The sequence below is a fragment of the Pelodiscus sinensis genome, chromosome 2 (genome assembly GCF_052426305.1).
Source record: "Pelodiscus sinensis isolate ZL-2025 chromosome 2, ASM5242630v1, whole genome shotgun sequence".
In the NCBI taxonomy this organism is placed as follows: Eukaryota; Metazoa; Chordata; order Testudines; family Trionychidae; genus Pelodiscus; species Pelodiscus sinensis.
Window position 1 is genome coordinate 14,900,412 of NC_143053.1, and position 262,932 is coordinate 15,163,343.

General features: G+C 45.4%; 1 protein-coding gene and 1 non-coding gene across 7 annotated transcripts; both read left to right on the forward strand.

Annotated features, from left to right (window-relative positions):
- Window positions 1–65,061: 65,061 nt before the first annotated feature.
- ST3GAL1 (ST3 beta-galactoside alpha-2,3-sialyltransferase 1) lies at window positions 65,062–223,307 on the forward strand. 6 transcript variants are annotated; one of them, XM_006123533.4, is made up of 9 exons: window positions 65,062–65,834; window positions 161,938–162,004; window positions 175,448–175,512; window positions 181,484–182,312; window positions 205,703–205,899; window positions 211,540–211,719; window positions 215,559–215,604; window positions 217,383–217,502; window positions 219,780–223,307. In XM_006123533.4, the coding sequence occupies exons 4-9, from the start codon at window positions 181,998–182,000 to the stop codon at window positions 219,951–219,953; spliced, it is 1,032 nt and encodes a 343-aa protein (XP_006123595.1). In that variant the 5' UTR covers window positions 65,062–65,834; window positions 161,938–162,004; window positions 175,448–175,512; window positions 181,484–181,997; the 3' UTR covers window positions 219,954–223,307. The 6 variants fall into 6 exon arrangements, with proteins under 6 accessions (XP_006123595.1, XP_075776206.1, XP_006123592.1 ...); XM_075920091.2 differs by having other exon boundaries at window positions 65,062–65,821; XM_075920092.2 differs by lacking the exon at window positions 65,062–65,834 and adding an exon at window positions 66,275–66,884.
- On the forward strand, window positions 133,740–133,955 carry LOC112545875 (small nucleolar RNA U3). Its single transcript, XR_003089447.2, has one exon. It is a non-coding gene; the product is annotated as a small nucleolar RNA U3 (small nucleolar RNA).
- Window positions 223,308–262,932: the final 39,625 nt, after the last annotated feature.

Here is a 262,932-nt window from a genome sequence, read left to right on the forward strand (position 1 = left end):
GGCTAAAGGGATATTTAATTGCAGTGTAGATGTTGGGGCTTAGCTGAGGCCCATGTTTTAGGACCATGTGAGGTAGAAAGGTCCCCGCCTGAGCCCAGACTAAACAGCCTCTTAGCCTCAGCCTCATAAGCCTGAGTTAGCTGGCATGGGCCAGTGTCTAACTACAGTGTAAACATACCCCTTGGTTACCCCAAGGAAAAACAAGCTTTTTGGCAGAGAAGACAAGTCCATTGTTTCACTATATTGCTGGGGGTGCTGTATTTTACCTATGTATCCTCACCTGCAAAATGGGTGTAACAATACCGTACTTCCGCCTGGATTTGATTACAAATGCTGTTAACTGTTGTCAGGTGCTGAAAGGTGCTATAGAGAGCAAGGAAAGAAAAGAAATGTAGAGAAGTAAATGTATATGTGTATGGGGAGGCTTGAGGCTTGTTACTCTTTCAGACAAACTGGAGGCAGGAAAAGACAAGAGAACAGAGAAAGGAAGGACAGCCCAGTGCTTATATTAGCTTGGGAGATCAGAGTTCAATTCAAAGCCGTGATGTGTGACATAGAGCAAGTCAATCAGCGTCTCTGCTCCTCAGTTCCCCATCTGTAAAATGGGAATAATAGCTGGGCTTACTTCACAGGTGTGTTGGAAGAATGAATAGGTTGATGTCTGAAGTGCTCAGATGCTATAGTGAGAGCAGCCAGATAAGTGCCCTCAATGGAGTAGCAGCATGAGGTCTGTGCTACAGCTGCTACCCAAAAGCAGGGCCATCTTTCTTGTGGTGGGACATCCTCTAAGGATCAGGAACTGGGCTGTCTAGCTCAGGGAGTGGCCACTGTGGATCTAGCATTGTCAATGTGTGGTTGTCACAGGCATCACTTATTATTTGTGATTTTTCACTGCATTAACACCCAGAGGCCTTGGTCTGGGATTGGGACTAGAGGGTGAGGGGCTGTAAACTCCTAACAGAAATATGGTCCCTACCGCAAAGAGCTTGCAGCTGAAGTGTATAAACAAAAGACAAGAAGTGGATACCACAAACAGGGGAGAACAAAGGAATCTTGAGCCTTCTCAGGAATCAAAGTGGAGCAAAGAGTCTGTGGAAACTGCATTGAGGAGGGAGGGAGGGAGTGCCCCTACCTTCCCATCTGTGCACACTGTATAATGTTCAAGGCGATCCATACAGCAGGCAGATCGCCACTAAATCTTCACCTACCACTGTGGGTGTATCGGGGCTTGCTCAGAAGGGGCTTAAAGGGTTAACAAGTGGCCCTATGAGGGTTGCATTTTGTGCTAAGAGGGAAGAGCTGGGTCAGGGTGACTAGAGGCATGCTGCTGCCTGGGAAGTGCAAATTCAGGCACCTAGGGCATGATGCTGACCCTGCACAAGTGCAAATCCATAGCTATTCTGCAGAATTCACTGGAGTAAAACCAGTGTGCGAGGTGAATCAAGCCTATGGCTCCGTATGGGGAGGATGCTGAGCAGGACTTACTGCACTTTCAGAGCCTTTGTCAACACCTCACAGGATTGGGATCTTGCAACTGTACAGCACGCCAGCCTCTGGAGCCAGCAATCATGCCCTCTGGTCTTAGAATGGAGGGTGTCAAGGAAAAGAGGAGGGGGAACTGAAGGATGGTAGAGCACAGAGACAGGACATTGGCTCCGCTCTCAGTCACCTCATCTCCTTGCCACCTACAGCACCACTAGCTGTACTGCGCAGCTCTTGTGCTCATAATATGCTGATATTTTAACTCCTTCCCCTCCATCGGGGCTTTAAGAGCATAAGAACGGCCATACTGGGTCAGACCAAAGGTCCATCCAGCCCAGTATCCTGTCTGCTGACAGTGGCCAATGCCAGATTCCTCAGAGGGAGGGATCACAACAGGTAATCCTCACGTGATCCCTCTCCTGTCACCACCACCCCCAGAGAAACAGAGGCTAGGGACACTATTCCGACCCATCCTGATGAAAAGCCATTGATGGACCCAACCTCCATGAATCTATCTAGCTCTTTTCTGAACCCTAAGAACATAAGAATGGCTGTACTAGGTCAGACCAAAGGTCCATCTAGCCCAGTAGCCTGTCTGCCAACAGTGGCCAGCACCAGGTACCCCGGAGGGGGTGGACCGAAGACAATGATCAAGCAATTTGTCTAGTGCCATCCATCTCGGCTACGTCTACACTGGCATGATTTTCCGCAAATGCTTTTAACGGAAAAGTTTTCTGTTAAAAGCATTTACGGAAAAGAGCGTCTAGATTGGCACAGACGCTTTTGCGCAAAAGCACTTTTTGTGGAAAAATGTCCATGCCAATCTAGACGCAGTTTTGTGCAAGAAAGCCCCGATCACCATTTTCGCGATCGGGGCTTTTTTGCGCAAAACAAATCAGAGCTGTCTACACTGGCCCTTTTGCGCAAAAGGACTTTTCCCCAACGGAAGCAGCATAGTATTTCCGCAAGAAGCACTGATTTCTTACATGAGATCGTCAGTGTTCTTGTGGGAATTCAAGGGAGAGGAGGAGCCATTGTTGAAGGAGTCTGGAGCCAGCCAGAGCAAGGGTAGGGCTGGCTTTGTGGGAGCTAGTAAGCCCTAGGCCTGTATGCAGGGTTTCCCCCTGAGAACTAGCCTCTAGGGACCTGAAAGCAAGATCCCTCAGCTGGGTTTTATGTCTCCACTGTTGATTCCCAGTTTGTGGAGTTTGCTGGGAAACTTTCCAAGCCAGGCTGAGTTAGCTCGCCAGTTCTCTAGGTGAGACCAGTCACCACGTGGTCAGCTCTGCTCTATCTGCTAGTTTGGGGCTGCTGCCTGCTGTGTGGGTCTGAATGCTGGGGTAGGAGATTAGAGTTTGAATTTTAGTGCAGTTGTGTGGCCTGCACCTTGAGCCCTGCACCCCTTTGTGATGAGGGGAAATTCTGGGACCAAAGCAGCCTGATTCCTGCCTGAGAAGGATCCCTGCCAGAAGACACCAGCCCCTCTGCAGTGACTGAGTCATCTCTGAACCTGAGGCTCATTCATGAAGTGTGTAAATGCACCGTCTTTTAGTTAGTCAGTCAGGGAATTTGTTAGGGGATTTTATAACCTGCTGCATATTAAACCTGTGGAGGGATTTACCACCTTCTCCCACTCGTGAGTCCTTTGGGCTGTACTAGACCCCGTCAGCCCCACTGCTAAACCACTGCAGAGAAGAAATTTGTGGTCATACGTCATCAAGGGCCCCACAAAGTACGCGTACCAACAGGACACTAATCTTACAGTTAATGGTCACTAGTGACCCTAAAAATCGTGTTTTACCCTGTTATGCTATATTTGTCTCCTGTTTAATATACTTGTGTTTAATAGAGTGTATGTGTTTGTGTTATTTTCTGGGAGCCTCCAACTATCTGGCAAATACGTGGGGATTCCCCTGGGTTAGAATTTTCCTCCCAAGCTGCCCTGGTGACCCTGCCAGGAAGGAGTGAGGGGGGTGGAAGCACTGCCAAATAAATCAATCGGGAAAAATAAAGTTGAGTGGGTGGTGGGATCCAGAAGAACCCAGACCTGTCCATCACAACCTGTAAGCAGGTTGGCCTTAAAGAAGGTAACCAGGTGGAGAGGGGGTGCTACACACATTAAACTTCATTTGCCATTTTGTTGCCCAGTCACTTAGTTTTGTGAGATCTTTTTAAAGTTCTTCACAGTCTGATTCTGTCTTGACTATCTTGAACAGTTTAATATCATCCACAAACTTTACTACCTCACTGCTTGCCCCTTTCTCTAGATCATTTATGAATAAGTTGAACAGGATTGGTCCTAGGACTCACCCTTGGGGGACACCACTAGTTACCCCTCTCCATTCTGAAAATTTACCATGTATTCCTACCCTTTGTTTCCTGTCTTTTAACCAGTTCTCAATCCATGAAAGGACCTTCCCTCTTATCCCATGACAATGTAATTTACACAAGAGCCTTTGGTGAGGGACTTTGTCAAAGGCTTTCTGAAAATCCAAGTATACTATATCTACTGGATCCCCCTTGTCCACATGTTTGTTAAACCCTGTTAACATTCTAGCTTTCACTCCATCCTCTGGCAAGGAGTTCCACAGGTTGACTGTGTGCTGAGTGAAGAAACACTTCCTCCTGTTTGTTTTAAACCTGCTGCCTACTAACCTCATTAAAGCCCAGAAACAGGCATCTCTTCTGGTGTCTCTTCCTTCAGGTGTGCAAACTTGGGGGAAGCTGCAACTTAGCCTCCTCATTTCTGAATTGACAAACAAAAAGTCTGTGTACACACACTGGTAATTTAGGCAGCTTTTCTGCTTTTAGTTATTCTGCTACTCACCAAGCAAACAAGGGAAGCTCACCCCATGTCTGCCAAAGCACACGGTAATTACCTTTCCTCTGTGATTCAGCATTCACCCTGCATCCTGCACCCAGCCAGTTACCACCAAGATTTCCAAGGGGACTTTTTCCATAGGAAAAAAAGAGAGCTTGATTTTAATAAGTACATTTTCCCCCAGCTGTGAAGCATCATTTTTAACTCATTTATTCTTACAGCAAAGTTGGCTCTCTTTGCATTTTCCACTGGTCATGCCAACAGCTTGTGCAAATAGGAAAAAGTAAAGGGATGGAAGGGAAATGTGGATTTGCAGAGCAGTGGAGTAATGTATGAGAGAGAGAGGCAGGGTGATACAGCTATGTCTTGCTCCCATGAGACTGGTAAAAGGCCAAATATCCAAGCTTCTGAGCTGTTTTTGGAGTGAGCTAACTCCGAGCTGGAGGAGAAAGAAGAGAACAGAGTTCTGGTAAGGCCCCAGTTGAGACAGGATATTGGGCTAGCTGGACCTGACATCAGTCTAGTGCAATGGTCCCCAAACAGTGGGGAACTCCCCCCCTATGAGGGCATGGAGGAGCATTTGGGGGGCACAACAGCACCTGGCTCAGCCCCACTCTACCTCTAGTTTCACTCCAGCCCTGCCCCCAGTCACAGCCACAGGTCCAGCTCTGATCTTAGCCGTGACTCTGCTGTCCTCCATTCCCACAGCCCTAACTATGGTTCTACTTCCAGGCACAGCTCCTTCCCCACCTTCTAACCATGGCCCTGGCCTCAACCATGGCCCCACTGCCAGCCCTGGCTCCCAACCATGGATACTAGGTCTGTGTGTGAAGCAGGTAAGGGGAAGCATGAACACTGATATAGTCAGACAAAATCAGTTCTCTGGGATTCCCTGAAATAAGATTTTCAACTCTCGAAGCAGCTTGTCATGTTGACCTTTGCATATATTGTTGCAAATTTTAGAGGGCAATGTCTGTTGTGGGTTGGGCAATGTACATTAGGTCAGACAAGACGGCTACATCTAGATTCAGGCTTCTTTCAGAAAAAGCTTTTCTGGAAGAGATCTTCTGGAAAAACTTCTTGCGAAAGAGAGTGTCTACACAGCAAAAGCGCAACAAAAAAGTGATGTGCTTTTTCGAAAGATAGCGTCCACGTTGATTGGACACTATTTCCCATTTCAGTTGTGATTAGTCTGAATAGAGTGGCCACTAGGGCACCTGTGATTTTTTCATGAAGGCCTCTTGAAAAAACACTCTCCCGAGTCCACATAAAATTTTTTCTGAAAAAGCATTTTTTTTTGGAAGTTGCAAAAGGCTTCTTCTTCATAGAATGAGGTTTACCACCATTGGAAAAACCCCTCTGTTCTTTCGACTTTCTGTCAAAAGAACACAATAGCAGTGTCGACATAAGTATTGTTTTTCTGGAAAAACGACCGTTTTTCTGGAAAAACTCTGCAGTGTAGACATACGTGAAGAGATGAAGAATTATATGATCAATACAAAACACACACCTTACCCACTCACCCAGCTTCCTCAAAACATTCCCAGGAACTCTGCCACAGCAAGGTCAGAGAACCTAAGAAAAATAAGAGTATATAGGAAAAGTTGGTATGGGGAGTCAAAAAAATTAAGGAAACTTTTGTGTGAATAAGTGAAAGACTGTAGCAAAAATTCAATTCACTCTGACTGTTCCAAATTCTTCTGATTTTTATCCAGTTTCCCAGAAAATCCCTTCCGTAGCCTATGAAGTTTCAAACGGATCAGTTTCCTCTGGGGAAATGGAAGTTTAAAAAAGGATGCAAGTCAGGCTTATAACAGAAAACAAGCATCAAATTTTAACTACAGAGCAGCTACTGCACCTTCATAAAAGTGTTGCTCCTTTGCTAAGTGGTTCTGGAATTTGGTCCAGCCGGGTCAGTGTCCATCTGAGAACAGAACTCAATGCTTTGAAGTGAGGGTGTTTTCTATTGTAATTTGTTTATATACAAAATGCAAATGAGTCCCTGTTTCTTTCAACGTGAATCAATCAGGAACTGGACAATACTCTTGCACAAACCTCACTAAGATAACTCTGTTCTGTCCCTGGGAAACAGCTCTCTTATACTGAGAGTACACTGCAGAGTTTTGCTGGCACGGCTATGTCAGCAAAACCCCATGGCTACATCTAGACTGGCATGATTTTCCAGAAATGCTTTTAACGGAAAAGTTTACTGTTAAAAGCATTTTCGGAAAAGAGCATCTAGATTGGCATGGATGCTTTTCCGCAAAAGCACTTTTTGCGGAAAAGCATCCGTGCCAATCTAGACGCTCTTTTCTGCAAAAAAGCCCCGATCGCCATTTTTGCGATCGGGGCTTTTTTGCAGAAAACAAATCCGAGCTGTCTATACTGACCCTTTTGCCCAAAAGTTTTGCGCAAAAGGACTTTTGCCCGAACGGGAGCAGCATAGTATTTCCGCAAGAACACTGACAATCCTACATGAGATCATCGGTGTTCTTGCAGAAATTCAAGCGGCCAGTCTAGACAGCTGGCAAGTTTTTCCGGAAAAGCGGCTGATTTTCCAGAAAAACTGGCCAGTCTAGACACAGCCCATATGTGGATGCAGCCATGCTGACAGAAAAGTGCTTCTGTTGACTTAACTAATGTCATCTGGAGGTGGTGTAGTTATGCCAGCAGAATCCCTCTTTCTTTCTGCTTACCCCACATCTCCACTACAGAGCTCTGCCAGGTTAGCTAGAGCAACGCCAGTAAAGCATGTGTAGTGCGGACAATCCCTTAGGCCTCTGTTTTTCTTGCATTATCACTCATAAAACATGCTGGTGCTTGTTCCTCCCTCAGCTTATGTTCTGTCCCTTTGGAAAAACTACTAGTCCAAGCTGCTCACCTTGGACCACATAGTCTGGCTGTTAACCCTTGTTTTCTGCAGATGCTCTGCAACACAAAGGAACCTCAGGAAAGATTCCTGTGCTTTGCTCCCACCCGGTGCCATTGACTGTCTGGGTGAGGAAGTGTTTCATGCTGGGTGGTTATGCATCAGGAATTCTTGTTGCCATAGCAATCCTCTACTAAGCACCTTAGGCCCAATTCTAGGAAGTGCTGAACTCTTTGAGCTTCCATTGAAGTCAGTGGGTATGGTGTTTGATTTCACACCCGTATTACATAGGTGATTTCATTGACGCTTAGGTGTTAGTCTTAATTTAATTATAGTGGTGGTATATTGAAGGTTCGGTTACATTTCAGGGTTTTTTTAGGCTCTGCTTCTAAATAATAGGGCGGTGTAGAGAACCGTGCAGTTAGGTCCTACCTGCTGTCTGTCTGAAGATAATGAAGAGAAAGGTGGGTTGAGCTGAGCTTCTGTTTTAGGGAGCATCCTGCTTTGTCTTTCTCTGTTCTGGGGTTCTTATGTGTTATCCTTCTGAAATAGAGTTACATTGGAACCTTCCAGAAAGAGTATTTATGGTTTTAGCTAACTTCTCCATAAGTATGACAGGAACACAACAGAGGTAAATGCCATCAGAATCAAGCCTGGTAGAAACTGAGTCAGTTCAGTACTATTATGATTAAAAATAATGTAGTGCCAGACTTTCAGGATCAGGCCATAAGTCATTCAACGAAACAAAACTGGTGGAAAGGCAGGTTTGTCTGAAGTATGGTTTATTTCAGTTAGGGCTCGTCTACACTGGCCCCTTTTCCGGAAGGGGCATGTTAATTTCAGCTATCGTAGTAGGGAAATCCGCGGGGGATTTAAATATCCCCCGCGGCATTGAAATAAAAATGTCCGCCGCTTTTTTCCGGCTTTTAGAAAAGCCGGAAAAGAGCGTCTACACTGGCCCCGATCCTCCGGAAAAAGCGCCCTTTTCCGGAGGCTCTTATTCAAAGTAGGAATAAGAGCCTCCGGAAAAGGGCGCTTTTTCCAGAGGATCGGGGCCAGTGTAGACGCTCTTTTCCGGCTTTTCTAAAAGCCGGAAAAAAGCGGCGGACATTTTTATTTAAATGCCGCGGGGGATATTTAAATCCCCCGCGGATTTCCCTACTACGATAGCTGAAATTAACATGCCCCTTCCGGAAAGGGGGCCAGTGTAGACGAGCCCTTAGTGTATGATGATCTTGTCTTTACCACTTTCTATATACTGTTGTATTGGAGACATTGTACCGATACCAGCTTGGAACACTATGATCTGTCTTTGTGTAGGTGCGAGAAAATGTTACTCCATGCCAACTCCTTATTCTCTCACTAAAATCTCTTTGGCCTTGCCCACGTGATCCTGTGTACATTGCCTATAATGCCTGCTGCTAGTAAGAGAAATCACAAGCTGAAAAGATGCAACAAAATAAGGCTCATGGCCAAAACTCTTTTTATGCACGGAATAGGGCTAGTGTTGTGCCAGGTAGTGAAAAATAAGCCTCAGTCAATTCAGGTGCTAACTTTCAGCCTGCTGCAACCTATTACAGAACGATGATCTTTTAGAAATGAGCTGTTAATGCCAACAGAGTTTAAAACAAAACAAAACACCTTCCTCCAACCTCATTTTCATTGTGTTTTCCATTTAATTTGTTTTCATAGGAATGATTTGCTCCATTCATTCTGCATCAGCAACACTTGCAAGAAATATGGGAGGAAATAAATATTCTACAGAGGCATTAAACGCCAAAGCACTGTAATTAGAAATTGTTAACTTGGAAGCACCTTGAGGTCTTTTTGAATGCATAATGCTTGGAATTTTTTTTAATGTTTTGAGCTCAGTCACAATTTGCCTTCCGGACTGAAAGAGCACATGCATCAGCCTTTATGGCTTTTAAATACTTTTCAGCTTGATTTCAGTGTTGAGTTAGTATTGCAAGTTATCCATGCCAGATATAAAGTTGCCCCACATATGGGCTTCCAGTTGCTGCTTCCATTTTCCTGCCCTGCTCCCTCTGGAAGTTGTATCTGCGTATACTGCTTTTCAACTTGTGCCTTTTATATAATGTAATACACAGCTTTTTACCCATAGATCTCTAAGCATTTTACAGAGGGGATATATGTATCTTATATGGATTGTGGGATTGTCTTTGACCTGGGGGACATTGGGCCTGGAGAGGAGTAGATGTCTATACAGAAACTTCCACCTACACCCACTGCTTAGTACTTGTGCATGTTAAAATGACCCCAAAATAGCAGAAGCTAATGATGTCTTAGTACAATGCACAATATTCTTACTGCTGTCATTGGTGGTATTATGGGACATTGTCACTATTCAGAGGAGAGGGGTTTTGGACTTGCAGTATGCCCAGCATTTGTAGTTTCACCTGCTATGATTAAAGATGACCGCAAGGCACAAAATTCAGACCTGAATCTGAATTTACCCAAAGTGTAAGGATGAGCATCTCCAGATTTTGTATCATCCCATTACACCCACAGAAAGCCAACCCTGATGGCCGGATCTGTCTAGAGTCTAACCAGTGATACTGTTCTTTTTACCTTTGTCTTGGAGCTCAGAGCTGTGCAGTTCCAAGATCTGGGTCTGGGTTCCTCTTTAGCTGCAATAATTTCTGAACTTCCTAACCTTTCCCAATGGTAGAAAGATTTACAGACTAAGATAATGGACCCCAACTGGACTACAATTCCAAAGCAGGAAGTCCTACCTGGAGGTGGACAAACTGGTTTGAATTAAAGCAGCAGGCCCTGAATTTGATCCCAACCCATTCAGATACCAGGATGGTGGCCATGGCATAGAATGGAATGGAATATAAACCATTTTGACGTTCAAAACCAATTTATTATAAATCTCCCTTTGTTTTCACTTTACTGGCCACCTTCTGCACCATTGACCACAAGCTGAAGTGCTGAAATAGTAAGAGAGAGCCTGCCTTGTATTTTTAGCCTGACCACCAGCAGTCCTCTAGGAAGTCATGTGGGGTCCCAAGAGGACTGGGCAGCTTGCCCAACCATCCAGGGCCCAGTCCTCAGCAGGTGTAAATCAGTGTCATTTCATTGATCTCTGTTCCCTCCTTTCACACTGCACTGGCTGCATTCACACAGGGCTGGCCATAATATTTTCAACCGTTTCATTAAAAAATGGAGTTTTGTCCAAAAATATACACACAATTATTTTCACAAAAACTTGAACACTAAAAAATTATGGCTGAAATCTGAAATGGGGAGTTGTAGCTTTCATTGAAAAAACAACTTTTTTATTTTATTTTTTTTGTAGAATTGTTTTACAAAAACATTTTTCAGGGTTTGTTCCTGCCTCCCCCCCCCCCCCCCCCCGGGAAAGCAATTGTCCTTTCCTTGCCAGCTGTGTTCAGAACATACAGATTGTTACATGATTCCGTTTGCTTTAGATGCACAATCATGCCAGATCCCCATCAATGAGTTACAGTATCTGGGCAGGAGATGTGTATGTGCTTCAGTATTGTTCTCCTGCAAATGTACAGTAGGTCTTAACATCCCTAGTTTGGTTGGGGCATCCTGCATCTTGGCAAACATACAGTTACGGTTTCCTGGAGGCATCTCAGCCACAGTTGTTTCTCCATCCTCCACGATATGCAGTGCTCATTCTGACAACCTTTATTCCTGGCAGATGGCTAGCCAATCCTTCCATGGTGCTGCTTCCAGTAATACCAGGGGCCCAGTGGACCTTCACCTTGCACAGATGTGAGAGAACGAGATCCCTTTATGCTCTCTCTTTGTGCAATGGCCAAGGATGACTGCAGTTCCCATGTGATAGAAATGTAGCCGTGTTAGTCTGGTGTAGCTGAAACAAAATACAGGACTATGTAGCACTTTAAAGACTAAAGATGGTTTATTAGATGATGAGCTTTCGTGGGCCAGACCCACTTTTTGATCTGAGGAAGTGGGTCTGGCCCACGAAAGCTCATCATCTAATAAACCATCTTGTTAGTCTTTAAAGTGCTACATAGTCCTGTATTTTGTTGCAGTTCCCATGTGAGAGGGACATAGGGACACCTCCCTGTGTGCATTCCTATACCTTGGCCTATGGAGGAGATGTAGCCCCATAGAGAGTTGACCAAGAGCAGCAAATGGTGCAGATAGCACTTTCCTAAAACATAGTGGAGCCCATAAATTCTCTTTGTGCATCCTGGAGCCTGGGGGAAGAATTATGTTTCATTAAGGTACAATTCCATCTAGAGCATTCCCAGGGTTGTAGGGCTGCACACTGCTTCTCTCTCTCTGCCTTGCTTGACTGGCACGATCTAGCCTTTTGTGAGAGATTTGCTAAACTATGATAATGCGCCTACCTCCACTGCCGCCACCAAATGAAGATAGATGGATGTGTCTTTCTGAAGCTGAACTTTGGCACAGTCCTGGAGGCAACTGTCTGATTGCTTAGTTCTGCGACCACTGGGAATGACAAATGAAAGCTGTCTCATAGACACAGTCGTGTCAGCCGTTCATGGTGTGTACATTGGAATCACAGCCATTTAGAGAGCAGAGATGGAAAAGTCTAGCAGGTTTAGTACCTCTGCCTAAGGAGCAGTGCTGGATTGTGCCATGCAGCACATCCAGAGAGGAAGGATTTTAGGCATTCCTGAGTTGTTGATTTCTGCCAGTTTTGAAGCCTGTTGCTTCCTGAAACAGTCTTGGGAGCTACGTTGCCAGTGAAAATAGGTTATTAAGCAAGGCACATGCTATCCAGGAACAAACCCAAATGAAAATGTCATTATTGCAGTGTAACCAAACACACATTTAAAGGGAACATTTAAAGGGAAAGATCCTTGATGACCTACTGAGGTCTCTTCCAGTTCTATGATTCTATGATCCTCAGTTGGTGTAAATTGGCATAGCTCCACTGCTGAAAACAAGGAAGAACGGCTTTTGCACAAGAGGGGTTTTTGCGCACAAAGGAGCCAGATAGACGGCTCCTTTTTGTGCAAAAGCCTCTTGTGCAAAAATGGAGCCTCATTAATTATGCAAATGAGGTGTGGCGATATTCCACGCTTCGCCTCATTTGCATCTTTTTTTGAGCAAGAGGGGGCAGTGTAGACCTAGTCCTAGTGTAGACCATAAGAATGACCATACTGGGTCAGACCAAATGTCCATCTAGCCCAGTAGCCTGTCTGCCGACAGTGGCCAGCACCAGGTGCCCCAGAGGGAGTGGCCGAAGACAATGATCAAGCGATTTGTCTCGTGCCATCGATCTCCAGCCTCTGACAAACAGAGGCCAGGGACACCATTCCTACACCCTGGCTAATAGCCTTTTATGGACCTAACCTCCATGAATTTATCTAGCTTCTCTTTAAACTCTGTTATAGTTCTAGCCTCCTCTGGCAAGGAGTTCCACAGGTTGACTACACACTGTGTGAAGAAGAACTTTTGCTTATTAGTTTTAAACCTGCTACCAATTAATTTAATTTGGTGTCCTCTAGTTTTTCTATTATGGGAACTAATAATTCTTTATCTGCCCTCTCCACGTCACTCATGATTTTATACCTCTATCATATCCCCCCTCAGTCTCCTCTTTTCCAAACTGAAAAGTCCCTGTTGCTTTAGCCTCTCCACATATGAGACCTGTTCCGAACCCCTAATCATTTTAGTTGCCCTTTTCTGAACCCTTTCCAAGGCCAAAATATCTTTTTTGAGGTGAGGAGACCACATCTGTACATAGTATTCAAGATGTGGGCATACCATAGTTTTATACAGGGGCAGTAAGATATTCTGTGTCTTGTTTTCTATCCCTTTCATAATAATTCCTAACATTCTATTTGCCTTTTTGACCGCCGCTGCACACTGTGTGGACGTTTTCAGAGAACTATTCACGATAACTCCAAGATCTCTTTGACTTGGGTTCCCCTTCTTCTTGAGGGGAACCATGCTTGGAGGGTGTTTTAAGGCAGAGAGATGAATACTGTTGTATGCTTTGGGAGGTAGGCCGGTCCTTGCCCACAGACAACCCGCCAACCTGAAGCATATTCTCACCAGCAACTACACACCGCACCATAATAACTCGAACTCAGGAACCAATCCTTGCAACAAACCTCGGTGCCAACTCTGCCCACATATATACACCAACAACACCATCACAGGACCTAACCAGATCAGCCATACTGTCACTGGTACATTCTCCTGCACATCCACCAACGTAATATATGCCATCATGTGCCAACAATGCCCCACTGCTATATACATCGGCCAAACAGGACAGTCCCTACGTAAAAGAATCAATGGACACAAATCTGATATTAGGAATGGCAACATACAAAAACCTGTAGGGGAACACTTCAATCTTCCTGGACACACAATTGCAGATCTAAAAGTAGCCATCCTGCAGCAAAAAAACTTCAGGACCAGACTTCAAAGAGAAACTGCTGAGCTACAGTTCATCTTTAAGTTTGACACAATCAACTCTGGATTAAACAAAGACTGTGAATGGCTTGCTAACTACAAAAGCAGCTTCTGTTCCCTTGGAATTCACACCTCCAGATCAGCTGCTAGAAGTGGGCCTCATCCTCCTTGATTGGATCACCTCATCATCTCCAGCCTGGTCCTGGCCTGCATATTTATTCCTGCCTCTGGAAATTTCCACTACATGCATCTGACGAAGTGGGTCTTTGCCCACGAAAGCTTATGCTCCTACTCTTCAGTTAGTCTATAAGGTGCCACAGGACTCCTCGTCGCTTTTACTGTTGTATGCAAACATCCAGGGTTTCCAGCTCATAGGAGATGATTTGACCACAAATCAGCGAGAAACAGCAAGAAACAACTTAAATGATGAATCAACTGATGAATCAGCTCTGTAGCAAGTGAAGAAGCTGTAAAATAGCTATTAGTGTAAAACTATGTTTAATTAGGGTACAAAATCATATTGCATTGCCTTTGATTAACGCTTGTTAAAATGTCATGTATGCCTGCCCAGATCTGAAAATTGCTTATCTTGTAGGCATAAAGACTCAGTGCCTAGGTAATGTAGTAAACAAGTGGGCTGTGAAAAAAAATAGATCAAAAGAGAAGATAGGATACTGGACTGGGCTGTATCAATCAGCAAGTACTAGGTAGCTCAGCCTAACAAGGAGGATCTGTCAAAATCTCATATTGGAGTAAGTCAGCATGAAGCTGTTGTATAAAAATGCACAACAGCAAGAATAGTTCTTGTTTTCAACATGCTTAAAAAAAACCCAAATCAGAACTGTTTCCAAAGTAAACAAAGAGGAAAATATTGCACTCTCTCTGCCCCATGGCTGCTGTGTACTCCTCTGGTAGAGCCAAGCAACCAGACAAGACAGTGTAACCAGCTCGCTAGGGATTCTGCTAATGGGGTATGTCTAGACTACATGGCTCCATCGACGTTTCACGAGGCATAAGGGAGCAGTCGACAAAGGCTTCCCTTGTCGACCAATCTGTGTCTAGGGTGCCGCGCTGTGCCGGTTCAACTGATTGCCGGCACAGCGCGGTGGCTATTTTTATTTTAATGAAACGGGAATTATTTAAATCCCCGCTTCATTGACTATGTCGGGTAAACTAGTTTACATGGCTCCGTCGACAGAGCCATGTAGTCTAGACATACCCATGGACAGGAAACCTCAGGCAGTATATAGGCAGGCCTACATCAACTACTTTCTAACCCAGAGCTACTCAAAATGTGGCCTGTGGGCCACATGCGGCCCGTGGCCTGTTTGTTTGCAGCCCTCGGTGAGGTTTGGTTGCAGTCAGGGTTGAACACATGGCCCACAGGTGGGATCCTTTGAACATGGCCTCCACTGGAAACACACTCCATATTGGTCAATATAATGGTCTTCTGTTGATATGTGTTTTAGTAGTTAAATTCCTGGACTGTCATTGCTCATTAGAAGTGCTGTCAAATGGGTGGAAATGGAGTAAATATTGCATTTTATTAATATCAGCAGAACTGACTTGGAGGGGCCTGTGTGTTGTGTAGTCTTGCCTTAATCTTCGTATTCATATCCGTCAGTCTGAAAGAAATTATTTGCATATATATTTGCTGTACGTGCAACCACAAAAGTTGCAACCATCGGCATGTGCTGTGACTATGGAAGCCCTGGGGCTTCCAAAGTTGAGTAGCCCTGTTCTAATCCCTAATACAGGGAGTATGTCAGGGATATGACCAGAGAAAGGGAATGTCAAAGTACAGCTGTACTTCAGTGATCTCTGATGCCAGACCAGCGCTTTGGAGGCCACTGCAGCTTGGTGCAATGAAAAGCAGCTCTGAGGATGTTCTAAGATGCACCTGACTCAAGGATAGACATAAAGCAGCATATAAGTACCAGCTGTCTGCCTGCTATCTCTATAACATAACAGAAGACACCAATGAACGATTTCAAAACACTACATCAGAGGGGGATTTACTTTAAGAGGCTCGTGAAAGCAGCCATTAGGATCGATGTCAAAGCTGAAGTCAGCTCAAATGAGCCCAGGAAAGTCACAGCAATCCATCATTCCAAACAGGTTTTGCAAATGGTGGGACAATGCAAGTGTTTGGTTGTCCTTTGATAAATCCCATCAGTCAAGACACGACAGGGATGCAGTATAAAATAATAGAAACTTCCAAAATACAAAACGAATGCTTGCTTTTATGCATCCTCACTTATGTCAACATTTCTCATCTCGTAATCACTGTTAAATGTATATGATAGTAAAGGGGATTTTTTTTCCAGCTCTCTCCTCTGAAGAACGTAGTCATTAAAACTCAACGGTTTAGCTGTAACTCTACTGTAAGATTTTTATCACTGTACTTCTGTAAATTGGAATCCTGACAGGACTCTGTAACTTTAACAAGCATCAGAACTTCCCTTAAAATGTTGTCCTTCACAGAGATATCAGAGCAGGGGTTCTTTTATTCTCTTTGTAGACATTGTTGAGTTGCTTAATATTGTTACTGATTTTCACATGGGATTTTTTTTTTTCACTGGCTGTAGTCTAGACGCTTTTTGTCAACAGAAGCTTTGTCGACAGTACGTCGACAAAAGCCTGTAGTCTAAACGTACTCTCAGTCTGAGATTTCTGTTTAGATTAGAAACTCTTTTATAGGAACTGGTTCTCCTGTGCTTGCAGAGTACCTAACAGTGTGACATGCCAGACTGGGATGGGATCTCCTAGCACTACCGTAACACACTCAACTATATAGCCCCCGTCCAAATAACTTATTCCGTTGTAAACGTGACATAAATTGTGGCAGAAAGTACTGGCGGGATTTAGAGTATGCTAATACTGGCAGCAGCAAGACAGAGAAAACACTAGGGGTCATCTCGAAGGAACTCATGATGAACAAAATCATATCCAAATATGCTCTTTTCCCCAGACTGCATAGCGGTATCAAGTCTATGATGACAGCTTAATGGGATAGCACATATTAAATTCTGGCTCCATTTAAATAAATGGGAGGTTTGCCATTGACTTGAGTGGGGGCAGGATTGCACTGCATGTGCTGTGCAAAATAATTAAAACCAGAAATAAAATAGGGAACTTTATTAGAAATGCACACACCAGTCTACACATCAAGCTTCTACTGGCAATAGTGATGGGAAAGTTTGTAAGCCCAGCAGCACAGCTAATCCTATTCGGTTGGTCCAACACAGCAGACCGTCAAAAATATGGGATAAGAAATTATATCAGCTCTTAAGCTGTGTTTGTATCTCTTACAAAGAAAGCTTCCTACCAACCATAAGCATCTGAGTTTAAGAATGTTGTCATGGTGCCAAATACAAAGTATCAGAAAGATATTTAAGAATGTTTTGGGATCCATAAGGGAAGAGGTGATACAGAAATTGGGGACCCCAGATAATTTCCATCCAAGAATACTAAAGAACTGGCACATGCAATTTCAAACCCACTATCAAGGATGTTTAATGACTCCCTAAACTCAGAGGTTGTTCCTTATGACTGAAAAATTGGTAATATAGTACATATTTTTAAGAAAAGGGAAATAGTGATCCTGGAAATTATAGGCCTAATATTTTGCTCCCAATTGTATGCAAAGTCCTGGAACAATTTTGAAAGACAAAGTAGTCAAAGACAATAGTAATGAGAAATAAAATACAACATGGCTATACAAAAGGTAGATCATGCACCCCTCCCCCAGGCCAGAATCCTCTCTTGCCCCCATACTGTTCCCTGACTCTAACCCAGTCATGGGTATATTCTCAAGCTGTTGCTTGAGGCTTATAGCTTCCCCACTTCCATGAAAGCCTATTGCAACTGTGAAGCTAAAATGCTTCAGAAATTCATAGGGGTGGGATTGATTTGTTTTCAGTTCTTATCAGTCCTGTTCAGTTCTTTGCTCTTTTTTTCCCCCTTCCTTTTTATTCCTTGTGATTTGATTTCAGGGACTGTGGTTAATCTGTTCCTATGTCTAGGCACTGCAAATACAGCTTGAACCCACTGCCAATGGAAGCTAGTTGGCTGGACCTGTTCCAGGGAATTCCAATTAACATTTTTAAGATAAAGAAAATGAAGTGAACCCAGAACAATATATAACTTACTTTTTACTCTAAAGAGAGAGAAAGAAAGAAAGAAAGAAAGAAAGAAAGAAAGAAAGAAAGAAAGAAAGAAAGAAAGAAAGAAAGAAAGAAAGAAAGAAAGAAAGAAAGAAAGAAAGAAAGAAAGAAAGAAAGACCATTTTGAACCGGACAGTCCAGTACTTGAGCTTTCTGTTTGGGAAACAAATTGAGAAAATATAAATGGCCTGTATTTTCTAAATAAGATGTCATGTAGATTGTGATGTAATATCAAGTGCGTCCGGTATTTTTGTTGAAACCATCTGGCAATCCTAGGTGTAAGTTAAGTCTCTAGTTACTTCCAAAGCACTGAAAGGTCCTCAGTCCCTTTGTTAGAATGCTCCCATCAATATACGTTTATGGTTCAAAGGCTGGAGCAGGAAAGAGTCAAAATGGAGACATTTCCAGGGCCTTTTGTAGCTTCTGCCATTTGGAGGGAATCCCATTGTTCTGACTTTGGAAAAGTACAGTAGCACGAGGATGGCTGGAGTCTCATGGTCAAGTCACATGTCCGTTCATTTTGCCTAGTAATTGTAGGAACCATTACCTATACTTCAGACGGAATGTTTGCAGGACAGTTCATTCAGTGTAGGTGGGTGTCTCCCATGGTCCATTGTCAGTTAAATATTTCTTGATGGGCCATTCAGTTTGTGCTGTCTAAGTACCTCCTGGGGCCATAGCAAAAGTGCCAATCATTTGAAACAGGGGCACATAGCTAATGTTAATTACTTCAAATACAAAAATTATACATACATACAACTAGCAAAATCATATTCGGCAAATCTTAATCTTTCCACAGACACCTTACTTAACAAACTTTATATAGGTTTGCAAATATGTAGTAGTGGTTGCAACAATGATCTATATGGTCATTTTTAATCAGATAATGTCGCACAGCTAGGGGAATTTATCATTTCTTGTCAGCAGAGTGTAATGTGTCCATTTTTTGCCCTGGTGTGGTTCACATCATCCATTTGGTGCCAACTTTATACTGGTGAGTGAGAAGTGAACGGAAATATGTTAAAGTCTACCACAATGTGACTGGTAAACTTTCTTCTTGCACAAGAGCATTGCTAGTCCATATACAATGTGAATATGACAATACCTGGGGCCTTCGTTGACACCTTTTGTAAATCCACAAAATGTGATGTTTATCTATATATATATTTGAGAGAGTTTGTGCGTCTGTCTATCCATCTATGAGTCTGTTTGTTCAAAAACTCCTCCTGCACCCCCCACATCCCCAGCTCCCTGACCTGAAGGACCATTGCTGAGTAAATCTTCTACTACTTTATTTTTTTCTAGGCTGTGTGGAGAGAGTGATGGACTGAAGATACAGTATGATCACTCAAGAGCTGTATTATGTATTTCAAACACTGAGATGGAGTTATGTCCTTGTAAGTTGCTACAGCTCATCTATCATCCTCTACTTCTTGAATCCTTCACTGGTCTATCTGCTCAACTTTAGACTAATAGCAAGCAGCACAGAGCCAAAATGTTTGCTGAGAGGCAGCTGCTGCAACAGTTTGGAAGGCAGGGAACAAAGCGCTAGCTACCCTAGGAATTAGTGTTATAGAAATATCTTTGTTGCATTATAAGGGTATGTCTAGACTATATGCCTCTGCCAACAGACATAGTCTCTTGTTAAAATGGCAGGAGTCTTAGGGTATGTCTAGACTATATGCCTCTGCCAACAGAGGCATGTAGAACAGGCTACCCAACATAGTCAATGAAGTGGGGATTTAAATATCCCCGGCTTCATTAAAATAAAAATGGCCACCGCGCTGTGCTGGCTCAGCTGATGGTCAGCACAGCGTGCGAGTCAAGATGCGGATCGGTCGACAGGGGAAGCCTTTGCTGACCGATCTCTTATGCCTCGTGAAATGAGGTTTACAGAAGCAGCCAAAAAAGGCTTCCCTTGTCGACTGATCCGCATCTTGACTCGCACGCTGTGCTGACCATCAGCTGAGCCAGCACAGCGCGGTGGCCATTTTTATTTTAATGAAGCCGGGGATATTTAAATCCCCGCTCCATTGACTATGTCGGGTAGCCTATTTTACATGCCTCTGTCAGCAGAGGAATGTAGTCTAGACATACCCTAAGACTCCTGCCATTTTAACAAGAGACTATGTCAAGTTAAATTTGGAAGGCACAAAAATTGGGAAGAATGAATTAAATTGAAAAGAAAAAAAAAAGGAGAGACAGAGCTACCTCAGAATAGGTAAAGTGTTAGGTCTGTGTCTTTGTTCTTGGGCTGTGGAAACCTTGACAGAAATATCCACAGCCAGTATTGATATTATTTTTATAAGGAACAAGCCTGGGAATTAAGAAGATAATTGGAAGAAACATAATGATCAATACACATTTTAAGAAAGGTTTTAATCATTCCAGTCATTTCTGGGTCAAATAATGGCTGCTGCTGACACATTCCCTCCATGCAAACTGCAGGCGTATCAATCTCCCTGGCTGGGGGGTACGTCTCATATTGGCTATGTGGAGTACATCTTACAATGCCTCCCAGCAGTAACTCACGCACAGAGGCAATAATAACTTGCTACTGCCACCAGCCTACCGAGGTCCTTTTTGTAGCTTGAGTAGGTAAGGCTGGTCTTTTTGGCACTGAGAGTCTCAGGTTCAACCCATGCTGATGACAGATGTCATTTGTAATACAGCCTGCTGAAGAAACACATAGCCAAGGTGCAGCTTCTCTTCAGAGCATGTTCTATGCCAATAACCTGTGATTCAACAACATGGGAGCACTCCGATGCCACCAGATGAGTCAGTGACTATTGGCAGTTGTGGGACAGCCAATAGGAGCATCGCCATTAAGCCAAGGCAGTCACTTAGGCCTGGTCTTCTCTAAGGGGAAAGTCAACTTAAGCCTTCTCAGTTCAAATTAGCATGTCCTCTCTAGAGCCACTAATTCAAATCCTGGAAGATCGACTGTGCCAGCGTTGACTTTCTCCGTAGTGAAGACAAGCCCTTAAGGAAGCACAGAAGCACTGATCTCTATATTAGCAATGAGACAGGCGCCTGGTGAATTTTTCTCTAGATCTAGGTCCAACTCAAGTTTTTGGAGACCTGCCTATTCTGCAGTGCACTGGCCTCCAGCATCAGGAGGAAGATTCGGCAGAGGTGCCTGCTGTACAAAGCTGTGCAGATTTTCAGGTGCATTCTCCCCTTCTGTTGTTATTTATGAGTGAGAGAAAGTGACAAGTCTATGCATTTTCCTACGCACTCTGTTCCGTACCAACCTGGAGGTTGGTGTATTTGTAATTTTAGGACTGATTTCTGCCCTTGGATCTTCCACAAAACTCAATTGGAGTCGTAGCCACAAAGGGTACGTCTAGACTATAGGCTTTTGTCGACAGAAGTTTTGTCGACAGATATTGTTGACAAAGCTTCTGTCAACAAAGAGCAAGCCGCTTTGTCGACATGACAGTGTAGATGCAAAGGACAGTGTAGATGCAATAATGCCTTCTGTCGACAGAATTCTGTCAACAAAAGGTGTTATTCCTCGTAGAATAAGGTTTACGGCCGTCGACAAAACTGCTGAGTTCTGTCAACGTTATGTTGACAGAACTCAGTGGCAGTGTAGACGCAAGTATAGTTTTGTCAACAAAAGTCCACTTTTGTCGACAAAACCCTGTAGTCTAGACACACCCAAAGAAGCAGTATGTTGGCTCCCAATCTAGTTATTTAAAGTAATTGTTTGTTGTTAAGGCTAACTCATATTGTACTTCTGAGTTGCTCCTATTGGTCATCAGAGGCCGGGTAGCAGCTCAGCAGAGGATCTGGCTGAAAGTGAAGGATGCATGGTCCAGTGGCTGGGATGCTGGCCAGAGCCTGACATGTATGACTCTACCTTCCCATAGACTGTCCATAAAAGTCACTTTTATAGCCTCTCTGTGCCTTATTACTCATCAATAAAACAGGGGTACTGGCATTTCCCTACATCACAGAGATTCAGTGAGGATAGATGCAGCAACCATATGGCACAGTGATGGAGGCAATATACACATCTAAAATACATTGAATGAACTAAGTGATACCCTGAACAGAACTGTCTCTGTTTCTGCAAGTTGGTCTGGGATCACCCCACAAGGACTGTTCTTTAGCGCCCAAGTGCCTGCTGTATATGGCAATATGGCTATGGGAGTGACCACAAATAATCTGTGATCTTTACAGAGAAATGAGCAGCCAATTTTTTAACTGCAACAGTTGACATATCAATTTACACTGGCTTTGTTGTTCCAGGCTACTTCTCCAAGCAAAATAGCTAACGGCTTCCTTAGGGGATGTAAATGCAACTGAATAATTTGAATTTGTGGAATGGATGAAATCCGTCCCTCTGCAGAGATCCAGCGCAACAACACAAGCCTTCACTTCTACCTCTGGGGCTTGCATGGAACTTAAATGATGCATAAATCCTGCAGGGGCCCTCTGAACAAGGATGAGTTTCTGCCCATCACGCAGATCCAGAATCCTTTGCAGCAGAGCTGCACCAGTCATTGCAAATAGGGGGCTAGGTAGCTGGTAACGGACAAGCCCCCTCCCCGCAGTCTGATGGGAGTCCCAGGCTAGATTGCACAATTGCTCTGGCAAGGTCTATGCTGCGGGCTCGGGGTGTGAGATCCCTGCTCTAGATGATGCCAGTCTCCAATCTGCCGCTTGTTCAGAATCTCTCTGCCATTTAATAATGGTACATTGCCCTGGGGATTTTGTTTTTCAGAACTCTTCCTTTGGAAATAAAGCTTTATATCCCAGTCTCTCTTACAGACAAAAGGTACATTTGTCTAGTGAGCGTACTGCACCGCACATAACGTTGGGACTTTGCAAAACAGTACTGAGTTCACCCAACTCATATACCCAAAGCTTCAGGGGGTAGCCAAGTTAGTCTGTACAAGAAAACACAACAAATGGTCTGGTAGCACTTTATAGACTAACAAAACATGTAGATGGTATCATGAGCTTTTGTAGTCACAGCCCACTTCTTCAGATGACCAGAGTTTTGATTATAGGATGTGCAGACCCAAAATAAATAGGAGAGAAGGGGGGAGGAAAAAAAGAAGGGGGTTCAGAGACAGAGAGCAGAGGATATGGAAAATCAAAGGGAAAAACAGGAAGGTAGAGCTGGGAGTCAGTAAGTATCTGAATAGTGATAGAAATGTAGCCGTGTTAGTCTGGTGTAGCTGAAACAAAATACAGGACTATGTAGCACTTTAAGGACTTTAAAGTCTTTAAAGTGCTACATAATCCTGTATTTTGTTTATGTATCTGAAGATTGGGTAGTTATAACAAAGCAGATAAGAATCAATGTCAACAGATAGTATCCTTCCTAATAGGAATCTACACAAAGAGCTGTTTGCACCTTCATTGAATGTTAGGTTGATGGTGTCCCAACCATCTTTCACCATGATTGAGTCCATTAGCATGAGAATTGAATTTGCGGATGAATTCTAATTCCAGTGCTTCTCTATATATCTGGCTAGTAGAATTGGTTTGTGACAAGACAGTCACTTGAAGATCTTTTAAACAGTGATAAGGAAGATTAAAGTGTTCCCCAATAGGATTCTGTATGTTCCCTTTATGTATATCTGATTTGTGTCCATTGATTCTTTCCCGCAGAGACTGTCCAGTTTGTCCAATATATATAACAGTGGAGCATTGCTACTATTTGATGGCATAGATCAATTTATTGGATGTGAAGTCAAATGACCTTTTGATTTGGTAGCTTATGTTGTTGGCTCCAGTGATGAATTTGCTAGTATAGATATGTGGGCAGAGTTGGCATTGTGTTTGGTTGCAGGGCTGGGTTCCTGGATGCTTATGATGTGGTTGTGTGGCATGGTTACCGGAACGAATTCGTTTCAGGTTGGGGGGTTGTCTGTAAGCAAGAACAGGCTTTTCTCCCGAGGCCTCTGAGAGTGAGGGATCATTTTCCAAGACGGGTTGTAGATTGTGTATAATGCGCTGGAGGGGTCTGAGTTGTGGAATATAGATAATAACAAGTGGAGTTCTGTTATTTTCTCTTTTGGGTCTCTCATGAAGTAGTTCATGTCTTGGTACTTTTTCAGCTCTGTCAATCTGTTTTTTCACTTCTCCAGGTGGGTATTTCAGTTTTAGGAATGCTCTATAAAGATCCAGTAGGTGATTGTCTCTGTCTGTGGGATCGGAGCAAATCCAATTGTATCTTAGGGTATGTCTACACTGCCACCCTAGTTCAAACTAGGGTGGCTAATGTAGGCATTCGAACTTGCAAATGAAGCCCGGGATTTAAATATCCCAGGCTTCATTTGCATGTTCCCGGGAGCCGCCATTTTTAAATTCCCTGTAGTTCGAACTACCTGCCCGTGGCTACACGTGGCATGGACTAGGTAGTTTGAATTAAAGCTCCTAATTCAAACTACCGTTACTCCTCTTACAATGAGGAGTAACAGTAGTTCGAATTAGGAGCTTTAATTCGAACTACCTAGTCCGTGCCGCACATAGCCGCGGGCAGGTAGTTCGAACTACGGGGAATTTAAAAATGGCAGCACCCGGGAACATGCAAATAAAGCCTGGGATATTTAAATCCCTGCTTCTTGACTATGTCGGTATGTCTAATTTACATGCCTCGGTCTGCAGAAGCATGTAGTCTAGACATACCCTGGGATGGAAGCTGGATGCATGAAGGTAAGTGTAGCGGTTGGTGAGTTTCCGATATAGGGTGGTGGAAATTTGTCCATTATTTAACTGTACTGTAGTGTCCAGAAAGTGGATTTTGCATAAGGACTGGTCCAGGCTGAGGTTGATGGTGGCATGGAAGTTGTTGAAATCCATGTGAAATTCTTCAAGAGTCTCTTTTCCATGGGTCCATATGATGAAGATATCATCGATGTAGTGTAAGTAAAGTAGGAGTGTTAGGGAGTGAGAACTGAGGAAACATTGTTCAAGGTCAGCCATAAAGATGTTGGCATATTACGGTGCCAGGTGAGTGCCCATCGCCGTGCTGCTGACTTGGAGATACAAATTGTCTCTGAATTGGAAGTAGTTGTGATTGAGGACAAAGTCGCAGAGCTCTGGAATCAGATGTGCGGTGCTGTTATCGGGGATGGTGTTCCTGATGGCCTGTAATCCGTCTTCATGTAGAATTTTGGTGTAAAGGGCATCTACGTCTAGGGTGGTTAGGATGGCAAACCTCCTTTTCTGGTGCATAAGGATGTCGCGGAAAAAGGGGGTTTCACGCAAAAAGAAAATGTCCACACTGCTTGTTTTTGCACAAAAACCCCAGTACAAAAACAGATCGGCAGAAAATATGAGATTGTAACTCATTGCAACATATTTTTTGCCGAGAAAACTCATTGTATAGATGTAGCCTGAACCTGAGCCCTTTAAATCACTGCCAGAGCCGCTGTCAGCACTGAGGGATGGGGCATGAGTGGCACTGAGGGCCGGCTGCCCTAGCCCCACCCCCTCCTCCCGAGACCCACCCCTTCCAGGAGCACAGAGCTGGGACTCCCCTCTCTTGCCCATAGAGCGGCCCAGTGAGTCTGTCAGCTCACCTGGCATCTACAGACCTTCCTACTCAGAAGAAATGTTATTACCCTTGGCTGACTGTCAGATTTGACAGACAACTCTTAAAGACACCACACCAATATGTGAATGATTACCTGGAGTCTCTTTGTAGCCATCGGGCTGTATAGGACAGCCAGGTGGGGTTCTGGAGTGGGCTGAGTCACTTTGGAAAATGAGAACTAGGGCCAGATTACAAACGTATTTAGGCACCTAAAAATGCTCTGAGTGACTTTTTCAAGTCAGTGGGAGTCAGGTGCCTTGTTTCAAGCACTTGTGAAAATCCCATTTGATGCCTCTCTGTATCTTTAGGGACTCTGTAAATCTGGCCATTGGGCTAAATGCTTTTGCAAATTTCACCCATAGGATCTTTCATCTTTAGTTGCCTCTGCAAATGCACCCCAGAGCAACAGTCAGCAATGTTTGTTGGCCTCTGTGAAATAAGAAGAGATCTTCAGGTTTTCAGTGGAGACCTGCCTGTCCTATACAATACAGCACAACAGCTAAAGAGAGATTCCAGCTTGAAGGGTTATGCAGACTGAACTATAATACAGGTGTTTGCTGGAGGTGAACAGGAAGCCATGTTCTATCTGTTAGGTGGGTAGTCGACTGTGAAATACCTTGACTCTCCACCATGTTCTCCTGCGCCATCAAGCTGAAGTGTCCATTGGCATCAATGTCACTGGCTGTTTATAAAAAATCTACATAGGAACCTTATCATAGGATCTTGCAACAGGAAAATTGTTGGTACGCAGTTATGTCACGGACATTTTTCTGTGTACTACACCTTTAAATGTTTTAAAGAGTCTTTCTGAGGCTTTCTATTTTGTGAAGCAGAATAAACACACATGTTAATGAGGAAACACATGCTGTGCTGTTTTGTGGAGGTTTTCCTTTTTAGCCTTCCTTGTTTGTATTTCCCTTAATCTGAGATTTAGAAAATGGCATTCGGACTGAACGTATCTATTTGCCCTTTATATATGGTAAAATATATTCTGAAAAACCCAAATGAAATCTGAAAAAGCAAACGTAAGAACACAGCGATAAGCATCTAAGACTTGGGAGTAAACATTGCTACAGTGGTGGTTCTAAAATAATTCATTGGATAAGACATCTCATAAAGCAAGGTTCCAGCTGTAGCCAGAATCTGAGGGGAAGGGGACATGTTTCTTCTGTCACAGCCCTCACCTGTCTTTTTCTCTTTCTGTGGTGAATGAAAAGAAAACTGGCTTTATCTCTGTCAATGCAGATGGAACAGTCCCTCCTGCCCCTTTATCTCTCTGTATCACTCTGTACACTGTTCGGCTACATCTAGACTGGCCCTTTCTCCGGAAGAGGCATGCAAAGCAGGCAAGTCAGAATAGGGAAATCCGCGGGGGAGGGGAAATCCGGAGAAGGGGCCAGTCTAGACATAGTCTTCGAGAGGCAGCAGTGCAGGAATGGAGGTGGGGAGACTGTATCCTGGCTGGAGCAATTAAAATGGTGCATGAAGAACTCACTGCTCACGTGACAGACCCACCTGTTGTTTTTACTTGAGTCCTGGTCTACACTAGGGAGCTTGGTCCTGCCTTGAGGGCGGGGGGCTGGACTCGATGACCTCTCGAGGTCCCTTCCAGTCCTATGATTCTATGATGCTATGAAAACCTGTTACAAGGAAATACAAAAAACTTGAGAATAACATAAGAGAAATGACTCTTTCCTCATTTACAGATCAGCTGAAGAATCACACTGAGGCTACATCTACATTGTAGCCTTTTGTTGCAAAAGCATATGCAAATGAGGCTAAGCATGGAATATCGCCAAGCCTCATTTGCATAAGTAATGAGCACCCATTTTTGCACAAGAGGCTTTTGTGCAAAAAAGAGATGTGTAGACGGCTCATTTTGGCGCAAAACCTCCTTCTTGCGCAAGAGCCATTCTTCCTGAAGACAGGCGCTCATCATGTATGCAAATAAGGCTCAGCAATATTCCACATTATGTGGCTTGCTTAGCCTCATTTGCATATGCTTTTGCAGAAAAAGGCTACAGTGTAGTCGTAGCCTGACTGAGAAAGTGAATTAGAACAATTTGGCTAAAGTGAAAACAGCATTTAAAGCAGACAATTAACACAGAAGTTATTTCCCCTCCCAGGTTCCCCTAGCTCTAAGTAGCAATGCCCATGATCCCTGGTTAACAAAATCACTACCTGCTGCAAAGTGCTGCAGAGTGAGGGACAAAAGCCAGTTCTCTGCTCCTGGCTTAGCTTCTTCCAGCTCACACAGGCCTTAGAAAAGCACCTGACCTGCCTGCTTGCTCATGAAGTCTGACCCCAAACTACTGGACCCAACTCCAGAAGCTTCTGGGTGGAGTACTGAATCAGCCCAGCAACAGTAACACTCAAGTCACTCCCACCTCCTCCATAGGGGTTTCTTAAAGAGATAGCTCCCTATTAGGTGCATGGGTTACATTGTCCCCTGCTTAAATCACTGCCATCCCAGCAGTGCACCTTAGTCACAATCCAAAGTATCTTGCTTTTGTTGTTCTGCACAGGCAAGTAATGAGGAGAGGTAAGTACAATAGGCTTGTGTCAACTGTGAGTCTGTTGTTTTTAGAATAGTGGTGAAGTCAAGAACATAGTCACTGTACTTAACAGGACAAGTTCTAATTCTGCCAGTCCTGTGAGGTTCCACTGGTACTTTGGTAGTGGTTGGAGCAACAGAAGGATTCAAACCATCTTCCACTTCAGTTTCCTCAAAATGAACACTTTGGTTTGGATCAAATTTTCTTGCCAGAGAGTTAAGATTGGACTCCTGGATCAAATCAAGTACAGATACATCTTCATTCTCCATCTGAGTGACTATTTCAGTGTTTTCTGTCTAGTTCTACCACTCACAGGGGTCTCTAACTTCTATCGATTCATGAGCAGCAATATATCCACATGGTCTTAACATACGGTGGATGTCATATACCTAGACTTTAGTAAGGCATTTGATACGGTCTCGCATGATATTCTTATTGATAAACTAGGCAAATATAACTTAGATAGGGCCACGATAAGGTGGTTGAATAGTTGGCTGGATAACCATAGTCAGAGAGTTGTTGTTAACGGTTCTAAATCCTGCTGGAAAGGGATAACAAGTGGAGTTCCTCAAAGGTCTGTTTTGGGACACGTACTGTTCAATATCTTCATCAATGATGTAGATATTGGGATAGAAAGTACGCTTATTAAGTTTGCAGATGATACCAAACTGGGTGGGGTTGCAACTTCTTTGGAGGATAGGGACATAATTCAAAATGACCTTAGCAAGTTAGAGAAATGGTCAGAGGTAAACAGGATGAGGTTTAATAAAGAGAAATGCAAAGTGCTCCACTTAGGAAGGAACAATCAGTTCCATACATACAAGATGGGAAGCGACTGTCTAGGAAGGAGCATGGCGGAAAAGGGATCTAGGGGTCATAGTGGACGACAAGTTGAATATGAGTCAACAGTGTGATGCTGTTGCAAAAAAAGCAAATATGATTCTAGGTTGTATCAACAGGTGTGTTGTAAGCAAAACTTGTGAAGTCATTCTGCCGCTCTACTCTGCACTAGTTAGGCCTCAGCTGGAGTACTGTGTCCAGTTCTGGGCACCACATTTCAAGAAAGATGTGGAGAAATTGGAAAGGGTACAGAGAAGAGCAACAAGAATGATTAAAGGTCTAGAGAACACGACCTATGAAGCCAGGCTTCATGAACTGGGCTTGTTTAGTTTGGAAAAAAAGAAGATTAAGGGGGGACATGATTGCGGTTTTCAAATATCTAAAAGGGTGTCACAAGGAGGAAGGAGAAAATTTGTTCCTCTTGGTTTCTGCGGACAGGACAAGGAGTAATGGGCTTAAAGTGCAGCAGGGGAGGTTTACATTGGACATTAGGAAAAAATTCCTAAGTGTCAGGGTGGTCAAATATTGGAATAAATTGCCAAGGGAGGTGGTGGAATCTCCCTCTCTGGAGATATTTAAGAACAGGTTAGATAGACATCTGTCAGGGATGGTGTAGACGAAGCTTGGTCCTGCCTTGAGGGCGGGGGGCTGGACTCGATGACCTCTTGAGGTCCCTTCCAGTCCTATTATTCTATGATTCTATGATTCTATGATTCTATGTCCCTATGAAGAATTTGAATGGGACCATCTCTAGATTCTGCCTGTACCTTATAAACAGAGATATCATCTTTTAGCTGCTCTAGTACCACATGTACTACTGGCCCCTATCTATCAGCAAGCTTCTGCTTTCCTCTAAGACTTATGGGCTACGTCTACACTGGCACCCTTTTCCGGAAATGCTTAAAACGGAACAGTTTTCCGTTATAAGTATTTCTGGAAAAAGCGCGTCTACATTGGCAGGATGCTTTTCCGGAAAAGGACTTTTTCCGGAAAAGCGTCTGTAGCCAATGTAGATGCGCTTTTCCGGAAAAAAGCCCCGATCATCATTTTCGCGATCAGGGCTTTTTTTGCGGAAAAGACTACTGTGCTGTCTACACTGGCCCTTTTCCAGAACAGTTTTCCCGGAAAAGGACTTTTGCCCGAAGGGGAGCGGCATAGTTTTTCCAGAAAAACACTGACAATTTTACAGTTGATCATCATTGCTTTTCCAGAAAAGCAAGCAGCCAGTGTAGACAGCTGGCAAGTTATTCTGGAAAAGCGGCTGCTTTTCCGGAATAAGTGGCCCAGTGTAGACACAGCCATGTTGTGTTCTAGAACTCTATCTCCTGGTTCTATGGTTGACATAATTATTTTGGCATCCGATCTAAATTTGTTGGCTAATTGGTTTTTTTCACTTTTAGCAGCTAGGTCATATGCATAACAAAGCCTGCATCATAAATCTCTTACATATTTCTGATGAGTCTTGTCTTCTGGCTTTAATCCCAAAACACAAATCAGTAAGTAGTATAGCTTGCCTCCCAAACATGGGGCATGTCCTGTTGTATCATTTCTGGTACAGTTATATGCATGAACTAATGGTTTGACATACTTCCTCCAGATGGTTTTCTTAGGCTCTTCTAGAAAGTACCTAATATATTTAGTAAAGTACGATTAAACCTCTCCACTGGATTTCCTCTGGGGTGATAAGGAGTTATACATGAGTTTACTCCAACAATATTAACTCAATAATCAACTCTGATTCAAAGTTGGCACCCTTATCACTATGGATTCGTCGGGGAAAGCCATAGGGTATGTCTACACTACATGGCTCCATCGATGGAGCCATGTAGATGAGCTTTGTAGACATAGAAAAATGAAGCAGCGATTTAAATAATCGCCGCTTCATTTACATCAAAATGGCTACCGCGCTGTGCCGATCAGCTGTTTGTCGGCTCAGCGGAGTAGTCTGGACGCTTGGCGGGCAACATCAAAAGCCTTTGTTGAACGCCCCGTTATGCCTCATGGGATGAGGTTTACTGGGGCGGTCAACAAAGGCTTTTGATGTCAACCGCCGAGCGTCCAGACTACCACGCTGAGCCAACAAACAGCTGATTGGCACAGCACGGCAGCCATTTTGATGTAAAGGAAGCGGCAATTTAAATAATCTGTCATTACCATAAATTGAGCTCAATATGAGAAATCATGGAACTTACCACAAACTGCCCACTTCAAGGCTAGAAATTCTAACTTATGAACTGGATAATTACGTTCAATATTGCTCAATCCCCTACTGACATAAGCAATAACTCGTGCCTTCCCATCCTGTATTTGATACAAAGCTGCACCTAAACCGGTAGCACAACATCTGTATGAAGAATATATGATAGCTTCCAATTAGCAAAACCAAGGACTGGAGCAGTAGTTAATTTTTGTTTCAAGGTTTCAAAGGCATCTTGACAAGCTGCATCCCATCTACTCTCAAGTAACTGACTTCTATTCCATCTACTTCCTTTAGGAGCACCAGCAAGTAGAGAATTCAAAGGTTTTGCAATGATAGAATACATCTCTATAAATCTTCGTTAATAACCTGCAAATCCTAAGACACTATGAAGTTCTCTGAGAGTAGTTGGAACTGGCCAACTGATGATAGCATCAGTTTTCTTTTATCTGAACAGATCCCATCTTGAGAAATAATATGACCCAGATATTTCACTGAATTTTGAAATAACTTACACTTTTATGGTGCAAGTTTTAAACCATATTCCTGAAGTCTTTTCAAAACATTTAGGAGACATTCCTCATGTTCTTCCAAAGTTGCTGAAAATGTTGTCATCCAAGAATGCCACAACTTCTGTTAGATTCAAACCAGACATAACATGTTCCATCATTCATTGGAAGGTAGCTAAAGCATTAATCAAACCTTGAGGCATCATTTTGAATTGCCAGTTACCAAGTGGTGTAGTGAAGGCTGTCTTCAGACAGTCACTAGGCTCTACTGGGACTTGGTCTTTAGATCTGAATACAGAAAACTATTTCGATCCTGCCAATAAAGCAAAAATTTCTTTGATCCGGGGTAATGGACAGGCATCCTTTCTGGTAATGCTGTTCAATTTCTTATAATCTACCACTATCCTAAGAGATCCTGTCTTCTTACACACCAGCACCATAGATGATGCATATGGGCTACAGGTTTCCTCAATCACTCCAAGGGCCACCAACTCACATGGATGCTGACATAGATCTTCAAAATCTGAAGGTGAAACTGTTCTAGTTCTTTCTTCAAAAGGTACATTATCTGTAAGCTCAATTCGGTGTGTCACTCCTGAAACTCTTCCAAAGTCTAAGTCATGAAGATCAAAAGCCTTATAAGCTTATTTATTGATAGTTTCAACAACCCTCTTCTTCTCCGCAGCACTAAGAAGGAATCCTTCAAAGTCAAGTTGCAGTATGATACCGTCTCTCTCTTTAGTCGTAGCTGCTGAAACCTGGGTTAGCACTGGCTTTATCCACTCCACGGCTTGTCCCTTTTCAAAGATGGTGTTAGGTTTCAATATAACATCCTTCCTTGTTAGGTTTTTGACCTGTACGCCTATTCTCATATTGGAGCCAGTGACTTGAACAAATTGAGGGGGAACTGCTAGCCCACTAGGAGCAAGTGCAGCACCTGGATCTTCCAGCATTAGAACAGTCTCTAATTTGTCCACAGCAATTTTCAGAATTCCTGGCACTGTTTTGGATGTGCCAGGTGGATTTTGCACTGATCTTCTTCCTCTTAAGACCACTTCAATCCCTTCATCAGCTTCTTTTTGTAACCTGTGACTAAGTAAAAATTGAGCCCACTCATCTAGTAATGATATCCTGCTTAAGAATTCAGGACCCCATATTTTCTTACAGTCTTCCACAAGATGTTTCAACACATTGGTGCCTATGAGTGCTGACACTCATTGATACATACATTGATTCATACGTTGAGGATAGTACCTCATGTTGCTTGTCAGTTCCACAGGTGAACTTTGGGAATCATATCTTCAGAGTTATATTTCCCATGTATGGAACCATTTGCCCTCCAACCCCTTCTATCTCAAGTACACTGCCAATTGACCATAACTTTCAATAAGATAAATGCTCATAATAGAAAGTTTCACATATGCATGTCACTTGAGAACCAGTATTTATTAGGCAGGAACTCTTTACTCCATCTAGGTAAACATAGCCATGACAAGCAGGTCCTACTAATTGACACACATTTGGATCTCCTCAGTTTCCTGAATCCACTGACTAGCAGCCTAGCTCTGAGAGTTTTTAGTTTCTTTTCTTCCTGGCTCACATTTGTTCTGATTTGAACATCAACCAGTCAATTGCTGATGCACTAGTTTGGGGTTAGGAGAATTCTCACATTCAATTTTCAAATATCCCTTTTGTCCACAATTAAAACATAAAGGATTTCTTCTGTTAAAATTTGGTATTACTCACTTATTAGATTCTTTTGGTCTTGGGGGTATAAATTGTTTGTCTGAAATAGACATTTCAGAACTTGGCTGGCTCAACGGCAGTCCCATCAACTGCTGCTCAGCCTGCAGATATCTTTCCTTCCAGTTTATTGCAGTGACTTCTTCACTGGCACTGGAAGTAATTTCAGATGCCTTTACCAATTGCAAATCAGTCCTACTCAATGGCCTTCCTTTTTCCTCTAGTTCTTGTCGAAGTTTTCTCTTTTGTTTATCAGAGTACTCTCTTTCAATGGATCTCACTTCAAAAAAGCGTGTGGCATAAGAGATGCTCTTTTTTCTACCAGTGCAATTAATTCCTTTTATTAAGAGCATATTTAATACTGATTTATGCCAATAGCCATGGAAAAATTGATCTTGTATATAAGAGTCCAATTCGGTATCTTTTACCTCACCAGCCTCCAAAATTTCATGGGCTAATGCATGTAGTCGAGTCAGTTATGCAGAAGGTGACTCTCTAGTGTGCTGGTGTGTCTCAGAAAACTGAGCCTTGAGCTCAGATGCATTCTACAGCGGATGCCTTGCTACCAGCTCCTACCACCACCTTCAAAGCTGGGGGTAATAAACTTTCAATCATCTTCCTTCTTTTAACTTTGTCAGAAATCTCATTGTCTTCCATCATCTTTTTGTCTTGTGCTCACCAAGTAGGATAATCTGTAACACACATTCTCTGCCAATGTGTATCGCAGAAATAGGATCTTCAGATTCACAGAGAATCATATCCCCTTTTTCCCCTCACCAGAGCTGTTTCATTATAGATATGTAGGGAATGTTGTTATCATTGTAAACCAGAGGGGGACATGAAGCCGGAGGCGGTTTGCCTGGGCCGCTTGCAGCTCCCATTGTTCACGGATCGCTGTTCTGGACCAATGGCAGCTGCAGGAAGTGATGGAGACTGAGACTGCTTTCCACAGTTCCTATTGGCCAGGAATGACAATTCATTGCCAATGGGAACTACGAGCAGCAGGATCTGTGAGCATACAAGTAAATAAAACACCAGTGGCCGACCAGGGGCTAATCCTGGTGAACCTCTCTGGCCCATCGACCACTTGTTGCCCACCCCTGTTATAAAATATGCCCACTCAGTGTGGCACCCCTCTAGAGATGACTAGACCAACTATAGATCAATGAGGGTTCTACAGCCTTGTCTAAGAAACATGCGACTTACAGTTCAGTCAGTAGAGGCTCATGCAATAAGATGGAAAGATTCCAGGTTTCATCTCAGCTGCTGATGACCCTGTGAGGGGCTTTAATGTTATTAATATATTTTAAGACCAGAAGAAGCCATCTGGAGTCGTCTAGTCTGATTTCTTGCATGTCACAGGCCAGAGGCTTTCACCAAGTGGTTCCTGGCTGAGCTTGAAGATACCTTCTGCATAGACAGCTGACAACGACTCCACGACATACCAGCCCAATAATGGTTACTTATCCTCGCTGTAAAAACCTCTGCCCCTGATTTCTACTCTAAATTTGTCTATGTTCAACTTCCAAGCACTGGATCTTGTTATTTGTGCTAAGCAAATTGCGGATCTTCTTTTGAATCTATTTAGAAAGAGCTTATTTTGAAATTTGGTGCAGCTACAGAGCACCAAATTTCAAAATAACATGCTATCTTGAGCCATCCGTTATCCCTCATGCAACAAGTTTTACTGGGATGGCAAAATAGCGCACCCATTATTTAAAAAAATATTTCAAAATAACGAGCGGCTTGTGTAGAAACAGGGTAGTTATTTCGGGATATCTTTGGTAACCCAAAATAGCCGTGAAGTGTAGGCGTATCCTTAGAGTGCGTCTACACAGCTGGGCTTAACTCAAAATAAGTTGCACAAATTGAGCTATGTCAGTTGCGTAGCTTATTTCAAAATTGGGAGCGTCTACACAGCACTTATTTTGAAACAGAGCACTCTTCCTCTGACTTCCCTTACTCCTTGTACGATGAGGATTACAGGAGTTGGAGTAAGAAGTCCTCCAGCTTGACAGTATTTCAACATTATTTCGAAATAACTGCCTGCTATGTAGACATGGAGGCTGTGTCCAGACTCAGGGGTTTTTTCGAAAAAAGTAGCCTTTTTTCGAAAAAACTTCACCTGCGTCCAGACTCAAGCCGCGTTCTTTCGAAATTAAATCGAAAGAACGCGGCTTTTCTTTCGACGGCGGTAAACCTCAATTTACGAGGAAGAACGCCTTCTTTCGAAAGTTCCTCTTTTGAAAGAAGGCGTTCTTGAATGTAAATAGGGCTTCTTCGAAAGAGAGCATCCAGACTCACTGGATGCTTTCTTTCGAAAAAGCAAGCCGCTTTTTCGAAAGTTCAACGTGCAGTCTAGACGCTCTCTTTCGAAAGAGGCTCTTTCGAAAGTATCTTTCGAAAGAGCCTCTTTCGAAAGAGGCTTGCAGTCTAGACATAGCCGGAGTAAGTTATTTCAAAATAATGCTGGTTATTTCAAAATAATGTTGCTGTGTAGACATACCCTTCGAGACTAACAAAATATATATGTCTGTATAGTGTCATGAGCCTTCATGGGTACAACCCACTGAAAAAGGGGGATTTTTTGTTAATCTCTAAGGTGCTATAATACCATTTGTTTTTTAAAGGGGTTTTCCCCCCATATATTATAGTATTTACAAGAGCGTGGGAAAATTTGCTTTTATTTGTGCTCTGGATGCTCAGCACTTCTGTAAAGTCAGCCTGACTAAAACTAGACACCCCAAAATAGAGCATATTTCTGAAAATGTGGTTACAACTGAATTGTCTCACACCACCAAGCAACTCAGTGTCAGAGCTGGAATTTGTCCCCAACTTACAGTCGCGTGTTCCTTTGCTCCATGGGTTCCCTTTTGAGGTAATTTTTTTCCGGAAGTCTGTATATTTAAAAAATAATCCAGGTAATGTGCTTTATGTAAGCACTTTAAGAGCAAATACCCAAAATAGTTAGTATTAGTACTCAGACGTTCTAAAGGTACTATTTCTATCTGGTCACATTATAATTTTAAATTGGGTGGGGAACCAAGGTCCCAGGAGCCGGATATCGCCCCTAGTTTGCCTGGATCCAGCCCCTGAGGCTCAGGACTTCCCTCCTAAGTAATTGGGAGCCTGCTCTGGTGCTCCAGCTCTCCTCCCCCTTCCACTCCCCTGCATCATACCACCATGGGTCTGAAGCACAGAAAATCTACTATGCTGGGCCCCCCCAATCTCTGACGTGTGAGGGGAATATGGGGAGTGTCTTTCCCTTTCTCAGTCAGGCTACGTCTATACTGCAGCCTTCTTCCGCAAAAGCTTATGCAAATGAAGGGTGGAGTAGAATATCACCGCGCTTCATTTGCATAATTAATTAGTAGCCATTTTTGCACAAGAGGCTTTTGCTCAAAAAGGAGCTGTGTAGAAAGCTCCTTTTTGTGCAAAACCCCCCTCTTGCGCAAGAGCCGTTCTTCATCATTTTTTCAGGAAGAAGGGGTCTTACACAAAAAGGGAGGGTTTGCTCAAAAAGGATCCATCTACACAGCTCCTTTTTGTGCAAAAGCCTCTTGCACAAAAACGGTTGCTAATTAATTATGCAAATGAAATGTGGCAATATTCTACTCCACCCTTCATTTGCATAGGCCGCTGTATAGATGTAGCCCCAGAGGCCACATCAATGAGGTTTTGGGGGAGGTTGTTTTTGGGGAGGGGGGTTTGCTTCTCATTTGTGTGAGGCCGCTGACTGATTTTTCTGTGGGTTAGCAGCCCCCCCAACCTAAAAATGGCTCCCCACCCCTGTTTTAGATTGTCAGTGGCTTCCCACCAGTGTGTTACATTTGTAAAACAAATCAAAGATAGTGGCACAAATAAATTAAGATCAAAGAATAAAGATGCCTAAAGGGAGGATTTGATTGTTCCCACATGAAACACTCACTCTTTCTGCAAATTCCCTTAATCCTCCATGAAATATTATTTCAATTGTCATGGAGATGTTTGTGTGATGTCATAAACAAATTATTATAATACTCTTTTAGTCCAAATGATAAACTATCAAAGGGAGGGGGGAAGGAAGACTGAGAATTTTACGTGTTTTGTTTCATGTGGGATTATCTTTGCTAAATAACGGCTAGTATCAAAATATTAGAAAATGTTTTTAGTTCTTGTATTATTTTATGCACCTAATACTTTTGCATTCACCCTTCAAGATTTCATTTGCTTACTGTTGCTTTGTATCACATTTCTAAGGCCAAGTAATATGGGGCTGGGAGAGCTTGGCAGTCCTGGGCGAGGCATAGGGTGAGGGGGCACAGGAGACACATGGGGCAGCCATGTGTCCTTCCCTTTAGATTGTGCCCACCCAGAATGAGGAGGCATGACATGCCTCTGCTCTTTAACATGCATATGGCAGCCCCACAGGCAGACACAGGCAATGTTATAACAAGATTCGGCCATGAGAGTTCCAGGACTGCCTGCCTGCATTGAAACCTGTGAGAAAGGGGACACGAGGGAGAAAGAGAGCTATAGCAAGAGGTCAGGAAGGACAGAGGAAAAAGGGAGGGGGAGATAGAATAGGAGGGAGCGATGGGGAAGGGGGACCCCATGAGCCTCTCCTGCCAGCCACAATGACTGTTTTATTAAAAAGAAATATTTGGGTTGTTCTCTGGCCAAGCTGGAGTGTCAGCCTCATGTAATTAGAAGCAGCTGAGCTGTTAGTTGTAAGAAGGTGGCTGGGAACAGAGATGCTGAGAGGATATTAACCACAGCATCATGGCAGAAAGCAAAGTTATAAAGATTAATGGTTACAGAATCCAGTCAATTTCCAGCAGCAATATAAATAGTAAAACTGTTGTGTATTGGGGTTGTAGATACAGATCTTGTTGTTACAGATTTGGGTCACTAGGGGTCAGCCCAGCCGGTTTGGGCTGGTTCTAGTTGGTTCTGTGTTATGAAATAAATGGACACTTGCAACTGCTCAAGCTCTGTTTCCAGTGATTTCTTTCTAAACTGTGGAACTCCAAACAATATAACAAAAACATCTTGTTAATGCAGTGTCCCTGGATTAAGGTGATATACTTAGCCAGTAAAGGTTACAAAGAGTGTACACATTAGTCAAACCATACTTTAGGTGCTTTGTTCTGCATCTGTATCTTAATACTCTGTAAGGAGTCCAGTATGTACTCACAGAGCATAAAGTACTGCATGCCTGCAGTCCTGGTTTAAAATCCATGTTTAAATCTTTGCAAGACTGATGTCTTGGAGATAATAATTTGGGAGCAACAGGGTGTGACGGCGCGTTGGGGGTTCCCCGTCTCCTGCACCCCGAAATGGCACAAACGGACTGCACCAGCCAGTGGAATTGAGGGTGGTTTATTGCTCCTCCAGCACAGCACAGCACAGATGTAGTCTGGTCACAGGAACTGGGCTAGGATGCCTCAGGCCCCCTTGAGATGGGGGAGACTGGGCCCCTAAACTCCAGCCCCTTCCCCTAGGCTCTCCTCCATGCCCTCCGACAGCCAGCAACCAACTCACTAACTTCCAGCCCTGCCCCCCAGCCAAGGCAGCATTCCACCTTCCTTTGTTCCTCTCCATGGGGGGTGTCTGGCCACTGGTTTGCATAGTGACTCATCCTGTTTTGCTGGGTCGTGGTCCCCACGACAGCCAGTGGGGGTTACCCCAGAGCCAGCAGCATAGAAACCAGCCAGGTACCCCCACTACGTCACAGTTCTCCCCCCTCCGAGAGCGAACTGAGCAGGGTCACTCCGCTCGTGACCTAGGGAAGTTCGGGTCCTCTGCGTGGGAACCCGCCCTGGGGACATGGGTGCTCCCCTTGACTCGGGCCGGCCGTGGCGAGGCCCCACATGAATTGGCTTCCCTCTGTCCACTCGCCGCCCCGCTCCAGGGCGACTGGCACAGGCCTGTCCTCGGGGGTCACACCCACCCTTCCACTGGCCTTGATCTCTGGCCAGGGTCTCTCGGGCCGGGGCCATGAGCCCAGCGAGCCTTCTCTGGACAGCCAGGGCGGCTTCCACCCCCGATGCTCCATCCAGGGAGGACTTCCCCTCCCATAACTCTCTCAGCAAGCCCAGAGGGTCTATCTGGGGTAGAGACCCCCAAGCCGCTTTCCTACTGTCTTGGGCCTTCCCGCCCCTCTGGCAGGAGTCACAGGACCGGCAGTACCGCTGCACGGCTGTAAAGATTCCCGGCCAATAGAAGTGCTGGAGCAGCCTCAGCCGGGTGCTCCGGATCCCCCGGTGACCCCCAACGGGGACATCGTGGGCCAAATACAGCAGCTTGAGGCGATACTTTCGGGGGACGACCAGCTGCCGCTCTACCCTCCATGCCCTCGCCTTCCTGGGGGGGAGCCACTCACGGAACAGGAGCCCACGCTCCCGCAGGAATCTCTCCTGGCCACCTCTCCCCCGGGGCTGAGCTGCACGGAGGCCAGCCTGGTCCCTCAGCCTCTGCAAGGAGGGGTCTGCCTGCACCTCAGCCTGGAATTCAGCTGCTGAGGCAGGGATCGGGACCTGTCCCCCACCTCTGCCTAGGTCCGGAGTCCCAGCCTGGCTGGACCCCGTGTCCACTGGGATGGGACCCTGAGGATGCTGCCAGGAGTCCTTCCCTGGACCCACGTTGTCAGCCCCCCGCTGGCTCTGGCTCCAGGTAGTGACTAGAGCCCGCTGGGATTCATGGGGCCACTCCTCTAGGTCATTCCCCATCAGCACCTCGGTGGGCAAGTGCGGGTGCACCCCCACTTCCTTGAGGCCTTCCTTCGCCCCCCATTTCAGATGCACCCGGGCTACAGGCACCTTAAACGGGGACCCGTCTATGCCCTTCAGGGTCAGCTGCGCGTGGGGTAGTATCCGCTCCGGGGCCACTATGTCGGATCGGGCCAGAGTCACCTCCGCCCCCGTGTCCCAGAAGCCCGTCACCTTCCTACCATCCACCTCCAGGGGTATGAGGCACTCGCTCCGCAGGGGCCGTCCTGCCCCCACCCGGTACACGGAGAAATCCGCCTCCTGAGAATCAGACCTCCCAGGGGAGGTGCACTGAGCATCCTTCCCCTCTCTCTGAGCTGAGGTTTGCCTGCCAGCCCCTGCCTCTGGGGCAGCCTGCCCTTCCTCCCGCCCCAGCCAGTTAACCCTGGAAAGTCCCCGGTCCTGGGACCTGGTGCACTGAGCCCTCTTGTGGCCTTTTTGCCCACAGCGATGGCAAGTTAGGCTTTGGGCTGTCTCTGTCCCGGCCCTGGCTGGTTCTCTGGGGCACAGATGACCTGTTCCTTGGTCTCGCCCCGTAGTTGACTCCCTCCGTCGCTCAGCCGAGATCCGGTCTCTGCGCGGTTCCCTCTCTCTCCGGGACTCCCGTTCACACCCGGACCGGCTCTCCGTGAACTCATCCGCCAGTCTCCCGGCCTCCTGGGGGTTCTCTGGTCTCCGGTCCTTGAGCCACAGCCTCAGTTTGGGTGGGCACGCTTCATAGAACTGCTCCATCATGACCAGCTTGAGCAGCTCCTCTGCGGTCTGGGCTCCGACTCCAGACACCCACTTGCGGCAGTATTGCGCCAGGCGGGAGGCCAGGTCCACATAGGTCTCCCGTGGCCCTTTCTGTACCCCCCGGAACTTCTTCCTGTACATCTCGGGGGTCAGCCCGAACTTGTGCAGCAGGGCCTCCTTGACTCGGTTGTAATCCCCTGGCTGTAGGTCCTCCAGCTGACTGAGCACTCCGGCCGCCTCCTGGCTCAGTGCGGGGATGAGCTCCTGCAGCCAGTCAGCTGGGGGAACCCGTTGCAGTCCACAGGCCCTCTCAAAGGTACTGAGGAACCCGTCTATGTCACCCATGTCCTTCAATTGGGCCACCACGGGCCTCTCCAAGCATCTGGCAGTCCTGGGACCCTGGGGCCCATCCGCACTTGGCGCAGCCGGTGCCCCGCCGGTTCTCCGCTCTGCCATGGCCAGCTCATGCTGCCGCTGCCTCTCTCGATCTTGGCGCTCCCTCTCTCGGTCCTGGCGGTCCTTCTCTCGGTCCTCTACTTCCAATTCCCTGATCCGCAGCTGGATCTCCAGCCGCCGCAGCTCCGCTGGGCTGGCCCCTGCCCTAGATGGGCTACGGCTTGCAGGCCTCCCGGGAGACGCTGTCTCATCTCTCCGTTGGGTTCCAGCGCTCCTCCCCCTCTCTGAGCCTGACACACTCTCAGGGGGGGTCTGGCTGCTTCCCCTGGGGACAAGATCCTGGCCCTGTGGCTGGTCATTATCTTCCAGCTGGGCAATCAGCTGGGCCTTGGTTGCTTTCCGCACAGGCAAGCCCCTCTCTCTGCACAGCCCCACCAGCTCTGCCTTCAAGAGTCGGGCGTAGGCCATCTGCCCGCTGGGCCCCTCGGTGCAGACTCACCAGTCTAGTGCTGCAGCGCCCCACGATTCCCAGGAACCGCTTCGCTCTGTCTCCAGCACGCCTGGCTCCAGGGCTCTTGCTTCTACTGCGCCTTGTCGCTTGCCGCTGGAAGCTCCATCCACGGGGTGCAGTGCATCCCACTTCTGACACCAGTGTGACGGCGCGTTGGGGGTTCCCCGTCTCCTGCACCCCGAAATGGCACAAACGGACTGCACCAGCCAGTGGAATTGAGGGTGGTTTATTGCTCCTCCAGCACAGCACAGCACAGATGTAGTCTGGTCACAGGAACTGGGCTAGGATGCCTCAGGCCCCCTTGAGATGGGGGAGACTGGGCCCCTAAACTCCAGCCCCTTCCCCTAGGCTCTCCTCCATGCCCTCCGACAGCCAGCAACCAACTCACTAACTTCCAGCCCTGCCCCCCAGCCAAGGCAGCATTCCACCTTCCTTTGTTCCTCTCCATGGGGGGTGTCTGGCCACTGGTTTGCATAGTGACTCATCCTGTTTTGCTGGGTCGTGGTCCCCACGACAGCCAGTGGGGGTTACCCCAGAGCCAGCAGCATAGAAACCAGCCAGGTACCCCCACTACGTCACACAGGGTTGTGGGGCAGATGTTTAAAATGAAAGCTACAAAAATGATTTCAGGTCCAAGAGAAATATCTTTGCAGTGAGAAGCTTAAGGAGCTCAAGAAGTGATGTGATTATAGTGTATAAATACTTTCACAAGGTGGGAACACCAGCTTCCCAGTAACTTAGCAGAGAAAGATAGAACAGGAATCAATGCCTGGAAATGGAAACAGACAAATTCAAATGTGCGGGGGAGAGGCATGATTTATTTTAAAAGGGAGTGTTTGATTAATTATAGGAATAGTCTATGAACAGAAGAGGTGGCTTCTCCATGTCTCCAATTGTGTGCAGTATTGTTGCAGCTGTGTTAGTCCCAGGATATTAGACAAAAGTGGGTGAGGTAATATCTTTTACTGAGCCAGTTTCTGTTCATGAGAGAGATAAGTTCTTGAGGTATGCAGAGCTCTTGTCTCTTTTCCTAGTAAAAGTTGGCCCAGTAAAACATATTACCTCACCCACCTTGATGTCTTCAAATCAAGACTGGAAGTTTTTCTAGAAGGCATGCTTTAATCAAATACAAAACACTAAGCTCAATACAAAAGTAACTGGGTGACATTCTATGGCCTGTGTTATATTAGAGATCAGAATTGATGATGTAGCTAGACCTTCTGGCCTTAAAACATATGAAAATATTTCAGTCTCCTTTGTTGTGGTAACACCTGGAAACCCCAATCAGGGTCCGAGGCTCATTGTGATAGAAACCTAGAAAAAAGTGATAGATCTGCCTTAAATTTCTTTTGAGAGTGAACATGCTAAAAAGTATATCCTCACATCCTAGACCATTTTGGTGTGTCTGTACAAATTTTATTAGGGAGAAAATACAGATACAGGTTTATTTTTTAAAATGAATTAACCATTTCCACCAGCTATCAGCATGTTTTTCCTCTGAAGAGGGAAATTTTGTAACAAAAACATCATTAGGAGTAGCAACCATCAGGTTATTCATGTCAAAAATGTCTCAATACAGTAAGGCCTAACATATAATTCCAATCAGGGCCTTGGATTGTTTTAAAATAGAAACTATTACAAATAAGGAGGGAAATATGAGTACAAACTCATGGTAGAGAAACTGGAGCCAGATCCTTAGCTGCTCTACATCGGCATAGTTCTACTGAAGTCAAAGAAGTGAGGTCAATTACCCCTGCCGAGGACCTGGAGAAAGGGGTAAGCAGAGAGGTGGCAAAATGAGCTGATGATACAAAACTGCTCAAGATAGTTAAAAACAATGCGTAGTCCTGTGGCACCTTAAAGACTAACAAATGTATAGGATCATCTGATGAAGTGAGTTTTACTCACAAAAGCTCATGATCCTATATATTTGAGAGTCTCTAGGGTGCCATAGGACTACTCCTAGGCTACGTCTACATTGGCATCCCTTTCCAGAAAAGGGATGCTAATGAGACGAGTCGGAATTGCAAATCCGCGGGGGATTTAAATGTCCCGCGCGGCATTTGCATTTACATGGCTGCCGCTTTTTTCCGGCTTGGGGATAAGCCGGAGAAAAGCGCCAGTCTAGACGCGATTCTCTGGAAAATAAGCCTTTTTCCGGAGGATTTCTTATTCCTACTTGAAAGTACAGGAATAAGAAATCCTCCGGAAAAGGGCTTATTTTCCGGAGAATCGCGTCTAGACTGGCGCTTTTCTCCGGCTTATCCCCAAGCCGGAAAAAAGTGGCAGCCATGTAAATGCAAATGTCGCGGGGGATATTTAAATCCCCTGCAGATTTGCAATTCCGACTGGTCTAATCTGCATCCCTTTTCCGGAAAAGGGGTGCTGTGTAGATACAGCCCTAGTTTTTAAACACAAACAAACACAGCTGCCCCTCTGAAACAAGATAGTTAAGTCCACAGCAGACTTCAAAGAGCTTCAAAAGGATCTCCCAAAATGGGGTAAGTGGACAACAAAATGGCAGATCAAATTCAATGGTGATAAATGCAAGGTAATGCATATTGGAAAACATCATCCCTACAACATGGTGGGGTCTAAATTAGCTGTTACCATTTAAGCTAACAGCTTAAGTGGATAGTTCTCTGAAAACATCCACTCAGTGTAAAGTGGCAGTCAAAAAAAGCAAACAGAATGTTGAGAATGATTAAGAAAGGAATACATAACACAGAGAATATGTTATTGCCTGTTTATAAATCCGTAGTATCCCTGTGTGCAGATGTGGTTGCCTCATCTCAAAAAAGATTGGAAAAAGTTCATGAAAGGGCAACAAAAATCTTATCCCAGCTCACCTCAACTCCAAATTTGGATTCTGGCAGGTGTCAATTCTTCAAAACTAATAAAATGACTTTTTCCTGTAGTTCATAACTGTCTTGAATTCTATACCCCGATTGGGCAGTTCAGCAGTTTCTGGGTTTTTTTATACAGTTGGGGACTTTGGTCTTGACTCCAGGAACAGGTAATCAATAGACAGTGGCCAATTCCTCAGAGAATAGCTCTAAATGGCTAGATTTTTTCGTAATCACAGGTGGGAAGTTTGCATTCACTTTCCTGTAGATATTCTTCAGAAAATCTACTTAAAATTTATTGTCTCAAAACTCCATTCTTGTCTAGCACATTTTTAATATAGTCCTTTGAACTCCCAGGTCTCATCTCACAGCTCCCTGCTAGGAAGGTTGTATACAATCCTGGCCCACAAAAATCCATAAACTTTGCACTTAATACAATGAACCCCAAAGAGACTTAAACTTAATTCAAGGAGGCCTCCCAAGGATACAGCAGGAAATTGCAGTATCTGTCACAGCATCCTCTCCTAATCAAAAAAAAGAAAGTGGGGATGGGACATGATATAGAAGAACCTTATCTTCAATTACAGAAGCAAAGCACCATAAAGGAAGACACTGGACTGTCACTCACATTCAGTTGTGAAAACATGACTCTGCTATGTCAGCTAACTTTTGTTTAATGGCGTTCTCAAAGAAAATCTCACAGAGAAATTTCATTTTTGCAACAATTAATCAGCAGAAAATGTTACCACATTATTGTGTAATATGTGATTGATCATGTAAACCTTTAATAATAATCCCCAGCTATTATATAGAGGGGTTTTTCATCAGCAACTTTCCTTTAATATGTTAATCCTCTGAGGATAGGACAAGAAGCAATGAGCTTAAATTACAGCAAGGGAGATTTAGGTTGGTCATTAGGAACAAACTTCCTAACTGTCAGGGTGGTTAACCACTGGAATAAATTGCCTAGGGAGGTTGTGGCATCTCCATCACTGGAGATATTTAAAAGCAGGTTAGATAGACATCTATCAGAGATGATCTAGACAGTGCTTGGTCTTGCAGGGAGGGCAGGGGACTGGACTTGATGACTTCTCAAGGGTCCTTCCAGGTCTAGTATTCTATGATTCTAGAATAATAGCATCACACTTCCACTGACAAGTACCAAGCCTAAAGGACTGTACTGTGGAAGCTCATTTTGCTCTACATACCTAATAGGAATGAGTCCAATACTGAGGCCCTTTGTCATGTTAGCAAAGAATGCAGAATCAAGCCCATCAATGTCACTGCAGTGCTTAATGTGTTTATTAGTTTACCATTGTCAGCACAGTGGTCCAAATTTCAAAGGAGCCCTCTAAAGGTGAGCTAGCCAGATCTGCATGCACACTTGTCAATATATAGAAACCCTGCCTTCCAATATGAAATGCAAATTGGTTATTTAAGCAGGCAGTTGCATGCAAATGCCCACCTATAAATTCCAGCCTGGAATTTTCACACGCAATTTCTTACACACACATTTGCTGGTGAAATTTTAGCAACAGATGTGTTTATTTGGCCCTGTATGAAAGGGAATCTGTATTCTTCTATATATAGCTGTCATCACTGGTATCTGAGTGCCTTCTAATCTTCATTAAGAGATGTCCTGTGTTGCTTGTTCTTTCTTTCATGCTCTTCCCACGGGGAGAATAGTGTGTGCAGCGTAGTGTTTGGTTTTGGTAAGGTGAGGTGGTTTAATATGTACAGCCTTTTGTGAAATGCAGTGTCCTTTAAGGGTGGGGGAATCATTTTTCTCTAAAATTGCTCTATAGCACAGTTTGTGTACTTATTTGACAGCAGGAAAAATGAAATGTTTCTCTGGGTCTGATCAGATGAGCACATAAGCCTGATTTTGAAAGGGTTTTCTGTGTTACTGTATTTGTTCTGTTTGATCCACGGAAAATGCATTCTTGTCAAAATGTTGCTTTAATAGCTTTTGCTTACCATACTTCATGGGGGTTGGAGTCCTGTCTCAGAAGCAAACTTGATGGATACTTGACCTACCCAACAATATTTATTTTCTGCAGCTGACTCTGATCTTGTCTTCAGTATATTTCTGTCTATGCGGGAGGACAGCTGCAAATGAGATGAGATTCAATGACACTGGTATTGTTGCAGGCACATTTTTTAAGCCTCGCCCTGGGAAAAGCTAAGAATTCCCAACTAAAACGTAGAACGGGTTGTGCCTTCAGCCACATCTGATCCAAATTGCTACCATATGGAATACTAATGAGCCCTCACAGGTTAAAATGGGCATCCATTTTACAGTTTAGCCTAAACTCAAAGTCCTTCAGAGCTACATGTGGTGCAATTTCCCATATAGGAATTCTGAAGCAAATGTTTGGGGTACTTGTCAGATGTCAGTACTCATAAGGCTTCTCCAGTGCCCAGACATTTGAACTCTAGGTGCTACATCTACACTGCACTGTAGTTTGAAATAAGATATGCAATTTGAGCATCGCAAATTGTGTATCTTATTTCGATCTTATTTTGAAATAGCTTATTTCGTAATTTGGCACTATCTACACAGCACCAAATTTCAAAAGAACCCGCTATTCCAAAACATCCCTTTCTCCTCATGTAATGAAGTTTACAGAGATGTTGGAATAGCGAGCCTGAAATTACGGGCTTGCTGTTAAGACGCAGGATAGCTATTTCAGAATACTCCAGTATTCCAAAGTAGCATTACAGTGTAGACATAGCCAGGGGGAGTTTAGAACATTTGTATGCTCACTTGGTTTCTAACAAGTCAAGGACTCAATTCTGTGAGGTGTCGAGGCTAAGGTCCTGATCCAAAGTCACTCCAGTAATGTAGGTAGCATACCTATGAGCATAAGGGGAATCTTTAGAGTCCAGCACTCTCTTGTGTTGGCACCTTTCTATTGCCTTAAATGGGCTACGGATCACACCTTTGACTGGGATAAACCATCCTCAATTCTGTGGCTTGATCTTAAGTTTGCATTCTTGATTGTCTACGAGATAATGAGGGGTGACTTTGCAGTGTCTCATGCTAAGGGATAACAGACGTGGAACAATGGGCCTCTGGACTGGTCAGGAGTCAAGCTGCCTGGAGTGCAATGCAGGACTGAGGTCATGACTTGCACCTTTCTACGTCTACACTGCAGAGTTTTGGCGCAAAAACGATCATTTTTGCACAAAAACTCACAGAGCATCCACACTACATCGCATTTTTTGTGCAAGAAAAAGTACAGTAGATTATCAGAAGACAGGGTTTTTTTCACAAGAGTTATTCCCCTTTCTACTGCTGACACATGCTTTACACAGGCAAGGACAGAAGGTTTGTACACTCCAAACGCCGATGCTCTATTTTAACTCCTTCCTTGCCTAGACTCGGTGGAAATTGACTTGTGCAAATGATTGTGGGTTACCCACTGGGGTGAGTGCAAACTGGGAGTGAGTGAAGGAAAACACATGCCTTCTTACTCCCGACATGGCATGTTCGCTTTAGGTCTTGCTGGAATACTTCTCCAAACTCAATCATTTTTTTCAGCTGTAAAGAACTTTTAAAATACCCAGGATGACTCTCCTTTAACTGCAACTCTGAAGCAGCAATAAACTAACCAGGCAGCGCTGGATTGTCAGCCCTACCAAGAGGCAATGCAGGAACCAGACTGTGACCTTGGACATCACCGTCTGGTTCCTGCCGCCTGTTGCTCCAGGGAGTAATCTCTTCCAGCCCTTTTGCTCACTTGCACCTCTACATCAGCTCTGAAGTGTTGTATGGCATGTGGGGGTGGAGTCACAGCTCTGCCCAGGCCCAGCTAATCTGCATGTGAGAGGGACTAGCTGCCTGATGGCCTCTTTTTCCTTTGCACTGGGTCTAGTGATGTGAATAGTCTGCACGGGCATAAGGGGGAATCCTTGGAATCCAGTTGTCACCTGTAGTGGTATGCAGGATGGCTCAGACTGAGCCCTAAATGAAGAGTACCTGGCTTCCACCACAGCCTGCTTCTAATATTTTACAATAAGACAAAACGGGGGGAGGGGTATCTTGCATGGCCTGTAAAACATATGTTCAAAAATTCTGTTTTATGGAGCTGCTTTAAATTATTCATTTTTAATCCCTCCAGCCTGGAGGGGCCTCTAAAATGTTGACTAGGGAGAAACAATCTTCCCACTGTGGGGACTGCTATCAAGTACTAGATACTTAACTATACAGAAACAAAAGACAGGGTTATGCAGCACTTTAAAGACAAACAAGATGGTTTATTAGGTGATGAGCTTTGGTGGACCAGCCTTACTTCCTCAGATCAAATTGTGGAAGAAAATTGGCATGACCATACATACCAAAGTGATACAATCAAAAAAAGTGAACACATATAAAATAGACAAATCAGATCACTTTTTTTTATTGTATCCCTTCGGTATATATGGTCGTGCCAATTTTCTTCCACAGTTTGATCTGAGAAAGTGGGGCTGGCCCACGAAAGCTCATCACCTAATAAACCATCTTTTTAGTCTTTAAAGTGCTGCATAGTCCTGTCTTTTGTTTCAGCAAGACCAGACTAACACAGCTACATCTCTATTACTTAACTATACAGATCTCTTGACACCATCTCTTATTTTTAAACATAAAGCAAAGGGCCAGATCCCAGCTGGCGTAGCTCCATTGAAATTGATGGAGCTATTTCTATTTACCCCATCTGAAAATCTGGCTTGAAGTTCAGCACAGGCTATACTTTCTCCATGTAAGAAAAAAAAATCACAACATACATGGTTGGTACAAGCCACCTCATATTCACCGAGTTCTTGTAGAAATACTGTCAGTGGAATAAACCCTAGATTTCTTCCTAAAGACCAAATAAATGGGATTTGAACTGGGAAAACCAAAAGTGTAAGGAGGAGAAAGGGGAGCAGAGTTGATCTATGTAATATTTTGTTCTGCTGTCACTGCCATGGCATCTGTGAGTCAGAGAATATTTACCACGACAAATACACATTGTGGTGCACCAGCACAGTTGCTAGTAGCATTCAGTGATGTCATATCAGTGTATAATTGATGCAACACAGTGGAGAGAGAGGGCCCATACATCCACCCATCCATGAGGGGAGTTTGGTCAGACCCCCTGGCCACTTCCCCCAACATAACCCTCTTCCTATGGCAGTATAAACTCAGTGGGTATATCCACACTGCAGTCAGAGATGTGAATGCAGAATGTGTAGCCATACCTAAGTTAGCTTCGAAGTAGCCAGCTCTAATAACAGCGGTGAGGCAATGGCAGTGCACAGACTAGCCACCCGAGTACTCATCCAGAGTCTTGGGGTCGGAATGTTTAGTCTCTGTTGCTGCCCATGTTGAGGTGGCTTCATTGCTCTTATGATTTGAGATACCCAAGCTGGATCGGGTCTAGCTATGTCGTCTACAGATACTATCATCACACCTCTGGCTGCAGTGTAAACAGCCCCTAGGAGAGCAGAACAACTTCCTATTCTCTTTCTCATCAAGTGCTTGTGTTTGATCCTTGTTTCACTCACATTGGTGTGAATCAGTATCAGGTCCATTGAAGTCAATGGACCTATACTAAGAGGGTCTAGTGAAGTCAGTGGAGCTATACTAACACCACAGGGAGGATAATGTGTCTATGATAGCGTTTCAAAGAAGAAATGAATGTCTATTCTTGCCCACTTGGTGTTACGTCACCATCATCCACTGAGGTTTTCCTGCAAACTCTTCGCCTTCGTCTTAACACACAGTTTTCCTCCTACTTTCGTTGTGGGAAATATTTTCTTTGCTTGATTATAAGTTGCTGGGTGTAGGGGCCATGTTGTCTCCTATGCACTAAATCAGGGGTGAGGAACCGTTTTTGGGTCTGGAGCCACTGACCCACAGAAAAATTAGTCACAGAATCATAGAACCATAGAGCTGGAAGAGATCTCAGAAGGTCATCAAGTCCAACCCCCTGCCCTAGGCAGGCCCAAGCCCAACTAAATCAACCTAGCCAGGGCTTTGTCAAGCTGAGACTTAAACACCTCTAGGGATAGAGACTCCACTACTTCCCTAGGTAACCCATTCCAGTGCTTTACCACTCTCCTAGTGAAATAGTTTTTCCTAATATCCAACCTAGACCTCTCCCACCGCAACTTGAGACCATTGCTCCTTGTTCTGCCATCTGTCACTACTGAGAACAGCCTTTCTCCAGCCTCTTTGGAACCTCCCTTCGGGAAGCTGAAGGCTGCTATCAAATCCCCCCTCACTCTTCTCTTCTGCAGACTAAACAGACCCAACTCCCTCAGCCTCTCCTCGTAGGTCATATTCTCCAGCTCCCTATCATTTTGGTTGCCCTCTGCTGGACCCTCTCCAATGCGTCCACATCCTTTTTGTAGTGGGGGGCCCAGAACTGGACACAATACTCCAGATGTGGCCTCACAAGAGCCGAATAAAGGGGAATAATCACATCTCTGGATCTGCTGGCAATGCTCCTCCTAGCATGCTATTAGCCTTCTTGGCTACCAGGGCACACTGTTGACTCATGTCCAGCTTCTCATTCACTGTAATCCCTAGGTCCTTTTCTGCAGAACTGCTACTTAGCTGGTTGGTCCCCAGTCAAGGGCTACACACACATGAGAAACAAACAAAAAAACACCCCTCACCAGCATGAGCTCCCTAATGCTGGTGGGAGCCCTGAGCCTCAGGGGCCAGATCCAGGCAAGCCAGGGGCAGCCCCCAGGCCTTAGGTTCCCCACCACTGCAGTAAATAAATAACAGAAATAATAACACAACTTCAATAATACTATATGAGAAGAGTGGTATTTCAGATTCCCTCGTGTCAGATTTGTTACAGCGCTGGTTCTCCTTGGATCTCCAAAGGACCTTGTATCTCCCAGTTTCTAGTTCCACTGTGTGATCATCCATCAAATCTGTGTTTTATAAAATGAACAAAAAGAAAGAAAAGGAAAAAAAATGCTTTGCTGAGAGAATGTTAAGGATGTAGGAACAGATTATGGTGAACATCTCATTCCGGAGGTCTTTCTCTGTATTGCAGAGTCAGGTCTCTATGCTAATATACCAAAGCTCTCCATGAATTGCCTCCTGATACCAGAGGGAAAACCTCTCCCCTTCCTTTGGTCCCGACAATGGTGCTACACCAGAAGAATGACAGCCAAACAATGAAGGGAACCTCCTATTTAATTCAGGCTAGACTGTGCACTGTCTCCCACAAGAGATAATTATGATCATGACCTCACCACAGTCAGAACGAGCTTTACAATTAATTTCTTCCATTTAATTTTCCCTCAATAACTTCTTTACAAACAGACTCACTCACACTACACCCACTCACTCCCCCACAGTCACTAAGAAGCAAAGAAATCTTCACAAGGAACTAATCAAGCTAACTTCCCTGGAGGGGCAGAAGGAAGAAAATGAGGGGAGCACAAGAACTGAAGGAATAGCTCAGATCTGAGGTCCCACTGGTCCGCTGTTCTGCCTCTGAGAGCGGCCAGCACCAGCTGCTTCAGTGTTAATTAAGTGCAGAAAACTTTGCAGGAAGCAGATATGTGCTGATGTTGGCAGATATGAGCAATGTGCAGTGTTGTTGTCACTGTGTCCATCCCAGGACATTAGAGAGACAAGGAAGGAGAGGTAATATCTTCTGCGGGGGGGAGGGGAATCAACTTCTATTGGTGAGAGAGAGAAGTTTTCCAACTTCCACTCTTCTTCAGGTCTGGGAAATTTACTCAGCACTAAGCTACATTAGGGTATGTCTACACTAGCTCGTTAGTTTGAGCTAGGTAGGCAAACGAGGGCAACCGGAGTTGCAAATGAAGCCCAGGATTTAAATATCCCAGGTTTCATTGGCATGTTCCCGGGCACCGCCATTTTGAAATCCCCCTTAGTTCAAACTCCGTGCCCATGGCTACACGCGGCACGGAGTAGGTAGTTCAAATTAGAGATCCTAATTCAAACTACCTACTCCGTGCCGCGTGTAGCAGCGGGCACAGAGTTCGGACTAAGGGGGATTTAAAAATGGCAGCGCCCGGGAACATGCAAATGAAGCCCAGGATATTTAAATCCCGGGCTTCATTTGCAACTCCGGTTGTCCTCGTTTGCCTACCTAGCTCAAACTAACGAGCTAGTGTAGACATACCCTTAGAGAGTTTACTGTGTATGCTGTCTAATGTAGCTGCTTTAAGTGGATGTGCGAGTTCTCCCATTGACTTAATTACTCCAGCTACTTATGAGTGGGAGAAGCTCTCCTATTGACAGAGCGTGGTCCACACCAGCACTTATGTCAGTGTAATTTATATAACTCAGGGGTGCTTTATTTACATCTCTAAGGGTACGTCTACACTACAGCGCTAGTTCGAACTAACTTAGTTCGAATTAGTTAATTCGAACTAAGCTAGTTCGAACTAACGCATCTAGAACTAAAAACTAGTTCGAATTAGCATTTTGCTAGTTCGAACTAGCAAGTCCATATTGAGTGGACTCTGAACAGGGCTTAAGGATGGCCGGAAGCAGTGCCGGCAGGGCATAAAAGGAGGACTTAGAGCATGGAGATGCTGTCTCAGGCTAGCCGAGGGCTGCGCTTAAAGGGTCCCGACCCCCACCCCAGACACACAGTTCTAAGGGGTGCCCCGCTTGCAAAGAAGTTCTGGCTTGGAGTGCCCTGAGTGCCCACACTGGGCACATCACACCACTCGGCCATCAGCCCGGCTGCACTTGCCGCAGGCTGCCATCTGGGGAGAGGGAGTAATTGGGGGGCTGCAGGAGAGCTTCCACCCCCAGAAGCCCGCAGAGCCAGCCCAGTCCTCCCCATCCGGGGCTCGTACCCCATTCCTCCCTCACCTCCTTCCACTTACCCTTCCCTAGCCCCCCTTCTTATTGATGTACAAAATAAAGATAATGTTTCTTCCAACATTGACTCTGTCTTTATTGAAAAAAAACTGGGGGAGACTGGGAAAAGGAGGTGGGAGAGGGGAAGAGAAAGGCTGGGAGAGGGGAGGGCAACTAACATGATCAGGGGTTGGGAACAGGTCCCAGATGAAGAAAGGCTACAGAGACTGGGACTGTTCAGCTTAGAAAAGAGGAGACGGAGGGGGGACAGGATAGAGGTCTCTAAAAGCAGGGGTTGGGTGGAGAGGGTGCATTGAGAAAAGTTCTTCCTGAGTTCCCATAAAGAAGGACTAGAGGACACCAAAGGAAAGGAATGGGTAGCAGGCTTGAAACTAGTAAGAGAAAGTTGTTGTTCTTGACAAAGCAAATAGTTAACCTGTGGAACTCCTTGCTGCAGGAGGCTGTGAAGGCTACAACTAGAACAGAGTTTAAAGGGAAGTGAGATAAAGTGATGGAGGTTGGGTCCATGGAGTCCTATTAGCCAGAGGGTAGGAGTGGTGTCCCTGCCCAAAGTTTGTGGAAGGCTGGAGAGGGATGGCATGAGACAAATGGCTTGGTCACTGTCTTCGGTCCATCCCCTCCAGGGTCCCTAGGGTTGGCCGCTGTCGGCAGACAGGCTACTGGGCTAGATGGACCTTTGGTCTGACCCAGGACGGCCATTCTAAGCTCAGGGCTCAGGGTCGGGGGTCTCAGTGGACCCCCTTGATTTTCATGCACACCTGGTCCTGGGTGGCCAGGCTGGCAGCTCTCCTGCCCTAGACGGCCACTTTCCTGTGCCTAGTGCGGAGATCATGGACGAGGTCCACGATGTCCGCACTAGCCCAGGAAGGTGCCCGCCTCTTGCGGTCCAGGGCAAGCTCCCGGGAGCCGCCAGCCTGGTCCCGGCAAGAGGGGGTGGGCTGGGGGGCATCGGGTGGGTGGCTCTGTGCCGTGCCAGGTGCAGGGTCTGCTAGCTCGGTGCTGGCAGGCTTGCACCTGGCACGGGCACCGTAGCCAGCCCGTGCCCCTTTAAGGGGTCCGGGGCCGGGAGGGGGGCATAGAGTTTCCCTGGTGTTGGCCAGAGTGGCCACCAGGGAAACCTGGGGAGGGCTAGCCTCCCACTAGTTCGAACTAAAGGGCTACACAGCCCTTAGTTCGAACTAGCTAGTTCGAACTAGGCGTTAGTCCTCGTAAAATGAGGTTTACCTAGTTCGAACTAAGCGCTCCGCTAGTTCGATTCAAATTCGAACTAGCGGAGCGCTAGTGTAGCACCTATTAAAGTTAGTTCGAACTAACGTCTGTTAGTTCGAACTAACTTTGTAGTGTAGACATACCCTAAGTGACATGAGGCTATGCTGACATAAACTGACATACAGTAGTGTAGACACAGCCTCTGAGTGAACACGTTTCACAATGAGATCGCTCTATATTCGGCTAGTGGTCCTCATTCTAACTTTGCTAGACACTAAAATTCATGGGTTGAAAAGAAACACTGCATTTATGACTTATTACAATTTATAATTCCCAACCTCTCCCCTCTTTCTTTTCTCCCTGTGATGGAGTGTATATGTTAAGAGGACACTTCATTTTGAAAGGTCCCTTGAAATATGTGTTAACTATTTATTCTAAACAGTCTGTTCCATCTTGTATTTAGATGTGACATTCTGGAAGCCAGGGCTGCACTACAGACTTATACTGGGATAGCTACATCTCTCAGGCGTGTGAAAAATCCACACCCTTGAGCAGCACAATTATATTGACCTGATCCCCCTTGTAGACAGCGCTACGTTGAGGGGAAGCTACTGCTTCTTGTGGAAGCTCACCCAATGGCATAGGGACATCTTCCCTCAAGTGCCAGTGTTTTAAGTAGAGACCTGTCCTGAGTAAGTTTCCCAGACCTGAAGAAGAGCTCAGTGTAGCTTGAATTCTTGTCTCTCTTGCCAACAGGCAAGAGATAAAAGATATTACCTCACCCCCCTTGTCTCTCTCATGAAAGTCTCATCCTAATCTCTAACAGTTAGCAGTTAGCTCAAGTCCCAAAGCTTGAGGTAAACTTGAGCAGGTGAAAGACATTTATTTCTGTTTATATATACTTGGGAGATGATTAGATATGAAAGTGGAAAAAAAACCCACCTGCATTGTTTGAAAAAAAATTATAGCTCACGCACCAGCTATAATTTCCAGCTTCTCTTGACTCAGCCAGATTGATGCCATTTGTTTCCCCGGGACATGAAAAAGAATCTTTATACGAAAATCTACCAAATCTCAATGTTCTAGCCACTTTTGATGCTGGTCTCTATCAAAGGTAAATCACAAAGATGGTTCATCATTAGAAAAGTATCTATATCTATATTTTAAACCGCCCTCATTCTCAGAAACAGCTTGACCATTTTTCCACAAGCACTTTTTAACACACACACACACACATACACACGCAGAGTCACCCTCAAGTAATGAGATTTCTGGTCAAGTGTTGAAAGATTCAAACAATAGATAACTGAAAAAGTGGTTTAGAACAGAACCACATGGGAAACCTTAATTATATAGGCTACTAGTACTCCACACAACTCTGTGTGTTTTTTTCACTGTGGCAGGATAGCCTATGAGTGTGAACCTTCTCCAAAGGGTCTGGCACAATCTAGCTAAGAGAGGCAGTATTGTCTAGTGGAAAGGACTCATGCAGGCCCAGAGCCTCCATTCCTGCAAACACTTGACTTTACTACCATGATTGTGATGGAGTCTACTAGTTGTTTGCTTCCACTTGCTGATTGTTCCACTGGCTTGGCCCATGCCCTGAAGAAGGTGCCCTTTATGAAGAAAAAAGAGCAGTGAGTTCAGACCTCCAAAAGCTGGATAAAGTTGGCAGAACCAACAAGAATTGGTCCTCCAGTGGCTAGACAGGCAAGGAGCAGGCAAAGCCAATCAGGGCCTAACAGGCATGACAAAAAGTCTAGGCTGTTTCATCTATGGACAAGTTCTGGATGCAGCTAGGATGGGGAGGATGGATCCTCCCTTTTTCACTCCAGAAACTTGTCCTGGCAGGTCCTGAATGCACCTTTTGTTTGGACTAACAAGGCTAGCTACTTTGTTATGAAATGTAAAGTTCAGGTGACCATTTTGAGTTAAATATCAATGTATTGGTATAAAATTAAGGTAAGCTCACTTTGCAAGACATCCCACTAGTGCCGGCAAACCTGTGACTAATTGCATTGATTTCTGCAAGGCTACTTATTTAATAATACTGTATTTAATAAAATTAAATACATATGTTTGTAGGTTCAAGGCCTTGAATTTTATTTTTAGTTCCACGCTCTATCTGTTGTGTGGCTTTGGGCAAGTCCCGTCCTTCATTTCTTTGTGTTCCACTGTTTCCTGTCACTGTTTCCTGTCACACCCAAAGTCCATCTTATCCATTTCAGCTGTAAGCTCTTTGTGGCAGAATCTGTCACAAGAGGACCCTGATCTCAGCTGACCCCTACTTGCTACTAGACTATATAAATAGCAGCAACTACTGCATCACACATTCTGATGCTTTTGTCAGCCAATTTATTTGCACATACCAGGGACTCTTAGAAACCGCTCCCCAAACTTCCTTTGTGTCACCCTTTCTTTCCCGTCTATTTCAGCAACTCTCTACAGTCCTCACCTCCTTCCTCATACTGGAGGTCCTATGTTCCCTATGTTCCCTTTCCCCTAAGGCTTGGGGTTCATGTCCCTTCCCCCCCATTCCATGATCCTGTAGCCAGCTGGACACGTGCGCCCCACCCGCCATTGGAGTGTGGCTGGCTGGACACAAATGCTTGTTCTTCCCCTTGTCTTGTACTTCTAGTGCTCTCAGCTAAAATTTGACAAGTTCCCATTAAGCAAATGTGGTCTAGACACGTTCTGCTAATTGAGTTTCCTGTTAAGGCTAGGCACTTATTTTAAAGCTGTTAAGCTGATGCAGTTTAGATAATTTCTGTTAGCTGAGCAAATGTGGTTTAAGTATCTTCTTGTTCAATTGTATTCCTGCTTATGAATATGTCTGGGTATGTCTACACTGCCAGCCTAGTTTGAACTAGGGTGGCTAATGTAGGCATTTGAACTTGCAAATGAAGCCCGGGATTTAAATATCCCGGGTTTTATTTGCACGTTTCCGGGCACTGCCATTTTTAAATGCCCCGTAGTTCGAACTCCCTACATGCATCACGGACTAGGTAGTTCAAATTAAAGCTCCTAATTCGAACTACCGTTAATCCTCCTTGCAGGAGGAATAATGGTAGTTCGAATTAGGAGCTTTAATTCAAGGTACCTCATCCGTGCTGCGTGTAGCCACGGGCAGGGAGTTCGAACTACGGGGCATTTAAAAATGGCAGCGCCCGGGAACATGCAAATAAAGCCCGGGATATTTAAATCCCGAGCTTCATTTGCAAGTTCAAATGCCTACATTAGCCACCTTAGTTCGAACTAGGGTGGCAGTGTAGACATACCCTATGAGTGCATGAGGCAGTGTGAGTGAGAAACATCCAATCACAAGGCAGCTCTCCATGACCTTTTAAGGCAAGGAAGGACCCTGCAAGCGTATAAATTCAAAATGATGAGGGGCCAAAAGGCTCTCTCTCTCTGACTAGATGTAATATCACAGCAGAAACGTGGGACTCGCCCAGAGAAGAAAGCCCTCCTACAGATCTGAAGGGATCTCTAGGGATCACTGTGGCCTCGTGGTCAATCTCTGGGAAGCTGTTGCCTGGTCAGCTCCAGCCACCTGTGAAATTGGAAGAAATCTATGCTGTACCTGTATTCTGCCTCCAGGCTGCTGGTATGAGTGTGATACATGTGTGGCTGGTCCGGGGACAGGTAACAGGTCCCACATCACTCTTTTCCCTGTTTCTGTGTGCCCCGCATTCTTTCTTCCCATGGCAGGGTTTCCCATTCTTCCCCACATGCCAGGGACTTTGTACCCCCACTTGCCCCCATCTGGTTTTCTCATTTTTCACCTAAATCAATAGGATTCACTTGGGCTTAGAACAATTTGTGATATTTTGATCCGATGTGGTCTTCAAAAGTTTTCACTTTACAGTGAGAGGCTATCCAATTGAGTGTAAGGCCTTGCTAATTATCTCTGATTTGCTGGAAGGGTCTCTTAGGCACTCTCAGGACCCTCTTTGAAAATGCCACCATTAAATTGAAGGGAAGGTTGGGGTGATTTCCCTTCATCCAGTGGAGCTCATGCTATTTCTGACCACTGCTAAATCCTTTCTCCTGGAAATGATTTATCTCTGGAATTCACAAAACTATAAAAATTACACTTTTTAAAGTCCTTGGAATTAACCAGATTGCAACCTTTGGTGTTTTTAAAAACATTTCTTATAAGAGGGCACCCCTAAACCCTTTAGAAGCTTTCATCCTCACTCCATATTACACAAGTTGAGCACTGAGTTATATTATTAATACATGAAAGCTATGTCTGTACGGTTCTCGAGTTCAGACAATAGGGAGCAGGGTGAACTGCTGCATAGATTAGTGTGCTGCACAGCATGCTACTGCACTACAATAATTCAAATCCCCTTGTCTAAATTGCAGAAATCATGTAGACAAGTCCTGAGGCCAGGTCTACAGTAGAACTGGAAAATCGGGTTAAGGTATGCCAAGCATACCAAGTTTGGTACTCTTTTAACAGAGGAAGGCCGACAACAGCAAATGCTTCTGTCAGCTTCCATTACTCCCTGAAACTGTGAGGAATATCAGCTCCAACAGGAGCCATGCTCAGAATTAGATTTAGCAGGTCTTAACTAGACTGGCTAAATCAAATACCAGAAGATTGATCTTTGGCACGGCAGATGTAGAGGTGGCCTGAGTGTATGTGCAAGTTCAAAGTATAACTATTTCCACCAAAGCCTTTATGTTAAGTCTCTGAGTGTTTGGTCTTTCCTTGATTTGTGGGTATGAGACCGTGCATTTGTTTAAACGGGTAAACAAATAGATTCAGTATATCTCCTCTCTGTAGGTATGCACTCTCTATCCCGTGGAGTGTAAAAACATAAGAATGGCCATACTAGGTTAGATACAAAGTCCAGGTAGCCCAGTTGCCTGTCTTCTGACAGTGGACAATGCCAGGTGTCCCATAGGAAACTAACAGAACAGGTGACCATCAAATGATTCATCCCATTGCCCATTCCTAGCTCTTTGTTAGAATATTAGCAACACATCACTGTAGCTGGTGGAGCTGGTTTCCCCAGTAATCCTTCATGAGGGTTCCATATTGAGCACAATCCACTTTTAAATCTCACCGAGTGTACAATAATTTGGATTTGGCATAATGCTATACAAGGATAAATGGACGGTAAGATGGATAGAAAGCTGGCTAGAAGGCCCGGCCCAGCGGGTAGTGATCGACGTCTCGATGTCAGGATGGCAGTCAGTTTCTAGCGGAGTGCCCCAAGGTTTGCTTCTAGGACCGGTTTTGTTGAATAGCTTTATTAATGATCTGGATGAGGGGATGGATTGTACCCTCAGCAAGTTCACAGATTATACTAAGCGAGAGGGAGAGGGAGATATGCTTGAGGGCAGAGATAAGGTCCAGAGTGACTTAGACAAATTGGAGGATTGGGCCACAAGAAATCTGATGAGGTTCAGCAAGGACGAGTGTAGAGTCCTGCACTTGGGACGGAAGAATCCCAAGCATTGTTACAGGCTGGGGACCGACTAGGTAAGTAGTAGTTCTGCAGAAAAAGACCTGGGGGTTACAGTGGATGAGAAGCTGGATATGAGTCAACAGTGTGCCCTTGTAGCCTAGAAGGCTAATGGCATATTAGATTGCATTAAGAAGAACATTTCCAGCAGAACCAGAGATGTCATTATTCCCCTTTATTCGGCTCTGGTGAGGCCACATCTGGAGTATTGTGTGCAGTTCTGGGCCCTCCACTACAAAAAGGATGTGGACGCATTGGAGAGGGTCCAGTGGAGGGCAACCAAAATGATTAGGGGGCTGGAGCACATGATCTTTGTGGAGAGGCTGAGAGTGTTGGGTCTGTTTAGTCTGCAGAAGTGAAGAGTGAGGGGGGATTTAATAGCAGCCTTCAACTTCCTGAAGGGAGGTTCCAAAGAGGATGGAGAGAGGCTGTTCTCAGTAGTGACAGATGGCAGAACAAGGAGCAATGGTCTCAAGTTGTGGTGGGAGAGGCCCAGGTTGGATATTAGGAAAAACTATTTCACTAGGAGGGTGGTGAAGCACTGGAATGGGTTACCTAGGGAAGTAGAGGAGTCTCCATCCCTAGAGGTGTTTAAGTCTCGGCTTGACAAGGCCTTGGCTGGGTTGATTTACTTGGGCTTGGTCCTGCCTAGAGCAGGGGGCTGGACTTGATGACCTTCTAAGGTCTCTTCCAGCTCTATGGTTCTATGGTTCTAAGGAATGTATGTAGATTTGCCCACTTACCTATTTACTGCCCAGATGACCAAAGTTATTCTGAAATAAGAGCAATTTTTTCTGCTTTAGTTTAAGCTACACCAAAAAGTCCCCCTTTTACTAGAATAACAATGTCTACATGGGGAGTTTTACTGTTGTAAAGATATCGGATTAAATTCGCACCTTAGCTTATATTAGTATAGTCTCCCATCTAGACAAGCCCTGTGTCAATGAAGTTTTGGTTTTTGGGCTCTTAAAGTGCAAGACAAACGTGCATTTAGGTGCCTAATGCCCCATGAAATGAAATGAAATGTTAAAGCTGAAGTACTTACATTGTGACAAAGATGGAGAGGAAATAAGACTCACTGTATAGCCTTGTGACGTGGCACCCAGCATCTAATTCCTTTTCTCTAACTATTCTTTAGCGAGCCCTAAGGGAGGAGCTTCAACAGGAGAGGTTGAGGACAGCTTCAGCAGAATACCTCTTAGCTCAGTAGATAGCATACTCTCCAGAGAAGCAGGAGACCCTGTTCAGTCCTTTGTTCTCCTTCAAGCAGACGATAGGACACTTGAACTTGGGTCACTGACATTCCAGATGAGTGTGCTAACCACTGTACCAAATTATACACTAGCTGGATTGTCTGGAACAACATAGGCACCAAACCTCATCCCTGCAAGAAACTACTTAGGTAGCAGTTGCATCCTATTCTTAGGCACCAATCACCATGAGAGAGAGTTGCAGGGATTAGCACCCACCCTGGTCATTGGTATCTCTCAGGCTACAGCTACACTGGCGGCTTCTTGCACAAGAACAGCTGTTCTTGTGCAACAGCTTGCCGGGTGTCTACACTGCATGTGCGTTCTTGCGCACGTAAATTTAAAGTACAGCATCAGAAAACAGGGCTTCTTCTGGAAGAGTTATTCCTCTCCCCATGAAGAATAAGCCCTCTTGCGAAAGAGGACAGTGTAGACAGGCAACATGAATTTCTTGTGCAAGAAACCCCTATGGCTAAAATGGCCATCGGAGTTTTCTTGCACAAGAAAGCATCCACACTGCCATAGATGCTCTTGCGCAAAAGCACATGCCAGTGTAGACATGCTCTTGTGGAAGACTTTTTGCACAAGAACTCTTCCACAAAACAGTTCTTGCACAAGAAGCTGCCAGTGTAGGCGTAGCCTCACTGTGCAGCTTAGGTGGTCCAATGATTTTTCTATGCACCTTAAAGTTGAGTGTCATGATGCTCTGGGTTGCACTGCCAGTCTGGACTTAGGAAGACATGTCTCACATTGACATATTATTGTACAATATAATTGTCTTTTCATGGAGGAATTTCCCCTCTAGAGAAGCCCATGGACACCATTAGAGAGCTGTTATTAGAGTAGATAGCTCACTGGTCTGACTGGTCTGACCTGGGGTGGTATATTTTTCCTTTTCTGCTCAGGGGCAATTGATGAATTGCAGACTTCACAGTGTAAAATCAGCTGCATATGTTATTAAATAGTTTTAGCAGTACCTTTATCAGTTGAATATGTCCAGGGGGCTCTTGAATGATACAGTATTCTTTTCAATTCTTGCAATATTTTATAGCCATCTTAAAACTGTCTGATGCTTTTATTGAGAGGCCATCATGTATATAATTTAGTGTTCTCTATTTCAGCAAAGCTTGAATTTTGAATTCCTTGTCTTAAAGGCCAGGTATTTTTTTTCTTTTCCAATATGACCTCCATAGGCCATGTGTTGCAATAGGTCTCTAACAGGTATAGATTCTTTGCAAGCAGTCTTCGATGGGTGATAATCTAACAAGGTCATCTGTTTATAGCGGGCATTTTTAGCTCTGAATCATTTAGTGGGTTTGATGTCTGCTCCAGCAGAGTAGGTAGGTCACTGATTCATATGTTGAAATGGGTACAATATTAAACCTGCACTGCTGCCATAGGAAAAGAAAGAAGAGTACCAGTTTGTATGCTGATTATTTTTATCATACAGTTAACTAATTGATACAGAGCCAATTATGTTGTACTAGCTGTTAGCAGTCCTCTCTGAGTGGTTGTCACTATTAATTTCTGTGCCTGCAGTGTGTGCATTCAACCTTGATAATTTCCTTGAGTAAAAACAGATGAACAGACCATGGATGACTTGCACTTTCCCATACTGGAGGTCTCATCCACCCATAAAATAATTTTATTTTATTGTTTGTAAATTGTTAATATGTGTTGATCTCTGCTAAGAAGGCCAAAGCTCAAATGTTTTTTCCTGTACTCAGTGTAAAGAACAAATGTCCAAAGATGAAAGTAAGCAGGCACACCCTGGTGTGTAGCTCTGGCAAGAGCTGGCAAAAGACATCAGGGAGCTATTCAAAGAGCTGGCAGGGACCTGGGTTGCAACAAGACAGTACCTGTAAGAAATTTTAAGTTACTTTCACTGCTGCAAATGTCCCAAATTTCAAGACTCTAGCTCACTAGGATGCTTGAATAATTGACATTCAAGAAGACTAATGGAATTCAATTGTCACATGACACCACTGTGTATGAGAGCTCAAAAAATAATTATGCATTTTGTATAGGCAATGTGAACATCCCGAGATACCACTGATTAAAAACTCTAAGGCAGCAATAGGCAACCTAGACTAGTGAGTGAGCCAGATGAGTGGCCTTCCTTCATCTTAGTGGGCCACATGATTGTTGCAACCAGGACAGACTCCCGGGATAGGGTAGGTTTGTTAACTGTGTTTGTATAACTAGAATTTGAAAGGTGTGCCCATTGAACTATAACAGCTGTTTGATGGGATGTAGAGGGAGTGCACAACTTTCACAGTCAATATTGCATGCAGTTCGCATGCACCTCACTTCACATGCCCTTGGTTTTCCTGTGTGTCACTTTAGTAATACCAACAGGAAAAAACGTATGCCAAGAGAAACCAGCAGAATCTGGCAATCCCCCTTGTGGGCCATGGTAAATAAAATGTCTTGTGGGCCACATATAGAACTGCCCATGGCCTATAGGTTGCCCGTCACCACTCTCAGTGATATTAACACTTATTTTCAGGAAACAGTCAACTGCTAACTGATCAAGTTGAGAGGAAATATTCTCTGTGGTCATAATCTACTAAAGAGTTTCTTGCACTTGCTTCTGGCCACTTTCAGAGACAGGACCAAAAGCACCACTGGTTTGATCTCACATGGTAATCTATATGTTCTATGACTTTATGGTGACCTTTGATGGAGAGGATGATGACCATTCTCAAATCTGGGAATAATCCTAACACTCAGCAATCATATTAATGGCCGCAACCAACTTGTAGGTTAACATAACACAGGCAATATGATGGTGAATACAAACTTCAACTGGGTAAAGCAAAGTTAATCAGTTAGCCTGGGCTCAGTAGGTCTCCTATATGCTAGGGAGAGCTGTCAGACTTGGAGGAAGGAGCTGAGGAAGAGAGAGCACAGTTGGTGGCAGTCCATTGAGGAGAGCAAAGATCTAATCCTCAGTCCTGGAGAAGTGCTGGCTGGAAGCAAGAGCTCCTGGGACCACTGCTGCTGGACAGCCCCTGCCTTGCAGGAAGGGATGGTTGGTCCTGATCTGCTTTTGTTTCCCCACAATTTCTAGCTTGAAGAGCTTTAGCTTCAGGCCTGGGTGCCTGAGAAGCAGTAAGGTTAGACTTTTCAAAAGTGACTTAGGTGCTTTGGCTCCTAAGTCTCAATGCCAATCAATGCATTTTAGGCTCTTAAGTTGTTTTTGAAAATGGGTGTTAGGCTCCTAAGTGACTTGGGCGCTTTGGAAATCTTTGCCAGTAAGGGTACGTCTAGACTACAGGCTTTTGTCGACAGAAGTTTTGTCGATAGATACTGTCGAGAAACCTTCTGTTGACAAAGAGCATCTAGACTGCATCCAGTTCTGTAGACAATGCAAGCCACTTCGTCGACATGACAGTGTAGACACAAAGGACAGTGTAGATGCAATAATGCCTGTCGACAGAACTCTCTCGACAAAAGGCATTATTCCTCGTCGAATGAGGTTTACAGCCATTGACAAAACAGCGGAGTTCTGTGGACGTTGTGTTGACAGAACTCAGCGGCAGTGTAGACGCAGGTATAGTTTTATTGACAAAAGTCCACTTTTGTCGACACACCCTGTAGTCTAGACACACCGTGAGTGGCCAGCTCCTGACATCTAAGTCTCCTAGGTCCCTTTGAAAATCCCAGACCAAACCCTCTTTCCTTAATGACTAGGAAGCTGGGACCTGCCTTGGGGTGTCTCTAAAGGAGAGAGCGGTGGTCAGCAGTTCTCTGTGCAGCTGAAGTGAACGTAAGGGGGTGCGCCCTGGTGGGCAGCTCCGGCGGCAAGAGTCAGCAGGGAGCTCTTGAAAGAGCTGGCGGGGACCCGGCTGCACTAGGACGGTCTCTACAAGAAACGTTAAGTTGCTTTCACCGCCGCCGTGCAGGGAAGGGTGCTGGGGGAGCGAAAGGGGCCAAATTCCGACCTACGCTTCTCTCGGCACTTCATTGCCTGGGCTTCCAGGTGCTGCTGACGTTAATCAGTCTCGGGGTCTGCGCTCCCGAGTCCCGTCTGCCTCCCGGCGGCTGCGGGCTTGGCTAGCCCCTGGAAGCGCTCCCGACTCCGACACTCCCTTCAGCGGTCTCTCGTCTCGCCCTCGCTCTCCGCCTTCTGTCCGGGGCGCTCCTCGGTCCCTGCATCCCCTCCTTGCTCCTGCCCTGCGGCTCGCCCTCTCCCCCCTTTCGGAGCCTCCCGCTTCCCCGGGCCGCCCCCTCACTCCTCCTCTCAGGCACCCTGGGCCGCCCCTCCACCTCCCTGTCTCTGCCACACGCCGCCCCTCGCCGGGGCCGCCGTGTTTCGCCCTGTCTCTAATCCACGTGGCCCTGGGAGCGCTATATTAGGTGCGCAGGAAGAGCTGCCGGGGAGGCAGCGGCTCGCCGAGGCTCTCCGGGGAAGGGCGCCTAGCTGGCTCCGCTCTCCCACGCGGGAGACGCCTGCTCCTCGGCCGGCTGCTGCCGCTGCCCACTCCCGCTGGAAGGACAAAGGGAGACGCGGAGAGAAGAGGCGGCGGCGAAGGGAGGCGCTGAGGCTCGCGGCGAGCTCCGAGGAACCCGCTTCCCCCCCAACCCAGGACCTGTGAGTGGCCGGCTCCAGGAGGATCCCCCCTTCCCTGCTGGTGCGCGTCTCCGGTGAGCCGCTGGGACCCTGCGCCGCGACGGGGGCAGGCAGGGAGCCCGGGGGGAAAGAGGGGGAGAGTTCCGGGGGTGCCGTGGAGAAGGGGGCGCAGCGGCACCCGGGGAACAGAAAGATCCCGGAGCAGGGGACGCGTGGGCAGAGGAGTCCGCTTGGGGCACAGAGAACACGGGGGGTCTAAGCCCTGCAAGGCTGAAGGGGGACGGGAGGTCCCCGGGCTTACTCTGCGCCCCCAGCTCCCCCTACGCTCGCTGGAGCGGCGTGAGCCGCGGGGATGCCCGTTAGCTGCCCGCCTCCCGGGATAGGGACGCGGCGGCGAGCCTGGCTGTCGACACGCCTCTCACCCCGGGGCCAGAGCCGCTGACCCTGCGGGGATCGCGCGTCTCCCTGGGACTTCGCCCGCAGCAGGGGAACCGCTCCGCGCTCCTCCTGCCGGTGTGGGGGCTTGGGACTGGCCCCCTGCTCTCTTCGCCTGCAGACTGGCCGGACACGCAGCTCCGGAGGCCAGGCTGCCGCTCTAGGGGCTCTGGGTTTGATCTCCGCCAGCTGCTCCGTGTCAGCGTGGAAATGGGAGGGAGCGAGAGAGAAAACTCCGCTCCCTCTGGCTTTGCCCTCCGGGGCCTGGAGAGACACGGGGATCTCGCCCCGCACGCCCCTCGCCTCGCCAGCCAGCCAGCCCCGCTGTGCTGCTCGCTTGCTCGCTTGCGTTGGGTCTTTCCTGAACGTTTGCCGGGGAAGAACTTTGCGTGTGTGTTGCTCCTGGTCTGTGAATCCAGCGGGCGGCTCCCCTCTGCTGGACTAGCCTGGGAACTCCCTTCTCCTGCCCCAAAAGCTTCCTTACAAGACGCCCCCTTTCCGCAGGGAGGGAGCCCGTAGGGAGTTATTCATCCCGCAAGGAAGTTTTGGAAGTGTTGGCAGGTTGGGCTCGGGCCTCTCGCCGGGCAGATGAGTCGCCCTGGCGTCTGTCGATACGGATACATTCACGAAGGGGCTTCTCCTGTCTGTTTGGATGAGCAGAGGCTCTTTCCGGACGCAGCTCGCTTGGGGTAAATTCTGCAGCACCCGCCGCATGGCCGCGACTTAACTTTGGGTTTCAGTGGGAGATTCCTCGGGGAGTGAGAGCAGACTGGGGTTGGGAGGCTTTGAGAACGTGCCAGGGTCTGTCTGGCTTTGCTTCTTTGCTTCCCCGCACCCAGGGAACAAGTAGTTCAAGGTAATCGGATACTTAAAGCGCCCCCTCGCTCAAGAGAGATTCCTACCGCTGCCTCTGCTAACGTGATAGAGATGCAGCCGTGTTAGCCTGGTCTAGCGGAAACAAAATACAGGACTATGTAGCACTTTAAAGACTAACAAGATGGTTTATTAAATGATGAGCTTTCGTGGGCCAGACCCACTTCCTCAGATCAATTTGTGGAAGAAAATTGTGAAGAGCATATATACCAAAGGGATACAATAAAAAAAAGTGAACACATAAAAATGACGAATCAGATTTAAGAACTGAGGAGGGGTGAGGGGAGAAGTGTCTGTGAGGTAATGACATTAGGGGTGATAATGGGAGAGCTATCTTTGTAATGGGTGAGATCTTTAAGACCCCTAGGTAAAGTGTCAAATTTAAGCATGAATGATAGTTCTGAGGCTTCTTTTTGAAGTCTGGAGTTAAAATCTCTTTGAAGCAATATGCATGTTTTAAGGTCATTGAGAGATTGGCCAGTCTGGTTAAAATGGCAAGCAACAGTTTTCTCTCTGAGAGAGCCTTGATGTCTGTTTTATGTGCATTGATTCTTTGGCGAAGTGTCTGAGAAGTTTGTCCAATATACATGGCAGACGGACACTTTAGGCACATGATGGCATAAATTATATTTCTGGATGAACAGGAATGTGTGTTCTTGATCTTGTAACTGGCATGGTTAGGTCCAATAATGGTGAAATTGCCTGCAAACCGTACTGCCCTGTGTGGGTGGCTAGAGGCATTGCTTAGGAAAAGCTTCTTATTGTGGGGCGGGGTCAGGGGTTGTTTCTCGAAAGTTATGCAGCTGGTGGTCAAATGACTGCATAATCTAGGGTTTGTCGGCCTTAGGTTTATCTTCCGCTGAAAGCTGGTGTACAAATATGAGCAATACTTCGCTACTGAATTTTGGCAAGGGGGGGGGAATGATCAGGCATTTTCCCATTATAAATCACACTATCTTCCTACTCCCTTAGGTTCATAACTCTCACTGAGTTGATTTTTTTTTAAAGTTTTTTCCCCCCCTACGTTACAGACTAACATGGCTCCCACCTCTGAGACTTGTACAGTCAGGGTACTTCTACACAGCAGCATTATTTTGGAGTAACTGACATTATTCCAAAATAAGATAGTGTGTGTCTACACAGCCAGCCTTTATTTTGAAATACTATCGAGTTGGAGGACTTCTCAGTCCAACTCCTGTAACCCTTGTTTCAGGAGGAGTAAGGGAAGTCAAAGGAAGAGTAAGGGAAGTCAAAGGAAGAGTGTTCTTCCTTCCACTTCCTGCTGTGTAGACAGTGCCAAAAGCCGAATTAAGCTTTTGACGTAGCTGGAGTTGCGTATCTTAATTCAACTTTAGCCCTGCCGTGTAGATGTACCCTTAGTTACTGAAGACAGCATTTGCAGACAGGAGGAGTAATATACATTCAGGTCAAAAATACTGGCTCAAATGGTATTCACTTATCCATGGAATTTGGCACATAATTAGTAAGGTGGAGTAAAAAAATAACTCATGTCAAAGGTTTGCAATTCACCTGTTGAGCATGTTTTATTATTCGAGCCAAGATTTTCTCACGGGTATTTTTTGTACGTCAGACAGGTCATGAGCAATAAAGGGAAATTCAAGGAAACCAGTGACTTTTACTAAAAATCTCTGTGACAAAAGGGAAAGCAGGGGAGTCCCCACACCAGGGCAGCTGCAGGGGCCCTGGCTCAGAGCTTAAGGGGGTCCCCTGCTAGCTGCAGAGGCCAGATGCTGTGGGGTTCTTCTGCTGCCTGTGGTGGCTCTGAGCTCCCCATTCCCCTACTGCCCATGACAGCTGGGAGTTTCCGGGATCCTCCTCTACCTGCCTTTTCTGGCCACTGTAGGGCAATTCTCTAGCTCCCAGCTGTTGTGAGTTGAAGTCACAAAATCTCTGGAAGTCACAGATTCTGTGAGCACCATGACAAAACCATAATATTATTTATTACATGTGTTTGTGAGTCTTTCCTACATTGAGCACGTTCCAAATCTTTAACAAGACCAATTCGAGTGCTGCCTTACATTAAAACAAACATATTTTTACCCTTTATACATATTTTATTCTAATTAACGGAGAGTTATACTTTACGAATGTGTATTCCATTGGTAAAGAATTAGAATACACTAAAATAAATGAAGTATAAAACAGTATCCAGGTGCTAACAAATCTAGCGCCGGTTGAACCGTTCTAGTCCAGAACGCTCTGGTCCAGAAACATCCATTGTCCAGAATGATTTTTGTTAGCCAGATGTCCTTTTTTCATGGATATGGGCAAGTTTATTGCAATCCCATAAAGTTTGCTTACAGCCACTAGTTCTAGTTCTGTCGTCTGTGCTATTATTTAGCTCGAACGGTATGTCTACACAGCAAAGTTATTTCAAAATAGCTTTACCGGTGTCTACACAGCCAAACCGCTATTTCGAAATTAAATCGAAATAGCAGAGGGCTTATTTCAAAATTGGTAAACCTCATTCCATGAGGAATAGCACCAATTTCAAAATTGCTATTTCGAAATAAGTGTTGTGTAGACTCTTATTTCGAAATAGGGAGCCTCCAGCCCTTCTAAGGGTGCCCTGGTGGCCACTCTGGGCACAACCAAGAAAACTCCTCTCCCTCCCCCTCTCCCCAGAGCCCTTAAAGGGGTAGACTCTGGCCACAGTGCCTGTGCCAACTCCAAGCCTGCCAGCCCAGAGCCAGCTGTCACTGCACCTGACCCAGTGGCCTCAGGACGAGCCAGGCAGCCAGCCCTCCACCGCTCTCCAGGACCAGTCTGCCAGCTCCTAGCAGCCTGCCAGGGGCCAGAAAAAGTGGGCACCTGCCTGGTCCAGAGTGGAGATCAGGGACCTAATTCAGGTTTGCGGGGATGCCTCCAACGTCCATGATCTCCGTACCAAATCAAGGAACGCAACTGTCTGCAGGCCACCAAAGGCCACATGCGAACCCAGGAATAGATTCTCATGAAAATAAAGGAGCTGTGGCAGGCATATGCCAGGGCCACAGGGGGCAGTTCCCAACCCCTGTCCCTATTTTGATGCTGTGGACTGCATCCTGGGGGGCAACCCTGGGGCAGAGCTTGCTGCCTTCTGCTGCTCCAGTCCCTGCTGCCTCCCCAGCTACCACTCCTCTCACTTCTTCTCCCTCTCCTCCTTCTTCCTCCCCACGCCCCCAGGGATGCCGAGGCCCCTGCATCCACGGTGCTGGGAGACAGTTGGGCTGGCAAGACCTGAGCCCTGAGCTTCTCCTCCCCCTTCCTCTCCTTGCCTTCCCCTGCCAGCTCCCTCCTCCTAGGTTTCCCTCTCCCCTCTCCTACCCTTCCTCCTCCCTCTCCCACCTTCTTTCCCCAGTCTCACCTCAGTTTCATTCTCCCCCCCCCCCGCCCGAATTTGGCTCAATAAAGAGGCTTTGTTGTAATGAACACGTGTCTTTTATTGTACAGCAGGAAGCGGGGTTAGGGAGTGGTAAGTGGAAGGACATGAGGGAGGAATGAGTCATAAGCCCCCAGTGGGGCACACCAAGGAAACTGTTTCTGCCTACAGAATGTGCTGCCAGGCTCACAGCAACACGTCCAGAAGAAGCACCAGACTGCCCAGGGGCGGCTCCGGCTCCATGCTGCAGAGTGCTGTGGTGTCCTAAGTGAGGGCAACCAGAGAATGCAGAGAAAAAAATGTGGTGTTGTCCCTTAGCAAGGTAGGCAAGCAAGCAGGGAAAGCTGAGAACTGGCTGTCCGGGGAGGTCCCTTAAGCACAGGTCTCTGATACCTTGTGTGGCTGCTGCCTAAGGCTAACTCCTGACCTGATGCCCTGCCAGAACCAGCCTTAAATGCGATTCAGGGTCCTATCAGTGTGGACGCTCTATTTCGAAATAGCAAAACGCTATTTTGAAATGCATTTCAAAAGTCTAGATGCATTATTTTGAAATAACTATTTCAAAACAAGATATTTCGAAATAATGCTGTAGTGTAGACATATCCTAATTTACCCTTAGCTTTCCTCTAACAGCCCTGTAAGTAGTGGAAGCATTGGGAATGTTGCTAGAGAAGATGGATGTCCCATGATCCTGAAAATTCTCTGGTTTAGAACTGGTCAGGTCCTGAGAATGAAGGACTAGAGAGGTTCAACCTGTATTAGTACTGCACTGCAGGATGTTTGGTTTCTTGACGTGCTTTAGTACAGTGTTTCTCAACCTTTTTTTTTTTTTTTTTTAAATAAAGTACCCTTTTTTAAAGAAAAAAATAAGTACCCCCAGTACCTACAGTTTTCAGACACACATATTTTTTTCTACCAGTGCAACACATTTATTTAAAGAACTTAATAGTAGCTGGGCGGGCGATGACATTTTTGGGTGTAAAAAGTACAAAAATAATAAAGCGCTGTAAAGCTTAAAAATATAGCTTTCTCCAAAGTTCAGTTGTCGACGTTACCCCCCCCCCCTCCCTCCGACTTCTCTCGAGTACCCATGAAGGTACTTGTACCATTGGTTGAGAAACATTGCTTTAGTGTACATAGATAAATTTTTTCTATACAAAAGGTTATCTTGTGACACTACATGTCACTATAGGCAGTGCAAGGCATACACCCCAGCCACTAAACATACACTTGCCACTAAAACTATACTGAACATAATTTAATCCTTTTCATGATTCAGAAGGCACTGCAGGATCTTGCAGTGCCTCTGGGTCATTATCAACATCAGTTGTTGTACAAGGTGCAGGAGATTAGGCTGAATTTGTATTAACCCTATGAAGCTGCTTTTTTGGTTAAATCCCTAATTTCAGCTGGCTTACTTTGCTTTTATGAAAGAGGCATAAGACAAGTGCAGAATATCTAGTTGTATACTGCCTAGCACACTACTATATTGAAGATTTGTATTGGGAGATATAAGAAATGCTAGTTAATTGAACTTTCTGGTTAATTGAGTCCTGGATAATATTGCTTTTACTGTATATTGCTTACTTCCCACCCTCAGTTTGCTTAATTTACCCCTGGCACTACAGCTGGATAACTGCTATGTCTTGGTTTTCTTACTGTATTTAAAAAACAAACAAACAAACAAGTTTGTTAGCTTCAGTGAAGACAAACTGGCTCTGTGGCAAAGTTACTCTGGAATAACATGGGGTGTGAATTTACAGCATTGTAGCTATTTGGAATGTTGTTTCTTATTCTGCAATAAGAGTGTCCCCATGGGGAGTGACTATGGTCATCTTCCCCTTGTAGACAAACCCAAAGCCATAGCTAGTTTTTACTGGGAGGTAAACTTGGCTATGACTGTGGAAGCTACCTCAAGGTAAAGTTTTTACAATGAAAACTATCACAGGTTAGTTAACACAGTGGTAAATACAAAACACCTTTTTCAGTGAAGACCAGTCTCAATCTACACACCTGGTGAAACCCTGCATAAAGAAGTACCAGTTAAAAACTAAAAGTGCATCTACACTTCACCATAACTCAAAATAAGTTGTGCAATTTGTATAGCTCAAATTGTGTATCTTATTTCAATGCTATTTCAAAATAGCTTATTTTGTCATAAATTTCCAAATAACCCGCTATTCCAAAACATCCCTTATTCCTCATAGAATGAGGTTTACAGGGACGTCGGAATACCAACCCCGAAATAAAGGGCTTGCTGTTAAGACACAGAATAGTTATTTTAGGATTCTCCAGTATCCCGAAATAACATTGCAGTGTAGACATACCCACACAGTCCCCCCTCCATCTGAATCAATTTTTTTACCTTGCTGTTCCCTGTAGCTTGTAAAACTCAGAGAGATTAGAGCAGGAAAATACAGTTTTTAGGTCTGTGCAGTTTGTGCTTTTGACAACATTTGGTACTCAGCCCATGTAACTGCTTTCCCTGTACAGTAAGTTGTCCCGACTGTCTGTATGGTTTTCCTTGTGCACCAACAGGGGATAAGAAGACTTAATGTTATTACCGCAGAAATTGGTAGGGGGACTTGAGGGGTCCAGTGTTGGTGACTGAAACTACTTTAAAGTATTTTTTTAATTAAAATGACTAAGTTCCAGTTCTTTTATTTTTCTTTTCACTTACTACAGTGAAAATCAGGAGGAAGTAATTGAAGTTAGCAAATATTTCTAAAAAACTTGTATAAAGGAGAAAAGAAAATAAGACTGCTAGTTCTAGGGTAGCATAGATGGAATCTCAGTCTAGCAGCAGTTAGTAAGGCACTCTGGGATAAAAGGTGCTACATAAGCATGTGATTAGTTGCATTTAGTAACATTTATTTTTCCAGTGGTTTTTTTTGGGTAGGTCATTTTTGGATATACTGGATTTCAAATAGTAATTCTAAAAACTGTGCTTAAGTAGAAATCTTTCCCTTAACGGTAAGAAAATAGCAAAGTTCACCTCTATTGCAAACATTTAAAATGCTGTTAACATTGCTACTTGCTGGAGTCTTCGATAAGTCTGTTTGGTGAGGTACAGATATGGGTCCCTCCTCAGTTTTGTATAAAATTGTTTGTGTTTTACTCTTTATGTCCTCACTGGGTATTGGGGAAATCTTTCTTTTGACCAAATCTTACGTCCATTTGCTCCTCTCTGCATCTACTAATAGGAAGAAATGTAGGAAACTTTATACCAGGACTCACTCCTGGATAGACTGTAGGACAGAAGGTAGATGGAGCCAATGTAACCAAAATGTAAAAAGCAGCGTGTCAGCACAGACAAAGCAAAAGCAAGAGGGAAATTTTGGCATCTGGCCTTTTTTCAATGGATATTTTGCCTGCTTTAGCCCAAACTTTTTTTAAAAATCTATTTTTATTAAGTATCTGACAACTCATACTCTAAGAGCATCCTAGAATATCAAGATTGTTATTTAAGAGGTTCTTTTCTCAGTTAGCAAAATACAATGAATCCTGCAATAAAGAATAAGTAGCTTTAAATGAGTTCATCTTCACTTTTGCTTTAAAACTATTAACAGGACTAAGGAAAAAGGAAGTGCAAAGTGAATAGTCTTGGTGCCTGGTAGGATGCGCTTAATTTAAATGTTGTTTTCTTTATGCTATCAACAAATGGCCCTGAGGTACATCCTGGGCTCTTTAGGCCTACTCTACACTAACCCCCATTGTCAATCTAATTTAAGTCACAAATAGTGTAGCTGAAGTTGCCTTACCACACACAAGATGTCGTGCTAAGATCAATGGGGGGGGCAGCTCTCCCATTGAAACCAGCTACTCTTTTCATCCTAGTGGAGTATCAGTGTCAACAGGAGAGCACTTGGAGATTGATTTTTAGCACAGCAGATGCAATAAATCAACAGCTGGTAGTTTGATTGTGGCAGCGTTGATCCCCAGCATAGTGGAGACAATCCCTTACTTGAAAAACTCACAAGAATTTGTGAATTTTTTTTTTGTTTGTTTTTGTTTTGTGGAAAAGTTCCTATAGGACCCAGTGCTTTCTTCTCTACTCCACAATTTGATAGACAATATGGACCAAACTCAGAACTGATTTAATCATTCGATTTGCACCCATTTACATACATGTAGCCCCAAATCCCGGAGAGGACAGCTTATTGCAAAAGAAAAGCATCAGTGTTTTCTTCCAACTTGGGATACATTGATCTGTACTGAAAAATGAACAGATGCATCATACATTCCATTTCTTAATGTGATAAGAGATTTATCTTCCCTTCTTTGAGGCATATTTATCTATATGACTTTAAAACTTTGAATCCTACCTGTGTCTGTGGTCTAGATGCTAAGTCACAAAGTGATAAGATGGAGTTGGAACTCCCAACCCTATTGAGATTAGACACCTCAGCTAAGACCTCAGAATGGAATCAATAGTGTATTTAGATACAGCCTTTTAATTTAGGCATTGCTGTCAGAAACCTACAAACCTGCTTAGCAACTGACTTGTTAGACAGGACAAGTAATTTTCTTCATATACGTTCTTATAATGTGCTCCTCATTGCAGTCTGAGTGCTTTCTAGTAATGCATTAAGCAACATCAGCCACGTTTGTTCTCTCCCAGTGGGAGAAGTAAAGTGTGCAGTGAAGTGTGTGTTTTTTTTTAATTCCCAAACAGTGTATACTTATGCAAGCTGCTGTATGTTCGTTAGAAAAAGCAACATCAATGACATAAGCTGTGCACTTGGAGCAGAAGGTTCCTTGGTTCCTGTGGGTATTGCCATAAGAATGTCCTTTTGGTATTTTGATGGGCCACATAAGACTTTTCAAATATATTTTTCTGTCCAACAAAACTTGGGCTTGCATTTGCCATGATCTATATCCAAATGCAAACAAAGGAATTACTCTAGTGTAATTATTCACCATGTACTTGAATTCCCTTGACTAAAGGAGAAATTACACAGCAAAGTCAAAGTCTGGAAATCAACGAGGCTACTTGTTACAAATCGGCTTATGCTATGTGGGTTTAATGAGAAACCAAGAAAAAACTTCCAGTTAAGGCACTGGACTTGGCCTTGGGAGATCTGGATTTAATCCATAGATTGACCACAGACTTTAATTGGCTTGCTTAGTTGCACAATCTCGCTAGGCAGTGATAAGACCCATAGCATGGCTGTTGCAGGCTTGTGTCAGCTGACTTGGGCTCAGGGGGTTCAGGGTGGGGGACTATACAATTTGTAGTGTTGAAATCTGGGCTCAGGCTAGAGCCAGGCTGCGGGAGAAGGTCCTGAGCCCAAACATCTATACTACTATTTTGAGATAAGCTGCAGCAGTTTGGGGCTAATCTCTGAGGCTTGATGCTGTGCGTTTCTTATCCCATTGCAAACGTGCCCACAGTGTCAGTTCCCCAGTTGTAAATCTAGCATGATAATACTTCTGTTTTGATGGTAAGGTCTTTAGAACAGGATGTGTTTCTTGATATGTGTTCATTGTGCATTGAAGCCCCAGAATCCAAGCTTTCTCATGGACACTTGCTATCTTTTCATCTTTTCTATCCCCTTTGGTACCCCTCCTTTTTTTTTTAATGCCCAAAATTACCTGTGCCCAGTTTATAGAATCATAGGGTTGGAAAAGATCTTAGGAGGTTGAGTCCAACCCCTGCTAAAAGCAGGGCCCATCCCAGCTAAATATCCCAGCCAGGGCTTTGTCAGGCTGAGATGGAAATTCTACCTCCTCCGTAGGTAACCCATTCCAGTGCTTCACCACCCTCCTAGTGAAATGGATATTAGGGAAAAAACCTAACCTAGACCTCTCCCACTGCAACTTTAGACCATTGCTCCTCATTCTGCCATCTGTCACCACTGAGAACAGCCTCTCTCCAACCTCTTTGGAACCTCCCCTTCAGGTAGTTCAAGGCTGTTATCAAATCCCCCTCGCTCTGCTCTTCTGTAGTCTAAATAAGCCCAAATCCCTCAGTCTTTCCTCGTAAGTCATGTGCTCCAGCCCCCTAATTTTTTGTTGCCCTTGACTGGACTCTCGCCCGTGTGTCCACATCCCTTCTGTAATGGGGGGTAGGCAAAATTGGCTACAATTGGCTACAATACTCCAGATATGGCCTCACCAATGCCGAATAAACGGGAATAATCAGTTCCCTAGATCTGCTGGCAGTGCTCCTACTACTGCACCTCAATATGCCATTAGCCTTCTTGGCTACAAGAGCTCATTGTTGATTCATATCCAGCTTCTCATCCATTGTAATCCCCAGGTCCTTTTCTGCAGAATTGCTGCTTAGCCAGTTGGCCCCCAGCCTGTAACAGTACTTGGGATTCTTCTGTCCTAAGTTTAGGACTCTGCACTTGTCCTTGTTGACCCTCATCAGATTTCTTTTTGACTAAATCCTCCAACTGTCTCATCACTTTGGACCCTATCCCTACCCTCCAGTGTAACTATCTCTTCCCCCTAGCTCAGTGGTCCCCAACCATTTGGGGTTGCCGGGCGCCAGGGGGCGTGGCCGTTCGCCCGCGGGCACGGCGGGACCCCCCGAACGGCCCCCCCCATAGCCGCATTCCCGGGGCCGGCGCTGGCGCTCTCTTCCCCCTCTCCCCCAAGTGCCACGCGGCCGGGGCCGGCGCTGGCGCTCTCTCCTCCCCCTCCCCTATGCGCCGCGGGGAGTCAATCCGAGGCACCCCCGGGGCCGGCGTTCACCGTGCGCCACGCGCCCGGGGCCGGCTCCGGCACCACGCATGCGCCATGTGCCCGGGGCCAGGCCAGCCCTGAGCACTTGGCGGGCGCAGACAAATGCATGGCGCCCGCGGGCACCGTGTTCGGGACCACGGCCCTAGCTTAATGTCATCTGCAGACTTGTTGAGGGTGCAACCCATCCCTTCAAACAGGTCATTAATAAATTCAAGTTGTGGATGAGGTGTCAATATCCCCTCCCCCCCCCAATACCATTTGCAACATGTGCAAATTACCACAAGGTAGAAACTAGAAAATTCCTGCCCGTTGTGACAAATTGTGCTTTATGGCCAACTTAAGAAGCGCCCGCAACATGGGAAGGTCAAAGCTTTGTATAGCAACAAGGTCAAGTAAGGCCTCCAGAAACTCAAGCATTCCTCTGACATCTGGGCGAATCCCGCCCACTATTGCTCAGCTTGGAGAAGCTAGGTTAAGACCAGTGCAGTCACCACAGAGAAACCAGGCTGAGGCCTGCAGGTAAGTCAGGAAGCAAAGTGAGCTCCAATCTCCATCTGGTGAGTGGACCTGTAGGAATTGAGGGGAGGTTTGATACTCGCACATCAGGTTCTTTTCCCAGGCTGTTGCTTTGCACCCTAATGGACCGAATCTGTTGGAGTACTCCTTCCCTGTTGAGTGTACACCCACTGATTTATATGGGAGTGTAGCACAAGTAAAAACAACAGAATTTGCCCTGATGGAGCTGTAATGTGTCTGCTTTCAGTCAAGTGGTTTTGGGAGGGCCCGCTAATCTTAAGAGTAATTGAATTTTGTCTAATTTGAACTCCGCCCCTGAGTAAAACTGACTGGGACCAAAGATTAAACAGGAAAAATGGTCTTGTAAAAACACTAAATTAGGCCTGGCTTCAATTCCTGGCTCTTCCCCATTTGTGTCCTTGGGCAAGTCATTTAATTGGCTTCCATTCTCTTCTCTCACAATAAAGTGTGGAAGCTAATATCTCCTTTGTGGTCAGTATAGTAGGCTGTAAAAACTTTTGGAGAGAAATTCTCTCATTGCTTCTTTGTGCTCAGTTATTCTGTAAAGCAGGGGTCTCAGACGCATGGCCTGTGGGTCATCTCCAGCCCAAGCAGTTCCACAACATGTGGGTCCCTGCAGCCTGGGGGTGTGTTTAGTTACCCTTCTTCCCTCAAACCCAATACCCCTGCTCCACCTCTCCCACCATTGCACCTCTTTGCTCAAGCCCCATTCCCCATGGGACGTGCCCTCGGGTTTTACCAGGGGGATACGGCACAGGTCAGCAGCAGGGATCAGCTCTCTCGTGTTCACGGTGGCAGGAGCTATAGGGAAGTGAAGGGACACAGTAGCCTCTGCTCTGTTCCCATCTTCTGAGGCCAGCTCAAGCCCTCTGCTTCACCGGGGATGTGCCAGCAGTGTAAAGAAGCTAGCAGCCAGAAGTCACTCTAGCCCTGCTGTACTGGCAGTGATGGTGGCAGACAACAGAGGATGTGGGGGTTAATTGCCTGGTGGGGCTGAGGGACACATGGGGGGGTGGAGTGCACAGTAGGCAGACAGGGCCAGGAAAAGTGTGTGTATGTGTAAAGGGCAGGGGAGAAGGCAGAGACCCCCCCCCCCCCATACCCTTGAGTCCTGCCAGAGGGGGTGCCCACTGGTCCGTTAGGAGAACTGAGGTAAATCCAGTTTGAGTTCCCCTGCTGTAAAATTACAGTTTAAAAAACTGACAAGAAGAATGGGTCCCTGATATTAGGAGTGGAGCGGGGAGGGAGGCTCTACGCAGCACCTTAATAAGAAGAAAATGTAGTTACTGGCTTTTCAACACACTGTACAGTGTTTACAGAGACTGTGATAGGAGCTGTTGTGTGGCGTACCTGTCCACAATAGAAAAAGTCTCTGTGCCCATTCTCATCACCATGGGGCTGTCACTTAAAGAAATGGTCCCCTGCAGCTGCAACTCAATGTAAAGGCTTTCTCATCCGGTGGCAGTGATACTCAGGTACTCCTAAAATGCTGAGTGCCTTTGCTCATTATTCTACACTCCAGGCATTCAGTCCTAAGCTGTACTGAGCTGAGCCAGTGGAATAGTGAGGAACAGAATGGATCCAAATCAGTGTTGACATCAAATTTATTTTTAAATTAAATTGGATTTTTTAAATTTCTAATTTATATTCAAAAAGAACAAAAATTAAACCTGTTTAAAATGAAATCTAAATTTAGTACAAACTTCATTAAGGCCTATGCTTATTATAATATCTTAAATCATTGAAATAAATCCATGAGTCTTTATCACAACTTTTGAAATGGGGAGGGGGACAACTAACTTTTTTGTCAAGCTTTACTTAAGATGACTTATTGCGCCATATCTATAATGTAGGTGATTGTATCATTTTCAGGAGACTTAAGCAAGTAGGAATTTAAACTCCAGTTGCTTTCACTAAAGCATATTTGATTATTTTTCTCTTCCTGGCCTGAAATAGTCAGATTAATAAAGGAAGAGAGGGATTAACTGTAATCAGTTAAGTAAACTACTTAGTTATCAATGTAATATGTTTTTATAAAGATAAGTTTTAGGTATCCATAACATTTTAGGCTGTTAAATAAAACAGCTTATAACATTTATTTTTGTGTCTTTAATTAAATTTCAGTTAACTTTTTGCTCTCTGGCATGATAAGTAGCTAGTAAATGAGCAACATCTATTTTGCCATTTTCCCTGCAAACTAAAAGTATACAATTAATAATAATCTGAAAATATTTAGCTGTATAATTGCTTGAATAAATGTACATGGTCACAGCTTACCTACTTAGCAAAAAGATTAACCAAAGTTTGTCAAAGGTTCTCTGTAGTTCTAAATCCAAATGTTTTAATGGTTATATCAACCAGTGAGAATGTACCTTTCTCTAGAAAATAACTGAAGCACAGCTGGTAAAGTTGATGATTTAAGTCAATCCATCCCAGTGAGGAAAAAGTTGGCACTACAGATAGTTCCCTTTCTTTTTGCTGATCCTGATTCAGCTGGAGACTGACACAGTCCTTAGTGTAACCTACAGCAGCCTTACAGCTGCTCTAAATTATTCTCTCTGCATCCATCAGCTGCAGTGGTTGAGGAGTTTGCAGACAGCAGTGCACTCCACCTGCAGCATGACTGCTGACCATTCTCTCTGTAGCCTATGCAGAGAAGTGAAGTTGTTGGGGATGTAGAACTGGTTACACCAGCTTTGTGCAATGCTGCAATTCCTTTTGCTGAGGAGAAACCCTTGGCTGTCCCTTCAAGGCAGCTTTCTGCATGGGGGAGGAATTGGCTCTGAGAACTGAGCCCTCCCTTGCCCCACACACATTACATTGTACTTATGTTTTAAAAGGTCTCCCGACTGACTCAATATGGTCACTTTCCAGGATTTTGTGGGCTATTTTTTTAAATTAAATACTCTTCAAAAGCAGCAACCCTGGTCTTCTGTTAAGCACTAGAAAGCTAAATTAAACTGATAAATCATACTTGGGACTTGCCTTTTTAATCAATACATTGCACTTACATTTCTGAAATGTCTTCAATGCTGGTATGCCAGACTGCTATAGCAGCTCAGTGAAGAATACAAGAAATGCACCAATTAAATCTGAAAGTCCTTCAGTCCAAGTCTAGTTTCTGATTCCTTGTCTATGGATCCATTTCCATGCAAGCTGCACATTCTAGACTGGGGAAGGGGTATGGGGTGCACTCTTAAGAGTGGCTACCAGGACCCTGTGGCCTCAGCCACATGGGCTGTCAGGGAGGTGCCACATGCCCACCTCTGCATCCTCAGGCACCACCTCCACAGTTCCCATTGGTCACAGCTCCCACCAATGGGAGCTGTGGAGCCAGCACTCAGGATGTGGACAGCATGTGGAGCTTCCCGTACACAGAGGGCTGCAGGAACCTGGTGCCACTTCCAGGAGCTGCACAGAGCCAGGGCAGGTAGGGAGCCTGTCTCCTCCCCGATCTCCTCTCACTGGGCCAGTGATTTGCAGTGTAGACATAGCCTAAGAGTCAACGTTATTTCGGGATACTGGAGTATCCTGAATTAGCTATCCCGCATCTTCACAGCAAGCCCGCTGTTTCGAAATATAACAGCCTTGCTTTTCCAATGTCCCTGTAAGCCTCGTTCCCTGAGGAGTAAGGGATGTTTCAGAAGAGCAGGTTATTTTGACGTGGCTCTGTGTAGACCATGCCAAATGACAAAATAAGCTATTTTGAAATGAGATCGAAATAAGATACACAATTTGAGCTACGTAAATTGTGTATCTTATTTTGAACTACAGTGCAGTGTAGACGCACCCTTCATGGCCTAGTTGACAGTGCCAACCGGAGCTACCAAGATCCCTTTTCAACTGGGTGTTCTGTATAAAAGCCAGGTGCCTGGCAATTCGAAGTTGGAGGCACAGCTGGGAGAACGTGCAACAGCATGCTGTGAATTCTCTCCAGCAACCCACTGGGCCTCCAATATGCACCCTTTAAAATCCTCTCCCACTGGCTTTCCTCATGGTCTATTGGATGCCAATATTCCTTCCATCTACAGGCTCTTCTTCCCTGCAAAGTTAACCTGAGTCCTGGCTGCACAGTCCCTTAACTTGAGTGTGGATGCTTTTATAACTCAGGCGATCAACTTTTGGGGGCCGAGGGTTGTAGTTTACAACCCAAGTTAGTAACTTGTGAGTTGCTACAGTTGCTCTGTTCTGCTCATGTTGTTTCACAGTGTGACTGCTCTCGGTCATGGTGATTTAACTCACGTGCAGATAACTTCTAAGTGAGGACGTAGCTTGTTTCAAAGAAGGAAAGGACCCATTCAGTTTTTTGATCTATAATTCAAAGTAGGTTTGTTCATTCTCTCCTGCCACAAATAAAACATGGCTACAGCCAGAAAAAAGACGGTCAAAGAAAAACCATAAGGATTTCTCTGTGTCAGTGACTTCTAAATCAGATCTGCTAATGTACTAGGCAAAAGAACTTGCTTGTTTTCACTCCTACAAATCACCTGCAATCCAAAAATAGGGCTGCTTCTTACTTGATTGAAGCCTGTTTACTAGTTTTAATCACATTTGTTTACTACTAATGCTGATCATATGTAAGGTCTCTCAACAAGCTAGACCTTGGAAGTGGTGCTATTAATTGGAAGTGGTGCTACATGGTTAGCAGAAATGTTGCTAGAATGGTGTAATTTTAACTGCATTGCAAAGGTTATGGCAGGGATGAGGAACCTCTAAGGCCCAGGGGCTAGATGTGGCCCCTGCCTTGCCTGGATCTGCCCCCAAGGCTCCGTGCTCCCCCTCCAGCTAGGTACTCCAGCTAGGGTTGCCAGATGACTGAAACAAAAATACCGACCCCTCCCCCCCCAAAAAAAAACACACCAGGAAAACATTTTAAGGGGGGAAAAAAGGGGCGTTGCGGGGAGGGGACCAAAGTTGTTGAGCAAAAACCAAGAACCACTGCTAGGGGTTACCAGGTAGTCATTTAAAAAATAAAAACACAAAAGAACAGACACGCTTCATGGGGGGGGGGGGGGGGGAGCAGGACTGGCCAGGAAGGGAACGGTGCTGGCTGGGGGGGGGGGGGAACAGGGCTGGCCGGGGGAGATGGAGGGCCAACAGCTGGTTCGGGGGAGGGGGCGGGCAGAATGGGGCTGGCTGCGGGATATTGGGGGAGGGAGACCAGCCGGGAGGGGGCGCGCCTGGTTGAGAGTAAGGGGGGGTGGGAAGCACAGCTGGGGAGAATTGGGGGCCGCGAGGGTGGCCGGAAGTAAAGGGGGGTGGGAAATAGAGCTAGTGGGGGGCCTGCAGCGGGCTGGGGAGATCAGGAAGAGGAACAGGTCAGCGGGGAGCAGGGCTGGGGGGCGAGGGTCGGGGGCTGCAGTGCTGGCCGGGAGGAAGGGGGAGCGGGAAGCACAGCTGGCACGGGGGGGAGGGGTGTGCAGCGGCACTGGCCGGGAGGAAGGAGGTGTGGGAAGCACAGCTGACGTGGGGGGTGTGCAGCGGCACTGGCCGGGGGAGATCAGGAAGAGGAATGGGTAGGCGGGAAGCAGAGCCGGAGGGGTGCAGCGACACTGGCCGGGGGAGATCAAGAGGGGGAAGTGAGGGAGAACCGGCCTGCTGGGAACGGGTTGGGGGGGGAGGTTGAGCAAATTGGCCGGCGGGGAGCAGGACTGACCTGGTCACTTGCTGCCTGTCCCGCGCAGGCTCCCTCCTCACACTCAACTGACTGAGGGCTCCTGGCTGCAATTGCGGCCCCAACTCCCAGCTGGGCCTCCAAGCCGCTCCCCCCGGCCATGCCAGGCTTCTGTCCGGTGCGCAGCCGGAAAAATCAGAAAATACCCAACATTACACACGTCTGGTATTTTCTGATTTTTTTTTTTTTTTACCGGACAGAGCGCGCAAATACCAGACTGTCCGGTACAATACCGGACACCTGGCAACCCTAACTACAGCCCCCTCCCCAATCCTCTCCCATGAGGCTGGAGCACACAATCTACTAGTCTGGAGCCCCCTACGCGCTGGTGTGCGAAGGGGAAGTGTCCTTCTCCTTTTCAGATGGGGGAATAAAGTGAGAGCTTTTTTTGTGATGGTTCTTGTCTGTGGTCCCCGACTGATTTTTCTGTGGATCAGTGGCCCCCGACCCAAAAAGGTTCCCCACCCCTGAGTTATAGAATTGTGGGAGAACATAGCTAACTATTTTTCTGCGGAGTGTTCTATTTTAAAGTCATATGATAATTTTCAAATGCAATGTGAAGATTGAGGGGAGGGTAAAGTGGTCTCTGGCTTCTAAAAGGTGGAGTGAATATTAACATAAACAGACCCTTAGAAAAGCTTTCTTTTCTCACTTGCATCTGTGGAAGGGGGAGTTCAAATACAAACCAACTCGCCTAGTAAGACACTGTCTCAGAAGTGGAAGACATTAATCCTCTATAATGAACTTGGGAGGGCAAAGCTGGTGTGTAGCTTCTTTTTAAGCTGCAGGAAGGACCCGATTAAGGAAGCATCGGTTCTTTTGTTAATTTAAATCCTCTTTTCTAAGCAGTGCAAATGAACTGCTCTAATTTGTGGTTCAGTCCTGGATGCATTTGGCACAGTCCTGGCTGTTTGAGGTGTTCAGCCATAGGAACAGTGTGCAATATTCATGCTGATAAAGGGTCTATAAGCTCAGCCACAAGAAGCAAAATCTAAATGAGGAAACCATCACCTTTTTAACTGAGGGTCTAGGACTCCAGGACCATGTCTGTACTCGCGGCTTCTTGCGCAATGCGGTTATTCCTGAAAATAATCAGCATAGTGGCATTGCGTAAGAGGGTTTTTCTTGCACAAGAAGGGACGGTGTAGACAGCTCCTTCTGACACAAGAGCCTCTTCTACAAAATGGCGGCTCATTAGGTATGCAAATGAGGCTCGGCGATATTCCATGCTTAGCCTCATTTACATATTTCTGGTGCAAGAAGCTGCGAGTGTAGACATAGCCTGAGGTTCATAAACTCTGCACAGGCCAACCTACCCCTTCGTTCTTTGATAGGCCAAGACAGCTGGTCTGAGTAGAAATAATCATTCCGATTCCTTCACACAGCAGTTGCCCAACTTTGCCTTGTGAAGTATTGCGTATGTGTGATATTGTATACAAGTCTGCTTCCTAATAAAGCTTTGGGTAAAAAGCTGGTCTTCTCTTCTTTCTTTTCCTCCCTTTCCAGTTTTTTTCTTAGCTTCTCATCGGCTCCTTTATTTTCCCTTGGCACTCCTGGGCTTCTCTGGCATATCCTTTCTCCTCCGTGCCCTTTGTGATCTTGGCATGAATATCCGTGCTGCTTCTGCTGGTTCGTAGTTTCTCTCCCCACACAGCAGGGAGGTCCTGGACCTTCTGCGTGCTCCATGCTGGTGCTGTCTTACGACCTTAGGAATGCATGGAGCTCATATAACGACTTCATGGTCACGTGTGCTGCTTGCTCTGAGCTCTGCTCACCACGCTGGCTGCATAGGAAATTAAATTCAGATTTTCCAAGGACTTTCTAGTTCACCTGGAGAGCAGGAGAGTCAAAAGTTGTGGCCAGAGGAGTCACTGTGGGGCACCTCCCAGAGGCCAAGAACTTCAACTTCCACAGTGTTGAGCCTGAACTACTGTAGAATTGAACATGTAAGATTGAATTTAGTGTTTATTCATGAAAGCAGGAGCACAGAAATGGACTTTTAATGACCCTTGAAGTCAATGGAACAGGCTTGGTGGTGAGGACTCCTTGTTTGGAAAATCGACCTAATGCGGCTAAGTTAGTCCTTAACTCCCAGGCTGTGTCTAGACTGGCCAGTTTTTCCGGAAAATCAGCCGCTTTTCTGGAAAAACTTGCCAGCTGTCTACACTGGCCGCTTGAATTTCCGCAAAAGCACTGACTTCCTACTGTAAGAAATCAGTGCTTTTTGCGGAAATACTATGCTGCTCCCGTTCAGGCAAAAGTCCTTTTGCGCAAAACTTTTGCGCAAAAGGGCCAGTGTAGGCAGCCCAGATTTGTTTTCTGCAAAAAAGCCCCGATCGCGAAAATGGCGATCGGGGCTTTTTTGCGGAAAAGCACATCTAGATTGGCACGGACACTTTTCCGCAAAAAGTGCTTTTGCAGAAAAGCGTCTGTGCCAATCTAGACACTCTGTTCCGAAAATGCTTTTAACAGAAAACTTTTCCATTAAAAGCATTTCCGGAAAATCATGCCAGTCTAGATGTAGCCCCAGTGTAGAGCAGGCCTGAGGAAAGGCTGTAGCAGACTCATCCTTTTCTAGAAGGTCTAGGTGCCACTAGAAAACATGTACACTCACCAGTGGGTTACAAAGACGCTGCAGAATTCAGCCTAACTTTGTAGCACCATCTGCTTTCTCCTCTGCCCAAGCGGTGATATGGCTGCCTGTGTTGAAATAGATGGGACAGGAATCAGGCATGAACTAGCCCAGTTCCTCTTCCCCTCCTCCCATAGTTATAGCTAGGTGCCTCTTCCCCTCTTCCCCCCCCCCCCCACCTCCCCATAGCTATTTGTGTGCAGTTTGAGTGAGACGAGACAGACCTTCTATTCCAGAATAATATGGTGTGTCGCTTCACTTGCTATGACAGTCAAAGCAGACGGTTGGTAATGAATACCAATATAAAGAGAGGTATTTAGAACTAGGAATACTAATGCTTGAAATAGCATCCTAGAGAGCACAGGTGTCAAGTTAGCTGGTTTCTTGATCTGGCACTAATGTACTCTTTCTATCAGATGATTCTCCGCTTCTAAGCCACCTGGAACACAGGTGTGCTGCTCCTTTAAATAGCTACTCCGTGTATTTCAGTAGAACGCTGAGACATGAGGACACACTGAGAATCACAGACGCTGACTAGCCTGTGACACTGCAGTAAACCCGGTAACAGAATGGGTTACAAAAGAATGTATCCAAGACTCACTGATATTGTAGTTCTTAACACATCCTTTGGCTGGGAAACCAACGCCTAAAAGCTTGAAATCGTTAAGAAGCAGATAACTAAGCAACTAGATCTGTCCTGCTGGATTTGCCCTGGGTATGTGCAAAGTTGCATAACATCAAGCTGTTTCATAGGATGTTTTCTGGCTCAATCACATCTATGGCATGGCCCCTCCATATGTCAATAGCATGGAGTTTATTTGGGCTATGACTACACTAGGAAACTATTTCGAAATTACTAAATTTGACTTAAGAACTCCTGATTTAACCAATTCGAACTACCATGTCCTCACTACAGGGAAGCATCAAAATTAGTCAGAGGCAGGCTCCGTTAATGTGGAGCCCCAAGAAGAACCCTGGGGAGCTGCAGGAGGCCTCCCAGAGGCCAGTAAGTTCAAATTAGCGGAACAAGAGCATCCACACTAACGTTATTTCAAAATTACTATTTCAGAATTAGCGTTAGTCCTTGTGAAAAGCAGGAGTACAGAGTTCGAATTCTGTGTCCCATTATTTCGCAATAATGGGCTTGGTAGTGTGGATGTCCGCTTATAAATTTGACCTTGGGGGAGGGGTGTTATTTTGGATAAGGTCCTAGAATAAACCAGGGAAATAAAGGTAATGTAGGATCGATGCACATTGCAAAGAAAACAGGTCTGGTTTCACTGGTGGGAGTATAGAAGTAACGCCATTCTAGCTAAGTATGTGTAAATGGGCTCAGAATCAGGCCCGTTCTATAGTGTGTCTGGGTTGGGCTCGCAAGAGGTGTCTTTCTATCTGGACATTGCTGTTTCTAATGTTCTGCAGTCCTATGGGATCCTGGAAGTTGGGGGAAAGAGGGAAAGGGGAACTGTGAGGTGATCTACCCCGTCTTCCTGTTGCTGAAATGTTGTTCCTTACATTGTTGTCCTGATTCTACATGACTTTGTATAGTCCAACATGTGCAAAACGGGCATAGGATGCTCCCGAATCAGAATGATGTTGCTATGCCACTTTACACAGAGGTAAAGGACTAGGCAAGGCGATACTGAATCAGGACTTAGACGTCCAGTGTTCTGCCCCTTCTTGAGTGGTGGAAGTTCCATCTGGACATCTTAAGATACTGTTCTAAAGCAGCAGTGAAAAATGAGCAAGGCTTGAATGAGCTGAGCCTAGGGCATCTACACTGCACATTAGCAGTCAGGTAGGCCAAGGCTCAAGATAGCAGGTGATAGCAGAAAGATGTTGAATAATCCCTTTTTCCCTCTCAGCAATCAATGAGGCATGGCAGTGCTGGATAAACTACATGCTGGTGGCAAGGAAATAAAAGTGCTCCAAAGATACGCAGTACATCCATGCAAGACAACGTATCCTGCTAATAATATTAGGGATGAGTAAGTTACTAAGGAACCACAATGGAGAGTTTTAATGGCAGGGGGATGGTATTTTGGACTGAAACTCAATAGCACGGACTATAATTGCATTATAACTTCTTTACGCCAGTGGCCTTGCCCTCCTGTGAATGGTTTTCGTATGGCTCTGTCACTGGCCTGCTGTGTGACCTGGGCACGTCACATGGCTGCCCTGTGCCTTCCCCCACCCAGGTTGTAAAGGGCTTTGAGGTCTATGGCTGAAGAGCACTCTATGGTTACGTCTACATTGCTGATTCTTGCGCAAGAAGATATGCAAATGAGGCATGGCAATGAATATCGCCGCACCTCATTTGCATACCTAATGAGCTGCCATTTTGCACAATGGGCTTTTGCGCAAGAAGAAGCAGTGTACACTTCTCCTTCTTGCGCAAAACCCCCCTCTTGCACAAGAGCCGTTCTGCCTGAAAATAAGTGGCAGTACGGCTCTTGCACAAAAGTCCATTGTGCAAAATGGCGGCTCATTAGGTATGGAAATGAAGCACCGTGATATTCATCACGGTGCCTCATTTGCATATCTTCTTGCACAAGAATGCGCAATGTAGACATAGCCTAGGGGCATGTCTGCACTAGTAAATTATTTTGAAATAAACTCCTGAAATAACCAAATCGAAATAGCATGTCCCGATTATGGGGAAGCCTTGAAATTAGTCCGAGGCAGGCTCTGTTATTGTGGACATGCTACCTCAATGTAGAGCCCCAGGAAGCACTGGGGAGTAATTACTTTGAGTGACTCTGGAGAGTAGTTATTTCGAAATAGCAGCAGTGGAGAGTCCACACTATGGCCATTTTAAAATAACTGTTTCAAAATAAGGGTTATTCCCTGAGGAAAGCAGGATTACAGATGGTGAAATAACCAGCCCATTACTTTGAAATAACAGGCTTGGTAGTGTGAAAGTTATGCTTATTATTTCAAAATAACCTCCCTTATTTCAAAATAACTCCCTAATGCAGACCGGGGCTTCAAGACCTACATATTATTGCACTGAATCAGAAGTGCTCAGGTGTATAGGACCTGAAAAGTGGTAGCTCCCTCTCCTTTTCAGTGTAGGAACACCTGAATTTCTATTCCCAGGAGCAGTTCCCAGGAACTAGGTCTATTGCCTGAATGTCAGCCACAAAAGCCCTGAAGGAACAAATAAACTCCACAGAGAGGTACTTGTGTGCAAGGGTCACATGACATCTGTTTTGTGTGTACCGATTTTTTACTCATATTCAGACTTTGGTGCAGCTGAAAATGATCCCTTATATATTTTCACTTCTGCTTTAAATATACCTGTTTCATAGGAGTTTAGTTTTTAGTGTTTAGCAAAAATCTTTTTATAGTGCTTCCTTTGTCTGAATGACTCCCATTATGTACTCTAGCCAGCAGAAACTACAGGGTTTTCATTACTTCATCTAAGAATAGCATTTTAGATAACTGCATGTATTCAGGATGAAACTCTGCCATGAAATACAGCTGGTGTGGTTAGCCAGGTTACTGCTTGTATGCCTGGTGTCATTCTGGATTTTTGGAAATTAACATTTGATGAATCTGCCTTTTTAGTCCACTGGTGGGATTTTTACCTCGCTGCTTTTCATATCTTTTGTAAAATCTACTGTGTAACCTGGCATCTGAGGCCACAAACCAGAGAGGCCAAAAATAAAAACAAAAAGAGTGAGAATACTAGTCTTCAGAAGATTCTATTTGAATTTCATGCACTTGCAATTGCTAAATGAGTTAAGACTCTGAGGAGTTGCAGCTAGGGTCTCCTGGGTAGGGGAGGAGAACCGTTGTGTGTTTCCCATTTAATGCTTCCAGACAGTGCCATTGCTGTAAGAATTTTTGCAAGATGTGGATGCCAGGTGTACACCCCAGGGCTGTTGAAACTGGCACTGCTAGCTCTCGGGGTCTAGCCGCTTGAGCGGATGGCTACGCTGTGAGATATTGCATTCTGCCATCTGGGTCTAAGAGTACAGTTAAGGGGGAAAGAACGAGCGATTCCTGTACAGTTGAAAAGCATCCCCTTCAGACATCCACCAGCCTGCAAGGGGAGCTCTTTCATACATGTTAAAACTTGGCTCCTTCCTCCTTTTTATCTAAACAGGTTTGATTTGGCAAAAGTGTTTACTTAGAGACCGATGTTCCCTTTTAGGGCACAGACACTATTCTCAGTATTACAACTCTCCTGCTTTACAGCTGTCAAGATCAATCTTGCTCATCTCCCCTCCTGTCTAATCATGTGTCTCTAAACCCACTGATTGCTGCTCATTGGCAGGTGGGGGCCAGCAGCTTCTTGACAGGCTTCCACAGTATTGTCTTCCAGGGACACTGGAGGTTGTATTATCAAACTTACGTATCTCTATTTAAAAAAAAAAAGATGCCCTGCAGCCTCACTTCCTGTAGATTTGTGAACTTGTCATATCTAACAAACTCATTAGGGCATGATCTGCTCATTACTTGGAGAATCTTTCCAAGAGGCAACCCAAAGCTTGGTTAGAAGTGCGTGATTCAAGACCTTAGGCAACGTTCTTCCCTGTAAGTCCATGCACAGCCTGAGTCTCAGACACTGCTGTGTCAGGGCCTCTCTTTTTTGGATAAGATTTAAAACAAAGCTTTTGCCCTCTTGGGATCATTATTTTTTTTTAAAGTCATGCAGTTCTTTTTACGAGGGCTAGGTGGTTAGTGTCTAGCATTGCTATTTTGTGTTCAACTTGGAAGACTATTTGTGTAGTTTTATTGAATCTTCATGTCCTCTCTTAAATATGTTACTGTCTCCAGCTGCCTCTGAAGAGAAACATGTGTTTCAGTGCAGGATGAAGTGATCCCTGTAAAGTTTGTGGGAAAAGATTTCAGACTGGAGGGACTTTTTTGGGGGTGGGTGGGCAGGTAGAACTGGCTTGCAGAGACTGGGTACTCTTCATTGCTCTGGAGAGAAGGCTCCTTTAAAGTAACTCAAGTTGTGTGCCTTGAATGTTGGGGTCCCAACAATCATTAATCCTAAAAAATCTTGGCCAATCATTTGAATAAAGCTTCTTGGGAAACCTTGAGGATGAAATCTTGATCCTTATAGGTATGTAAGATTAAAGGCAATGCAGGAAGTAGGGATGTTCATGTGTAATTCTGGGGGAGGGAGAGAAGCATATGGTTTCCCAGAAGCCAGTATACGCAAGAAGCCATCTTAAAAAATGGCTCCTCACATGCACCCGCTCCTACCTGCCCCTCCTTAGCTTTGATACATGGGGGGAGGGTGCCTGCATGTAATCATGCACATTAACAGTTGAGCCCTTAGTCACCGGTTAATCATGCACTAGATTACGCTATCACATCCCTAGTAGGAAGGGCATTTTTTTAAAAAAAAAGCCAACTGTGACTCCATACTATTGGATGTGTCATTTGATGAAAGAGGGTTCTACATAGTGTCCTACTTCTGCAGCTAAGCTTACAATTCCCAATCTCTTGCAAGATCCTTAGGGTCTGATTCTTTCACTTGCGCAGAGGAGTCCTAAGATGTGACCACATTAGAATTCTCCCTTCACTTGCACGGAGGCAACAATCTACACCCACTTTGCACGGGGATACAAGACTGCACAAGGCAGTTCAGAATCGGGAGCTGGGTGCAGAACTAGGCTTGGCTCCTTTTGATGCAGTTGCACAGCCTATGGGAACAGAAAAGCTTAAGCACATGGCTCTCTGTTATTAGATTATGGAATCAAGTCGTCCATCCACACTAAACTGTGTCTGGCACAGAGACAGCATTGCAATAACAAATGTCTGCTGGGGAGTGGCATCTGGAAGCAATTTCTCTGTTCAAAGTTTCTATCATGTTCCACTTTCATTCCCTCTCGCATGGGTATCCCCCCTTCACTAGAGGTGCTTAAAATCAGTTTTAGAAGTATTGACTTGAGTGTACTGCAAGCCCAGTTCTAATTCGCTCTCACCAGAATGAAGTCATTGGCTCCAGTGAGTTATTTCTGTCTTGCATTGGTGCAAACAGGATGAGAATCTGGCCCAGGAAGCCTCACTTTTACCTGAGACCGAATAGGCACCTAATAGACGTCAATTGCATTTGGGACAGCACACTCCTTTGGGAAGGCCTTGGCCACATGCTTTTCCCCTTTAAGGAAGGCTGTTGTGTTGGGGTCCTGCAGAACAGCTCCAGGGTGAGCTCTGCACTGACTTCCTGGAAAGTCTCGTCCTGCACACGGAAGTGCAGCAGCTATGGGTGGTCATCCCAGATGTGCTGCCTGAACTCAGTGCTGGCTGGCTAGACCCATAAGTGATGCGCCAATGAGTGAAGCCTGTCCAAGGAAAAGTGATGCAGGATTTAAGGGACCAATTTCATCCTCCCCTGTACCAATACGCATGTGGCTGGCACTGGCATTTAGTGTTGCCAGGTGTCTGGTATTGACCTGGTATTTTATTTTATTTTATTTTTTGCTCAGCAATTTTGGTCCCCCTCTTCCCCCCCCCCCCCCCCCACACACACTTTTTTTTTCTTAGCAGAAATTTTTTCCCATTTTTTTTTTGGGGGGGGGGGGGAAGAGTTCGGTATTTTTGGTTAAACCATCTGGCAACCCTATTGGTGATTGCTAATATACATGGAGCCTGTTTGTGTTAATGCTAGGGATGTTAGCCTGTAGACATTTACATAATTAACTGATAAGCCTGACTAAATGCACTCCACCCTTTACTGCCTCTGCATAAGGCAGCAAGGGTGGGGGGAGGCAGGCCCTGGTGCTCGCAGGGAGCTGACTTAAAAGCCCTCTCCTTGCGAGCACTGGCTCCCGCATACCCCCTCGCCCTCCCCGCATATAAACGTGTAACCACTGAAAAATTCAGTGGTTACATGTGTACAAAAAACACGTTTGCTAATATAGCCATTTAATGCTGGTCAGAAGCATGGGACTTTGCAATGCATCCTCCGTATTGCCTGACAGCAGTTTGGATTCCCTTTTTTAAAAAGTGGAATAGCTTGAAAATAGCCTGTCTTTGTTCCCAGGAAAGTAGTCACTGGAGTTTGACCCACCCATCCCAGAATTTCAGTAGAGTCTTGAAGGTATCTCATAGTCCACTGTGATAAGCTACCCATCATGCATAAAGCATAGTGCTGGAAAATTGCATTGCGGGATACATGCTCAATTTCCTTAAAGCACGGCACTTTGTGGATATGGTGACTTACAAGGAAAGTAGCAAAAGTCCTTTTAGATAGCACGCTTATCCTAGTCATTAACTTGCTTTAGTTCTACACCTATAACTCTGGCTGGGAGTGTGTGTGGTATGAGGAACCATATGTTGCAAAACTTTCCATTGCGGACATGAATTAAAACTCAAAGTACAATTGATTTAAATCTGGCCTCTATAAATGTAAGAGCTTATTCTCCAGGCCATCGGATGCATGTAATTCCCATGGAAACGAAAAGGAAATGGACCCTTAGTTTACATTACAATCGTGGATTATAATTTGAGGAAGTTGGCAGACTCTTCTAATAAGAGACAGGGCCAGCAGGAGGAATTAATGATCCTGTTCCTGGTGAATTGAGTTCATTGACACAAATTGAAATAATTTGCTGAGCAGTGTACAGTGACGCTCACAAAATCAGTAGGCTTTTTGCCCATGGTTCATATAAAATCTGCACTGCAGAAAGGTGCATTATACCATGTGTATTTCACATTTTTTCCATCTTCTCTTAAAAATGGTGCTCATAATCTAAAACTGCTGCTGATTTAGGGCTGGATAATCAGTGGGCTAAATCCTCATTGTTGATGTATCCATGGGAGAGAATGCGTGATTGGGTGTGTAAACTTTTTGGGCAGCCTCTCAGCTGGAATAGGTTAACAAAACTTTCCATTTTCCCCCCTTGTCTGGACATATGCCAGCAAAACTGAGAGTTCTTCAAAAATAAACAATGTTTGAGTTCTGCTGAGTTGCTTTTGGAGACTTTTTTCTTTTTTTTACATTTGATTGAACCAAGATGTTCTGAAAACTATACACTACCTCATTTCCTGCATTGTATCTAAATTGTGTGCATATACCAGTAAAATGAAACCATACCAGCGTGGCAGAGTTTGACCAGACACATTTTTCTTCCGTTCATCCATACTGTTGCTTGGTTCACTCAGAAGATGGGGGAAAGGGAGAATTTTCCGATGCACTGCATGCCAGAAATAATCTGCTGTTTTAACACTTGCCTAGTACTGTAACAAAGTTGATTGAGCCAAATAAAAGTTACATTGTTAGTCCAAGTAATTCATAAAGTGCATTTCTACATGACATGCTTGGAAATGCTGAGCCGTATTTTAGTGAAGATACAATCAACAGATAATAGAAACCAAGAATGAGGATTAACTTTTAAAGTCTCATGGATGTTCATTGCACTGCACAGATAAGTTAACCGTGGCAAATGCCTCACAAGATAAGATCAGTGGAAATGTAATTCAGTGCAAAAACAAGTAAAGACAAAGATCAGCCATGTCAAATGCTGCTCTGGTTACATTGGTAGAATTATTCTGGATTTCCACTAATTTTGGCTCAATGAAATCTGTGAAACTAAGCAGAACATAGCCCACTTTCACTAATGTAATTGCACTAGATGTTTTTAAATACTGAGGATTTCTTGATGCAGCTGGTTGTATCTTGCTTGCCACATCTTGATGTTAACAAACTAAATCATTTAAACCTGATACCTTTCACGTCACTGGGAGCTTTGCCACTGATTGAGTATGGCCAGGTTTTTGCCCAGTATTAGCTAAAAACACGGGGTCCAAGTTTTTTTAAAAAGCTTGGTTCCCTGTTGGACATCTTAAATGTTCAGCACCAAACGTGGCAGAGCTGAGGACCTTTTTAGTACTGATATTGTGCTGAATCCTGCTTCATTACTACGGCCAATAACAAAATTCCCATTGACTTTAGTAGGACCAAAATTTTGACCTCTGTCTGCCAGTTATTTCTTGATCACTGCTCTTCAGGTTGTTTCCTGACTCGGGGCTAAGCTTTTCCTTGACGTAGCTCCTATGCAGATCCCTTCTGGTGTAAATCAGGGCAGAATTTGCTTCAGCAAATTTAATTTCTGGGTGTGGGAGTGGGAAAGTTGAATGTGTGTCAAGTCTCCAGGTAGGCAATCTGATCTGACAGCTGTCCTTGGCTGCTGGAAATAGCAATCAACTGTTTTAGCTCCTGGAGTTAATTACCACAGAATGGAGATGTACTTTCAATATTGAGCTTTATTTACAGTATTGCAGAGTAGTTAATCTTTCTCATGTTTCAAAATAAAAATCTGCAGCCCTTCAGTGATAGACAATAATTGATTAAATCCCGGAGAAATGCATATTTATCACTTTAATCTAAAGGGCTGTCCTATGTATAATGTATGAAGCGGTATCTAAAAGTGTGAGGCTGGCTAGAGGAAGTGATATAAAACAATTTTCTTTTTATAGAAAGAAATCCTTTCAATTTAAAGGGGCTTTGATCTAAAGCTGGAGATCAGTGTGTGTCTGTGGGGGAGCCAGTGTTCTGTTATGAACTGGGTACTGTGTGCATATAAGTAGATGTATTCTATTTGATGTGTGGAGATCAAGGTGTTTGAGCCTTTTGCTGCTCATCTGGCCAGTTAGTATTTTTATTCTTCTGTTACTGCTTTCCCATCTTCAGACAATCAGTTTGGCTTTTTGAGTTGCATGAGATTTAGCCTTGTGTAAGAACCCTTCTGATTTCTTTCCAAAACTCATAATTGTGTGAAAAGCTCTTCAGCACTGTGTGTGGATCACTTTTCCTGCCCAATAATAATAAATTGCCTTTCATCCAAGGATTTGGAAGCACCACAACCTTATTAAACCTCGGAATATTGCCTGTGTCATTAACAAATAAAAACTGTATGGACCAAAAATGGAAAACAACACAGAGATTGAAGGCCCAAATTTAGGAGTAGGCATATAAACGTGGTCAAGTCCTCAGAGGTTATCAGAATCAACAGAAAATGCAGCACCTTTGAAAATCAGTGCCTAATTCTTGAATATCCAGTTTAGTAATGTTTAGCTTGACTTTCCCAAAATCACAAACTCCATGACCTTGTCAGGAGCAGACTACAGGAATCCTGGCCCGCAAGTCCCATGACCTAAGCCCTGAAAGACTGTATTCTGCAAACACTGGTGTGTGTGATAGACCGTGTGCTGGTTAATCATCAAGTGTTGAGCAACATTGGGATAACCTGTAGAAATCAAACTTGGAATGTCCTTCATAGGCAAGGAAAAATGCCGTCAGGAAATACTCTGGCAAGGAGTGGAGAAGGGAGACAAAACCCGAGAGTGGGTGCCATTGTTAGACCACATACTGGGACTATGGTGCAGTTGCCCTGAACTGAGACAGAATTCACCGCCTATAAGTGAGAGCTTAAAATTTGACAGGAAACAACTGGAATAGCGCTTGAGCATCAGTGGCAAACGAAACATTGAAAAGAGTCTTCCTCCTCTATCTGTGGAGGAGATGCTTTGGTAGAGCACTTAAAGAGATGCAACTGCAGGGAAACAAAAGAATGTTTAATAGTCTTTATGATCTGTCAAGAGCCTCTCATATAATCCATTGCCCCTCACATTGGAAGAGAGAAAATTTTCTCAATAGAGGGATGTGGTGAACTTCCAGAGGAAACTAGGCAAACCTTGGGTCTGAGTGTCATTAGGAAACGCTGCACAGCTTTCTTCATTAAAGTCTTCCCACTATCCTCAGCTACTCATAACACTGATACTCCCATCTACAGATGCCCCATCCCTATGTATACATAAGTGTGTGTGGGGGGGGGGAAACAACCAACCAAGAAAAAGCACCATTTTTGCTCTGAAAAAGAGACAAGTCAGAGACTCCATGAAGTCCACTAGGGACTTTGTTAGGGCTAATGATTTTATGCAGAAAGTGCTCCGATGCTATGACTGGCAACAGTTTAAAACCCTAAAAAGATCTGGCTGCTCATATAAATCAAGGAACAATTTCATGGAGGGGGAGAGGGCATAGAGGGCTTAATTTATGCAGTTGGAATCTTATCTAGTAGCCCTTTAGGTATGGGCGAATCATTGCTCCATCACTACTGAGACTCCTTGATTGTGGCAAATGTTAGATAAAGCAACTGGTGACCTACACCTGGGAGTATATTTTAGTTTCTGTTCAGGCCAGCTCTTTTGCTTCTGTTTGGGTGCACCCTGATCTTTGTCAGACTTTTTCTAGGTAACTACTCTCTGGAGATGATTGTGTGGTTTTGGTCCTCTTAGAGCAAGACCAGCAGATAATGATGCCCTGGTTTTGCATTTTGTTTCTCCATATGTTGGCTTGAAAATTAGAGCACAGAGATCAAAGTAATGTGTAACCCAGCAGCCCTCTCACCAAAATACTAAACACAGCAACAAAATACGTCACTCTGGAAGCATCCTTACCAACAATACTCACTTGCAGCCGAGGAGCAGTGTAAGGCTATTATTGAAAAGCTAGTGCTGCATTTTAGTCATTTGACCTAACTTGAGAAGACTTAATTTGCTTTTATACAAAGATCAAGCTTGCAGTTTACTAGCATTTCCAGTCCTGACATATGCTATCAAGACATGGACATGATGCCAGTGTTGTAAACTTAATGACAAAGTTCACCCTGGCTGTGTCTAGACTGGCAAGTTTTTCAGGCAAAAGTCCTTTTGTGCAAAGCTTTTGCGTAAAAGGGCCAGTGTAGACAGCTCAGATTTGTTTTGTGCAAAAAAGCCCCAATTGTGAAAATGGCGATCGGGGCTTTTTTGCACAAAAGCGTGTCTAGATTGGCACGGACGCTTTTCCGCAAAAAGTGCTTTTGCGGAAAAGCGTCCGTGCCAATCTAGATGCTCTTTTCCGCAAATGCTTTTAACTGAAAACTTTTCCGTTAAAAGCATTTGCGGAAAATCATGCCAGTCTAGATGTAGCCCCTGTGTTTTAAAATGCTTCCAAAATTGACTGTGTTTGTCTCTTGCAATCAATGGATATGTTATTTGATGGGTCCTAATTTTATTCTGACATTGTGAGAAACTACAACTGAACTCGTGACATTCATTTGATCAAATGTACAGAGTCTCTTGTTCAAGTGTTGCTAAGCAGTGCACATATTATAGGTGACAAACCCGATGCTGTTAGAAGTGGTCATTCTTCAAGAAAGATTAAATAATTTGTAAATTCCTGTTGTAAGAGCACTTTCATAATGTTGTTAACGCTGCCCCCATCCCATTCTTTTTAGGATCATCCTCATTTTTTGACAATCGCTCCATGCTTTGTAAACCTAGTTGGTGGGATGTTAAATCTCCCAGAATAGCTTTTCAAGGCCCTGTCACCTATGGATTTTCTTTGTGGGCGGTCACTTAATTTCTCTCTTAAGGAAGCTTTCCTTTTCATTTGCACTTCCTTGAATATCCACAGATCTTGCCCCATGAGTGAACGTCCTTCCTGTTTCTTAATGCAACAAATTCTCTTCGCCTTGAAGAATTTTTAAAAACTAAAATCAAAGACTAGAGGCCCAGTAACCAGCCTTTCCTTTAGCGCAAAATCTTGCCAGCTGTCTAAACTGGCCGCGAGAATTTGCGCAAGAACTCTGACACTCCCGCTTGGGGAAAAAGCCCTCTTGCACAAGTGTTCTTGCACAAGAGGGCCAGTGTAGATAGGGACAGGAATTTTTTGTGTAAGAAAGCCCTGATGGCAAAAATGGCCGCCGGAGCTTTCTTGCGCAAAACCGTGTCTACACTGGGCACAGATGCTTTTGCGCAAAAGCAAATCTTTTGCGCAAAGGCACTTGCCAATACAGATGCTCTTTTGCGCAAATACTTTTAACGGAAAAACTTTTCCGTTAAAAGTATTTCCGCAAAATCATGCCAGTTTAGACGCAGCCAATAGGTTTCAATGTTGTCTTTATTTATGACAGGGTTGGGGGCCACTGACCCACAGAAAAATCAGTCATGGACCACACAAGAGAGAAGCAAAAAAAAAAAAAAAAAAAAAAAAAAACTCTGAAAAACCCCAACCCTCACTGATGTAGCCCCCAATTGAAACACTTTTCTCCCCTGGTGCTCCAGCCCCTGGAGGGGGAAGGGGCAGGGAGGACTGAGGTCCAAGGCCTCAGACCAGAGTTACTCTTCTTGGGTTCCAGGGTTAGTGGAGTTTGTGGGCCCTCCTGGGCTCTGGTGTGGGGCCAAAAATGAGGTGTTTCGTGTGTGGGACAGGGCTGCTAGTGAGTGGGATTGGGATGGGGGTGCAGGATCTGGGCGTGTGGTGGGGTGTAGGAGGGATTTAGGATGCGAGGTCTGGGTGGGAAGTAGGGTGCAGGAGTAGGATGTCTGGCTGGGGGGAGGGAGCAGGAACAAGGGAGGGTACAGGAGCAAACTGGGGGCGGGGTGTCTGTCCAGGAGGGAAGGGACAGGACTAGGCTGGGGGTAGGTGTCTGATCAGGGGGAGGGGGCAGGAGCAGTCTGGGGGTGTGGGGTCTTGGTGGGTGAGGGGGCTGCAGGGGCTGGGCATGAGGGACTGGAGGGGCACTTGTCTTTGTGCTGCTCCAAAGCACTGGAGGCTTTCCCCGCTGCTCCAGTGGGAGCCAGAGGAGCGAGGGAAGGGGATCAGCAGCACACAGCTGCTTCTGGCTCTGGCCTCTTTCCTGCAAGCCAGATCTGGCAGTGAAGATCGGGGTTTCCCCTCCCTCCCCCAGAGGAAGCTGGCGCCTGTGCTCTAATCTTGTGGAGGGCCATGAGGCTGGAGTGTGGGTTGGAGCGTGGGTTCCCTGCTGGGGAGGAGGGGAGGAAGGGGGGAGGGACTGAGTTTGAGCTGCAAAAGAGCAGTATCTGACTCTCTAGCAAGCCATAGGTTGCCACCCCGTTCTAGAGTCTTCAACTCTGTAGCACGGACTGTTTGTCTCAGCCATGTCGTCACAGGGGCCCACGTGGCTTGAAATCCTACTGTGGACCTGGGGTGCGTGTGGCACCTCAGAGGACTGAAATTGGGAGCTTGGCTGAACGACGTGGCTCCTCTGACTGACGAAGGATGGCAGTAAGTGGGCAAGCGGAGTCCGGATCTAAACTGATATGAGAGGGCTTTGAAGATGTGACCGTGAGCAGCTAGAAGAGCGGCAGGCTCTTTGGGTACGTCTAAACTACATGGCTCTGTCGACGGAGCCATGTAGTCTAGACACACCCTTTATGTCTGCAGCTAACTTCACGTGAAGGACAGGGTTGCAGGAAAGGAAAAACATTTTAGTCAGGGCCAGGACTTCAGGGAAAAACACCACTCCTGTTGAGCAACTAGCGCTGCCTGCCTGGTGCTTAGGATGAGGATTAAAGTCTGTTTCCCTTTCTTGGCCTGCCTCCGAGTGCACCTTTTTGAAGACCTTTAATGAGCAGGATTTCTGCTGTACCTCCACTGCTCTGCGTTGTGGCCTGATAGCGCAACTGTCAGAATCAATACCATGAATAATATCCTCCAGGAACTCAATAATAATTTTAAAAACAACCGTTCAGAAGGAAGCGCATTCTCCACTGTCCCCAAGTGAATTAGAACTTCATTTCTCTTCAACAGACTTCATTTTTTTAATTGGTTAAAGTTAACAGAAAATTGCTGGCCCTAAGAGTGAGGGAAGGGATGCAGAGAGGTGACAGTTTTGCCTTCCTCCTGGAACAGAGCCTGTTTTCTCTTCTGACTGTCAGTGTTCCCCACTTGCCTGAGAAGCATCACCCACAGCACCCTTGCTCACAACTGCAGCAGAGAGGCTAAGGAGTAAGGGCCTTATCCTGCATGGTGCTGGGCATCCTCAATTTTCATTGACGTCAGTGGGGCTTGTTTTAAAGGTGCTAAGCACCTTGCTGAATCACTCCGTGAACGGAGATGGAGACCCCACTACGCTCATCTGTGCAGTCCCTTTGGGTTGGGATTAAAACAGATGGATGGGGGAAGTTTTTCTTATGCAGGAGTGGGGCCATTTTCAGGGATGCAAAGGGAAATCTACTGTCCAAATCCCATTGAGGCTGGGCACCTAACTACCATTTTATATCTTTTATTTTTAAAAAGAGGCCTCTAGCCCAAAAAGTCCAGCCGACTTCCCCCTCCTCCCAAAAAAAACCCCTGTGAAACAAATCCCCCTTTAAATGAATAAAGCCTAAAAATATCCCTATGACAAAAAGAATTTTTACACCCCAGGAGGAAGGGAGCCAGACATGCCATAAAATCCACCAGGGCCTCAGTTACTGCCATTAATTTTACATCAAAGGTGCTCAGTGGTGAGTAGCAGGATAAATCCTAAGGGAAAAAAATCTTCCCCTACAGTGATTCTAACTGTGACTCTTTGGAAGGTCACTGGGATCATTGCTGAGTGATAAGGGCTGGAATGCTTTAGTTAGTGACAAGATAAATGTTGTCAGGTACATTTGGAGCATCAATATGTGGTCACCCATGGAGAAGCAAAGAGAAGAGCATGGATTGTATAAAAATCAACACACATGGCCTCAGGGAGATTTGATGAAGGTGGAGTCACTCTCATTCTACATGTGCATCAGGCCTTCTACCCTGTGTACCATGCTGGCTTGCAATCAGTGGCCCTGGCTGGAATGAGATGGGGTGCGACTACACTGCACCCTTAGCTCAAAATAAGATACGCAATTTGCGCTATGCAAATCGCATAACTTATTTTGATTCTATTTCGAAAGAGTCTATTTCAAAATTTGGCACACAGCGCCATGTTTCGAAATAACACTATTTTGAGACATCTCTTATCCCCTATGGAACGAGGTTTACAGGGATGCCAAAATAGCGGGTCCGCTATATTTTGCAATAGCGGATGCGTTTGAAAGACGTGGGGTAGCTATTTCGGATACCTCTGGTTTCTTCCAACTCATAATGCTGTAATCCAGTGTTCCTCACCACCTTTGTTCTGTCCCTGGTCTCCTTCTCACCTCTGGAAACCTGTGGGTTTGAAAGTTGTCTCCAACATATTTGAATACCTTATGGATAAATGCATTTAGGACTTGGAAATATCCATATGCCCCACCTCACAAACTTCTAGTATCTTCCTGTCCTTACGGGGTCAAATCCTACTCACCTGCCTCATTCAAAATCCCTATGGAGGATGTGGAAATATTGCATGATACAGGGGAGCAGGACTTTGCCTACAGAGTATGCACAAATCTCATTTTCTTTTCCACTTTGCGGGTGAAAATGTAGACCAGAGTCAATCCTTGAGCTGAAGCATTTAAATAGGAGTTTTGTCCAGACAATTTCTTCTCACTGCCTGTCACCTAACCTGCTCCACATTGGATACCAAGAGTCGGGCTACTTGAAGTATCTGTATGTTACAATATACACTCTTGTATGCAGCTGTGTTGCCTTATACTAGATAGAATCAGGCCTGCTCCTTCTATTAGTGGTTGGTTAGTGACTGGTCTAAGGGCAATACCCTTGTGCTATCAGACAGTAAACTGAAAAAGATAGAAAAATTTAGAAATCAACTATTAGGACATTGGCAAAATAATGTCTGTTCTTAGTATCTACTGAAGCAAAATACAGGACAATGTAGCACTTTAAAGACTAACAAGATGATTTATTAGATGATGAGCTTTCGTGGGCCAGACCTACTTCCTCAGACCAAATAGTGGAAGAAAATAGTCACAACCACAAGTGCTACATAGTCCTCTATTTTGCTTCAGCTATACCAGACTAACACGGCTACATTCCTATTACTTAGTATCTACTGTTCTTAGTATCTACTCTGAGGCACTACATAATACTATTTGTATTATGTAGTGCCTCAGAGTCTCAGTCACTAACCCGGTTGTGCTTGGCAGTGTACAAACACAGAACTAAGGGTACATCTGGACTACAGGGTTTTGTCGACAGAAGTTTTGTCAACAGATACTGTCGACAAAACTTCTGTCGACATAGAGCGTCTAGACACATTCAGTTTTGTCGACAAAGCAAGCTGCTTTGTCGACAAAACCCTGTAGTCTAGACGCAACCCTACAGGCAATAACACCTTCTGTTGACAGAACTCTGTCGACAGAAGGAGTTATGCCTCGTAAAATGAGGTTTACCAGCGTTGACAAAACTGCTGAGTTCTGTCAACGTTATGTCGACAGAACTCAGCAGTAGTGTAGACGCAGGTATAGTTTTGTCGACAAAAGTCCACTTTTGTTGACAAAACTCAGTAGTCTAGACACACCCTAAGACAGTTCTGGTCCTAAAGAGCTGACAGTCTAAGTCAAGATCTAACAAATGGGTAAAGATGGGGGAAGGGCAAGTAAACAATGCACCAGTACTGATCAGCAGTGGTCTCATCACACTAGCTGCATAACTGCTGTCCAGGTTGTGTTTGTGTGTTTGGTGGGGGGGAAGGGAAGGGGAAGAGGAAGGGTGTGTGTGTGGGGGGGGGGGGGTTTTATGCATCATGGCAAAGGAGATTAAGGAGGGCAGTGAAGTGGCTTGGCACACGTTCACAGAGAGTTCTTCTCAAGCAGGAGAGGCAGATGGGAAATGTCTAGTCAGCCTGTGAAACTCATTTCCTCAGGGCAGTTGTGAGTAAGTCAGGCCAGCAAGGTATCTGACAAAGGGAATCGGATCCTATGCCTCAGGGTATATCCTGCTCTCTAGAAATACGAGGAAGAAATGTTTCTGACTCACACACAGAGCAATACAAACCTGGCTTTGTGCATGTCTCTGACACGCCCGCTGTTAGCCCATGCCTGGGAAGGAGTCTGGTTTAGGTGGACCAAGAGGTTTATGAGTTGTTAGTGCAGTTCCTGTGAAGAGTCCATTAGCTCAAATGCTATATGGCTTTTGGGGTTTTTTTTTTTTTTGAATGGACGATTGACCTGGGATGGGGAGGGGACAATAATTTTTGCGGGGGAGGGGGGGGGCACTTAACGAATTTTTATGTGGTCACGGGCCGGCTCCACTCCCAGGAAGGGGCAGAAGGGAAGGAGCTGGGGATTAGCCTGTCCCCAGAGTTGTCTGGGGCCAGAGTCTTGGGAGTAAAAACACAGCAATGGGCTTGTGACTACCATCACCGCCGCCACCTGGGGTGGCTGCAGCTATTTAAAAGGCTCGCGGCTCCGGCCCCTGCCAAGGTAGCACTGCAACCAGAAGCTGTGAGGCAGCAAGAGCCTATTTAAATAGATGAGCCACTGCCTGGAAATTCGGTGGCAGGGGCAGTAAGATATAAATAGAAAGAAGCCAGATGTAGTTTGCAGTCTAGATCAAAGTGTTGGGGGGGGGGGGGGGTGGATCTTTACCAGCCCTGACCTGGGGTCTGGTGTTATCCATGCGCTTACTTCTCTGTGCATGTGACTGCTATATATAGCAATCGATTGCTATGTTAGGTCTGTCTTTGAGATCTGCCCAGTGCCTTTAAAGACATGTTCACTGTGGTTGAAAAAGAGTTTTATTGCCTTGTGGGGAGGAGATGCACATATAAAAATGAAACTTCCGTGAAGTATGGTCTCTGGTGCTTACAACCGAAACTTTTTAAAATAGAATATACAGCTGATAAGAAATGTAGCCCTGTTCCACTAAACCAAAATGACTGCCACATTTCAAAAGGAGCAGTAGATCATGTGTCAGTTTCTTATTCTCTTAACTTCAGGTTGTAATTCTTCATTACAGCCATGGCTTTGTGAAGCACTGGAGCCTGTGGTCATTCCCACCTTTTGTAAGGGATGGCTCATCTCATGAGACATGATCTAAGTGTTTGTAACTTTCAGTGTCAGAAGTCCGATTGCGGAAGGTCTGGAGATGGGAGCTGATGTAGCCAAGAGAATACTAATTTAATCAAAAAGTTAAATGGCCACAGAGATCAAATGCACGATCTACAAGGATTTTTTTGAAAGAGGGGTAGCTCTTCTGAAGTCTCATTTAGCATTAAAGATGAACATGAGACCCCAAAATACAGAGGCTGTGAGAAGTGCCCTTTGTCCCATTTTTGCAGCCAGATCAGATTTCTGCCATCTGTTTCCCAGAATGCCACGCCATGGGGAATGACAGCTTCCCTGGGCCTAAAACATGACCTGTGTACTGTGTATTTTGTTCTCCTATCCCTCCATCAGATTCCAGGCATTGTTCTCCTAATTGCTGTTGATAAAAATGTCAAGCGCATTTCCCCCTTGAGGTCACATGTACAGGATACATCTGTTTCTCTTCTTTTTTTGAAGGATTATCTTTTTTTTTTTCCTACCCTTTGTTCAGTGCTGGCAAAGAGTCCCCTGAAAGTGTCATTTGATTTTCACAAAGTCTGCAAACTTAGAAGACTCCTCCCCACCAATATTTCAGACCAAAGAGATTGAGGTAGTCTCTACAGGTAAACACACCTGCCTTGTCCTTCTGCGTGTAGCTCTTATACTAGTGCCAGCTGCACAGAGTAATGGGGAGGGGTTTGCTTCAGAAGTGTGGCAGTGTACCTCTATTGATAGTTATCCCCTTCTAAATCCCTTCCTGGGCATGCCTAGCCTGTTCCATTATAGGTTAGACCAATGGTTCCCAAACTTTTTTATGCCGGGGACCAGCAAACCCATTCACAAACCTTTGGTGGACTGTTAACATTTAATTTGCATATTCATTATGCAAACACAGTGTTACCTGGCTACCTAGCCCCAGCCCAGTCCCTTGCTCCCAAGTGGCTAATGCCCTTTGACCCCTAAAGCCCATGCTAACATACTCTTGCCCCGTAACCTCACCATGCACTTGCCCAACACCCCTCTCCCCCATCACACCCCTGCACTCCCCAGAGCGAGGCTGCCCCCCTAGGGAGTGTGGCTGCTACTGCCGCATGGAAAGGGGGAGTGGCTGTTGGTGGTGCACACCCTTCCTCCTCCTTCGCACCTCTTCCCTCCCCAAGCACATCTTGCACCCTCATCGGTAGAGGGAAGAGTGCGGAGCCCTGGCCAGGCCACCATTACCAAGGAGGGATGGAGGGAGGTGCTTCCTCCTGATGCCACCTCAGCCTTAGCAGCTGCACCGGCGAGGGAGGGGGGCAGCCGTTGGCAGTGCACACACTCCCTCCTCCTCCCCAACTCCTCCATCCCCAAGTGTGGAGGCAGGAGGGGAGAGGAAGGTGTCTCCTCCTGCCGTGCCTCAGACACCAGCTTGAGCTTTGGCAGTCGCTGCAGCCCGGCAGCCAGCGGGTCGCAGACTGGCAGCAGTCCGTAGCCCAGTGCTTGGGAGCTGCTGGGTTAGACTATTTCTCATTGTGGGATGCTGCTTTGGGGCATACTGAAAGGAGCCATCGAAATACAGGTGGAACCGCTCTGGTCTGGCATGATTTTAGTTAGCCAAATGTCCACTTATAATTCCCACAGTCCCATAAAGTTTATTTACAACCTCCAGTCCTGGCTCTCACTGCTCTGTGCTTTTATTTAGCTCTAATTTACCCCTAAATGTCTTCAAAGACCCCAGCAAGCAGTGGAAGTGCCGGTAATGCTGCGACGCGTAAGCATGGTTTTTATGCTTTATCTACTTACTTCCTTGTTCCAATACAATAAAATTGTGTAACAACACAAACACTTTGTTATGAGAGCTGGTAAGCCTTGGCTAGTCATAGGCTTATGTAGGATATATCAATACAGTCATACATTATTAAGCAGCACTGCAAGCATCGCTCTGTCGGTCCACCTCAGTGAAACAGAAAGAGACCCACTTGCTACAATATTGACCTCCCCGGGTTTGGGAAATTCTCTGATTCAGCACCAGTCCAGTCCTGAGGCTGCTGGACTAGAGAGGTTCAACCTGTACTGAATATATTGCAGCCCCAAGTTTTGGGAAGTGGATTTTGTCCCTTCCAACACAAGATCTGCAGGGTTCCCCACACTGTTTTTGTTTAAAAAAAAAAGTAGTCTTGTAACACCTTAGAGATTAACAAATATATATAGTATCATGAACTTCCGTGGGCAAGACCCACTTCCTCAGATAAGTAAATGGGTTTTGCTCATGAAAGTTCATGATACTAATATTTGTTAGTCGCTAAGGTGCTACAGGACTACTCGTTTTTTTTTTTTTTTTTTTTAAGTTACAGACTAACATCGCTGCCCCTTTGAGACTGTTTTTGTTTTGTTTCTTTGCGGAAGATAGGTGAATTTCAGCCTATAATTATACAAAATGCTGGGAAGGTCCTGGATTGCTTAATGAAGGAAGGCCCTTAGAAAGAGGGAGTGCATGTTGCACCCTAGAGTGAAATGCTGGGCTGCACCTCAAATAGGAGGCTACCCAGTGATGAACCCTCCTTTGAGCTCTCTGCTAGGAGACAAGAGGCAAGCTCTAAGCCTCTCCCTCCAAGCAAGTAGGAGAGAGTGTCAATGTGCTTCTTCCACAGACACCAGGAGTGGGGAGGGAGAGACTGGAGGGGCAGGAAGAAGTAGCAGTGTGTGTGAGGTGTGGGGGAGTTCTGTATGGGAAGCATTAGCTAAGGACTGGTATATCTAGAGCAGGCACTCCAAGCCCCTCCAACCTAATGCCTTGCTCCTCCCGCAGAGCCCGGGCCCCCCAACCTAATACCTGGGTCCCAGAGTCGGTTGCCTCCTGAGGTGCTGGGGCGACGTGAACACAGCAGCCAGCTGTGAGCGCCTGCTGGAGTGCCCAGCACAGAGCGCCCAACCGGCCATGAGCATATGCGCAGAGCGGCCCGGCCAGCTGTGAGCAGACACTCGGCCACGTGCTCCGAGTGGCCAGCAGAACACACTTCATTCTTTTATAAAAATGTTCTGGCAGGCCGCAAAAAATTTCGATCGGGCCACATGCGGCCTCCAAATGCCAGTTTGACATGCCTGATCTAGAGCTTCAGAGAGGTAGCCGAGTTAGTCTGTAACAGGAAAAACTTAAAAAACAACAAATAGTCTAGCAGCATCTTAAAGACTAATTAGTTACAAGAGGCTGATAAGAATCGTTAGCACCTTCATTGTTTGGTTGGTTGGTTAAGTCATTAACATGTGGAAGATAATCTGCCAGCCATCCGGTATCCGGGTTCATATCATTTGCATAAGAATTAAATTTGTGAATGAAGTTAAGTTCCAGCCCGGTCTGAAACAAAAATGGAGACTCATTCGTTTTCATTCATTGAACGGAGATCCATTAATGAGTGTCAGGAAGATTAAAGTGTTCTCCAGCAGGTTTTTGAGTATTGCCCTTTCGGATATCTGATTTGTGTTAGTCTGTAACAGGAAAAATTTAAAAAACAACTCGTATTTGTGTCCAAATGACTTGGCTACCCCTCTGAAGCTTATCTACTCACTGTCTCTCTTCCCCCCCCCCCCCTTTTTTTTCTCTTTTTTTTTCCCCTTATTTATTCTTGGATCTGGACTTCTAACACTCCTATCATCTCAAGAAGTGGGCTGTGCCCATGAAAACTCATGATACCATCTACATGTTTTGTTAGTCTTTAAGGTGCTACTAGATTATTGGAGGGTTTTTTTAGTTTTTCCTTGTATTTCTAGGCTAGTGGTCTCCAACCTTTTTAACCACAAGATCACTTTTTTCCATATAAGTGCAATGTAAGATCTACCTCAAACCCAAATACCCTTGTCCCACTTCCTTCCCACCCCTTCTTTGAGGCCCTGCCCCTCTTCCACCTCTTCTCCCAGGCTTCACCCTGTTCACTCCATCCCCCTTCTCTCATCCTCACTCACTTTCACCGGGGTGGGGTAGGGGGTATGGGTGCAGGCTCTAGTCTTGGGCCAAAGGGTTCAGAGTATGGGAGGGATTCTGGTCTTAGCCCAGGGTGGGGGATTGGGGTCCAGGAGGGGTTTCAGGGTGCAAGCTCTGGGAAGGAGTTTGAGTCCCCCTGCACTCACGTCTGGGGCAGGAGGTTGGGTGTAGGATGAGGTTCAAGGCCGGGACAGGGGTTCAGGAAGCAGGCTCTGGCTGGGCACTGTTTAACTTAGACAGCTTCCTGGTGGTGGAACAGTGGAGTTAAGGCAGGCTTACTCCTGCCCTGGCCCTGCACCACTCCTGAAAGCAGCTGCATGTACAGCAACAGCCCCATGTGCTGCCTTTCATCTACAGGCCCTGACCCCGCTGGCCATGGTTCCCCGTTATTGATCACTGGGAGCTGTAAGAGTGGTGTCTGCAGGCAAGGACAGCCTGTGGAGACCCCCAGCTCTGCCTTTCTCAGGCGCTGCAGGGACATGCCAGCCATGTCCAGGAGCAGCAGTTACTACAGAGATAAGGAGTGTGTGTGTGTGTGTGTGTGTGTGTGTGTGTGTGTGTGTGTGTGTGTGTGTGTGTGTGTGTGTGTGTGTGTGTGTGTGTGTGTGTGTGTGTGTGTGTGTGTGTGTGTGTGTGTGTGTGTGTGTGTGTGTGTGTGTGTGTGTGTGTGAGAGAATTACCAACAGGCAGACTCTGTGTGTGAGTGACAGAGATTTCCATTGCCAAGCTCTTTCCATCCCCTTTTCTCTGTGTGGAGACGGGGTACAGGAGTGGAGGCAGGGAGGACACCTTGACATGAGCGCTCCCCCCCCCCCCTTCTCCCTCCCACACCCTGCACAGCAAGCAGGCGGCTCTCAGGGAGGTAGTTCCAAGGCAGAGGGCAGGAGCAGCATGGGTGGAGGGGCAACTGAAGTGCCAGTGTTAGATAGCTTCCTGGCCAAAACAGTCAGGATCACCTGTCAGAAGCTCCAAGATCTACCAGTAGAGCCTGATCTACTGGTTGGTGACCACTGATCTAGGCTCTTCCAGGCAGAAACTACACAAGGCACTTTACTTAAAAGTTTTTCGTTCTCCTGGTTTCAGGGAAAAGCTTGAAAATGTGAGCCCTGAAGTCTCAAACCCCAGAAGGCGTAGAAAAAGAATCCCACAAATATTAGTTGTTAATCTCCTGGGATTTTTTGTTTTGTTTGCGGAGGTGGGAGGCATGACTCCTGATTGTTGAATGCTTAAAGCTGCTGACCCTTACAAAACCCTGTTCATAATGAGCAACAGAGGGTGCCTGCCAAAAATACTGGTTTTGTGTGGAAGCCACTTATTTACATATTCATTAGCACATCAGAGCCTGTACGTCATGAAGTTTAATGTCAATGAAGTGGTTTGATGTCCTCTGGTGCAAAGCAAACATTTATGCCAAGCTTGGCTTTTACTCATTATTATTTACCATGCATCATTCATAAGGGCAGTTTGGCTCTCACCAGAACAAGATCTCCCATGAAGTGCCTGCTGACCTCTCCCCTGAAAAAAACTCCTTATTTACCCATGGGCAGTTAGCACAACTGCTTAAGAAATTATTTTACTGCTTCGTGAGGAAATGCCTCCAAAGTTGCATCAACAGGTACACAAGGTCTAAGAGATTAGCAGCAGGTTGCTAGCTAATTCTGATAAATTGTCCTATTAGAAGTGATCATTGATGAGATACTATCTGGCTCCTGGTAGTTTAAAGTCCGGATGAGCTAGCACATTGCTGGCTGCACTGCCCTCAGCATTATGGAAATCCTGTGGGGATTGTTAAACTAGTCACTACCATAGGCAAACATAAGCAAAAAGAATCACATTATCGCAGTCCAGTCTTAGCTGTTGAGTTTACATTGTATTCTCTGCAATTACCAGAGTTTCTAGAATTTCTAGAAGAATTCTGATCTGTGTGGCCCTAATCCAGATTAGCTCTACTGATTTTACTGGGGTTGCTCCAGATTTATGCTTGTGTACCAGATCAGAATCAGTCTGTCTCTTCAGTACAATCTAGTGCAGGGCTGGGCAATAATTTTTGATGGGGGCCACTCCAAGAATTTGGTAAGTGGTCAAGGGCCGCACTCTTCTGTGATATTAATGGGAGGCAGTGCCGGGTCTGGAACGGAGGTTGGGAGCAGAAAGGAGCTTGGGGCAGGGGAGTGAAGTGCAGGAAGGAGTGTGGGGTCTGAGAGGGAGTTTGGAAGAAGGAGGGGGTTGTGACCTTGGGCATGGGATTGGGTGCAGGATTCTGATCTGGGGGAATGGTGCAGGGGGGATGCAAGTGTTTGGATTGTGACCTGGGGCAGGGGTGCAAGAGGGACAACAGAGAGTTGGAGGGAAGGGCTGGGGTGCTAGGTGTAGGCTCTGTCCAGGAGGCACTTACAAAGGGAGCTTCTGGCCAGCAGCCCAGCAGGACCTCAGGCAGGCTCCATGACCCCACAAACTGTTCAAAGTGGCTGGTTGCAGGAGCCATGTGTTCTCTGAGCACCGGGAGCCCAGGGGGAAGAGGAGGTGTCATGCACTGCTTGCACTGCAATCAGAGACTAGGCCGCTCCCATTGGCAGGTTTCTGGCCAGTGGGAGCTGTGAGCAGGGCCGTCCTTAGGTGTATGCAGAGTTCGCAGTTGCGTAGGGCACCAGTATTGCTGGGGCACCACTCTGCCGGGACAGTCGGGAAGCAGTGGAGCAGTGCGAAAAGCCGGCACTCCCCCCGCCCCCTCTGAAAGAGAAAGCGCCGGCTAGCTAGCTGCTTAAAGAAGCAGCAGACTTGTTTCCCATTCCTCCCAGGTGACACAGAGGCATAGGGAGGTGGGGGCAGAGGGAACAGGAGTGACTCCACATGACCCACAGCAGAGAGGGAAGCACTTCTCCTCCCCACAGGAGCCGGCACGTGCTGCCTGAACACCTTGGGCTATGGCACCCAGCAACTTAGTTCTGGGGCCTTTCTGCGCAGAGGGGGAGGTCAGGGGACCCGGGTCTGCACAGCTCCGACTGTGCAGGCCACACGCTCTGCCCTGGGTCTCCCTGTGACCGACTCTCCCCTCACAGGATGGCGTCGTGGCGGTAAGTTGCTGGAGTGCAACAGCCCCTGCTGCTCAGGCAGCGCACACGCCAGCTGTGTGGGGAGGGGGAGTGCAGTCGCACACTTCCCAGAGGTGCTGCAGGATTGCCAGGTACTGGTCCCAGCTGCTCCTGTCCCCTGCCCAGACCCCTCACAAGTACCCTGTCCCCTGCCCCCACCAACCCTGTCACCAGTTCCCAGCACCCACCCTATCTCCGTCCCCAGCACCCTGCCAGCTGTGCCAGCATCCTTGGGACCACATTAGTGAGGCGTGGATGTGGTTGCTTTGTTTGTTTGTTTTTAGCATCTCACTTGTGTGGCCCCAACTGACTTTTCTGTGGGTCAGTGACCCTTGACTCAAAACAGGTTCCTTACCCCTCTCATAAATAAAGACAATGCTGAAACCTTTTGAGTTTAACATAATATTTTATTTAAAAATGAAGCCTGTCCAACATGCCCCCAGTTGAGGCCAAACCCACATCTCACGGCAGTATCATAACACTCCTGCAGCACCTGACCCCAAATCTGAGCCTATCATACACTGGAAACCCCTGTCCTGAGCCTCTTACATCCCCAAACTCCTGCATCCCTACATCCTCAGTCTTCTGCCATAACACTCCTGCACCATCCACACATCGCAAATCTGTGTCCTCAGCCCATCATACTCACAATCTCCTTAACCTGAGCCCCTCACATATCCAACCCAAACTCCTGCACCCTCACATCCAAAAGACTGTGATTTGCTCAGCACCCCCAACCTTCCACCTGAGCCCAACACTCCCCAGCCTGGAGCCCCCTCCCTGAGCAAGCATCCCCTTCTCCTGCATCCAAATTCTCTCCCAGAGCTTGTACTTCTCACCCCTTCCCACACCCAAATCCCTCATTTGCACCCCAGAGCTTGCACCTCCTGTCTCAACCCCATGGCTACATCTAGACTGGCATGATTTTCCACAAGTGCTTTTAACGGAAAAGTTTTCCGTTAAAAGCATTTGTGGAAAAGAGCGTCTAAATTGGCACGGAAGCTTTTCCGCAAAAGCACTTTTTGCGGAAAAGTGTCCGTGGCCAATCTAGATGCGCTTTTGCGCAAAAAAGCCCCAATCACTATTTTCGCGATCAGGGCTTTTTTGCGCAAAACAAATTTCAGCTGTCTACACTGGCCCTTTTGCGTAAAAGTTTTGCACAAAAGGGACTTTTGCCCGAACGGGAGCAGCATAGTATTTCCGCAAGAAGCACTGATTTCTTACAGTAGGAAGTCAGTGCTTTTGCAGAAATTCAAGTGGCCAGTGTAGACAGCTGGCAAGTTTTTCCAGAAAAGTGGCCAATTTTCTGGAAAAACTGGCCAGTCTAGACACAGTCCCCGAGAGTGTATAAGGGCTGGGGATAGTAAGTGATGGAGAGGAGGGGAACAGAGAGGATGGGGCCTCAAAGGGGTGGGGTCTTGGGGAAGGAATGCAATTTTAATGTATTGTTGTTTTGGTTTTGTTTTCTCGACAAACCTAGGGGTTCCTTGAAATTCTGAAAAGCTGAAAAGGGTTCCATGGCCAAATAAAATTGGGAAACCCTGTAGTGGAGCATGTAACAGCAGGGCTGGGTCCTAGATAGAGCTGAATGCGCTGCCTGCAGCACAGTCTGAGGGAGGGGATTGGCTACTGGAGTCTCTGGGAAGGGGAGGTGGTATGGGTGGAAGAGCAAGTCAGGCATAGGGGCAGCAGTTTAATAATCCCTCCTAGGGCACCAGGAATCCTAAGGATGGCCCTGGCTGTGAGATTGTGCGGGGGGTGGGGCGGTGTGCAAAGCTCCCATCCCAGACACACAGTGCACAGAGAATACCTAGCCCCCTGCAGCTGCCTGCTTTTAGCAGGCAGGGAGTCTGCTCAAGGCTCGTGCTGGGCCATGGGATGGCTCCTAATCGGCAGCTCATCTTTACACTTACAGCTGCTAGAGCTCACTTGTGGAAGATGTGTCCTTCGCAAGCAAGTTCCCATCAGATGCTACTTTTCAGCAAGACTACAACCCTCCTGTAATGTGGGTGGCTGCTTAAAAGTTCTCCTCCTCCACTCCCTCTCTGCTGCTGCTTTTCTGAAAGCACATCACACAGATCTATTTCTGTCTGATTGAAGCCATGGAGTTACTTAACCAGATTGACCTGACTTACTCTTATCAATTTCTTTAATGAGGTGCCTTCGTCGGCTTTTTTAGCCATTACTCTTATTAAAAAGTTTATTTTGGGAAAATCTCTGTGCCAGATGGAACCTGCATGAGCCAGTCGGCTGATCCTTATTCGTTAGTTAAGAAAAAATTAAAAACTGCAGCCAGTCAGAACCACAGCCAGACAGAAGCGAGTTGATCTATAGGGGTACAGTATAGGAGGCTCTGGCTTGAAATCAAAAGGAGTTAGCTCTAAACACCTTGTGAGCATCTGGGTGCATGTGACCTGCCGCAACGAAGTACATGTTCCTTGCTTATGCTCCATGATGTTCTGTGGAATTGATCCTGCAGGAGAAGTGGAATTCAAGATTTGAGAGGGGTATCTTCTAATTTAGATTAAATCGTTTTCTGGTGGTAATCTAATGCCAAAGTGACTGTCAAATCCCACTCTAGTGATAAATCCTCCAGAGACAACAACTTGTTGTGGAGTTGTTCCTTTAAGATAAGTATAGGGGTTGAATTCTGTGCTACAACACAGACCTCTCAACCCTACCATTGACGTAGGCCATGTCTACACTAGGAAACTATTTCAAAATTAGTAAATTCAATTTAATAACACCTGATTTAACAAAATTGAACTAGCGTGTCCACACCACGGGGAAGTCTTTAAATTAGTCCGAGGCAGACTCCAGTAATGTGGAAATGCTACCTCTGACTTAGAGCCCCAGAAAGCACTGGGGAGTAATTAGTTTGAATTATTCTGGAGAGTAGTTATTTTGAAATAGCAGCATCGGAATGTGCACACTATCGTTATTTTGAAATAACTATTTCAGAATTAGCGTTACTCCTGTTCAAAAGCAGGAGTACATATTTCAAATTCAGCGGTCCATTATTTCCAAATAATGAATAATGGGCTTGGTATTGTGAATGCTTCACTTGTAAATTTGTCCTGGGGGGGAGGGGTATTTCAAAATAAAGTCCTAGTGTAGACCAGGGCCCAAGTGGTAGGAGAGATCATCAGAGAAGCACCGAGCTTCTGATCTGTTACCCTGACATGAATTCACAGTAACTCCATTACAACCAATGGGTTTCTTCCAGATTTACACGAGTGTAAATTAAATCAGAATCTGGACCCTGATGTCTATTTATAACCCTGTCTTTATGCAGGGTTACCACAAGAAATTTGAGAGAAACAGAAAAACAAACTGCATTCTCTGATAGTTGACCTCTTAGTGTTAGGCACGCATGCACAGACCCCCCCTGCTACATTGCAGGACACAAGAATCAAATCATTACCTTAAAAAAGATGATTGTATAAACAAAACAAAAAAGATATACTTAGTGAAACATACTTGGCTGCTAGGTGTTACAGAGCAACTGAGAAAACAGATTAAAACACAGAGAACATCGTGTCTCTGGGTACAGCTTAGGTATAGTGAATGGGAGGGGAGGCACATGGACTTAACACAGACAAGCTAAAACAAACAATAAAACAAACAAACCCTGATTGTGACTAAATATACATTTTCCCCTATACTCACGATACACTTCAAGGTCCAGTCCATTTCCATGCCCAGTATTCTTTATAGGCATGATAGTCCTGTCTGGATTAATTCTTCTTGTTTTACCCAGCTCCTGGTTGAAACTCACACAAAGAGAACAGCAAGCAAATCTATTCAATTTAAATTTCAACACTCTTTCCCATTGGCTTTCCTGGCTTCCTGCCAACACTCCGTAGCTACCTGAGTTTAACCCATTAGTCACCAAATGCTGGTCAGCACTCCTCCTATCCATCACAACTCCAAAGGAAAAATCTTGTTTGCCATCATGCCCCCTGATAAAAATCTCCACTGAAAAGAAGACCTCAATCACTTTTCATGACCCTCTCAACCCTTAATGAAAATGGCTCCAGAATGACTCAAACAATTTTTTTCCATCCAACAAAACCTAGAGACTAGAGATGGAGAGGACCTATTGGGTCATCTAGTTTATTCCCTGATTGCCAGGGAATGTTTATAGACTGTTTGCTCTCTAGCAACATCTGCAGGAAGCCTCCATTATTTGGATCACTGACATGTGAATGATGTGATTGTCTCTAAAAAAAAGATTCTCTCTGTCTTGAAGTGAGGAGAAAAAAGTACTATAAAACTCTCTCATTAATATTTACTGTGGAAAGTTACTTTGCTTAAGAACATAAGAATGGCCATACTGGGTCAGACCAATGGTCCATCCATCCTAGCATCCTGTCTGCCGACAATGGCCAATACCAGATGCCCCAGAAGGAGGAAACACAACAGGTAAAACTCAAGTGATCCTTCCCCTGTATTCCACCTCCAGAGAAACAGAGGCTAGGGACACCATTTGTACCCATCCTGGCTATTAGCCATTGGTGGACTTAACCTCCATGAATCTATCTAGCTCTTTTTTGAACCCTGGTAAAGTCCTAGCCTTCACCACATCCTCTGGCAAGAAGTTGCACAGGTTGACTGTGCGCTGAATGAAGAAAAACTTCCTTTTGTTTGTTTTAAAGCTGCTGCCTCTTAATTTCATTTGGTGACCCCTAGTTCTTATATTGTGGGAATAAGTAAATAACTTTTCCTTATTCACTGCTTATATAGTAGTGTTTAAAAAGTACTAACTGTATGTTCTTCTACCTTATAACAATAAAAGCTAATATTGTATCTCTGCTATTTGTAGAGGGTGGGTGGTACAGTAGACAGAACTCTGGCATGACACTCCAGAAGATTGATGGGTTCTACTTGCTATTCTGTTCTCATAAAGTTTAAACTTTTTAGACTGTCTCTCCCCAATGTGCTTATTGTCAAAAGCAAGCACAATGGGGCTTAGAACTTGGTCAAGGCTTCTAAGTGTCACTCTAATGCAAACACTAATCTGATCTCTGTGTAAGACATCCATTATAACAATAATATTTAAGTGGACAGATTCTCAGCTGGTATGAACCACAGTAGCTTCACTGAAGGCTGAGGGTCTGGCATGCAGTTTCTGCTCAGTTTTTCATGCATTTTGGAGAGGGGATATAGTCCATCATCTTGACAGCATTTTCTCCATTTACATATGTAGTTCTGAGTAGGCAATGAAAGCTGGAAGTCACATGTCCTGATACATTTAACAGGATACATACCTAATTATTGCCTTGATTGAATTTTGTGATTAAGTGTTCTGTAATTGTCTGCAGGGCTTAGGTTTTCCATGGTATTACTCAGGATTTGAGTTGATGGATCATCTTGTCAGGGTTCCGGTAGTGTTGAGTTGATTCAGCATTTCTTGCAAGGAAATGTTGCACATCAATATGTGCATTTAAACTTCATGGAACCTTTTTTTGCTGACAGAAGTCTAAAAGTTTATCAGGAACAGGGCTGCACAGCTATCTAGGCAAAGCATGCTGATAAGAAGATGTGTATGGGCATGCATGCACATGTCTGCCTGCATGTGTACATTATTTACTTGGTTTTGAATTCCTAGAGAGGAAGAAGCAGCCTGAAGATCTGGAAGTTGTTTGATTTTAGGGACTGGTGTGCCAGAGCTAATGCTAATACAAAAAATAGGAAAATGCACAGAATCGGAGAATGACAGTTCACTCTTCTGTCTGAGAAACTATAGACTATTTGGAGCCAGGGAAGAAAATTTCCCATTTTAGAGGGAATTGAATTGAATTATCTATCTTTCCCTGTCCTCTCCAAACAAAATACAGGACTATGTAGCACTTTAAAGACTAACAAGATGGTTTATTAGATGATGAGCTTTCGTGGGCCAACACGGCTACATTTCTATCACTACTCTCCAAATAAATCACTGATGCATTTTAAGCCACTTTCCTTTAACGTATGAATGAATAGTGCTAAAATTACAACTAAATGCTTGTTCAAACAAAAGCATGGGGTAAGGATCTAGAAGTCAAGTGTTTGTTTGGAGAGATTGAATTGATTGGACCTGATGACATGGACAACATCCCATAATGACTATGCAGGGACAAAATACAGGACTATGTAGCACTTTAAAGACTAACAAGATGGTTTATTAGATGATGAGCTTTCGTGGGCCAGACCCACTTCCTCAGATCAAATAATGGAAGAAAATAGTCACAACCATATATACCAAAGGATACAATTTAAAAAAAATGAACACACATGAAAAGGACAAATCACATTACAGAACAGAAGGGGGATGTGGGGGGGGGGGAGGAAGGTGAATGCCAGTGAGTTAATGATATTAGAGGTGGGGAAGGGGAATGTCTGTGAGTAAATAGTATTAGAGGTAATAATTGGGGAAGCTATCTTTGTAATGGGTAAGGTAGTTGGGGTCTTTGTTAAGTCCAGTGTGGAGAGTGTCGAATTTTAGCATGAATGCCAGTTCAGAGGATTCCCTTTCAAGTGCAGATTTGAATGTCTTCTGAAGTAGGATGCAGGTTAGCAGGTCATTGAGACTGTGTCCTTTCTGGTTGAAATGACAAGCAATTGTTTTTTCTTTGTGATCCTGTCTAATGTCTGTTTTGTGGGCATTGATTCTTTGGCGAAGGGTCTGAGACGTTTGTCCAATGTACATAGCAGACGGACACTTTCGGCACATGATAGCATAGATTATATTTCTGGAGGTGCAGGAATATGTGTTCTTGATCTTGTAACTCACTTGGTTAGGCCCAATAATGGTGTCAGCATTTACTCACAGACATTCCCCTTCCCCACCTCTAATATCATTAACTCACTGGCATTCACCTTCCTTCCCTCCCCCCCCCCCCCCATCCCCCTTCTGTTCTGTAATGTGATTTGTCCTTTTCATGTGTGTTCATTTTTTTAAAATTGTATCCTTTGGTATATATGGTTGTGACTATTTTCTTCCATTATTTGATCTAAGGAAGTGGGTCTGGCCCACGAAAGCTCATCATCTAATAAACCATCTTGTTAGTCTTTAAAGTGCTACATTGTCCTGCATTTTGTTTCAGCTACACCAGACTAACACGGCTACATCTCTATCACTATTCTATATGCAGGGACGAAATCCACTAAGATAAAGAGCATATGGCAATGTACCCTGACAGGATAAATCCTGAAGGGCAGTTGGTGTGGAGCCAGCAGCTGCTCTCATTTTGAATAACTTCTGCACAACATGAACTCAAACTGCCAGGCCAAATACTTAACACTAAGCACAGGCAGGTTTGCTCTCCCGGGGGGCATCGATAGGCGAACGGTGCAGCACCACTTCAGTACGTGCAGTGATTTTTCGCACCAACTGTTTGTTTGCCAGAATTAAATAATCTGGAATGAAGAACAGTCAATAAAGTTGCTTTACCTTCTTGCATTTAAACGCTGCATCCTAGACGGTTCAATAGGGAGTCGTGGGAGAGGACAGGCTCTTGCCAAGCAGTTATAGAAAGAAGTTTACCTCGGATGTAAGAGAGCACAAAACAGTGGCAGCAAATGGAGTTGTGCCTACTTATTCTAGCAGTGAATTCAGTCTGTTGCCACCAACTCAAATGGATGATTGAGACTGACTAATAGGAATTGGGCATCCAAGTCCCAGGGGTGGCTGTAATGCATGATGGGAGCAGAACAAAGCACAATGAGACATTTTAAGTGACTGTTCACCCTAACCCTCCCCCCACACAAATATCCTGTGTTTGGATATTTGGATAGTGCAGTGGTGTGTCATTTCCACCTTCCCTTTTTCAAAAGGTCCCAAGAATAAATTGTGTCTTCATAATATTTGAAGGCTGGAAGAAATCTGGGATGAAAACATATATGATTTTACTGCCAGGGAAGCATCCATGGAGGGGAAAATCAAGTTTTCCACCTTGAGGGTATGTCTACACTACCACCCTAGTTCGAACTAGGGTGGTTAATGTAGGCAACCGAAGTTGCAAATGAAGCCCGGGATTTAAATATCCGGGGCTTCATTTGCATCTTACTGGGCGCCGCCATTTTTAAAGCCCCGGTAGTTCGGACTCCATGCCCGCAGCTACACGCGGCACGGAGTAGGTAGTTCGAATTAGGTTTTCTAATTCGAACTACCGTTACTCCTCGTGGAGTAGAAAGCTGAATTCGAACTACCTACTCCGTGCCGCGTGTAGCCGTGGGCACGGAGTCCGAACTACCGGGGCTTTAAAAATGGCGGCGCCCAGTAAGATGCAAATGAAGCCCGGGATATTTAAATCCCGGGCTTCATTTGCAACTTCGGTTGCCTACATTAACCACCCTAGTTCGAACTAGAGTGGTAGTGTAGACATACCCTGAGGGTGTGGCTGTAGCTGGAATAGCTTTTGGGGTACATTTTTGATGAATAACATGATCTAGGAAATTTTCTTTCGTGATGCTAAAGGAGGACACTCCTTTTCAAACCTGCTCCAGTGCTAGCGAGGATTTGTGATTGTTACTCATTAAAACGATCCGAATCCGTGCAGATCTCTTGATCCTTAGACAGAGTATATTCTGAGGACCTTTGAAAAGGAGAGATTGACAATGCCACATCCCAGTACAATGGCATTTTTGTGTAAGGAGGTTAAGGTAAAATGTCTCAGTGCTTTGTTCTGCATTGATAATGCATTCCTGCAGCTTTGAGTCTCCCTTGCTTGGACTAAACACAGTCAGGGAAGGTTAATATGTTTAGCTTTTTATTTGTATACAGTTGTGATGCTAAAAAGACAGAAACTTCCCTAAGCACAAAACAAGAAGAGTTTGTGTGTGTGTGTTCAGTTAATGCTTTAAAACTCCACTTAGAGATAAGAGCCCAGCAGAACCAACCAAACTCTAAAATCCTGTCTGGATTCATGTATAATTACATAGTGGCTTATTTTTTCATGCCATATTTGATGTCAAGATGAAATGGAGAGAGGCAGCATAAAATATTTATTTTTCCTTGCACTTGATTGGCAGCATGTGGATAAAAGCATGTGGAACGTTGATTCAATGTTCAAAAGGCCAGTAACTGGGCTTTTTATCAGGTCTGAACTAAAATATAAATACTGGATGACAGGCACTGTGGGGCTGGCTATTTTAAACCATAATGGCAGTGTTTCCTCTTCCTTCACAAAAGCAGCACAGTTTGGAGGAGAGATGCTAGAGAGGGAACAGGGGTGTCTCCTGCAGTACTAATGCTCCTCAGAACTGCTTAGGCCAGGGGTGCCTAAGGCCTGGGGGCTAGATGCATCCCCTGGCTTGCCTGGATCTGGCCTCTGAGACTCCTGGCTCTCCCCCTCCCAGCACTGGGGAGCCTGTGCTGGTGTGGATCCCGTCCCCACCTCCGTGCAGGGCTGGAGCACACAAACTCTACTAGCCTGGGCCTGTACTAGTGAAATGTGGGGAGTGTCTTTCTCCCTCCTTTCTCCTTCTCAGGCAGGGGCCACATCACTGAGGGTGTGTGCAGCCCTCAACAGATTTTTTTGTAGGTCAGTGGCTCTGCACCCAAAAAATTTCCCTACTCCTGGTTTAGGCTGTGGCATTTGCAAATCCTGGCCAGGAGCGTGTGTGTGCAGAGAATGTGAGGCCAGCCATTGTCCACCTGCTGGTTCATGTGTCCCATCTATAATCCGAGACACTGCAGCAGTGGGTTGGGTGTTGAGCAAATGCTGTGGATGGATTAGATGTATGATCTAGCCATGTAATTAGTCTTGATACAGTTAGGGTTATCGGGTGTCTTTAAAAAAAAAAATAACGGACACACTTAATCTCAGATGGGGGCGGAGGGGACCAGCCGGAAGGGGAACGGGGCTGGCTGGGAGGAGGTATGGGGTGGAAACCGGCTGGAAGCAGGGCTGGCGGAGGGAGCGGGGCGCTGCCCGTACCACGCCTGATCCTGGCAAAGTATGAGCGAGTCAGGACCCCGGGGATTCCATCCCGGCCCCCCTTCCCCCTCGCGTAGTGGCATACTGCCTGGCTAGTAGACACGCTCACACAGTGTGAGTGTGTCTACCAGCCAGGCAATACACAACTACGTACTGATACTCCTAATCATAATAAAATGTACTAATTAGAAAATACCGGACATTTTATATGTCCTGTATTTTCTCAATTTGTTTCCTGGACAGAACCCTCAAATACCGGATTGTCCAGTTCAAAAACGGACACTTGGCAACCCTAGATACAGTGATCTAAACAAAAACCCATCTGGCATCTTTGATTTTTCAATTGTTTGTGAAGAATAAAGGGAGAGTATCTTTAATGTAGGGAGAAATTCGCTCAGGTGTATGAAGATGTTAAAGCAAATACCAGTCTAGCTAAGGAAATCTAAATAGACTTTCCTTTCTGGAAGTAGGGAGTAATGGTGACCTGAGCTAACTCAGATGATAAACAACCTGACCAACCAGTGACCTGATCCAGAAATCCCTTTCTCATCCATTCAGATATATCTGTGCCTGCCAATTCCATAATTTACAACTGGATTAGATACAAGGGGCTGGTTCCAGCAATACAAGAAGCAGATACTTGCTTAATTATGATAATAAGCGAGTGGCATTCCAAATCATTAGTTATGTATCTATTTTCCAACTGTAACAATTAATTCTAGTGATCATGAATGAATTCCTGTCCTTATACAGAAAACTGCTCTTTAATAGAGTATGCCTGATATTTTCGGGTACACAGTAGGGATGTTAGTGTGTAATCATGTAAAAGATTAACCGATAAGCCTAGGCTAATGATTACATGCACTTCCCCCCTTGCTGCCTCTGTATCAGAGGCAGCAAGAGAGAGTGGAATCCAGTGCCCGTGGAGCACCCCATGAGCACCTGATCCCCTCACCTCTGCTCTCTATCAGAGGCAGCAGTTCAGAAGGGCGGAACTGAGCAGTAGCATGGTGGCAGGCAGGTGGCTGCTCCGGTGGCTGTGGCCAGAGGAACCACGTGGCAGGTGGGTGGGCAGCTGCTCTGGCCCGCCAGGGCTGGAGCCAGAGGAACCATGTGGCAGGAGGGCAGGCGACTGGTCCAGCCAACTGGGGCCAGAGGAACCACGTGGTGGGCGGGAGGCCGGGCTGGAAGAAATATGGGGTGAGCAGGCAGCTGCTCCATGGAGGAACTGCGTGGCGGGTGGATGGGCAGGCGACAATGGAAAAGAATTTGAGAATCACTGGATTGAATAGGTGTAATCTTTTCAAGCGGAGATTGTGCAAGAAGGAACAACAGACCTACTGTAGCTCTGTGGCATCTGCCTACTAGCACTGAAATGTTTCAGAACTGGGGTCATCCTTACTGGCGTGTGGGGACCTGGGACAACTCCCCTCCCTCCCTGCTCTGCCCCATTCCACTTTTCCCCAAATCCTACCCTGTCCCTGCTCCACTCCGCCCCTTCTCCACCCTCATCGCACCGCTTCCCTCAAACCTCCTCCCCCAAACAGCATGACCTAGGAGATTACTAGGGGGCCAGCAGCAGGGTTTGCCTCCTCCCCCTCACCCTGAACCATCCTATGGATGAGACATCTCTATTGAGAACGCCTTGGTTCAAGTGGCACTAGTTCTAAGAATAAGGGCAATTTAGTGCAGTGGTTCTCAACCTCCTGGAGGTATGCAATGGTCTTCCCAGAGGTACATAAATTCACCTAGATGTGTACCTAATTTTACAGCAGGCTACTGTTAGCCGATGGTTAGGGCAGTGTGTGTGTGTGTGTGTGTGTGTTTGAGAAAAGGTTTAACGTTTGTGTTTTTACTGCTACGATTGGGGTTCCATTGCAGAGGGTGGCCAGCAGGCCAACAGACGCCCCGTTTATATAGGAAGAGCTTATTACACCTTAGATTTTAGCTGCTAGAACACAGGGGTTCCTTTGCAGCGGGCAGCCTAGGAAAGGCTGAAAAGGTGCCCCAACGGATCTTGTCACCTGGGAGTGACACAGATCCAAACGCCCAAGCTCTTCCTATATTTGTTCCTTTATGACCGGCTGAAGTTTTTTTAAATTGTGCTTGGTTTTGTTACAGCAACTGGAAGAGTTAGGTTAAAGCTTAAACAGTTACAGGTTTATTAAAAGATTTATAAAAGTATATGGTTACAATGGCTATTGCTCTATTTTTTAAATGCTAGCAAATATATATATAGGTTTTAAAAATGATTACAGGAAAAAGGTAAAGATAGAAAATAGAAATAATGGTACCAAGTGACAACTTAATCTCTAAAGAGCTCTAACACTATGTATATATATACTTAAGCAAAGGACCACATTCAGGTACAATTTTTATCCCTTTTTGTGCCTTTTGACTTCAGCGTGTTAGGCCAGGGCTGGTCTCTCAATTTTTAGGAGATGAATACGAGGTGGGTGTCCCCTCTGGAACCTCGGGAGATTAAACACCTAACCCGACCAGCAGATAGATGGTAGATTGACACCTAGAGAAAATGTGCTGCTGGACCCATCTATATACCCCTGGGGGCCCATATTCTTTTTCTTATTTAAGATGCCGAATTGTACTGGTCCGTTTTGTGGCGCCAGTTTTTACAAGCAAGTTTTAAGTTAATTTACACTTGCAAGAGAGATAACTAAATTGTGAATACTAGACATTTTTTAACTGGGCGAGAGATTTCTTCCCCCACGGATGGATGTGTGTTCGTATCAATATGGGTTTGGGTTAAGGGCACTCCTTGGCAGCCTCTTGGTTAGCAATTGGCGTATCTCTGTTTACAGCCATTCACGATCACACAGCCTGGGCCTTTTGCTCTGTGTGCCCTGGATGCTCCAGGCAAGCAAAAATGGATGTTACAAGGGGGGTTCCTGTCTGGCTACATTCCACCCCCTGATACGACACACCACGTTCCAGGATATAAGATGGCGGTGATACCAGCACCTTTTGCCCACCTTGGGGGAATTTAGAAGTGCCCAATGGCCGGAATAGAAGGTTTAGGATTTAGGAATTGGCTAGGGTTTTTTTTTTTAGTGCTGTATATTGAATGTGCACAGAAAAGATAGCTGCGTTAACTAGGCATTGCACAATACATAGAGTTATGCAGAAAATGATTACAAAAATTACAGTGGTTAGAGCAGTGTAGAAAAGGAGTTAGGGAAAATTTTAGCTGTTGGGCTAACCAATTTAGCCATGAGATGTTTACATTTTTAGTTACAGCATGTTTTACCCCATACTGTTTGTTGCCACTTTTCTTGCCTTCCCCCAAAGTTATTTTGAGGATTGCGGTGGTTGCTGTTATTGAACCACACCGGTTTTTATTGGAAGATGTTGCTCTTGTTTTACTAGTTGTTTTGGGCTGAGAGGGACAAACTTGATTTTTAGTTTAGTAGAGGAGTTAAGTAAGGTGTTTTGGTACAGCAGTAGCAGTTGGGATGAGGACGAAGACCATGGCGAGTTGGAGTACCATGTTTTGCTTTAGCTTAGGGTTTTTTTTTATAGTTTTGTTTATAACAACAGCGATTGCAAGCGGTATATATACAAAAAGTTTATAAGGGTTTTTTGGATTCACACCAGCGCTGGGAGGGATACATCCCACTGGAGCACTGTTTAGGGCCATTGCCTTAATTTTTTGTAATAAAACAAAAAGTTTGCCGGTTTTGGATACAATCCAAGCCTCAGTAATGGTTATTGGTGTTAGCCCAGCGTTTGCAGTGGTTTAGACTTTTTTTTTTTTGTAGGAGTGCAGTATGCGGGTTTGCATTTTTAAACTGAGGTGTTTAATTACCACAGTGTTTTTGGGTGCATATTTAGAATTTTTGAGTGGTACAGTGGGGCTAGCAGAACTTTTTCCTGTAGAGAAAAATTCCTTACTGATTGGACTGCCTGTAGGGGTTTGCCGATTGTTTAATTTTTACTTTATAGTATTTAATTTGTTTTTTTATTTGCCATTTGTGGGTTTTTATGGGTTTTTTACTTCCCCACTCCCATGGGTAGGCACAGGGGAGATGGGGACTTACCACCATAAGGGTTGGGTGGTTAAAGCTATTTTATTTTTTAATACTGGCCTTTTAATTTTTTTAATTTAGTTTTATTAATTAACAATTTAATTAGTTTTTGGTTTAAATATTTGGTTAGGTCTAGTGAAGTGGACACAGAGCTGGACAAATTCTTTAAACTATTTAGGATTAGTTGGTTAGCTTGGCTGGTGTTTAGGCCTTTACAGGCACTGGATATTACTGCATTTACCAGCCTGGATTTTATACAATTTTGGGCCTATGATATAAGTGTTGCTGACAGAGTTTTTAGGCCCAAACCAATTTGCGATGGTATCTGCTAAGCCCCGTTGTTGCCTAATTAGGCACTTGCCAATTTGATTAGCACACAGCTGGTCTATACCAGTGTGGAACATCACCAAGGTAAGGACTAGTGACAGTTGTTCTGGTTCTGGGACAGGGGTCTTTAGGGCAGGGGTGTCCAAACTTTTTTCAAAGAGGGCCAGATTTGAAGAAGTGAACATGCGTGAGGGCCGTCCCCGCACTCTCAGCCCCAAGGCGGAGGGCCCACAGGGTCGGAGGCGAGCGGAGAGCGCAGGGCACGCTGGCCTCACGGCGGCCCGGGGGCAGGGCGAACCTGCAGGGGAGCGGGGGAGCGGGGCTGCGGACGTGCCCTACAGGGCAGGCTCTAGGACCGCGGAGGCCATGGGCAGCGGCGGCGGTGGCGCGGCCGGAAGCGGTGCGCTGGGCGCGCCAGTTCAAAGAGCGCCGGGGAGCCAGGAGAGGGGGAGGAAGCGGGGGCCGTATTAAATCGGAACACGGGCCGCAATTGGCCCGCGGGCCGGACTTTGGACATGCCTGGTTTAGGGCATAATGCACAATTGGGAGGCTTTATTTTGTTCTTAAGGAACTGGTTAATAATACGGCAAGTTAGCAATGGCCATTGTTTAACAAATGACAGCCATGCCTCAGGGATTACCTTTGTCTGGGCTTTAAGTGGTAAGCCCCAGTGGGAGTTAGTAGGTTTAACTTTAGTGGCCTGATGTTAGTGTTTAGCTTTTTTTCCACAACATTTTATACAAACTTTAACTTAGAGGACTGTGTATTTTTTATTTTTGTAGTGTTTATGTTGTTACAATAAACAAAATGATTTTGTGTGAATGAGGGGTGGCCCAAGGCCATGTATTTTTATTGCTATTAGCGTGTATTTTTTTTATGTATGTGACTTGAAGGAGGTTACGTTGACTAGAGTCACTGGTTTTTTTTATAGGACCAAGCATGGTTCACAGATATTTAATTGTTAACCCATGCAATTTTATAATTTTTGAGGCTTTTTAAGGCATTAGGCACCAATGAGTAGCAGGTTAAGTAGCTGTTATTGCAATGGTGAGGTTACTAGTTTTTTTATTGTTGTGGTTAGCTTTACTTAAATATGCTGATGTTTTACTTGCCCGTGTTGTTTTTTATAGATTTTTTTTATTATTTTTGGCGCTTTAGAGCTATTAAAGCAAAACCAATTTGGTGGGGGAGAGGGCTGGTACCCCACTTTTAGTTTTTTGTTTATGTGATGCACTTTTTGCTTCTTTTTAGTTTTTTGGTTTTTTTTATTTACCTGTGGAGACATTGTTAACATTTTTTTAGCCTAAACAATTACTAAACTATTATTTTTTTTACTGAAGTTTAAAGTTGCCAATTGACTAAGTTTAGAGTTGCCAACTGATTGGGCCCAATTATTAATTTTGTTGGTTTTAAATTTATGCTTTTGCTTTACTTAAAGTATTTTTTTATTTAAAAAAACAATTTTTTATACACAACAACATTTGCAATACGTATTACAATTAAGACACACAAGACAAGCTTGGACAGAACACAAACTTATTGTGTCATGACACAGAACCATGGTTTTTGTTGTTGTTGTTTGTTGTTGTTTTTTCAGCTGGCACCAGTGCTTTTTGATGATTTGAAAGACAAGAAAACATTTTTACCCCCATTGGGGTGGCCTATTATAACTTAAAATACTGCCTAAGATTTATTAGGGGAACCTGTTACAGCTAGTTCCTTAATACTTTTATGGGCGAGTGAGCTACAACTTTCCTAGAACAAGGGTGCTTTATCGGTACTTGTGACCTTTCACTTCCTTGAATTACCTTTGAGTTGCTAGCCTTCCCCAATAGTGGCATGCCTTAGTTTTTTTTTTTTTTTGTACCACAGATTAGGCTTAGTGGCCGTGTCTACACTGGCATGAATTTCCAGAAATGCTTAAAACGGAATACTATTCCGTTTTCAGTTTTTCCGGAAAAGGAGTGTCTACATTGGCAGGCTGCTTTTCCAGAAAAGCCCTTTTTCCGGAAAAGCGTCTGTGGCCAATGTAGACGCGCTTTTCCGGAAAAGACTACTGGGCTGTCTACATTGGCCCTTTTCCGGAACAGAGTTCCAGAATAAGGACTTATGCCCGAGCGGGAGCAGAATAGTTTTTCCAGAATAGCGGCTGATTTTGTACAGTAGAGCATCGTTGCTATTCCGGAAATTCAAGGGTCCGTGTAGACAGCTCGCAGCTTATTCCGGAAAAGCGGCTGATTTTCCAAAATAAGCGTCCCAGTGTAGACACAGCCAATGTGTGAGGCTATAATGCTTTTTTTTAGCAGAAGGTGTTGGTTGGCCAGTTACTGTTCCTGCAAGCAAAAAGATTTTATTTTTCTAAAAAGAATTATATGTACAATGTTACAGGCTTACTTATGAGGGACAGTTAGTTTTACACCTCTTCAGAACAGAAAGGCAGTTTGCACTTACTTACAACCTTGGATTTGAGAGCAAGCTAAAAGTGTTATTAACTTAGCCTTGAACATAGACACAGTGAAGTTTTAGAGTTTGGATTTTTAAAACAATAACTTGGTTTTTTGAGAGAGCAAATTTAACCGTAAAAGTTGAATGCCTAACACAAGCACTAACTAATTTGTGCTTTGTTTGTTTGCAATTTTAAGCAAGAGGACATAATCCAAAACAAAATAAAACTAGTTTATTTGAAACCCACAAAATAAAGTTACAATATATAGAGCTTATTTTTTTATGCAGTTAACCAATTAAGTTTTAGTAGAATTCTTAATTTTTTTTTTTGCAGATTTAACAAAGTGTTTGTAGACAAATGTTTACATTTGATTGGTTTTTTTTTTGCCTAGATGGTTTGCACAGTGCTTAAGAAAGAGAAGAGGCTTTAAAGAAACAAGGTGTTATTTTTAAAGCAGGTTTTCCTTTACATATTACAATTGCTTAATTTTTTTTACACTCCCTTGGAGTTTGCTTTTTACTTTTACATGCTTTTTTCTTTTCTGATACATCCTGATTTTTGCTAAATGACTTTTTTTAATGACACAGGTTTGTTTAGTATTAATTTGGTAAGGAGGGTGGGCTTTTTAATTAGCTCCACACCTCCTGATTTCTTTTAGTAGGTAAACTTGACTGTGTGTTATTGCAGTTAGCTATTACTAATTTTAAACTTTTTAGCATAGGGTTTTTATAACATTTATGCTGCAGCAAAGTCTGTAGTGTAAATAGAGCGCTTATCTTTGGACAGTTATTTTTTTTGGGCTATTTTCGGTGGCAACTCCTTTCCCTTCAATATGGGCTTAATGATTGGGAGAGGAGTGTGAAGTGTTATGGCTTGAGCTTGGGTTAGCTCCTTTGTTTTTCTTAGTGCTGTGTAGGCTGTTAAAAGCACTTTTTATAAAGCGTGTAATTTAACTGTGATCCCTGCCATAACTTCGAGCAAAACTGTATGGGGCGGCAGGGTACAGTTTTTCCTTTTTGCCATAAGGCATAGGACATCCCTGTGTTTTTTACAGTAAGGTACAAATGAAATGGGACCCATTATGGTAAATTGAACCCATAGACTGATAAGTGCGTATTTTGTTATCAGCTGTCTTTCAGAGCTTTCTTATGAGAGGGGGGGCTCATTTCCAGTGAGCATGCTTCCTGAGCAAATTATACGGGGAGTAGGTACAAATTAAGATTCCCCGTTTTTCCAGATCTTTAATTAGTTTACAAACCGGAGCCATAGCTTCGGCTGGAATGCTGTACTGTTTTATCTTGGGTGTTTGAGCCAGCAACGTTCTAAAGCCAGCTCCAAAAGCTCATTTTTCTCCATTAATTACTTTCTGCTTCCCCTCTCTAGCCTCAGGAGGAGCCGTTCCTGTAGGTGCTCCATGTCCTTATTTAGGGTTCGCACCCGGGTATCCAGGTTCTGGCATTGCTCCAAGAGCTCGTATCTCTCTCTTTGCACCCTTATCAGCTCTGTTTCTAAGTTCCAGTAGCTACAGCAGGCTGCTTGCCACACACCCTTTAACAGCCAGATGCAAGCGCCTTTCCCTAACATCTCTTTATCTCACTTAGGGTTGCCCCATCCCTCTCGGGCCAACTCCTTTTCTATACAGCTAAAATCCATGTCAATCGTGACTGGCTTCATGCTGCTGTATTTGAACCAATAGCACAATCCTGCCGACTACGCCAATTTTGTTAGCCGACGGTTAGGGCTGTGTGTGTGTGTGTGTGTGTGTGTGTGTGTGTGTGTGTGTGTGTGAGAAAAGGTTTAACATTTGTGTTTTTACTGCTAGGACCGGGGTTCCATTGCAGAGGGTGGCCAGCAGGCCAACAGACGCCCCGTTATATAGCAAGAGCTTATTACACCTTAGATTTTAGCTGCTAGAACACAGGGTTTCCTTTGCAGCGGGCAGCCTAGGAAAGGCTGAAAAGGTGCCCCAACAGATCTTGTCACCTGGGAGTGACACAGATCCAAACGCCCAAGCTCTTCCTATGTTTGTTCCTTTATGACCGGCTGAAGTTTTTTTAAATTGTGCTTGGTTTTGTTACAGCAACTGGAGGAGTTAGGTTAAAGCTTAAACAGTTACAGGTTTATTAAAAGATTTATAAAAGCATATGGTTACAATGGCTATTGCTCTATTTTTTAAATGCTAGCAAATATATATATATATATATATATATATATATATATATAATGGTACCAAGTGACAGCTTAATCTTTAAAGAGCTCTAACACTATGTATATATATATACTTAAGCAAAGGACCACATTCAGGTACAATTTTTACCCTTTTTTGTGCCTTTTGACTTCAGCGTGTTAGGCCACGGCTGACGAATTTTTTAGGAAAGACGAATACGAGGTGGGCATCCCCTCTGGAACCTCGGGAGATTAAACACCTAACCTGACCAGCAGATAGATGGTAGATTGACACTTAGAGAAAATGTGCTGCTGGACCCATCTATATGCCCCTGGGGGCCCGTATTCTTTTTCTTATTTAAGATGCCGAATTGTACTGGTCCGTTTTGTGGCACCAGTTTTTACAAGCAAGTTTTAAGTTAATTTACACTTGCAAGAGAGATAACTACCGTATATACTCGAGTATAAGCAGAGTTTTTCAGCACAGTTTTTGTGCTGAAAAATGCCCCCCTCGGCTTATACTCGAGTCAGTATCTCGAGAACTGAGGCGGGCGGGCTCAGCGCGGCTCTGCTGCTGGCCGGGTCTAGCCGGGTCTAGCCCCGGAAGTCGGGGCGAAAGCTGCTCCGGTGCCCCTGGTCTGCTGGAGACAGTCTCCAGCAGACCAGGGGCACCGGGCGGGTTCCCGCGCTTCTGAGGCTTTGCCAGAGCAAAGCCTCAGAGGCGCGGGGACCCGCCGCTGCTGCCGCTTCAGTCTGGGGGCCTGTGGTCTGCTGGGGACGGTCCCCAGCAGACCACAGGCACCCAGATTGAAGCGGCAGCAGCGGCGGTTCCCCGCGCCTCTGAGGCTTTGCTCTGGCAAAGCCCGGACTGAAGCCGCAGCCGCGGGGGGGTCCCGCGCCTCTGAGGCTTTGCCAGAGCAAAGCCTCAGAGGCGCGGGGAACTGCCGCTTCAATCTGGGTGCCTGTGGTCTGCTGGGAACTGTCCCCAGCAGACCACAGGCTCCCGGACTGAAGCCGCAGCCGCGGGAGGGTCCCGCGCCTCTGAGGCTTTGCCAGAGCAAAGCCTCAGAGGCGCGGGGAACCGCCGCTGCTGCCGCTTCCATCTGGGTGCCTGTGGTCTGCTGGGGACCGTCCCCAGCAGACCACAGGCTCCCGGACTGAAGCCGCAGCCACGGGGGGTCCCGCGCCTCTGAGGCTTTGCTCTGGCAAAGCCTCAGCAGCGCGGGAACCCGCCCGGGCCCCTGGTCTGCTGGAGACGGTCTCCAGCAGACCAGGGGCACCGGAGCAGCTTTCGCCCCGACTTCCGGGGCTAGACCCGGTATCTATCTTCATTTTTTACATTTACCAGTAGCTGCCTCATTTCCTACCCTAGGCTTATACTCGAGTCAATACTTTTCCCAGTTTTCGCGGTAAAATTAGGTGCCTCGGCTTATATTCGGGTCGACTTATACTCGAGTATATACAGTGAATTGTGAATACTAGACATTTTTTTACTGGGTGAGAGATTTCTTCCCCCGCGGATGGATGTATATTTGTATCAATATGGGTTTGAGTTAAGGGCACTCCTTGGCAGCCTCTTGGTTAGCAATTGGCGTATCTCTGTTTACAGCCATTCACGGTCACACAGCCTGGGCCTTTTGCTCTGTGTGCCCTGGATGCTCCAGGAAAGCAAAAATGAATGTTACAAGGGGGGTTCCGGTCTGGCTACAGCTACATAGAAAGCATGAGCACAGTTGTAACACATTAAAATTGATGGAGATGATGACTTGTTTATACTGCTCTATATACGCTACATTGATGTGTAAGCACCATGTTTATATTTCAGTTGATTTATTTTATTTTTGTATGGTAAAAATGAGAAAGCAAATCATTTCTCAATAACAGCTAGCAGAGTTTTGACACTTTTGTATGAAGTCTGATTTTGTAAGTAAGGAGTTATTAAATGAGGTGACACTTGGTGGGTATGCAAGATAACTCCTGGAAGGGCTACAGTTGTCTGTAAAGTTGAGGGCCACTTATTTTAGTGCAGTGCCTCCAGTAACATGAAGCCATCATCATAGTCATACAAAAGCTTTTAGAGCAGACTGAGAGCAAGGGGGAGAAACAGCTGCAGAGACTGTTTCTGACCTGTCAGCATCCTCTGTGTCTGATAACTGTCATGTGATGTGGTAGAGCCCAAGGCGCGGCCGTTTCAGAAGTAAAAGCAAGAGATTTTGATTGGCTGCCAGGTGCTCCGCATGCTAATCGGGAGGTGTGTCTGATAACTGTCATGTGATACAGAGGAGCCCAAGGTGTGTTTCCATAAATAGGGATGTTAGGCCCTAGAAAATAAGCCTAGTGCAGTTATGCTAAAGCAAATGTAACAAAGGTTTCTGGGTAGTCCCTGGACAGAACTGGAGATAGGTTCAAGCAGGGACGCACCCTACGCGCTTGCTCAAGTTGGCAAAATGAGATAAGCAAGAAGCTGCATTTTTGTACCTGCTGTGATGAGGAACAGTTTGTTTTGAGAACTGATAAGAAGACTCCCTGTTTCTGCTCTCCCCGTTGGTTCCAAACTCCCTGTTTATGTTCTCCTTTGACCATAACAAACTGTCTCCTTATTGCCCAGTACCTGTCTTTTGGGCTGATAAGGAATTGCTGATGCATTATGAATTGCTTAAGGCCATGATGTATAGTTGGCCAGGTATGCATGGGTATTAGAGGTTTCTAACTGATAAAGGGAGGTTGGCTGCTTGGGCGAATAGTCTATGACGCAACAGAACTGTCTATATAAGCCTACCTGTAAATGAAATCGGGGCTGGTTCTCTTTGGAGATGGGCCGCTCTCTATTGTTGTGTGCACCATTCAATAAAGAGCTTGTGATTGGATCTTGCTGGTGTTGCCTGTCTCTTTGCGGTCAGACAACGAACAGAGGCCGTCCGGGTTCAAGTCCCCGACAGGGACATGGAGTATATTCTAATATACAGATTTCTAAATCTGGCGGATAAGCAGTTTAACATTATTTGTGCTCTTTAGTTTTCTAAGTGTTGTATGAAAACATTCACCATGAGAAGAAAGCTTATGCACGTTAGTGTGAACATGTATCCGAGCATTGTCCTATTGACTATACTTTCAGGGATCATTTCTATAGTCTGTAACTAGAGAAGGGTAGCTGGAAGTGGTAGGTCTCGCTAACCCCAAGGAGGAGTTAAAGTGTTCTCTTCTGAGTGGGAGGTGAGCAGACAACATTGCTTTAATGCAGCTGCTGTCTGTTATTGATGACTGTTCCTTCTTTCGTTTTGGGAAGTTGGAGGGAGAGAACACAGGCTGAGTGCTTGGCTCTTATAAAAAAAGTTTTAAAATAGCTTTGTGGTAGAGAGAGTGGTAATGATTTCACATTTTTTTCCCACCCTACCCCCACTTTAAAAAAAAATCCTAGCTTCACTTGTACTGCTCTGGTCCTGATGCCTTCAGGAAAGAGTCAGGCTTCCCTTGGTTAGTGCAGCTTCTCCCTCACCTGGCTGTGGGTCTCTTTTTTCATGTGCTCCTCACATTGGACCTAGCCAGCCCCTTGCGTCTACCTCATGCCTTGTTCCCCCATCTGTTCCCCATTGGTCCAGGGAGAGGGGAGCAGAGAATAGCCACAGCATGATGTCAGTTATCCCTCGTTTTAGTATTCCTTCTTCCATAACATATATCTAAGATATTTGTTAATAACTGGTGGGTGCTACAGTGGCACACTGCTGAGCAAGCGCACATGACCTCAATATGGGTGCAAAAGATGAAACTCACTCTGCTCATGGATGGAAAATCTTAGAGGGAACATTGCCTGCCACCCCGCATGGCAGCCTCTGATAGAGAGTCAGCAGTGTGGTGTGGCAGGGGGCTCCCCGGGGGCTGTTGAATAGTCACGAAACCACTAAAATTTCATGCGGTTACATGACTATTCAATTACACTATATCTAGCATCCCTAGTGTACGGTGGTGTTGTAGTTGTAAGGATCTTAGTGGAACAGGTTGAGTGAGGTACTATCTTTTAATGGGCCAACTTAAGGTCTAGCTCTGTCATGGTGATGTTCACTCTAAAAGCTCCCCAAACCGTAGAGAAGTTCATTCAAATAATGCCATAGTTCATAGAAAGAGAGGAGAAGTAGATAACCCTAATGCAGAAAGGCTCTTGCTCTGAGTGAGCACTGGCAATCCTAGAAACACCCAAACCTGTGCCCCATACAGTCTCCTGGTAGTGCTGGACAGAGAATGAAATGGGCACTTGAATTTTATCTGAGAAGGAAAGCCAGCACATATCTCTGTGGCTGTCACTCACTTTATCACACCAGATGTTTCACATCCTCCTCATTTTTCTTGCTTTCTAACAAATTGATGTTGTGAAAGGTTTTACACCTGTCTCTCAGCCCTCTTCCACCCCCACATCTTGCCAAGGGTGATAAGTTGGCAGCTGACCGCCTACTACCATGCCAGCAGATTTTTCTTCATTGAGAAACCAGCATGTTACAAGGTTTCCTAATAATCCATTCATCCTGCCAGAGTGGCAAAGCAATGACATTTTGAATGTGTGCTCATTACTTCTACACAAGGTCTTGGGGATCAGGAAAATCAAGACCTTCAGCATAGCAAACGTGTCCTTATTCCCCTCACGCTGAGAAATGTTTACCAAATGTGTGCAGATTTAGCAATTTCTATTAAGAAGCTAGTGGTGCGGCATTGCTCTTTTTATAGGCCTAGGGTTGCTAAGCAGGCTTCTCCTAGCTAGTTACATTGTAATTAGCTCCCCCCCTCCCCATTCCATCCTGAGCCTACCTGGTGGCGGTTGTTATTACTACTAGAAGTTTTACCTGGCGTTGCTCGGGTCCTTATCTCAAACAAGTTTTGTTTTTCTTCATTTAGATCATTGTTCTGTGGTTGGGCTGGGAATGAGGGGTTCAGTATGCAGTTTGCCTTGGGGGGAGAAGACAACTCCAGCCCTCTCTAAGTGCAGCAGATTGGGGCCAGATGAGAAGTGCCTCTCCATATTTACTGAGTGAGCACAGCCGGCGGTAGTTGTGCATGTCTCCCAGCTGGGAGACAAACAGACAAACTTTCTGAAATGTATAGTTGACTATTATTTGTATTCTCGTAGTACTGCTTCTCCAAGGAATGATGAATTCTTATGTCAAGCCAAAATGGGGGGGGGGGGCGCATCCATTTATAAAGACTGTGGAATATTTGTATTTGTGTGTGTGTGTGTGTGTACGCATGTGTGTGTGTACGCACGCGCGCACATGCCTTAAGTCCTTGTTTTATTGTACTTAAACATTTACTGTAAAAGGCAATAAACACAAATTGCTGTACCCCTCACTTTTTTGCTTCCTATATTCATCATATTGTGACAGCCTCATCGGCCTAAACAGCAGCATGCAGCTTAGTGCTATAAATTCACTGTTATTATAGCAGGTATAACTGCATTTATGTATAATTAATGCCAGCAACCTTGCACAGTGATACCAATTATTGTTGTGGGTTTTTTCTAAGGAAGAAGTAGTAACGTGTCTGTGGTTTTTTTTTTTTTATTATTACTGCCATGGCAACGTGATCCAAGTGCGAACACTCAGGTTGTAAAGGGAGGTGAAGGAGAAGGCTTTAAAGATGAGTTAGCAGTGGAGCGCAGCGCAAGGTCTATTTGCACAGGGCGCTCTGTAGACCAGCCTCTTTGTCATGCTGTTTGTAAAGCACTTTGTGGCAGTAGCAGTTGAATAGTGTGACAAGCCTTGAACTGTGGTTTGTTTAGCCAGTCTAACTATGCGGCCTGCCTGTGAACAACGTGCCATCAAGTGCACAAAGCTGGGGCGGGACAGGGAAGCCTTTCAGAGAACATTTTGCTATTGTAGAAAGGGGTTCCATGGTGCAACTTAGCTTGGATTAGATGCCTTACCACAGCCATAGGGGCCACTCTGCTGCTGGAGGTGCTTCCTCTCAGACGAGTTCTCTGGCCTCCTGAGCATATTCCATGGAACACGGGTGTTAACCCCGGGATGCCAGCCAAGTTCTTCCACCAGCTTCTGTCTGTTGTTGCAACTGAATACAGCATTCTTCACTCACTGTTGTTGACTCCTCTGTTGTGGGACTATACACAGCTGCTGTGTTTCACTTCAGAGGTAGCTGCATTTCAGTGGTCAATCACATGATATACTCCCATTGTGAGATAAAGTGGTTTGTGATAGGGGAAAAACTATATACATATCTATATTTTATGGTATAGCAGATCCTCAAATATCTCAGTAACACTAGTGAAACTTTGCACGGTTCACCCTGGAGGTTGGCGGACCAGAAAGTCCTGTATTGGCTCCAATCCAGGCTGCAGGATTTGGTCCCGACTGACCAGTGTGGCTGGACAAACCTCTTTATTTTCATATCAAAAGAGCACCCCACCCAGCCTCCTGTCTATTAGGAAACCACACAATGACTCAGCCCGAGGATCCAAGAGTGAAATGTGAATTAAATCATTCACATGATGCTGAGCGATTAAGACCCTTTGCAACTGCCCCGAGTCCCTTGCCAGCACTCACATCTGCTCAGCAGCGGCAAAGTGGAACCTGGAAGCACTTCTTTCTCAAGCCACTCAGCTTTCAAGGGGCTGGTTTCTTTTTAAAACAAATAAACCCTTTTCAAAACACTGAAACTTGCTCGGTGCTCCCCACTCAGAAACTCTAACGCTGGGGCTGCCTTGCTCTCTCACTGCAGGATTAAGCAACAGCCACACCCCAAACATGTCCTTGGCATCGTTGCCGCTGCTGCCTGGAGAGTCGGGTGCCTTTAACCAGCCACGGCCCTTCAGCAATGCTCCTGTGAACCTGAGCGAGGTTCCACGGGGCAGCTCAGAATACCTGCTACAAGCCATACACAATATGGCTTTGTGAGAACACAAAGGAGCCCATTCACCTGGCCACACACTGTCACATCTCTATTTTTCTGAACACCGTGACTTTTATTGAAGGCTTTCCCCCTTTCATAGCAGAATGCTGCCTCTCGCTCACTCACTTTGCTGCTGCCACTCTCCCATCCCCAGTTACGCTGGCATTGTGCAGCAGAAAGAAAATGAAAACAGCTTCCCCTGCAGTGCCATCTTTATTACTGTATTGTGGTCGCACCCAGGAGCCCCAGTCCTGGCTCACAGTTACATTGTGCTAGATAAGGCAGGAAACTGCCAGGATGGTGTCCCAAAGTCCTACGTCCTAATAAAATTGCTACTAAACACTCAAGCTGCTAAGTGCTAACTGTGGACGAGAACAAATGGCCTTTTTAGTGAGAGAGGGAAAATGCATCTCAAGGGACGAGAGAACACCAGAAGCTCCAACACAGACCATGCAACAATGAGAAGGAACTAAGAGTTTGATCAGTCTGCCCCACCCTTTCTCGCCTCCATCCAAACTGTGGAGCGGAACACGGGCACATGTACAGACTAGGGATGTCAAAGTGTAACTGCTCAAATGGTTACCCGATAAGCATCAGCTTATCAGTTTCCTTACAGTTACATGCCGGCTCCTGTTCCCCCCACACTGGGGGCTCCATAGTATAAAGTTATACTGCAGAACCGGCAGCAAAGCCAGCTCCCCAGAAGCGGGGCTGGTAGCCTGCTTATAAACATTATACTGCAGAGCCCACAACGGGATTTTTAACCACATTTTTTTTACATCCCTAGTGCAGACTAATGGACACTACTACTTTTAACAGTTTCAGGTGTGGGTGCATGCGCATAACCCTTAGTGGAATATAATAGGGACCGTCACTCAAAGAATTTACAGGGTAAATAAGCATAACTTCACACTTGGGCAAAAGAAAGCTACCTCAGACAGCTCTGGGCTTTAGTTTCAGATTTCCAGCTAAACAATGTGACTTCCCAACACCTCTGCAAGGGGCTACATAACTCCCTCTCCTATTACTTTTGTATGATCAGGCCTTAAGGTTTCTCCACACCAAGCCTGCTGTCAATGAAAAGAGGACAGCCGTTTCAGATCCAGTTACTGTCATTATGCAATGGTGCTGATGCCAGAGAGTAACAACCACATTTACACTTTATCCTTTTGCGAGTTTTCTCTGGTGAAATCTAGCCGAATGAGCAAGATCACTGATTTCATTGGTGTACAAATGGTTCAAATGGTTGTACAAATATCCACTAATGGTTGTACAAATGGTTGTACAAATATCCACTAATTAATTAAGTAAGCAACAGAGGGAGGAAAAACAGTCTTGTGGTTAAAGTGGAGGGAGGGGGGGAGAAGGGCCAGAAGTTCTGAGATTCAGAATACATTCCTGGCTGGATTCCTTGCATAATTATAGACCACTCACTTTGAGCAACAAAAAGTGGCCACTGATTTGGGTGCCTAACCTGAAGCACCGTGGGGCTGATTGCCCCTAGAATGGTGGTTGCTCAGAACTCCCAAAGAAATCAGGTCTCATGCTTCAAGTTGGACACCCCAAGGATCAAGCCACGTGCATGTAGCAGACATGTTTGAAAAGGTATTTGCCATCTCAGTGCTTTCATTTCCCCAGGTGGTGGTGCTCACAGGCGTTAGGGTTACCATATACTCCCTCTCAGGAAGTTCAAGTATCTGTATCAGTATCTACCCACTCACCTTGTAATAATGTGTTATGTAGTAGGTAATGATGTAGTATAACACATTAATACTAGGTGAGTGGGTAGATACTGATACAGGTCTCTTTTTTAAAAGTTCAAATACGGCAACCCTAACAGGGGTGTTGTGAGGCTTAGATAATATTTGAAAAACAGGCTGGAAAGGCACCAAAGAAACAAAATTATACTCTGTTTCCCTTTGCTGCTCCACTCAGGTTGGCTTTCTGTAGCGGGGATTCCTTGCTGATGGATCTCTTGAGAATGTATGCCCAGTAGCCCAGAACAATGGGCTATTGTATGCATGGAAGGATCTTGGTAACAAGGATTTTTCAGAGATCTATCCAGCTAATCTCCATCACACATCTTCCCTCTTGAATGTCCCTTTCAGCAAGAGACATCCCTCATGTTCCAACAGCTGCAGTTGTTATCTCAGTCCCATATTAATGTTATCACTTCTTTGCAACTGTGAGGAGTACAAGCGCTGACCGGAGCTGCCCTCAGCATTTGATTTAGAGGGTCTTAACTAGACCTGCTAAATCAAATGACAGAAGATCGATCTCTGGCACAGCAAATGAAGGTGTGGCTTCTGAAAGCACTTTGCAGTCCTTATATTTAGCCTCCTAACACTCATTAAATCCTTTGACAAATGAGGTATTGTTGAGCACAGATAGGTTAAATAACGTGCTCAGTACTGAGCAATAACCAGTCAGGGAGGGTGGGATTAGACTCTAGACCTGACTTTCACAGATGAGCTGGAAACATCAGCCAGGAATCCTGACTTTTTTTTTTTATCCTGCCTCACTAAATTTCATTTCTTCGAGTTCTCTGTCCCCAGCACACTTAGCTCTGTGAAGCCAAAGCAAGAACAGAAAAGGTGTTTTTTATGCAAAGGAAATGAATTATATGTCTTCTGCATCTTCCTTAACTCTCATTTTGGGGGAGAGAGGGTGAGCCTTGAGAAGCAACAGTCACTAGCAGGTGCAGATGCACTGGTGAAGTTAGTTGGGAAATGGAATTAAGTAACAGCCCAGCTACTTACCAAGTCAGATGACACTTCAGCCAAGTCCTTTGGAATGATGGGTAGGCGAGGGACTAAAAGGAGATGTTATCCATGGATGAGCTACTGATAAGGGATTTCATTTTGTACATAAATAGCAGGTGAACCGTGCACCCCCAGGTAACAATTATTTACAGTGGGGTTAATAATAAACACAAGTGATTTAGTAAGTATATAAATAGGATTTAAGTGGTTGCAAGAGATGACAGACAGATCAAAGTAAATTACTAAGCAAAATAAAACAAAACACACCAACTAATCCTAATACGCTAAGAGAAGTTGTTACAAAACATCATTTCTCATCGTAATGTTCTTCTCAAGCCCAGAGCTTTTCTTTCTGACTTGGGTCCAGCAGTTCTTCTCTACCCCTGTTATCAGTTCTTTTGTTTTTAAGTATTTTCATGTATCCTCTCAGGGTTGGGAGGCAGTCTGTAAAGGCAGCTGAAGACAACCACTGTTTGCCTCCCTTGCCTTATATAGAATTTTCCTAGGGTGAGAAGCCTTTTGTCCGATTACCCACACCTTGTGGAAAAGTATAAAATTCAAGATGGATTCCAGCATCAGATGACATGGGCACATGCGTTTTTGTAGCACAAGGAGACCGTTCTCTCCCACTCAATTGTCTCTTGATAATGGCCTCTTCATTGTTGTTCCTGATGGGCCGGAAATAGGCTTTTCTCAATGGGTATGTCTACATAACAGTGTGGAGACCACTCCTGCACTCCAAACGCTTCATCCCCAGTCCCACGCCAGAGCCCTCACCCTGTCCTGCACACATTGTCCTGCACACATTTTCCTGCCTCAGGCCGCAATCCCCTCTTGCATGCAGAACCCCTCATGTTTTCCTCCCCTCCATAGTCTAGATGGCCCCACAAAATCTAATAGCCCCAGGCCCAGAAGAGTCAATTCAGACCTGTATGTGTCTACATACTTGAGCCTATTTTCAGCCCCATGGCACTCTCTCCAGCCAGTCCGCCTTCACTTCCACTTATCTCTGCTAGATTCTGCATCGTAAAGCCACAATTATTTTAGGATTAACCCCACACTGAAGGATGAATTGAAGCAGCACAAAAATATCCTTTATTTCGGTCTGTACTTGCAGCTTAGTAATTCACACACTGGAAGATTTCTGAAAATGAAAACCATCAGTACAAACACAAGCCTAGTTCTAGAGAATGAAAAGAAAAAGATTGTTATTACACACTGCCCTCCAAAGATCGTAAGCAGCAGAAACTATCATTTTGTAAACTTTCTGATCAAACCCTGCAATCTGAAGTAGGCAGTCAAGAGCTGCCTCTCAATGCAGCAAACTTGAATCTGTCAATGTGTCAAGGTTTAAGTCAGGAAAACGCTTCGTGCAGTAGCACTGAAATTGTGCTTGTGTAAGTACCTCATGCTATTTCCAGAGCAACTTTGCTTGAAACTATCACAACCAAGACCTTGCTGGCCATAGATCATCAAAGCCAAAGATCCCATAGATAATCGTAAACCCTCAAAAAAACAAAAATCTTGTAAATGACCTTGAAAGGAACAAAATCCAGGGCTCTATAGATGAGCAGGTCAACAGAGCAGGTCAGAACAGTCATCTTGTTGGAATAGGTTTGATATTTCCATCTGATATGTCACTTTCAAAATTCCGTTTTATCAGCTGAACAATTACATATGCTTGTACCAATTGATCCTTGCTAACCCAATGAAAGTGACATGGCAAATGGACCATTTCCTTTATTCCCCCATGAACCTTTGTTTTTTATATTCATTATACAGAATGAAAAACACATTGCATGTGGATTTGCATGTCAAGTAGCTTAGCATATCTGTCTGTTTATTCATGCTATCCACATTTATGGGATACAGAAACTCAAAAGTCTACATGGTTAACATTGATTGGTAGAATATGCTAAAGTCAGTAAGTTTTCATGGGAGGAGGAAACAGCATGTGCAGTCATGTGGCAGATTTCCAATTTGTAAAGGATCGTAGTACCAAGCCATGTTTTGATAAACAAGCACCTGAAAATATTATGAAATAGCAAGAAGAATTAAAATATTGCTTGACACAATCAAAACTTTAGCTATTTTGTCTCCCCTTTTGTGACCACTGTGAAGTTCTGGGGAGCAACAGTTGTGGTATTTCCTTGAGTATCATTAAGTTACCGGACGTAATACAACTTTTGACCAGCAGTTTAGTGATACCAAGATAATCAAATATTCTAGCAAGACTATTACTGATTAATTTGTCTTTTAATATTAGAAACCCAGATGGGCATACATAATGGCTGCCAAGTTATTAAGTTTTTTATTGTCATTGCAGATGCATCCATGGATATTAGCCATTTTGATCAAATGACAAGCTTGCTTCACTTTGTTAATATTGATCTTTTCACAGGAAAAGCAGACATAAAAGAGCATTGTGTAAGCTTTGTGGCAGTAAATGAGGCAGATGCTACATTCTTGTGTGACTAGTTAACTAATATTGTATTTTGCAAATACAGATTAGATCCCAAATACATGTTTGGACAGGGTTATGATGGGGCTTGTGTTATGGTTGGAGTGCATGGAAGATTGTAAGCAAAAAGAGAGTATCTTTCAAGCAAGGGTGACAGCATATATAAATTACCCAGTACATCAAACGAACCTAGTTTTGGTCCAGTCAAGACCTGATAGGGGATGGGGTTATTTTTGTTTATTTGTTTTCATTTCTCAGGGCTGATCCCCTCTTTAACACTCCGAGTGCAGAAAATGGGGACTGCAAGAAGCTTTGAATGCCTTGTCTCTATAGGCTTTGCTTACAAAAACTCCCCCAGAGTTACAGATGCACTGACTCTGAGGAAAACAAACAAACAAACAAAAGCTGCCACCATCCAGTGATTTACCCTTTCAAAAAAAAAAACCCAGTGGTTGAATTCCTCTCCCAAGGTGTACCCCAAGCTCTTTTGCCCCAAAAGAGCTTGAAATAAAAAAGAGAAAAACAAGCTGCCGTCTCTGGTAGCTGAACGCTGTTATTTTCCAGGACATAAGAATCAAATCATCACCATCACCTTAAAGTGATTTTTATTAACAAAATAAAACATATACTTGATAAAGCATGCTTGATTGCTTGGAGTTACAGAGCAACTAAAAAGAGAAAACAGAGAAAATCTCTGGAAACAATTATTAGATAGTGGATGGGGGATGAAAGGCATGAATTCATAGAAACATAGAACTGGAAGGGGCCTCGAGAGGTCACTGAGTCCAGTCCCCTGCCCTCATGGCAGGATCAAGCGCCATCTAGATCATCCCTGACAGGTGTCTCTCTAACTTGCTCTTAAATATCTCCAGAGATGGAGATTCCATAACCTCCCTGGGCAATTTATTCCACTGTTTGACCACTCTGACAGTTAGGATCTTTTTCCTAATGTCTAGCCTAAACCTCTGCTACAGTATAAGCCCATTGCTTCTTGTTCTATCCTCAGAGGCCAAGATGAACAAGTTTTCTCCCTCCTCCTTATGACACCCTTTTAGATACCTGAAAACGGCTATCATGTCCCCCCTCAATCTTCTCTTTTCTAAACTAAACAAACCCAATTCCTTCAGCCTTCCTTCATAGGTCATGTTCTCTAGACCTTTAATCATTCTTGTTGCTCTTCTCTGGACCCTCTCCAATTTCTCTAAATCTTTCTTGAAATGTGGTGCCCAGATCTGGACATATTACTCCAACTGAGGCCAAACCAGCGCAGAGTGTAGCGGAAGAATGACTTTCCGTATCTTGCTCACAACACACCTGTTAATATATCCCAGAATCATGTTTGCTTTTTTTGTAACAGCATCACACTGTTGACTCTCATTTCGCTTGTGGTGCCCTATAACCCCTCGATCCCTTTCTGCCGTACTCCTTCCTAGACAGTCGCTTCCCATTCTGTATGTGTGAAACTGATTGTTCCTTCCTAAGTGGAGCACTTTGTGTTTGTGATTATTAGACGTCCTCCTGTTTTCTTCAGACAATTTATCCAATTTGTCCAGATCATTTTGAATTATGACCCTATCCTCCAAAGCAGTTGGAACCCCTCTCATCTTGGTATCATCTGCAAACTTAAATAAGAGTACTTTCTATGCCAATATCTAAATTGTTGATGAAGATATTGAACAGAGCCGGTCCCAAAACAGACCCCTGTGGAACCCCACTTGTTATACCTTTCCAGCAGGATTGAGAACCATTAATAACTACTCTCTGAGTACGGTTATCCAGCCAGTTATGCACCCACCTTATAGTAGCCCCATCTAAGTTGTATTTGCCTAGTTTATTGATAAGAATTGCCTTGTGCAACGACATTTACAGGATTGGTCGGAAAAAGGCTTTCCTTGTCAACCGATCCCCGTCTAGACTGCTGCTTTTTGCTGGCAAAATGCCACGTCGGCAAAAAGCGGTGGCCATTTTTATTCAAATGAAGCACAAGAGATTTAAATTCCCACTTCACTTGCAATAGTAATGTGCCTAATCTACATCCCTCTGTCAGCAGAGGGTTGTAGTTTAGACACGCTCTTTCTGTATTACTCCTTAGATAATAATCTCTTCCCATTCTCTGGCTGTGTCTAGACGGCTGACAGAGGGATGCAAATCAAGCACTTCGGAAGTGCAAATGAGCCCGGGATTTAACTATCCCTGGCTTCATTTGCATACTCATGTTCTGATGCTGTGCAGATCAGGCTCAGTGTTGAAAGTGAAAGTAAAGTGTAGCTGTGGCTCTGCAGACAGCGGGGAGCTTTATCGACAGATCCTGTACTCCTCATTTTTGTTCTTTACATATCCATGCTGGCTGTTACCTATTGCCTTATTATCTTCCTGATGTTTACAGATGGGATTCTTTAATTACTTGCTCCATTATCTTCCCTGGCACAGAAGTTAAACTGACTGGTCTGTAGTTTCTTGGGTTGCTCTTATTTCCCTTTTTATAGATAGGCACTATATTCACCCTTTTCCAATCTTCTGGAATCTCTCCTGACTTCCATGATTTTTCAAAGATGAGAGCTAAAGGCTCAGATACCTCCTCTATCGGCTCTTTCAGAATTCTAGGATGCATTTCATCAGGCCCTGATGATTTGCAGACATCTAACTTTTCTAAGTAATTTTTAACTTGTTCTTTTATTTTAACTTCTAATCCTATCCCATTTCCATTACCATTCACTGTGTTAGTCATCCCATCACCATCAATCTTCTTGATGAAAACCAAGACAAAGAAGTCATTGAGCACCTCTGCCATTTCCAAGTTTCTTGTTATTGTTTCTCCTTCTTCACTGAGCAGTGGTACTACCCTGTCCTTGATCTTCCTCTTGCTCCTTATGCTCTTGTAGAACATCTTCTTGTTATCCTTTATGCCTCTAGCTAGATTTAGCTCTTTTTGTGCCTTGGCCTTTCTAATCTTGCCTCTGCATACCTGTGTTATTTGCTTATATTCACCCTTTGTAATTTGACCTAGTTTCCCCTTTTTATATAACTCCTTTTTTATTTTTAGATCATATAAGATCTCCCGGTTGAGCCAAGGTGGTCTCCTACCATGCTATCTATCCATCCATCCATCCATCCATCCATCCAGTATGCACTACACAAATTGCGTATCTTATTTCTATTCTATTTTGAAATGACACACTATGGGTACAGCTACACGACAAGTTTTTGTCAGAAAATGGTACGCAAAAGGCATTTTGCATACCTTTTTCCAGTTTTTTTTGTCAGAAGAGGCTTTTCCGACATTTGGCCCATCTAGATTGGTCCAAATGTTGGAAAAGACCCTTCTTTCAGAAACCACTTTCTTCCTCATAGAACGAGGAATACAGGAGGTTCTGAAAGGGCACGTTTGCTCTTCTGCAAACAAAACAAAAAAAAAAAAAAAAAAGCAGACCCGCAAACGTGTTCCCTGGACGTGGCGGAGTTTTTTCAGGATCCCTCTGGTATCCCAAAATAGCCCCACAGTCTAGCCATACCCTATTTTGAGACATCTCTTATCCCGCATGGAATGAGATTTACAGGGATGCCTAAATAGCGGGGTCCATTATATTTTGCAATAGTAAATGTGTTCAAAAGACACAGAGTTCGAAAGACACCTCTGGTATCCTGACATAGCCTTGCAGTGTAGACGTACTCTTTAGTCTTGCAACCCATGGGATCTTACCTACCAGCTCTCTTAGTTTACTAAAATCTGCCTCCTTGAAATCTATTATCTCTGTTTTGCTGTTCTCCCTTCTACCATTCATTAGAATCATGAACTCTGTGATTTCATGGTCGCTTTCACCCAAGCTGCCTTCCATTTTCAAATTTTCAACCAGTTCCTCCCTATTTGTTAAAATCAAATCTAGAAAAACTTCCCTCCTAGTAATTGTCTCCAATGCAGTACAAGAACTTACTGGATAATCTGTGCCCCACTATTTTAGTTTCCCAACAGAAGTCTGGATAGCTGAAGTCCTCCATCACCACCAACTCCTGCGCTTCAGTCCAAATGTATTCATTTTTAATATAAAAAGCAACACAGAGAAATTCAAACCAAACAACCAAAATAAAGAAAATTGTCCTGATCGTGACTAGATACACTTTTCCCTCTACTCATGATCCATGCTGATCCGTATTTCCAGGTCCAGTTTACTCTCATGTCCAATATTTCTTATAGGAATGATAATTCTGGTCCCTGCATCTGCTCTCTCCAACCCTTAATTGGAATACACACGAAGAAAGAGCGGACTTGGTATCTATATCCAATTCACATTTCAGCTCTGTACATACCTTCATTGGTTCTTCTGGCTTCTTGCCAACACCCTTGCTAGCTAGCTGAGTTTAACCCCTTAGTCACCGGGTGCTGGCCAACACTGCTCCTATCCATCACAGCATCTTTGCAGGAAATATTTATATATTTTGCAGGCTCTAACTGTCAATAGGAAAAAGTAACAATCTTTATTGTCAAACACTTGTTCAAGAGAATACCGTCTTGCAAAGGGAAGAGGAACTTGATTCACTTCAGGCAACTAAAGAGGTTGACAGGATTAATACAGTAGATGAAATTGAACAGGCTTCTTAAAAATGAAGGAGATCTTTACATCTAAAGGCATTCTACATGAGTGGATGGGTAGCTCAAATGAAAGCCACTGAGGCAATGATAGTAAATTTTCAGAATATAATTGAATGCCTAGAAGATGAAACTGTAGCAGGATGCAGGACTAGTAAGGCTGTACGTTGAGCACAAAGCAACGTGTCTTTGATGGTGTGGCTGTTTTACCTCCATCATTTATTATGGCCACGACCTCAGAATCCTTCAGTCAAAAAAAAAAAAAATTGACCCGTTCTAAGTCCTCTGGACATTTGAGAGCACTGCAGATGAGCTCAGATCTGAATAAAAGTGTGAAGACATTTGTAAAAAGAATCTCAGAACAGATGGGAAGCAATGAGTTTTAAAAATGGTTTTGAACATGCAAACTATCCAAGCCATCGAAAGAGATGTGTATGCCACGTACAGGATGAATTTGAATATAATTCTGTGCTACAGCAAAGGATGACAATCAAAAGAGATGTTTTGAGGTGTAAGACAATAGGATCGGGACCTAACTTATTGATTTGAGGGATTTCAAGAAGTAACTACTCTACTTGGTTTTCTCCAACCCAGTCAACTTCAGAATATAACTTCAGAAGCATCAAAGGAGATTATTTTTAAACACATGGGGGAAAATGCTCATGCTTTTCTTTATACTTGGTTCATGACATTGTCTTTCAAGATGTATTATTTTACAAGAGATAGGGAGGTATTCAGTTTGTCACTTGGAGTGAAGATCTATTTGAATTTCAGAATGTCAAGTTCTTCTTGATGTTTTTCCAGAAATGAAAGTGGTGTGCTGATTTTTTTTCTCACCCTACCAATTGTAGTGTCTAGGGCTGAATGCACTATGAGCACGCTAAGACGCGTCCAAAACATGTATTCATGCTGTCACAGACCCAGCAGTGTGACCTCACTGTTCTTGAAATTTAAGACAGATGACAACAAAATTGGAACTAGACAGTATTATAGAACAACTAACACTGTGTGGGTTGGATTCCACTTTTATTTAGGCTTGTGGTTTTTGTTTCATTTGATTTTATCTATTTATTTATTTTACTTTTATCTCTAAAAATGCCTAAAGTGATATCACCACTGGGCTCAATGCTGCACGTTTGCTCACCCTTACCCTGCCCCTGCTCTTAAAACCTGTTTCCCTTCGTGTATGTCTACCTGGTGATGCATATAGCAGACACAAATGAATCAGGGGGAGCCCTATGCCTTTTATTTCATCCCTCTGCCATGCAAACCAGGCCCCAACTGGGCCCATAGTTTGAGACTCATACAGCCTTCCACTCCAATCAAATCTGGTGTCATTACTGAACATCTGTATTTTAAATGATTTTAAGATGAATATTTTCTGTGCTAAAAGGTGATGCCAAGGTTGTTTCAGGGTGCTCTTGCCTTCAAATTATTATCAGCATGCTGCTGAGTTACTCAAACTCGACACAGTTCTGTTTCTCAAATTGTCATGATTGCAGCCAGTAAATGCATGTCAGTGCTGTGGCTACAAAAAACAAATGCCCGCTACAGAAATGAGAAATGCCTGGAGTATATTAAAAAGCCGAACTGTTAGAGGAGACTTGGGCCAAGAAGGATGAACTTAATTTGTTTTTAAAGTAATACAAGATAACTTTGCACTCATAGTACATCTGTTTCCTGTAACCCATTAATGAGCCGATATACTGCCTGTGTCAGCTCTGTTCCCCTACCCTGTACTCTTTCCTATTGCCCGTGTAAGAAAATTACTTGTACTGCCAATAATTGGCCAGATCCTCAACTGGGGTGAGTCAGAGTAGCACTGTTGAAATAAAGATTCAAGACAACGGTGCTGCATCGATTCACACCAGTTGAAGATCTATGAACTAAAAGGCTCTTTTCTTTTTTAAAACGAACATGTGGGAATGATCAAAAGAACTCCGGTCACAGTGCAGTTATTTCTCTGGTGTTCGTTTTCGCTAAGTGGGGCCGTGTCCCTGGGAGAACAAGCAGCCGTTACTAGTTGAATTCCGAGCTGACTGTGCTGAGTTATCAGGGTGAAGCACCTGGATGACTGTTAATAGAACCCTTCTCTGTCCCTGCTCATGCTTCTGAAAAACAGCAACGCCCTTCAGCAACTGCTGAATCACCTACATAAAAAGTCATATGACAGTCTCCTCCCTCCATGGGGGCTCTTGTCTGCTAAACTCTGTTTGTAACGACTTACTTATGGACACTACCATTATTTCTCAGGCCTCTCTTTTTTTGAGCAAGAGATAAAATCCAACCATGATCCGTTAAAAATAAGCTGAAGAGAATGGGATTTTTACAAGAGTTGAATTCAAGAAGTAAAAGGTTCTCTGCAAGTCCCTGAAGAGATTTTTATTGAAAGGGGAAGCTATGTGGGGTTTTCCTCTGTTCCCCCCCAAACCACATAGATTAAAAGGATGATCACTCCCACTTGAAAAACAAAGCTCTGCTTTTGACGATTGGTGCTTTATTAGTTTCAAATGAGGCATCAACCCTAGTCTCTGCCACATGGCCATTAGAGATGACATTTTCAAAAGCATTCCGCACTGGCCTGTCTGGGCTCCCATTGATGTCTGTGAGAGTTTTATCAGAAACTTCAGATTTAGGCCAGTGCTAAGAGCTTTTGAAAACTGCACCTCAAAAGTTGCTATAACATTTCTGACACAAGTGGGAGCGTGAACCTTAGGTTGTGAGCTTATTCTGAAATGGATAATGTTTCCCTGAGTAACTCACTCTTCATTTTCAATCAGATTCAATAGTTTACCTCCTCTTCCAAACTACATGGTGTAGTGATACCAGTGCACTGTTAAGCTGCTCCCATATTACACCCCAGATGTGGCTTGGGTTCAATTATGAGCAAAATGATTCCTTTGCCTAGAGAGTCCTGAGGTCTATTGGGAAGAGAACCAGTTATGCTAATGAAGGCAGATTTCAGTGGCTGTCTTTGAAAGTAATTACGTTGCCTCACCACCAAAGGGCTGCAGGAGAGGGCAAGGATATGGGAAAGTACCATGCTGGTGAAATTCTGTCTTGGGATGCATATTTGTATCCTCCCAAACTTTCCAATGGGAACTGCACCCACGAACCTGAGCTTTGGCTCCAATGTTACAACATATCCTCAGCTATCGTTGTGTTGAGATCATGCCTCCTGCTGCTGCTAGGAGCATCCGTGGTGTTACTAGAGTTAAACCATACATGAAATGTAGAAAAAACGACTTAGCCATTTTAGCCTTGGCTCAGGAAGATACGTCTTGTGGTGGGAAATGTCTTGCTCCAAATAGCAGGTCTCCAAAAGTGTTCTGCACCTCTGCAAACCCTCCCCGAACTGGGTAGCAACAACATAGGTGTAGCAATCCTGACTCGGTAACTACTGACTTGTGGACAGTGTTGTTCCAACTTCTGCTGTGGGATACGGGACCAATTCCAGCCCTGGTGCTGAAGGCAGATCCTGTCTCCATTACTCTAGCTGAGCCGGATGGAGCTTGGTTCAGGGACTCTCAGATCTTGGCATAGCACTCCAAAGGCACAAGCTGTGCTTTTATATCTGGATTGCCTCATTTGGATACTGGTTTCTTTTGTGTTTAAATTTCCTGCTTTCATAAACCTGTGGATAATATCCCCCTTTTTTTTAAATAGAGAAAATCCATTTTTTACAGTATTAATTAAATCAACTTCTACTAATCTTTCCTATATGAGAAAGGGATATTTTGAATTTCTCTTTAAATCAGAAACCCCTTAAAAGAGCTCGGTTGCCTTAACACTCTCACTTGTATTTTTAATCATGTAAGAAAACTAGGAAGTGCTGCAATTTGGGGGGGGGGGGGGGCAGGCGTTCCTCTGGCTTTCAATGATCAGTATATACATAATTCAGTATTAACATTTTTAATGCGCTTTAGATTGCACAGCCAAGCCACCATAGATGCGCCTTTGAAATATGCAAATCCTTTTTGTATGCAACTCTCGACATATTTTCATATTCGGGATTATGTGAAACCTTTTTGTGTGCCTCTAATATATGCTAATCTTTGTTTCCTTAAAAACACTTTTCTAAACTCCAGACATAAAGCCGCAATTTGTGCTCCCCTGGAATCCGTCATCTCTGCAGTTCCTCTCCTGTGGCTGTTGGGGTCACCACCCTTGTGTCAAAGGCAAAATGATACCAAACTGGGTGGGATTGCAACTTCTTTGGAGGATAGGGACATAATTCAAAATGACCTTAGCAAGTTAGAGAAATGGTCAGAGGTAAACAGGATGAAGTTTAATAAAGAGAAATGCAAAGTGCTCCACTTAGGAAGGAACAATCAGTTCCATACATACAAGATGGGAAGTGACTGTCTAGGAAGGAGCATGGCGGAAAAGGATCTAGGGGTCATAGTGGACCACAAGTTGAATATGAGTCAACAGTGTGATGCTGTTGCAAAAAAAGCAAATATGATTCTAGGTTGTATCAACAGGTGTGTTGTAAGCAAAACTCGTGAAGTCATTCTGCCGCTCTACTCTGCACTAGTTAGGCCTCAGCTGGAGTACCGTGTCCAGTTCTGGGCACCACATTTCAAGAAAGATGTGGAGAAATTGGAAAGGGTACAGAGAAGAGCGACAAGAATGATTAAAGGTCTAGAGAACATGACCTATGAAGCCAGGCTTCATGAACTGGGCTTGTTTAGTTTGGAAAAAAGAAGATTAAGGGGGGACATGATAGCGGTTTTCAAATATCTAAAAGGTTGTCACAAGGAGGAAGGAGAAAATTTGTTCCTCTTGGTTTCTGAGGACAGGACAAGGAGTAATGGGCTTAAAGTGCAGGAAGGGAGGTTTAGATTGGACATTAGGAAAAAATTCCTAACTGTCAGGGTGGTCAAATATTGGAATAAATTGCCAAGGGAGGTGGTGGAATCTCCCTCCCTGGAGATATTTAAGAACAGGTTAGATAGACATCTGTCAGGGATGGTGTAGACGGAGCTTGGTCCTGCCTTGAGGGCGGGGGGCTGGACTCGATGACCTCTCGAGGTCCTTTCCAGTCCTATGATTCTATGATTATTGACTTTGGTGGGGCGGGACTGGGCATGAGGTGCTGAACTTGACTTTTGATCACACACCCTTTGTAACACTTGGAGGGGGAGGAAATGCACACAGCACATTCTGGGCCAAAGTGGTCATGCTTTACAGGAAGGATACCTTCATAAACCATCCATTAAAAACGAATACATGATTTTATACGTGGGTGAGTTAATCTTAGTCAAACTGTCATTGTTTGTTCTACAGTTCAGTAGATCAACAGGTGGCATATAATGCCCTTGACTTATATGGGTTAAAGATCGTGATGTGCATGACAGACTTTTCCAGGTCCTGAGCATGAGGGAGAGCTAGGCTTTGAGCCTGCAAGAAGGTGTGGGGCCTCAAGCGGAAGGGGCATAGCTAGGGGCAGCCTGCCCTCAGTGCTTCTCAGACTACACCATGCTTCCCCCATGTAGCCTTCAGTGCTGTTAGGACTGCACCTCATGGGGCTCCAGCAGCAATTTCAAATCCTAGAGCTCTGAGCCCTTTTCAATCCCTGGAACCTGGAGCAACTGCCCTCTTTGCCCCTGTCCACTTTACAAACTCTTTAGCATGTAGCCCCTACATTTTAAAAAGGATGTGCCATGGATCACCTGCTTTCTGTTTGGCACACACTGCCTCCCACAAACACCAGCTCCACGCCACCTCATATGCAAATGCTGGTGTGTGAGCACTGGAGATCGTGGGTGGGTGGTTTGACACGTGCCTTGGGGAAACTGTCTTGTCGTACACAGAACACACATCTCTGGAACGTAAGACGTGCAAAACTGAAATCACACCCGGGTTAGTCAAGGAAAAAGGCCCTGTGGTGATACCAAGTCTAACTCATGAAGATGCAGTGTATATAATGAATACACCTTTAATGCGGCCTCGAGGTAGCTGGTGTAATTATTATAAGACAAGAATTGTCAGTTTACGGAGAAACAACCAAGCAAAGAATTATTAGTTCTCATTTCAAAGCAGAGACGTGTGGGTAATCCTAGATTGGATGGCCAGGGATGAGCGCATGGGCCAGACAGTCTGACTCCTTGTGCGATTAGTCAGTACAAAAAGACTGCCTCAGCTTTGCCTGTTAGTGGAGGGCTGCTAGTATCACAGGAGCTGCTACCTAGTTTCTCAGTTCAGGCTTATAAACTCAGTGTGCAGCCTGATTTGCCGGCCTATCACCACGTGGGAAGGTGGGAGAGGAAAGGGATGTACTGAAGGAGTTTCTGATGACATATCTGTAGGGCTCTACCAAATTCATGGCCCCTATTGGTCAGTTTCATGGTGATAGGATTTAATAGCAAAATTCATGATTTCAGCTATTGAAATCTGAAATGTCCTGGTGCTGAAGTTTTTGGGGTCCTGACTAAAAAAGGAGTTGGGCAGGGGATTGCAAGGTTATTGTAGGAGGGATTGTGGTTCTGCTACCCTTCCTTCTGTGCTGCTGCTGGCCAGGAGCCCGCCTCAGAAGGCAGAGCTTCTGCCAGCAGCAGCACAGAAGAAAGTGCCCTTCCTTCTGTGGTGGTGTTGGTGGGAGATTCCCTTCCAACACAGTCTGACACCTTTCAGCATCAACCCAGAACTATCCTCACTTACAAGTGTGTGCCTGGTGTGTCTCCCAGATGCGAGTTTGTCAGTTCTCAGCTGGCACTTAGACGTTGGCCAGAGCCAGCCCTTTGCTCACCAGCATCACAGCTTGCTCCTGAGACTGATGTGTTGGCACACGGATGGCATTTGCATGAAGCTTTGCCAACAAGGGCTGCAGACTTGGCTGTGCCTTGCTCCGTTATAGGCTCAGTGAGCTAGTAAAAGGTCAGAGGGCGGTTAGAGGAAGAAGGAGAGTTGTATTGTTCAGTTATATTGTGTGTCGTTTTTCCATATAGGCTGGCCTAGGTTGGCATGTGGTTATCACACCACTAATTGGTGTTGATCTAAAAGGGCAACTTACTCAGCTTGCCAACTGTCTATAAATGACACTGACCAAGGGTTTAACTCCAGTGATTTCAATACTTCATGTGTCTTCTAGTCACAACTTATTTCACTGACTCCTAGCCTTGCCTGGTGAACAGAGCTCAGGGAACAAGATGGATTCTCTCCTGCCTTGTGCATTATCAGAGCAGTGGTGCTACCTTAATGACTGAGGGCAAAAGGAATCCTGGATGGGTGGTGATGAGTTCAGAAGCAGAAAGGCCACCGATGGATTTTAAGATCCAGGGTTGACTGTGGTGCTGGAACAGTTTTTGGAGTAGGAGTGCTGAGCTTCCACCCTGCCCTTACGCCTGTCAACGCCCTCTAAAGCTGGGGCAGGCCACCAGGACCCCAGGCCCAAGGGCTGGTGGCACTCTCGGCCAGCGGCCAGGACCCTGCATGCAAAGTTCAATCTTCTGACTTGTAAATAGCAATTTGGGACCAGGGAGGGAGACTAAATGACAGAGAGAGTCACTTTTACTGAGTCATTCTTCACGTAGAGCCTCATCTAAAGCCGGATGGCTTTGGGTCAGCCCCCTTAAGAACGTGTGGTTGCCAGCAGTGTATTTTATGATGTACCTGCAGAAGTGCTATTTACACTAAACAATCTGTTCCACCTTGTATTTAGCTGGGGCACTCCGAGGCCCTTTCCCAGCCCTGAAGAAAAGCTCTCTGTGCCTCCTAAGCTTGTCTCTCTCACCCACCTTGTCTCTAACTTCTTTCGGGGTATTCCCAGTAGAAACGTAAAATCCTGGTTAATCAGTTAACTGATTAAACATTAGGTTAACGGGCTAACACAGGCAGGGAGCTTCTCCACCCCCCTCCGGTTACTGTTTAACCATTTTGGGTGATGCTTACCAGTTAACTGGTTAACCTTTCACATCCCTAATTCCCAGCTCAGATGACCGGAGGGGGAATTTGGTCTAGAAATTAGGCTGGCACTGTATCGATGGGGAGGTGTAAGCTTACCTGATTCTTTTCAAGGTTTGCTCATTAGCCCTGCAACTTGACCAAGGTTGTGTCCGCACTGCAGCTGGAAGCGTGCCGCCCAGCCCGCGATCACAGACATGCACTAGCTTTGCTCAGGCCATCACGCTAAAAATGGCAGGGTGGACATTGCGGCGTGGGAGAGCCACATGAACACGAGCCTGTTGGACCCTCTGGGTCCAAGGTTGGGTGGTGATCACATGCCACAATGTCCACACTGCTCTTTCCGAGAGTGCTAGCTCGAGAGAAGGGAGAGTGAGTCTGTCTAGATAGAAGCCAGCCCTTGCAGAAGTAGCTGCTAAGTATACAGGGGCGGGGAAAGCTGCTGCGTCTGCTAGCCTCTTGCTCCACCTGTTTGGACAGAACGTGTCTGCACTCTCCAGCCAGCAAGAGCGGTTGCTGTTTGCGTGCAAACACCCAGATTCTTTTGGTTCATGCCAAAAGCCACAAGGGGGGTTTCCCTAACAACCCCGTTCTGTGATGTGCTCTGAAGTCTGCCTAGTTAGATTTATTTTCAGGAACCAGGTTTCCCACGCAAGTTCCTATTTATCCTGTGCAGAGTGGTGGGCGAGAAGGCTCTTCACTAAACCTGACCGGCAGCTCTGCTATGCGTATAATTAAGCAATGCCAGCACTCAAGTGCAGATTAAATCACCAGGCACAGAAAGCTCCTATCTAGCTGCATAGCCTGGGCCTGCTACAAAGGGGTGAGATAAGCATTGATTTATTCAGACAGCCAACCTCCTGAGAGGCTTAACCCTGACTCTCCAGAATCCACTTCCAGTTCTTTCCCATTCATTACGATGGGCACAATGATGCCAGCTTCTCTTCCCAATACCTTTCTCCATCTTGGAAAAGACCTGAGAATGGCTGCCTTCTAACCAAACCGCTCTCTGCATTTCCTCAGAAGGTCGGACGCTTTGAGATTGTTTGGCTTCGCAGGGATCATGAATTGGTGTCCCCTCGGGTTCCACCGTTTTAATCAATCTAGAGGTTAGACAATGACCGTCTAGCCTGCTCTGTATGTGGTGATCCAGCTTCACGGTGACCATCAAAGAACAGCCTGTGTCACAGTGCAGTAGAAAGCAGGGGCGGAGGGAGGCAGGGGATGCTTCCCACAGACTAGAAGGACGATTGGACACTGCGCCACTTGTTCCATAGTTGTGGATGTTCAGTACAATTGCATTTTAGCTTCTGTTTTGACTCCACCCTCCTCCCCTCAAACTACCACTGGTGTGGAAAGGGAGGGGCCATTATTAAGCTATTACTGGGGAAATCCTCTGTGGCTTAATTAAACTGTCACATGGGAAAGTTCTCCAGCAATATTGTGGCAGTTTGTTTTTACTGAATGTGTCGGAGATGATTCACCCCTGACATATGTAGGTGTGCATAATATGAGCCGTGCGTAGAAATCTGCCACCGAGAGTATAGGTCTTGCAATCATCTGTGGCTCTCAACGGTTTCTTGCTTTTCAATGCGGCTATGTCTCAAATGGAAAAACGGGTGTGTCCTTAGCTCAGGTTAGCTAACCCACATTAGCTAATGGGTTAAAATAGCAGCAGAGACACAGCAACTCTGATTTCAACTCAGGCTAGTGGCTCACGTTAAAGCTTACAAACGAGCCTGTGCAGCTAAGCCCAGTACAAAGCCAGATTGCCATGTCTTCACTGCTGTTTCACCCAAGCTAGCAAATTTGAGCTAAAACACACTCCACCCCTTCCCCACTAAGATGCCACCATGTTTAATCAAAATGTGTCCATGCTGGCTGGAACCGAACTGTGGTCATCCCCCCTCATGCTCCTGCCGTTGGAGATGAAGGAGAATCTCCTTTGGCTGTTAGCAGAGTAGCCTCTGTGGCCTAGGAAATCAGATCGGTATAATGACATTGCTCAGAGGTATGAGAAACCAACACCCTGGAGCAACGCATTTTGACTGACCTGACCCCTGGTACAGACAGCATGAAGTCAATGGGAAAATTCTCTTGTCGACCCAGTGACTGTCTCGTGGTGACTTGTGCCCATGGGCGAACCCATTGGCTGTGTCTTTCTTGAAGCACAACCTGGGTGCAGCTTAGAGGAGCAGTTCTCAGTCTATTCAGCAGAGGGCAGTCTCTCTCTCTCTGTCTCTCTCTCTCTCACTCTCACTCTCTCACACACACACACACACACACACACACACACACACACTTCATCTCCATCACCCCAAACCCTAAGAGTATGTCTATGGTTATGGTGGTGCGTAGAGTACAGACACTGCTCTTAGCCCACGTATAAATAGCCGTGCCATTGAGGTGCTGCTTTGACAAGTGGAATAAAGGCACACCAGATCCTTAGAGCCATATGTGGTGCTCTACACACCCAAGCACTGCCTTCCTCCTCTGAACCAGCATTTTTAGTGGTGTAGCCTCTCCCTGCAACCCTAGATTGAAACCCTATAAAGATGAATCCAAGCTTCACTGGATTTTTTTAAGAAAACCTTAAAACCTCACATTAGCACTTTCTCTCCCAGCCTGGTTAATGAACTCCACATGGGGAGCATAAACACAGCCAGCTGTAAGTCTGACCTACTGACAGTGTTTGTATGAGTAATGGTATCCAATGTACTGTCTGGCTTTAAAATGTACAGTCCCATAAGATTACACATCACTGTGAAATGTTCACCCAGCTCAGGAAAATACAGGGCTATTTAGCTCTTGCTTAGTGCTGTGTGAATGTGAACATTAAGTACTGCTCTACCACAAGGCTGGGGCCTGCTTTGGTGTGGAAGCCCTTTGAACAGATAGCAGCTGTCCACCAGTACATAGGCCTCTTCAGGCTTCACTGACTCAAATCCATTTTCCCCCTTGATATATTCCAAGCCCTGGTATTCCATACCCCAGAGGTATCCCGAAATAGCTACCCCGTGTCCTTTGAACGCATCCGCTATTGCGAAATATTGTGGATGTGCTATTTCAGCATCCCTGTTAACTGCGTTGCACGAGGGATAAGGGATGTCTCAAAATAGCGTGTTATTTCTAAATTTGGCGCGGTGTTGATGCAGCAAATTTTGAAATAGAATTGAAATAAGATACGCAATTGGCATCGCACCAATTGCATATCGTATTTCGAGCTAAAGGTGCAGTGTAGACACACCCTAAATCACATAGGCAGGGGAGGGGATTAACTCTCTCAGAATGGTCCGTGGTTCTGCTCCAGACCTCATGGATCTTCTCAGAGGCTCCATGCCTTTACACTGCCTATTGCGGTGCCTGTTGCTTAGCCCAGCTCCTTGACAGCTGGGGAATGGACACTGGACTAGGGTGGAGGTGACTACAGAAAAGCCCGAACCGGTGGGGGGGGCAGTTTTCCTCTGGGGCTTGTTGTACTTCATGCATCCTGGCTCCTCCACAGCCATGGATCACTGACCCTATGGAAGGTGGGATGCAATTCTGGAGTGGCAGCTCAGTCTCCTGTATACTGACTTTCATTAGGTCAGGAAAGGATCGTCACAGAAGGCACCATCCACACCTTTTATCTTGCCCATGCCATTGGCCTCCTGCCTTGTAATTCCTTTATTTATCTGTGTGTTTTTTATAGCCAGCTGATAACATGTTCCATCCTTCTGGTCCAAGACAGCAGGCTGGAAAATCGAATCTGCCTCCAGTGATAACACAGCAGCATGCAAAGCCAACTGTTCACATCCTGTTTTAATGTCAAATCCTGCTGCTTCTTCCATTATGTAGTAAGATAATGGAGCAAATAATTAAGCAAAGTCCGGTCTGTACACATGGAGCAGATAAAGCTGACTACAGTAATTCCTCTGTTAACACTATACATGCATTTCTGAAAATTTTCGTGCTAAGCGATAGCGTGCTATGCAGGGTCAATTTTCCCATTAAAAATAATGGAAAAGGTAGGGGGTTGCTTTTCGGGTAGTGGTGATAAAGTCAATTTTTGTTGGTGCTGTGTTGTCAACATCAACATTGGATATCTAGCGACATAAGATATCTAGCAACACAAGTCGCTGCGGTTTGTTAAAACACAAAGTGAGTGGGCAAGTGAGTAAACAAGTGAATGAGCGAAGGAGCGCTGTGACCATGTGAATTCATCCACTCATGCGTATTACCACTGTTTTCACCAACTTATACTGCTGCGCAAAGAAGTCCACTACTTGATTATTTTCGTGTTATTTTGGGGACAGTCGTGTTATTTGAAAAAGTTCCCTAAAAAAAAATCATGCTATTGTGAAAACGTGTTAAGTGGGCACGTGTTAAACGAATAATTACTGTATTACTTTATCACTTTGTCTAGAAGCAATCACATTAAACCAAGCTAATAGCTTTCTTTGACGGGTAGCAAGGCTTGTGGAGGGAGGGAAGTAGTAGATGTGGTATATCTTGACTTTAGTAAGAATTATGATACTGTCTCATGTGACCTTTTCATAACTACAACCTAGATTGAGCTACTATAAGGTGAGTGGAAAACCATTCCCAGAAAGCAGTTATCAGTGGTTTATAGTCATGCTGGAAGAGAATATCCAGTCCCACAGATATACATTTTGGGTCTGGTTCTGTTCAATTTCTTCTTCAGTGAGTTAGATCAGTGGGTTAGAGCTGTCAATCACAATCGACTGGTCGATCCTGGGAGTCTCCCAGTTGATCGTGCTCGGCACTTGGCAGACTCCCTGCCTGCCCTAGCCCCACACTGCCGACCTGTTTCCAGCATGTCCCTGAGTGTGTGGAAGGAGTGCAGGAGTCTCGGTGCACTGCTCTTGCCTGCAGGCACTGCAACCCACATCTCCTATTGCCTGGGAACAGGAAACTGTGACCAACAGGAACTCCTGTTGGCAAAGAAAAGTGAACATCATTCTGGGCTGCTCTGAACCACTGACCGCTGTTGGTCAATTCTGCAGCCTCACAATCTGCCTATAAGAAACACGAACCTCCCACACCTGAGCTGGAGAAGAACCCGAGAGCAATGTTGACAGTGTAGGGCTAGCTTTGTGCAAGAGCCAGGGCCTGATTATGATGATTATTACTAGAAGACTATCTAGCACTGCCTCGGGCTGGGGCCAGCCCAGGACAGGAGAGGCTGCATGGCCTGCCTGGCAACTTTGACCCGGGACCAACTGGCCCAGGGCATGGGTTGCTGTGCAGCATGGTAGGCGGCTGCTCCCTGGGTAGTACTGCTGTCCAGCAGCTGCTCTCCGGGGCTGGAGTGCTGGTTGCCCTCTGTGGTCATTCGTGAGTCTAACTTTCCCTGCTATCACACCCCTTCCTTCCTGTTTAAGGTGAAGCAGTCACATTCCATGCACATCCCATTGTCCTGGCACAACCAAACCCTGCCCTCACTCTAGTTTAGAAGAAGAGGAAGCTGCATACCACATTTGACAGTTCCAGCTCTTACCATTTAGGAGGAGTTCTTGAACAAACGGACTCACAGATGGACAGACACACAAACATACAAACTCTCTAAAATATATAGGGGTACGTCTATACAGCATGCTTATTTCAAGATAAGCTATTTTGGATTTTTTTTTCCCAAAATAACTTATTTTGAAATAGCACGTCTACACTGCAGGGAAGCCTCAAAATTAGTCCGAGGCAGGCTTCCCTAATGTGGACATGCTACCTCGATTTAGAGCCCCAGGGGGCACTGGGGAATAATTACTTTAAATGGCCCTAGGGAGGAGCTATTTCAAAATAACAGCAGTGGAGTGTCCACACTCCTACTATTCCGAAATAGCTATTTTGGAATGAGCATTAATCCTCGTGGAATGAGGTTTACAGATTTTGAAATAAGCCAGCTGCTATTTTTAAATTATTTTGAAATAACGGAATTGTGTAGACACTCTTGCATTGTTATTTCAGAATAATGTCAGTTATTTCGAAATAACTGTGCTGTGTAGATGCACCCTAGTAGATTGGCATTACTGTAGCATCTAGAAGCTGCAAGCATGAAGCAGGATCATTTTGTGCTAGGTGGTGTATCCTGCACAGGATAAGAGAGAGAGAGAGAGAGAGAGACAAGCAGCTCATGCAGCTGGGGGTTCACTGTGTCCCCGAAGGCAGCACCACAGGGAGAAAACCTGAGGGAGGGTGAGGAGAGGCCTTGGTGCCACAAGTCAACAGCTCATGAAGCTGAGCGTTCCTTTTTTTTTCTTCCCAATGAAATGGCTTCCACAGAGTCCAAGCCGCATTTAGTTAAGGGAGATTCATGCTCCTGATTTCAATGGAACGCTGCAAAGGGAGGACAGACTCTCCCTTAATTGCACAATTTATCTAACGTAGCATTATCTAATTTATCTACAGAGGCAGCAAGGTGTGTGGGGGAACTGCGAGTAGTCAGGTAGCCTAGGCTTATCGGGTAGTCAACTACTCGCTTACATCCCTAGTGAGAACCTACGTCAGTGCTAACTGTCTTCCTTGAAAAAACTCATTTGTGCTCTTGTTTTCTGTACCACATTGGGGCAGGGTAGAAAGAGAGAGGGAAAAAAAAGCTGTAGCCATGAATTTAACTCTAGGTGGTGGTGTTTTGGGTTTTTTAACTGAATAATAATATGCACAGAGGATTAACTTCTACTTTCTTTTATGTCTCTACAGCCTCACTGAAGTTATTGTTGTTACAAGGTGTAATTGAGAAGAATTTGGCCTCCACCACAGAAGGAAGGTAAGGAGAGGCGTTGGTGTGCCTTCATTTGTAAATTTGACACTTTTAATCAAGATTTGAACAAAGACATGAACTGGATATTCAACACCCTGAGGACATCAAAAACTAAGTATTTGGCACACTGTTTGCCTCTTTTAGCAGAGACACTCTAAGGGTACTTCTACACTGGAATGCTATTTCAGGATACCGGAGGTATCCCAAAATTGCTACCCTGCATCTACATAAGCTGCCCGTTATTTCAAAATATTTTTTGAAATAATGGGCGCGCTTTTGCCATCCCAGTAAACCTCGTTGCACTAGAGATAAGGGATGGCTCTAAACACGCCAAATTTCAAAATAAGCTATTTTGAAATAAAATCAAAATAAGATACGCAATTTGCGTAGTGAGTTTAGGGTGAAGTATAGATGCACCCTAATTGACAAGGGTTTTTTTCACCTTCTCTTTCTCTCCCCATCCCCTCTTTTTCTGCTATTTATTTGTACCTCTGGACCCCTTGCTACATTCATCTGAAGAAGTGGTTGAGCCCATGAAAGCTTATTAGCCTATCTACATTTTTTGTTAGTTTCTAATGTGCTTCAGTACCATTCATTGTTTAAGTTTTGGGGGGTCAATATCTCATGAAGCTTATTGTTCCATTTTTTTTCTCTCCTGATGACAAAGGGCTTCCACAGAGTCCAAGTGGCCTCTAGTTTAAATGTGAGGCAGGATTATAAATTTAATTGAGCAAATTAGTCTTCTAAGAGCTATGCAGGTTGAACCGCTCTAGTCCGGCATTCTGTGGTCCGGAATGGATTTTGTTATCTGGATGTCCACTTTTCATGGGTGTGGCCAAGTTTCCCATAATGATGTCACCATGGTAAATGTGGGAAAGCTAGAATGTTATTTTGGCATAGTAAGTGTCACACTGACAAATTACACTTAATTTAAAAAAGCATCAATTTTTAATTATTTTCTCTCAAACTAATTTAAAATCTCAGAAAATTCCTTCTCTGCATGGAGCAACTCCCATAACATAGAATCATAGAATCCTAAGGCTGGAAGAGACCTCAGGAGGCCATTGAGTTTTGCCCAAAGCAGGACCAACCCCAGCTAGATCACCCCAACCATGGCTTTGTCGAGCCTGGCCTTAAAAACTTCCAGGAATGGAGATTCCACCACCTCCCTAGGTAACCCATTCCAGTGCTTCACCTCCCACCTAGTGAAATAGGTTTTTTCCTAATATTCAACCCAGCCCTCCCCCAACTGCAGTTGGAACCATTGTTCCTTGTTCTGCCATCTGTCACCACTGAGAACAGCCTCTCTCCATCCTCTTTGGAACTCCCTTCAGGGAGTGGAAGGGGGATTCCAAAGAGGATGAAGAGAGGCTGTTCTCAGTGGTGACAGATGTCAGAAAGAATAAAATAAGATTCAGTCTGGAAAAATCCAGGCTAATATATCTGTGTTGGGGGTGGGGAGAGAGTAGTCTAAAAGACAGATGTTCCATGAAATGTGCAAAGCCGGGATTCTAGTGGACAACATGTGATTTTGCAATACAAATAGCAGTTAAAAAAAACCCTCCAAAACAGATTATATTTCCTGATTCAGCACCACCCCTAGCTGGTCTTGAACCAGGGAATCTGCTGGACATGGGGAGGTCAGTGCCAGCACCTCTCATGCTGCCAGCTGCAGGGCCTACTCTGGTGGCCGCAGAGGGGCAAGCATTGGGGAATGGGAGGGCATTTGGGGGAAGATGCAGGATGACTGTGGAGCCTCACAGCTGGAGCAAGGCGTGCAGCCCTGTGGGGCTTCACAGCCATGTTGCCTCATTCCCTGGGCATCCTCCTGTTGCCGCCCCTTCCCCGCCCTCTCTGAGCTTCGGCACCACCCATAAGGCTATTTGCAGCCCTCCGGAAGATCTGGGAGGGTGGAGTAGGAGTTGTAGAGCACAAGGCCTGGCTTTTCCCTGTGAACGCTCCATCCTGGGAGCACCCACAGGAATGCCAGACCACAGATGTCACTGGACTATAGAACTCCGGACTACAGAAGTCTCACCTGTACTGTATTGGGCAGTAGAAGCAGAAACATACCGCTCATATCCTAGGACAGCATAACAGTTCTGTGAGGCTACGTCTACCCTACAAGTTTTCTTGGCAAAAAATATGCTAATGAGGGACTTATTTGCATGAGTCGCAATCTCATTTGCATATTTTCTGCCAATCCATTTTTGTGCTGGAGTTTTTGAAAAAAAAAACCCAAGCAGTGTGGACAGGGCCGGCTTTAGGCCGATTTCCCCCAATTCTCCCGAATTGGGCCCTACGCCTAAGAGGGGGGCCCTACGCCTAAGAGAATCCCCCGTGTCCCCGTGAATCGGGCCCGCACTTCCTAAAGCCAGCCCTGAATGTGGACATCTTCTTTTTGCACCAAAACCCCCTTTTTCCGCAAGATCGGTATACAGGCAGTCCCCAGGTTACATGGATCCGACTTACATCAGATCCCTACTTACAAACGGAGTGAGGCAACCCCACACTAGCTGCTTTTCCCCCTAGCAGACCAGGGAGACACGAAGCTAGCGCCCGACCCAGCAGACTAGGGAGACGTGGAGCGGCTTTTCTCAGCAGACACCTCAGCTTGAGAATAAAGGACTGAGGGAAGTGAGGTGTGGGAGAATAAAACTGAGCTCTGGAGAAATGTTTGGCTGGAGTTTCCCCTACAATATGTACCAGTTCCGACTTACATACAAATTCAATTTAAGAACAAACCTACAGTCCCTATCTTGTACGTAACCCGGGGACTGCCTGTACCTCCTTTTTTGGGGCATAAGGATCTTGCAAAAAAAGTGGGTTCTGTGCAAAAAGAAAACATCCACACTGCTTGGGTTTTGCGCAAAAACCCCAGTGCAAAAATGGATCAGCAGAAAATATGCAAATGACATTGTGACTCATGCAAATGAGTCCCTCGTTAGCATATTTTTTTACCGAGAAAACTCGTAGTGTAGACATAGCCTAAGGGTCTGTAAGCAAAGGGCCTTAGGTTGTTTTTTTAATTCTAGGGAACCAGATAGTTTTGCTACTTGTGGAGAGAGCTGAGGAAAGAACTTGGGGGGCTGGAAGGTTTGACTGATGCGATGCAATTAAAGGAGCCATGCATGTGCTGCTGGAGTGAGTGGTGATCAAAAGGGAACATGAGCGCCTGCTGGGGTTGTAACATCCCCCGAAGGATGAGGAGTCATTTCGGCTGCTGTCACTGGGAGTAATGGGATTAAATGAACTACGGCAAATGGAGAGAAGATGCTGCAATGATGGACTCTAACAGTCTGAGGGATAGTTTGCAAAGAGAAGCGGTGGAAGCTCAGTTAGAAATAGGCATTTGAAATTGAACCGGCCAGGGGCACTAGTGCATATTAGGAACAACCCAGCCATGACAGAGGAAATGGGCTTGAGTATTTATACAATCACACTAGAATGCAGGGCTCTTTTATGCTGACAACCTCATCTTTCACTGCTTCTTTAGGTTTTTAAAAAGAACAGAAGAACCTAGCAACTAGATTTAGTCCTTTTCGTCACCACCAACTTTTCTTCCCCCTTTCTCTAAAATGGTGGCTTTCATACTTGTAGCCTCAATCCTGATACTAAACAGAGACTTGCTCTGCTGTCTCTTTTTTGTCCATAGACGCCAGCCTGCTGAAGGTTAAGTGCATTAGGACGCATGCAGAAGGACTGAAGGCATTGGCGATAGGGAATTTAACTAGTTTTGCCGATAACAGTAGCTGATCCTGTGCTACACTGGGACAATTGCTCAGAACTGTCAGGGTCTGTCTACATGAGGAAATTATTTCGAAATAACAACTCCCAAAATAAGTATTTCAGAATAGCATGTTCACACTACGGGGAAGCCTCGAAATCAGTCTGAGCCAGGCTCCGTTATTGTGAACATGCTCCCTTGACTTAGAGCCCCAGAAAGCACTGGGGAGTAATTATTTTAATTACTCTAGGGAGTAGTTATTTCAAAACATCAGCAGTGGAGCATCCACCTAATTCTATATGTGAAATAACTATTTCGAAATAAGTGTTATTCCTCGTGGAAAGCAGGAATCATTATTTCAAAATAACCAGCTACTTATTTCGAAATAACAGGCTTGGTTGTGTGAATGCTCTGCTTGTTATTTTGAAATAACTCCCCTTATTTCAAAATAACTTCCTAAGGGCTACGTCTACACTGGCATGATTTTGTGCAAGAACTCTTTTGCGGAAGAGTTCTTGTGCAAAAACTCTTTCAGAAGAGAGTGTCTACACTGGCATGTGCCTTTGCGCAAGAGATGTGCTTTTGCGCAAGAGCATCCATGCTAGTGTAGACGCTCTCTTGCTCAAGAAAGCTCTGATGGCCATTTTAACCATAGGGCTTTTTTGCGCAAGAAATTCATGTTGCCTGTCTACACTGGCCTCTTGCACAAGAACAGTTGCACAAGAGGGCTTATTCCTGAGCGGGAGCATCATAGTTCTTGTGCAAGAAGCCCTGATTTCATCCATTAGAATGTCAGTGTACTTGCGCAAGAACTCGCGGCCAGTGTAGACAGGCAGCAAGTTTTTGTGAAAAAGCAGCTGCTTTTGCGCAAGATGGCACCAATGTAGACACAATGTAGCCCTAGTGTAGACCAGGACTCAGTACGTCCCGTGTCACCACCTGAATCAACATTACTTCCATGGGCCTCTGAAATTAACCATCCCAGATAGTCTTTTTGGGCTGAGGACATCCAGCCACAATCATAGAATCATAGAATCATAGAATAATAGGACTGGAAGGGACCTCGAGAGGTCATCGAGTCCAGCCCCCCGCCCTCAAGGCAGGATCAAGCTCCGTCTACACCATCCCTGACAGATGTCTATCTAACCTGTTCTTAAATATCTCCAGAGAGGGAGATTCCACCACCTCCCTTGGCAATTTATTCCAATATTTGACCACCCTGACAGTTAGGAATTTTTTCCTAATGTCCAATCTAAACCTCCCCTGCTGCACTTTAAGCCCATTACTCCTTGTCCTGTCCTCAGAAACCAAGAGGAACAAATTTTCGCCTTCCTCCTTGTGACACCCTTTTAGATATTTGAAAACCGCTATCATGTCCCCCCTTAATCTTCTTTTTTCCAAACTAAACAAGCCCAGTTCATGAAGCCTGGCTTCATAGGTCATGTTCTCTAGACCTTTAATCATTCTTGTCGCTCTTCTCTGTACCCTTTCCAATTTCTCCACATCTTTCTTGAAATGTGGCGCCCAGAACTGGACACAGTACTCCAGCTGAGGCCTAACTAGTGCAGAATAGAGCGGCAGAATGACTTCACGAGTTTTGCTTACAACACACCTGTTGATACAACCTAGAATCATATTTGCTTTTTTTGCAGCAGCATCACACTGTTGACTCATATTCAACTTGTGGTCCACTATGACCCCTAGATCCTTTTCCGCCATGCTCCTTCCTAGACAGTCGCTTCCCATCTTGTATGTATGGAACTGATTGTTCCTTCCTAAGTGGAGCACTTTGCATTTCTCTTTATTAAACCTCATCCTGTTTACCTCTGACCATTTCTCTAACTTGCTAAGGTCATTTTGAATTATGTCCCTATCCTCCAAAGAAGTCGCAACCCCACCCAGTTTGGTATCATCTGCAAACTTAATAAGAGTACTCTCTATCCCAATATCTACATCATTGATGAAGATATTGAACAGTACGGGTCCCAAAACAGACCTTTGAGGAACTCCACTTGTTATCCCTTTCCAGCAGGATTTAGCACCGTTAACAACAACTCTCTGACAACGGTTATCCAGCCAATTATGCACCCACCTTATCGTGGCCCTATCTAAGTTATATTTGCCTAGTTTATCAATAAGAATATCATGCGAGACCGTATCAAATGCCTTACTAAAGTCTAGGTATATGACATCCACCGCTTCTCCCTTATCCACAAGGCTCGTTATCTTATCAAAGAAAGCTATCAGATTAGTTTGGCATGACTTGTTCTTCACAAACCCATGCTGGCTATTCCCTATCACTTTATTACTTTCCAAGTGTTTGCATACGATTTCCTTAATTACCTGCTCCATTATCTTCCCTGGGACAGACGTTAAACTGACCGGTCTATAATTTCCTGGGTTGTTCTTATTCCCCTTTTTATAGATGGGCACAATATTTGCCCTTTTCCAGTCTTCTGGAATCTCCCCTGTCTGCCATGATTTTTCAAAGATCATAGCTAAAGGCTCAGATACCTCCTCTATCAGCTCCTTGAGTATCCTGGGATGCATTTCATCAGGACCTGGTGACTTGCTGACATCTAACTTTCCTAAGTGATTTTTAACTTGTTCTTTGTGTATCCTATCTTCTAAACTTACCCTCTCTCTGCTTGTATTCACTACGTTAGGCACACCTCCAGACTTCTCGGTGAAGACCGAAACAAAGAAGTCATTGAGCATCTCCGCCATTTCCAAGTTCCCTGTTACTGCTTCTCCCTCCTCGCTAAGCAGTGGGCCTACCCTGTCCTTGGTCTTCCTCTTGCTTTTAATGTATTTATAAAAGGTCTTCTTGTTTCCCTTTATGCCTGTAGCTAGTTTGATCTCATTTTGTGCCTTTGCCTTTCTAATCTTGCCCCTGCATTCCCGTGTTGCTTGCCTATATTCATCCTTTGTTAGTTGTCCTAGTTTCCATTTTTTATATGACTCCTTTTTTATTTTGAGATCATGCAAGATCTCTTTGTTAAGCCAAGCTGGTCTTTTGCCATATTTTCTATCTTTCCTACACAGCGGAATTGTTTGCTTTTGGGCCCTTAACAACGTCCCTTTGAAATACTTCCAACTCTCCTCAGTTGTTTTTCCCTTCAGTCTTGCTTCCCATGGGACCTTACCTACAAGTTCTCTGAGCTTATCAAAATCTGCCTTCCTGAAATCCATAACCTCAATTGTGGTGGTCTCCCTTCTACCTTTCCTTAAGATCATGAACTCTATTATTTCGTGATCACTGTCCCCTATACTGTCTTCCACTTTCAAGTTCTCAACTAGTTCCTCCCTATTTGTTAAAACCAAATCCAGAACAGCTTCTCCTCTGGTAGCTTTTTCAACCTTCTGAAACAGAAAGTTGTCTCCAATGCAGTCCAGAAACTTATTGGATAGCCTGTGCCTCGCTGTGTTAGTTTCCCAACATATGTCTGGATAGTTGAAGTCCCCCATCACCACCAAATCTTGGGCTTTGGATAGTTTTGTTAATTGTTTAAAAAAGGCCTCATCCATCTCTTCCACCTGGCTAGGTGGCCTGTAGTAGACTCCTAGCATGATATCACCCTCGTTTTTTACCCCTTTTAGCTTAACCCAGAGACTCTCTACACAGCTATCTCCTACGTTCATCTCCACTTCAGTCCAAGTGTGTACATTTTTAATATACAAGGCAACCCCTCCTCCCTTTTTTCCCTGTCTGTCCTTCCTGAGCAAGCCGTACCCTTCCATACCAACATTCCAATCATGCATCCCATCCCACCAGGTTTCTGTAATACCAATGATATCATAGTTGTATTTATTGGTTAGCAATTCCAGTTCTTCCTGCTTATTACCCATACTTCTCGCATTTGTATATAGGCATCTAAGATACTGATTTGATCTTGCCTCCCTGTTGTGCCCTGACCCTCCTTTCTCCTTGCCATTATAGGCCGTAGTCCCCCCCATTTCCAACCCATCTCCCAGTCCCGCACATTCAGCACTTACCTGTGGGCTTTGCTCACCTGCCCCTGACAAACCTAGTGAAAACATCCTGCATGCATAAAACCACAAAATCCATTTCTCTCCTTGCAATGTCAATAAAAGCTAGGAAATCAGACCTGTTTTGTCTGAAATGTGCCTTCTTTTTCCCTCTCCCCTCCCCCACCTCGAGGTAAGTGGCTGAGGAGCGTGAAGGGGCTGAATGAGAAGCCGATGAAAGTGGATGGTGTTCGGGCGCAGGAGGCTGCTCAGACCCCTTCCTCCTGTTCTCTATGTGGTAGCTCAATATGAGGGCAGGGTTAAACACCTATCCGCATCGTTAGCACTGCTAGCTCCCTTTTGGCAGATGTGCCCCACACTCTTCTGGAGGGCAGGCTGCAGCAGCACCTCCTATGGAAACACTCAGGTTTTCAAGATTTATAGATGGCTTGTAGGAGGTGGAATAGTTTTCAGGATGCTGAAGCAGTTGGCTTCATTGAGTCTAATGCCAGATTGGTACATTGAAGGCTGAACTGTTCTATCCACGTATGGAACAGGCAGTGACATTAGACACTACCCCACCATAACCAGACATTGGACCTCTACCTTCACCTGAAGGGTTCATCTCTATGTATAAGGAGGCGGCTCTGTCTCCATCTCCCGCCAGCCTTTGATCTTTTGCTTCTGACTGTCAATACTGCCAATTAATTCCCACCATGAGGAAGTATGTGCGCGTGTGTAGGGGGTCTTTGGTTCCATGGACAATTGTCCACTTGAAGGTGAGCCCATCCAAATTCATAGAGAAGAATTTTCAGATGGTGAGAATTTTTACCACCGTAAGGACTGAAATGGTGAGGCAAAAGTCTCGAGGCAAAAGACTAAGCAGGTGTGTCATCACATTGCCAGTCTCATGAGCCAGCTTTAGTATGCATACTCTTAAAAAACATGATCAAACATAGGAATTAGTAAACAAAATGTATTAAATAGGATGTCCGGTGTATATTTATACACTGTGAAAGGTCCGTGCTAGTTCTTCTGGTTTCTCGCCTGCCTCACAGTGCTATAAAAGGAGATCTGATTATGTGTTTGGAAATAGTGGCGTCAAGTATATCAACAAAAAGTCTAAATTTGTGTTTTTTAACTCACCACTGAATTTTTTAAAATCCTGGCAAACGTTATATTTATTCTGGAGGCCAGAGTAGATCTCTTGTCTAAACAATACTCACTTTACAATTTTTTCCCCCATTAAAGGCTCCTTTTTCCCTTTTAAAAACAAAACAAAAAACAAATTTAAACTTTTAAAAGGGAGTTTTGGTTAAGTATTTTTTAAGAGTCTGACTTCAGCAGCCTAGCATGAGAACAACTACATGATCCAAAACTGAGGATCTAATTTCATGACTGGCGGGGACATGTGTGTAAGTGGAAGGAGGTGTTGGTTTTCACCACAATTTTCAATTTCCTTTAAAGGTGGATTATATATTTATTTTTGCATTTATTTGGGGAACATGCAAATATCTCACGATAGAAAACTTGAAATAGGGATGTAGAGAATTCTGCTTTGTCTGAAACAGTCTGGGCCAGCTCTAGCCGGTGTTAGACTCTGTAGCCTGAATTACTTTACCTTGTTGACCTCCCTGAATCTCTTGGGCGGGGGGGGGGGGGAGGGTTCTTGATGCAAGCAAGGCTTCAAGGAACAATGGGCCTGATGGAAACTGTATAGAAGTCCAGTTAGTCTTCTTATTGACTTCATTGGACTTTGTATCACAGCCTCAGATACCATGATGAGGTACCTTAGAGTGGGATGTGGAGGAGATGCAACCCATCTTTGTACTACACAGCCTCTCCCTATCCTACACTGACGGCCTGATCCAAACACTACTGAAGCCTTGGTTTTGATGGACTTTAGATCAGGCCCTAAAGGAGGCAGTGAGCCTGCAAAAATAATAATAATTGTAACTATGCAATTAAAGTCTGTATAGTATTTATGAATATAACAAGGGCAGGCAGAGTTAAGGTTGTATGCTTGCAAGATTGCATGTGCAAAACTAAGTTTAATTGTTTCCTGGCTTTGGAGTGCTTTATTTTGCAGCCATGTTATTTTCTTAACGGGGCTTCTCCTTGCCTCTGTAATTTTTCAAAGCTTCAGTACAGTATACATTTTGTCCCTGTTTGTCTTCCTCTTCCTCTGCTGGGGAGTGGCAGTTTCTGAATTTTGCCTGCATACAAGTCAAGCTGACACAAATATTTACGGTCCCTCTTGATAGTATGAAGAATGTTTCAAAAGCCGTGTTAGTGCTGGTTTATGCACTGAGAGGGAAACTGACACTCCAATTTATGGTCAGCTGTCACCTGGAGACAAAGCCGGCAATGCATAAATAGGCTAGAGCAGTGTTTCTCAAAGTAGTCTGCGGAACCACTCTGAGAGAGCTGCAAACAGGCTGCTACAGTTTGTTTATTTACCGGTGCTGCAGCCACAGAGCCTGTCAGCTCCCATTGGCTGTGGTTCGCTGTTTGCAGCCAAGGGGAGCCGTGGGAAGCAGCTGCCCGGCCCACATCATTTTCCGTGGCTCCTTTTGGCTGCAAACAGCAAACACAGCCAATAGGAGCCACGAAGCGCTGTGGCTATGGCACTGGTAAATCAACAAACTGTAGTGACCTGTTGGCAGCTTTCTCAGAGTGGTTCCATGGACAACTTTTAGAAACTCTGGGCTAGGGCCTCACAAGTGCCACTTGCAACCCTCGGCCTTTTGGGATTTGTTTGTTTGTTTTTGCATCCCAACCCCTTTTCTGACTTTCAGAAAGAAATCCTTTGGGACTCCTGTTTTGGAGTTTAGATTCATCCCAGAGCCTGATTTTTTTATTTTTTGAGGGGAGAAGTTTGGAGTAAATCAAATACGCTGCATCTGAAAGACGGACCTCTGAGAGAGAGAAAGCCCCCAACATTTTAGAACAAAGGTTTTTGGAATTTCCGGGGCCACTCCATTTTGCTTTTCAAAACCAGAGATGGGACCCAGACAGAAGCACCAACTCCATATCCTTCAGACCTAAGAAGAGGAGTTGAATCCACTCTAGTTCCTGTGGCTTTGCCTCTGAATCAGATCCGGACCTTGAATGGGAGGCTGATCTTTGCCCCAAATGGGAGAATTCTTGCAAGAACTGACATTAGAATTAATTCTTTTGAATTGCGCCCTCCCCCCACCCCCACTTTGTGCTAGGAAATGCACAATCATGCTACAGAAGCCAGTCCATGAAGAGCTATTAGAGCTTGCCTGCAAGATGAAATTTGTCCAGAATAGCTATGCCATGCTAGCTGCCCATGTGCAGCTCATTTAGAGCACCTTTGTGTAGTTTAGCCTAAACCTCTTTGGAAGTGATTAATCTAACCTGCACAAAGGCACTACTCAGGCAGAATAAGTGTCCCCATGGCACGTTAATACAGAATAGCAATTGAGCTTTAAATTGAAACCCTAGTTTAATTTGCGATAGCGTCCCTATCATGCAAACCCTTAGCCTAACATGGGTGGCAGACCCAGACCATTGGGTACCACTGTCTGATGAAAGGTAGCTGTGCTGGTCTCTGGGATCAGAAAACTCTTCCCCTGGAATAACCAAGCCAGAGGCAGCTGCTGCAGCGCAATCAGGAAAAGCCTGGGGCATTTAAAAGCTTTCCAGAAGCAGCAGGCTCATCAGAACACTTGCAGCGTCATTAAGGACCTTCTGGGGCTAGTTTAAAAGGCTTCCCTTCAGGGAGGGCTGGCAGGCCAAGGACTGGGAGTGAAGAGGTGCACTGGGGAAAGAGCAGGAGGACGTGGTCAGGTACCAGGAGACAAGTACTGGGAGGAGATGGTTGGGGATGTGGCTCAGGGTAAAGGACTCACTACCTGCTGCTGCCATAATGGTCCCTGGGCCTGAACCTGGGACAAAGGGTGGGTCTGGGTTCCTCCCAATCCTCCCTGAGCCACTATGGAGGCCACCCCTGAAGAGGGAGTTTGGGATTAAACCCTGTTTGGCTGCCCTATGATGCAGGCTCTGACTGTTTCTTCTAGTAAAGGGTGAGAGGCAATGTAGAGGGCCACAGTGAGCCACTGAGAGAAACACAATCTGCCTAAAAGCACAGGATCGCCATAGGAAAGGCTGGATCTCTGCCACGTGAGACAAAAGAAGTATCGTCACCATTTACAGATGAGGCACCAAGAGATTAAGCATATAGCTGCGCTGACATGTAAACCCAGCGTTTGAGCTTAGGGTTGCCAGATGGTTGAAACAAAAATACCGAACACCCTCTACCCCTTCCCCCTCCCCCCCAAAAAAAACACCGGGAAAAAATTCTGTTGAAGGGGAAAAAAGGAGGGGGGGGGGGGAGGAGAGACCAATGTAGTTGAGCCAAAAAAAAAAAACCTAAAAGGATATATTAAGCCAAAAAAATAAATAAATAAATAAAACAGCATGTCCCCTTTAAGAGTGAGTGCAGGGATAGGAACAGGGGAGCAGTTGAGCACTAAGCATTGCTTCCCCTAGGTCTTTTGGCCGGCAGCCATTTTATGCTGGCAGCCTTGGGGAACCAGGTAAGCATGGGGTCTGGTAGCTGGGGGAGGAGGCCGGGCACTGAGTGTTTGTAGGGTTGCCAGGTGCCTGGCATTTTCGGCTCCTGGCCGGGGAAAAATTCAGTAATACCGGACATTTTAAGTATCCAGTATTCTCTGAATTTTTTTACCGGACTGTCCTGTTGAATACCGGACACCTGGCAACCCTATTTTGAGCTCAGATTCAAACCTCACACAGGTGTTTCCCCCTGCCCATGTCTGCCTGCACAAAAATCATGTTAACACAAGGCTTGGAGCCAGGGTCTCAGGACCCACCGCAGTGACGGGCCCAAGCCTGAATCAAGCTGGGACCCAGAGTTCAAGCCCGCTTGGCAGTGTAGACATAGCTCCACTAGGCTCATGCTCTTGGAGTCTGCCAAAAGTATCCCAGAATTCCACAGGCCAACTTCCTCCATCCTCTGGATAGTCATGCTTCCCCAATGCCTAATCTAGAATTACAAATTAATGTAGACACTCAGACTCTAGTTTAACAAACCCAGGGTTGGCAACTTAAATTCTACTAACCCCTAGCTTACATTGCCCAAAGTCATACAGAAAATGAACTATCAACTTACTAAACAAAAGTACCTTTGGTACTCGGCCAGCTGTAAGATTTCTGAATCATTTCACCCTTCTTTTGGACTAGCCAGGAACCCAACCTCCTAAAGCTTGTTTACATGTGGACACCTGAGGTATGGCTACACTATAGATTCTGGGCTAGCAATTATGTTGATATATCTATGCCAATGTAGACCGATCCATAACAAACAGAAGGCCTTCTTATGTCACTGTGGGAATGCCAGCTCCCTGAATTGAGTTAGCTAGCCCTTTTGTCATGACCTAACTTCTTATACGCAGGGAGTTTGTTGGAATATCTATGTCAGTCAATAGGTGTGGGTTTTTTCCACACCCTTAATTAACATAGCTATGCCAATATAACTTTTTAAGTGTGGATCAGACTTCAGGAATGTGAATCTGGATTAACTAATGGTGTACATTTAAAATCTATTAGTCACTTATGAATAAAAGTGTTCACACTGGGGTTTAATGTGGTTTAATTAGTTCATTTTGAACTCATACCTTTAATTCGGATTATTTTCTCTGAGCATCTCATGTAGATAAGTGCTTAAGGATCCAAACATACTAATTCAGCTCATCTCTTATTCACAGTGTTGCAAACTTCCATGGTTGCATTGTGAACCCCTATCATATAGATCTACTGGAGTCGTGATTAGGTGAGCCTCTCAGCTTTCATTTATTAAATAAGTTTCTAGCCATGTAAGCATGAAAATGTGAATACTAAAGGCTCAAAACTAGAAGGCAAGGAAGAGATCAAAATCCCTTGGACTGTTTGTGGCCGAGTCATGATTTCTGAAAGTTTGGAATTAGCAGTACTGCGTTCACCCACCTTGCTTGTGCCAATTTTTTATACATTTTAGTCCTAGAACATAAGGTGGGTCTGCAACTCACAGTGATTCTGTTGTACATTTCTTTCTTTCTAGACTTACCTGGCATTGCTCGGGTCCTTAATTCAAAAAGACAAAAGTTAATTGAGAATAAAATGAAAGTGTACGTGCTTCATTTAAATCATTGCTCTGGAGTGGGGCTGGAGATGAGAGGTTTGGAATTCAGGCTGCCCAGGGGAGAGGGGGAAACCCCAGCCCCCTCACGGCAGCAGCTGGGTGCCAGGTGAGAAGCACCTCTCCATGGCCACTGCAGCTCTAACAGGCACAGCTGGTGCAAAGTGCATGTCTCCTGGCTGGGGCAGGCCCAGGTCGTCTGCTCTCTGCACTCTCCAGCCAGAGCGAGGAATGCAGCAAATGCACACTTTCTCCTGTCTCACTAAGTAGAACAGCCAGCAATGTTCCTGTATTAACAGGGAGGAGCTTCCGTGCCCCACCGCCCCCCTGCTCTCCTTAAAGGGCACCTGGGAAGGTGGGAGGCTGGAGGCTGGGACAGTCTTGGCCTGAAGGTGGGACATACCGCCAGCCAGCCCCCTTTCACCTGCCCGGTGGTTCTCTCTCTCTCTTTTCTGTTTGATTTTCAGAAGCAATCCCCTTCCAGGAAGATCCCGTTTTTCTGGCACAACCAAACACTTACCTTACTTTAAGTTATGCTAAGAGGAAGCTGTATACTGAACTTGGTGGTCCTAGCTCTTGCCATTTAGGAGGAATTCTTATATCTACAAATATATAGTAGATTGGGCTGATACCAGCAGCGCCCCGGACCGCTGTCCTAGTGAGTGTTCTAAAATGGCACAAGTTCCTAGCAGCAGATTCTAATCTTGGCATGTAATTCATAGAATCATAGAATCATAAGACTGGAAGGGACCTCGAGAGGTCATCGAGTCCAGCCCCCCGCCATCAAGGCAGGACCAAGCTCCGTCTACACCATCCCTGACAGATGTCTATCTAACCTGTTCTTAAATATCTCCAGAGGGAGATTCCACCACCTCCCTTGGCAATTTATTCCAATATTTGACCACCCTGACAGTTAGGAATTTTTTCCTAATGTCCAATCTAAACCTCCCCTGCTGCACTTTAAGCCCATTACTCCTTGTCCTGTCCTCAGTAACCAAGAGGAACAAATTTTCTCCTTCCTCCTTGTGACACCCTTTTAGATATTTGAAAACCGCTGTCATGTCCCCCCTTAATCTTCTTTTTTCCAAACTAAACAAGCCCAGTTCATGAAGCCTGGCTTCATAGGTCATGTTCTCTAAACCTTTAATCATTCTTGTCGCTCTTCTCTGCACCCTTTCCAATTTCTCCACATCTTTCTTGAAATGTGGTGCCCAGAACTGGACACAGTACTCCAGCTGAGGCCTAACTAGTGCAGAGTAGAGCGGCAGAATGACTTCACGAGTCTTGCTTACAACACACCTGTTGATACAACCTAGAATCATATTTGCTTTTTTTGCAGCAGCATCACACTGTTGACTCATATTCAACTTGTGGTCCACTATGACCCCTAGATCCCTTTCCGCCATGCTCCTTCCTAGACAGTCGCTTCCCATCTTGTATGTATGGAACTGATTGTTCCTTCCTAAGTGGAGCACTTTGCATTTCTCTTTATTAAACCTCATCCTGTTTACCTCTGTCCATTTCTCTAACTTGCTAAGGTCATTTTGAATTATGTCCCTATCCTCCAAAGAAGTTGCAACCCCACCCAGTTTGGTATCATCTGCAAACTTAATAAGCGTACTCTTTATCCCAATATCTACATCATTGATGAAGATATTGAACAGTACGGGTCCCAAAACAGACCCTTGAGGAACTCCACTTGTTATCCCTTTCCAGCAGGATTTAGCACTGCTAACAACAACTCTCTGACTATGGTTATCCAGCCAATTATGCACCCACCTTATCGTGGCCCTATCTAAGTTATATTTGCCTAGTTTATCAATAAGAATATCATGCGAGACCGTATCAAATGCCTTACTAAAGTCTAGGTATATGACATCCACCGCTTCTCCCTTATCCACAAGGCTCGTTATCCTATCAAAGAAAGCTATCAGATTAGTTTGGCATGACTTGTTCTTCATCTGCTAAATGGGTCTGCTTCTCAGTCCCTGGAGTGGAGCCCCATGCCCAAGCCAGGAGCAAAAAAGGAAAGAGTTCACCTATCCACACAACCTACTCTTTGGGCAGTGGTGAAGTAAGGAGCCAGTTCACATGTGGCAGGAACGGGACCGCAAAGTGAGAGAAGGTGCTGACTCTTCTAGCGCATGTCTAGGGTCAGGGCCGGATTAAGGCATGGGCTAGCCGGGCAGCTGCCTGGGGTGCCAACCTATGGGGGGTGCCTGATGGCAGCTGTAAGGGGCGTGCAGTGAGCTGCAGCAGCTCCCAGCGGCCACCATGCAGTGGCTGCCTGGGGCGGGGGCCACATTAACCCCCGCAGTGCTGGCCAGCAGTGCCCTTCCCCCCACGGCCGCGGGGCCCTGCATAGCTAGGCTCGGCCCACCCCGGGTTGCACGCCAGCGGCGATGGCTGGGCTGGGCCAGACACGTGCATCCTACTGCCGCCAGCTCCGCGTGCCTGCGCAGGGGCGGGGCCACGCATACGCCCTCCCCCAACTCGGAGGCCCAATTAACCTGTCAGTTCGGGGCGCCGGAATGGCTCGGTCCAGCCCTGTCTAGGGTACATGCTCTGGGAGTGAGAACATTTGATGTAATCCTGTATGATCTGAAATATCACTGAGTTCTACCCCAGTAAGTGTCCTACATCGAACTGGGTACTAGTAGAGCTGTTTGGGGGGGAGAAGATGAAAAACTAGCTTAACAAAACCCATGAACTTTTGAAGTATAATTTTTCCTTTTGAAAGGTTTACCAGGGGCTCACTTTCTGTTTTTTCTTTAAAAAAAAAAAAAAAAAACCAGCAATTTTATTGGAAATTTTTCCTTACTTTAAAAATGTCAGTGAGCTTGGTGTGACAGGTTGTATGATGGAAATCCCCTTGGGATTATCACCAGGGCTGTGTCTACACTACACCTCTCTGTCGACAGAGATGTAGATGAGGCACGTCGAAATTGCTAAGGATGCAGGGATTTAAATATCCTGTGCTTCATTAGCATAAACATGGCTGCCGCTTTTTTCAAAACGGCGCTTTTTCGAAAAAACGGCAGTCTAGATGCGGATCTGTCGAAAAATAAACCCTTTTTCGAAAGATCCTGTATTCCCCAGAAAATGAGGTTTATATGATCTTTCAAAAAAGGGTTTATTTTTCAACTGATCCATATCTAGACTGCCTTTTTTTGTTTTTGTTTTTTTTCAAAAAAGCGCTGTTTCGAAAAAAAGTGGCAGCCATGTTTATGTTAAAGAAGTGCAGGACACTGAACCAGCTCCGCTCCAGGAGGGCTGCTATTAGGCCTTTGATAGCACCCAGAAACATAGGCTCCAAAAGGACCTAAACCCCAAATAAATCCTCCTTACCCTGAGTAAAAGTTTGACACACAGAAAGCTCATGAATATGTTCATGCTCTTTAACAATGAAAGTGAGAGATACTCCTCCCCACCACCAGGTGACAGTCATTTTCATTGGGCTTGATAATAAGCGTGTATTTTTATTAAGTAAAAAAAAGTAGGATTTAAGTGATTGTAGGTGAAAACAGAGAAATCAAAGGAAGGTACTAAATGCATTAGAAATAGCTGGCATCTTGTGTTTGTTTTAATTAAGAAACTTGTTACATGCAAATTCTTACCCTAAATCAGGGCTGGCCAACCCGCAGCTCGGCTCGCAAGCCACATGCGGCTCTTCCCCCCCCCCGCCCCCCGCCCAAGTACAGCTCGCAAAGTCTCCCCCGTGGTTTGCGAAGCTGCCCCTAAAAATGGCCCCCGGATCCCGTTTCCTTGTGCTCACTGTGGGGCACAGCAAAGCAAAATGGCACCAGCCAACGGGAACCTGATGTGCTTGACCAAACATGGCTGGGGATTTTTTTTTTTCTCGACAACCTTTTCCCCCCAGCTCTTTGCACTATATCCCCAACTATTCTAACTCTTTGCCTTTAATGGGTTGGCCACCCCTGCCCTAAATAATTGCTTTTTTAGCTCAGGTGAAATGCTTCAAGTCAAAGATGATCTTTACTCTGGCCTGGGTCTACAGCTTTTCAGAGTTCTTTGTTTTCAGGTTTCATATATATGTATATATATATTCTTAGTGTGGGCAAGGCAGTTTAAAAGGCCAGCTGAAGACAAATGCTCAGATTGCTTTCCATTCCTTTAATATACTTTCCCCCAGTGCAGGAAGCTTTTGTTCAGTCTCCCCCTCCCCATGGAAAAGTACTTGATTCAAGATGGATTTCAATACCAAGTGTCATGGTCACATGTCTTTTTAGGACCAAGCACAGTTTGGGCTCATAGGAAAAATAGAACCATTTACAAGTTGTTGGTTTGAATACTGAGCCATTAAGTTCCTAAAGTATCACTAACGGCCCTCATTAGCCCATCTAGAATTAAAACATTCACATTTCATAGTTCTAACTTCCATTACAGGAATGATACATGCACAAAAATAGGATATACACATTCAGTAGATTGTAACTGTAAAAATGATATGTTACATGGCTTGTCTTGCATAAAGCATCTTTGAGTTATGCATATTCATAAGCCAATTGTAATAAAGAATGAAGGGTGTTTTGACAGCTCATTTTGATGTTCCCCCAACCCCCCCCAAAAAAATTACAGGATTCATTATTTAAACAATGGCACTTTTTTTTCCTCCTCAAACAATTAAAAATTCCAACCACGCCATTCACTGCACTAGGTCTGCCAGTATATACGTAGAGGCTATGTCTACACTGCACCCGTTTGGCGCAAGAAATATGCAAATGAGGTGGAGTTTTGAGCAAAACCAGCCTCGTTAATTATTCAAATGAGGCGTGGCGATATTCCATGCTCCGCCTCATTTGCATATTTCTTGCATCAAATGGGTGCAGTGTAGACATAGACTAAATGTAGACCAGGTCTTAGTCCTTGGAGCTAAATCTTCAAAGGTATTTAGGCATCTAACTCGCGTTGAGTTGATTTCTGCTTGAGGCAAAGATCAAAGCAAGCAAAAGTTTGGAGTCTTGCTCAGGTGGACACTCAGTATCCCATGAAAACATTTAGTCGGCTGACCTTATCTTCTTCTCTGGCACTGATAGTAGATGTAGGGAGAAATACCCCACCAAAGCTCCTTAACCCTTTCAAAAGTGTACTTAGAATACAGTGAGCTTCTGGCCTGATTTCCCCTCCCACTTTCTGACAGCTTAGGTCCTGTTTCTTGCAGCTCTGTAAATCATAAAGTCAGCTAACTTGGGGTGCAGTTGTGTGTGTCTCTCTCCCTCTCGCCCTCTGCTTTCTTGTTCAGCTATTCTCAGTTATAAATACTCTGTGTAACTGCTGGCTAGCAAGGTCAGTCTGAGGTGATGAGCTGATTCCATGTGTGTCTGCAAACAGTAATTTAAAAGGGTCTTAGCTCTGTAACCGCTACATCAACTGACAGTAATTCGATTTCTGTAGGCCTTTGTGTCCTCCCTCCGGAGAGGCTGGCGTAAAACTTCCCAGAGTGCAAGTCCTCTGACAGAAGGTGCAGCAGACCTTATTAATGTGATTCTTGAAATGATCTGAAACCATGGGGTGGGGAAACAAAAACAGAAGCTGAGTTGGAAGAAATTGAAATCTCTGACCTTTTTCTTTTTTTTTCTCCCCCCTCCCCTTTGTGTATCTGCAGATGACAAGTGACTATCTGTGACTTAAACAAGCATCCAGGCAGTAGTATTACTTCAGACCAAGGCCACAAGATGATCTTAAATGGCCGCATTAATGAAATCATTTTCAGAAAAAAACAATCTTCTCTGTAGCTCCTTTTCCTCAAGTTTTGCTCCCAATACAGGAAACCAAGACATTGATATTAATTACCTCTCTATCTTCCAGAATGGGGAAAGGAAATTATCATGATCAATTTTAATTAAATGCTCAGTGGAAGAAATTAGCAGCATCCTGAAGAATAGAAGTGAAAGAGAGATTTGCGATCATTTTTAAAAGAACAAAAAAATAAAGTCTGATTTTTTTCCTTCTTGAAATCACTCAAGAATATAGCAAGAGCGCTCCCCTTGCCAGCGAAGATAACAGAATTGCTTTGTTTGGCCTAAACCCCCGATCATACAAAAAGTCTGTGACCATCTTTCTCTTGGCCTTATCTCAGCTACAAGTCATAGGCTACCATCCAGACAAAGAGGAAAAAGATGGTTGCCATCAAGAAGAAGAATCTGAAAATGTTTTCACTTGCCTTACTATTCGTCATCACAGTAACATCATTTTTGCTGAATTACACACACAATGCAGTGATGGTCACCTGGGATCCCAAGCAGATTGTCATGCAGGTCTCAGAGCACTTTAAAAAATTAATGAAATACCCCCAAAGACCGTGCAGCTGTCATTCATGTGTTTCCGAACTGGGACTTTCCTTTTGGTTTGATGAGAGGTTAAATCAAACTATACAACCTTTCCTGACCACTCGGAATGCCTTAATTCCAGAGGAGAGCTACAAGTGGTGGCTGGTAAGTAGAAAGGGTTTGTATGTGTGTGAAAATTGTGTATTTAATTATTGTTTGTATTTCAGTAGAGATTAGAGATCTCAGCTGGCCCTTAGCTTTGGCACTGTCTAGTAGTAAGAAACAGTCACCCCAAAGAGCTTACTGTCTAAATAGATAAGACAAAAGGTGGGGGAAAATGGATAATACTGTTTGTGTTTTCCAGATAAAGACTTGCAGAATCTAGTAAGTTGTCCAGAGTCACAGCAGTTTTAGCATTGATCCCAAAGCTCTCTAATGCCAGTCCTGTGCCTTAACCACAAAATTATTCCTCTTTCCTTTTCCACCAGGTAAGAACTTTTTAGACAATGGAATTAACCTATGGAACACATTGCCATGAGCGCCTGTGTTTGACAAAATAACCGTGTTTATAAAACATTAGATATTCTGAATAAGAACTGCCACTGTTCTATTTGGTCGTATGATTCCAGGATCTAAACTGTCCACTTCATGACAGGTGCCATTTAGCAAGAAGTGTCACCTGTGCTTAATCCTCTGTGGCAGGATAACTTGCCCCAGACCCTGTTGAAATCACTGGAAGGATTCCCATTTGTGTCAGTGGACGTTGGATTGGGCCCCGTTTGTTATAACGGAGGGTTTTGTGGTTGCCTTTTAAACAACTGGTCTGATACCTATTCAGCAACATGCCGGTGGCATTTAAGCATGTACATAAAGGGTTCGCTGACTTGGGGGCTTAGTGTGTGGTGCTGTTTGGGCCACTGATCTGATCAGATGAGGGCTTTGGTAAAGTGCAAGAGTATGCCAGTGTCCTGGCAAGATTCCAGAAAGGGTGCTAATTACATTCTGTCAGTGTAGAGAACACCTGTTTTCCCAGCAATTTCCTTTGAACACGGAAATCTACCCTTCCTGCCCTAAACTCTTACATTGTGCCATCCTTGGTGCAGTAGGCGGGCCCCTCCCTCAGATACTTCCTGTCAGAGGAGGAGGATTGCGAATTGGGAGGGGGGCTTCAAACAGTTCGGGAGGGAGCTAATTCGCTGTTGCAGTTAGCCAGCTTGATAGCTAATAGGAAATTGACCATGAGAGTTAATTGGCTCTGGAATAGAAATTCGTATTCTGAAATGAAGCCAGACCCTTCCATCGTTCCTCTCTGAGATCCTCCAGCCTTTCAGTTAGCTCCTCAGAGGTGTTTGGTGTGCAGTGCCTATTGAATCCAATGGGAGTGCCGGAGGCCCCTGAGATGCAACCGCCCGAGTTCCGACCCCCTGCACTTACAGCCACTTGTATAAGTGCGGAAGGGGCCAAAAACCCCAGACTTACATCCTCGGCCTGCATGTATGACGGCGCCTGGCGCCTACTGTAAATGCAGGTTCATGTTACAATGCCCCCGACTTGCAACGCTTCTTCTGGAACCAATCACGTTGCAAGTTGGGGGCTTCCTGTAATGCACCTTCCTGCTTTCCTGTGGTTTTATGTCACTGTAACAGGGTGGCTTGCCCTGGGTTCAGCCCACCCTACTTACAAAGGAGGAAGACCTGAACATGGAACATCTGATCTCTCCCGCGAGGGATGCTCAGGGCTACTGGAATGAAGTAGAGAGGGTGCTGAGAAGCGGGTAGTCTCCAGTATAGAAACCAGGAGTGTAGGGAGTAAGCCTACAGGCAGGAAAGGTCTGGGAGTGACGTAATGAGGCCAAGAAGGAGGAAGATGGGGGACTTGAGAATTTTACTCTGAATGGTTAATTCAATAGACCAGAGCCTGAGAAGGGCTGTGAATGGACAAAGGGGTTTGGGAGCTCTTGAAGTCCCAAGAAGGGAGAAACCGAGGTAGGAGGATACATGCAGGGCCACGCCTAGCGACAAGGGCAAATGGGAGACAGCCTGTCCTACAATTGTCATCCTCCCTTTGCGTGTCTTCTGCCTGTGATCTAGCTGTGCTTTTGCATTTGGTCTCTTCATCTCCGCTCATGTTGCAGCAACGGGGGAAGGGAATAGGAGGTGGGCTTTCAACCCATTCCTCCCCCCCACTCCAATCCACTGATTCCTGACTTCTCGTGAAAGGGAAGAGGGAGGAGCCAAAGATCTGGCTTCACCCCTTGTTCAGGTCTCTGGGCTTGCTCTTCTTGTCTTGTACTGGTGCAACCATTTCAGTGAAGGGGGGTGATTTTTTTTTCCAACATAAATTTTACCAGAAAACCTCTGCGTGTGGGAATACATTTTACTAGAATAAGCACATTTACACTCCTAAAACTGCATCCACACTGGGGAGGGTTGTGCTGTTTATATCTGAATTTCATCTTATGTGTAGACAGGGTCTAGACCATGGGTTCCCAAACTGGGGGGCATGAAGAAATTCCAGGGAGTGTGTGAGGCAACCCAGCCTCCCCCCCCCCCCCCCCAAATAAATTTTTCCTGCCCTGGTCAGTTCCTTTTTTTTTTCCCCCCTCAACAAGTTTTGCTGTTGGGAGGGGGGATGTGAGGGTTTTTCAAAAAGGGGGCGTGATGCCAAAAAGTGTGGGAACCACTGGTCTAGACAGTAAAAGTTACTGTGTACGCAGGCCTGCCAATGGGGTGAGGGGAAGGCAATTACACTGGGGCCTGGCAAAAAAAGGGGTCCTATTAGTGGTGGCACCTGGAGCCCCAGGTCCATTTAATCGTTGCCAGAAGTGTGCTGTGGTGCTCCGGGAAGCACTAAGAGCTAGGGTTGCGTGCCATGCTCCAGGCAGCATTAAGGGATGGCTGCCCTTGGTCCTGCCCCTTCTTGGAGCACAGAGCCACCCCCCACACTTTGCCCAGAGACCTGCAGAAGCTATTGTGTGTATGGCATTAGACAGTGCTCTCTTGACAGACAGGCTTCAGGACCGCGCCAAAGTAAACAAGCCAGCTCATCCCTGCAGGCTGTGCTAGAAGAGGGTGACACAAAGACGTAGGTATTCTAACCCAAGTCTCCCCTGTGAGTCTGTGAGAAAGCTAGTCTCTCTTAACCCTGCATTAGCAGGGTAAGTGATTATGGACTCCATCCTGCAAAGTCCAGAGTTTCTCCCATCCCACCTGGCTTCTGCAGGCGCTGAGGGTACTCAGCACTTCTTGGGAGGCTCACCGGATTGGTTTCCAGCAGACTGCTATGGGGGAGAATGTCCTTCCGAGGCTACGTCTACACTGCAGGCTTCTTGCACAAGAACTGTTTTGTGCAAAAGTTCTTGCGTGAAAAAGTTCTTGCGCAAGAGTGCGTCCACACTGCCATGTGCTTTTGCACAAGAGCATCCATGGCAGTGTGGAAGCTCATTTGCACAAGACAGCTCTCATGGCCATTTTAGCCATAGGGATTTCTTGCTCAAGAAACCTCTGTTGCCCAGCCACACCTGCCTTCTTGCGCAAGAGCTCTTGCACGAGAGGGCTTATTCCTCGTGGGGAGAGGAATAACTCTTGCGCAAGAAGCCCTCTGTTCCGACGCTTTATTGTAAATTTACTTGTGCAAGAACGCACGTGCAGTGTAGATGCTCTGCAAGTTTTTGCACAAGGACAGCCGTGGTTGCGCAAAAAGCCTGCCTTGTAGATGTAGCCTTAGGGCACTCCACTTAGCTCATTGCGGAGCCAGTGGCTCCTGGGGAAATTTTCAGGCGAGGTAAGGGGGGCAGAATTCAACACTCGTTCTGGAATCTGGCTAAGACATCCTGGCTAATGCCCATTCTCAGATAAGCACCCTGGATTTGTTAACAGCCACAGGTGGACAGGATGCTGTTGTGCATCTCATCGAAAACATGGTTCAGTTTAACTGAGGGTAGAACTTGTTCCTTAGCTATCCAACCGCAGCTGTTGTCTCTCTATACATTACTCCTGGAAACCCTGCATGTTCTGGTAATTGCCTTTCCTATAGGAAATAGTCCTCAGCAAGGTTTTCATGTTAATGGCTTTCCCGATGCCCAAGGGCTTAGTTCAAATCTATGCTGGTCTGGAAAGTGACTATAAAAACCTTTGCCAGCTCTAAAAAGATCATTACAAGTCCAGGCAGTCACCACATTTTAGTGGTGCTGGTTTTCCCATCTTACTCATCTGTTGCTTTGAATTTGTGATTGAAACAATAGCTGCCGACAGGCTGGTGGTTTTCTAGTAGCGTCTTAAACTTGCTGTCAGGGCAACAGTGACAGCAGGGGGGCTGGCAGGATCTGGGTTCAACTGAAGTGTAACTGTTCTGTTGGCATTTTGACTACGTGGAGCCATTATTTATCTGTGGAACTGTATCATATTAAACACAGATGAGGGCTGGATTCTGGGCTAGACACAAAGATCATCCTAGTCCCAAAGAGCTTACAATCTAAATAGGAATGTAAAGGGGTAACTGGTTAACCCTTACTGGGTGATGCTTATGGTAACCAGTTAACCAGTGGCCCAGCGGGGCTGGAGCAGCCCCCCTGCCTGTATGGTTTGCCCCCCACTTGCAATGTGGCGCAGTGGGCCTGGCTGTAGCCCCCTTCCTGTGGCACGACATGGGGAGGCCCCGTCAGGCTGGAGCAGCCTCCTGCCCTCAGCATGATGCCACAGGCCCGGACGAGCTGGAGTGGCCCTCACCTTCAGATCAACTGGGCTAGAACAGTACGTGGGGGCTGCTCCAGTCTGGCCACGCCCAGAAAGGGGTTGCTCATGGATAACTGGTTAACTTTTTAAATGACCATTTACATTTCTAAGTCTAAAGACCCTTACTTTCCTGCATAATCATTTATTAGGCTTGTTGGATTATTGATGCAAATAGTGTTGTAGCCTCAGACTGGCTCCAGTCGTATTGAAACGATGACTATTCTCAGAACTTGCAAGCAAATACCTGAATGCCTCAGTTCAACTTGAGACCGTGGGACAGGTACAAAAGGGAGCCGTCTGTCCATCGCTTTTGTACGCTGGCCTAGGCGATGCTCTCAACTACACCACTGTAAAAAGTGAGTAGCCCGATAAACCCTTGTAAAATCAACAGCAGGATTTGGTCTGGTATCTAGGATGACTATTTGCTCCTACATACAGACTGGGTCCTGTAGGTAGCAAAACATGTCAGGATTGGAGCCTAAAAGAATAAGAAATGCATGTTGTAAATGATTGAGCTACCCAGGGCTGTGTCCAGACTCAGGGGTTTTTTCGAAAAAAGTAGCCTTTTTTCGAAAATACTTCCCCTGCGTCCAGACTCAAGCCGCGTTCTTTCGAAATTAATTCGAAAGAACGCGGCTTTTCTTTCGATGGCGGTAAACCTCAATTTACGAGGAAGAACGCCTTCTTTCGAAAGTTCCTCTTTCGAAAGAAGGCGTTCTTCAATGTAAATAGGGCGTCTTCGAAAGAGAGCATCCAGACTCACTGGATGCTTTCTTTCGAAAAAGCAAGCCGCTTTTTCGAAATTTCTCCGTGCATTCTAGACGCTCTCTTTCGAAAGAGGCTCTTTCGAAAGAAGCCTGCAGTCTAGACATAGCCCTGGATATAGACTTATCACATACATCCCCTTGTCAAGAATTACTCCATTGAGTCTTGTTTCAATAAGTGTAGTGAACTTGAATAGCCAATAGCCCATTTGTTAGACCCCTCCTAGGGAAGTAAAAGCTTAATTGGTTAACTAGCAAGTCTTACTCTTAATAGGTGAGGCTTACTGGTTCTGGTTAACTGATAGGCTGGAGCAGCTGGCAGGAGGTTGCTCCATCCCCATGGGGCCTGCAGGAGCAACCTCTGTGTGAGGCAGGCCCAACTACCCCTTCCCCACCACTGGGTACACTCTGGCTCCCTGGGATTAGGGCTGGCAGGCAGTGTTCCATCTGAGATTTTTCCATCCATGAGCAAAGTGAGTTTTGTCTTGTGCACCATTATTGAGATCATGTGCACATGTTTGGATGTGTGGCACCCAAGCTATTAACAAATATCTTATAAATATTTTTAAAATGCCATGGAAGAAAGAATACTAAAACACGGGATAATTAACAAGGTGCATGACTTTAAATGTTTATTTAATATGAAGTCAAATAAAAAGGACAACTAATACCTCACAATGTTCAGTAGCCAATGTCCTCTGTGTATAGCCTTTTCCCAAGCTCTATCCACCTGGGCTTCCTCTTCAATTAAATATGTCTCTCCTTTCAGGGAACTATGTTAATTGGCCTTGTGTAGGATACACTCTCCCTTGCACACCTAGACAGCAATGTATTGAATATTTCTACCCATTCACATTGTCTCAGGGCTGTATTTTATTTTGGATCAGAGGTTAAGTCAATCCAGTATAGTTTTAGACCAGTGGTCCCCAACCTTTAGAGGCTACCGGGGGGCGGGGCCACTCACGCGCCGGGCGCCCGGGGGCGGGGCCGCGTGTCCGGGGATACGCCAGGGAATGGGGATGCCCTTGCATCCAGCGCCGGCATGTGCCCCGGGGCTGGGGCCGTCCGAGCGCCTTGTGCCATGGGCCCGGAGCCGGTGCCGCTGCCCGAGCCGCATGCCTGGGGCCAGCACTGGCGCTGCTTGAGCGCCGCGCGCCCGCATGTGCCCCGGGGTTGGAGCTGCCCGAGCGCCGCGCACCCGGCACCGGTGCGTGTCGTGAGCCAGGGGCCAGCACTTCCCGTGCGCCACGTGCCGGGGATGTGGCCAGCCCAGGTTGTCAGCGGGCGCACACAAATGCCCCGGCAGGCACCATGGCACTCGTGGGCACCGCGTTGGGGACCACTGATTTAGACAGTTCTTTTTATTACAGATAAATAGCCAACTTAGAAAGTAGTTACATGGAATGCCTGTTCTGCACACAAGACATAAATCAGAGCTAAAACTCTGATTAATCAAGTGGCGATTTCCCTTAATTGTCTCATTTGATCCACTCATAAGCATTCTTCAAAGCTAGAGTATCTATTAATAAAAACAGCGTATAAGAAAGAAGAGAAATAATATTCTTTGCTTTATGCCAGAGTATGCAGGTACTTGATTGTATTATTTCAAGTGATCAGCTCAACTACAAGAGTTCTTATTTTTCCTCAAAATAAAGAATTGTGTGTTTGCATAGAAAGGTTATCAAAGGAATTTGTGTAAAGATGAAGCACATGCTGGATGGGTTTAATTAATTTCTTGCAGTTTAATAGAAAAAAGCAAGCAGACAAGAAAACAAAGGACATTTAAGGCCTGTTCCGAAACTCCTTGAAATTAATGAGACTCTTTCCGTTAACTTCATTGGACTTTGGATCTGGTTCTTAAAGCTGTTATTTTAAATAATTTACTTAAAATCAATTTATTTAACTAAAGAGTGATGAATTGTGGTATTTTCTTCATGTCCTCTAACAAAGACATCCAAAGTATTCAGAGAAATGTATGTTCTCTACCTTTTTGTATATACAAAAACAAGAAATGAAAGGACAAGAACTTTCATGGTCCTCTTTTTAAAAAAAAATAAGCATGGAGTAACATTTCTATATATTATGTAACCATTTACCTTGGTGGTTCTGAGCTACCGACAACTGCTGTCTGATCACTAACTCCATGTTTTTAGTTGCAAAGCCTCCAGTTGAACAAGTCTGTATTTTGCAATAAACACAATTGTTTCAAGTAAACACTAGTTACATTGCTGTTCCATAGTTATTACTGTGCTACTAAATCTCCATTCTTCACACCGGAAGGTCTATTTGGATCACAAGCAGCTAAAGCTGCCAGACAGAAATGGGACAGGGGGGTGTTTCAATTATATATCAAGAAGAGCATTGCTAATCTCACTTCAGAGCCTCTAGGAAACCAGCAAAACAAACGACACATAGTTTAGTCCCTGGTTGTGCAGCAGTGGTACGCACACAAGTAGGGGCACCTAGAATGACGTCTCAGTCCAGTCTGGACCCAGCCTTTTCTATAAAGGCTAGAACCCATGGAAACTTAGTCCTCCCAAGATGTCCATGCACCATCTCCCAACACCACCCCCATCTGAGCCCCACTCCCCTCACAAAACCTGCTCAGTAACTCATCAATACATTCTGCTTCAGGCTCCTGCCCAGAACACACTTGCCTTTCCAGCCAGAGCTTTCCCAACGGTGGGGTACACATGGCCTGCCCCCGGAACAGCTGGGCAAGCACCACATGCCCCTGGCTACAACTCCGGCCCTGGGGAAGGGCTGAAGCTGGAGCCAGGGCCACATGGTGGGTACCCAACTGCTCCTGGGGTGGGATTGCATGGCAGGAGACTGCCCCGTGTGCGGGGCTGAAGCCAGGGCCATGGTGCTATTTTTAGTACCATGGCCCCCAGCCCCTACAGCCACCACACTGACCCGGCTGCTATTTTTAATACTGTGGTTCTGTCCCCACTGCCCCGGCTTCATTACCAGAAGCCCATTGGTTTGATTTTCTGCCCCCACCCAAACCTCCACTGCCCTCTCCCTCCTAGTGAGCCCAGCCCAAATATGCTGTCTGTGCCCTGGGAGAGGGGCTGGTCCAGGGGAGGAGAGAGGAGGGAAGGTGCTGGCTGTGGGTCTGCCCAGCTGGCGTGGAGAGTCCCAGCTCTGCCCCTGGGACAGAGCTGCGCAACCAGTGTGTGTGTTGGGGGGGCGGGATTGGCACTGACCTGCTCTTAGCAACAAACCAGCCACACACGGCCCCAAAGCAAGAGAGATTCCCTAGGGCCCTCCCCCTTCACGCTTCCCTGGCTCCTTCCCCTTCCTTACTCTTCCCTCACACCTGGCCCCTGCCTCTGTCCTTCCCCCTCCACTTCGTCCCTTCCCATTCTCACCCCCTTTCTGCTCTCCTGGGTCCCTGGCACATGTCCCATCCACCTCTGCCCCCTGGAAGCCCCCTCCTTGACTCCTTGCCCTCCTGACACTGGCCCTCCCCCCCAACATCCTATGCACCCTGTAGCCCACCCACCATTTCATCCTCTTTCTGCTGCCTGGCACCTACCTCTCCCTTCTCCCCTCTGCTGCCACGTCTCCCACCCTTCCGTCACCCCATCTGTTCCCCGGTGCCTGCTGCTGCCACCCGCCCCTCACACTCCTCTGCTGTCTTGGTGCCTGCCCTTCTCACTACCCTCTGCCCTCTTGGGACCTGCCCCCTCCCCATCCTCTCTGACCCTTCTCTGACTCCCCATTCTCTCTGCACCTGCCCTTCCCCCATTTAGCTCCCTTTCCCATTCCCTCTCTTAACACCTCCTTCTACCCACCTGCCTGGCCATTCTCCTCTGCCATCTGGTGCCAGTCCCTCCTTTCCACTGCCCTCTCTGTGTCTGCCCTTCTGCTTTACCCCCATTACCCCCGGCACCTGCACCTTCCCTTACCTCCTGCACCCTCCTGGTTCCTTCCCCTTCTCTTACTACCTCTGCCCTTCCAACACATGTCTCGGGTGCATTCTTCCTTCCTGGTGCCTACCTCCTCACCACCCTGTGCCCCAATTCTCACATCCCTCTGAGCCCTCGCACATGACTTGTTCCATCCACTGCCTTCCTCATGCCCACCCATCCTTTCAACCCCTCTTCTTCCTGCACCCGCTTCTCCCGTCTCCCTTCCTCTTGCCCCCATTATTCCTTTCTTCTGCCCTTCCCCTTTTTCTCTCTGTTATCCCCTCCCTTCTTCCACCCCCACTGATACCTCTCCTTCCCCCCCGTCCTTTCCCCTCATTGTCACCTCTTTGTCCCCTGACACTTGTCTCTCCTTCACAGTGCCCCTTGGTGCCTTCTCCTTTCTTCCCCTGCGCTGGTTCCCCTCCTTCACCTCAGTACAAGCCCTGTCCTCTCCTCACCCCCACCTTCTCCTTGGTTTTCTCACTGCCCCTTCCCCCACCTTCTGCCTTCAACATGGTGGGCGGCTGCCCCATGTGTGAGGACTGGAACCTGGTGCTGGTTTTAGTACCACGGTCAGGGCCTCAGAAGCCAGCTCCAGCCCCAGCTGCTCCTATGGGAGGACCATGTGGCAAGCAGCTGCCCTGTGTGTCAGGGCTGGAGCCAGGGCCGCAGTGTTATTTTTAGTACTGCAGCCCTGGCTCCAGCTCTGGCAGCTGCCACATGGCCTGCCCTGACTGCAGCTCCAGCCCACGGGAAGGGCTGAAGGTAGGGCCAAGGCGGCATGGTGGCTGCCCTGCTGCATCTTAGGCAGGGTAGTCCTCCTCCCCTCCCCCCACAGAGCAGCTGAGCAGCCTCTGTGCGGCTCTGCTAAGAAGATGCATGGGAGGCAAATTCTTGGTGTGCGTTCATGCAGGCGCGCACCTTAGAGGGAACCCTGCTGTCAGGGGTTGCCAGCCCCCTCCCAGGGAGCCAGCTGCGGAGCCTGCAGCGAAGCTTCCACCAGGGAACGTGAGGAGCAGCCAAGCCTCCTTCCTGGGAGTGGGGTCGGCAGCAAGTCCCTGCTGGTCCCGCTCCCAGGGAGGCCTCAGTGAATCTTCTTCCCCAGGAGCGGGACCAGCACTGGCTGCCAGTCCCACTCTCAGGGTATGTCTACACTACCCCCTTAGTTCGAACTAGGGGGGGGGTAATGTAGTCATACGGAGTTGCAAATGAAGCCCGGGATTTTAATTTCCCAGGCTTCATTTGCATAAAGCCGGCCGGCGCCATTTTTAAATGCCGGCCAGGTCGGACCCCATGCCGCGCGGCTACACGCAGCACGGACTAGCTAGTTCGGATTAGGCTTCCTAATCCGAACTAGCTGTACGCCTCGTTCGGAAGCCTAATCCAAACTAGCTAGTCCGTGCCACATGTAGCCGCGCGGCACGGGGTCCGACCTAGCCGGCATTTAAAAATGACGCCGGCCAGCTTTATGCAAATGAAGCCCGGGAAATTCAAATCCCGGGCTTCATTTGCAACTCCATATGACTACATTACCCCCCCTAGTTCGAACTAGGGGGGTAGTGTAGACATACCCTCAAGGAGGCTCCCTGCAGTGCATGTAACCACTATGATTTTTAGTAATGACACTATTACATTTTTACATCCTAACCCCTCCACAAGATACCCAAAATACTCCTTTTGCATAACCTTCTCCTCCCACAGTAGTGGCTCAGTAGAGTTGCCAGGTGTCCAGTATTTGAGCTTTCTGTCCAGGAAACAAATTGAGAAAATACCGGACATACAAATGTCTGGTATTTTCTAATTAAGTTTTATTATTATCATGAGTATCAGGACGTAGTTGCGTACTGCCTGGCTGGTACACATGCTCACACTCCATGAGCGTGTCTACCAGCCAGGCAGTATGCAACTACGCAGTAGAGAGGAGTGGAGTGGGGGTAAGGCGGGATGGAATCCCTGGGGCCGGACTCGCCTGTGTGCCACGCTGGGCCCAATCGAGGGACAGGCAGCACCCCTGGATCTCCATGTGCCTGGGCCAGCCCCACTTCCTGCCAGCCAGTTCCTCTCTGCTCCCCTTCCGGCCAGCCCCACTCCCTGCCAGCTGGTTCCCCCCAGGCCAGCCCCAGTCCCTGCAACCCTCTCCCGACCAGCCCTGCTTCCCACCGGCCAGTTCCTTCCCCTGATCTCCCCTGGCCAGCCCCACTCCCCCCAACTCCTTCCCGGACAGCCCCACTCCCCTCCCAGATGGTCCCCACCCCCAATCAGAGATCAAGTGTGTCCGGTATTTTTTTGAAAACATCTGGTAATGCTAGGCTCAGATTCTGCTCTCAGATCAAGCCCCAGACTCCTTGTAACTCAGAATTTGGCCCTATCTCCTGATTTTGATCGGCTGAGCTATGGTTTGTTTTAGTTGTCCATCTTTTTTCATCTGAAATATAAGCCTCTCAGTGTTTAATGGGAGGAAGTGTTCCTGGTAATCTTATTTTTATTTCTCCCCTTCTTTAGCTGACTCACAATGTTGTTTGTTCTGACACACACTGTGGCTATTTTTGCAATACAGTATTCGGTCAGTTGGAGTACGAGGAAGCAGTAATGGAAGGGGAATGAGTTTAGACTGAGATCTGGCACCCTAAAACCTATATAGAAACTTAGTCAATGATCAATGAATCTTATGCTATATGAATCTCATACTAAAGATAGTATTGGTGGTTGGTTAGTTGGTTTTTCTTTGTGTTTAAATGCTAGGTAAGAGGTTGGCTTCTGCTCTCACTTATTCTGCTGTAACTTCAGAGTAATTCCTCTAATGTCAGTAAATTAAAAATTATATAAGTAAAAATCAGGCTTTAAGTCCCCCTAGACATCTTAACTCTAATAACTCACTAGTCCAATTACTACGTGAGATGATTTTATCAGGAGTCTTGAGGGTAGCTGGTGTTTTTCTCAATGCAACCGTTTCCACCATTAAGTGATTGAGTGAAATGCTCCTCTTGTATCTAAAACAGGGCTACTCAACATGTGGCCCGTGGGCCACATGCGGCCCACAGCCCATTTGTTTGCGGCCTGTGGTGTGGTTTGGGTTTACACGAGAGTCAATACTGGGCCCGCGGGAGGGAGCCAAAACACAAAAGTAGTCAATATAGCAGTCTTCTGTTGAGATGCATTTTAGTAGTTAAATTCCTGGACTGTCATGGCTCATTTAAAGTGCTGTCATATGGGTGGAAATTAGGGTTGCCAGGTGTCCGGTTTTCGCACCGTCTGTCGGGTAGAAAAATTCAGAAAATACTAGACATGTGCAATGTCTGGTATTTTCTGAATTTCCGGCTGGGCACTGGACAGAAACCTGGCAGGGGCAGGGGAGCGGCTGGGAGGCGGGGCCACGATTGGCACTGGGAGTCCTGTGGTCACGTGCAAAAGCCGGGCAGGGCCCACCCCCACCCACTCCCCCGCCTGGCTTCTGCACATAACCAGAGGCTCCCAGTGCCAATCGCAGCCCCGCCTCCCAGCTGGGAGCCTCTGGTCGCATGCAGAAGCCGGGTGGGGGGAGTGGCTCCCAGCTACCTCCCCCCGCCCCCGCCTGGCTTCTACTAGCAACTAGAGGGAGTGTCTGCCGGGGGCGTGGCCTGTTGGACTCCAGCTGCGGCCAGTGGCTGCACCCCCCCCCTCCCAGCGCTGCTTCCCACCCCCTTCCTCCGGCCCCTGCTCCTCCCAATCCCCCCCAGCTCTGCTTTCTGCCCCCCTTCCTACCGGCCAGCCCCGCCCCCCCTCCCAACCAGTCCCTCCCCCCGCCCACGATCAAGTGCGTCCGGTATTTTTTGGGGGGTCTTCCTGGTAACCCTAATGGAAATCAGGTACATATTACATTTTATTAATAACGGCAGAACTGACTTAAATGGGACTTGATGTTGTGTAGTCTTTCCTTAATCTTTGTATTCATGCCTGTCAGTGTGAAGAAGCTATATGCATATATTTTTGCATGTATATGCAAGCACACTTAAGTTGTGGCCCTCGTCATGTGCTGTAAGTATCATTGTGGCCCCCGGGGCTTCCAAAGTTGAGTAGCCCTGATCTAAAATAAAAACTAAGTTTTCTAACCCTCGTGGCTGTACAGAAAAGTTTGCAAATGTGAATATTTAAAGGCTTGGAAACCAGAAGGCAAATAAAAAGAACCCTTCTCCCAATATATATATATTTTTTTAATCTCATTGTTTTTAAGGCCACGTCATGGTTATTTGAGGGCCTGACTCATGGTTTCTGAATACTTTGACTGGAAATTCCACATAAATAAGAATCTTTAGAAGCCTTGTGGCAGTCTGTCTCCTTTAAGCAGGGCTGAGAGGGGTGAGGTAATATCTTTTATTGGATCTGCTTCTGCTGGTGAGAGAGACAAGCTATTGACTGCAAAGAGGGGCAAATAGGGACACTGTTTTCCTTTCTGCCTTGAGAGCCAAACCCATCAGATACAATCCAAAGCTTACTGTGGTCAGTAGAGAAGGACTTGTTGTTTGCATTCAGGTGGTGACTGGTGAGTTCAGTGACCTCCTTGAACTAGGCATTACAAACACAGAGTAAGAGATTCAGAAGGATAGTCAAGTTAGTCTGTAACTGGAAACGCTTAAAAAACAACTAAGGTGCTGCAAGATCATTAAAGACTAACAAAACATGTAGATGGTGAGTCCCTGTTCAAAAGAGTTTTCAAATCTGAAAAGAAAAGACATACTTAACCCGAGAGAGGAAACTGAGTGACAGAGAGGGTAAAGTGTGTTGCCCAAGGATAAGCAGAAGTTCAGTGGCAGAGGCAGGAATGGTTGCCTGTTTAGTGCTCTCTGCTGCCTCCCAGTGAACTCAATGGAATCTGGATAAAACTCCCTGTCTGGAGACCAGGGTGACTGAATTGGAGAAGCTAAGGGAGGCAGAGAGATGCATAGATGAGACTTTCCAGGACACAGTATAACAGTCCCACCTACTGGTCAGACATCCTCTATGCTATTGAACGATTCAGTCATTAGAAACATAGACAGCTGGGTTTATGATGACTGGGAGAACCATATGGTAACGTGTCTTGAGAGATACCAACCTTCTTGTCTTGAGAGATACCAACCTTGCAACCTTTGCACCAGGCGGGCATCTAGATAGACTTATGTGTAGTGCTGGGGAGGAGCCAATGGTCAGGGTGCATCCAGGTACCAATGACATAGGGGAGGATAGGAGAGAGGTCTTGGAGGACAATTTTAGACAATTTGGAATGAGATTGAAATCTAGGACCTTAACAGTAGCATTCTCTGAAATGCTTCCACTTCCACATGCAGGGCCAGGTAGACAGGGAGAACTGCAAGGTCTCAATACATGGATGAGAAAATGGTGTAAGGAAAAAGGTGTTAGATTTATTAAGAATTGGGGAAACTGTTGGCAAAGGGGGAGCCTATACAGGAAGGATGGGCTCCACCTAAACCAAAATGAAACCAGATTGCTGGCACTTAGGTCATAGAGCAGTTTTTAAACTACGAGCTGGGGGAAAGCCAACAGGCCTGAAGGAGCACATGGATTAGACTAGGGATTTGAACAGTTAACCAGTTACCCAGTAGGCCTCACCCTTACCAGGTGATGCTTACCAGGTAATCAGTTAACTGGTGCTCAAGAGCAGAGCCAGGATCTCTGCACCCTGGGGCTGCTCCAGCTGGACTGGAGTGGTCCCCTGCCTGGGATCCTGCTTACTTGGTTAATTGATTAAACAGGATTTTACATCCTTAGATTGGTAAGAGACATCCCTTAGGGCAGGGTCTATTAATAGAGATTCTCTATGTTCTAGTAAAGAGGAGAGGATGGAAGATAAAATATGGGTTAGATCTAACGAGAAACCATTGTATGAAAAAGAATCCCATTCAATCAACCATGTAATGGCAGACAGCTAAATAGTAACATGCTTTTAAACTGCTTAAATGCTAGAAGTCTAAATAATAAGATGAGTGAACTAAAGTGCCTCATATTGAATGAGAATATTGATATAATAGGCATCACAGAACCTTGGTGGAATGAGGGTAGTCGATGGGACACAGTCATACCAGTGTACAAAATGTATTGAAAGGACAGAACAGGTCGTGCTGGTGGGGGAGTGGCATTGTACATAAAAAGAAAATGTAGAATCAGATGAAGTAAAAATCTTAAATGAACCAGACTATTCCATAGAATCTTTATGGTTAGTAATTCCATGTGCTAATTATATGAATGTAGCAGTAGGGATATACAGGCAGTCCCCGGGTTACATGGATCCGACTTACATCGGATCCCTACTTACAAACGGGGTGAGGCAACTCCACACTAGCTGCTTCCCCCCAGCAGACCAGGGAGACGCAAAGCTAGCACCCGCTCCCAGCTGACCAGGGAGACGCAGAGCGGCTTTTCTCAGTAGACACCTCAGCTTGAGAATAAAGGACGGAGGGAAGTGAGGTGTGGGAGAATAAAACTGAGCTCTGGAGAAATGTTTGGCTAGAGTTTCCCCTACAATAAGCACCAGTTCCGACTTACATACAAATTCAACTTAAGAACAAACCTACAGTCCCTATCTTGTATGTAACCCGGGGACTGCCTGTATTACTGACCACCTGACTAGGATAGTGATAGTGACTATGAAATGCTAAGGAAGATTAGAGAGGCTATAAAAATAAAAAACCCTTATTGATTGGGTCCATATCACCTCAGGATGGGATGCAGAGATAAAGTTTCTAAACAACTTAAATGACTGCTTCTTGAAGCAGCTGGTTCTAGAACCTGGAGAGGCAATTCTTGATTTAATCCTAAGTGGCATGCAGGATCTTGTCCAAGATGTGAATGTAGCTGGATCGCTTGAAAATAATGACCATAATATAATTAAATGTAACATCCCTTTGTCAGGAAAAACACAACCACAACCCAATACTATGGCATTTAACTAACTCTTTTTTGTAGTTCCCCTTTCTGAAATTAAGCAGAAAATAAAAGGTACAGTGCCAGAAGTAAAATCCCTGAAAGATGCATGGAAACTTTTCAGACACTGTCATGATCAGAAGGCATGATGATCAACAACCAGTGACTAAGGGGTTAACTCAGGTACCTAGCAAAGGTGTCAGACAGTCAGCCAATAACAATGCAGGTAGGAATTTCAAACTGGAAAAGAGAGTGGTTTTTCTCTCTCTCTTCTTTGTTTGAGATCAGAGCAGTTTCTCCCAGGCTATGTCTACACTAGAGAGGGTTTTTTTGGAAAAACGACTGTTTTTTCCGAAAAAACTTCACCCATGTCTACACTGCAATGGTGTTCTTTTGGAAAAAAACATTGAAAGAGCAAAGGGGTTTTTCTGACATTGGTAAACCTCTTTCTATGAAGAAGAAGCCTTTTTTCCAAAAGAGATCTTTCGGAAAAAGGCATGTGTGGACGGGGAAGAGGGAGTTCTTTTGAAAGAAGAGGAAAAAGGAAAAAGCACAGGTGCCCTGGTGGCCACTCCGTCCATAGTAATCACAGTTTAAATGCAAGAGAGCTTCCATTCAGTGTGGACGCTATCTTTTGGAAGAAGTTTTTTCAGAAGATCTCTTCTGGAAAAGCTTCTTCCGAAAGAAGCCTGCAGTCTAGACGTAGCCCCAGGTATTAAAGGAGATAGGAGATGCTTGCTCTCTCCAAGAACGGACTTCTTTAAATGTGTAAGTAGAGAAAAGTTTAGATCATCAGTCAGGGTTTATTGTTTTCCTTGTTTGGGGGGTTGGATAACATGTCTGAGCTGGCTAATTGTTTTTCTCTTTTGTAACTAAGGATTACAGCCCAGGAACTTTCCCTGAGTATATATATCAAATTGTGGCTATTTACACCTAGCCAATTTACTGTGCTTGCAACAGTAGTATTGTTTTGATAATAAAACAGTTTTCTCTTTTCTTCTAATTAACCAGTATTGGTTGATTGTTGTGTCTTTAGGATAAGTGCCTAGTTACAAAGGCAAAGTCTATTGTTGTCTGTGGATTCCCTCTGTTTTCCCAACTCCAAGCAAAACAGAAGTTGGGGTAAGGGGGAGAGTTTTACCTTAGGGAGAGGATTGCTACGTGATCTCTTCCCTGACTTCCTTGGAATCACTTGGGTGGTGGCAGCGAAGAACCACTCTTGGGGTTGTTGTTTTTTTTAATCCCAGAGGGACTGAGATTGAATAAATTTGTCTCTGGGAATCATGGAGAGAGAAGTTTTGCAGAGTTTATTCGGTTAGCTGGCCCTCCATCTCTGCACGCATAGTGTCAGGTTGTGGGATTGCGCTGTGACAGACACTATAATAGCTGCTCAACTTAAATGTATACCCCACATTAAAAAACACATTAAGGGAACCAAAAAAGTGCCCCTGTGGCTTTACAGCAAAGTAAAAGAAGCAGTGAGAGGTAAAAAGGCATCATTTAAAAAGTGGAAGTTAAATCTTAGTGAGGAAAATAATTTGACAGTTTATGCTCCTTTCTAAGTGTAAAAATATAATCAAGGAAGCCAAAAAGAAATTTGAAGAACTAACCAAAAATTCAAAAAGTATTAACATTTGTTTTAAGTATATCAGAAGCAGAAGGCCTTCTAAACAACCAATGGGGCCACTGGACAATGAAAATGCTAAAGGAGCAATCAAAGATACGGTAAACATGAAACTAAATGATTTTTTTCTATCCGTCTTCATGGCTGAGGATATGAGGAAGATTCCCAAAAAAGCCATTCTTTTTAAGTGACAAATCCGAGGAACTGTTCCAGATTGAGGATCTACTAGAATTCTTTGAGGGGACCAACATGAATGTGGACAACGGGGAATCCAATGAATATAGTGTACTTAGATTTTTCAAAAAGCCTTTGACAAGGTCCCTCTCCAAAGGCTCTTATGCAAAGTAAGATGTTATGGGATAAGAGGGAGGATCTTCTCATTGGTTAAAAGATAGGAAACAAAGGATAGGAATAAATTATCAGTTTTCAAACTGGAGAGAGGTAACTAGTGATGTTCTCTAGGGGTCCGTACTGGGACTAATCTTATTCAAAGTATTCATAAATGATCTGTAGAAATGAGTGAACAGTGAGGTGGCAACATTTGCAGATGATACTAACCTGCTCAAGATAGTTAAATCCAAAGCAGACTGTGAAGAACTTCAAAAGTATCTCACAAAACTAGCAGACTGGGCAACAAAATGGCAGATTAATTTTCATGTTGATAAATGCAGAGTAATGCATATTGGACAACATAATCCAACTATACATATAAAACAGACTAAAATTAGCTGTTACCACTTGAGAGAGAGCTTGGAGTCATTGTGGATAGTTCTCTGCAGCAGCAGTCAAAAAAATGTTAGGAACCATTAAAAAAGAGATAGAGAATAAGACAGAGAATATCTGCCTTTATATAAATCCATGGTACCCCCACATCTTGAATACTGCGTACAGTTGTGGTTGCCTCATCTCAGGAAGAGGTATTGGCATTGGAAAGTTCAGAAAAGAGCAACAAAATTGAATAGAGGCATGGAACTACAGCTGCTCCCCAAGTTACGGACCAACACTTGGTCCGTAACTTGAAGTGTTCATAACTCAGATTCCATAGAGTTACATGGCGACCGCGCTGTTCGTAAGCATGGATCGCCATTCATAACTCCAGTCCGCATTTACAACCGCTTTGGTCATAAGTGTGGATGGTCGTAAGTGGAGGTGGTCGTAATTCAGGGAGCGGATGTACTGCCATATGAGGAGAGATTAAAAAGACTGGGACTTGTCATCTTGGAAAAGAGGAGACGGGGAATATGCTAGAGGTCTATGAAATCATGGTTGGTGTGGAGAAAGTGAATAAGGAAAAGTTATTTACTTGCTCCCATAACACAAGAACTAGGGGCCATTAAATTAATAGGTAGCAAGTTTAAAATAAATAAAAGGAAGAATTTCTTCACACAATTCATAGTCAACTTGTGGAACTTCTTGCCAGAGTTTGTTGTGAAGGCCAGATCTTTAACAGGGTTCAAAAAAGATCTAGATGAATTCATGGAGGATAGGTCCATCAATGGTTATAAAACAGGATGGGCAGGAACGGTGTCCTTCACCTCTGTTTATCAGAAGCTGGGAATGGGCAACAGGGGGTGGATCTCTTGATGATTCCCTATTCTGTTCATTCCCTCTGGGGGCACTTAGCACTGGCCAGTGACAGCAGACAGGATACTGGACTAGATGGACCTTTGGTCTGAACCAATATGGCTGTTCTTATGTATTATTTAACAAATAGAAATGAAGGAGGAAAACATTAACTTCTCCATTTCCTGATTTGATTTTAAAGTGCAAAATCTGTTGCACCAACATGAGGGTTTTTTTCATTAATTTCTTTTTTTAAATTACTTAAGTGTTTGTAAAAACAGAGAGGGAGAAAAGAGTAAATTGAAAACACAGGCACAGTATATAAAGCTTTGTGAGAATCTGTTTTGCACAGCTGTTTGTTACATCACTATGTTAATTCTATAGAATTAACATAAAACACTTATTGCATTTTTCATGTATAAAACATTACATAGACATTCATCCTGACAGCAGCCATATGAGGCAAATTCAGGATTATTTATATTTTGCCAATTGAAATAGGGAGAATTTAAAGGGAAACCATCAATTTTAATAATTACTTTTCTGCATGAAAATGTGCTATTATTATTCTCTGAAAGAGATTAGGAGAAACCAACTAGTCAGTGCATTTTTTAGGGCCTTTTGTTTTGACATTTCCGTGTATAGTCAGTTTCACGGTGCCCATTTATTGTCAGCTTCCTTTTTCACATGTAAGGGATACAAAGCAACTAGAGAGAGGAAAAGCATTACAAATACTTTAAGAAAATGTAACTATAAAAGTACAAAAATTGATTCAGAGCCAGGTGCAGAATCAGAAACTACTTTTAACGTGACTAGATTTCAGGATTACTGTTCCTTTCGGCATTTTGCCTAGGGCTACAGTGGATCACTCAGGTATAGAATGCAACATTAATTGAATCCCACTTCTTCTTCAAAGCTGATGATCCATACTTCTCATTATACACTCTTTTGTAGATACAGGAAAAGCCCAGCTGTGGGACTGTGGTGTGAGAACTCAAAAAAAAAATCACTTCTAAAATTGTTTATGGATGAAAATGAATTTTAATGGTTTATCATTTAGCTCAATGAAAACAGATTTTTAAACAAACCAAGCAAATATTCTTCAGTAGGAAATGGCTGCACATAAAATTTTAACGTTCAGCCGCTTTTGAGTTCAACTAAGCACCTTTTCTCTTAGCTCAAACAGCTGAATGTCGTTTGTGCTGACATTCCAAAACAATTTGTTTTGTGCTGAAATTAAGCAACAAATTAGTTAGTCCAAAAAGAGAATCACTGAAAAAATAAGCAAGTGAAAACAGGACGTTTAAGGTACACACTGGAGCAAGGACTGCCTTCTCTTGTATATATGAGTAGTATAGCACCCAGTGCAGTGTAGCCCTAGTTCTGTTTGGGAATTCTGGGTGATTGTGTAGTGTAAACAGTAACGACCTCTGTTATAGCTTTGATCTACTCTATATTTGAGCGAGTTTGTCCGTGCATCTGTCTGTCCAAAAACTCCCCCTTAAACTGTAAGAGCTAGGACTACCCAATTCAGTATACAGCTTCTTCCTATCATAACTTAAAGCATGGGAAGGGTTTGGTTGTGTCGGAAAAATGGGATGTGCCTGGAATTGGATTGCGTCTCATTAACCACATAGAAAAGAGAAAAATCACCAGGCAGGTGAAAGGAGCCGGCTGGGGGCACCCCCCTATCTGGGACTGCTCCAGTCCCAAGCGTCCTACTGCCCCAAGCATTTTTAGGGAGTTCAAAGGGAGGGGTGGAAACTTCCCCTCCTACCCACCTCCCTCCAATTTGTACCAGAATATTGCTGGCTGTGACCCTTCATGAGGGATCAAGGGGAAAGTGCACCGTTTGCTGTATTCCTCGCTCTGAGTGGGGAGTTCTGGGGACAGACGAATCTGGATCTCCCCGAGCAGGTGGACATCCACACCTCCCCCAGCAGTGCCTGCTGGATGTGTTCTGGTGGGAAGTCAGGATGTGCCAGACTGGCTCAGACCAGGGGTCTGTCTTTGACAGTATAATGACCAGTACCAGCTGCTGCAGAAGAAGGTACAAGAACCCCATAGAAGGCAGTTGTGGAATAACCTGCCACCAGATAAAGTTACTTCCTGACCCTTTTTATTTAGAGGTTGTCTAAGTGCTTGATGCATGACCATCAAACTCATTTCCAAAATACTTATTCTATCTTTGCTGTAACTGAAAATTCTAATGGTCTGTATGAAGGTCTAATGTCTTTTGAGTCCTGCTAAGAAGCTCTTTGCCTCAATAATACCTTGTGGCTGTAAGTTCTGCAGCTCAGTTGTGTGAAAGGGTATTTCCCATTATCAGTTATGAATTTGCCACCTTTGTTACTTTGTGTTCATCAGATCCCCTCTGACTCTGCTTCTCTAAGACAGACAGTCCCAGTGCGGAGGTCGGAACCCCATCTAGAATTGCATTGCAGGATGCTGTAGGGACGGGTACAGAATTTTGCCACCCCAATTAAAGTAGGAAAGGTACCTCTGTGTATGTGGTTGTGGTACTGCAGCAGCTCTGAGGGGATGGTAACATGTCAGAATCTGATCTGTGTGTTTAGGTCCTATCCCCAGGGCTTTGTGCTGGGTAGGTGAGCAGGAAAAGGACTCTATATCCCGTCTGCTTGCTCCCATACACCACCATGGTCCCATGCTACACAGCAACCACAGTGCCTTATGCTAGGGGCTACTTCAGGTCAGTGACAGCAGAGTCCCTCTGCAGCCCCAGCTGTTTGCCTTCGCAGTGCGCATGTGCGCGCGCGCGCACACACACACACACACACACACATACACACACACACACACACACACACACTCTTTCAAACAGGCAGAGCTCACTGGAGGATCTTCACGGCAGCAGGTCTTGTGGGCCCAACCATACACTCTCTGCCACCTGTGTCTGAGCTAGCAGCTCTTGCAGGGCCCTAGATAAGAGATGCACAAACTCAGCCTGGTTCCCCTCCCCGACACCCTTAAAATTAGGCTCTTCCCAGCACTGTGGACCAGCACCAGATCACCCACTGACAAGTCTCTCCCTTGGGTGGCAGATCAGCACCCCCCGGATTCTGGGTTGCTCCAGGGGCTCTTCTAACTTCTCGTGGCTTCCCCCTTCCCTTCCTCCGCCCGCTACCAGCTGGCTCCTCCACAGCCTGGCGTAGCCAGAGAGAGTGCCCCAGAAACCTTCTCTTCTGCCCTCAGTACGCCATGAGAGGGATGTCAGAGGGCTATGCACAGGTAGGCTTAGACTCTGGGAAACGAGGAGCATGTGTCCTACTGAATTTGGTGCTAAAAGCATGAATTGAAGGGGATGTGCCATTGTTGGCAGATGGACAGCAAGGAGGTAGGAAGGGGGAAATCAGGTTAAAACGTGTGTGGAATGGGAGCTACTGTCCCTTGATACCTCCTCCACTTGGGTGGTGAGTTCAGTGGTCCCCTGGTGCCCAGGAAGCAGAAATGTCCCTGGCCCAGGGCTCGGCTCTACCAAAGTTCAAGGCCAGGTCTCTCCCCTGGCCCCACAGACTCCCCTGTGTATCCCCTGGCCCTGCATGCCGCTCTCAGGCCATTTAAAATGCCTTGTGGCAGAGTGGGGCTAGAGCAGCTGGCATTCACGCTCCTGCCCCATGGCAAATGGGAGCTGTGGGGGCAGTGCCTCCAGGCAGCAGTTTGTGGAGACCCCTCACCTCCTGCCTAGGAGTCACTGCCAGAGAGGGGTGCCCCAGATAAGCTCCACTCCCTCCCAGAGCCTGCAGCCCTACCCCTCCTCCTGCCCCCAAACTCCTTTCCACACCTCCTCCAGACTCCAAACTCCCTGCCAGAGCCCCACGCCAGTCCCCCACCCAACTCCCTCCCAGAGCCATAAGCAGGCCCCCTGAAAAGTTCTGCAGACCTGCCGCCCCGCCCCCCATGTTGGGGACTGTCACAGCCCATCTTGCAGGGAGTTCCATTGGTGCTGGCAATGAGCAAAGCCAAGCATGGGGGAGGAGGAAGCCATGCCCTGGCTGCCGTATGGTCATAACCCGAGTGGTCCTCTTCTTCCCCACAGAAACTGCAAGGAGAGAGCAATCCTAAAAATATTAACGACACTATCAAGGAATTGTTTGAGGTCATTCCGGGTGACGGGGAGCAGCTGCTGGAGAGAGATGCCTCCCGGTGCAGAAGGTGTGCTGTAGTGGGCAACTCCGGGAACCTTAAGCAATCTCAATACGGCCGAGAGATCGATGCTCATGACTTTGTGCTCAGGTGAGTGCAGAAGAGACTCAGCGATCTTCCTGCTGGTCTTGGCTATTTAACTGAAGCAACTGGGCTGCACATCACAGCAGAATCCAGCACTTGAAGTAATTGGCAACACTTGAGTTGACTTCCATGGGAGCAGGATTGGGCCTTAGCACCTCGCATGTTACTTCCCCCTCCAGATCAGAGCTGGGAATTCGTGTCCTTTACTGAACCAGAGGGTCAACTCCTGCCAGCGCTGAATACCCTTAATTCTCAGTGAAATCAATGGGTGCTGAACTACGCTGCCCCTTGTGACATCAGGTCCCTAGCTGGCCAAATGCATCCTTAGCATCACTCCACTCGCATAACTGAGCTAGTCTGACCAGAGTGGAATTCAGCCCCACATATTAACTGTCCCGCTACGGTCTTTATGCCTTCTTTAAATACAGAGTGATGCTGAAAATGAGGCTGGGCTCCACATAGTTGTGGTGTTTGAGTCTTCATTTAATACACAGAAATTTTAAATAAATGATATTTGCTTTTACTACTGATAGTTGGGCTCCCAAAGTGAGATTTACAAACATAAACTGACATGCAAGGCCAGATTTTGCTCACTTTTACACTGGTATACTCTCCTGTTATTTCCACTCCAGTTCATCTGATGAAGTCGGTTTCTCCCACAAAAGCTCCTGATTCTGTTTATTTTGGTTAGTCTCTAAGGTACCACAGGACCACTCGTTATTTTTCACTCACTACTGACAGGCAGCTGTTTTGCTGTGGAATGAAATAGCTGTTCTGCAGTACAAGACCGGGTAGGACAGGAAGCAACTAGACAACACCAGTTGTGTTACAGTGGGCAGCTTCTAAGGTAGCAAATGAGGGCCATTGTATCCAACAGAAGTGGCAAGCTGAATTTTAACCAGGCAGAATGTAACTACCCCCATTGGAATTTAGCCTGGAGATCTGGGCGGAATAAGCTTATCTTTGCAAAACATGCCATGGGGGATTCAGCAGCCCCAGCTGTCAGAAGCTTTGTTTATGTCAACCACCCCTGTGAGCACTCACACTATTGGGGGGCAGTTTCAGAGGCAGCTCAGAGGAGAGTGATTCTGCCTGTGGAATTGTCATCACTAGCAGGACCCTCTGGTGGGAATTCTCCCCTCCCCAGCCCCAGTCTGTATGGCTGCAGGCCTCTCCATTTTCCAAGGCTTTTATATAATAGCTAATAGCCACATGCACAGCTGCTTAATCCTGCTTTGAGATCTTGCCGCTTGAGATACCCTTACATCCTCGATTTTCTAGATGTTGAGTCAAGCCTGGGAAAACTGGAGCTCTCCCATGGACAAGTGGCAGCCCTGGATTTATTCCCTGAAAAATATGGAAGGAAAGATCTTGACACTTTTTAAGTGGTCTGCAGATAATTTTGACCCTGGTGTCAGAATTCAAGCAGCTTAATTCACCAGCTCGGCCTTGAAACCCTTTGGGAAAGTGCTGCTTTCCGGAGGAAGAACTCACAACAGGAACAGAGCTTAGCTCACCTTGAGAGTTCCCTTCCAATCAGAATGATTGATGGAGCCATGGTTCCACTCTTAGGCTACGTCTAGACTGGCATGATTTTCCGCAAATGCTTTTAACGGAAACGTTTTCCATTAAAAGCATTCGCGGAAAAGAGCATCTAGATTGGCACGGACGCTTTTGCGCAAAAGCACTTTTTGCGGAAAAGCGTCCATGGCCAAGCTAGACGTGCTTTTGCAAAAAAGCCCCAATCGCCATTTTCGCGATCGGGGCTTTTTTGCACAAAACAAATCTGAGCTGTCTACACTGGCCCTTTTGCGCAAAAGCTTTGCGCAAAAGGGACTTTTCCTGAACGGGAGCAGCATAGTATTTCCGCAAGAAGTACTGATTTCTTACATGAGAACATCAGTGCTCCTGCGGAAATTCAAGCGGCCAGTGTAGACAGCTGGCAAGTTTTTCCGCAAAAGCGGAAAAACTTGCCAGTCTAGACACAGCCTTAGGGTATGTCTAGACTGCATCCCTCTGTCAGCAGAGGGATGCAGATTAGGCAGGTCGACATTGCAAATGAGGCAGGGATTTAAATATGCCCTGCCTAATTTGCATAAAAATGGCTGCCACGTTTTGCTGACTCAGCGCTTTGTCTGCAAAAAGCGGCTGTCTAGAGGGGGATCTGTCGAGAAAGAAAGCCTTTTTTGACAGATCCTGTAAACCTTCTTGCAGGAGGCATAAGGGTTCAGTCGAAAAAGGCTTTCTTTCTGAACAGATCCGCCTCTAGACTGCCGCTTTTTGCCAACAAAGTGCTGAATTGGAAAAACGTGGTGGCCATTTTATGCAAATTAGGCGGGGCATATTTAAATCCTTGCCTCATTTGCAATGTCGACCTGCCTAATCTGCATCCCTCTGCCGACAGAGGGTTGCAGTCTAGACATAACCTAAGGCTGTGTCTAGACTGGCAAGTTTTTCCGCTTTTGCGGAAAAACTTGCCAGCTGTCTACACTGGCCGCTTGAATTTCCGCAGGAGCACTGATGTTCTCATGGGATGCAGTCTAGACATACCCTTAGATATGCAGACAGCTCTTGCTGGAGCCAGTGGGGGCTGTACGCACACCTTAGTCCTGGAGGAGGCAGGCAGTGGCAATTCATGCAGATATTTTCTTTGGTTTCAAGCCTGGCGCATTTGTGGCGAGACCCTGGCTGTGTTCTGGATTCAGAAAAAACCCTGACTCCCACTGAAACAGCTACATCTGCCACCTGCTCAGACTCACTCAAGGCTCAAACAGCCCTTTCTTTGAGCCCTGGCCAATTACAATGTTTGTGAAACACCCTGAAGCCAGCTGAGTTTTATCTGGCTTGGGGCTTATATTTAGTAACCATAAAGGATCAGTGTGAAAGATGGAAGCTGAGGTTGCTGTGTACATGAAGGGCTCAATGGCAGGGGAGTAGCACAGGGTTCCCCCAATTTTTTCTACCACAGAGCCCTTATAGAGTCCTGAAAACTTGGTGCAGCCATTACTAACTCTTTCTCAATGTCAGCAGCAAGATCTTTAATGTGACACGCACCAGTATTACCTGACGATACCCCGCTACCACTTTTTTACTAGATTGCTCATACTTGCTCATTTTGTAGGATGTTTTTGTTGTGTTTTCATTGTCTGATTTAGCAATTTATTTCATCACTGAGAGTTTATTATTTGAAAGTGCGTCATGCTTTCCCTTGAAAAAAACTTGTGCCTTTTCCTTTGTATTCAGAAGGATTTGTTTCTAAATGCCTTCATAGTTTAGCAGGAATTCAGAACTATTAGAAAGCACTTTGTTGCACACCACATGCTGCGCATCACGAGCATCTTTAATTCCAAGGCAAGTAAATCGGAAAGACAAATAACTCCTCCAAGACAAAGAAACTCCTGCGTTTCTTGTTACCTGCTGCTAACCTGATGAAAAAGAGGGGCTCCCTCTTTGTCAGCTCACTTTCCGATTTTTCAGTCACAAAAGGCTAGGATTGTCTTTTTTTTCCTGTCTTGTTTGTTCGTACCAGCAAAACTCTGATTGTTAGAAGCCAACTTTTCTTTTTTGGGGCACTTATCCATGGAGAATATGTTTGGTAATAAGAGTAGGCAGGGTTGTATTGTGAAACGCTGAATGAGAATGCAGCATGAAGAGAATTCTATTGCAGTGGGCTTTGGTCCAAAGAAAGCAGGAAATGCATATCATCTTAAATCTTTGACTTGTAAAGAGATAAGCTAGACCGTTGAATTGGATGTTTGTAGCATCTAATATATGTCATCACGCCTTCAGCTCAGGATCATTGTTTCACAGAGCTACACAGAGTATTAGCCCCTGCCCCTAAGGATGTTAAATTGCATTTAATCACCTAATTGAGTAGTTGATGGAATTACTCGATTAGTTGATATGGGAGGAAATTGCAGAGCTGCAACGTGGTTACCTGCTGACCCAGGGAGCTAACCCCATTGCAGCTCTGCCTTTTAAATATAGTAATAGCCGCCCAGCTCTCATGACATTTAAAAGGCAGAGGCACTGTGGGGGACTGGGCATGAGCCAGGACTCAGCTGTCCCAGTTCATGCCCGGTCCTGCTCTGTACCTCTGCCTCTCCCTCCCCTCCCACGGAGATGGTGCTGAGGGGAACCGGCTTTTAAGCCTGCTCCTCCCCACCACCAGCACTGGCTCCTGCTCCCCCCTCCCCTCTTGCTGCCTCTGATGGAGGGAGAAATGACCAGTCGAGTAGTAACTAAACTAGTCACTTGCATCCCGACCTGCTCCCATTTCATGTTGCAATGTCAATTTTTTTTATTGAATCAAGAGTAATTTTCAATATAATTGTTTTATAAATAACCTGTCTTATCAATTTTTTATCAAAACACATCACTCTCTACAACTGTCGCTAATATTTCCCTGAAGAGCCCCTGGGCCCATTGGGTGGAGTCCAAGAGCTCCTTGGAGCACACTTTGGGAACCTCTTAGTGCATGGGATTGGGAGCCAGGGAGCTTGGATTTTAGGCCAGGATTTGACCGTTTTTCACAGTGCGAGTTTGAACATGTCCCTTAACGAGTATGAGCCTCCATTTCCTCATCCGTGAAACGGGAGTGACAGTCGCCTTCCTCGTGGGAGTGGTGTAGGAGCCCGTCCATGTTTGGTCCTTGTGCATTGGGTTACACTAGTGTCACTGGGAGCAGATTGAAAAACTGTCACCACTCAGAGTACCTTGCTGGGTGCTTCCCTTGCTCACTCAAAGCAGTTTCTTAGTCCAGGGGCAGTCCCATTGAAATCAGTGGAATTCCTCCTGGGGTACGGTGCTAGCTGAGATGGCCCTGTGTTTGTAAGAGCGCTTTGCTCTGGCTTTGAGGGCTTCTGGTGGAACTGTGAACTGTCTCGCACGGTCCTGCACATGAGACCAGCTATTACCTCCACACAGAGACGTGCGCAGGAATTAAAACTTTAACCCCCTGAGGGGGAGCACAGACACTTGCTGTCTCCCCACCCATCTCCCCGTATAGCCCCCGCAGGCGTTCAATCTTCCATCCCTTCACCCTACCCCGACCCCATGGTCTTGCCTCTTTCCACCCAGCCCTGGCTCCTTCTCTCTTTCTACCCTGCCCCAGACCTGGCCCTGACAGGAGCTTGGTCTTCCCTGACTCCGTGGCCCCAGGGCCCGAGGAGTTCTGTGCCCTCAGTGATTATTGAGAGGCAGGGCCCCTGGTCCCTCCCCCCCTCCCCCCGCCTCACTCCTACACATACTGCTTTCTCAGTGCTACAATTCCTTGCATGCCCTTCAGATCCCTTTAGCCTAGTCTAGCTAATGTGATGTAGGTCCATTCCCCTATATAGTGTCACGGCAGCATAGGAGAGCCTTAGAATGGCAGCCATTGAGGGATTCTGGTTGGGTGAGGCTAGCCTTGAAATCACTGCCGCCCTTGCTCTAGCTGGCTTTGATCTCACTAGATTATAGCTAACTCAGGTAGCTCCCCATGCTGCAATCACACCCCTCCCACGTAAACATACTCTGGATGGAAACGAGGACCCTGCCCAGTGACTGTATTCTCCTCCCACCCCAGCAAGCAAGTCATGGAAATGATCAGAACAATTTCTCCTCTTGATTTTTTTCCCCCCTCTGTCTCTGCTTTCTGGGTTGCAGAATGAATCGTGCTCCAACCGCTGGGTTTGAGACCGATGTTGGGAGCAAAACGACTCACCACTTTGTTTACCCCGAGAGCTTCCAGGACCTGGCAGAAAACGTCAGCATGATTGTGATCCCCTTCAAAACGCTGGATCTGCGCTGGATTGTCAGTGCACTCACCACAGGCACCATAAACTTGTAAGTAAAGCTGAGGCCTACCAGTGCTCAAACTGAGTGGGAACGTAGCCGCTGTGTCATCTTTCTAGGGGTGCCCAGGCCTGTGAATCACCTTGTTTCTCCCTCTCCCCCCTGCAATGACTCCTTCAGTATGAGGGAGTCACTGGTAAGCCTTCAGCCCATCAAGCCCTCTTCTCAGAGCTCTGCTAGCTCTCACTTTGCATGGCAGGTTCACACTTGGTCCACTGCAGTCCCAGAACTCCTCAGAAGTATTCCTGTGTGACATCCAGCCCGTCACTGGGCACTTGTGTTCCCTTTAAGCTGTGCCACCCAGTTGTTTAGCAGAGCTCCCCAAGTGCTCACAACTAGCAGCATGTGTTTTACTGGTGGTGCACATCTGCATATGCTTTGGTGCACGTAACACAATTTATTCTGCACATAGATGGACAAATTTAGAGGGAACACACCGGCTTGACTAGAGGGAACACATTGGTATACACGCCGGCTTGTTTGAGTCAACAGAAGATTCACACTTACTGCCCCAGGATTGAGATGTATTTATAATAAAAACAATAATACATTTATCAACAAAGATCAGAGATTCAATGCTTCAAATGAGTGCTTACTAAGAATACTGGAAGCAGAATTGATTACAAGCCGGAAACAAAATATAAAACGCAGTCCTTGCTCTAAACTTATCAATGGTTATAGAGTAGATTCTCTCCCAAGGATTCAATCTTTGACGGAGCTGCCAGTTGTGAGTAATAACTAGGATCCAGGTTTTGTTGAACAGCCTCACCCTTCAAGGAGTTAGACTTGGTGTCTTCCTGTCTTGATTTCATATCCTTCGGTTGATTTGGAATACAAATGTAGATCCCATTCTGTTTGGCTTGCAATGCTAAACTTTCAAATGAACTGAGAGAGGTGAATAAACATCCTATGTCTTCTAGAATCATAGAATCATATTCTAGAATCATAGAATACTGGAACTAGAAGGGACCTTGAGAGGTCATCAGGACCAGTCCCCTGCCTTCATGTCCCTGATAGATGTCTGCCTAACCTGACCTTAAATATCTCCAGTGCTGGAAATTCCACAACCTCCCTAGGCAATTTATTCCAGTGTTTAGCCACCCAGCCAGTTAGGAAGTTTTTTCCTAATGTCCAACCTAGATCTCTTTTGCTGCAGTTTAAGCCCATTGCTTCTTGTCCTATCACCAGAAGCCAAGGAGAACAATTTTTCTCCCTTCTCCTTGCAACACCCTTATAGGTACTTGAAAACTGTTGTTCTGTCCCCCCTCAGACTTCTCTTTTCTAAACTAAAGAAACCCAATTCTTTCAGCCTGATGGAAAACGTGTTTGCCAGCTCTGCTTCTAAAACACATCTTAGGAATATAGCTTCAACATATGAACATAACTTTTTAAGTATCACCCATAAATACACACAGTGATTATGAGGATCTGTATGATGTAAGCTTCTATTGGCCACCTTACAAAACCCTTTATGGATATAAATATTATGAACCTGTATTTGTTGGACCTGATTGGAGTTGCTGTTACGGAACATTGAATCCTTTGCCATTTGGCATTGAGAGGTTCTCAGATAGCTAGCATAATAGACTTCAAGAGAGCCCCAAAGACAACAGACTCAGATTAGGGATGTAAGCAACTAGTTGACTATCTAATAAACAAAAGCTTATTGGATAGCCTATCCGAGGCAGCAAGGAGAGAGCAGGAGCTGGTGCTGGGGGAAGGAGGGAAGCCAGCTTAAAAGGCAGTCCCCCAGCACTGTCTCCACAGAGGGCAGTGGGGTAATGGGGACTGGGCATGAGCCAGGAATCTGCTGATTGTGCCCAATCCCAGATGCTGTGCCTCTGCTTTTTAAATGTATAAATAGCCTGCTGACTGCTGGAGCAAGAACAAGGGAGCAGCAAAGAGGTGGGGTCTTGATACTACATAGATTTAAACTGTCTCCAGCTGCGTGACTCAGGCAGAATCCAGAGGTTAAGTAAACAGAGCACAGGAGAAGAACTCAGAACCAGGTAGGGAACAGCTGGCCCATGACTTTGTGCCCATCCCACTGCTCCAGCACCTCCCTCTTACCCTCCCCATCCACTTGTTGACCCAGCTAGCTAGGGAAAGGGGCAAGGGCAGCCTCCAAACATCTGCTGAACTAACCCGGGGCAGAGGGGCAATTCTTCACTGAAACAGCCGTTGTTGAAATCTGAGGCAGAAAAGAAGCTTATGCTTGTAATTTACAAAACATCCCTGCTTCACGTTCCACTTTGGTAACTTCATCGCACATTAACTTGTAGTAAAACCAACAGGACAGCCTTTATTCCTCCCACACATTTTTCACAAGCAGTCCATATGGTGGCAATTCAACTCTCTGTTGGTAATTGCATTTTGCCAACATTGAACTACAAATGCAATCAAACTGACTTTTCTTTTGCTCAACAAGCAGTCACTGGTCCTTCCCCAGGCATTGTTTTTTCTGTCTAAGGAATTGTGTACTTAAGTTAGAAGTGATATCCTGGTTATAAATCACAACCTTAGGACATTTACCCCCATATAGCACACATTAGTGGTGATGTCTTTGTGTCCGGCTGCATGCAGAGAGCAAGTCTGTGTCAAACTATTTCATTCCCAGAGAAAGTTTTCTGAAATGTTTTTGCCCTTTTCCCAACTTCAGTCCTTAAAGCAGAGAGGAACAGTGAAAATACATTTTAGATGGATATCTTTACCCACTGATTATCAGAGCTGTTTGAAATGTTTCTAAGGAAATCTTTTTCTACAAAAATCCAAATCTGGCTTTTTCCCAGAAATGAAAGCCAGATTTTTATATGCTTTTTACAGAAATACTTTCAGTTTTCTCAACGCTTCCTTTTTTTATTTTTTTTATTTTTGTTTGTTTCTAATCCCACTTTTGCTTGGGAGACAAAGTCACATGCTGGGGATTTTCAAAATCCAGCATTTTCAGAACTGGAAAATCTGTTTCAACGAGGGGGAAGAGAATGTAGCTTGTGGGAATTCTGGTTTGTTTCAGTAAATTAATTAGAGATGCAGTTAAAAACTGCAGAATTTTTTTTTGAAAAATTGGTACATTTTGAAAAGTGGCAGAACAAACGCATCTTTGTTTGTTTGTTTGTTTCCTTCAGGTTCATTTCCTCCTTCCCTCACTCCCACCCCCAACTAATTCTATGGTTAACAATCTGAGATAAAAGCTTCAGAGTGATAGCCAAGTTAGTCTGCACAGGATAAACTTAAAAAACAACAAATAGTATGGTAGCACTTTATTATACCAGAATGGCTTGTGCATGTGACGTGAAGGAAACTTGGGCTTTTCTTTTTGAACAAAGAACTCTGGCTTTCAACAAGTACAGGGACTCACAAGCACTACAGTAGCCACCAAGAACTTTACCTAGCTACTGGCAACTTCTGACTCTTCCCAGCTGTGTGAAAGTGCCCTGAGGGCCACTGTAAGGGTTGGGTGCGGGAGGTGACTTTTTCTGTTAGAGGTATTATTCATACTTGTTACTATGCCGCTGAAAATAATGAAGCCGTAGGCAGAACTATTAAGAGGGAGGGAGTCTCCCCCAAGTGGTGAAATGTAAAAGGCATGCATCAGGCTGAAAAGGAAACTTGGCAGTTACGGTGCAATTCATTTCTGTGTGGTCACTTTTTAATGAGATGTTGAATTGGTAAGCACGTTTTCCATGAATTTGTTATATTTATTTTCAAGTCTCATCATTCTTATTTAACCTTTTCCTGGTATATTTTTAAGAAAATAGGCTTTTCTTTTACTTTAAAATATGCCATTTGTTTGATTTTTTTATTGACTTTTGTACTATTTTCTTTAACAGCACATACGCGCCAGTTCCACGTAAAATCAAGGTGAAGAGAGACAAGGTGAGTTACGTCTGTTTGTTTATTCTGTTAATTATCCTGCAGCAACTGGTGCCACAAAAACTGTGGGAGGATCCGAGGAAGTATGCAAGGAATCAAAATGCCCACAGTTACATTTTTAGCTAAGCTAAAAATGTAGCTAGCCTTGTGGTTCAGCAATAACTAATTGAGGCTAGGAGGAAACTTGTGCCATTTCTGCCCACTATGATTTTATAGCTTACTCGGGTACTGATCGGAAACATCTGGCCTCCTGATCCCATCCTGTGCAACAATTTCTATATTTCAGCTTGAACTAGACTAAAGTCTAGAAGAACACCGCTTTAGCATTGAAAAGGATATATACTATGTTTACTTTGCATCAGCAATTATATGCGCTTTTTTTTTTTTAATTAAGTTGCTTGAGCTCAAGGGAGGATTCTCATGTTCTTGGCCCGGAATGTTCAATCTTTCTCCGTCACACTCCTAAACTTTCTTTTCAGCCTGAAGCCTCTCCCCTGACTATTTAATATATTAATTCCTAGAAAGAGAATTCTACTTTAAATAAGTCAGTCGTTTGAGCTGAGTGTCTAACAGCCTGTAGGCCAGGAAACCTTTCAAAAAGCACGCAGCTTAAGATTTGCGAGGTTTTTGAGCAGTATTTCCTGATTTCGGCATGGAAGAATCCTGGTGGGGGGTTGCGACCCTGTGTTCCAGGATGCAGTGCTACTTAGCGAGATTTGGCCCAGCTGCCCTCCACCGTGACAGGCATTGCAACCTCTGAGTGAGAAGGGTCATCGCCCCTCACCCCACCCCAGAGAGTTTGGTGGCCTCTCTACTCCAGAGGAGTGCCCCCTCCTCCCCTCCAACCCATTGGGAGCTGCTGGTCTAAGGAACTCTTCCTTAGGATGCACAAAGAGGAAGTCAAGTTCACTTTAAATAGATCAGAGGGTGGAGCCCATGAAAAACTCCTATTGATTTCAGTGCCAATCAGGCCTTCAGAGCAAGGTCAGCCTGGGAAATTCACTTCCCATAAAGAGGTCAAACAAATGCTTCCAGCTTCCGGGCATACCTTGAGTATTGCAGTTATAGACATGGGAGCTAACGGTGCGGGGGCTCCTGGCCTAGTACCGTCTCCTTAGCCAGCACTGCAGATGAGGGGAGGGGAGAGCAGTGGATGTTGCCTTTCCACTTCACCCTGAATAGGGAGCAGCCACACAGAGAGAGGCATGGACTAGGCCTGAGTCTATCAGTGCCACCCAGGAATGAGGGACAAGAGACTTGGGGAGCTGCCAAGCACACCACTGCCTTAACTGAACTGGGAGAAGGATTTGGGACAGCGCCTAGAAACAGGAGCTAGAACACTTGCTGCACTTTGGAGCTTTCCTGCCAGGGCCTCTAGGTGCTATGTACATAGAAACCTGCCCCATCCTTGCCCTGGGAGGAAGGTGGGTAGGATTTAAGCTGTATGAAAACAGAGCCTGAAGGAACTTTCTCAGAACCACATGGTGAGACTGAAGCTGAGCTGGAAATAGAAGCCTGAGTCCAGATCCTTAACGGGTGATGTTTACCAAGTAACAGTTAACCGGTATCCAGGGAACAGCCCCCTGCCTGTGTCCTGCCATGGGCAGCGGTCTGCTCCTGACCCGCATGGGGCTAGAAGCAGCACCCCCCATCCCCGGCCGTGCCTGCCCCATTTAATCAGTTAATCTGTTAACTAGTTAAATGTTAAGCACAAGTTTACATCCTTGTTAGGGAGAAGTCCCTGTTACTAACTATGAACGCAACTCTCCGATTCTCCACAGATCCTTGTTTATCACCCCCGGTTTATCAAATATGTTTATGACCACTGGCTGCAGCATCATGGAAGATACCCCTCGACAGGCATTCTGTCCGTGATATTTGCACTTCACCTATGTGACGAGGTAAAAAACAAAGGGTTCCTTTTCCTTGATTCAGAGTACGGTGATACCGCGTTAGTCAAGGGCTGTAACTGGAGGAGATGCTAACATGAGATCCCTAGATCATTTGCTCATCTTTATCAGCCTCTTTCCATCGCCTCTTCCTCTTACTTCGAGTTTCCTTCCGCGTTTAGGATTTCAGCTGTTAGACGATACGTGTCTTTGACCTGGAGTTGGAGACGAAGTGGGACCTGCTGTGGGGAAAGGGGCCAAGCAAGGCAGAGCCCTCTTTCCCTTCCTCCTCCCGTCCCCCTTCCCCGCCACCTGACAGCTCAGTCCAGCAAGGCTCTCTTAGACAGAAGAGGCTCCATCCAGCTCCCCATCCAATTACCAGGAAAAGCAGCCAAACCTGCCCTAGGGAAAGGGCAGGGAAAGAAGGACACAATCCCTTTCTCTTTCCTCCCTCCCTGCCCTGGCAGGCCAATCTAGGGGGGGAAGGCACTTCATCCTGCCATGTTCTCCCCTACGCATCACCTTTAGTGCCAGGGCTGAGTCCCAGCACCTCTATGTTTGGCAGTTCCCCCACCTCCTATATGTTTGCTGCATCAGTTCTGACTGTAAAAAATAGCTTGATCTCAGCACCTCATTGCTTGAACCCCAGAACCTCTTTTATTACAAATTAAGCGCTGGAGGTAGGGCCAGATTACATTGTGCTCCAGTAATCTCCAGCTGGGTAATGATAGTGAGGAGACTGTTACCACATGATGTAAGTTAGAGCAACCCCGAGGCTGGAACGTTCTTCTTCCGACTTCCCTTACTCCTCATACAATGAGGGTTACAGGGGTCAGAGCAAGAAGTCCTCCAGCTCACCGTTATTTCAGAATAGTGGCTTGTAGTGTAGACAAGCTCTTTGTTATTTCTGAATAACATCAGTTACTCAGAAATAAAGCTGCTGTGTAGATGTACCCTCAGTTTAACTCCCTCTGACATCAATACCTAACCAAGGACTGTGTAGGAATGGTGGGATTTGACCCACTGTGGAAGTGTGTCTTTGGGTATCAGTGCAGCTGCAGCACTGGGTGGACAGTCGTCTAAATGTGACGAGACAAGAATTGTCATTTGGAAAAACCCAGTCAAACATGGCAGAGAAGGGGCAAGAATGTCTCCTGACTCTGAGGTCTTCATTCAGTAGAGATGGGATTCTCCACCTTCAGCTCATGAAAACTGAACATAAGAACGGCCATCCTGGGTCAGACCAAAGATCCATCCAGCCCAGCATCCTGTCTGCTAGATGCCCGAGAGGGAGTGAACAGAACAGGGAATCATCATGTAATGCCTCTCTTGTCATCCATTTCCAGCCCTTGACAAACAGAGCTAGGGACACCATTCCTGCCCATCCTGGCTAATAGCCATTGATGGACCCAACCTCCATGAATTTACTCCATGAGTTCTTTTTTGAAGCCTGTTAAAGTCCTAGTCTTCACTACTTCCTCTGTCAAGAAGTTCTACAAGTTGACTGTGCGCTGTGTGAAGAAAAACTTCCTTTTGTTTGTTTTAAACCTGCTGTCTATTAATTTCATTTAGTGACCCCCTAGTTCTTGTGTTATGGGGAAAAAGTAAATAACTTTTCCTTATTCACTCTTTCCACACAAGTCATGATTTTATAGACCTCTGTCATATCCCCCCCTTTTTTTCCTAAGATGAAAAGTCCCAGTCTTTTTAATCTCTCTTCATATGGGACCCATTCTAAATACCTAATCATTTTAGTTGCCCTTTTCTGAACCTTTTCCAATGCCAATATATCTTTTTTGAGATGAGGAAACCACATGTGTAAGCAGTATTGAAGATGTGGGCGTACCATGGTTTTATATAGAAGCAATAACATACTCTCTGTCTTATTCCCCAATCCTGTCTGGTTGGTTGGTTGGTTGGTTGGTTGGTGTTTTTTGTTGTGTTTTTGTTTTGTTTTGTTTGTTTTTGTTAACTGGTTTGGGCTGTCCTGACCATTCAGTTCTTTACATGAAGCTAAGTTGGAGAGATGTCCTGGTGACATTGGGAAGGGATTCAGGAAAATGAGATTCCAGCATGATTTCCTTGGATTGAAAACTCTTCAGGGCAGGACTGTGTCTTTTTCTGTTTATACAGTACCTAACACAAGACTGATGTGCCTAGGAGCTATCACAACATCAATAATAAATGAGAGAACAGTGCAGAAAAAGTTGAAAACCGCCAGAGTTTCCTCAAAATGGCAGAAGGCTAAGTCTTTGAGGATATAATGTTTTTCATTTTCTCCCTTCTTAGGTGGATGTGTATGGTTTTGGAGCAGACAGCAATGGCAACTGGCATCATTACTGGGAAAACAATCCTTCCGCAGGGGCCTTTCGGCAAACCAAGGTCCATGATGGGGATTTTGAGTCCAATATCACTTTGACTCTTGCCTCCATTGACAAAATACATTTTTTCAAGGGCAGATGACCCTTACCACTGGCAGGGATTTGTGGCTGCAATTTCCAGCAGGGGGCAGTGACTGAAGTCTTTAAAGCGGCTTATGGAAGATGATCTTGGGCACTGACCTTATTTCAATATCGGACTGTGCAGCGGAGGAAGTGTGTTTCATTGCTGTGATGCTTCTTGAATGAAATTCACATGCAATGTTGGTTCCATACGGAATTTGAATTCCTTATTTGAGAATAGAGACTTGATGGATCTAAGGATCAATTATGGGGAACAAATCACAGGGGATGTATGGAATTGTTAAATCTTGAAATACTTGGCGAGATCTGCCTCTTGGTATTAGGGTAAACTCTAGGGTATCACTTTCTAGGATATACTGTGTGTGTATGTGTGTGCTTTCCTTGCATAGGAATTCCCTGAAGAGAAAGGAGAAGTGAATACTGCTTCCTATATGCCACACCAACACGGCTGGCTCTGAACACTGTAGTAAGGATTACCTCAAAAGAACATATTCACTTATTCTGCTGTTCATCCTTTCTTTAAACCATCTCTTCTGTTCAGTGTATCATTTCTGGTTCCCTTTTGTATTCTGAACAAAGGTGATGTACCTGATTTGCAAGGAGTAGTGGCTACTTTTGAGTGTACCAATCCGCACTGAGAAATTCTGGATCAAATCCTTCATCTCCAATAACTGCATTTTTAGCACAGCATCCTACATAGCCATAATGAGATGGAGAAAAACAAAATGAGATTGATTGATTGATTGAAAATGCCAGCAAAAATGGCCTTCTTAGCCACTAGTTTGTTTGGGTTTCTTTAAAATATATATATATATATATATAGGTACTCTGAATGCTAATTTTTAGTGAATCCATTTAAGGAAGTGAAATGGACTTTTTTTTTCTTTCAGTGGTTTATATGTGCCTTTTATATATGTGCAACAGATGTAATTTTTTTAAAGAGGAAAATCCCGAAATTAAACTTTTTATAGGAAAAAAACAATTAACCAAAGCTTAGTCTCTACATGGTATCATTTTGTATTCTAAACTAATAATGACGTCTCCTATCTTCTACTTGACATGGGGGGAAACAGCATAGTTTTTAAAGGTAACTTTTACCTTTTTTTAAAAAAAAATCCAAAATTCACAGGACATTTTTTATTCTATTTTTTACAACTTAGAAGGCGATGCCTAAGTGAAAATGTCAGGCACAAGGATGTGAGCTATCAATGTATGGGAGTGAACAAAACTGCATGGGTATCTACCAGGGCATATCCTCTACCTACTGAGTCTACAGGATGATCCGGAACTCAGAAAGATTTGTGTCTTCAGACTAATGCATATATTAACTTCTATGCAGCAAGGGGTGAATAAGAAATCCTGTGGGGAGGGGGGCTTTGTTTACACATTTTTTTCCTAAAATCCATTTAACCTTCAGTTCTGTTCACTGATCTTTTGAACATGAGTTAAAGTATGAAATCAGGTGGGGAGGGTGATTTGAAGATCACAACATTATGAGCATGGGGTTCGAGGAATTTCTGAGCGTTGCCAAGGGCTGCAGTGGCAGTCTCTTCTCAGCGCTTCAGTGGGCTTTGGAGCAGATCCTGAAAGAGCTGCTGTTTTCTTTTTTTTTTTTTGTGGTGATTGGAATCTGTGGTAATTAAACACACACATGCACACACACAGAGCTAACTGAGAAACAGCATGTTCATTCATTAGCTAATTTGGTGGAAGTGTCCACTTTAATTATTGCAATGTCAGCACTCACAACGCAATCCTGGCCCTATTGAATCAATGGAGTTTTGCCACTGCCTATAATAGGGGCAGGATTTCACTCCCACATTTTTTGCTCTGTGTGTGTGTGTGTGTGTGTGTGTGTGTGTATACACATGTGCACACACATGTGTGGGTGTGTGTGTACCTTCAAAGTTGAAATTTACATTGTCGTGGCAAGATTCGTCTAATGCTCTCTATTTATGACCTCCATCCTTCAACCACTTGCCAATGTGAATAACTACACACATGAGCTGGCCCTTTGGATTCATAAAGGTTAAAGGGCAAACTTCCCACACATCATTTTCACAGTAGTTGCCAAACTTTTCCATAACAGGATATCCCTCGCTCACAGTTTTCCATCCGTGTTCAATGTAAGCTGTGCACTTTTGCAGGAGAAACTCAAATTCTGCCCAGCTGATTAGCAGAATGTCCACAGCTAAGGTTTTGTGTTTCTAGTGGTGGTGCATCTCTGCACATAACAAAATTCTTTTCGCACATGAATGGAAAAAATCCTCACATGGATGGAAAAGATTAGAGGCTCTCCATCCATTTACCCATAATACCCTCCTTGCAACACTAGGGGAAAGGCAGTGTTCTCAAAACCCAACACTTGTTAACGACCCGGATATTAAGAGCCATTGTCCTAGAAAGAGGGCCAAGAGGACCACTCACATGCATGTTTCCAGGATAAGGGCATGAATCTACAGTTGTAATAAAACTTATTTTACCTTCTAAAATCACTTTGTAGAAGAATGAATACTATCCACCTGAACCGTATTTTTGATATTACCACTTTTTTATTATTGTTGTTGTTGTTGTTGCAATGAAGTGTTTCCCAGTCTGGTGACAGATTACCCCATTGTCCTCAACTCGCTTACTTTAAAAACATATATGCTGAGAATTTGACTTAATAGCAGTGAAATGTTTTCAGACTGTGTTTTGATGGCTGGGTTTTGCAGAGACGTGTACAACCAGAACATTAGTTTTGAATTTCTTTTGTAAATGAAAACCTTTGCGGATACATTCCCAGCATATTTAAATCCTACATAGGGGAGTCTTTCAAAGGAGCTCCTGGCAGTTCAGCGCCCAACTGTCATTGGTTGGTAATAGAAGTTGGCAGTTTGGGATCAAATTCCAGTTGAAAGTCAATGAGATCTGGTGATCTAGCTTGCAATTTGCTCTGTTTATCCAACTGGTTTCTAAGAGAAGAGGCACCAACAGAGATCACTGGAGAATTCCATTCCTGCTGCCAGTGTTTGCAACCGTTTTCCTGCTAGGAACTGAATAGTGATTAAAGTTATAATGTTAAATCATGTGACAAAGTTTCGTAATCTTGAACTGCATTTGCTACCAATGCAAAATCTTCAAAGCACCTCTTGATTGCATGATTTCTTTTTAACCAAACTGAATTTCTTGAGCACTTTTTTGGGGGAGGAAAGGTGTCTTCAGATGCTTCTCCCTATTTCTTTTACCTTGGAGTGCATTGATTGTTATAATCAGTCTCTGATTGAAAGGAGTCTGGGTCACTTATGTTTTGAGATTTTATTTATTGTTGAAGTTTTCAATTCAGTAAAAATCAAAATAAATTAATTATAATCGATTTGGTTGTCAAAGATATCTCTCTCTCGGCACCCTCGACTGCTGTCTCACAGAATGACATGGTCATGAATTCTGCAAAGGTGCATTTACACAGCACAGTTATTTTGAAATAATTGGCATTATTTCGAAATAACAATGCGAGCGTCTACACAGCAATTTCATTATTTCGAAATAAATTCGAAATAACGGGCAGCTTATTCCGACTTCTGTAAACCTCATTCCACGAGGAATAATGCCTATTCTGAAAGAGTTATTTCGAAATAGCTGCAGTGTGGACGCTCTACTGTTGCTTTTTCGAAATAGCTCTTCCCCAGGGCCATTCAAACTAATTACTCCCTAGTGCCTCCTGGGGCTCTAATTTGAGGTAGCACGTCCACATTAGGGAAGCCTGCCTCAGCACGTCTATACTACAAGGATGCCTCAAAATTAGTCTATTTCAAAATAAGCTATTTCAGAGTATTTCTTTTGGAACAGCTTATTTCGAAATAAGTGTGCAGTGTAGTTGTACTCCAAGTTAGTCTCCTGTGATGGGCAGTTTAACTGGATCTTACTCTGCCAAAGTACCTTTCCTTCCCCCAACCAAACCATCACAGCTCATGCTTACTGTCCCCTTCAAGTTAGCTCATAATTAGAATCATAAGGACGCCCATAGTGGTCAGACCAAAGGTCCATCTTGCCCAGGAGCCCGTCTTCCCACCATGGTCAATGTTAGGTGCTTCAGAGGGAATGAACAGAACAGGTGATCATCCAGTGATCCCTCCCCTATTGCCCATTGCAAGCTTATGGCACACAGAGGCCAGGGACACCATTCCTGCCCATCCTGGCTAATAGCCATTGATGGGCCTAAGCTCCATGAATGCATCTTTTTTAACCCTGTTACAGTCTTGGCCCCTGCATTCTCAGATTCAGCAATCCATTCCATTCCTTGGGGCCTCCTAATTCTCCAGAGTTTGCTCCTGCCTCTTGCTTAGTGTAGCTCTGGGCTTTTCCCTTTAGCTGGCAGGGTCCCCAGCTATATCTGGGTCCCATGCAGAAGTATCTCTACAAGTGTATTCCTCTGAACCTTATGTCATGCCCCAAATAATGTGGAACAGAACTTATTGAAATCAATGGAAGGGTGCCTGGTGACTTCAGTGGGTTTCACATTAGATGCTAATACCTCATGAAAAAGGAAGGGTTCCGTTCAAAGCATCCTTACCTAATTCTGGATTCAGTGCTGGTGCAATGGGATGTTTTTGAAGAGCTTGTTGTGGTTTCCCCGGGTACATCTAGACTACGGGGGTGTTCTTGAAAGGAGATATGCAAATGTGGCACTCATTTGCATATCTTCTTCCAATCACTTTTTCAAAAATGGATTTTTCGAAAGTGAAAGTAGTCTGGACAAAAAACCGTGTAAACCTCCTTTTTTTAGGAAGAGTGGGTTTTTTTCAAAAAAGTTTTTTTCCGAAAAAAACTACATCCCGCCTACTTTCACTTTCGAAAAACCCGCTTTTGAAAAAGCGATTGGAAGAAGATATGCAAATTAGCGCCAAATTTGCATCTCTCCTTTCAGGGAAAAAAAAGTAGTCTAGACGTACCCTAAGTGTGTTTCCTTTCCTTAAGTGTCTGCTCTCTTTATGCTCTTGGCTAGCCTCTTCGTTTCCAGCTGGCTTTTTCCACTGACTAGCCTTTTTCAAAAGTAGCTGAGGGGAGGCACAGAGCCTGTCAGCTATAAATGTAATTCAGAAGCAAAATCCCATCCATTGAAGTGCAATCCAAGCAGCCTGCTTACCGGTAGGAATAGGAGACCGCGGTAGAACAATCCAGCTGCAACTCCGTGCGATTCAACTGGCTTTGCTAGTGGACTTAAACAGTACTCTGACTGACTGTTATTGGAGGGCCATTCGTTAGCCTGTCCTTAGAGGCAATGTCCCTGAGAGCAAATTGATGCTTGTTTATCCAGCCAGCACATAGTCTAATGGATGCTGCATCAGTGACGTACTGACCCTGATTGACTGATACGGCTTCATCCACATTAAACACGCTGAAAAGATGAGTTGCCGGCCAGTGTGACATGGCAGGGAGGAGCACTGTGGGTACTGCAGACATGTTAAGGTGCCCTTGCCTGGTTCCCAACATAGGCCACGTAATTGGCCGTTCTGAGTTGTTCCATGAGGACTGAGATGCAGGACCTGCCCGCTGTGGCTTGGAGAATGGATCTAACCACAGTGGCAGCTGCATGTCTTCTTGCTATCCCCTGGTGCAGGTGAGATGCAAAACATCAGTTCAAGGGAGATAAGAACCAGACCCTTTAATCTCATACCATTTTGGGACCCACCTGGCCCCTCTTGCTTGGAATCTACGCTGGCATGACCCGCTGTTAAATGGCATGACGCCAGAATGCGGAAGCTTGTGCACCTGAGTCTTGTAGGAACAGCTCTTTTCCCTAGTCCCTAAGGGGTTCTCCTTTCTGTTTCCCTAAAGCTCTGGCAGTGCAGATGGGCAGAGAGGGCAGCCGGCTCTTGAAACTCTCTTGCTGTTTTATGTTAACGCACTGGTAGAACTATGTGGAAGAGCTACAACTCTGTTGGGATGCTGCCCGGAAGGTAGTTTGCATAAAATTACAAGCGGTTTGCAAGGGCCTGCAACAAATGTGGCAGCAGCAAGGAGGAAATCAGACAGACGGACCAATTATAGTAGCCAGATGAAGGATTCTGTTTATTCCAGAAAAGCAACAACATTCACAAATGGACAATATAGATTTCTCTTCCTAGCACGAATTTCTTTAATGATTCCTAGCTAGAGCAGCAATTAAACCTGATTAAAAGACAAGGGGGTCCCAAAACACCTTTAAAAACACAGCTTCTATTTCTTGTCTTTCATGTAGATTTGCAAAGAGGTGGGAGAGCTCGACTGACTTTTGTCATTGTCTCACAGTGTGAAATAAAAGGTGGTTCACCTAATGGAAAGTCCAATGAGGTTAGATACATCTTTATATAGGAGCCCTCTGTCTTAACATTCTTGTACAGAAGACAGAACAGGGAAATTGGCATTGGAGTCCTTGTTTCTAGTCCTAGCAGTGTCTGTGATGCTTGGGCCAGACGCTTCACCTCTCTGGTGTTTGGGTCCCCAGAAACAAAATGAGAATGATGATACGGATCTACTCCTGGGGTGGGAATTCAGCGATAAGAGGAGTACAGATGATCTTTGGGAGAATTCACTGACTGGGCATGGGACAGAAAAATCACAGGCAGCCCAGAGTAAGTGGGGACAAACTACTAGACGCTAACTTGTGCTATTAATTGGACATGTGCCTAGCCAGTGCCCAGTTAGCACTGAGCACTGTTGGCACAGGTGATTCTTCTGTGCCTATGTGCTGCCAGCACTGAATGCAGCTTCCAGTATAATGCCCATGATATCATGCTTTGCCAAAACTTAGTGTCACACCCCGGGACTTTGTTCAGCCTATGGAAAGCTCTCCCGAAACAGCAGAGACATTCTCCCTGCAGAGGAAGTGATGAATGGCGAGAGCTGAGCAGGAAGGGATTTGCCTTTGCAAGCCAGATGCCAGAGCGCAAGTGACACTGAATGAGATTTTTCATAAGACTTCCCGCCAGATTCCTGCCCTCATTATTTATTGAGGCTTTAGGCCAAAGTTGGAGGGCAGATTGGAGGGTCTAAGTGTGCAATGTCCCCCTGGTAGCCCAAGGAAGGTGCATTGTGGCTGGGAAAAAGATATGTTCCTGCCAGGGGTGCTCTTGCAACTGATAGCTCGCCCAAGGTGAAATCGTAAGCTATGTTTGCACTACCACTTATGTGCAAAGGGCATAAGTAAGATCAAGTCTACACTTACCCCAAGATCGACACTCCTGAGATCAGTCTTTCAGGATTTGATTTAGCGGGTCTAGTAAGGACCCACTAAATTGACCACTGGCGGCGCCCCTGTTGATGCTCATCCTCCACAGGGTCGCAAAGAACAAGGGACATCAATCAGAGAGTTCATCCCTTCAACTTCCTGAAGTGGGGGCACTGCAGAAAATTGACTTACGGTATATTGACTCCCACTACACCATTCTCATAGCTGGAGTTGCATACCTAGATCGTTTTTGCAGATTCAGACTAACACGGCTACCCCTCTGATACTTGACACCATGCAAGACACTGCATTTAGCCATATGGAGTGGAAATCTTTCAACCTCATGAAATAGTACATGCATCTGACGAAGTGGGTCTTTGCCCACGAAAGCTTATGCTCCAACACTTCAGTTAGTCTATAACGTGCCACAGGACTCCTCGCCGCTCATACCTAGATCAACTTTCTCACGTAGTGCAAACTTGCCCTAAGGCAACCCCTGCCTGACGTAAGTTACACCAATCTACGCACCAGTGTAGTGGAAGTGTCTCCAGCTGTTCAGCTGCCGCCGCTGGTTGAGAGTGAAATGATTAAGTCAACAGGAGTGTGCTCTCCCATTGGCTTACAGTGGCTACCCTAGAGAGCTTACAACAGCATAGCTGCATCACTAATGTATAGTTGAGCCAACAGCCTCCATGGGCCCCTAGGCAAGGTGGGATGGGATGTTCCTTGCTCCCAGAAGGGGTAGAGTCAAGGGCATCTGGCTTGCAGCACTGCCTGGAGCATGGCGCCCTCCTCCCCAACCTTTAGTGCTGCCCAAGGAACCCGGTGTGGTGCTCCCACAACAATGTAAAAGGGCCTACAGCAGTGACAGCAGCCGGAGCCCTAGTATCCTTTGAACTGGTTGGTCCTGGGGCAGTCGCCCCTTCTGTCCTCCCCCTGCTAATGTAGCTATAGACCTAGAGCAGATGAGGAAGTTTTCAATTTTCACTCATGAGCACCTGGGGGTGAACTTTGGAGGGGAGCCTACAATTCCCCCGGTCGGAGTAAAGCTGGGTGCCCCCCACAGTTCCCACCCTGCCCGCGGGAGGTAACGCGCAGCTGCTGGCCTGGATCAGCAACAGATTGCTGTTGTCCCTGGGCTGGTTCCCCGACTCTGGCCGGCTAGCTGGGGAAAGGAGGAAAGGCGGCAGCTGGTAATCAGCACCATTTACTGCTCTCTGGAAGGGGCTCTAGAAGAAACCCATCCCCAGTTGCTGTGATAACAATTCTCCCTCCAGTCCTGCACCTCGGCACAGCTCCAGCTGGATGGGATGCTGCCGAATCCGGATTAAGAATAGCTTGATGTGCTCCTGAGATGCAGCCACCTCTGGGGTTGAGCACTGCAGCTGTCTGAACAGTCACAGCCATTCCACTGCGCGTGTCAGGAGAGGAAGTGAAAATAAATATGGCACCAGAGTGAAAAGACAGGACACTTGGATCTCCTGTGGGCTGGGGGTGAATAGTCCAACATAAATTTGGCCAGAACAAGGGAATGAATGCTCCCTCTGGTGCAAACCTAGCCCAGGAGTTTTGATGCCCTTGGTCTCCAGTTTCACACGCAGCCCAGAAACCTCATCTCCGTGAGCGACAGCAGGCCCCATCACCTTGCAGGCCAGGGAAAAGAGCAGCCCAGTTTGAATCTCACCATATGCCTTGGCGTTCCCGAGGGCTCTCCAAGCCAAGTGCTGCAAAGGAGCCTGCTCATGTGTATCTCTGTGCTCTGAGCATCAGGCTGTTGTAGCAGCAGTCACAGTCCCGCCCCTACACTGGCTTACTGCCCACGCTCCCCAGGGCAAGGTTGCCCTATGGGTGACTCTCCAAGGCTGACCCTTGGCATCTGACCCTTGTTATTGCTGAGGAGCCCACACAGGGCGGTGCAAACCCAAGACTACGCACAGGAGCACTGCGAAGGTCAGAAGAGCCTAAGCAGACACCCCACTCCCTCCCCCTTCACACACCTCTATGTCTGGCCGAGGTCTTCCCATGGCACCTAAATGCCAGCTCAGCCCTGCCACCAGTAACTGTAGGGGACCAGCTGCTCTGCTTCACGGGGCAACATCACGTCCAGCACAGCCCAGCCCCACAGTCACTCCCCAGGCATCCCTCCCTGGAAAAGAGGGGGACTTGCAATGTGTCCTGAATCTCCTGTGGGGCTAGAGTTGGCTTTCAGCCTCAGCTAGGGGGCAGTGCATTGGGACACTCTCCCCGGAGCAGTGCTGAGAAGGAATCATGCTTTAGGGAAGCACAAATCTTGCCCTTCCCCTTCCTTGCTTCTAGGAAGTAGAAATTTGCTGCTGGCTCCTAACACTGGCCATGGATTGTTCTCTCTATTGCAGGGCCAGTGGCATAACCAAGAATCCACCCACTCCCAGCTCAGGGCAAAGCGGACTAGTCAATGCACCATGTCCACTTACCCCTGCTGCCCAGACCCACACAATTCAGGATGCCAGGTAGTGTGTTAAGGGGGAGTCATGCTCCCATTTATATTGTGTCCACACTAGAGTTGGAAGCTGGAAGCCACCTCAAGGAGTCACACCAGTGACGCCATGATTAAGCAAGAGCACTAGCAGTGTAGCCAGGGAGGTACAAGCAGCGGGAAGGGCTAGCTGCCCTGAATTTGGTCCTATGGTCTAGGATGGGTTTGTAAATGGGACAGATAGTTTCTTGCACTGCCATGGTTATACCTCTATTTTTGGCACCCTCACTCAAGCAGAGCTAGTACCCACTGTGTCTGCTCTAGCTGGTGCTCCACACCTTCCAGCTCTGGTACAGACAGACCCTTATGCTTGATGCTCTGGTCAGTCCAAGAGACAATTGAGTCGATAGGGCCAGGTTGTGCCAACCTCACACTGAGTAGTACCTTATACCACACATAGGCTGTGTCTACACTGGCATGAATTTCCGGAAATGCTTAAAACGGAATACTATTCTGTTTTCAGTTTTTCTGGAGAAGGAGCGTCTACATTGGCAGGCTGCTTTTCCGGAAAAGCCCTTTTTCCGGAAAAGCGTCTGTGGCCAATGTAGATGCGCTTTTCCGGAAAAGAGCCCCGATCGCCATTTTCGCGATCGGGGCTTTTTTCCAGAAAAGACTACTGGGCTGTCTACACTGGCCCTTTTCCGGAACAGTGTTCCGGAATAAGGACTTATGCCCGAGCAGGAGCAGAATAGTTTTTCCGGAATAGCCGCTGATTTTGTACAGTAGAGCATCGTTGGTTTTCCGGAAATTCAAGGGCCAGTGTAGACAGCTCGCAGCTTATTCCGGAAAAGCGGCTGATTTTCCGGAATAAGTGGCCCAGTGTAGACACAGCCCTTGTGCCTAGCAACCCAGTTACATGGTATGAGTAAGGGTGGCATAAAATGGGCCAAAGTACGAGATTCTACAAGGACAACATAGGCCGTGTAACATCCACTTTGCAATGGGCTCCTGGATCCATGCTTGGGGCTTGCATATGGTCTGGGAATGCACACAGTAATAATAGCAGTGCATATCAAATCGATCCCTGAGCACCTCCTCCAAGTTAAACAGATCTATTCAAACATTAGTGTCGTTCCATTTCGGTCACTGGCGGAGCTGGAATTAATTTTGTTAAGTACCAATTGCAACAGCTACAGAGATGATCAATGACTGTCTCCGTTTCACTGCTTCTTCAACCTTTGCCTCATTAAATGCACTGGCTCGATATGTCTTTCCCCCAAAGACGAGCGCTTTCCTGCAAAGAGGCAACAGACCAAAGCCTCAGCTGATGGAGATTGCTGTAGTTCCACTAAAGCTCTGTTGAGTTTCACCAGCTGAAGGTCTGGTCCACAGATGTGTCATTTCATGGCTAAGTGGGGAGCTCCAGTAATAATTGTATAAGTAACTGTAGCGGGAACAATGTTTTTATTTCCTGTAATACGCAAAGAAATGGGAAAATGAGACAGCCCACAGATTAATGGGTCTCTGGACAGTGAAATGTAATTCACCCATTTCAACCAGGGCATTGGAAATCTAAGCACCTCTTCATCTGTTTTATTAACTGTTACAATCTGTAGCTGAAGTCTTTTCATGAACAGAAACAGCTTTCGCCTGGACGTTTGGGGAAAGAACTCATCTTCAAGACTCAGGCCAGCTCTTCTCTACAGGGGAAAGGTTGGCTTAAGGTACGCAACTCCAGCTACGTCACAGGAGAAACCCTCCCATCGACTTCCCTTACTCCTTGCAACATTGAGGTGTACCAACACTGATGGGGGCACCCTCAGCATTTGATGTAGCAAATGTTTGCTAGGCCAGCTAGGCCAGCAGATAAGACCACTAGAGTTTCAATCCTCTGGTAAGTGGGGACATGGCCTTATACTACTTCCCATAGGAGACTGCTCCATAGTAAGCAAATTTACTTTGCTGTCAGTAAGTTCTCCTTGGTAGTCATTTATATTCTCCTGTGGTGGAGTGGAATGGCCACCCACTGACCTGGGAGGGGAAAAGCCCCTCCACCCACCCGTTTGGACAGAGCCTGTGCCCAACCCCACACCTGACTGGAAGTCAGGAGGCGTGGCCAGGACTATAAAAGGCCAGCCCAGGAGAGCAGTAGGGCCCAGCTAGCTGAGGAGGCAGACATTGGCCCTGTGCTCCCAGGCGGCGAGGCCGAGGACTGGCCAGGACCCCCACATCTACTAAAGGCAGATGGTTGGACTGGATCAACAGACTCACCAGAGCGGACAAGCCCCAATTACCTCGCAGACCTGCTGGAGCCCCAGGTACCCATGAAAGGGGAACTGGAAGGAGCCCAGGGGCCACAGCTTATCTGGGCCGTGGCAGTGGTCAGCACATTGCCGTCTCGATTCCCCGCTGACCCAGCAGCAGATTGCTCCGCTGCTGTCAGGGCCCTTGGCTGGGACGCAGAGGAATGGGTGGGCCTGCGTCCCCCTTGCCACTCTCTTTCCTGGTGGCAGTTTCCCCTATCACTATCTCTGAACCACCCAGTATTCTCGAGCTCAGCTTGAATGGGACCTCAGAGCTAAAACAGAGTTTGTTTGCTGCCTCACCCTGAATTAGGGCCAGGGCTTCAGAACTTCTGGTTGTGGCTTACAAACCCCTAAACTGCACGGCTGCATCTAGACAGGCATGATTTTGCGCCAAAGCAGCCATTTTGGCACAAAATCTTGCCGTCTGTCTACACTGGGCATGAGTATTTGCACAAGAACACTGACTTTGTAATGTACAAAATCAGTGGTTCTTGTGCAACTACTCTGATGCTCCCGCTCAGGGATAAGCCCTCTTGTGCAAGTATTCTTACGCAAGAGGCCAGTGTAGACAGCAGCGTTAATTTCTTGCGCAAGAAAGCCCGATGGCTAAAATGGCCATCGGAGCTTTCTTGCGCAAGAGAGTGTCTACACTAGCATGGATGCTTTTGCGCAAAAGCATATCTTTTGCGCAAAGGCACTTGCCAGTATAGACGCTCTCTTGCGCAAATACTTTTAATGGAAAAACTTTTCCGTTAGAAGTATTTGTGCAAAATCATGCCAGTCTAAACACAGCCCATTTGTTTGCTGCCCTGCCTTGACCAAGGACCAGGGCTTTTGGAACTGTAGTGGGGTGGAATGGCCACCCACTGACCTGGGAGGAGAAGAACCCCTGCATGCACGCCTACATCTCCCGTTCTTAATTTCAACCCATTACTTATAATGACCCTCACTCCAAATTAGGCTAATTATTCTCTCCTCCAAGCTAGAGCATACCCTTCGATATGCTTACTGCCATTTCTGTCCTCTCATAGTCGTTACTTTGCAACCTAGACAAAATTAACACTGATAAAGTGAGTCACCAATCAAAATAGTGATAGAAATGTAGCCGTGTTAGTCTGGTGTAGCTGAAACAAAATACAGGACTATGTAGCACTTTAAAGACTAACAAGATGGTTTATTAGATGATGAGCTTTCGTGGGCCAGACCCACTTCCTCAGATCAAATAGTGGAAGAAAATAGTCACAGCCATATATACCAAAGGATACAATTTAAAAAAATGAACACATATGAAAAGGACAAATCACATTTCAGAACAGAAGCGGGATGCGGGGGCGGGGGGGGAGAAGGAAGGTGAATGCCTGTGAGTTAATGATATTAGAGGTGGGGAAGGGTAGATGTCTGTGAGTTAATAGTATTAGAGGTGATAATTGGGGAAGCTATCTTTGTAATGGGTAAGATAGCTGGAGTCTTTGTTCAGCCCCCCACGGAGAGTGTTGAATTTTAGCATGAATGCCAGTTCAGAGGATTCCCTTTCAAGTGCAGATTTGAATGTCTTCTGAAGTAGGATGCAGGTGAGTAGGTCATTGAGACAGTGTCCTTTCTGGTTGAAATGGCAAGCAACTGTTTTTTCTTTGTGATCCTGTCTAATGTCTGTTTTGTGGGCATTGATTTTTTGGCGAAGTGTCTGAGACATTTGTCCAATGTACATAGCAGACGGACACTTTCGGCACATGATAGCATAAATTATATTTCTGGAGGCGCACGAATATGTATTCTTGATCTTATAACTCACTTGGTTAGGCCCAATAATGGTGTCAGCAGAGTGAATATGTGGACAAAGCTGGCAACGGGGTTTGTTGCAAGGGAAAGTACCAGGGTTGGTATTAGAGTGGTATGTCCTGTGGTTGTTGGTAAGAATCATCTTGAGGTTAGGTGGTTGTCTATAGGAGACTATGGGTCTGTCTCCCAGAGCTTTTTGGAGTTTAGTGTCCTGTTCCAGTATAGGCTGTCATTTATTGATAATGTGTTGGACAGGTTTAAGTTGGGAGCTGTAGGTGATGACAAGTGGTGTTCTATTGTTGGTTTTCTTGGGTCTGTCTTGTAGTAAATGGTTTCTAGGTATTCGTTTGGCTCTTTCAATTTGCTTTTTTATTTCTCTGGGTGGGTAGTTGAGGTTTATAAATGCTTGGTAGAGATCCTGAAGTTTCTGGTCTCTGTCAGTGGGATTAGAGCAGATGCAGTTGTATCGAAGGGCTTGGCTATAGATGATGGATTGTATGGTGTGTTCTGGATGGGAGCTGGAAGCATATAGGTAACTGTATGATTCAGTGGGTTTTCTGTAGAGGGTGGTATCTAATTTTCCATTGTTGATTTGTACTGTGGTGTCCAGGAAATGGATCTCTCGTGTGGAATGGTCCAGGCTGAGGTTAATGGTGGGGTTTAGGTTGTTGAAATCTCTGTGGAATGTCTCCAGTGTTACTTGGCCATGCGTCCAGATCATAAAGATGTCATTGATGTAGCGTAAGTAGAGAAGGGATAAAAGGGGACGGGAGTTGAGGAAACGTTGTTCTAGGTCAGCCATAAAGATATTAGCATACTGTGGGGCCATGCGTGTACCCATGGCTGATCTGGAGGTATAAGTTGTTCTCAAACTGGAAATAATTGTGGGTGAGAACGAAGTTACATAGGTCTGCTATCAGGTTGGCAGTGGTGTCCTCTGGGATAGTGTTTCTAATAGCTTGTAATCCATCTTCATGTGGGATGTTGGTGTATAGTGCTTCAAAACATCTACAAAAACATCGATAACCTCCCCAATAACACCATCCTTGCCACCATGGATGTAGAAGCTCTATACACCAACATCCCACATGAAGACATCCATGGTGGCAAGGATGGTTTTGTTTCACCAATCAAAAGTGAGCCATCTATTCGCTGGAGATGGGCAAATAGAGTTTGGTGATTAATCTTGCCACATAATTCATTTTTATTGCTCTTTTCTGAATTCCCTCCTTTTTCCACAATATCTTAATGGTAGAGAAGTGTCCCAGTCTGAATGCATTATTCCAGATGTGGTAGGGTTGGCACTAGCTTCAGAAACTCCTTGCTCCAGTATATGAAGTCTCGCTGATAAAAGCTCCAAAACCACAATGCCCTGTCTTATCACCACATTCCATTGTAAACTCATGTCTAAACTGCGGCCCAGTAGCATTCCTGGGTAACTTGTCAGGATTGATGCTTCTCAGATTTCTTTCCCGCACCCATTGAATGTCTGTGGTTTACAATACTTTACCTCCACATCTATTAGTGTGAGCAAGAGACGACTCTCCAGCTGAAGAGTTTACAATCGTGCCAGATCCAGCAGCCCCTATGTGTCCTCCCCACCCCGCCCCAGTGTCAGTCTCCCCTCTCCCTCCCCTCTGATAGAGGCAGCAGCACGGGGGACGACAGCCAGTACTGTGGAGATGGTGCTGGGGGGAACCAGCTTTTAAGCCAGCTCCCCCCAGCACTAGCTCCTTCTCCCTCCCCTTGCTGCCTCTCATACAGAGGCAGCAAGGGGGGGAAATGCAAGTAGTCATCTTGACTACCCAAGAAGCCTAGGCTTATTGGGTAATCAACTACTCAACTATTCGCTTACATCCCTAGTGTAAAAGTAAATGACACAACAAGCAAGCTAGACACATGATGGAAGAGCAGGTGTGCAAATGGGGACCTGAGGCAGAGAGCCCCAAGAGTCCTGATTTTCAGAGATGCTGAGTGCCTGCAACTCAGAAAATCAAGTCCCAAGTGACTGGAGATGACTATCTCCTAGAACTGGAAGGGACCTTGAAAGGTCATCGAGTCCAGTCCCCTGCCTTCACAGCAGGACCAAATACCATCCCTAACAGATTTTTGTCCCAGATCCCTAAATGGCCTTCTCAAGGATTGAACTCACAATCCTTATAGGCAGATTTTTGGTAGAACCTGTTACTGAATCCAACCAGAACATCTGTTTCCCGATGTGCTTTACCACAAGATCATACGTGTAATCTTCAGGGTAGAAGTCACTGCATTCTGTGAGAGTGTAGAGTTTATGGGTCCTTATGGAAAAGTCACATAATGACACTGTTTTAAATAGTTCCACAAATCGTACAATAAAGCTATAGTTATTTTTTCATGTAAAATTATTTGGCCACCAGAGGGTGCTATAAATCTATTTTTAATCATTTGTCTCTGGCCCTTTCACCTAAGTGCCACTCCTCCCATATCAGCACAAAATCATAGACATGTAGGGCTGGAAGGGACCTCAAGAAGTCAGCTAGTCCAATACCCCCTTGCTCCGAGGCAGGACCAAGTAAATCTAGACCATCCCTGACAGATGTTCTTAAACAGTGATGAGGATCCCACAATCTGCCCTGGTAACCTCGTCCAGTGCTGTGCTATCTTTTCAAGTTGAAAAGTTTTTCCTCACATCTAACCTAACTCTCCCTGGCTGCCAGTTAAGCTGATTACTTTTTGTTCTACCATCCATGGTTATGGAGCATGTGTCATTGCTGCACGGGAAACAATTGAAAGCAGTAGAGAGGTAGCCGTGTTAGTCTGATCTCGCTAAAACAAAAGGAAAAACTATGTATCACTTTAAAGACTAACAAGATGGTTTTTAATACGTGATGAGCATTTGTGGACCAGACCCACTTCCTCAGATCATATTCTGAAAGAGAACTGGCATGACCATATACAGGCAGTCCCTGGGTTACGTACAAGATAGGGACTGTAGGTTTGTTCTTAAGTTGAATTTGTATGCAAGTCGGAACTGGTACATATTGTAGGGGAAACTCTAGCCAAACATTTCTCCAGAGCTCAGTTTTATTCTCCCACACCTCACTTCCCTCAGTCCTTTATTCTCAAGCTGAGGTGTCTGCTGAGAAAAGCCACTCCGAGTCTCCCTGGTCTGCTGGGAGGGGCGCTAGCTTCGCGTCTCCCTAGTCTGCTGGGGGGAAGCAGCCAGTGCGGGGTTGCCTCACCCCGTTTGTAAGTAGGGATCCAATGTAAGTCGGATCCATGTAATCCGGGGACTGCCTGTATACCAAAGGAATACAAGGAAAAGAATGAACACATTATTAAACTGACAAATCAGATTTAGAACAGAAGGTGGGGCGAGGGAGAGGGAGGTCCACAAAGAATTTTCATTTCTTATCCCAAGCCTCTTTGCAATTCTCTCTTATGTAATATTGCTGTACCTTCTTCACAAGCTAGCAATATTGGAATTTAAAAGGCAGATCCGCCCAGCCTGTGATAACCACTGGGGGATAACCACCGGCATCACCATGCTGGGGCCAGCTGACCCCAAAATGGACAGAGTTGGTGTGGTGTGGGAGTGGGGCAGGAGAAGTCCTGGAGAATTTTAAAAAGCAAAAGGTTCTATAGCAATTATGCTAAACTCTCCAGAATGGATAGACCTTCCTGCCTGTGAATGTAATCAAGAATTCGCTCCTCAGTCTAGAATTTCAAATGCTAGTTTAAACCCCCAAGATGTTTCTAATCCTTCATTTCATTCTAGTGGCCTTTCCTTGAGTGCTGATTCAACTGCTGAAAGTCATTGGGAGTGATTCCTCCTTCCAGCCAGATCTGAAAAGCCATCTCGGATGACGACTAAGCACGTGTTCTTCAATTTAAGAACATTTTCACTGCAGATTTGACAAACTCAAAGATGGTACCACTGTGAGCTTTCTAAAAGTGGCTTCAGCACTCGACCCTAGATTTCAGAATCTGAAATACCTTCCAAAATCTGGGAGGGACAAGGTGTGGAGTATGCTTTTAGAAGTTTTTAAAGAGCTATGTAGAAACTACCAAACCTGAACCAACAGAAAGGAAAATCGACCTTCTGCTGGTGGCATCTGACTCAGACGATGGAAATGAACATGCATTGGTCTGCAGCGCTTTGGATCGTTATTGAGCAGAACCCATCCTCAGCAGGGAGACAAGTTCTCCAGAATAACAGTTGAAGCATGAAGAAGGAACATATAAATCTTTGCCACATCTGGCATGTAAATATCTTGCAATGCCAGCTACAAGAGTGCCACGTGAACATCTCTCGTTCAGGTGACATTGTTAACATGAAGCAGACAGCATTATCTCCCATAAGTAAGTGACTGACTGAACAAGAAAAAGGACTGAGTGAACTTGTAGACTCTAAAGTTTTACACTGCTTTGGTTTTGAGTGCAGTTATTTTTGTACATAACGGTACATTTGCAAGTTAAACTTTCATGATACATAGATTGCACGACAGTACTTATATTAGGTGAATTGAAAAATACTATTTATTCTTTCTTTTTTACAGTGAAAATATTTGTAATAAAAATAAATGAGTGCTCTACACTTTAATAGTCTGTGTTATAACTGAAATCAATGTATCTGAACATGTAGAAAGCACCCAAAAATATTTAAATAAATGGCATACTATTATTAGCACCATGATTAATCGCATGATTAATTATGATTAAATTTTAATCGCTTGACAGCCCTAGTAAAGAGATTAAGCATAGGGAAGGCAGTCTGTCTAGCTTATTCCTTGTGTTAACCCACTTCCCCAAATACTGTATACCTCTGCGGGAGGGATAAACGATGCTTTGCAGGGCTTAAATTCATCTGCGACTGTCTGGAGCAGAGTGCAGCTGAATATTTTCAACCCCCCAGAGGGCCTTAGCAACTCTCACAGCGCAGAAACCTCAAGCCCTGGTTTCCTTCTCTTTCACACGTATGCACACACATACACACACACACACACACACACACCCCGCCATGGAGTAAAGCCCTGAGACCCCATTCCCTGTAGCTTAAACTTGTAGCCCTGTCTGCCCACAAGGCATAAGCCTTTACCCCTCCACCCTCTGCAGGGCAGAAGCTCTGAACTCCACACAAACTCACCCAGCCTAGTGGGTGAAGCCCAGAGCTTTAAGATTTATTCTCTTCCCCTCTGGGCCCTAGAATTTTTATAGCATGTTGGGGGTAGTAGGGGAGGGGTCTCTGGGAAATAACTGATCAGAATTTAAGCCCTGATGCTTTGTTTGTGAACTGTTATTTTGATGCCATTGCAAACTCATGCAGTCACGGGCTACCAGAGCATATTCTGAGTGATGCCGCAATGGAGGTGCGTCTCTGCCATTAACGAAGATCCAGTCTGAGAGTGATTGAACTGCATGGAGCGTGGTGCAGGAAACCCAGCCTATCAGCTAAGGGAATAAAAGGAGTCTCAAGTATGGTTACCCCTGTAGTTATGACAGCTCTATTATTTTTTTATCTCACACACACACACTAGAACACCAGCTGTACTCTTGGGTGTATGTTTCTTGCCTTGTGCATTGACGTTTTAAATACATACTTTCTTCCTTTATTTGTTGCAATTCCTCCTTAGAAACATGAGCAACCCAAGCAGGAACAACTATCCGGTATAACTGGGCATGCGGCTGCAGTAATGTTTGTTTGCTCGGGCATTTAAATGGCCTTCACCATGGCAGACTGAAGTGTGCTTTGTGGCACATAAAAACATTCATTCAGTGACAGCAGTAACTGCTCATTGGACTACTCAGATGGATGGCTTGTGAGGTTTGGGTCCATTTGCTCTCAATTATGGGAGAATGCTTGGATGCTAAATAAGCACCAAGGAAACCGGGAAAACAAATCAGTGCTGTAAATTAACAACATGAACTCATTGAAAACAGAAGCTTTCCTCCTTTGGAAATGTTCTGTCTTTAAGAAGTACAAACTATTATTTCTATTACAGGAGCATCTAGAGTCCTAAACTGAGAACAGCACTGTGCATTAGTGAATAGAGCCCTTGACAAGCACTCAGGAGAGCTAGGTCTTATTCCTTGCTCTGCTGCTGGCCTGCTGGATGACTATGGGCAAGTCACTTCACTGCTGTATGCCTCAGTTTCCCCATCTGTACAATGGGTGTAGGGTTGCTTGATGGTTTCAGAAAAAATAAACCAAAAAAAGGACCCTAAGAGTTGTTAAGCAAAAAAAAAAAAAAAAAAAAAAAAGCATGTCCCCTTTAAGAAATGTGTGGTGAGGCTTTTTAGCCCTAACAGGCTGCCGGCGGCCTCCTGCCATCATACTTCCTGCGCTGGGCCAGACAGCTCCCCTGCAGAACTCGCTAAGCACTAGGATTGGCTGAGCCAGACAGTCTGGAATTTTTGCCTCCTGGCAGAGAAAAAAAACAGAAAAGTGTCTGGTATTTTCTGAATTTTTTTACTGGACAGGAGGTGACAATTCCGAACTGTCTGGGTCAATACTGGACACTTGGCAACCCTAGGTATAATGCTTGAAAATTTTTCTCACAAAGTTGTTGTTTTTTTTAAAGTTGAAACTAGGGTTTCATTCAAAGTCTTTTTTCTGTCATGGAAAAGTTTCATTTCCTTTTTAAAGGGCCTTGCAATCTACTGAGGAAAAGAGCTAAGCATTATTTTTGTTGTGCTCATGCTTGTACTTAACCCAAAGAGGTTACAAGCTGAATAGAGAAGTTATACAAATGGTGGGAGGAAAGAAGAAATAGCCACATGCAACAGATGGGGAACTACACAAATCTGCTATAGCAATAATCCAAACGGCCACTGTTTACTGTTGCCTTAGTGAGGTATTTTGGCCATATTACTACAGCACACTCTAGTATTTTATTAGCACAGATTAACCCAGTTATCTGCACTGCAAAAGCCTTTAATACTCCCCTAGCCCATCAGTGCCTAGAGAGCCATTAGTTTGTCCATACCGTTATGGTTTGGGCTGGATCAGCTTCTAGAACAAAGATGAAGACAGCACCATACCTGAGACACCACAGTTACCATAGCAGGACACATAAGTGGACCACAGTGTGTTATCTGGGCCGCATCTGATACAAACTGTATGGTCCTAAGAATGTGACAAGGGCTGCAGCTGTGTGCTGATGGGGCTGCAGGTTGAGAGCCACTGCCTGAGAGTAACCTGTGCCGTTAGTCATTGCAAAGGCTCTGCTTTTGTCACAGAGGTTTTTAGTAAAAGTCATGGACAGGTCATGGGCAATGAGCAGAAATTCACGGAAGCCGTGACGTGTCCCTTTTACTAAAAACATTCCTGACTAAAGTGGGAGGGAGAAGGGGCCAGCATTCTGCCCCACTTGAATCTGAGAGGGACCCCTGACTGCAGGGCTGGGAGCTGGGGGCTTCCGTCGCCGCCCACGGCAACTGGAAGCTGTGGGGTCAAGCTGCTGAGGCTGGGATCTGTGGGATCCCATGTTGTCATCAAGGGCTGGGGAGCTCTGGGGCCCCCATCATGGTGGCTGAACTGCTGCGGAGCGCCAGTGTCATGCAAGTTTTTGGAAGTCATGGATTCTATGACCTCTGTGATTGACTCGTAGCCTTAGTCATTGCAGAGACAGGATCTGGTACATCTTAGGAGCTTTGGGTCAGAAATGTCAACCCACTCTATGTAACTATGCTACCCATCAAAGGCCCCACATACAGTACAAAACCCCTCTCAGCATAGTTGTCTCCATCCTCTCAATGCACAGTTGCATAGGCGAGACACTATCCCGCTGAACAAGGGTTACAACTTCCAAGAAACACAAATAGAACCCACATTCGTATGCCAGCATCCAAAACAGCCCAGAACAATATGCACTACTCAAGTACCCCTTCAGTACTGGTGCCCTAGCCTCTGTTTCCCAGAAGCTGGGAACGGGTGACACAGGAGGGAACACTTGAAGATTAACTTTTCTGTTCGTTCACTCTGGCACACCTGGCATTGGCCACAATCGGTAGACAGGATACTGAGCTAGATGGACTTTTGGTCTGACTCAGTAGAGCCATTTTTATGTTCTTAAGTACTGCACTCTTATCACTAGAGGGCGATCATTGGTTAAATATCATTTTTAGCACTATATTTTTTTATAACAACCTCCTCAAGCATGCTCTGTGATTTTTGTGAAGAATCATAGAATACTAGAACTTGGAAGGAACCATGAGAGGCCAACAAGTCCAGTCTCCTGAATGTAGCATTACATGCTAAAATCCAGTTTGGGCTATGATCTTGCTCTCGCAAAACACAGGCTGGAGCTAATTCTTACCATGCCCTCTTAATGTATTGCTTTCATTGCTTGTAGAGAAAACAAGTATCAGTTGTGTGATGCCAACAAAGAAAGAACGCAGGGGGGAGGGAGGCACAAAGGCTGTGTACCAACCCTTCTGGGACTCCTTGGGAATAGAACAACATATGTAGATGAACCAATCTAAAACACTGCTGAAGGACCTGATCCTATCTCAGGTCCAGCAGCCTCAGTTCGTGTTCTTTCGGGGAAATTTGCTCCACTCAGGCTGGCTGTGTCTACATTGGCACCCCTTTCCGGAAAAGGGATGCTAATGAGACACTTCGGAATTGCAAATTCCACGGGGGATTTAAATATCCCCCGCGGCATTTGCATGAACATGGCTGCCGCTTTTTTCCGGCTCGGGATTTTGCCGGAGAAAAGCGCCAGTCTAGATGGGATCTTGCGGAAAATAAGGCCTTTCCGGAAGATCCCTTATTCCTACTTGAAAGTAGGAATAAGGGATCTTTCGGAAAAGGCCTTATTTTCTGAAAGATCACCATCTAGACTGGTGCTTTTTTCCGGCAAAGCCCCGAGCCGGAAAAAAGCGGCAGCCATGTTTATACAAATGAAGCGGGGGAGATTTAAATCCCCGCTTCCTTTGCAATAACAATGTGTCTAATCTGCATCCCTTTTCCGGAAAAGGGGTGCAGTGTAGACACAGCCGCTATGTCTAGATTGCAGGTTTCTTTTGGAAGAAGCTTTTCTGGAAGAGATCTTCCGAAAAAACTTGTTCCGAAAGAGAGCATCCACACTGCCAAAGTGCATCGACAGATAGCGTCCACGCTGAATGAACGCTGTGATTACATGAGCGGAGTAGCCACCAGGGCACCTGTGCTTTTTCCCCTTTCTTTTTTTTGTGAAAGAACTCCCACTTCCCTGTCCACACACGCTTTTTTCTAAAAGAGCTCTTTCAGAAAAGGAGTTCTTCCTCATAAAAAAGGGTTTACCAATGTCGGAAAAACCCCTCTGTTCTTTTGATATTTTTTCAGAAGAACGCAATTGCAGTGTGGACGTGAGGGTTTTTTTCGGGAAAACATCTGGTTTTCTGAAAAAAACTCTGCAGTGCAGACATAACCTCGGCAGTTTATGGGATCAGAGACAAAGAAAGAAAGAATTAGCGGCATCGATATTTGCAGAAAACATATTGACTGACCTTGATTTTAAAACAGCATGAGCCAAATACATGGCTAGCATAAGCCCTGTGAAGTCAATCAAATTACACCAGGCATTTGGCTCTATCAGTGTAAAGGCAAGTCATTATACAGATGCAAATATATCCAGCAGGGACCTACACTGACTATCAGACTCAAAGTAAGCTAGATAGAATTTGATGGAAGTCTAACCAAAGGACCCATGCTGTAAGCAGACTTCACTCTGGATCTTGCAAATGACTCATTTTCAGAGTAACTAGTGAGTGCACCACAGTTAGATTTGAGGTGATCATTCTGGTTAAAAGTAGGAGGAAAAACTCCAGAGTTTAGATAAAATCAGAATTAGAAATCAATCATTTTGTACTATCCTTTCCAGAAATGTTTGCTGAATGAAAAATGTCCTGTGTAAGTGACATCTCCGTTTATTTTCACAAAGATCTTTGATCTGAAACTGGGATTCCATCCAAAATATGTTTCTATGGAAAAAATCATGTTTAATAAAAATGTTTCAATTATCTCCATTTTTTTTAAAGATCCTGATAAGCAGAGAAGCCTGAAAGAATTTGCTAGAGAGCAGGTACAGGTGCAACATGTGGTAAGGAAGCTGGTGAGTTGCCGTGCAGAGACCAGGAGTCATACACAGGAGCTACGTCTACACTGGCATGATTTTCCGAAAATGCTTTTAACAGAAAAGTATTCCGTTAAAAGCATTTTCGGAAAAGCACATCTAGATTGGCAGGATGCTTTTCCGCAAAAGCACTTTTTGCGGGAAAGCGTCCATGGCCAATCTAGACGCGGTTTTCCACAAAAAAGCCCCGATCGCCATTTTCACGATCGGGGCTTTTTTGCGGAAAACAAATCTGAGCTGTCTACACTGGCCCTTTTGCGCAAAAGTCTTTCGAAAAAAGATTTTTGCCCGAACGGGAGCAGCATAGTATTTCCAGAAAAGCACTGACGATCTTACATGAGATCGTCAGTGCTTTTCCGGAAATTCAAGCGGCCAGTGTAGACAGCTGGCAAATTTTTCCACAAAAGCAGATGATTTTGCGGAAAAACTTACCAGTCTAGATGCAGCCAGGGAGGAAGGCTATGGCTACACAGCAGTGTTATTTTGGAATAACTCATGTTATTCTGAAATAACAAAGAACGCATCCACACAGCAAGCCATTATTTAGAAATAATGTCGAGCTGGAGGACTTCTTACTCTGACTTCTGTAACCCTCATTGTACAAGGACTAAGTGAAGTCGAAGGAAGAGTGCTCTTCCACGGACTTCCTGCTGTTGACAGAGCCAAAAGCCGAATTAAGCTATTTCACCTTCAGCTATGCAATTGACGTAGCTCAAGTTGTGCAGCTTATTTGCCCTGCTGTGTAGACGTACCCTACCTGCCAGATGGTGACTCAGCTGTGTTCCTGACAGCACTGGAGAGTGTAGCCATAGGAACTGTTTGAGGTAAGGAAATGTGGGTCCTCCAGGTGATGCCCTATCTCACCAGGGAAGCTCAGATGGCACACATGGTCCTGAGCAAGAAACAGGCCTGGGACTATGATGTTATGGATGTGGCTCTCTTAGATGGGGTGGGGCTCTCTGATGAAAAATACTGGATGAAATTTTGAGCTGCTAGATGGTCTTGAGGAAGGCAAAAGTTGAAAATCTGGGCTACCTACTGGCTGAGACCACATATTTGTACTGTGGGGAAAATTATGGACCTGTTGGTACGAGAGTCATTTCTACAGAGTCTTATGGAAAACAGCAGGGCTGACAACCACTGCACGTCCAGGGTAAGGCTTGGGGGGTGGTTTCACACCCTCAGCGCCACCCAGACTGCAGCGTGCCCTCCCACTCCCAGCCCATCAGAGCCATGTGGAGTACCTAGTACCGCTCTCTGGCAATGATTCCAAGGGATCTGGGACTCCAGCCATCACCACTGCTGCAGTAGCAGCAGCTGAGAGCCCTGGGCCCCTTTGAATTGCCAGGTCCTAGAGCAACTGCCCCAAAGATCATTTCCTTCGTCTTATCATTTTCACCATCGTTTGCATGCCCAAGCAGTGCCTCCCACGGCTACACCGATGTTTTTAGCAGTCTGGCGTCCTACCGCGGGAGCTTTTGCCTGCTGCCAGAGCCTTCCACTGAGGGGAGTAGCTACGCATGCAGTGCCTGAATTGGTGGGCCGCTGGAAGGGGAGACGTAGCCTTTTGTGTGAGGTCTGTACCATGCCTCGCACAGGAGCACGCTGGCCCTCAACACTTCTGAAGCCGTGTGAAGAAGAAGAATGCCCGCCCGGGAAAGGCGGCCCAGAGGCAGAGCTGTGCCACCGGCCGGCTTTGCTGTGCTACGCCTGGAGAGGTGTCCAGCCGCACACAAGGCTGACAGCACAGCCTGCCGCTAGCCCTAGAACACAGCAGAGGGCAGCAGCACAGTGCAGAGACAAATCAGATCGATTTGATTTTATTATTACTATCCTGGTAGCACCTCAGAGCTATTGGACCAGGGCCCGGCCTGCTGGGCGAGGTGTTGAACAAACACAGAATGAAAAGGTGACCCCCTGCCCCAGCTAACTTTAAATATTTACCTAGCCCGTGGGCAGGCCTCCCCAGGGAGGGGCAGGAATGTGTCCAGGGTGCTTTTTCAGAGCTCCAATTGTCAGGTCCTGGCGCCTGGGCCTCATGCAGAAGGGCTGTGTGCACCCAGGAGGTGGGGGGAGGGGATAAAAAGGACAGCCAGCCCCCTCGCCACTGCTGCCTCTCCTGCACCATGTGGTCTGGGGCTCGCTGCCCGACCCAGCCACCACCACTCTGCTGGATATTCCCACCATCTCCAGGGCACCAACCTCCTCCCCTGCCACCCCAGGCTGATTGCCAGACATAACCCCATCACTTGGGGGCTGACAGCTGAAGCCCCAGCCCCAGGAGCTGAGAGTCTAAGCTGAGGATCTTCCCCTCCTCCCCACATCTGTCACTGGGAGGCAGCCTGAGCTCGGCTCTCCTCCCGTCTCCCCTTCCCCCATCCCTCTCTGGGAGACAGCCCCCAGTCCCTTATGGGGAGGGCAGCTGGAGCTCTCCTCCCCTGCCTCAGTCCCATCTCTGGAGGTGGCAGCAGCACTCCAGCTGTCAGCCGCAGAGTGGCAGAAGCAGCACAGACATAAAGGCGGCGATGGGGCACTAGATCTGCTGTGAAAAAAGTGCCGCCCTTCTGTCTGTGCTGCTGCTGGCGTGGCGCTGCCTTCAGGGCAGTGGTATGAGTACTTGAAGGCAGAGGGCATAAAGGAGTACAGATACAAAGACGCAGGAGTGCAATGAAATAAGTTTGAGGACCACTGACCTTGTACCCTTAGCTGTGTTCCTAGTAGGACAGGCTGGAAAAAGAAAAAATTTGTTATGGGAAATTTTAAAACATAAAGGTTCTAAATTTCTCACCCAAAAGAATTTGGCTTCTCTTTTTCCCTTCTTTTGTTTTATTCCTCTCAAAATTTTGCCAGAGGTTAGAAAAAAAAAGAGGGGGGGGGGGTGAGATCTAAAAATGGGAGAGGAGGAAAAAAACCAAACCAACTCTTTTTTTTTTTTTAGCAACATTTTTTCTTTTTTTGCAAAAATCATCATTTAAAGCAAAGCTGTTTTCTACTGGAAAAGCCATACAAGTGTGCATTAGTGGAACAGTTTTAAAGCATGGTTTAAATAGCATCCATGCCGACATAGCTTGTCAAGCCTGCGTAGATCAGGGATCAACTAAGGATGTTAAAATGGTAATTTGTGTAACCATTTTAACTCCGGGCTTGCTGCCCAGCCCTGGGAACCTGCAGTCTCCCTTTCTGACCCCTTGGCAGCCAGGGCTGCCCCAGCCTGGTGCAGCTGCTAACGCCGGAGGTCACTGGCAGGGGCTGGTTAACCATTTTAATATCCCTACTACTAACCATTTCATAACAACTGCAAAGTATATTCCAGACTAGACTGTCCTACATCCATCATTATAGACTCTATAGCCTGGTCTCCCCTGGCTGGACAAGATAGCTTTCCGCACGACCCTGATTCTGCAAACAATTAATGACCCATTTGAGTAGCTGCATTCACATGAGTAGTAAAGTTGAATGCAAACTGCAGTTGCTCACATGGCTGTTTGCAGACACTACATTGGAATATATTTAGGGCATGGAAGTTGATTCATTGACTTAATGGACTTCAGGATCTGATCCCAATGAGCCCAAGCTCAAATGTCTATTCTGCAGAAAAAGACATGTCTATCCTGGGTCAGCTGGGTTGGGCTTGGGCCGCAAGGCTATGATATTGTACTGCAGTGGCAGTGTTCAGGCGGAGGACGCAGTCTAGGCACTGAGACCACAAGGAAAGCCTCAGAGCCCAGGCTCCAGCATGAACCTTTATGTCTTCACTGCACCGTTTAACCCTGCAGCCCAAGCCAGCTGACATGGGCTCTGAGACGCGGTGCTATGGGGTTTTATTGCAGGGTAGTTGTAAGAGATCCCAAACCACATGCCCAGATCTGTACTGCTGTTATACAGAAAAATTCAGAAGAGAATGGTTTAAGCTTGCCAACTGTCTAATCCCACCAACCCAAAAACCCTTGCCCCACCTCTTTCCCAGGGCCACACCTCTGTCCTGCACCTTCTCCAAAGCCCCACTCCATTCATTCCATCCCTGCTCCTTCCTTTGCTCAGGCTCCCCCACTCTCACCAAGCTAGGGCAGGAGTGTGGGATGTGGGAGGGAGTTTGGGTACAGGGTGTGGTCTCTTGGCTGAGGGAGCAGGTGAAGGGTGTGGCTCATACCTTGGGTGACTCCCAAAAGTGATTGGCATATTCCTCTGGAAGTGGGTGGAATGGCCAGGGAAGCTCAACATGCTGCCCCTGTCCATAGGCATCAACCCTGCAGCTCCTATTGACCACAATTCCTGGCCAATGGGAGCTGCAGAGTTAGCACTCGGCATGGGGGCAATGTGTAGACACACCTTGACCCTCGCCATGGACCAGAGGGACAATTGCAGCCACTCTCAGGAACAGCACAGAGCCAATCAAGTTATAGAGTCTGACTTACTCCTGCTGCGCTGCTGGACTATTAGCACCCAAAATCTCCCGGTTTGGCTGAAGTAGCCTCCAGGAGACACCCAGCAAAACCGGGAGGTTTGGGCCCCCTAGAATGTTTGGTGCACATGGTTAATATCATTTGCTAATATGGTTTCTTATTGAGAATACACCAGGCTTTGAACATTTGTTGACAGCTTTGGCTCAGCCATCATGTTTTTCATTCTCCTCTTGCACTTTAGCAGGAGAGGTATGAAAGCAAAGACTTTTGTGTTTGTTTCACCGCTGGATAACAGGAGTCTGGCAGACCTAATGAATGCAAAACATAAAGTTTGGATACAATTACTAAAGAAACTAAATATCATTGTAGGGGATCTCACTTTTCCTCCTCCACAGAAGTGATTTTTTCTTTCCTATGGACTTCTGTTCTTTTAGCAATACATCTGTCACAAGAGCGCAGGTCTATTTACTAAGCCTACTCTGCTCCCACCTTCCACTTCTGCTCCCTGTTTTTCTCTCTACCGCCATTAACAAAATAATCGGAATTAGCCACACAGAGATTTCAAGACACCCTAATGTCAGACTGAGTGTAATGCAGGCAAGCGAGCCAAAGAGAAATTCTCGATGAGGCTGAACCTTCATCTGGTCAACCGCTGAGCATGACATTCGGCCACCACTGACCTTGGCTAGATTTGAGCCAGTGAACCGAAAGCTAAAAAGCCCCGTTCTCTATTCCCTGTCCCGCCAACCATCGCATTGCCTCTGGGAAGGCTTTCACTCAGCACTTTGTTATTGATTGATGTCATCTACAGTGCTTGTTCCAGCGACAATTAGAGCAGTGCTCGCAATATAACCTGAATCCTCTTGCGCCAGTGCTTATGAGAGGATGCGAAGCTGCCACATGTGAAGAGGCACAGACTATTTACAAGCTGCAAACTGCTGTTCCCAACTTGTGGGTGCACCTTTATTGTCCTCCTTGTGACAAAGTTGTGGACAGACAGGCCTCCCTTTGTTCCCTCCCTTTACATAAGAACGGCCATACTGGGTCAGATCAAAGGTCCATCCAGCCCAGTATCCTGTCTGCCCACAGCGGCCAATACCAGATGCCCCAAGGGAAGAAACACAACAGGTAATCCTCATGTGATCCCTCCTCTGTCACCCACCTCCAGAGAAACAGAGGCTAGGGATACCATTCCTAACCATTCTGGCTAATAGCCATTGATGGACCTAACCTCCATGAATTTATCCAGGTCTTTTTTTGAGTTAGCATGCCCCAGCACAGCAACGAGCACAGCTCCTGCACTCTCCTTTTCTGATCCACTTGAAAGGGGGACAACTTTATAGGTCACATGGCAACTCTAATACGCCCTCTATAGAAAGCAAAATGAGGGAAGAGTCAGTGAGAACAATTCCTAGAGGATAATTAAATACCAGAGGGACAAGAGTGAGAGTAATTAGGACCCAGCCTGTGTTGATATGCAGTGATGACACGGGCATTATAATTGTATAGATACACAATGGCTACGTCTAGACTGGCATGATTTTCCGCAAATGCTTCTAACGGAAAAGTTTTCCATTAAAAGCATTTGAGGAAAAGAGCGTCTAGATTGGCACGGACGCTTTTCCGCAAAAGCACTTTTTGCAGAAAAGCATCTGTGCCAATCTAGACGTGCTTTTGCGCAAAAAAGCCCCGATCGCCATTTTAGCCATCGGGGCTTTTTTGCGCAAAACAGTCCTGTGCTGTCTACACTGGCCCTCTTGCACAACTGATTTGCGCAAGAGGGCTTTTGCCTGAACGGGAGCAGCATAGTATTTCTGCAAGAAGCACTGATTTCAGACAGTAGGAAGTCAGTGTTCTGGCAGAAATTCAAGTGGCCAGTGTAGATAGCTGGCAAGTTTTTCCGCAAAAGCAGCTGATTTTGCAGAAAAACTTGACATTCTAGACACAGCCAATGATTAATTAGTGTGCCCTACTGCTCTCTGCCGGAGGAAATCAGTCAGTTCAGCTGCAAGGCACAGGCTCTCTACTGCTCACAGCTGAACTAGATTTTCCTTTAGCTCACATGGTAGCAGAGGGCTGCTGCTTGAACAGGAGACTTGATATGCTCTCTTCCCTGCTGCTCTGAAGTTCCGAGTGATCGCTTTGTGCAGTATAATAACAACCACATAGGTCCCAGAAGCCTGCATCCCATGATTTAGAGCAGTGGTTTCCAAAGTATGGATCACGACCCAGTACTGGATAATGGAACAAAAGCTTCAGAGAAGTAGCCGAGTTAATTTGTAACTGGAAAAACTTAAAAAACAACAAACAGTCTTGCAGCATTTTAAAGACTAACAAAATGTGTAGATGGTATCATGAGCTTTCATGGGCATAACCCACTTCTTCAGATGAATGGGGCTATTAAAGGTTCAGTTTTGAAATAAAGAGGGGATGGGGAGGGGAAAATAGTCAGTTAGAGTCTCTATACTTCATGAAGTTGCAAATTGTTCTTAAGTACCCATTGTTTGGTTTTTTTTATGTCATTAGGATGTGGAATGTAATGGGCCATCCAGCCAATGTCTTTATTCATACCTTTGTGATAGGACTCAAAACTGTAAATGAAGGCTTCCGTGTGTATTTGGCTTATGGAATTGGCCTGAAACAGTACAGCGACTTTGAGTTCCATTAGGCAAGTTAAAATGTTCCCCAACAGGTTTCCATGTGTTACCTTTTCGGATACCTGGTTTGTGTCCCTTAATTCTTTCCTGTAGAAACTGTCCAGTCTGACCAATATATATGACAGAGGGGTGTTGCTGGCATTGATCACATTAGTGGATGTGCAGTTGTATGGGCCCCTGATACAGTAAAACTCCAATTGTCCGGCATCCAGTGGTCCGGCACTGCCGATAGTCCGGCACCAACTGGAACCCAGAAGTGCTCCGGTCACCCAGACAATTGGAGCTGCTCTGCGCGCTGCTTCCCCAAGTCTGCTGCTACTGAAACTGACCTGAGGAAGCAGCATGGAGCAGAGCAGCTGGGGTGCTGCCAGGTTGGTCCCGCAGCGCCGCCCCTCACCCCCCTGCTCGGCACCCAGGCAGCACCCCAGCTGCTCTGCCCCAGGGCTTCCCCAAGTCCGCCGCTGGTCAGTTTCAGCAGCGGCGGACTTGGGGAAACCCTGGGACAGAGCAGCTGGGGTGCTGCCAGTTTGGTCCCGCAGCGCCGCCTCTCACCTGAGCGGTGCTACAGGACCAACCTGGCAGCACCTCAGCTGTTCTGCCCCACAGCTTCCCCAAGTCCGCCGCTGGTCAGTTTCAGCAGCGGTGGACTTGGGGAAGCCATGGGGCAGAGCAGCTGGGGTGCTGCTGGATTAGTCCCGCAGCGCCACTCCTCACCAGCACCCGGTTCTCCCCACACCGTGCCGTTCCCCGTCCGACCCCACCTTCCCCCCAGACCTGTCACAGCCCCCCTGCCGGAGTACCTCCTGATACTCCAGCATATCCGATAATCCAGTACCCCCTGGGTCCCAAAGGTGCCGGATTATCGGAAGTCTTCTGTATTATGGCTGACATGGTTAGGTCCTGTGATGATATGACTTGTATATATGTGTGGATAGAGTTGGCACCGGGGTTGATTGCAGGGGTGGGTTCCTGGGTGATTATGATGGAGGTGTGCTGCGTGATTACTGAAAAGAATTTGTTTGTGGTGAGGGGGTTGTCTGTAAGCAAGGATTGGCCTGTCCCCCAAGGGTCATTTGAGAATGAGGGGTCATTTTCCAGGATAGGTTGTAGATTATTGATAATGTGTTGGAGGGGTTTAAGTTGTGGGCTGTAGGTGATAACAACTGGAATTCTGTAGTTTTCTTTTCATGGCCTGTCGTGAAGTAGTTCATGTCTGGGTACTCATCCATCTCTGTCGATCTGTTTTTTCACTCCTTCGGATGGGTATTTCAGTTTTAGGAATGCTCTATATACATCCTGTGGGTGTTTGTCTCTGTCTGTGGGATTGGAGGAAATGGATCGTCAAGCAATGGGTCTTGTGGCTGCAGGGGGATCAGGTGATCAGTGGGGTGGCTAAGGTAGCTACCTGCCTGTCCTGGCACCACAGACTGTGCTGTAGAGATGTTAAGTAGCAATTAAGCATGCCCCTGTTATCCCCCACCTCGCTGCCTCTATCTGATAAAGACAGCAAGGGGGGGGGCGACTATCCTATCGACTATCCGATAAGCCTTTGCTTATCGGATAGTCGACTAGTCCTTTACATCCCTACTGTGCTGTGCCCCAGAAGCAGCCAGCAACAGGCCTGACTACTAGGCGGAGGAGGGGGCAGCACACAGGGCTCTGTGCACTATTCCTGCCCTGAGCACTAGCTCCGCACTCCCATTGACTAGGAACCTGCTGTTGGCAGTTTCTGGTGTGCAGCATGCTCTGCGGTGCCAGAAGAGGCAGGAAGCTGCCTTTGCACCTCTGCTGCACCACTGGCTGGGAGCCGCTCAAGGTAAGCCCCTCCTGCCCCAGCCCTGAACCTCCCCCCCCAAAGATGGAGCCCCCTCATCCTCAGTCCCACCTTAGAGTTTACACAACAGGGTTGTGGGCATCAATAATTTTCTTCAACTGGGTCATGAGAAAAAAAATTGAAAATCCCTACACTACGGTCATGTACTTCCCTCCAGTTCTCTTTTGTTTTGGTGGAGAGCACATTTTGGCCAACCTGTACAATCTGTAGTAAGATAAATAGCCAGCGCCTATTTATTCCTGTGTGTAATCGATGTTATGTTCTAATTCCCAAGCCCCACTCTCCTATAAAATTAATTAAGATACAAGTGTACCCTGATTTGTTGTCTTCTTTCTGGGCTGTCCTGAGAGCAGGAAAAAAAAATCCTGCCAGCAGTCAGGAAAATAAACAAGACATTACTCTTCATGGATTGCAACTGTATTTCTTCTTTCCCTGATGTCAGTCTTGTCACACAGGGAACAAGAAAGGAACTGCTGTCCGTCAGTCTAATTTCTGGCACACAGCACACAGGCAAGCCACTGGGTACCCTTCCAACTCTTAGTTATTATTCAGGACACTTGCTGGGCTTCATTTGGGGGTTTAAAAAAATTCTGCCGTGAAATCGTTGAGAATACGATGAAAACAGAATGTACTGCAGGCAAACCAGCAAGCAGAGGGGGGCATCGGGGACTGAACATTTGGCTGAGGGAGATGAATAAGAAACAGGACTGAGAGGTTTGGGGGGGAGGGGTTCTTTGTTTTGGATTTGCTTTGTTTTTAATCTGGTTAGTTTCAGTTCAGAGACTAGCATGAACTGGATAAAAAGCCATTGGATTCGGCCCAACTGCTGACCTCCATCCATACGAGTGGCCAGAGCGACACACCACTAGTAGTCAGTTCTGTAGAGGGTTACGGTATGATCCCATGTGGGTTTGCTCAGTCCTTAAGTGCCGCATCTGGCAGCACTCACGTCAGGGTAGCTTCCCCCTTGGCAGAGCTTGGATGCCTTGCTGGGTCCTCAGGCTTGGTTCCACATTGGTGGGGCCCAGATACACTGCTGGGGTCTTCAGATTTAGCCACCCCCCTGTGGCTTGGATGCTCTACTGGATTCTGTGGGCTTGGCTCCCTGCTGGGGGAATCACACCCAGATGGTGCAGAGTTTTCTAATGCGATGGCTTTTCTCTTTGCTTTTACATTTTGCTCAGCCACACAATTATCCTCATTGTTGCAGTTTGCTAGTCATCATTAAGCTCCTGAGTTAACACCCCACTGCAGGGCCAGCCTTGTGGGTGGGCAACCCCGTAGGATGCTGGGGCTTGCGAGGTACCATGGTCAAGAGGCTGAGAAAGGGCTGTGTCCATCAAAGAGTGTGGGGAAGTGATAAATGGGGCTGTGAGGTGGGAGCTGACTCATCTCCCTCCACTCTCCCTGACTCATGACACCTATAGCACCACTGCCACTTCACCTGATGTGGCTCTGATTGCCAATTGGCTGCCTGCCACTCCGACACCCAGGGGTGGATATAGGGCAGGGTGAGCCAGGTGGCCACCCTGGGCTTCAAGAAGCCCTATGCATGCGCTGTGTCAAAGGCCACCCCCCCCCCCCCCCAAAAAAAAATTGTCATCTGCCCTTGCTGGCACCAGTTCTCTAAGGACACCAAAGAAATGTCACCCGTTTTCCCTGAGGCTGGCCCTGCCTGACTGATTTGAATATCAGGTATCAGACCTGCTGATGGGCATCTACTGCTTTGGGGGTGACTCCAGATACAGGCAGACATTGCTGCATTCACATTTTTGAAGGTTTTCTTCACAACCACAAAAAAGACTTTTTTTTAAAAAAAATTAAAGCTGAGATACTGGAATACAATAAGGCACTTGGTAGACAGGAAAAGGGCCCAATTGTGAGCTGCTGATTTAACCTTTAATTATAGAAATTTTCACATGGGGGGGTTTAATCACTTATTTCATGCATCAGAGGGGTAGCCGTGCTAGTCTGGATCTGCAAAAGCGATGAGGAGTCTTGTGGCACCTTATAGACTAACAGATTTATTGGAGCATAAGATTTTGTGGGCAAAGACCCATTTTGTCAGATGCATGTTATTTCATTCAGATGGCAATCAAAAACAGTTGGAGTTAAATCATGTTACAGGTTGAAATAATAAGTAACAGCAGGAGAGAGAAATTAGGAATGGTGAGGTAGGGTAGATGTTTTGCAGGAGATACAAAAATAGATGGTAGGGTGCAGAGACACTAGCCAGCTGTTCCAGATGGATGCAACTTCATAGAAGGCTTGTGCTGGTGAGTTTGAGAGAGAGAGGAGGGTGAGCAGATAAAGAAGGGAAAGGAAGGGGAAATGGAGGAGGATCCTGATTCTCTGCTGCCCTACAGATCGTATCATCTTACTTCTCCTGGAAAAGTGCTCTCAAATGAGAATGTCCTACCTGGTGACTGCATCAGATCCAAGCAGAGTTTCAGCTCCATAATCTGCGAGGAAAGGGTGGAAGGTTTTAAAGGTAAGTAGGAAAAATTGGAACCGCATCCAAGCCAAGTTGGGGAGCTAAAGGAGTTTCTCTGGAAGAACATTGTAACAGTCAAGGAGTGAGAAAACAGCTTGGTTGAGGTGTTCAGCAGGGAGGGTGCTGAATCAGAGGTATATGTGGCTAGTGTTGCAGGGGTGGCTGAAGGTTTGGCGCACATGCAGTATAGGGAAGGAGATGGACAGACCAGGATCCAGAAGGATGCAAAGGCTACAAAGTGGAGAGGAATGGAGGAGAGGAACTTGTGTTTCAGAGGGCTTCTCTGAGACAAGCCAGGGATTTGCTGTGTCACCTGGAGCAAAGGGGCTGGATGAGGAGGAGCTAGGAGAGAGGTTGGAAGTGGAGGGATGTCAGCAAGAAGGCGCCTGTGGAGAAGACAGCGTGAGAACAGCAGGGGACAAGTCCTAAGTCTTGTGGGCAGAATCCTGAATATTTGACAGCAGGCTCCTGGATTCTGTGGGGTTCTCTTTGTCCTGTCTGTATATCCCTTGTCATCTCCCCCCGCCGACTCTTCCATCAATCCCACACCTTACTTCTGGGCATCTCGCTTCCTACCTACAGTGTCTCTTCTTGCCCTCTGTTGCCCAGCACCATGCCTTTTTGAGTCTTCACTTCCATAAATCTGCACTACCTGTCACTCTTCCTCCCCCCCCCCCCCCCTGTAGCCTGGTGGTCTCTGCTGGGTGGCCGCTACTGTGCTCTATAATGAACCAGGGCCTTTCTTCCAGGCCTTCACTTGCATTGGCTGCTAAGTGACCTTGCTCTGCCCATTGGTCCCACCTGCCTTCTCATAGCCAGCAGGAAGGCTGGTAAGACAGACTCCAATTTACTCTTTCGGAGAAAAAGAGCAAGTGAAATAGAGCAAGTACAGGCTTTGAAAAGGGCAGGTGTCCTATACTGGCCACCGCAGAGCAACTGAAGCCATGAAACAAAAACCCTGCAATCAATTCATTATCTCTGCTTGCAAGAAAATAGCCCTCAGCTTGACTCCTTATTTCCTGACTGCTGCTTTTCTTACCGTAGGTCTTGGTTTCATTGTGAATCTTTTTTTTTCTTTGTTAGATTTCTTCTTATTAAAGAAAGGTTTGAAATAACCTTCTTTGCCTTCTACAATCCCAAGCAGGTGTCAGACTGTCTGGAAAACACATAATTTGTGCCGCCTTCAGTTACTTTTATTGGAGATGGTGTTATTGCTCTTGTGTTTGATCTTGGGTGCACAGGGCTTTGTGGTTGTCAAAAGGAGGGAAGCGTGGCATGTACAGGCTTTTCCAAAGTCACCGGCCCTTGCCACTTTCTCTGAGAATCTCCAGTCACTGTAGCAGTAGTAGGGTGTTTATAGTATTGTGTCCACTACTAAAGTATGACAAGATTACACACATTGAAGTAGATCTGATTCTCATCAGCAGAGGGCAGCGTTGCACTCAGTCTCTCTTACATATGCCTCTCTCACACACACACACGCACACACAGTAAATTATCCTCGGATGAGATAAAGTACATTTGTTATTCCACTTCAGGATATTTTTGGCACAGATATATGGTTTTTTTCCCCTCCTGCTAAACTATGTTAAATGTTAAACTATGTTAAACTCGACTAAGGGTACAAAAGCTAATGGGTTAGTTAATCATTACCTCAGATGTTTATCACCTGCACCTTTAACTATTTATTCCTACTTTGCAATACATGGCTATTTTCATTATCATCCTTTAATAAGTAACTAATGTGAATGAGAATAAATACACCTGTTCTCTCAGTACATAAGGGACTTGCATTTTCCTTCACTGAACACTGTCACTAGAAGTTGCTTTTAAATTTGTTTTCTGAAAATTCAGATGCCTGAATTCTCCTGTTCAGTGATTGTTTAAATGCAAACTGGGGTGTTTCCAGAAAATGAGATGAATCATTATTGTAGTGACAGGAGACCACTAGGAAAGGTCAGCCTGAGAGTCCTTATTGAAATACTTTTCAACAGTACTTGGCATATTGCTTCTACTAACATCAGAATGGCTTATCTGCTACCCTGTAGTCATTTCCCACCTGTGCAAATTGGATACAAAGTTCTGCCAGCCAGTTTTCAAAGGTGCAGAGTATCTGCACTTCCCAGGTACCTCAATAGGATTTGGAAGGAGGTGCCAAATTTGAGGGGTAGCATCTTATGTCCACAATGACTTTGGTGTGAATGGTGACCTAAGGACCCAGGTGCTTTAGGACACTGATTGCCTTGTGCAGCTCTCCTGTTGCTGTGCAGCTGCAAACACAGCATTATGGCTGCTTTGTATCACTGGACCAAAGAAGATCTGCTGGAGCACACTAGTTAATCAGGGTTCAGGCATGCTTTTCTCCTTCAGTCATTCCGGTATGCTTTCCAGCTTTTATAGATCTTTCCAAAATTTAGATAAAAGAACAAAGATGCAAGCAAGGCAATGCGTCACACCAGTAAGAAAGTGGTTGACTGCAGGTGAGACTCTGATCCAGCCTCCTTGCCCCTGTCATGCCCCTTTCCCCACTCAGAATTGGGAACAAAGCCCCCAGGTGTGCAGAGCTAGCAGGAGAACCCCAGGTACATGGGGTGGGCAGAAAGGACCTTGGGTGCTGGGCTAGAAGCCCAGTGATACTGTAGCATCCCTGCACATCCCTTGTGCCTATGGGTGCTGCCCCCACAGCTCCCATTTGGCTAGGAACAGAAGCAGTGTGGGACAAGGTCACCAGCTGGGACTATCCCAGCCTCTGTTGCACATGCACACTCAAAAATGTCTTACCAGTATGGTCATAGGGTAACCTGCCCCCCAGCTCCTTGCCCTGAGCCTGTGCACCAGTGCTTGTAAGAAACGTAAATTAGTGTCACCCCTACAGAAGAACTGCACGTGAAATATCATGTGTAGTTCAGTTGTATCAGGGCTTTATGCAGCAACAGTATTATCTCCCTAGTTTTACAGCTGATCTTCCTTGTGTGAAGAATATTGGATAAAAGCAATGGCTTTATTTATCATGTGTTTGTACTGCAGGCTTCTCACCCTTTGGTCTCTCTGGGTAATTACGCTTTTCCTGATGTTCCCCCTATCTGCATATGTAGTGTTGAATTGCTCTTCACAGATGTATGCCTTTTAATTTCATCCCATGACAGTGTTTAGCTGATTAGGCACTACAGAAGAACCATAGCTAAGTAAAATAATAGTTTAGCTAGACAGACAGATGAATGGCCCACCACGATTAATCTCTGCAGGTCACCTTGCAGTTTGGATTGGTCCTTTTGTCCATTTGCTGCTATGCCGGTGTTATCTGCAAATGTAATTGCAATTGAATTTACAAATCCCTATGGATCACTAATGAAAATATCTTAATTATGCCTAACACAACGGGGCCCTGGTCCCTGATAGGAATCTAGATGGTTCAGCAATACAAATGAATAATAATGGTAAATTCTGCAGTAACCCACTTAATCTGCCTCCACTGGGCGATTTTACCATTAATGTTTACTCTCTGTTCCTTTCTCATCAACCCATATCTAATCCCTCTCTAAATTCCATTTGCTTGGCATTTCTCCAATGCCTTTATCAGTCTAGGTTGACTGCCTTCCATATGTGTGTGTGTGTATATACTGGGCCAAACTGTCAGATGTTGTAAAAAAGTGACTACCACCTTTGAAGTCACTGAAGCCCTGCCTGTTTCTACCAGGAGAGAATTTGGCTATACATTTCCTTTCTTGGCTATATAATCCTGCCATGGCAGTTGTTTGCATGCAGCAGTTGCAGGTCAAGCTTAAATAAGTAGTTATATTGAAGGAAAACATTCATTCTGATTGCATTGATTTATTCCTACTCACCCTGTGTGAATCTGGCTTTTAAATATCTCTTTCTGAAACTTCACTACTGACTCCCATTACTCCCACAGTCACATTTTAAGCGGACATCAGGTCCCTGAAGCCTGTTATTTATTTAAGATACATTTTAGGGAGGGTTTTTTTATTCGTTCCACTTTATTTAAAAGACTCGAGTTTTCCACCTGCACCTACATTTAATTCTGTTGGGTAATTTTTCCACTCTGTTTGCCCTTTGTTCTTGATCTAATGTGTCTGTAATATGTTCCCTCCTTCCCTCATGAGCTTTGCCAATGAAAACCTAGCCAAAAAAAATAGGCAGTTTGCTGTGACCCATCCCTCCAATTTTCTGTGCCTTTCTACCTCCCTTGCTTTCCTTGACGCACGTCTTATATTTGCTCTTTCTTCCCCTCAATTCAATAAAATGTGGATGGACCATCTGATCAAACACTTAGGGTGCATCAATGCTGCAGGGCTTAATTCAAAATAAGTTACGCAAATTGAGCTACGTCAGTTGCATATCTCAGGGTTCTCAAGTTTTGTGATACTGCGACCCCCCTCTAAGTTGCTCGCAACCCCCTGGGGGGTCAGGACCCACAGTTTGAGGAACATGGGCATATCTTCTTTCAAAATAGCTTATTCGAACACAGCACTTTATTTCGAAATAGAGCGTTCTTCCTCTGACTTCCGTTATTCCTCGTACAAATAAGGGTTACAGAAGTCTGAATAAGAACTCCACCAGCTTGACAGTATTTTGACGCTATTTCAAAATAGTTGCCTGCTGTGTAGACACGGATCAAGTTATTTCAGAATAGTGCTAGTTATTTTAAAAATGTTGCAGTGTAGACATACCCTTAGTGTAATCAATAGAAATATACACCTGGGCTTTGATATCCTTTGGATCACGTCCTTAATTCAGTAAAATGAATCAGCATTCATAATCTTCATTCTCAGCTTTGCCTGCGACTCCATGTGATATTGCACAAGCCAGAGGCTTTATTTACACTCTTGTAGGATGGGAATATTGTCTGTTTGAGAGGTATTTGTGAGGCTTTATTAATGGGTGTAAAATACTTTGAGATCTACAGATGAGTGACACTCTGGAAGTACAAAGTAGTATTAGTTTCTTAGGAAAGAATCGCATGTGGTTCATTTCTTTCCCCAATTCTTTCTGAAGCATACGATTGCCTTCTTTGTTAATTCTATGATTCCTCATAAATTCCATGTGCATATTCAGAATCCAGTCTACTAATTTGTAACAAGAACGTGTTTTACTATTGTTAGCCATGCAGAAGCTGCTTGATCAACAGATAATTCAATTATATTTTCAGGACCACCGGGGTGGGGTAGTCCACCTGTCTCTGCATTACACTCTTATACCTTCCCAGCCCCATTTAAAGACTTTAGGGTGGTGCAGGGGTAGCTGAGCATAGTCTAAGAGGCAATTGGATAAATGTACATGAGAGCAGTAATTATTTTTGCAGAACCTTCCTTACAGACAGGGGAGCGAACAGTTTCTGAGGACCCTTAGGAGAGGTAGGGCAGCTCCACACTTCCAGAAGGGGCAGGGCCTTGGGTGGAACCAGGAGTAGCCAGCTCTCTGCACAGCCTACAACATGGCACGTTCCCCCACACCCACCCCCAGCCCTCAGAGCCACCCAGAGTGTGTGGTTTTCTGGCGGTGATTTAAAGGGCCTAGAGTTCCAGCAACTACTGCTGTCTCAGAAGTAGCAGGGGCCAGGAGTCTTGGGCCCCTTTGAATCACCAAGTCCTGGTACAGCTGCCCTCGTGCCCCCCCCCCCCCGCCCCCCCATCAGAGGTCCTGGTTACAGATGACTATGTGAGCCAGAAAATGCGCAGCTTGACTTCTTGCACCCAGAATGCTTTTAAAGTTCAACTGATTAGCATTGACTATTAAACTCTCCCCGCTTGCTACCACCTCCCTTTCCAGCTAGCACTGCAGTGTGTTTTACACTGTATTGAAAGCCGGTGCCATAAAACCCACCGTGGTAGCTCTTTATTTGCCTCTAAAGCATCATCTCTTTTACCTGGCAGAAGGAACAATATTTTAATATGTTATCAATTTTCTGTTAACCCTAAAGGTTAATATGCAATCAGGCAGACTGCAGGGCTGGTCTGGAAGGCAAAGGTAAAGGGTAAACAAGAGGGAGGAATCTTTAAAATGCCAGCAGTAGTTTTCCATTTGTCATTTACTGTAGGTAGTTGCTTAATACAGCTAAATAAGGGATTAAGGACAAAGCACAGTGATCACAGGTATAAACAGAAATGAAGTTCTAGAGGACAGGGAAAGGGCTTGATAATTTCAGGTCCAGTAATAATATTCATTGTAGTTTGAGTCTCATGCACTGCAGCTCCATTAGCTTCTATCTCCTTTAAAGTAGCTCAGGCCAGGTCTACACTATGTGATAAATTCGATTTAAGATACACCATTTCTCCTACAACAACTGCATAGCTCAAGTCGACGTACCTTAAATCAAATTTCTCTGACATCCCCACAGCAGGAGGTTGATGAGAGAGACTCTCCCTTACTCCTCGTGACCATAAATATAGACAAGGCCTCAGGTTGTGCATCCAGGATCACAAGTCTCTTGGAAAGCTTTGGCCACCGAAAATATCCTCCTCCCTGAACGGAATGTTTTCTTCACCGTATTCCATAAGGCGTCAGCATTTCTTTAAACCAGTATCCTGCAGGAACAAATTGCTTGGCAGTCTAATGCATTAATCTCTGATGAGGCATTGTCTCTGCTCTGACAAATTTGGTACCTTTCCCTCATAAACAGCACACCCTGCAGCCTTGAAAACACAGTACTATAGCATTACTCCCAAATCTTCAACGTTACACAGTCTGCTACCCCTTTCCTTAAGTATTTGCCAACAGATGTATAGGGTCATCAGTGAGATCAGTGGAATATATGCTTGATTTATCCAAAGTCTAATATTCTGAGTGCATTTAACAACACAATTTCTATCTGTAGCCCAAAAACACTCCACAAGCTTGCATGTTCTAATTAAATATCCAGATGGCAAGCACTTCATCGAACTGAAACAGTCCAAATTTGATTGGCAGGGAGTGACCTTCTTGTTCATAGACACTCAAAACCAAGCTGCAAATCGGCTCCATTATCTTACCATTCTCCCATCAATAATTGCTGCCCTTACATATATTTGAGTGCACAGTGCTTTGCATCAACACAAATCTATGCCACACGAAACATGGTGATCATGGGACATGATCCATGCTTTGCATGCTCAAAATGATTTAGAGAACTTGAAAGTGCTAGCTATATTGTGAAACAAGGGGGGCTTGGAGGGAAAGTTGGCAGGAGGTTGTGGAATTTCACAAGTCTTTCATTCTTTATTAATGGGGATTTATATGAACTTTGCTCCATTTCCAGTAATGAATAGTAGGAAAATATTGACAAATACACAAAGATATCTTGAGGCGACAAGCCAGCCAGCCCTCCTCTCAGCTGAATATGTGTGTAATGCTCTGGCAATGTAATAAGACTCCAATCAGTTACCTTCATCATGTGATAAGGGGAAGTCAAGGCTACCAGTAAACTTGCATGTGTTATGCACTGGTGAGTATACGCTACTGGTCCCTGTCAGGCCTCAAAATGCAGATGCAATTGCTGGCCCCACTACAGAAGCTTGGCTAATTTTAGCTCAAGCTGTCCCAGCTTGTGTGTTGAGTTCTGGAGGTCCTCAGTTCAGTCCCTAGTGCAGTGTTTCCCAATTCGATTTGGCCATGGAACCCTTTTAAACTCGAAGAATTTCAAGGGCTACAGCCAGGGGGAAATTTGTCAAGCAAAAACTAACAAAGACACCGCTAGGAAAATTTGTTGAATGAAGGGAAAAAAACAAACAAACAAAAAAACCAGTGGACCAGGAAGACCTGAGGCTCTT

Coding starts and splice junctions, on each gene's coding strand:
- ST3GAL1 (XM_006123533.4), top strand. CDS start 181,998: ATGGTTGCCATCAAGAAGAAGAATCTGAAAATGTTTTCACTTGCCTTA. Junction 182,313..205,702: donor AGAGCTACAAGTGGTGGCTG/GTAAGTAGAAAG, acceptor TCTTCCCCACAG/AAACTGCAAGGAGAGAGCAA. Junction 217,503..219,779: donor CACTTCACCTATGTGACGAG/GTAAAAAACAAA, acceptor CTCCCTTCTTAG/GTGGATGTGTATGGTTTTGG.